The sequence below is a fragment of the Vidua macroura genome, chromosome 4, assembly GCF_024509145.1.
Source record: "Vidua macroura isolate BioBank_ID:100142 chromosome 4, ASM2450914v1, whole genome shotgun sequence".
Lineage (NCBI taxonomy): Eukaryota > Metazoa > Chordata > Aves > Passeriformes > Viduidae > Vidua > Vidua macroura.
In genome coordinates this window covers 14,209,529-14,497,886 of record NC_071574.1, presented here as the reverse complement: position 1 = coordinate 14,497,886, position 288,358 = coordinate 14,209,529, and the positions used below count along the sequence as shown (strand labels likewise).

General features: G+C 40.9%; 1 protein-coding gene and 1 long non-coding RNA gene across 2 annotated transcripts; one reads left to right on the top strand and one right to left on the bottom strand.

Moving 5' to 3' along the window:
* The first annotated feature begins 61,070 nt into the window (after positions 1 to 61,070).
* FAT4 (FAT atypical cadherin 4) lies at positions 61,071 to 184,048 on the top strand. Its single transcript, XM_053975690.1, has 17 exons — positions 61,071 to 66,365; positions 123,680 to 123,811; positions 126,486 to 126,747; positions 128,432 to 128,782; positions 132,851 to 133,773; positions 134,490 to 134,664; positions 148,458 to 148,638; positions 151,962 to 152,212; positions 154,517 to 158,866; positions 163,874 to 163,978; positions 165,534 to 165,841; positions 169,890 to 169,975; positions 170,995 to 171,174; positions 172,193 to 172,317; positions 173,438 to 173,655; positions 178,318 to 178,579; positions 180,560 to 184,048. Exons 1-17 carry the CDS (start codon positions 61,071 to 61,073, stop codon positions 182,431 to 182,433), a joined length of 15,078 nt encoding a protein of 5,025 aa, XP_053831665.1. The 3' UTR covers positions 182,434 to 184,048.
* A 700-nt stretch (positions 184,049 to 184,748) lies between these two features.
* Positions 184,749 to 187,631, bottom strand: LOC128806576 (uncharacterized). Its single transcript, XR_008436867.1, has 3 exons — positions 187,484 to 187,631; positions 185,490 to 185,612; positions 184,749 to 185,379 (listed from the first exon to the last, which is right to left on the bottom strand). It is a non-coding gene; the product is annotated as an uncharacterized LOC128806576 (long non-coding RNA).
* Positions 187,632 to 288,358: the final 100,727 nt, after the last annotated feature.

Genomic DNA, 288,358 nt, shown 5'->3' with positions numbered 1-288,358 from the left:
TGTTTACTGAGCGTGGGAATTCAAGGCAGCACAGGGAATAATAGGGCAGATTTAGGTAGAAAGGAAGAAAATTTTTGTGATGAGGGTGGTGACACACTGACACAGGTTGCCCTGAGAGAGGCAGGGGAAGCTGCATCCCCAAAAACATTCCAGGCCTGAGCAACCTGATTTAGTGGAAGGTGTCCCTGCCCCAGGGTTGAACAAAATGATCTACAAGATCCATTCCAACCCATTCTGCCATTCTATGATTTTATAATTTTACCAAGTCATTAATTGAAAGGTTAAATCCTGCCTTTGATATTTGCATGGTTGTACTATTGTATCAAAAGCTATTCTCTTCCTGAAGGCTGCATGTGACCAGATTGTTAGGAGAAAGCTCCTGTTCCTTTTTGTTGTCCCTGCAGTTAGCTTGATTTCATCTGAGTCATTCCCATTCTTTGCATGTCATGCTCTGCATACACTTGCTGCCAAATATACATCCTAAGCTGGCTGCGTCAAAATCTTTGCACAATTATTTTCTTTTCCCCTTCTCAAATTTAGATGTTTTCTTTCTGGGACTGAATCCTAATTTCCTTCTGTTTGTTGCTGTCCTTAGTTTTCAGCATGTTTGGGGTGGTCAATCCTGTTGGTGTTGGGAAGCTGCTATGTTTCTGTTCTGTCAGCTTTCCACACAACCAACCATAAAACTAATCCTACATTCCTAAAACCTTTCAGAGCACTGTAAAAATTACCCACTAGATCCATTTATTTGCTGTACAGGGTAGTGAGGGTCTTTTTATTATTTTTTTCAATTTTTTTTTTCCTGTCCTGGTCTAGTACTTTGCATCTCAATGCTCCCATTGGAAAAAGATAAAAAGGGGCATCTGAGGGCCACATAAGCAGGGAGACATGTAACCACTGGGCTCTGAATCATGTTTTTTTCCCCTGCTTTTGTTTCCACTGGCATTGGCAGTGTTCATAACCCAATAAAATCCGTTAGAAAATGGTCTTCAAAGTGCAATTCTGTTGCTGCTTGGCTGGATTTGTCTATGGGTTTTTTGGCCGTCACTGAAGCATCAACTTGAAAATCACTGAAAACCAACAATTTCTAATGAGTAAGACTTTACCAAGAAGGTATTTAAATAAAGAACAACAAAGTCCACTTTTCTCTCCACCCCAGCTGCTTTTGATCCCATTGAATACTGTCAAATGGGTTAGAGTCATGCGTGAAGTTTGTCACTTCTGAGTTGCTGACAGTACCTACCTCAGTGTGCGACACACCATGAATTCTAAACAGTTTTATTGAAATTTATTGAAGTATTGCCATCTGCCATGCAGCACTATTCCTCCCAAAGGCAAGTGGGAAAAACAAGGCAAAGTGGCTGCATCTTGTCATTAGAAATTTTATTTCTGGGAAGAATGAACATTCCAGTTGCTCAATAAAAGTAGTCACTGTGTCATATTCAGCTCATCTGTTCCATCACAAGCGTGATACTGAAATACCATTACCCACTTAGGGACTTCTGTGGTTCTACATACACAAATAGGCAAGAGGAATAAATTTTCTTCAGTTTCATAGTTTTATAAAAACTTCATAGCTGACAAAACTGGCCTTCTTATCTTCCAGATTTGTAAAGAACACCCTCACTGTTTCCCAGCATGTTTCTGTCAATACTGAAGGACCATGCACAGTGACTGCTGCCCATCATGGACCCATCCGTGATTTCAGACATCAGGAGGTATAACATCTCATTTGGAGATTCCTTCAGATTCCAAAATATTACTCAGGATTTTGTCTAGTATTGCACCAAAGACCTTTTTTCCAAGATATTGAAATAGTTTGGGTTGGATAAGACCTTAAAAAACATGTAGTTCCAACCCTCCTATTTTGGGCAGAGACATCTTCCACTAGACCAGGTTCCTCAAAGCACCATCCAGCTTTATCATAGAGGAGCATAATCAAGCAGAATACTAGATGTCTCAGCAAAACATACATTTTTTTAATCAGAAATATGTTTATAATTTACCAAAGAACACCTGTTATAAAATAAGCATTCCAAGCACCATAGTATCACTATTTCATTGTGTGCTTTAGACCATTTTTCCCAAGGTAATGTAAAGGTGTATAATCATTGGGAATGGCATCCTTGTGGTAAGATATTAAATGGAGTTTTTGTTTTGTTTTAACCTTCAAACCCACTACAAATTACGGTATCATTTTAAGTGGTGAAATAGAGAAGGTCCTTTTAAATTCAGTCTCTCTGCCTGTTCCACACTAGAAAGAAGAGTTATTTTCTTTGGAGACTAATGCTTTGATAAGATCTGTCTGTATCCAACTATCTGATAAGCTGGGAACTCGAGATCCAATGTCACCTTTCATTTTACTTACTCCTTTATCTGTCCATGGTGCAGGGATCTGGGGAAACAGTTACTCCAAAGTTTTCAGAATATTTTCGTAGCCATAATTTATAAATCAAATCCCCAAAGGATTATCTTTCTTTAATCAAAAATGAAATAAGATTTCCTGAAAGCAAAAAAAAAAAAAAAAAAAAAAAAAAAAAAAAAAAAAAAAAAAAGTTTTAAAGGACCGAAAGCTATAAATCATATATCCTAGGGATATCTCTTGACATTTGGAGTCTAAAAAAAACATGAAATTTTGCCACTGTTACTCAGTGGCCACATATGTTGTACTGGCCTAGAATTTTGACTAGAAAAGTAAGAAATTGGTTAGTTTAGTAAAACATTAACCAGGCTAACAAACTGTTCCTGGCTCTACAGAAGTATATAGTACCTTTTGAATTTGTAACAAAATTTTGTGTAAAATGCCTTGGCCTAGAATTTTGGGATGTACCTCTTCCCAGTATTGTATTTTGATCTGACCACCTGACTCTAATTGAATGTTTAATGCTCTGTTTTGAAATTCAGGCTCACTACTTCAAAAGAAAATGGCCTGGAAAGACAATTTAAATAAATAATGATTAGTTAGTTATTATTATTCAAGAGAGGCTGCAACATAATGTGTATTTTAACACCAGTGCGGTTTATATAATGAAATTATTGTACTAGCAATGCAATTACTAAAAATTGCAAAACAAAACACAGTTTGGGGCTACTTATTTATTTATTTTTGTTACTGTATCTAGATCTAAAACAAGGCTTTTCACGGATCCTCTGTGTGGCATTTTTTATGCTCTGATTTGACCATATCTTGCCTTCCCTGATTAACTCACATAGATTTCCAACCCTGCCTCCTCTGTTTAAGATTTGAGACTAAAAAGTGTTGCCTAGCATGTCCCTGGGCATGCCCACTCTATCTCCTTTTATCAGACAAAGTCATCATGAAGGAGGAATCGCAGGAATCTCACTCTGGGCTCCTCGAGCCATTAAAGCTTGACCTGTGACTCTGGCATTCCTCACGTCTCCTGTGCAGTCATTCCTTTGCTGCCACAGAAATTCCCCGGTACTGCTGGCAGCATGGCCAGCTCTTTGATCACCTGCCTTGCAGGGCACACTTCCTGCAGAAGAAAATTAAGGACACTGTTCCACCTCTCCAGCTGCAAAAGCAAAACTCAGTGTTTTCCTCAGCTTCTTCCTGAGTCAATAGATGGTAAAATAAAAATGCAAAAAATTTAGGCATTATTTTGACTATTGCCCAGTGAGGAAGATGCTCAGCTGATAAGATTGCTTTAGAGGCATGATGAGAAAAATGGTCATCCCACATTGCCGGGGATTCCCTGCACTAGTTTAGTTGACCATGGGAAAGGTGGCTTTTATCTTTCTTTTCCTTAAACCCTGAAAACAAGAAACTATATTTCCATTCCTGACCTACCACCTTCTCATGGATATTTCAATTCAAAGGCCCATCTCTAAGCTTCTTCCCTGTCTTACAGTAGATTTTCACATACTGGTACTTCATACTTCTCATATCCTTTATATAGCTGCATGGATATTTACATAACCATATGAGAATTCATATTTTCAGATGGCTTGTTTTCATTAATTTTTTAGAAACATTGTTCTGGTGCTTTGTTTCATGAACACAACCTTACAAATGCTACTGAGAAATAAATCAAAACAAATTACATAAGGAACACAGCCTGAGTAGTGCCAAGGTTTTCTTTTTTGCACTGCACATACGACGTTTGTCTAGTTAATTAAGAACAAACACAGCACAACTAGCTCCTACAACAGGAATTTAATTTCCTTGAAGCTAAATAAAGACCAAACAAAACCGTTCTTGTTACAATTCCCATCTTCAAAGGAGTTTATTTAGTTCCCTTATAGGTCTGGAGAGCCTTGAGCTCTCTGTGTTTAGATTAAATCAGCTCCAGGATCCTCCTGTCCCTCTTAGCTGTAAACAATGTTGAAGTGGGAATGATACCTCAGGATTGAAGCTGAAGTCAGTGGGATTAAGTGGAAAATGTTGCCAAGAAGCTGGAATAGCCCTGGCCTGGAATCCCACGGTCTTGAGCCCCAGCAGGTCTCCAGCACCAGGGAGCAGTTGAGAACAGCACCACAGTTCCCTGTTTATTTGCTGGAAGGGGAATCTGTTCCATTCACAGCAACCCAGCACAGTGGAAACAGCACTTTGAAACACGTGAATGTTGGTCAATGTGTGTGATGCACTCAATGACCTTCTTCATTTTCTCTTTTTTTTTTTGGTGTTAAAACTGAAACCTGCACCTCCAAGTTACAAAATTTAAAGTACTTTTGTCCACTACATTCTTATTTGCAACGGGTTTACATCCTTCACAGATTACTAAAATAAACCCCAGCATCAAGTCTAAATTTTTGACTAGCCACAAATATTCCAAATTTTTTTCTTCACAGTATTAAAAATTAAAAAAATTCTTGAGCCTATAAGCTGCCTGTGAGAAAACCAAATTGTCATTTTTTTTTTTTTTTCTGAAAGTTGTTCATGGTGAAGCTAGGTGGAAGAAATTAATCCAGCCCAGGAGTGATGAGTGCTGGATGTCTGGTGAGGACCCCAGGGGCAGCACAGGGAGGGGACTGCAGCTTAAAAGGTCACCTGGCATGTATTTCTAGTTTGAGGATACTTTGGGATGCTTTGGCATGCAGACACTTTTCCTCTAATGGGTAAAGTGAGGACAGGGATTTTGTGAAAGCTAGAATGAAGGAGGGTGGGAAAACTGATTTCAGAGCATGGTATCTTCCTGTTGTCTGCTGGGGTTATTTAATAGTTTTTGATCATTTTAAAAATAGCGTGGTACGTGAAAAGTTCAGTTTTCATCACAAGGGATGGCCTCTACAGAATGTACTTCAGTTCAGAAAGACAGTCCCTGAAATTTAATAGCCTTGGCTCTCCACCTTGTAGCTCCTGGAGCCTAGAGTTTTCCAGACCACTAGTAACCTAGTTTAAATAACTCCTTGCTAGAACACAGGTCATGCATGGCATCCTTTCATCAAACTGTTTTTTATGCCATTAAAGCAAATAAATAATAGACAAATTGGATTGCTAGTAATAAGCAGAGAGTAAAACAGTGTTTATTAAGAAAATGATGATGAATTATCCTCTGAACTCTGCTTAGAATGAAGAAACCCATAAAGAAGAAAAATGCTATTTTTTTAAAAATTAAGATTACTTGTAAATATATTTTAATACTTTTGGAACCAGTAAAGACAAGATTGTCTGCATTAACTTTGAATGGATAACCTTTCAATTATTAGAATAGAAATTACAATTACAAGATGAAATATGGTAATGAAAGCATGTTATACATAAACTGTATGTAGACCCCAACAAGATTATTCTCTTCCTTGAACAGGGAACTCTTCCTGTCATTGCTCTGTGGTGAACACTGGCCACAAGAAACAGAAAGCTTCCACCAGGACAATGCCATGCTGAGAGTGCTGCACGTGGAAGAACAGGAGGCTGATGAGGAGTACCTGAGGAGAACACAATAATCATGGAAAACTTTAAAAGTTATTTTAAAAATAATTTTTAAAAAGGAGTAATTCTCCTCAGGATACAGTGGTGTGTGAAAAATTCTGTTCTCCAAAGGCCATTTCTTTTGATGAAAATTATGCTTAATTTATGTAGATAGAATCGTTTTAAACCACTTTCAATTCCATTATTTATAATTTTTTTTACAAATATCTGATAATTTTTAGTTTTTAAAAGCCAGAAAAGGTGTCTATCTCTACCAAGCTTGTCACTAAATTCTATCATCATACTGGGCGTGTTTTGCAGGTTGTCTGCTTCATAATCTCTTCTTATAATTGCAGAAATAATTGCACGTACCCTCATTTGCACGGTACTTTCAGATCCAGGGGGGAATATACTATAAAAGCATTAAGTGTTATCTTACTGGTGACAAGTATATTAAAAATTACTTCAAATCTTGCATGGGGAAAATGTTGCCAGACCTGAAAGTAATCTTTATTGCATCCTTTTTGTATCACACAGGCAATAATATATCTGTCATAAAGCTTTAACACATGCCTTTTTTTTTTTTTAATTAGATGTAATTTTGCAATTAGTTCCACAGTATAGCTCAGGAGACAAATGAGACCGATAAAAGTATTTAGCTGTTTCATCTGTAGCATGCATGATGGTTCAAACATTCCCAAACTGAATTTCCAACCCACCTCTGGGATTGCAGACTGGCCTTGAGCTGCTGGTGAGCTGTACCTTGCCTGGAGCTCTGAGCTGTCCCACCACCACCACCACCATCATCATCATCATCTGTCCCACTCTGGGGTCTGGGAAAGCCACATAACCCACCACTGAAATGGCCTGCTTGTTTTTCTAGTGAAGAAAAGCAGGAAAAGTCAGATTTGGATGGGAAACATTTCCAAAAGACGGAGTTAGTCACAAAGAAGGTTTTGGCACGATAATGCTGAAGAGGAAATCCTATCAGTGTGAGCAAGAGCTAGAATAAACAAGTCACTACAAATACTTCTTTCCCCGTTAATAAATATTTGACTGAGGTCATCAACCTTGCCTGACCTGGACCTGTATTTGATAACACAGACCATTCCTCCCTCTTATAGCTGAAAAGTGGGTTTGCTTGTTTTAGAAATCATAGCTTGCAAATCTGTTTGCACCCAAAATCTGTTTTCTGCCCTGTACATCAGCAAACAACCAAGAACTCTTAGTACTAAGGTATACTGTAAAAATCCAATTACATGGTCTCTATTCTTGTTAATCAGAGGTAGTTAGTGAATATTTATTCTCTATCCTAACCCACAAATCAAATTATTTTCTGAAAAGTCATGATGCTCACAGAGCCATGTGCCTGTGAGGTACAGACAACCCAAACTTTAACAGTTCACAGCCACACCACCGTGCCATGCACATCACTGATGATGCAAAGGAGATTTAGGGGACATGGATCTCCACTTTTTTTTGTCTCAATGACATTTTTTAGTTTATAGGGAAGAAATAATTCAAGTATTCCTCTGGTCCAAATTGTTTTCCTTTTGTTTCAATACACTCAGTTTTAAAGTGCTTAGGTACACTGCATGAAGGATGGGAGCAAACCTGAGAAGCTCTGAAATTGGTTATGACCAATTGCAGTGTGTTCCACTTCACCTTTTCTTTCTTCCCCTTTGCCTTTGCTTTCTGAATTTTCTACCTAAATTTTTACCCCCACCTGGGTTTCACAAACTCTCTGGCCAGCAGAAAGAGCTGGATCTGTTCAACCAGCCCTTGGCTTTTGAATGCTTTCACAGCTATCAGCTTCTTGGCATCTGCTGCAAAATCATTTCCTTGCACCACGTGTCTGTAAGTACATGGTCTCTTGTTCAAATGCATGAGATATCAAAATACTCAGAGTCCTAAAGAGACAGAAGCCATCCTGTATGAGTTTGGGGGAAGATCTGTGTGATTCCACAAGCAAGTGTGGCAATTCTTCCTCAGATCCTGTGAGGTTTGCATAGGACACAGGATGTGCTCTGCTCCACTCTCTAAAGCACAGCACAGCTGAGAACTCCTGAGGAAACTGCACAGATACCTGGTAACTAGGAACCACAACAGCCTCATTTTCCTTACACTGATGCTGCTGGAGCAGCAACTTCTAAAAATGTCATGCTTCTCTCTGTAATGCAGTGTTTCAGAAATCTCACAGGAAATACAGCAAAGCTGTTGCACCTCTATATGAAAGACTTGGTAAAATACATTATGTCCTAAAAGCTAAAGAAAAACATGACACAAATTGCCAGGCTGTCTGAGAGTCGAGGTGTTTGGTAATTTTTTTAATCTCAAACTGTGTCCTGTAAGTTTGGAACAGAAAAGAATCAGAGATCAGCAGAGTTTGCAGATTAAAATACCACCACCATTTATTTTAGCTGAGGAAAGGGCATTATGGGCTAGTGCTCCATTAGGAACCCTACAGGGAGGGAAATCCTCAGACCCCAAAAATTTGTGCTTGCCATCACATCTGCTGCCATACCACATCAAGTCCCCCTTGCACAGGCCATGGTATAGATGTTTAAGAGGAGGAAAATTTCTCAAGCATTTTTCCACTGCTATATTTCTTCTAATATTATTTTAATCAGTTTCTCAGTGTGTTCTCGGCAGATCCAAAGAGTGAGCAAAGTCTTTCTATGGCTAATCTACTGACCATAAATTCTCAGACAGTAGTGAAAGCTTGTGTGACCTCATGGATAAAGTGTTTGCTTCATATTTTGAAGGTCATAAATTCAAATCCTGTTAATAGTCTCTTTTTATTAAATGTCTCATAGCTTATTTTCAGTGGTATAATTACACACTAGGTCAGTTAATTATTACTGAATTCCTCCAGCAACAGCAAAAAGGGCAAACCACCCGCTAAAAACAACTTAGAAAGTAATACTTACAAAATGATTAGCAATTTAAACAGTCCTATTAAATGAGACAATTAAGTTTAAGTAGTTTTCTCATTAGAGTGATTTTCTGTACTCATAACTGTGCAGAAGCCTTATAAGGCTTTGTGGGACCTGGGGAGCTCGATGCATTTCCATGAATGCAAGTGTTCCATGACTGGGGCTTATTGTATGTAGCTAATGAAAGGATTTGGGCTGGGGGAATTTATAAACATGCACATGGGAGAAGTCAGTCAGAGAGAGAGAGAGATCTATTTTCTATATTTGACTCTCATTTACCTTACTGAAAGAGATACCACAGGCCTTTCTGGGTTGATTGGGAAGGGCAGCTCTACCCAATGCTGTAAGAGCAAATAATACCTTGTTGTGACCTCATATTTATTTCTTGGAGACATGAGAACATAACCCAAATAAAACCTCTCTTCTGTGGGCCTTCATGGTCCTGCTGCTTCCTTAAGTAGCTGTAACACTTTGGGTGGAAACACCTCGATTTTCCCAACTTGGGGGAACATATATTTGTTTCTCAGGGCTCAGTGCCAATGCTTTGGCTTACACTAAATAATGTTTAAAAAAATAGATAATAAGCCATGAAAACGGTATATATGTGTACAGATAAAGTATAGCTATGTGCTAGAAAGTCAGCCTCTGTCCTTCAGTCGTGTTTTAGGGTGTTTAAGAGATTTGTGATTACCAGTTGTGTTTTATTTCCCAATAGCCTCTTTCTTTACAAGCATTGGGTGAATGCAATGATGCCAGGCAGCATGGAAATGACAAATTATTCAAGTGGCCCCCTGGGCAAGCTCAGGCAAGCCCAACCTGGCTGTGACTCCTGGGAGAGCTGGTGAGACCGTAAGAGCTCTGTGTTCACTATCAGGTATGTGCCAAGAGAGGGACATGGAGCTGGGGAGAAGTATTTGTCCTTGCCCTGCAGGAGGACTGCAGCTCTGCCAGCAAGTTGGATGAAGGGAGACTTCAATAGCTGCCAAAGCCTAAAGCAAACCAGCCCTGAAGGGTTTTTATACCTGTATAAAAGTGTACAGCTTTGTATTTATAGAGCAGTGCTTTTTTGTGACAGTTTTATCTTAACGTGTCAGAATTTAAAAAGAAATGAGTGGCATGAATAAGGAAACAAATGCATTCTTTCCAGAGGTGACTTTCAAACTAAAGCCAGGACCATTTGTCTTGAAGCTCATTTCACGTTAGGATGTGTTTCTCACAATATGTTAAGCCCTAGGGGGAATGCTAAGATGAAAAATGTGTTTTAATTATTTCATATGGGTTAAACAAAGAGACTTGAAACTTTATCTCTTCTTTCTATAGCCATCCATGCATGAAATTAAGAGAATTCTATAATGCACACAGCAGAGAAATAGAGTACCAAGAGTACAATGAGGCTGAAATCCAGCACAAACTCCGCACTGGATAAAGAGTGGAACAACTTCTCTGTGTGGACGTAGTCCCACAAAATTCCCTCGTAAGGTTTGTGCAGAAGACAATTCTGTGTCTCTGCAGTTATTTTGCCTTGTATTAAAGATTGAATTAATTGTCAGTGGCAGAGAGGAATCTATCAGAGCAAACTGAAGTTGTCAGTGGTAACACACAGTGATATTGATAATTTCACAGGTGAGGATTTACTTTTGCCATCTATGATACAGTGTGGAAATATTTAGTTATCCCAAAGATGTGGGACATAATGTCTGGGGCAGGAAGACAAGTGCTATGAGGTAACCTCGTGTCTGCTTTCCTTCTCTGGGGCAAAAATCACAGAATCACAGAATGGTTTGGGTTGGAAGGGACCTTGGAGATCATCTGGTTCCAATCCCCCTGCCATGGGCAGGGACACCTTCCCCTAGACCAGATGAATCACTGTTGTGGTCTCTGTTTACCCTCCAAGCTGCACAGCTGAAGCCAAAACAGTCAATATTCCCTTCTCCCAGCCCGCAGGCTAGTTTGGCAGTCAGAGGATGAAATAACACTCAAAAATTGTTCAGTGATTGTGCTGAGCTCTGCTACAGCGACTCCAAGGTCCTGACTTGAGGTGCAGAGATAATAGGAATGAAATACTGATGATCTGAGGGTAGCAAATGACATTTTGGAGTGCTGTCTGGGGAGAAATGAGCAATTTTCAGACCCCTCTATACTGCCCTACACAAGTGTGCAATCAGTAAAGGCAACCTTAATGTTATGTTTTCACTGGGAATTTAAAACACCTGTTATATCCCAGAGGAACTGGGCACAGCCTGTGTGTTTGATGAAGATTGGTTTGGCTTGTGCACTAGCACTTTTTGATCATTTCTCCTTAATTAAAATGTAGCTCTACCAATGACTAACTGATTCAAAAAAATCTACTGTCACAAATTTTAATTTATAAGATGTTACTTGTCAAAGAAATTTTCTGTGTTGCTTACATGATTGAGTGCCAAGTGATAGCTCTTTTGTTTCCAGAAGACTTTTTTTTTTAATGGAAAAAAAAATTAGAGAAGATATTAGAACAGCTAAATAGGGTTCATGAGTAACAAGAAACCAGACCTATGTATTAGAATACAAGCTGGGTAAATCATTCATTTGACATTCAATTAGGAAAACTATATGAAAATTTTAATTTTTTTCCTATGTTTTATTACTCATTTATTAACATTTTTTTCCCTAAACCGTAATTCAAAAAGGCCTGAAAGGAAGAAAGTGCAGTAAAATTGGTACACAGGAGTGTTATATACAGAGAAACTCCTTAAGACTCAACTGGGTTTCTTTAGTCTTGGCTTGCATGATCTTTACTGAGGTTATAGAATATATAATTCACTGCCAAGAAAGAATCCTAAACAGTGTAAACTGAGAAAATGGCATTCTTCCCTTTTCCCAGCTGCAAAAAACCTACATAAAATCTAGAGCAGCCATATTCTGTTACAAAGCAAATGTCTGAATATCAGCGCTACCAAAATCCATGATTGTGCTCCTCTGTCAAACTGTGGCCATGATTAAGACTTCCTGAGAATAAATTCATTTGCAGTTTTGCACAATCTGTGTTTATATTTTTAATTTCATTTGAATTCCATGACTTATTTCATAGCAATGAAACAGTAAGGAAAAGTTAATTAGCCCAAGCAGTGGAGAAGAGCAATTAGCGCTCCCCGGCTCCTTGTAAAAGAGACAGTGCATCTTTGGAAAACACAGGAAAAGAGCAGGAAATTGAGAAGGGCGTGGGGAATGTGTCAGTATATTTACCAGATAAGGAAAGAAAACATTCTAAAAACAATGCTGCAGTGCAAAGAATCGTTGCATTAGGCTTTCAAGTGGTACCTCTTCTTCACTGTGGATGTCCTTTATTCTGTACCCACCGCTGTCTTTGCCATCCATAATCAGATGCAGAGATCAAAGGTTGATGTGGGATGCAATGGATGGGAGCAAAGGAAAGAAGCACACAAGGAGAACAGGAGCAGGTGGCTTTACTGTTTTTGTATTAATAAAGTCAGACACACACGTGTACAGGCTTGGAATTGGATCCAAACATCGCTGCAAAAACAGGGAAGGGGAGGAACACAAGGAGTTAACAGAGCCAATCATTGTGCACTAAGTAGCTTTGCTGAGTAGGTTTGCTCAGGAGAGACAGTTCATAGATTCTGAGTATTTGAAAACCCTCAGAAACGCCCGCCTGCCATCAGTTGTCTGTCTTTAGGCAGCCCTTGGTGCTGTGTGTATTTGAACTGTTTATTTGGATTGCGTTTTGTTTACTTCCTCTGGTTTGCTCCTGTGCCGCCCACAGAAATCTCTTGGCTTCTGTCCCCAAAGGACAAATAGTGCAGCAAAATAAATATGTAACATGAGAGAGAAAAAAATAAAAATGGGAGAGGCCACAGATGTATTTGATATGACAAGAAAAAAAAGGGATCATGAGCTCAGCTTCAGTTCAGCAAGAGTGTAGCTTGCCTGGTAATTGCCTCTGCCCTCCTACATTGGATTTGCAACCTGAAAGCTGCCACCTTTCAGATAAGCCAAACTTAAAACCTACTACTGAATAATCAGGCAATGCAAAAGTGAACTACATGAGAAAATGGAAGAATTTGTCTCAAGTCACAGATGAAAATGTGAGACAGAAGTGTGCAAATCAAATGGAAGGCATGCAGAAATTGTTGACGGTGATGATGTGTGTAGTGAGTCAGGGCTGTGTGCTGGACTCCGGAAACTGAAGATGAAGGTTTCAGGAACTGCCTGAGAAATCCTTCTGGAGGGATTTGTGCTGTGCCAGTGAAGGCTCCCCACTGTTGGGTATGGATGATTGTTCCTCAAACCCTGCCACTCTCACAACTCCCAGTAGTTTCTACAGATAAAATCATAAAATCATTTAGTTGGGAAAGACCTCAAAGATCATTGAGCCCAACATTAACCCAACACTGCCAAGGCCACCACTAAACCATGTCCCTAAAAGCCACACCTACATGTCTTTTAAATGTCTACAGGGATGGTGACTGAACCACTTCACTGGGCAGCCTGTTCCAGCACTTAACGAGGCTTTTGGTGAAGAAATTTTTTCTAATATTCAATCTGAACCTCCTCTGGCACAACTTGAGGCTGTTTCCTCAACCTGTCACTGGTTGCCTGGGAGAAGAGGCTGACCCCCACTTGACTACAGCCTCCTATTGGGTGGTTGTAGAGAGTGATGAGGTTTCCCTTGAGCCTCCTTTTCTGCAGGCTAAACACTCCCAGCTCCCTCAGCCACTCCTTTGGGGATTTCTGCTTCAGACCCTTCACCAGTTTTGTTGCCCAGTGTTTCAACCTTAAGATGGCCCAACAGTAGGGATAGGCAGGATCAGCTCCTTGGGAGAAATCTTAATTCACAAGAAAAGGTTTCAGGAATGCCAAACTGGATGGGGTTTTTGCTTAGCCTCAGAAGGACAGTGAGGTGTGCATTTTGATAGGAAAGAAACGAAGAAGTCAAAGCAGTCACATCAGTGAGTCCCAATAATGGGATATATCCCCTGTCCTGCTGAAATCAGTGGGCACAGGGTCACCGACTACCCTTTGGATATGCGTCTGCTACTTCAGCAAGGGGCTTCAATCCACTTATGGGAATAAAGAATGGCTCTCAGTTATACTGGTTTTCCATGGACAATTTATAAATATAAGTCATTTCAGATGGTTTTAGTTAATGCCATTCATAACCAGCATGTCCCAGAGCTTCCTAGAAATTCACAGTGAGCTATTTAAATCAACAGGAGCCTTTGATGGCAACAGAGTTCTCCATGACTTCCAAGTAGAGAAGATGGAAGCTTGCAGCAGAAAACAACATTGTGTAGTCCACATTAAAACATTCACTAATGGGCAAACAGGAGAAATTAGGGTAAACAAAGCCATGCGTTTTCGTGGAGGTAGGCATGCTATGCCTCAGGGGTGCTGTGAACACAGAAATGAAGTCCAAGTGACTCAGCATCCAAGACAAGTACATTTATCTTTGGGACATGTTCATTGTTCCGCCTGCATAATGGCATATTATATTCTATTAAGAACAGAGTATTATGGTGGAAGTATTTACACATCTCTAATGCATATAGCCCTTTTGTACAATAAATGTTCCATTGTTTTCCCATCAATGGCAAATGCAGTTACTCTGCTCGTGTATTTATTTTTCTCTGTGGTGAACTGTAATTCTGTTCAGAGTTTCTGTGTGTGTCTCACACCAGAACAGCCAGAAGTATAACCAACTCCTTTATGACTCCCAAATTAAGTTTTCACCTTCAGCTTCCTATTTCCTATGTAACTGTCACAGAATAAATACCAGCTCCATGGCCACTCGTATGCAATAGTCCTGGAACCCTTTGGTATGCACTGCTACAGGAAAGAGGAAACAGGAAAGACTTCAACTCCTTGAGACCTGAATCATCACCAGACTTTGAAAGTGTAAACAGTGGCAAACATATTCAGAAAGCAAAAATGAACAAAACAAGTCTGTGGAGACAGAGAAGTCAACACTGCAAAGGAGTGAACCCAGTCCAGAGATGAGAGAACTCCCCTGTCTGAAGGTGGTGTTAAAACAACAGCATTAATGAGGGCATAGGAAAGGCAAACCAAAACAAACCCATTAAACACAGTATTTTATGTTTTGACCTCCCTTTAAGCAAGCAACATAACAATTATGGGCAAAATTGTTTTTAAAGACTGCTTTACTCAGGAAAACTTTAAAACCTGATGTGCTCTGATAAGAAATATTCTTTTAAAGTAAACTAGGGGTTTAGAGGTAAATAATAGAGGCCTGAATTAAAATCCTGGAAAGATTTTAAGTGAGGTCAATGAGCTTACTGGCACCTAGAAAATAAGTGCTGCTTTCAGATATCTGTTGCAACAGAAGCAGTACAACCATAGCTTATGACAGGATATTCCCTTATCAGTTTGAAAATGAGGCTCCCAGACCATCTTCCACAACATTTCAGATGTTTTATTTAGTGATGATTTCTTGCAATGTGAGTGAAAAATCCTATGAAGAACAGATTATCCCTTCTGAGGGCTGGGACCTAGATACTAACATACAAAACCATTTTCCTATTTGCGTCCTTTCCAGATGTCCTGGGAATAGAGCGAGACAAGGGGTTGCTGCTACTGTTAGGGTGTTCTCTTTATGAGAACTGCTTTGACAAGAGGACTAGCACTCCTCTGAAGTTTTTCAAGCTTTCTCCCAATGTCCCGCTTCTTTACATCAGCCTAGAAGTCTAGAGAAAATTTGGAGAGAGACTGCAACCCACCTATGTTTCTGGTGAAGGATGCTCAAATCACAGCATCCAACTGACTGCCTGTAGGTACCAGGGGATGCTCCAGGTCCCCACTGCCCTTTCCTGCAAGTACACTCTGCCCCAGAGCTCAGCTGTAGCTGAAACACAAAATGCTGATCTGCAACCACAAAGCCCAAGTAAAGCCCTCTACAACAGCCCTGTTTTGATAGTGTCTGTTGTTGTTTTTTGTTCTTATCTTCAACTATCTGGAAAATTATTAAGCATAAGCAACTAAGAGAGATTAATTTTCCCAGAAACAAAACTATCAAATGCTAAGAATCAATATAACCCCACTATGTGAAAGATTCCCCCACGGTCACTAAGAAGAAAAAACCCAAACACCAAAACCACAAACAAACCCACCCACACCACGCTCCCCCAAAACCCCCCAAACCAATCAAAAAACCGCAAGCCCAAACTAAAAGCCTTTCCTACCTTGAATGCTCCATTTATGGATTTTAACTCCCCTGGGCTCCACCCACCTTCCCAGATGAAGAACAGAGGTTCTGCAGGCAAGGCATTGGAGCAGTGATGGATAAATTTATATCAATATAAACCTTGGATAAGGACTTAAAAAGGTAGTTTTCAAGTCTGGTGGTGGGCTCTTAGCAGGGAAGAGCCAATATCTAGTGATGCCTGTTAGACTGGTTGGAAGGGAGAAGGTGAGCCTATTTTCATTTAGTTAGAAAGCAAGTAAAAATAGGGAATATGTGAAGTTATTTCTTGTAAACTACTTTTTCTTATAGGAGTGAGTTGTAGTGCTAGAAGAAGAGGGATTTTATATTTCTTGATGCAATATAGCAATGAGTGTTTAGTGAGACTGAAGGCTGGTTTCCATCCTTGAGAAATGTCTCCTGCAACTGCATGTGAGGGAAAAGAAAGAAGATAAAAGGCATAGTGATGGTAGAAGAAGGGTGAGAGATAATTTCTGTAACTCCCCAAGATTTCATTCAGAGGTGTGGGAAGACGTGAGGGAGGTGCAGACCCCTTCAGTGTCTTTTAACCCACCATAATGGTTCTTCATAATGCCAAAATTATCCTGGGTGATAATTTTTAAGGTTGCAGTTAACCTGTGGAAAGATCAAATCCAGGATTTCACTGACAAAGGAAAGGTGTACTGCTGCTTTGTTTTGTAACTACTGATTACAAGGTCTCTTGACTTAATGATGTTAAGCCATGAAACGGTTTTAGTAAACCAGCCTATAGAATTAAAAAAATGCAATAGAGCCTTATTGCAAATATAAATTTCCAAGGCCTATGTTCTGTACTTAATTTGTATTTTTCTAATGATGCAAAAGATGTATAAAAATAAAAGATAATTATGGGAAGGGACTTGGTGGTTAAAGCCATATTTCTGCAATAAAGCACTTGCAGAAACATGATAGTAATTCTGTTGAGTTCAAATACAGTATGATCATGAAAAGTGTAATTAAATTACAATTTAAAATATGTGAACCATCTGCACTGCAGTGTGAATGTAGTGCTACACAGGGAATATTGATGATGAGTTTTGTATTGTGTAGTCAAATAAAAATCTACTGAAGCTCTGCCTATTTTCCAGTCCCTTCAACATTTGTTATTAGTGGAGCATTCCCCTTGGCCTTGACTAACTTACTAGTGTTACACTTCCATGCCTCCATAATTGCTTCCAAGACTTTGCAAAAGCTGAATTTAATGTTTTTTTCTTGTGTATGCTTTCTCCAAGATCCTAGTCAAAGGAATAGAAATGAACTTACAGGAGAAGTTCTTGCTGCACTGTGCTAATGCTAGTACCAAATATATGAAAAGGTAGCAGCTGAACTTGGTTTAGCACTCTACTGGAGACATGGGTTTCTCTCTAATATTGCTGGTGGGGTTTTTTTGACCTTGAGAGAAAGGTTAAAAAAAAACATGAAAAACACACCAGAAAAAGAGCTGAGCCGCTAAGCCAACAGGTATTTTTCAGCTACCAAAAAATGCTTGCTTGGTTTGATGTAATTGTTGATTAAAAGCAACACCCAGGAATGCTTTTGTTGCTCCCAGCTCCAAGACTGAAGAGCAGTGGGACTGTGAGTGGATGTCTGGAGGCGGTGGTGTGTGTGCGGCAGACACCCCCTCCTCCTGCTGGCTGCTTTCTGGGCTGGAGAAAGGCAACATTGTGCCCCTGTGAATGAGCCCGAGGTTCCCCAGCTATTCCACACCTGTATTAAGGACTCCTGCAAGGGAGCAGGTGGCACCGAGGACCTGCTGCCCTGCAGTTGTCACTAATAGGCTGTAAAACCTGCCCAGGAGGTGAAGGACCTTTCTGTGCTTTGCTGCCCAGGTGGCTATTAGCACATTAGCACGTTTTCCTCCCCAGCTCTGCCTGGGAGCTGGAATGGAGGGCTAGAATGGGATAGGATGGGGCTCCAGCAGCATGCCACCAGGCAGTGCTGTACAGGAGCCTCTGGCTCCCACTTGGTCCTGCTGCAAGTCCCACAGCTGGTGGCTTCCAGCAGGATCTCAGGCTCATTCCAGGAGGATGGTGTGGAGGGCAGGCAAACAACAGGGCCATTAGGGGCTCTGGTAGAGAGGGAGGGGATGTAGGCACACAGTTTGTGGTAACTGGGAGTGGGGCTGTGGCCGAGCCTCATCCCCAGTGGGTACAGCTGTGAGAAGCAGGTGAGCAGCATTGACAGCAATGAGCCATGGAGTGCCCAGGTGCACTGACCAACCTCCACAGGGAACAGAGGGCACACAGGTTTCATACCCAACATCAGGGTATGAAAGGCTGGTCTGAGGAGCAAGAAGGGCAGATGCTTCTGAAGCCTTCTGCAGCCTTCTGAAGTTGTGTGTTGTTGCTCTGCATGGGCATGTGCCTGAAGCCTTCTGATGAGGCATGGTATATTTCTCTGCTTGGGACAATGCTTAAAGCTTTATGAAATTTTATGATAATACTCTGTTTGTTGTGGCCGTCTCAACTGTGACATGTGCTGTGACAAGGAGAAATTAAATGGGAGCACTCTCTGAAGGGAATGAATAAAAACTGTGGGGAATGGCTTAAGGATTCTGAGAAGTCATTTAAGGAGACCAGGCTATGCGGATGGGCATCCTGTTGAATCAGAAGTGCAAACTGAGCTAGTACTTTGTAGGCTGGTTCCATGCAATTTCTCTCTCCAGCATTTTCTGTTTAAAACCAACCATGGGAAAATTTTGCTGCTTTGCTGACTGAGGTATAGAGAGCAAAGCTTTTTGTGTGTTGTTGTAAGTTGGTGTTTTCCTGGACTGTGACATGAGCTACTTCTCTGCTTTAGTGCTAATTCCTGAAAATCTGAGTACATTTAGGGCTGGATTTACCACCTCATGCTCTTGCAGACTTAAACAAGGGGAAGAATTAAAAGTAGGGCAGAAGGGGCAAGGATGACTGATTTTCAATGTTTGTTTTGGTTTTTTTCAACTGGTTTTGAGAAAGATAAAAGCTTTTTCAAGAAAAAAGAAAGGCAAGAATGAGGAGGGCTTCAGACAACATATTTTATGTTACATGACATACAGACAACATATTTTACATGTTATGTTTATGTTACATGACATACAGACAACATATTTTACATGTTATGTAAAATGATAAACAAAGGGGATTAATTTAAAGAAAAGAGAAAACAACTGACCACTATTGGGAGCTGGTGCAGAATTGATGCTGCCTCAGGTACCTTTATATATTATGCATTAATGTCAGAGGCGAGTATGGCTAAATCCAGAAATGTAGCCTCAAAGCTGTGCCCAGCAGTTTGAGGTGACTGAGTCTCCAAGCTACAGAGACTGCATCTTCTGCAGGATTTATTTTTACATAGGTTTTGAATTGAAATTAATGAAACATTAGCCAACTTCCAGTAAATTTTGGAGTACACTGGGTAAAATCAGTCATGAGTAGAATCCCACTACAGCAAGAAAAATGCCATAAATACTGTGGGTCTATAAAGTTCATTGATGAAGAGTCTTTGCTATTCTAGTTTTCGCAGGACACTACTGATAATTAGCAACTCTGAGGGGATTCCTGTTGTCTGTTAGCTGAGGACTGTGGTCAGAGAACTGTAGAGCTCCTCGTGCTAAGAAACGACTGCTTCTGCAAAACAAAACCACCACTTGTGCCCTACAAAAAAAGTCGAAATGCAGTTGTATTGAAAATTCTACGTAAAGATCTTTTTTTAAAATAATCAAAATATGTTACGTAGCCAAATCTAAGTGGCTAAAAGGAATGCAAAAATTATTGATTACTTCCTACTTCCTGTAGACAAGTGTGCTCCTGGCAGGTGTTTTTATTAATGTATGTGGTGTTTCTTATGCATTTAGAAATATTTCTAAGTGACGATTTCCTTACACCTAAATGACCCTAATTTGATTGAATAAATATCTCCTAGGAGTAGGAGTACAAGTAATGCCCATTGATGTTTCTTTTGCTGTATCAAACCTAGATTTGCATTTTTATCAATTCTTAAACATAGGTCACAAGTTATTTCACTATTCTTAAAATCCTTTAAAAAGTCCCCCACCAAACCATTGAACTGACTGTTTTAAAACCTTCCTTCCATTTTACATAAAGAAAACTTAATATTGTTCTTCAGGGTGAAATATGGCTATATTAGACCAGTTTTTAAACAAATTTATTGTTTGTCTGGAACAATTATACTTAGCTCATTAAGATTATCATGCATGATTTGCATGTCTAATAAATAATGCATATTCCAGCTAGTCTCTGGAACCCCTAGAACAAAGACAAACTCCCAGGGGACTTCTGGCAGCTAGAAATTTAACATAAAATATATATAAATGTCTTAATAACTTAGCACTTAGAGCTTTCATTGGGGTGTCTGAACCAGGCCCCTGCCTGCTGTGCTGCTTCCTATTGTTCAGGACTTGCCTTGCGATAGTTCTCTGAGCTAAAGAAGCTTTACTTGATTGTGATAGTTTTGGAATATAGTAACTGTCTGGTTTCATGTGCAATATTTAGCATTGTGTAATGAAAATTATTAGCAGTTGGGTAAAAGTAAAACTGGATTTCAGGCGAAGAGAATTGGCAAGGGACATTCTTATGAGCTGTAGCACACCCATGAGCTTGTGTTTTTCAGCTGTCCCATGAACCTCCAAAGAACAGCAAGGCACAGACAATTGTAACTCCCTAGCCTCCTGGGTAGGTCTAAAAGTATTTGCCATTCCCTGGGTGGGTTTTCACATGTCTCTTGCTGTCATGACTTCCTGCAGAGGCCAATCAGAGCTGGGACATTCTGCTGTAATGCAGAGCTCTTGCACCAGGCCTTTGACCAAGGCTGTTATTGCACCTGCATAGGGAGGCTGCAACATCAAAGGCAACACATGAAAGGGAGAAAAATCCCAGTAAATTTGGGGATTTGATTATTTGTGTAAATCATCATAGATAGGGCATCTTTCTTTGATGTAGCCAGCACAGCAAAAGGTTGGAAGGTCATATTGAATGTAAACTGCTTTCCAGCTCCAGCATTGATCCTCCTCCAGAGCAAGGCTGTGGTGCAGTGGCTTCCCCCTCTCATTCCTCCCCCCTTTCAGAGCTTCCATACAGAGCTCCTGATCATTCATTACTTATGCCTCTGCTAGAGAGAGCAGTACCAAGAGATGCTGATGAATAGCCCAGTCTCTCTTTTGGCATCCTTGGGGCTTCAAAGTAACCCTCTAAACATTAATTATAAGGCTATTTCAATGAAGCTTCAATATGCATGCTGACATCTCCTGGGAATTGAGCTAGAGGCACCACAATAAAGTGATGGCTTTTGCAAAATCAGGTTCCTGCTCTCCAGCAGGTTCCCTGAACCTGGGAGATGCAAACTGGGCTCCTCTCAGTGCTGACAGGTAGCCCAATGCTGAATATCACTCTGCTCTCCAGTTTCACACAGAGTGAGCATATTGGTTTTGAACCAATAAATGGTAAATTAAAAAGCTTATTTAGTGTTCAGAACCTTACATAAAAAGTTATCCTGTTTTAATCATACTTGATCAAGATAGCTATAGCTCATTTGTTTAAGCTAATTATTTGGGTCTCTGTTATTAATCAGTGTCTTCCAAATAATGTGGAGTTTTATTCAGGAGAAGTCTGCATTGAAGGAGCTGGGTAAAATCCCACATTGCTGGTCCATGGCAAAATTGGCTGACTTGTCAAGCTTGGTGCAACTTGTTTGAATGAGCTGCAGTTCTCTCTGATAGCCTGCATGGCTTGGAATTCACAGGGCAGGCTTGCTGCAGGAACCCTGGTGAGCATAGAGTCTGAATTGCAGCTCAGGCTTACTTTGACCTCACTCCTGCAAGCTCCTAATCATGAGAGAAATCTTGGTGAAGTCTGGGTTGTCTTAACAGAACAAAATATTTTTAAGGTCTGATTTTGTTCTTGCATTTCTTATGCCACAAGACCTCTGTCTTCCTGTGCTTTTAACTGAAAAGCATTTTTCAAATATGGAATTCCAAGGCCATTTTTCTCCTCAGTGTAATGAGGGAAATGTTTCAGGGCTGTGAACTTGAAGGAATAGAGATGTTCCTGAAGTGGAACTCTTTCATCCCTTATGCCATTATCATTCTATGGGTATGGGTGAATTATCAATAATCACTTTGGAGAGGCAGGACATCCAAGCTCAAGTCCAATTGTTTCTGTGGATTGGGCAGACAACTGGAGAAAAGCAGAGATGTACTGACAAATTACCCATGGGATATTACAGTGATCTGTCCTATGGGGCTGTTGAGTGGATTAATTAGTGATGCTTGGTAAAAGAGTCACAATTAAAGTATTTTATTAGCCTGCTTTTTTTTTTTTTTTTCCCTTTTATTTCCCCTCTCCATGAAATTGCCTGTAAGAGGCCTATGGACTTTTAAAAATGCATGTAATTGGGATAACAGTCTGGATTTCAAATGCTCAGACAGCAAAGCAACCTTCCTGTCTGCCCTGTCACATAGAGACTGTGCAGGTCACAGTTCCAAAATGATGCTGCAAATGTATTCCTTTATTTCCTCACCTGCCCTCTGAAGTGCATAGCTGAGGGGGGAGCTGGCTGGCTCGCACCTGTCTGGGACTGTTAACACCTTCAGTTCTGCCCAGCTCTAGGACACACAGAGTGTGGGACTCACAGTGAGAAGGGCTGGCTGTTCACCCAGCCTAGAGTCTACTGTACAGTTCTCCACTCCAAAATTTTTGCCATCAGGCAGCAGCGACATCCTTCAATAGCTTGTGCATCAGTGGATGAATTTTGCCTTTAACATACCAGTGATGAGCTGCTGCAGGCAGTGACCTACCCTCTTAAATCAATGAAGATGACTTGGAGGAAAAAAATGCCAGTGGTGATGAGTTTGGAAAATAAAAAGCACATTGTTGGGGTAGTATTTGAGCCTGTACTGTTGAGGGGAAACAGATGATCTTTCAGATCAGACTAGCAGTGACTTAAAGATACTGTAGTGTTTCAATCCTAAATTCTAGACAGCTCTGAGAGAGGAAACTGCCATTTCCTATCCCATAATAATGCATAATTACTTTAAAAATACTTCAAATGCATCCTGAGGCACAGAAAAATATCCTACATCTTGAATACAGATTATGCACAGGGTACACAGGATGAAACAGGAAAAGTGTTCTTTGAAAAGCATGCCTCATATACATTTGTTTTGCTGAAAAAAATTTTGGCACTTCTAAATTAATTTTAATTTTGCAGTCAATTCATGCTGGAGTTGAAGTCTCTAGTGAGGTAGAGAAAAATACACTATATTTTCTTTACATGCAAATGGCATTTTAAAGCATCACACAAAGAAAGAAAATTACATCTGCATCATAGATTTAGTATTTCATAGCAAAAAAATTGCACTTTAAATCTCATGATTTAAAGCAATGGATTAAATAATATACATGAAAGCAGACCAGTCACTATCATTTTGGAGAAATCATCCCTTCCTGGTTTCAGAAGGAACCAGGCACTTTATGGAGTGGTGTGTCAGGGAGGGGAATTAAAATTCTCAGGAGTTAATTGCTTGGGATTAACTTTTAAATTCCCTGAAAAATATATCCAGGAGAAATGTTTGTCTATTTTTATTTCTGGAAAAGCTGTTTCTTCTCATGTGAGCATCTCACTGAAGGTAAAATCCAGGTGTAATTTCCAGGGGATTGAAATGAAACAAGCTGCCACCACACATGCTCCTCCCCAGCCCTGATGAACCGTGAGTGCACACATTTTAAGTCCTTCTGGCTTTTATCCCATCTGATTAGATTAATCATGGGCTTAAGGAAACATGTTAGGAAAGGCTGCAGCACTCTGGAGTTGTAACAGGCTTTCTCTGAACATCTGTATGCATAGCCAGGGTGCCGTTCCTCAGCAGCCTTCTGTAAGGAAAGGGGAGCAAACCACCCTGGGCTTGCATCCCTGGCACTGATTCCAGCACAGACTTTTCTCTCCTGCCCAGGGATCCTTTGTATCCCAGAATGACTAAAGCTAGCAGTGCAAATTGTGACAACATGCCCAAACCTTGGAGGGAGGATGCTGCTCCAGTGGGTCTCCAAGTGCTGCTGGAGAAAACTCTGGTCTTGAGCCTGCTGGTCTGCTGCTGTCCTACTGCACACTGATGGCACTGATTAGTCCTGAACTGCTTTGGAAGTGGTGTTAGACATCAGTGGACCCAAAGTGAGCCTTGCACTCCCCCACAATGTGATTATTCCTGTCCTCTGTCTGGCAGTGTTTAGTGGGACAGGAGAAGGGCAGGAGGGCAGAGCTGGAGGCTCAGCCCTCACCAGCCGGTGCTGCTGCTGTTCAAATCCCAGGGGGCTGACAGCATCAAAGAAAGTATTGGAAATTACACTAACAGTGCTCCAGGTAGCAGTTTGTGAAATAGCCAGTGAGTGATGCATATGAATGACTAAACCCATTAGCTTTTCCTGCTAATATTTCCACTAATGATTTCCAATTGGTTTCTCTAACAAGGGAAGCCACACAAGGGAAGCGAAAACAAAACCATTTGGTCTGTGCTAAGTAAAGCTGCAGAAAATGGTAGAGTTTTAATAATTGGATCTTTTTTCCTTGCCTTTTTTTCCCTGAAAGCATACAGGAAAACTGACAAAAGACCCCATCTAATAACTGGCTTTATGTCATTGTTCTGTACGAGGCACTGAAGGGACAAAACCCTCCCTGAAAGCCCTGGGATGCAGCCAGGCCACTTCATGTCTGTGCCTTCAGCCCTGGGCTGCCACAGCAGCTGTCACCTTCTGCCTCCTGAGCCAGCCTTCCCCAGCTAATTGTCCTGCACTAACACAAAGGGGCTTTGCCCTCAAAGACAGCCTCTAAAAACCTGCCAAGAGGCCCACCTTGCTGCCATGCAGGGGGTTTCTGTGGGGCCCTTTTCTACTCTACTGCACGTTGGCTTTTGCAGCCCCATCACCTTGTGTGGGTTCTCTGCGTGGTGGTTGTTCAGCCAGGCAGCTTGGCTCTGACACCTTTTTTTGCATGTTCCTATGTGTGTGTGACTCTGCCAGCTTCAGCAATGTGGTTTGTTCTTAGCTAGGTCTGTGTATGACAGCTAACATGTAGATTTTGATCTGTCTGACATCCCTTCCCCAAAGCGTCTGCCCACCTCTGGGTGAACCCCTGCAATCAGCTCTGCTGTGGCAGCTTCTTGGTCCCTGGGCTCAGAAATATCTGTGGATATAGTTCTACCCAAAAGGCTGGTTTCTCCAAAGACTGTTCTCTATTTCTGCTTAAGCACCATCACTAACCAAGCCTTCTATTTATGCCTTTTGTATATTTATGTATGATGAAGATGCATCAAATTCCTTTCTTAAGCACATAGAAAACTCAAGTAGGATTTAATCTGCCCAGTGCAAGGGCCTACTTTCTGAGATAGTTGGCAGCAAGTTATTTTTAAGAGACTGCAGTTTTCTCTTGAAATTTGCAGCTTGCCCCAGGAGAAGCCTGGGTTGTGCTGGGGTCAGCGCTGCTGCTGCCACTGCCACCTCAGACCTTGGTGCTGTCAGGTCACCCAGGTGTTCTTTCCAGGTGATGCTCTTTGCTTGTATTTCTCTTCCCACCTTGCTGCTTGCATCAGCTTTGCCAGGGATCCCTGGGGACCCTCTACTCTCATCAAAAATGCAAAAAATGGGATGCCTAAATATGTTCTTGCTGTTCCTAAAGGTGCTGTGCAGTGCTCAGGTCAGCCACCTCACGGGGACAAAAGAGGTGGAGCACTGCCCTTACTCAGGTACTTTGCTGCTGGTACTGCTCTTACTTCAGGGAGGATGGTGCTGGATAACTACAGAATAATTATTTACACATCTGTGTAAAGAGTTTATTTATCAGAGTTTGTCACTGGATGGAATTGAGGGAGGTTGCTTTAAAATTACAACCCCTGTACCCTGGAATGAGCCACCCAGTGCTCAGGTTACCCTATTTATGGTTATGTCTCAGACCTCTAATAAAAAAAAAAAAAAAAAAAAAAAAAAAACAAAAAAAACCAACAAATCTCAAGTAGACATATCCAGTTGATATGATAAAATGTCAGAATACTTCTGTGTACAAGATAATCATCTGCAGACTTCCTATGAGTGCTTTCTGGGAATAATGACAGCCTTGTTCAGGGAAAAGACCTGGATAAAACAGCACCTTTTGAGGCAGGTAATCATCAGGAAGATATTCTGATAGAACAGCCTGCATCAGAAATCAGCTGTAGCTTTTGCTGCAGAACTCCTCCCAAATAAATGGCTGCATCCCAATATCACTAAAATTAAATGAGCATCCATTTGCTATATGTAAAAGTGGGTGTAGCCCCTGGTCCCCAGTGCAGTCCCCTCTAAACCAGTGAGGATGTAAACTGATGTAATTAGAAACTGTGTCTTGAGAGGCAGCACCAGGCAGGGCAGAAAACGATGGCTGGTGGCTGGACCAACTCTTCTTGCACTTGCCAAGTGCTTCTGTGCTTGTGGTTTTCACTTCTACAAATACCAAACATAAAAAACAAGACTAAAATTTTCCTTGTTAGAAATCAGCTTTGTGGTGGGTTTATTTACTGCTTATTCCAGAAACAGCTTATTAATTCTGAACAGGAGAAAATAGCATATTTTCCCTAATTAAATAATTCTGGTGATCCTCTTAGTATTATTATATTGTTGGATTTTTAAATTTGTTTTTTGGTTTTTTTTTTCCCCTAACTGTTCTCATTTTGGGGCAGCACATTTATATTTTATATAAATGGGAAGGGAATGATCTTGGTAAAACAGTTACTTGACATGGGATGCTTTGGTCTTACAAATGGTATTACTTCATTTCCATTCATATTCTCTTTTCCCATTTCATCCTCTTCTGGACAAAGAGACACGAGGAAATATGGCATGTAAGAATCATAAATTGGAAATAATTTCTTTCTGTAAGGCAGAGCTTCCAACATGACTTTCTCCATTTCAACCTCAGATAGGGTTTTCAGCTCCCTTCTTCCCTATGCAGATTGTTAACAGTGGAACAATAACAAGGATTAAAAAACAAATATATATATAAAAGCAAAGTTTCAATACAACAAGTATTTTGCTTCAGGAAATCCCTCTAAACCAGAGGCTGCCTTGAAGGCATTTTGTAATTGCCTGTTTTAGATTTTCCTACACCTCTGTCTCCCATCAGAGCCAGGGTACAATTGATCAGAAGCAGGAGATGACTGTATAAACTTCATTTTGAAGCTCATTTTGAGCTGGAATTGGAGACTTGAGACAATCTTTGCTCTTGAGAAACTAAGAGTCACTTTATAAAACTGTGAATTGAATTTAAATTCTGGTCTTTTCTTTCTTAAGTTGTCATTTTTTTCCCCCAGTTCCTCCTCATTTTTATGAACAAAAGCTTGTGAGGTGATCACTTTTAGTATGTTCTAATGGTTCTTGCAGGGAGATATTTCACTGTCAAATGTACCACTCAGAAGCATGAAGAACACTCCAGTGAAGAAGCTTATTTTCAAATTAAAACCAAGTCTTTCCCTAGGTGCTTGGGGAGCAGTGTTTCAGTCCTTCACCCAGGAGAGCAGCATCTAACTGGTGTTTTAGAGGTACTTATTAACAATAGATTATTAGTCTAAATCCTGTGTGATGAGCTCAGCTCAGGAGGTTGGGGCATGGTGCTGACAGCACCAAGGTTTTGGGTTTGATCCCCCTATGGGCCATTCCCTTAAGAGCTGGACTTGATGATGATCCTGGTAGGTCCCTTCCACCTCAGAACATTCTGTGATTTAAGTGATCTCTAATTTAAATGATTCTCACATTTGTGCCACTAAAGATGAAATGCCTCAGACCAGAAGCAGCAAATGAGGACAATTTTATAAAAATTTCATGTGCGCAGGAAGTTTCAGATAGTCTGGCTCAGATGCAGTTTATTCCTTTTCTTTGGAAAAAAGAGCTTTCAGCTTATGCCTGAAAGGGAAAAAAAAAAAAAAAAAAAGGTGTTACATCTTTCTCATGTTGTTTTGGATTCTTTTAGTTTCCTTTTCATTACCACGGTCACCTAATTACTCCCTGTACATGTGTGTTTCCTCTTCACCCCCTCATCATCTCTGCTGCATCCTTTCTGGGTTTCCCCTTCCATTTGTTTTCAGCTTCAGCCCCATTTCTGGGCTTACTGATCCCTATGTCCTTGTCCTAATTTCTTTCCCAGACTGAACTCATTTCCTTTCTTGGCCATATTTCTCCTGACCCAGTCCAAGCTTCCTTTACACCTGCCCAGGGCTGTTTTCCTGCCAGACCCCAAACAGAGGAGTTGTGCTATGAAAGTCTCTTAAGAAGGCCAAACATTGGAAGAGAAAATGGTTTTGTTGTTTGCTTCATTGCTCTGAATTCAGACAACCTGTGGTGATCCAGGTGTGTGTGCCAGTGAGGATTGCATCAGATCTTGGGTAGTATGAACCCTGAAAACATTCCTGAGCATAAAAAGACAGATGCAAAATTTCAATAAATTAGTGTAGCTCAGTTGTGATAATCAAATTATATCTTACACCAGATGTGGATTTGATCCCTGGAGGAGGAGGATACCAGACATTATGAAATAAAGCACATTGTTTGCTGGTTTGTTTGTTTTCAGTGCAATAAACTTCCAGAGCTTTGTTTTGCATTATGGTGACATTGCTGGCACATCTGTACTTTATCCCATGGAAAAAAATCATCCTAGCCTGTTCTGCTCTGAGCACAAACTTCTCCATTTACACTGCCCTTTCTGGTTTCCTGTCTTGCACTTAGAACTTTGGTTTCTTTGCTCAATTTAATTTAAAAGTCCCCTAAAGGCTGGTCAAGCACAGAGCATTAAGCCTGTTAAGATCTCGGTTTGACCAGAACTTGTAAAGTTTCATTCCTTGCAGCTTCTCTTGCTTTAAGAATAGTTGGTACAGTGTTTCCTACTGTGTTAGCCCCATGTAAAAAACATTATAGGAAACAACCTGGAAGTTGATGGCATTCAGATTGGAGAAGGAATCTGCAGTCAAAAATCAGCTTTTGTTGTAAACCTGGCTGAACCAAAAGGAAAGACATTCAGTCACAGATTTGCAGCTACGGTGTCTCAGCCTGTGATCTTGCCACATCTTAAAGGAATGAGGCTTTCAGGGCTGGTCTGCCTTTGGGAAACTTCCAAAGAAAAGCCAAGTAAGTGCTAAAATGAGTGACTTTGGTGATTTAAGAGGTGGAGCTTCCGTTTCTGTACTAATCTCCAGCCAATGCCCCAGCATAGTGCTAAGGAGAATTATGCTTTATAGGTGTTATGTTTCTGAGGAAAGGAAAAATGGTGATCTATTGGCTCATATCTTTGTTTTCTGTCATTCTAAGATATACTATAGGGAGGTTTGTTCCTTAAAAATAGAGGAGGACAATTAACTGGGGACAGTTAAATTCCTGCAATAATTTGTTTTAGAAGTTGTAAGGTCTTTGAAATGCATCAGTGCAGCATTATGATAGGTCAGGCATAGAAAATGTGGGCTATGACCACTGCTTCTTAGTGGTCCTTAATGAAACAGGGAACATCCAGAAGAATAATTTGCAGAATGCAGCTTGGTATGTAACCAAGTGTTCTTGCAAACTCTTTATACAACAAGCTCAAACTTCAAACCCTGGTTCTTGTATCATTTTTTTTAGGTATTTTTGTGCGCATATTCAAACCATGCTCTTGAGCTCAGATGAGCGGTACTTTGTGCAAGTTCTTATTTTGATTTGATGTACTTAAATGGTCTTGAACGATGCATCTGATGGCTCTTTCTGGAAATGCATCCTAGCACACTGTATGTATGCAGGGACAGATTAAAAAAATACCTGAGGAAAAGCCACTGGCATAAGGAGTCTAATAACTTGTGTTGGTGCTATCACTAAGATATAGATGTGGGGAACAGCAAAGAGGCCCTAGTTGGTTGTGGTAGAGGGAAACTGGCAGCAAGAGAAATAGAGGTAGTTACAGGCTAAATATTATTTTCCCCATTTGAAAGAACAGCTGGACTACTGAAAAACATGAAATGTCAAAGTCAGGTAAACACTGATTTCACACTTATTTCCTGCTGGTACATGAAGCCCAAATAGGGTCATGTTTGCAGTGTTCTCCTTTAGCAGATGCACACTGAATTTGATAGAATATCTCCTGCTGGACTACACACTGTCCAGTGCATTCCCTGTATTCCATCAGCACCTCTCCGTGATGAAGATCAGCTGCACCACTTCCCAGATGGCTACAGAACATCTCAAAAAACTCATCTTTCTTCTTGGCTCTTGAGGCTCAGGGGATGTTTTCGGAGCTGGAGGGAGTTTCTCTCCCTCTAAATACAAATGGCCATTTCAATTCCAGCCCTTGGAAGTCATTGTTTCCTCTGGGGTGCAAGTCCAGAACACTCTAGTGACGAAAACCTTAAGGTATAAAACCACTCTGGAGCAGGGGATTTGTTTGCTTCCTTTTGCAGAGACTTCACCCAGCATCAGGGTTCTGCTGGCTGATGGGCTACAGGCACAGAGCAAGGCAGGTCAGCATGAAAACTTGCAGAGGCAGCTGCAAGGCTTTAAAAAATGAAAAAAAGAAAGAAGCAGAGCTTTAGCAAAGCCTAATTCATCACCAGGCAGCAATCACAACAGTTATATATAAATGCAGTCTGTGCAAAATGGAGCCATGGCAATTAAGCTTGTGACTCTTTTTTTTTTTTTTTTTTTTTTTTTTTTTTTTTTTTTTTGTTTATCTTTTTTTTTTTTTTATGTGACTGGAGAAGAGGTTTTAAATTCTGGTGTTTAAAAAAGCCCACCCTTCTTCTGTTTTTAACATCCATTCTGAATGTTTTACTGCTTCTTCCAAAATGAATTTGCCTCCATATGTCATAGCCATTCCCAAGGAGAGATGTCTGATAGTATTAAAGCAAATACATAAAATACTTGGGCTGTGATACCCATTCTGAATATTGTGGGGCTTAATGCCCTCAGTCACCTTACAAAACTCTGGTATTTTGAGATGTGTGTATGCAATGCAAGATGGAAATGCAGGGTAAAAAATTCAGGCTGTCAGACTAATCTGATGGAAGCTGGACAGGCCACTTTTAGATGCTAAAAGAGACATGGAATGTGCTGTACTTAATAACTAGAAATTCTATGGCTTCTTTTTTGCCTTGCTGCTTCAGTTTCTTAGTTCACAAAAAGCTTTACAAAATCAGCATGCTGAGTTCCAACCAGATCAAATAGCAACATTAACAGTTCTTTAACCAAAATGTGATATAAAAAGCTTTATTGCTTCCAAGATAACATAACAGCTCTACTTATAATAGGATTTTTTTTTTAAAAAAGGATGAGAATCCTACTTATAAATCCATGGCTAAACCGAAGAAAGTTCTTGTTTGCTGTTGAGGCAATTCCAGATATTCACATGCCAACATACAGTATCCTGTTTCTTAGGCTGTAGGAAATTCCACTTACATCATTGACTTTCCGCTGCTGTGGAAAATAGGTTTTGGTAATGGTTCAGAGTTAGAATTATCCCTCACCTGCCTTGGGCTTCAGTTCTCCACCATGCCAGTTTAATTACCCAGAAATTATTAGTGCAGTCTTTCTCTGTCTCCTCCTTTCATTGCCCAGCATTTCCCTCCTATTTAAAATAAAGTTTTTGCAAGCCAGAGCAAAAGTGGGATTTAAAGCAGCTAATGCTGCTCAGAGTAAAAAAAAAAAAACAAAAAAACAAAAACAAAACAAAACAAACAACAACAAAAAAAAAAAAAAAAAAAAAAAGAAAAAAACCCACAAAAAACTCTTGGTCTAAAAACTATACTGGCCACAGAGAATCCAGAAACTGGGGAGGAGCATGTTGGTTTCTACCACTGAGAAGGGCTGTGATGCCCATTTGCAGAGCTTTAAAGGCCAGTTACAATGCCTGCATTGCCTGAGCAGAGCAGGGAGAGAAACGTTTCTCACGATTTAATCCAAAATGCTGCCATGAGCTGTTAGATTAGGATTGCTGCTGCAATCAGAGGTGCCTGATAGGAGCTGCCCTTTCTGCCTGCTGACAGTTTCCAGAGGTATCAAGCAGCTGATACACCAGTCTCAGCCCTTGAGGGATGTGGCAGTGACCTTCAGTGAACCAGCTGGGGTGGGATTTTTGCTTTTTGATTGAGGCCCTTGTGTGGCTGAAGCAGGATGGATTAATATGGGTGGGTTTATGCCTTGTGCTTCATCCCCTCAGTTTCACCTTGAATGGGGTGTATTTGTTGATTGGGTCTGGTAGACAGAAGGAACAGATGAGAGAGCAAATAAGAAACAGTATTCACATAGGAAAAGAGATGGTCCTGATGGTACTGGCAGCAATTTGTGCCATTTGTTATAGTTCATACATTTGTAGTATTATCAAGGGTTTCTTAAGGCAACACAACAATAAGGCCAGGTGATCTTCCTACCCCTTTGACTGCTGAGAAGGGATGCAGAGCCTAAAATGGCAAACATTATCTTTCCTTGAGAGTAAGTGCTTTATTGGTTTTACATTCACACACCCAACAATATATTTTGGGAAGGTGATCCTTACCTTAGCTCTGGAATAAATATTTATGGGTGTTTATGGTGAGCGTTTTGCAACTCCTGCATTCCCAAGCAAGGGCACTTGCACATGAGCAGGAGGTGCCATGCTCATCCATTCCCACCCCCCTTTTTTGGGTTTGCTTTACATCTGACGTGCTTGACAGAAGCTCCTTACAAGGGCAGAGATTTCCAGCCCAGGAAATATTCTTGTTTACTCAGATTCTTTTGCTGAGAAAAATGCCCTGCTGTGATATCAAAGGAGAAGAAAATAAAGCAGGAGATGTGATTAATGAACTGCCTGTTGATGTAGGGATGAGTGGGTAGATTAGGCACAAGGGCAAAATTAACAGCTGAATCTGAGAGCAGAGAGGGTTTCTCAAAGTGATAAGGTATTTGCATGTGCTTCATTCTTGAGCTGCTATCATAATTCAGGATCTTGGATGCCACTTATTAATAGTGAAACTGGGAGGCTTTGCCATTTGCCAGCCTACATGGGTAGCAATTAGCTATTAGAGCACAGTCCTGGTTTTTGTAATTAACTTTGTGTCAAAATTTCCTTGTTCATTATCAGTGGAGAACATTCACAAAACAATCAACATCCATTTTACTAGGTACTGTTCAATGACCTAATTTTCTTCAAGATATTCCCTTCTGGTATTACCCCAAATTCCCTTACTGCTTGCTATCTGCTTCCCTTGAACATGCTTTGGAGGGATTGAATGAGGATGGCATGAGTGTGAGGGCTTTTAAAAATATTATTTAATTATAGCATGTGTATGAACATGCTGAAATATTTGAGAAATCTCATGCAGAGTAAGTAGATAATACATAATTTTAGTATTTGTGTTTATAGTCATATCCAGAGGCTTAATGGGGTTTGTTAGGATTATCAGAGACAAATATTCATGGCAGGTGTCTCCTTTAATCAGTGAACCCCTTTATTCACCCCTATGAGTCACACAGTTATTACACCATTTCAAAAACCAGCAGAACCTCCCTGTCTCCCAAACCTTATTCTTTCCACTTCCCTCTCACCTGCTGGAATCAGGTGGATTGCTGGCTTAGGTATCTAGGTGGTAGAAAAATATTCACCTCTGCAAATGCAGGCAGGGTCATCCTGTCATACCACTGGACAAGCCAGTCCTCTGAAGGACCACTTTGCTGCTAGAAATGTCACCAGGAAAGGAACTTAGTGCATTTCTGCTTTGTTCATCACTAAGGGAAATTAAGCCTAATTGACCTAAAGGATATTCTTCTTTTGCCAGACTCAAAGCGAGTTTCCAAATGGAAACCTCCACAAGGAATTGTGTGCTTTTCTCATCCCAGGGGCCCCTGATCTGCCTCTGTGCACAGAGCTGGGATTCACAGTGTTTATAAACCTTTCTCTGCTTGTCCTGGTTCATGTGCCACCCTTAGGCAGTGCTTGGAGAAAAAGTATTTATAGGGATAACATGTATTTTTAAGAACTCCACCCACAAGCTCAAGGTATCCTCCAAGGTTTCTCACTCTTAAGTCACCTACAAAGGAAAAGCATCAAGGTTCTTCCAACATCTGGCCCTGGCTCCTGCTCTTTCTGTCCCCACCCTCTCGAGTCACCTGTTCAGCCCAGCATTGGTGTTCAAATGCTCACACAGGAAGGCTCTCCACAGGGAAACTCGGAGCTGCTGCTGTGTAAATCCCTGCACACCACAGTTTAGCTGAGCCTTGTCCCAGATTTTCAGCTCTTTCCTTATGGCCTCTTAATTTTCCTTTTAACCTTAAAGCAATTGAAAAAGGTGAAATATAGGGAATTCTTTTGTTTCAGGCAAATATACCAGCTCTTTAGAAATCTTGTTTGATTTCTTAACAGATCTCACCCGCCTCCATTTAAACAACAGGCAGCCACCAGGTAGAGCATTGCTGCTGTCTGTAATTGTAAAGGAGCTTGGATAGTATAACACAAATTGGCTCCCAGGAGTCATACAGACTAAACATAATAGTCCATCAGCTCTAATTTTCTTTAGAAGTGGTTGGTAGGAAGTGCATTAGAGGAGGAAGTTAAGAATCATGCATTACTGAGGCTGCTTGCTTGAACTGCTCTCCCAAAGGACATTTTTTTTTTTCCTAGATATGCACTCTTAATTGCAACAGCTCCCTTTTGTACCTATTTTCTTAGGTAGGGGGATTTTTTTTTCCCCAAAGTTTTGATTTTTCTTTTGATTAAAAAAATTGCTATTTTTAAAGTCATGTTAAACTTCTCACAAGGTCTCAGGGCAACTTCCACCATTTACTAAGTGAACATGTGTTTTCCTTAAAACATAGCAAGCATAAATCCCCTGTCCACTGAATGGCCCCTGCCTTTTCTGAAAGTGAGTAGGTTTAGATTAGATGCTAGGGGAAAATTCTTTACTGTGAGGGTGGTGAGGCCCTGGCACAGATTGCCCACAGAAGTTTGGGCTGCCCTATCCCAGGAAGTGTTGAAGGCCAGGTTGGATGGAGCTCTGAGCAGCTTGGTCTGGTGAAGGTGTCCCTCACCAGGGCAGAGGGGTTGGAAGTGAATGATCTTCAAGGATCTTTTCAACCCAAACCATTCTATGATTATTTTTGTGTTTATAAGAATGGCAAGCCTAGCTCACCCCCTTTATTTCTTTCTTTAATCTGCTTTGTTGCATGTTTACTTTGTCATCTCCTCTATAAAATAAGGTACTCAGTCACTCAGAGCAGTCATCCCTGCCCCCTTGTGCTCACAGAAGGGCTTTTTGTGGGCTGACCTGAAGGCACTCATCCTGCTGCAAGGTACATTCTCATCTCCTTGTGCCCCAAAAATACAGCAATTATTCTAAAATGAGAGTATCGCATTTGCTTGCTTCAAAGCAGCGGCCTTTTGGCTTTCTCCTTCCCAACCCTGCTCTTCCAGCCAGCCTGACTTCTGAAGAGAATCACTTCACTTTAATGGTGGATTTTTTGAGGTGAGTAGTATATAGGGTACTTTGTGGCATAGCACAGAAGACCATAAAGCTTTAGAAAAAACGTTTCCTATTTATTGCAGAACACCTTGTTTTCCTGTGAGACTAAAAGACACAAAGACCTTCTTTCCCTCTAATCAGGTTACAGCATCACAATATGGCTCTCTTTATAGGGGTCATTAGATCTTTTCTTTGGGGGAGAGTGAGTTCTTCCCATAGCTTTGATGAATTAACTCTTTTGTCTGCAGCAGAAGGTGCTTCCCTCAAGCAAGCTTTTTTAGGCTCCACAAAGCAATCTCAACTGCCTGGAAGTTGCATGTTTATTTTACTCCCTTTGTTTGCAGAGATACTTACTTTCTGAAGGAAACACCACACAGACTTCAGGCTGCCTCGAGTGGCTTTCTTTACCTGCTGGCTTTGTTTTTTTATATGCCATTAGGACTCTGAAGAAATCTGGAAAAACTATTGCAATACTCTAACAGTGTAAAACTATTCAGGAAGGCTGTCAGTGAAGAAACTTTGGTGCTCATTACCCATCCTGAATTCTAGACAGAAAAGGCAGTGTGCTGTAATTTCTATCCACTACTGCATTAATTTTAAGAAGAAATCCTTTTCAAATTAAATATTTGTCTTCATTCAGTCAGGTAGTGTATGAATGAGTTAGTATCATATGAGTTTGTTCCTGATTTGCAGCTTCTCCTCTATTTAGAGTTAAGCTCTAAATAAATAGATACAGATATGTGGAGGTTAGAATAGCCCATTGCTACAGCTTTCCAATAAGGACAGTCATAACAGAAAGTTATTATTACTAGGTAGCTTTTTACATCTGAGGAATTTTTCTGCCAGAACCATTGAAAAATACTAAATGTTCTGAGCTGAGATTTGCCTATCTGCCTGAAGTTATGGTCAGAAATAAAAACTCTCTGTGCTTTTTATCTTGGGACTCATCCATTATTGAAATGTCGTTTCCCTGTGAAGCCAAAAGAGCCACAATGAAGCAACTCCTTTCTGAAAAGAAGGTAAAAAAGGTAGAATTAAGTAGGTAGAGGAGATGTTTTGAGGGAGCTGCAGTGACCTTGCATGAAGCAGCAGTCTCCGGGACAGAAGCAAACCAGTCACCTTGCAAGCATGTGAATATACAACAAGTGACAGGTTTTGCTGTAGCCCCAGATGATATCTTCAATGTGAATAATATCTCATTGTGTTTTACCCAAGGAATTAAAAAACTAGCCCATGTCATCCATGGATAGTGTAGCAAACAAGGAGAGCTCCAAGCTCTTGGATTCTGCTGCTGCAGAATTTGTGGGCAAAATAAGATAATGGCATCTGAGTAAAGTCTGACAAATCCATGTTTTCAGTCATAAAATCGCATCATGAAATCCCACATGTCCATGGTGCACTGCCATGTTTGAGACTCCCTCTGACTACAGCCCACACAGGATCTGGAGAAGATCCTACCTACAGCTGCCAGCCTGGGCAGGTTAAGTTTTGCAACCCCCAGCACTCCTTCAGGTTTATTTGAGGTTTATCTGGCTCTGCTGGTTTATTTTTGTTAGACTTTCTTTTAAAATGTAGCTTCACAAGTTGTTCACCATTCTGCATCTGTATCAAAACAATTTGGAATTTAGAAGAATAATTAGTGTCTCAAGGATCCTCTATTTTTGCTGGCAGTACTTGGCACAAGTTAAAATGTTACCTTTCTTTCTATCTCATTCTTTTGTTCATAGATATATATCTAACACATGACAATTTTTTTCACAATTTTAATAATACTTTGAAAAATTGAACAATAGCACAAATAACGTTTTGCTTTCAAATTACTTCTGAGACAGAATGACATCACAAAAATGTTTTAACCTCATGAAAAGCATTGGCTACTACTCAGTATTCTGCTCAACTTTGTTATCACAAGCAGAAATGCATGATTTCTCTTCCTTGAAGCCACTCTAAATCTCCTTGCGTGTTATAAGGTCTCCTTCCTTCAGGAAATGAATCTTTGTTCCACTTGTAAAGGAAATTTTCTCCTTCCTAGATCATACTGAAAGAATTTTAGTGTTTTCTAGAGAATTTAAGGCTCCTGTCACTGCACTTTAACTCAAATTCCAGCAATTCTATGGGCTTTCCTCATTTTAAGGCTACAATGGCTTTTCTTGTTGTTTGTGGCTCTCTTTTTTTCTTTTTTTAGCTTGTTTAATTGAAATCTTGAAAACATCCTTTAAGGATCACCAGAAGAGCCTTTTTGTTATTTCCTTTTACCTTCAAGAGCACATATCTTCAGTACAGGTCTGATTATTTCCTCTACTCTTCCAGATTGCTGAGCTTCTTTAGTCTTAATCATCTTGTTCCATTTGATTTATTTCCCACATACCTAAATTTGCTAAACAGTCTGCATAGCCTTGTCTTAATTAACAGCTTCTGGCCCAAGCAGTCATATAATTTAATTTATTATTCTTTGTACTGCAGAACTTTTAGTCCTGCCTTTGTGTGACTTCTGAGCTGTGACTCTGCTGTCCACGTTTAAAACTGGGACAAGGATGCTCTTGGGATTGCATTAAGAGTAGAGACATTCAGAAAACTCCAGCCAAAGCTGGGGCCCATTTCAGGCATTGCTGGCTCTCTCTGAGGTGTCTTCTGTGAAAAGCTAAGCAGAAAAATCAGATTTGGGCACAGTGCTCAATAGAGGGGATGTGATCAGGCTCTGCTATTGTCTCTGTAAGGACTATGATGCTGTTCTCCAGGCTATTAATTTCATATCATCCTTTTGATCCCACTTCCTCCTAATAATGTGTTTTGTTTGCAAGCAATGCTAATTATTATGACATAGAGTTGAACGACCCAAACCAAGCAGATCAAGTGCAGCCTGGTGGCAGAAAATACGCAAGGAAGCCATGGCGGCAGAACTGAAAAATTAGTGGGCTGCTCTTCAAAAGTCTTTTCCAAACTGATATTGCCATGTTGCATTCATTCAGAAACTTAAAGGACAATCCTTTTTAGCCAAATATTATTCTGGCAGGAAAACTTACTCCTTAAGTTAATAAATCTAGCAATGTCTAAGAGCCTTTTGAAGAATATTTGCTTCCACTCATGTCTTGTCCTTATGCCACTCTCTCGATTTACACTCCTGGCTTCTGTTTGTCCCACATAATGAACAGTAGGGTTAAGCAGTAGCATACCATAGTCAGAGCCTGGTGTGGCACCAGGATGATGTGAGATGCCAGCTCCCACCTCTGCAGGAAGACACTCTGGCAGCCCATCAAAGCTGTGTGTCCCATCTTTGGTGTGGCCATGGCAGCCCCAAAGTAAATGCGGAGAGCAAAACCCACTGATTCCTCCTGTGCCCTGATCCCTCCTGTGCCCTTCAGTGTGATCACCACCGTGGTTTTCCATCCATGCAGACGCAGCTGTCTCATGGTGTCATTTACTTGTGTTACGTTTGATACATCCAAATTTGTCAAATGCCAGCCACTGTGTTCAGAGTCATCCAAGGACTCTGACTCAAGCTTATGACTGAGCATGCAACAAATCAAGCAGCAGAGATGGCAAGGGCCCATTCTGGCTTCTGAATGAGGTCAGCCCAACCTGATTTATTAATGTCTTCAATTCATAATCCTGCTGGTCTTCACTACGGCTGAAAATGCAACTGCAGACACTAAGATGTACTGCTAATCTTTGGAAAGTGCATAAGAATAATTGAATAGATGCAACTGCCACAACAAAAACCAGCTTTAAAGCTGGTTTTGGACTGACAGATATGTGACTCATGTTTGGCCTGATGTTAATGAAAATACCCGCAAGTGAGGTCTGTCAACAGCAGGGACAAGGAGCGTGTCTATTGAGGAAATCGCAGTTGTAAAAGCAGGAATGCAGCTGGATGTTTCTGGATCTGATGGAGAGGGGAAGATGAGGAGGAAGCATCTGCCTGGCTCACCCTGGGTGTCATTTTTACACCAGTACTATTGAAGAGCACCAAACTGGACAGAATTGCTCTCAACTCCATTCTGCGTGATGGTCACTGTTTTTTATGCTCAGCAATTTCATACTGTAGTTATTTGAAACAGAAATTATCTCAAGATTGACAGGTCTCCTCTTCACAGTCCAAATTATTCTAGAATCTTCATAAAGACACAGAAAAACAGGACCATATTCTACTTCTTAACAGGAAAAAAAAATTTAACCAAAGAGAAATGAACACTTTTTAACCTTCACAGCTGCTGCCCTCTTTTTCAGTGAGACAGCTTTACTGTTCCAGTCTGTTAGGTTTATTGTATTTATTTTTTTCCTCAGATTCATTCATTACCACAGATAACCTCAGCTTTACCTCTTAATGATCTCAAAGCAAGTTGTCAGAATACCTGGGGAAAGGGAATGCTCTGAAATTACAGTGCTGCTGGTGAAATTGTTGCTGGTGGTGTCTTTACTATTTTGGCTATTACTGTAGTCATAGATTTTGACTTCTCTCCATCTGTCACCTTCTAAACTGAGTAATGCACACCATGAAGCCAAAGAGTGGGGCAGAGCTCACTTTTTTGTGCTGACTTAATATCTTCTTTCCTACCTTTGACCTCAGCTAAAACACTTAGGAAGGAAGAAATTCATCACCACCACATCAAAACTTCTGGCTCTGTAATTTACACTGGCAGTATTTATTTTTCTATGCTACTCATCTTTATAAATCAGTCTTACTGTGATTTTTTTTCTCCTTGCCTTCTTTCCCAGGCCTATGACAGTTGATTTTCCTTCTCTGGGAGAACTACAGAAAGTGGTGAACCTAATTATGAGAGAATAGCTGTAGCTACAAAAATTATAATTTCTGATAATGACTTCTTCATTATCTTGTCTTCTGCAGCATGAATGCAAGAACCATAGCTTCTGTTGCAATTAGAGAGGTGTTTGTTGACAGGCAAAGAAAAGAATATCCTTAGTTTGGAAATAATAAAATCTAGGGTGATTCAATTAAACATCACATTGACAACAGACAAATAATTGATGCTTTGTCTATGACTTGCAGAATACAACAGTTATATTAAAATAAGAAAAATAAGAGCTGTATTTATTCAGATGCTTTTGTTTTTCACATGTTCCTTCAATATTTGAAGCCACATCCTTAAAACAAGAAAAGCAAATTGGAAAGCTGTAAGCTTGCCAGCAACTTTGCAGACCTCAACCTTCAAATCATCTCTCTGCAACTAGATGACAAATAGTTTATTATCTTACTGGATTATGCAGATGTTGAAAATAACATGAGGTTTTCTTGGTTCCACTGTGTCCTGCTAGGCAGCTTGGGCTCGTCTCCACAGTACTGGGATTTGGCTGGCCTGACTCTCTTGGATTCTTTGATGTTCATATGCTCTGCTGGACTTCCTGGGATTTGCTTCTTCCTGATTAGAAAAAAAATAAGTACTTTCCCAAGCCCATCAATTCCTGGCACTTCTGTGAGCCATGAGTCACAGGAGGCTAATTGAATCAGTGGCGCTCAATTCCCTCCATCCCGAGACCTGTCTCCGGCAGCCCACACCGACTTCAGGGAATTGCAGCTGAGAGCTGCTAGTATGCTCAATATATATAGGAGAAACAAGGAAAGGAGGAGGATTTTGTGTAAAAAGGAGTGAAATGGTGACAGTTAAGTGACACCTGAGTAAATGTGGGTTTACCACCATATTTGTGAGGGCTGCTCTTTGGGATTTTTTTCAGACTGAGACAGATTTCACACCTCCCTGGTTATTTATTCTTTGCCATCTATGCCTGAGCTTGCTGTGTTTCCTGTCATCCCTTGTTTCAAACCAGAGAGACAGGTTCAGCCATGCCCCACCTCAGAGTCCAGCCAGAGCAGCCTCAGGGGGACCTTTGGGAAGCATGGCCAGAGGAGTCAATTCCAGAGATGCTCAGGGTTAGGCAGGCTGCTAGGTAATACTCCCAAAAAATGAGTCATCAGCATCTTTCCACAGAAGCCTCTTTCCCTAGCTTCTGTGGTAGCTGTTACACTTCTCAGAAGAGGAGAAACGCCTCAGTCTGGAGCCTGAGTCACACAAGAGCCCAGGAGATGGAGGTGAGGCCACAAGTCTCCACCTGCCAGGCAGCGCTGCAGCCATGGGGCAGGCAGTCATGTTCCTTCTTGCATGCTTCCATTGAGGCAGATTTTGCAATACCTTTGATTGCAGTTCCTAAGGTTTTCAGAGCAGCCAAAACACACATATTATATAAAAGAATGAGACAAGTTGAATCTTCATGTTTAGCGTGAATTTCCACTGGTGTTGTGTGTCTGGAAGGAAAATGAGACCTTCAAGAGAGTTTTGCTGGGATGTGTCCCTTTAGCATGTCCTCTTCCTCCTGGAAAGACAGAACGGCAGGCACTCATTAGTTCTCAGGTAGTGGCACTTTTTTTTTTAATGCCAGCAAAAGCCTAGAGGAGAAAAACCTGCCAGCTGTGACGATCTTAAAGAAAAGCCCTATTGATTTACATTTAAATGCAGCTGTCACTCGCCGGTTATAGCCAGCAAAGCAGAGGCAACAGGGCACAGTACTAAAACACTGCCGGAGTCTCCTGTGCTTGCAAATCACCTGCCTCTGCTGCCATCCCAACAGCACTAGGTGCCAGGGAGAAAATGGAATGCAGTGAATGCCAATACATGGAGCACAGCAGGCTGGTGGTGAGGGGCACAAGCAAAGCCCACCCAGCTCTAGGGGTGGCCTGGGGGCTCCATTTGTGTGCACATGGCTGCAGAGCAGAGAGGGTGGTGGAATTGGGCTGGACAGCAGGAGCTGCAGCTGCTCTCCTGGCTGCCTCTCCCTGTGTCCTGCACACATAAAGCACTATTGTTCTAGCCCAGGAATTGTCAGGGGAGCGCTGGACAGGCGTTGGGAACCCCACGTGTTCTGTCTCACACCCACACAGGCACAGATGCAAGCAGTCAATGCCAGAGTCCTGCAGAGAGAGTTCCCAAAGAGAGCCACTGGCTCCAGGCTGTCCCTCAGGGAACTCGTGGGGAGGGCTTGGATGGGTGGGAATGGATGGACGTCCCCACTGGGTGTGAGTTCAGGTAGTCCAGCTGGTACATGCCAGCCCAGCAGTGATCGTGAGGAAAACCTGTGTAATAACTGAATGAGTATCTGGTAGCAGACTAAGGTAATTCATCGCTTTTTTGTTCCTCACTTGGGATGGAATATTTGACTTTTACATGCAATTCTGGGGTTTTTCGAGCCCTCTGAAACACTTGTGAGTGTAGAGTGACATGTAGCAGCGATAAAAAGGACCACTTCCCTGGCGCTAGGTTTTAATTCTGTATGTAACAAACACTTCTTTCTTTAGTATTTCTTTCAACTCCACTTTTGAAGTTGATTTATATCTGCCTCCTGTTTTGCTCCAGTTTCAATCTTCTGGCGGTGTTCCTTGCCAAGCCAGCCTAATGCCCATATGAGCCCCATTAAGCCACATGCTTCTGTATAGGCAGCAGTACATGTTTTTTCTGGGTTGAGCTTTGTTTGCCAAATCTGGGCCTGTATTCACAGATAATGACTTCCTTTTTGTCTCCTTCTCTTTCTGTGCGCTTTTTTTTCCCCTACACGCAGCCTTTTCAAAATGTAATGTGACCCTCATACATCATTTTTATCAGCCTTATAAACCCAGTGTAGTGCAGCATATGATGTATGTAAATTCATGCACCTAAAGGCAGCGAGGAATAAATATTCTAGTCCTCTGTCAGGAACAGAGGATACCTCGATGTCATTCAGAATCAAGGTTTTTTCCTACCTGAAACTACAACAGTCCTATATTTAGAACAAAGAAGTAGAAATATCTTCTTTTCAAGATGTCACAAGTCATTTTTTTCAGATGGCTTCAGATGATTCTAAAATTGTCTCTCAAAGTCACTTTTCATTTTGAAATGCACTTTTATGCTATATTTAAAGGGATTTATACAATAAACCCCTTTAAGTTAAAATTTTAAAAAATGGGACCGAACAAATACAATTTTGCAACATTATTTCACAAAATGCCTGGGAGCTTTAATCTGTTTTTCCCACTGATGAGAAAATATTCCAGGAAGATGCAAAAATATACTTTCAGCCTGGTATTCAACACAGCCATATCTGTAGAGTTGCATCTGCATGCTGGATACAGGATGGTTACCAATGAGGCTTGGGTGAATGGGCCTTGGCCACAGCATCACAGGATGGGTTGGAAGGGGCCTTAAAGACTGCAAAGGACCTGATGCCTTGTGAAGGCTGACCTAGAACAGAGACTAGACAGAGCTGAAGAATAAAGTAGGCATTTGTTAGGAGGCCTCAATGGATCCACCTTGGGCAGCACAAGAGCCCAGCCAGGGCTACACCTCAGGTGAACCCAAAATGGTCACAGAATGGATGATCAGTCACAGGGTCTCACACTTTTATAAGTTCTGGTCCATTTGCATATTGGAGTTAATTGTCCAATTACAGCTTTAGCTTATGAAGTCCCATCCTTCTTCTTTTTCTCTCTTCAGTCTATATTGTTTGTGCTCTTGGGCCTGAGATGTGGATCAGTTGTCCTTGGTCCCCAGCTAGAAAAGGAATTGTTTTGCCTACCTACTCTGTGAAGAGAGCTCACCATCCCCTCATATGAAGCCCAGAGTTACACACTAAAGCAGCACAGAATCTGAAAAATATAAAAGCTAAAACCTGAGGCATCACGCCAATCTTTGTCACGGTAGCCAAGCGCAGTTTAGAGCTGGAAGTTCATCTCTCAAGGAGAGAGTTACTTTAGTTTGAGAACGCCAGGGAAGCTTTGCAACAGGTAAAGGCCTCGGCACAATGCTCATGGCCATGGCCGACACCGCGCAGAGGGAGTGCGGGCCTCGGCCTCACAGAGGCACACGGAGCTATGAGGTTTCACTTTGTCACATTATACCCCTGCCTGTCGAGACTCCCTGATAGCATCTGGGATTTCTGAGCACTGCAGGGACTTCTTGTAAATGGAGTCGCCTCGACGATGTTTGTCCTGGACTGAATGCACTGGGGCAGACAACTGATAAGGGACCTACAAGCTTGACATCAATACACAGTTGTGCTGTCATAACAATACAACCTCAGCCTCTAGGTTACAGCTTCTCAGAAATAAGGAATGCTCATTAGGGGGACAGGTAATTGGGAGCGGTTTCCTCAAAAGGAAAGCCACTCCAGGCACTGCAGTGTGGAGGGCAGGCCTTCACAATGGTGGCATTGTTTAGAAGTCATTGGCATCTGCAAACAAAAATCTATTTAACTCACTGTTACAGTCTAAGGGAAGAAAAAAACCTACCAAATCAGGAATCTGTTATCCTTCTGCTCCAAAAGGAATCAACAGATTCAGCAAATCTCCCTGCCTCTGTAGGTAGAACAGGGTTATGTTTCTGAAGGTGTTAATATGAGTGCCAGAGATTCCCTTTGAGGTATCTCCTCTGGTAGATGTGTGATCAGGCTATCTTGGCAAATATCAGCACTCATGGGAGCAGAGCTGTAGGAATATTTTTCAGCAACGACTGTAATGTAGAATACTGTGGTGCACTTTCACTTTAAAATATTTATATTTAGGCTTAAATGCAAACATTCCTTTGAAATCTCCTAATCAGCCTATACCTCTCAAGTTCTTTAAAATTTACAAGCACAAAATAAAGCCATTAAAAAAAACAAATCAACCTACAACTGAATTAAAACTGTTGTATAGACAAATACCTCCAATATACAGACACACAGTCAATCTCTACCCTCTTTATTTTGAATCTTAAAGATTCAAAAGAACTCCTTATTTTGAATCTTAAAAGCAGAGTCTGAAAGACCTGCAAACCAAGCCAAAATATCTCATATCCTTCAGTTTTATCAATAATAATTAAGTGCTACAAGGGAGACCACACCCACATTCTTTGGGCCATATCCTGCACTTGCCTAATATCCAGTGTTATGTCCATATTTGTTCTAACTCCTTTTCCCCCCTCTTTTTCTTCCCTGCCATCAAGTGCCCTCTCCCTGAATCCCTCCTTCTCTGTAACATGCACCCATGGACACACGTTATGGCCAAAAATGAGAAGACAATGAAATGAAACTGAAAGAAGTCACAGGAAGCTTCTTCCAGTTTGAAACTGCAAAATGAAGACAGTTCATTGCCTCTGTGGAACCAACATCATTTTCAGTTTTAAAATTATAAAATTTGCAGGCATGCACATGTTTCCTTGTCATAAATAAATAAATTAATAAATATATGGCTGGGAAAAAAATCCTTGCTAGCCACCAGTTGCACCTCAGTAGCTCCAGTACACTTGACACTTGACAAACAGAGAGAGAGAAATGAATTATATGTTGCTATGGTTTTATGACCAAAAAAAAAGTCAAGGAGAACAGGTATTATAACATTTAGACATTTCTTTCCTCTCTGTCCCTGAGGGATTTTTTCAATGGCAGTATCTGCATTGAGAAACAGCAAAAAGAGAAAAGAGAGAGAGGAAATCCTTTAATCGCATCCTTTACTTTTAATCCGATCCCTGGGACACAGAATACATTATTTAAAGAAGAATTTTGTACCTGAGATGGAACTCTTCAGCTCCTGGTTGGTGAGTGGCATTGCCTGTGCTGACCAGGGTGGACATTTCTCTCTGCAGTGACAGAACACACGCTGTGTCCCTGCCTTACCAAACCAGCCAGAGCAGCCAAACTGCAACCAGGGATAGCTACAGCTATCTCTGGAAAAAAAGCATAATTTTTTCATTCTTTCAGCTTCCATTCTATTATTATGGAGTTTTATGAACTGCTGCAGATGAATTGTGCTCCTTTTTTTGTGAAAATTCAGCTTTTATCATCTTTTATTCCTTCTTGAGGAGTGTTAATGGGTACAAAATGGAAGGATTGCTGTGACAGTAATGCCACACTGGGAAGCCCTCGCAGCAGAGGTTCCAGAGCCAATTTGAATGTTCAAGCAGCCCCTCTCTGCTGCTCTTTCCATCCTGACAGAATTATGATGTGCTCCTCAGCCGACCATACATTATTGAAGAGTTCTCTGGGCAAACACATGCTACTGCAGTCTCTGGCTGTAGGAGAGACATTACCCAGCTGAAACTGCTGTGACAGCAGCCAACTCCTTTCATTTCTACTTCCAACTCTTGCCTAAATCCAAAATGTGCCTCCACCATTGCTGCTATGGACACAGAGAATGCACACTGAAGACGAGAAGCTTTTGTCAGGCCCAGGGTTTCCCAAATGGCCTCCAGCTGTGCCAGGGGAGGTTTAGATTAGATAATAGGAGCAATTTCTTCCCTGAAAGAGTGGTCAGGCATTGGAATAGGCTGTACAGGGAGGTGATGAAATCCCTGGAATTGTTCAAAAGCAGTGTGGATGTGGCACTTGGGGACATGATTTAGTATACATGGTGGTGTTGGGCTAATGAACTCAAAGATCTTAGAGGTCTTTCCCAACCTTAATGGTTCTATGATTCTGTGATCTTTAATGACAAGCTTTTGCCTGTCTTCACTGGCTATAAATAAAGTTAATGCCTCAGTCTCTGCAAGACTGATAAAACTGGCTTAATTATCTCTCACTAATTCGTCATGGACAGTGTGAAAATCATCACAGAATGAACATCACTGAAGGTTTTAGATGATATGGACAGCTCAAAGGATCAGGGCAACTCTGATTACAAGTGCTTGATCCAATCCAAAGATAGTTCTGCCCTTCAGTGCCGCTGCTGAGAAGGTGGAGCAAGACACACTCCAGGCTACATTTCATTTCTGTCTATGTCATATGAACTAAATTACTGCAAATTTTGTCCAGTGTTTTCATGAAATAGGATAAAGCATCCTTCTTGCTGATTAATTAGCATGGAAATTTAATACTAGCTGATTTATTGGCTTACAAATATGCTTTGGCCATTACAAGAACCTACTGGACACACTTGCAAGGTGAAATCCTGGGAATTTTTCCAATAATTCAAATCAAGCCAAGATTGACTTTGATCCAGTAGAAGTGAGATGAAAATTTTATCTCCTTAGGCATCTTTCAGTATTTTGAAACTCTTGCATGTATATTTCACATATGAACATATACAGCATTTTATGGTAAGCTCCTGGTTTGATTAATCCTATCTATTTTTTTTTTCTCATTTACAATAACTGGATACATGGAAATGCTTGGAAACAGATGAATTTGCATAAGATCAGATTTTCTCCACCTAAAAAATGATAGTAAATATGCCAGTGAAATTCATGCTCAATCTCTGGTATTCAACTAAATTTAAAAAAATTGAATGCTCAGATTCCTCTTTGTTCACAGTACAGACATTGATTTTATTTTATCCTTACCTCCTCTATTACCAAATATGATTTGTGTTCCAGGTTCTGGTACCAGATGCTATTATCTTGAAAAGCACTTGATATTCCTAAGTGTGTACAAGCCAATTCTATAATTTTTTTCAGAGGTTCCCATGTTTCCATGCAGCACTGACAATATCTTGTTAATTAGGAAAATCAGGTTTGCCCAAGGAGGAAGAAAACACTGTCAGTAAAAACAATAGTGAGATCTTTCTCTCATCATCTGAACCACACATTTTGTAATAGGAAGGCAAAAGATGATGCTCTTTAGAGGATAGAAAGAAATCCAGTTTTGCCAGGTATCCACTGAGCAAGGATAGAGAGATGCTCTTCAGGCTATTATGAGCAAAGTGTTGTTTGAAGTGGACATACAGCAAGCTTTCAGACATCATTTTAAGACTCTAGGAGGAATGATGACAAAGCTCTGCTCCAGAACACTGGGTAACAATCAAGCTAGCAGTGAATAATAGAACAGGGTGTTTCATTTCTGTGGTGCAGAATTACAAAGACTTACAGAATCCAAGATGAAATTTGGTTTAATGAGGTTAACCTTGAATGTGAAAGCAATGCACTGATGTCCAGTTAGCAGAAACAGAGAGAAGAGAGCTCTGTAAAAGAATGAAAGTGTGGCTGAACTGCTGGCACTGAAGTGAAGTCGGGAAGGACGGGGCATATGAGCAGGGTGCTGCTCTGCAGATCCAGCACAGTCTACAGGGCATGTAGTGATCATTGATGTCTGTTTTTTTAAAGAGCAGGCTTATCAGGTGGCATCAGCAAGGGTCTAAGGAAACACACCATCCTGGGAAACTGAAAGAAATCGCGATGTATTGAGAGTGCTGAGCACAAACACCATAGGAAATGAGTGAACCGCACAGGTGGATGATAAACAGGAGGCAGTGAAATTCACCTCAATGAAAGCAATTTATAGAGCATTTGCTCAGTAGCATGAACTGATTTTGTAATCAATGTTGATAACAGAGCAAGGATCTGTGCTGCTTTTACCTTGAGACTCCTTTGTCCAGGAACAAAGGGATGCAGGACCAGCCAGGCAGCATGGGGTCCCAGCAGTGGGAGCAGGGCAGGATAAGCCTCAGCAGCATTCCCGAAAATATGGGCACCTGCTTCAGTGCAGGGGGTGTCTTGTCCATCTCATGCACACAAATCCACCTGCAGCAACCATCCCAGAGCAAAATACCAGCTCCATTTGCAGCATGTCATCTTATGCCACAAATTTATTTGGGGATGATGTAATGCATGCGGAATAAGGCAACAATTCCTCGTGGAAACGGAGTCAGTTTGCTCTACAGCAAACTGCTATAATCCAAAGATAATGGGAGGATCTTAATCAAGGATTGTAGCTATTGTTCTAGGAATCAGTTATGAATTATTATTTTTCTACATTTAGTCAGCATATCCTCCAGAATATCCCATCTGACAGCGGTCAGAAAGCCGGTGTGTGTGGAATTTGCCTGCTGCAGAATTTAATTGTGCCTTATGGGGATTCCCTTCTGTCAATGTTTTGTTGGATATTGATCCATATAACTGGAGGAGCCTTTTCTTTCTTTTTTTTTTTTAATAATTGGTCTATAAAACAGGCATTTGAAAGAAAACAGACTAGGCAAGGAGAGCTTTCATCTTTCAAAATTCTGCTGTTAAAAAGCCTACTAATAATCAATCGATATCTTGGATCATGTCCTTTGCTGATGGAAGAAGATGGAATATTATTTCAGGGAGTGAACTGGAGTCAGAGCCATCATTTGGAGTTTTTATTTATTATTTCATAAAACATCCCATTATTTTTGTGGTGCACAACAGGTACAGGGAAGATTATTTAGCCAAGGGCAGAAAGACCTAAGCACATGGCTGCTGTTTGATGCTTGATTATCCAAGCATCATGGGGACACTGAATATGTTTGCATAATTAAAGCCTTGGCTAATGGTAGTGCTTTTAAAGGCAATTAATAGCTTTCTGAGGATGCAATTATTTTGAAAAACAAGGAGATTGTAGTAAATGAGGTTCAGGTAACTGTGGTAAAACTAACAAGATTTACAACTAACAATTTTTGATACAATCAAAACATAATAGCAGATGACTTCCAATCACAATTTGTATTAAATTTAAGAGAAAGCACGAAAGCAAAATTATGTTTATAAAATGTAGAAAATTAAATTTTAAAAAAAGTGTTAAGTAGGACAAATTCAGATAATCATTTCATTAGCAGTTTTCATTCTTACTCATTTGAGAGGTGGTCATTCTCACTTTGTTCAAGTGAGAATGTACCTTCATACATGTCTAACAGAAATAAGATACTTCCTTACAATTTGCACTTTTTAAAAATGATCAGAGTCATAGAACAGTTCGGTTTGGAGGGGGCCTAAAAGACCTTCTAGCTCCAAACCCTTTGGGCAGGGACACCTCCCACTAGACCAGATTGCTCAGAGCCTTATCCAGACTGGCCTTGGACACTTCCAGGGATGGGGCAGCCACAACTTCTCTCTGGAAAGATATGCAAATATCATGCAAATCCACCTAATACAGCCCCCTCTTAGAGAAGGGAGACTACATTTGCACAAAGGCAAAGCATCCTAGAGCTGTTTTCAGCATCCCCAGGCACAGGGCAGACATGGGCATGCTGGCTGGCGCTGGGGGTCAGGGGCAGCAGCCAGGGCCAGGCAGGGCAGACAGGATGGGGGGGACACAGGGGACGCAGAAAGTTGGCTTTGTGTACAGAGCTGCTTGGAAATATAGTCCATCTTTTCATATGCTCAGAGACAGCCAAAAGGGATATACATAGATGCTCCAAGAAAATACTTAGAGTATTAGTTTTCGTAAAATCTTTAACTTTTTTTCTTCCCCCTTTTAAAAAATAACAGAGAGCTACTGTACCCTGCTGAGACCAACATCTGTGCAGACAATTAAACCCTTTGAGACTCTGAGCAGGGGGGAAACTCAGAGGAACTGGCCCTTTTCTACTACATCCTCTGAAGGATCACAGATAAAGAAAAGATTTTGCAAATAGCTAGGCACATACATAATTACAAAGAGGTCCTGCTGACTTGTTTTTAAATAAATTTGGTTAACAATGGAGTTTTATTTTCTGAAAAATACTGATATTGGCACTTGGATCTGAAATACAGCACTAACATCTTTGTTGTAAACCTCTTTTGGTAGGAAGCCAGATCTAAGACAACAGAATAAGAAGCTGAATAAGTCCTTGGGTTTTATTCTTCAAGTTCCACAGGAAATTATTTATAAAACTTGATTCACAATGATATGACCCAAAGAGCTCATTATACAGCTTTCTGGTTTCTTCTTTTCTTTCTTTTGTTTAGCTAGAGTTGGGCAAATGGGGCAGAATATTTTTGCAAGGTATTTTCACTAATTATTTTTTTTTTACCTGGGATTTTACTTAAGAAAAGGACTTCCAGCATGGAGGGATGCCACTGTGGTATGGGTGATTCAAATGTGGAGTTTAGTCCCTGCTCTTTTTGGCTTAAGATCTCAATGAACAAAGCAAACACTGAGAGAGGAAAGATAAAGGAAAATGAATTAAAAATACTCAATTGCAGACACCTTTTCATGAGAACTTTCTGCTGAAAAAAAATCATCCATCTGTTGAAATTTTTCTGACCTAGGGCTGTGTATTAATAGCTCCTAGTGCTAATTGCTGCATGTGCTTCCTAGTGCACCCATCATTCCACAGAAACAGACATCCATACATCTATTAAATTACTTTTTTTTTTTCCCTGGGAAATGCCTACCAACAATTTCAGGTTTCCAGGCAAACAGGTTAGCTGTGGTGCTCCTTCCCTGCATCCATCCTGCCTGCCTGTGCCCTCCCTTGTGCTGCAGGAGGGAGTGCCAGAGAACAGGTGGATGTTTTTCACACAGGGATTTTGGCAGTGCTTTGTATCGCTGTGATGAGTAGAGGCAACACTAAGGAAAAGTGTGCTGTGGGAAATATGTACCATCTTCAGTTTGAGATGCTGGCGGGTGACACTTGCTGCCACAGAGAAAATCTGACCTGCCAAGATGTAACCCCTTGGCATATACTTTAAAAAAAGCAACAAAAAAGCACAATATTAGGAAATGATTTTACAGTATTTCTAAAGTGTCAAACCCAGTACAACACTCTACATACAAGTCCAGGTTTGCAACAGCCCGAGAAACTCTGTGGGCACAGACTGCACCCAAGAGCAGTTCGCTTATGAGTAGTGACGTGCCAAACCCATTTACCCTGAGACACCCTAAACATAAACACAGCAGCTCCCTCTGACACCAACCCAGCACAATTACTGCTGCACACTCCTGATGGAGTATGGAAAAGGTCAGACAGTAGGAGAAGTCAAGTTAGTTTTAGTGAATTTTAAGGAAACATGACCTGCAGCAGGAAGAGCTCAATGCTGAGAAACTGCAGGGCAAGGAAGGGAATTATTACCATGGATCTGCTCCTGGTTCTCTGCCCCAGCAGACTTCCATCCCCCTCCCCAAAAGCCACATTTCCATGGTAGAGAAATCTGGGGGAAGAAGCTGGACTGTTCCCTGGTCAAGGCCTGGGTCCTTCTGCAGCAAGGCCACCAGGTCTGCAGCATGCCAGTCTCCTCCTCGGCAAGGGCAAGGAAGCTGTGCTAAACCAAAAGCTTCTCTGCCTTCACAGGTCTTCTGCATCCCTTCCAGCCTTTGCTCCTATTTTAAGGTCAGTGCTTTGTCAGGGAAATTATAAAGGAAAATTGTAGTTAGAAGATAAGGCAATTAATGTCTGGATGTGTCCCCCATGTCACCTGTGCTGTCACCTGGGGTACCAACCTCATTGTCTGCAAACCTGAGCTAGGCTGTCAGGGGCATCCCCAGAAGAAGTCCGGACAGGAAGAAAGGTTTGGTTATAAACACACAGATAAACCTGCTTTTCTGAAAGTATAATTATGCTTCTTATTTAAACATAAACCTTCAAACCAATCTGGTTCACAGTAACACTGTGATATAAACATGATGGTTTCAGAAGACACCAAAACTGGAGCGATGGAAATGTTTAGATCAGTGTGAAAACACGAGGCTTCCTAATATTTAGTGTCTTTTTAAATATTTGTTTCAAAATGTGGCTTGGATTATAAAGACAAGAATTTTAAGAGCAAATAATTGTTTAGTTAAGGTTGCACACTGGATTAACTTCATAACAGGATTTACAGAACAGATAATTAGGAGACATCGTCTAATAAATGCTTTCAAGGTGAAAGAACCCTCCCTCCAAAGCAGAAATAGTCAGTTTTAGAAACCTGCAGTGCCTCCCCATGGCCAAGCAGGTGCTCTCCTGCTCTGGAGTCCTCTGCATTCAGTGCATTTTGTGTGAAGGAATTAGTTATGGTAGCTTGTAGAGTTATATTGGTTATGTTTATTACCATGAAGGGGCTGAAACCTGTTGTGCCTCTTTCCTGCCATGCCCTGGAATGGTGACTAGGGAACAGCTTTCAGCTTTTCATTAGGGTGAAAAACCCGAAACATTGACAGAAACATTTTAAGTGGGGAGGAGAGTGCTAAATCCTCGTTATCTCAATATTAAATGGAAGCAGCCAGCTGTAAAACAGAGGAATGGGTCAAATGGAACGTACAGTGGCTTTTTCATATGGATAATGACTCCTCAAGAAAGTGAAGCAGCTTAGCTTCAAATGAAGCTTGCATAAAAATAAATAAATAGCCCCCCACCCCTTGTTAATATAAGTGATCGCGTACAACAGCAAAAACTTCCAAACAGAATTTATCGGCCCCAATGATCCTGATGGACCAACTCAGCATATTCCAGGATTCTGTTCTGAGATAATGCAGTCTGTAAATGTGGCATTCTCTAAGGAAAATCATGGCAGAAATTTTAGTGATTCCCCGTCAAAGACCATTTCAAATATTGAAGAGGTGTAAAAGAAACACCTGCTGGGCTCATTCTCCCTTTTCTTTCTCTCTTCCTATTGCTATTTCATTCCCAGACAGACAGACAGACAGACAGACACACACACACACACAGACACAATAAATATCTATGTGAAATTATGCATACCAAAGAGGTTTATTATTAAAGTTTCTAACAACCTGAAACCTGAGACATCAAAAAGCTTTGGAGGGACTTTGCTCTCTGTTCAGGGGAGGGTTTGACTTTTGCTGTATTTGACCCAGGTTGCTCCAGCCTTCTAACCACCTCCATGATGAACATTTTGAATAAATTTCAAGGGAAAGTTCTTATTTGGCCCATGTCTGGCTTAATCTGTCATTTTGGTATTTTCAAATTCCTTTGCTCAGGACTTAGCCTCCCCTGCACGGAGCATTACAGCTGCTTTTCCAGCCACAAGTAATTCTTCCTCATTTCAAGTAATCATTTCTCATTTATTGTCACCTGATGCGAGTCCCAGCTTTCACTGACAATTCCCATTCAGCACTTACTATGCTATATTTCACCTTAGAGTAATGAAAGTACTTTTCAGGATGACATTAAATAGTGATATAAAGTGACTGTGATTTACCCTTGAGGTCCCTTCATAATGTGTTGGAATTTTAACATTACTGGCAACTTCTGTAAAAATGAAGTTCTACCGTAGTTCCTTAATAGTGAAAGACAAAAAGTTTAATTAACATAAAACATGATGTATTTCACCTTCTGCACAGCCTAAAGGCTTCATGTTTTTTCCTTGGCATATCAAAAAGTCTTCCTAATAAATCATCATATGCTACTAAAAGTAAAGACATAATAAACTTATTCTGTGGTATTCTGAGACTGATTTAAATATTTTTTTTTATCAAACATGAAATATAATAATTTACTTTAAGGTTATGTAGTATGAGGCCTACTTACATCTTACACTGCTCAGTACAGAGCCTGTGTGCTGTTTGCCCTTGAATGCTTCATTATGTTTCTTAATATTTTTTAAAAAACTTGAGGGATGTTGTTGAGCTTTTTTTCCCCCTATAGAGAGCACACATTTCTGAATATTATGCAGATACTGTCTCTTACTTAAATTCTTTCTAAGTACACTTTCCCCCAGCTTTTCTTGCTTTGTCCTCTAATCTATCCATGCTGAAGTAGGCTGCCATTGTAACCATGTTCATACCAAAATGTTATTCTCCTGAGCACCAAGTGATTTGGACGTTCATGACCTTACTTCTTCAAAAACTGCATTTGACATGTTATAGGCACTTTATTTCTCTTCCTTGAGCAACTGGCATCATGACAAGAGAGTCAGTAAAGCCCCACTTAGCATCAGGATGACTACCAGTAAAGCTGTTGGGCTCCAATGAACAGATTTAACTTCCAGATTTGTAGATTTGCTGAGCTATTTTACTGGATAATAGGTGGTATTTCTGATTTAGAGACTTTAAGAGATTTAGGTTTTAGAGATTTTAGGTTGCTTGGTTTAATGAAGACTGAGTAAGTGCCCAGCAGCTTCACAGTGGCTGTGTACAGTTGCATTATGATGTGTTTCAGATTTTCTGGATTCCAGACAAATAGTTTATTTTCCCAGTGTCTTGCTGTCAGTAATTACATCCCATTACTAAACTCCATCAAGAGTATGGAATACAGATGCTTGAAGGAGTAATGAGGTGCATTCCTTCAAATAGAAAACAAAGACTAATCCAGAAAAGAAAAGCTTTCCGACTGTTTAAACAGATTATGAAAAAAAAAAAAAAGGAAAAGGTCGAAATTGCTTGAGTTTCTGGGACATAGGAAAATTAGCACTTTTAACTAGTTGGTAACTGTGTGCTCATGGTTCAGGCAAAAGATAGTTTCTCTTCTCAGCTGAACTCTACCATCTTGTGGGTTCCCAGGAAATTACAGTTTCAGTCTTAAAATAATTTTAATAAACCAGCTAAAATAGCTGACAGTACTGCTTTTGGTTTGGTTGGGGTTTTTTTGTGTGGTTTTTTTTTTTTTTTTTTTTTTTTTTTAATGACTAAGTAGTATGTTATGGACAAAATATTATTAAAGTTTTTTTTTTCTTTTTTTTTTCTTTTTTTTTCTTTTTTTTTTTTTTTAATTTGCTCTTTCAATTTGCAGCTTTCCAAGCCATAACAATATATATGCATTCCATGTATTTCAGTATTTCCCAGTTACTTTGCAAACTCCCAATTTCATCCGTGGAAATTTTACTGTGACAATAGGAAAGAGAATTATACAACCCCTTTGTTGCAATTTAGGGTTTTGCATCTTGTGACAAGGAAATCGGAGCACTTAAAAGTGAACCAAACACAAGCACTTGCTTTGAAATTCTCTTTCTTTCTCCTGGTCATTTAAGTTATACTTAAGTGCCAGAGATCAGTACAGTTTTGGCTTTGAACTGCAGGATTTCCACTTTTTATGTTGTAGGGATTTTTAACTGGAACTTTTTACTTTCTTTTTCTGTTCAGGAGTGATCTGATTCATCCATTCATTTGATGGGAATCTGAGTCAAATAATGCTGAATTTAACACTTGAATTGTAGAGGATATTTTGCAAAACCTTTTAAAATGTGGTAGCTGCTGACTTCAGCAGGGTTTTGCAGCAGCCAGGCCATAAGCTATTAAAAAAAACCACAAAACCTTAAATAAAAAATTAAAAAAAAAAAAAAGCCACAGCCACAATATGCAGTTAAGAGCACTGTGGGGTGCTCTAGCTGTTTAAGGAAAAAGAAAACATGGTATTGCAGTGCAGGTGTTGAAAAATTAAACTGCTGAGTTCAGAGCAGTACATTTCTAGGCTATAAAACATGGCTGGAAAAACACTTTAATGTTCTTTTTCCAAGCGGAGTGAGTCTATTAAGTAATAAATATCAAAAGGCCAATTCAGCTCTCATTAGTGTGACTGGGATGAGAACTGAGACTTGAATCAGGCTCTAAAAGTCAGATGCTGCTGTCCCCGTTTGGGAGGATGTGATTCTCAGTGACACATTATGACTACTTTCATCTAAATTGCTTAGTGTCAGAGCAAGTGAAACTTGAATGATATGCCATGTTCAATCCTCATAGCAACAGCAGGACTCATGGTGTATTATCTATCTAATAATGAAAAGGTAGGGTTCAATATCTATTGATTTAAATCAACATTATTCTGCCTCAATGACTGCTGAGCTGCATCCTGAGAAAAACACTACAGTAATATTTTTATTCCTGGAGCATCAAAGGAGAAAGTGGGGGAGCAAAGGCATTTTCCACTCTATCTGTCCCTATCTGAACAATGAAGTGGTGTTAAAAATTCAAATGCAGTTAGTAAAAGGAAACAACAGAGAAAAAGTTCAGTAAGAGAACCAAAGAAAAATAGATTTACTTATTCATCAAACACATGCTGCACCCTCTTAAAAAAGAAATTTCTCACATCAATGAAGACTTCAATGAAGTTGGGATCTGTAGATGATCATAAAATCATTTAGGTTGGAAAAGACCTTTAAGATCATCAACTAAACTGTAATGATGCAAGTGTGGGCAGGATTCCAGCTGCCTTCAAGGAATGAGAATGCCCAGTGCCCAGTCTTGCATCACTCAGGAGTATGGTGCATCAAACAGAGCCTTCGTGCTCTTACCTTCAGCTCATCAAACATAAAACACAGAAACCTACCTGCCAGATCTGCTAAATTCATAACCAGTTCCTGTTCTGGCTGCAGAATAAAATTCTCTCCCTTTTGTGATATCCAATTGCAACCCTGAGACCTCCGAGGGCTCTGTGAGATAATAGGTATGCATTCAATTTTCATTAGATTTACCCAAGGAAAAAAATTGCTTAGAAATTTTTTCTTCCCTATAACACTTTTCACTTCATTCATCAGCCCCCTGCTTCTGTACTGTCTGTGCCTTCCAGCACAACATTTCAGCAGCATCATGGCCCACTTTAGGCAAAAACAGCGCTGGAAGCACATTAAACATGACAGCCAGATGTGTTGATCTGTTGACAATGGACACTGAGGTCGTTATTAAGACTTTGCAGTGGAGCATGAGCTGACAGTGTTGGGATTAGATTGCTTCTCCCATATCTGGAGGTGAAAGCCTGATGAAGTGTTGGGAGGTGTTATCAACAGAGCTGGAGGCAAGACAAAAAGTGCAAAAATGACCTATTCTTCACTTTATTTCCATTCCTGCAAGTTAAGAGTGGTGGAGTGCTTCTTAGCACAGTCTTAACTCTGTCTAAATGTATTTGTGTTAATCTAAAAGGGGTCAAAACTCAATCCACACTTATGCTGATGAACCACCAGAGTTAATTCCACTGACATGCACAGACTTTGTGATAAAGGTATTGTTTAATATCTACCAAAGCTTCTTCAATTTTAATGGGCTTTTCTTAGCCATTAAAATAAAACTTTAAAAAGTACAGTTGGTTTTAAAACATCTTCTAAGTTTTATTACATTTGAAACAGCTCACAGTAAAAAAAATTGCAGTTGTAGCAAGAAAATTATTTTTTAAAAATTGTCTGCAATTATTTTTGTAACTGAAAATTGTCTGTAAAGTTTTGTATAACTTTTCATAAACATTTGGATTTAAAAAAGTAACTTTCTGAATCCTAAGGAATGGAATTTTGATATATTGAAACACTTCAGGAATTTAAAGGGTGTTCTTTTTTCTTTTGTGAATGACTGATCTAGAAAAACAGTTTTACATCTACAGGTACAAAAGGCTTAAGCAAATTATGTTTTTGAAAGAATTCTGAGATATTTACATTTATCGTATCAGATTATTTATATAACTGCAAATATTAAATGACATGGCCTCTAAACTGGCAAATAGATTTTGTTTGATTCATTCTCATGTGTTGCAAAACATTGCAATGTATCATTTTCTTTTAATATAATGCAAGGCGCACAAATGATAATTCTGGGATCTAATATTGACAGACATTACTTATGAATTTTTAGAGTAGCAAAAAAATGGTGCTTTAAAACCAGTTGTCTCGATATTCTCCTGTTTTCTGGATATTTTTTCTTGCCCAGAATTTTATCCATTTTGCTTACTGCTGATGTACAGTATTTAAAAGGCTGATGTTTTGCTTTCATATATTTGAATTTCCATACTTTTGCAGCAGCGCCTCTTATTTTGACATTTGAGAGAAGAACCCAAAGGAAAGCACAAGCTATGGGCACAGAAGAGCTTGAACAATGTCAGAACAAGATTATGCCTGTTCCACATGAAATATAGCTGGTTAGTGATTCATTCTAATTCTAATCATAAGTAGGGAAAGAACCAGTGCCTTTCAGGGGCAGAATGTTTCTCTGTGCTGTGTTTTGGACTTGGAGGTCAAATTTACCTGGCAGATGTGAAAAATCTCATGCAGTGAGGAAAAAACTCCAGTGATTAAGCTCGAAGACCCGTTCTAGTGAAGGCTGATGTTAATTTATGTCGGTAATCCTCCCCCTCCAGCCCATACAATCTTATTTCTTCGTGAATCACTGTTGGGTTTTGCTGGCTCATCTAAGACGCGAGCATTTTTTAAAAGAAGTAAAGAAAGCGCCTTTCGAGAACACCCAGCGAACTGCTGGCTGCAGGCAAGGGTCGATACACGCCTGTAGGTGGAGTTAAATATCAAAGAACTGGCGCAGAGCGCGGCAGCGCTGTGCATCCAGGCGGGCGACAGCACAGATGACCTGTTCTTCAGTTGTCCCATAGATTTATCGCCCAGCTCCTCGCAAGAGAGGAGGAGGTGTTTACTCCAAGAATAGTTTGTGGATGACTTATCTCCTATTGAACTAGTGCAGCTAGGAAAGGCAGAGACACAAAAGCTCTTCTCCAGGTCGGTAGCAGACGCTGAGAAATGAAATACTAAATACAGGCTGAGGGCAGCGGTGTGCCAGAGGAAATATTACCTGCGACACAGCACTGCCATGCAGGGAGAGGTGCTGGGCACCAGGCTTCCAACCTCAGCTCTCTGCTGTGTCCACGGGGTCGGGGCTGATCGCGGGTGTGAGGATCCATCCCTAGAGGGATTTGCCGGAATTACTGGCCCGAGGTATCTCTTTGTGTTAGATGACAATACGGAACTTCCTTACTGCTTCCAGTCAAGACTGCTGATAATGGTCATTTGACCTCCCTTTCTTTAATCATATCCAGGGTACTAGCGGGGAACAAACTGCCTTTGACACCACATCCTTCTACACTCCTACTTTTTTTCCCACTTCTTTTCTCACTTTCCCATGCTGGAAAAGTTCTTTATGCTGGAAGGTTCTTTAACTCACAGAGACAAAAATTCTGTAATTTGCTGATCCCTCATGCGGCTATGCTGGATTTACCTTGTTACTTTAATTGCTAGATTTACCTTTGGGACTTTAATTGCTATCTAGAGATTTGTGTTTACGACCGTTGCTTGTATTTAAAGACGAACTCATACAAAATTAAAACTTTTCCTGCCTGAGCCGCCGCAGGGAAAAGGAGGTTCCTCGATTTTTTGCAGGCTTTTCGGGATGGAGGAAGGAGGGGGGCTTTTCGGTCGGGAGCGAGGACACGGTTCCCGTGGGACGCTCCGGCATCCCGGTGATGCTCCCCGTCGCCGGGAGCCGGCCGGGCGGTGTCGGCAGAGGGCGCTGCCGGCCCGCGGGAGGCGCGGCCAGCGCCGCATCTTCCCGGGATAACGGGTCCCGCAAGTTCCCTCCAGAGCTACCTCCAAAGTAAGCGGCGCCCGCCGCAGCCCCGTCCCCCGGTACGGGTGCAGCTCGACCCACTCCGCCCAGCCCGCTAGGCTCCCGGCTCGCTCCCCGCTCCAGGCGGGAAGGTCCCGAAGGACCCGGGCCCCGCTCCCGGCGCGGCCGGGGGGGGGGTTCCCTCTCACGCCCCGCCCGTCCCGGTCCCGGCGGGGCGGCCCTTCAGGTGCGGGGGGCGGGCCGGGGCGGGGCGGCGCGGCTCGGCGGCCAATGGGCGGCCGTGGGGGGAGCCGGCCCGGGCGTCAAGAGGGCCGGGATCCATGAGCGCCGGGCAAAGTTGGGTCCGGGCGGCCGTGGATTACGGACCGGCTCGGCCGCCGTGCGCCCGGGCATGCCGGCGGGGCGGCGGGCACCGCGCGGGAGCGGGGGGCCCCGGCGGTAGCGGCGGCGGCTTCTGAGCGGCGATGCGGCGCGGCGCCCCCGGCCGCCCCCCAGCCCCGGAGCGGCGGCGGGAGGAGCGGCGGCAGAGCCGGAGCCGGAGTGTCCCGTGAGCGCGGCGCGCCGCTGGGTCCGCTCCCGTCCGCGTCCGGAGCGCAGCGTCCGCGGGTGCCGAGAGAGACGGCGGGCAGGGCAGCGGGAGTGGGGCAAGCGGCGGAGCCGGGTCGCCCCCTCGGGGTGCTGCGCCCCCGGGTCGCCATGGGCCGGTCCCCCGCCGCCCGCGGGCCGCCGCCGCCGCTGCTGCTATCGCTGCTGCTGCCGCTGCTGCCGCCGCTGGGGAGCGCCGCCGCCGCCGCGGAGCCGCGCCAGGTGTTCCGGGTGCTGGAGGAGCAGCCGCCCGGCACTTGGGTGGGCACTATTGCCACCCGGCCCGGCTTCACCTACCGCCTGAGCGAGCACCACGAGCTCTTCGCCATCAACGCCACCTCGGGCGCCCTGCACACCCGCGCCACCATCGACCGCGAGAGCCTGGCCAGCGACGTGGTGGACCTGGTGGTGCTCTCTAGCCAGCCCACCTACCCCAGCGAGGTGCGCGTCCTGGTGCTCGACCTCAACGACAACGCACCCGTCTTCCCCGACCCCTCCATCGTGGTGACTTTCAAGGAGGACACGGGCAGCGGGCGCCAGCTCATCCTGGACACAGCCACTGACGCCGACAGTGGCACCAATGGCGTAGACCACGGTTCCTATCGGATTGTGGCTGGCAACGAGGAGGGCCGCTTCCGCCTCAACATCACCCTCAACCCCAGCGGCGAGGGGGCTTTCCTGCACCTGGTTTCCCGTGGAGGGCTGGACCGGGAGGCCACCCCCACCTACCAGCTGTTGGTGCAGGTGGAGGACAAGGGCGAGCCCCGTCGGCGTGGGTACCTTCAGGTCAACGTCACCGTCCAGGATATCAATGATAACCCCCCCATCTTCAGCCAGACACTTTACCAGGCACGAGTGCCTGAGGATGCGCCGGTCGGGGCCAGCGTTCTCCAGGTGACTGCGGCTGATGCTGATGAGGGCACCAATGCTGACATCCGCTACCGCCTGGAAGGAGGCGATGGCAGCGGCACTGGGGACGGGGCTGGCAGCCTCCCCTTTGAGGTGGACCCCGAGAGCGGGGTGATCCGCATCCGTGAGCGCTTGGACTACGAGATGCGGCAGCAGTACTCGCTGACGGTCCAGGCCATGGACCGTGGGGTGCCGGCGCTGAGCGGCCGGGCCGAGGCCCTCATCCGCCTGCTCGACGTCAATGACAACGAGCCCCGGGTAAAGTTCCGCTACTTCCCGGCCACCTCCCGGTTTGCCTCTGTGGATGAGAATGCGGCTCCCGGCACAGTGGTGGCTCTGCTGACAGTGAGCGATGCTGACTCTCCGGCGGCCAATGGGAACATCTCCGTGTCGATCCTGGCGGGAAACGAGCAGCGGCACTTCGAGGTGCACAGCAGTAAGGTACCCAACCTCAGCCTCATCAAGGTAGCAGCCGCGCTGGACCGGGAACGCATCCCGGCTTATAACCTTACTGTGGCAGTGGCGGATAACTACGGGGCCCCACCACCACCTCCAGGCTCCCCCACTTCTGTCTTTTCCCCCGACGGAGCGGTGGCAGCTCCCATGAGCCGCTCCTCAGTAGCCAGCCTGGTGATCTTTGTGAACGACATCAATGACCACCCCCCTGTGTTTGGGCAGTCGGTGTACATGGTGAACATCAGTGAGGACGTGCCCCCGGGCAGTTACGTGCGGGGCCTCAGTGCCACGGACCGTGACTCGGGCCTCAACGCCAATCTCAAGTACAGCATTGTCTCGGGCAACGAGCTGGGCTGGTTCCGAATCAGTGAACACAGTGGGCTGGTCACCACGGCTGTCCCCGAGGGTGGCACTGCCAGCCATGCCATGGGCACATCCAGCTCCAGCAGGCTGGACCGGGAGACTGCTTCTCAGGTGGTGCTCAATGTCAGTGCCCGTGACCAGGGGGTGCAGCCCAAATTCTCCTACGCACAGCTGGTGGTGACTATCCTGGATGTCAATGACAACAAGCCTCTCTTCGGTCACCCTGAGGGTTACCAGGTGTCCTTGGCTGAAAACTCCCCATCAGGAACTGAGCTGCTTGTCCTAAGTGCCACTGATGGGGACCAGGGGGACAATGGGACTGTCCGCTTCTCCCTGCAGGAAGCTGAGCCAGCGCTGGTAGCAGTTGGCCCCTCCTCTGTGACCCCTCGCCAGATGTTTCGCTTGGACCCGGTTTCAGGCAAGCTCAGTACCATCTCGCAGCTGGACCGGGAGGAGCAGTCTCACTTTTCCTTGCAGGTCTTGGCCACTGATTTGGGCTCTCCTCCCCTTTCTTCAGTAGCCCGAGTTAACGTGACCATCCTGGATGTGAATGACAACAGCCCTGTCTTTTACCCGGTTCAGTATTTTGCCCATATCCAAGAGAATGAGCCAGCTGGCACCTATGTGACCACCTTGTCTGCCACGGACCCCGATCTGGGACCCAATGGGACAGTCAAGTACAGCATCTCAGCTGGAGATACCTCCAGGTTTCAGGTCCATGGGCAGACAGGGGTCATCACAACAAAAATAGCCCTGGACAGGGAGGAGAAAACTGCTTACCAGCTGCAGATTGTGGCCACTGACGGTGGCCATCTTCAGTCGCAGAATCAAGCCATTGTCACCATCACTGTCTTGGACACACAGGACAACCCCCCTGTTTTCAGCCAGAGTACATACAGTTTTGTTGTCTTTGAAAATGTTGCCCTGGGTTACCACGTAGGTACTGTTTTTGCTTCCACCATGGACCTTAACACCAACATCAGTTACCTCATTACGACGGGTGACCAGAGGGGTGTGTTTGCCATCAACAGGGTGACGGGGCAGATCACCACAGCCAGTATTATTGACAGGGAGGAGCAAGCATTTTACCAGCTGAAGGTGGTTGCTAGAGGTGGGGCGATAACTGGCGATGCTGTAGTGAATATAACTGTCAAAGATTTAAATGACAATTCCCCACACTTCATTCAAGTGGTGGAAAGTGTAAATGTCGTTGAGAACTGGAAAGCTGGGCATACCATATTCCAGGCCAAAGCTCTTGATCCTGATGAAGGTGTTAATGGCATGGTCCTTTACAGCCTTAAGCAAAACCCAAAGGGCTTGTTCTCAATCAATGAGCAAAGTGGTGCTATAAGCTTAACGGGACCGCTTGACATAAATGCTGGGTCTTACCAGGTTGAAATCCTGGCCTCGGATATGGGGGTGCCTCAGCTGTCCTCTGCTTTTATCCTGACTGTCTCTGTCCATGATGTAAATGATAACCCGCCTGTGTTTGACCAGCTTTCCTATGAAATTACTATTTTGGAGTCAGAGCCCGTGAATTCCAGGTTCTTTAAGGTACAGGCTTCTGACAAAGACTCAGGAGTGAATGGTGAAATAGCTTACAGTATAATTGAAGGAAATGCTGGGGATGCCTTTGGCATATTCCCAGATGGCCAGCTGTATATAAAAAGTGAACTGGACCGTGAGCTTCAGGAAAGATATGTTTTACTGGTCGTTGCCGCTGATAGGGCAGTAGAACCACTCAATGCTACTGTGAATGTTACTGTGATTCTGGAGGATGTAAATGATAACAGGCCCCTGTTCAACAGTACCAACTATGTGTTTTATTTTGAAGAGGAACAGAGGGGTGGGTCGTATGTGGGTAAAATAAATGCTGTAGATAAAGACTTTGGGCTGAATGGTGAGGTCAGGTATTCATTTGGGCATATGCAGCCAGATTTTGAGCTGAACACAGTAACTGGGGAAATCAAAAGCACTCATCAGTTTGACAGAGAAGCTCTCATGAGACAGAGGGGAGCTGCAGTATTTAGCCTTACAGTAATAGCCACAGATCAGGGGTTGCCAAAGCCTCTGAAAGATCAGGCAACTGTACAGATCTACATGAAAGACATCAATGATAACGCCCCCAAATTTTTGAAAGATCTTTACCAAGCTACTATATCAGAATTGGCAGCAAATCTGACACAGGTGCTGCGAGTTTCAGCCTCAGATGTTGATGAAGGGGTTAATGGGTTGATTCAGTATTCTGTAATCAAGGGAAATGAAGAAAATCAGTTTGTAATAGACAGCAGTACAGGCCAAGTGACCTTAGTAGGCCGACTAGATTATGAGGCTACTGCATCGTATTCCCTCGTTATCCAAGCAGTAGACTCTGGAGTAGTTTCCCTAAGTTCGACTTGCATGTTGAGCATTGATGTATTGGATGAAAATGACAACAGCCCTTCATTCCCTAAATCAACCTTGTTAGTGGATGTCTTAGAAAATATGAGGGTTGGTGAACTTGTGTCATCTGTCACTGCCACTGATTCTGATTCAGGTGACAATGCTGATCTCCACTATAGCATTACAGGGACAAACAATCATGGGACCTTTAGCATCAGTCCCAACACCGGGAGTATTTTTCTTGCCAAGAAACTGGACTTTGAGACACAATCTCTGTATAAGCTAAATATAACGGCAAAAGACCAAGGAAGGCCCCCGCGATCCTCTACCATGTCTGTGGTCATACACGTTAGGGATTTCAATGATAACCCTCCTCATTTTCCTCCGGGAGACATCTTTAAATCAATTGTTGAGAACATTCCTGTGGGTAGCTCTGTCATTTCTGTGACTGCTCACGATCCAGACGCAGATATTAACGGGCAGCTAACGTATGCAATCATCCAGCAGATGCCAAGGGGGAATCACTTCCGTATCGATGAGGTGAGAGGGACAATATTTACCAATGCTGAAATTGATCGGGAGTTTGCCAATCTCTTTGAGTTAACAGTCAAAGCCACCGATCAGGCTGTTCCTGTGGAGTCCAGGCGATTTGCCCTCAAGAACGTGACCATTCTGGTGACGGATCAAAATGACAATGTACCCGTGTTCGTATCACAGAACGCCCTCGCGGCCGACCCCTCGGTTATGATCGGTTCAATCCTAACCACGATTATCGCTGCGGATCCTGACGAGGGTGCCAATGGTGAGGTGGAGTATGAGATAGTCAATGGCGATACCGAAACCTTCATTGTGGATCGCTACAGCGGAGATTTAAGAGTAGCTTCAGCGTTGGTGCCTTCTCAGCTCATCTACAATCTCATCGTTTCTGCCACTGACCTGGGCCCAGAAAGGAGAAAATCCACCACTGAGATGACTATAATTCTGCAAGGGGTTGATGGGCCTGTTTTCACTCAGCCTAAATACATCACCATCCTGAAAGAGGGAGAGCCCATCGGGACAAACGTGATATCCCTGGAGGCAGCGAGCCCGCGGGGCTCCGAGGCACAGGTGGAGTATTACATCGTGTCTGTTCGGTGCGAGGACAAGAGCCTCGGGCGCCTCTTCACCATCGGGCGCCACACCGGGGTCATCCAGACCGCTGCCATTCTGGACAGGGAGCAAGGAGCACGACTCTACCTGGTGGATGTTTATGCCATTGAGAAGTCATCTGTTTTGCCCCGCACGCAACGAGCAGAGGTAAAGGTTTATTCAGTAATTATTTCTTTGTCTTTTTACTCCTGTGTAATTCCAGGATTATGATTGGTTTTTCACTGAAGTTGTGGTGTCAGTGTTGGACATGAGAATTAGCTCTGAACAGCTCATGTAGTGTCTCCAGTCATGGAAGTTCTTGCCATCCCTGCCTGGCTTAAGTCCCTAGGATGATAGGTCTCCTCACACACAGTTACTTTTTTACCTAACTGACTGATGAGTATGCAAATGGTTTTGTTTCTCTTCCTGGATGTGACAGATTGTAAAACCGTAGCATTTCAGTTGGAAACCTCCCTTATCACAAAGCCATTTGCCTTGACTGAAGGGTCTTTTCTGTTTTCTGCCTGACTAGCTTGAAAAGCAATGGGTGGAAACCAGGTTTGGAACGTCATTTGTGAAGTACAAGTGTTTTATTTGCTCTGTTATCAGTCACAGCGCTGATCATTCACACCGTTCCTGCTGTCTTCTGCAGTAATACTGGGAAGCTGGGTGGTGAAAAGGAGTCTTAGGTTTGCTTTAAGTTGCAGCATCCCCTGGAGCTGCCTGCTGCACTTCACCACGAGCTTTTGACTTGCCATTCCAGGAAATTTGGGGCTGGCACTGCTGAGTGGGCAAGGAGAGGATGGTGGTAGTGTGTAGTGGTTCAACCATTTCCCTCTCCAACTGAACATACTCCCTCAGTACTGCACAGCCCTACAGATCCCCCAGCCATACTTGCTCCTGGGAATTAAGTGTTAGTTTTGGTACTGTGGTGGTTTGCAGGTTTGGGGTTTTTTTTTGTTTTATTTTAGCAAATGTGGTATTTTCAATTCTTACGTGACAGCTGTGGATTTTTTTCTCTTCATAGCTACTTTTGTTGTTTCTTCTGCAGGTTAAGTATGATCTGTGTGTAATGTTGCTCTCCGATACTGGCAGTGACAGATCCTCTCTGAAGTGTTTGTCAGGGAATTTGAGCACTGTTCCATCTCAGAGATGTGATCCCATCCTGCTGTGTGTGCAACGTGCTGCTGATGGTCATGTTTTGACCAACAGTAGTGTATTGGAAAAAGACCTGTTTTAGCAGTGCTGCTGGTTTAAGTAATTAATGCTATTTTTATGAGAATATTCCTGCTGTGCAGGTCTTTGTACCCCTGCTAGCAATTTGTAAAAGAGACACATTTATGATTTTTTCCTTACTCTTGTGTCATATTTTGTCTTGATGGACAGTTGTTTTGAGGGTCAGGCCTTTGTCGTTGGGTATTTGGATCACAACTCTTCAACGCTGAGTTTGAGCAAAGAGTTTCTGTACTGGGGAAGGACTCATAGGAGACCCAACCCTATGGCTGCAATATTCTTACATGTTGTAAAAGCATTTAACATGAGTATTTGCTGAGCAGGGAAGAGAACAACAATTGAAACGTCAAACAACTTTTATATTGTTGAATGCAAATCACTTCTGAAATCACAAGCAAATGTTTTATTCTGTAAAAAACATTGAGAAGCATAATTGGGAGTTAGAATTTCCTATTAATGGTTGTATCTTTATGGCCTCTAAAATGTGTCTTCTCCCAAATGTAATTAGCTTACTGTGCTTCTTTATAAATGTATTATAAATTATAAGCAGCTTTCAACTTCCAAAAACATAACCATATGCAGTGTTCTGATGGGATTTCTGTGGAAGGCTTTTGCTGTCCAGCACAAGAACTGCTACAGTGACATTCTGTGTGCAAGCTGACTGTCAGTGGGTGCTGAATAAGCAACACAGGTTTTTTTTTCACATATTAATATTTTTTTTCTATTTTATTTTGTTTGTTGGTTTTGGTTTGGATTTTTTTTCATGGGCAACAGATGTGAATATTGCGTATTTTCTGTCTTCTCTTATGAAGAGTGTGTTGGGTATTGTATCTTGATATGGTTAAAGAAAAGGGAAAAATGGTAATAGCATATTCTTAACAATGTCTACATGATTATTCCTCATTGCCTGCTATGCTCTCTGCCCTGATGCCAGAAATCATCTTAATTGCACTGTGGCACGTGAGTGAACCACTGAGCACGGGGAGCTGCCCAGTGCTAAACGTGCTGAGATTGGCGAGGAGAGCAGTGGGAGTAAGGACGTTAATAGATCTTTTGTCTAATACAGACTGCAGCAGTGGGTTTGGGTGACAGATACCTGGTGTGAAATACAGATATTTACTGTTTTGAAACAGTGACTCAGCTTTGTCTTGCCAGCAGGCAGTACAAAAGAAGAGCAGGCTTGCGTGAAACCACTTGCTCTAAAAGTGAATTAATCCTTGTCCTTTGGAAGTGGTGTGATTCCCCTCCCCCCCAGAAAAATTCTGTCACTAATTTATTTTATTTACCTTCTAAAATAATATCAAATATATGGAAAAGATCCACCTAGTGCCCTAACAGAAGAAGAAAGTATCTTTTCAATATTTCTCATCCATCCCTGGGGTTTGCCCTAAGGGATCAGACTGAAGACCCACTGACTGCACAGCTCCCAGGGTTGTATGTAGGTGCTTTGTGAACAGTATGTCCAAGGGCAGAACTTTGCAATGGCAGGATTGTGGGGAATCCTTGCTGAACCCAGAGCAGCTGACAATGCCTTGAAATCGAAGGGTTCTGTTATTTTCAGTAAAGTAACAACAAAAGTTTAGGAAACAAAAAGATTTGTTTACAATTCGTGGTTTATTTTTTCATCACTAGCTTTTTATCTTGTGTATGTTTCCGTGTTTATTGTTACTAAATGGAAATAAAAGTGGTGGTGGTGGGGTGTGTATCAGGAAAGTGCAAGAAGTGAAGTAAAACTTTCTTCAAATACCAAATATTTGAGATTTGTAAAGAAAATGCAAGTGCTTGTTCCAGTGTATTTTACAGCTAGGTGGTAATTTTGGATGGTAGTTGTTGAATCTGAAAGCTTCTTTTTTAATTTTATTTTGGATTTTTATCCTATTTGTAATCTACAGTGACAGACCAGGTGATTTGACATTGTATGAATGTGTTTGGTGATTAGTCTCAGCTTTTCCCCCTGTTGTACTAATCATTAGGTTAATACCGTCATCACTGTTGTCTCATGTAAAAAAGAATAATGTAGGTGTCCTAAAGAGGTCCCTTCAGTTTGCCATTCCATAACTTTTTTAATATTTCTGCTGGGGAAAAAAACCCTCAGCAACTGCTAAACTCCTTTCTCTTGGCTTTCCAACATAAATCCTCTTTTAACATTTTGGGCAGGGCTGAGGGTTTCACCACCATGATTTCATATTTAATATAGAATGACTAATGCCTACTGGCACCACTTGCACACCTCATGGCTCCCATCAGCCCTGCCTCCTCAAACAAGGACTGTGTGCTGCTGGATATTTTGGGTGGCCGCATGTTGTACCCTGGTTTGTGTCTGGCAGCAATAATAGGAGTCCAGGGACAATACCTCATCTTCTGTGCTGTGTAACCAGGGATTAAGAGGAATTAGACAGGATCTCCAGTTTGTGTGTTTAACCCTTCAGTGCATAGCTTCCTTGATGGGAGCTGTGGGTCTGCTAGGAGCCAGTAGTCCTTATGTGTATCATTTAGAGTGATTTATATATCATGTATGCCAATTTAGAGGGGGTAACACTTCGGGAGGGGAGTTCCTCGTTCAGTTCAATATCTTTCATATACTTCAAATGGGTTTATAGGTCCCAAGGAAGGGAAGAGGAGGGTGTAAATGAAGAAGGTGTATAAACTTCAAATGAAAGATTTTGTGGTGGTATTGATTTGAAAATGGAAATACATGGAGAGGCAGATCAGTGGTTGCGTTAGTGTTTTTTACCTGGGAATGTTAATATCCTCTCAAAACAGGGGGATTGTCTTCATTTGCAGAAAGGCTGAAATGAGATGCTGGGTTTTCTTTTGCACTGCATTTGTAGCTTCATCTTGTGAGTGCTTCAGGATTGCTGTAGGCACACAGTTTGTGGTAACTGGGGTGGGGCTGCAGCTGAGCCTCATCCCCAGTGGGTACAGCTGTGAGAAGCAGGTGAGCAGCATTGCCAGCAATGAGCCATGGAGTGCCCAGGTGCACTGACCAACCTCCAAAGGGAGCTGAGAGCACACAGGTGCAATGCATCAGCATCAGGATATAAAAGGTTGGGCTGAAGAACAAGAAGGGTAGACACTTGCAGCCTTCTGGAGTGGTGTTAATCTGTGTGGGTTGAAGCTTTCTGGAATTGTATGGTGACACTCTGTGTATTGTGGCTGTCTCAACTGTGACAGATTGATACTGTTGGGAATCCTGGACTTTCAAGCTGGGGAAGTGTTTGTTCCTTATTCAGGTAAGATGTGAGGATTTCAGACAATGCTTGGTGAAGATCTGGGCGTTAATGAAGAAAGGTAGAATGAATGGCCTTGGCCTCCTGGAAAGATAATCAGAGGAGGTTTTGCCTTGACTCAGTAGGAACTGCAGCCAGTGCCATAAACCTAGGATTGCATGGTGTAAATATCTCATGTGGAGCTTTTTGTCTCAGCCCAGGCTGTGTGCTGTGGCTGAGCTAGCTGTGTCACTCCTGCATCCCTTGTGCTGGGTACTGCTTCAGGGGTGTGGTGTTCCTCACCATCCCCTTGAGAGAGGAATAGGGGTGGCCAGGTGGAGCAGACACTGAAGGTGCTGCTTTTCCAGCCAAGCTGACTAATGCAAGGCTGTAAATTTAGTAAGGGAATTAGAAATCCACTTCAGAGAAGTCTTATCTGGCATGTCTCATATTTACCAGTGCAAATAAGAACAATGGGGTTCTCCTTGTATTCATGCTATTTATAAATTGGCTCATTCTTTAATGATACATGGCACATCAATTGTTGCCTGAAAAAGGAAACTGCTTATGAAACGTTGGAGTAAACAATGAAAATCTGCTGCCTTGTCCCACCTCAAAGACACTTTTTTCCCTTCCTAAAACTGATATTGCTGATTCTAAGAAATGTGTAGTTATTTAAGTTACTGCTGTCATTTGCATGATCTGAAAAAGGATCTCTAAGCTCTCCTTGAACTAGAGTGGGAGATGAATGTTCCTTATGTGGAAAACTGTTCAAAACCAATTTGTATGTTTTGATTCAAAGTTGGCCCTTTTTTCATCCTCTCTAATTTATTTAATGAATCCACCTTGCTAAATGTTCTTAATGTCTAGAATTTCTCATTTTTTTGCTATTTTAGCAGCCTTTGGGCATTTTTACATGTGAGGTCACCTAATAATTTTTATGTTAAAAATTACTAGACTTCTAAAAACAACATTCTTTATTATGGAAAATATTATTTTTCATGTGTCTCTAGTGCAAACACTAGAAATAATAGCCAAAAAAACAGGGCAAGATTTTCATGTGCTTATTTTTGCTAAGTGTTAAATTCTTCATACAAATCTCCAAATCTTCTTGGGTCCTATCGATGCTGGTAAGTGAGTCCTTTTCCATGTAAAGTGATATCCCCAGGGCTAAGGGAGTGCAGGGTTCTTTCCATTCACTAGGTGAAGCAATGAGTGGCTGCCTGTTTGCTCCAAGAGTTGGTCACCAAAGCCTGCTTTGCCCTCTTGGTGTCCCCAGCCCTCACCTGTATCTTTACTGGGGCAGAACTGTGTTGGTGGTGGTGTCTCAGATCTTTGCTCTTGTTCTTGTCCTGTTTCTTGTGCAGTTTCTCTGAGATTGCACCTCACCAAAGGATGCTCATTCCCTTTCGGCTGGCAGAAGTTTCCATGTTCTTTCCAAGTTTGAATTGCCACTTCCCACCCCTCCAGGAGCAAGGTGTCCAATTAATTTCTATCAAAGCAAGCCCTTGGCATGATATAGTTCTGCTGGTACCGTTTGTTTTAACTGTGTCTAGACTAGGGAGCAGCATTACTGTTAACTCAGTTTGGTTTCTTCTTCAGTGCAAGACCTTCTCGTGTTGGAGTCAAGCCCTAACACACTCGTGTTCCTGTTAAAAAATGGAATTTATGGTGGCTAAAACTGAAGCGAAACAAAGTATTTTCTTCGCATGTTCCCCAAGTCTGGAAAAGCAATGCTAGATCAGAATGGTGCATCGGTGCCATACTGATTTGTTTCAGTGAATTTATAGCCTGACTGGGCTTTGCCAAGAATAATACCAGAGACATTAGAGAAACTGTGTCTTTGTTTTACTGCGACATTTCTCTCTATTCTAATAAATCTTATTTTTAATTAGACCCTCAGTCTAGACTGTCAGGCAGGTTTGTTTTTACAGTGCTCTATTTTTGTTTACTTCCTTGCAGCAAAAACATTCCAAAAGGACAGTAGAACAGATGGAAACTGATAGCCATGATCACGCTGTAAAAATACATTGAGCTGCATTAGTTAATGCGAAAGAATTTCAAAGGGCCTGTTATGAAGTGGTAATTTATGTACCAACAGCTATGCAGAAAGTAATGGAAACAAGAGTTTGCCTCAGCATTTCATGTCCTGTAGCTGTCACACATGCATGCTGATGTCAGGTAGGCTGTGTCTTGTATTGACACAGTCTTAATAAGTAATCATGATCTTAAATAAGTGTGCAAGGGTTCTGCAGCCATCCAGACCTACAGACAGAAGGGCATTCAGCAGCTCTGAGGCTCACAGATGGAAAGATCTTTGGGGGCTCCTTTTGGAGAAGAGCATCTTCTTGGACTTGATCACTTTCCTACACTCTACACTCTGTCCCAAAGATGGCATCATCCCATGGGCATGTTTGGGTTCTCTGCGGTGGCCATGTGAGGATAATATGACTCCTAAGAGTCCTGTGAAGCTGATTTGGATTCTCTAATAGAGCTGAAGCACAAAGATGGGGTTTTTCTCACAGATCTTTAAGTGAAACAAATGGGAATAGATTTGTGATGTGCCATATATTAAGCCTTGTAAATAGTCCCTCTCCAGCTCTCTTGTAGCCCCTTTAGACATTGGAAAGTGCTCTGTCCCTGGACTCTTCTCCAGGTTGAACAGCCCCAGCTGTGTCAGCCTGTCCTGACAGAAGAAGTGCTCCAGCCCTCATGTCATCTACTTCTTATGAAGTTGTGTATGAATAGCGCTGATAAAACTGAGCTGGAGACTTTGTGTTTTACAAGTTACTTCTGACTCCTTTCCAGGCTGTTAGTTGGATCTCTCTTTTATGGGGCATCCTAAGAGTACAGTGCGTGACTGTCTCTGTTGCTGATGGGAACCAAGAGGGGATTTATGAGCTGGGTTAGGACAGCAGCTGCTTTTGGAGTCTCCATCACCAGATGGAGCCTCACAACTCATTCCTGTGCCCTCTCCTGGAGAGCAGAGCTGGACCAGCAGCACGCATGTCCTGCCTTTGGGAGCGGGCTCTGCAATCCTGCCAGGGACCTTCTGCCAGGTGTCACATATGGAGCTGCTCTGGTCTGGGTCATAACTCTGCTCTGATACTGCTGCTGATGCAGTAGTAAGTTTGTCATCTACTGTTGAAGCAAAAAATAACAAAAGACAACTTTCAACCCAATGAGTTATCCTAATGAGTGTTAGTTTTGGTTATAAAATCATTTTAATTTTTTTCCTCAAGGATTTCTTTGAAGATAATTTGTTCAAATTTTAATGCTTCTGAAGCCTTTTTAAAATGTTTCTTTGTCTAAATGTTTCTTTGTACCTAGTCCTCTTTGGGTTTTAAGGCAAACATTTTATTTTTGGTAGCTGCAATACAATCCAGGAGAAGACTATTAGTTCTAAGAACATGTATATGATGTTTCACCTACCCAGATATGTAGTCCTCTTTCTAGGCTATTAACAGAATTTATGTCCTGCTTGTACCAAATTAATTTAAGTAGCATCCAACACTAGATAGCGCTGAATTACACAGAGACATGCTAATTGGCTTTCAGAACAAGAACTTCATGTGCAGCATCCTGAAGCATTTGGGGAAAGAAAAAATCCAAGTTCACATCACAGGGCATGTATGTGTATTAGGACAGAAGAAACACTACTTTAAGCTGGAGGGGTGTGTTTGCCTTAGGCACTGTGTATGGGGAAATATGTGGTTCTATTTCCTTAGGAGTGTACTAGGAGATAAATTGTTCCTTGGAGAGCTGAGCTGAGTGCTTTTCATGTCAACTCCTTTCTGGATCATTTTGGATAAATTAAGAGAATTCTCCTGAAACAGTTCAGAGGAATAAATAAGATGCCAGAGCTGTGCTGCACATCTGTAAGTATGTGTTTAAAGCTTGACTTTTCCATAGGGGTTTTCTTCTATAATATTACACTTCAGGGTTCCTGGTGTTTTCCCCACTTTCATTCTTTATGCTTTTCAATACAACGTTTCTTTTTAATCTCTCAGTGTCATGCTTCCTGAAATATTGAACACACGTTGCTATTACAAGGCTGTTTAAAAACAGAAGGCAAACTCAGTAGTTGATTGTACTCTTACTCTTTTGAGACCTGCATTTCTGAGTGTATTTAAATGACTTTTTTTTTTTTCCTGAGCATGATTCTATTCCCTTTGAAAGTTGCCTTATAAATGTTTTTATGCCTGCTTACTTTGAGGAAAGAATTTGAAGCTTTATGATTTCAGTGAACAAATTAATGAAAATCCAGATTTTTAACCCCAGTAGGGTCATGTCAGATTGTCTGGAAACTAATTTATGGGGGTGGTAATTTTCTTACCACTGTTTTATTTCTTTAGCAGTGCCCTTAGCTCCTGCATTTGAAACTTTTGAGGAATTAGCCTGTTTTATTTTATTTTTGCCTATACATTTCTAAACTCCAGATAATTCCTATGGTCAGCACTGAAAGTTGTGTGGGTTTTTTGGCATCTCTTTGTTTTTTGGACCAAGTTATCAAGTGGGGTTTCAGTTCTTCAGAATGAGGTTAAGTGATTGTGTTGAGATTGTAATTAATTAAACACATGCACCAATACCTTGTTATTTCTAGTCCTGGAATTAACAGACACAGAACACTGCCTGACCTGCGCCAGCAGAGAGGGGAGGAAGAGGGAGGGGACTTTTTCTTGCAGGGCAGGATGATATGGGGTAGGAGCAAGCTGCACACACATGCCTGCCAAAATGCTTGGATCAGACTAAAGGAGCACAGATGGCTGAGGCTGATAAAGGTGTCTCTTATTGTGTTGGGTTTTTTTTTTTCCTTCTCCTCAGCACTGTTTTGAGTTTGTGTGTGAGGGACGGGTAAGAGGGGAGGAAGACGACTGCATTGTATAATATGTTTATTTTGATACATTTTACAGCGTAGGAAAGGAGTTGTGTAAATTCAATACTCCTTCTCGGTAGGATGCCAAAGGCTGGAGCTGAGCCCTCCTTTTAGGTTTCTGTAACAAATGAACAATAATGGATCTTCAGGGATTTATGTCATGCTGTCCAACCTTCAGTTCTTATCTGCTAATAGAAAAATCCCCATCCACTGCCTAAAGTAGCTCCTAAAAACTGGACTGAGAGGCCTTGGAAGCACGTGGCTGCCTCTGCTCATAACAAGCTCTCCTCTTACATGGCCCCTTCGTGTCTCTTGGATCCCCAGGTGATTTATCACTGTGATTATTTATTTATTGCCATGTTTTATGATAACTATGTGTAAACATTAGGTGCATGTGTGTATATACAGAAGACACACATGTACAAATAATCTCCTGACCTCCAAGAACGTGGTGCCCAGCTCTGCCTCCAGTTTGCTTGGAGGAGGAAGCCAGGCCACCGCAGGACAGGAATGTGTTAAAGAATAGCAAGTCCCACAGACTCTTAATCTGGGCAAATGCTTAATTCTTAGCATTTGTTATTTATTGTTCTAGAAATTAACTGGTCACTGCTATCTGGAAATGTCATGTCTGAACTTTAAAGCTGCTTGAAGAAATAAATCACTGCCACCAGACATGGTGGCTGCTCCAAGTCTGTCAGAGCTGTTCCACCCATGAGCAACACCATCCATCAGGGCAAGGCTGAGGAGAAGGGAGTAGAAGCAAGGCCTTTTTTCCCTCCATCTATTTAAAGCAAAATCTTTAGAGAGGCAATTTCTTTAGGGGGCCCCAAGATTATTGTCTTGTAAATGATGGTGGTAGTGTAGCTGGAAATCTGCAAGGTGTTCTTCCCAGTGAGCATGGAAGAAAAATGGTACTTGAGACTTCACACTAAGGCAAATAAATTTAATTTTGAATATCTTTTTTTTTCTTTTTCAATTTGTAGTCATTAAGTTGAAATACCACCGTTGTTTTTCATAGAAGCTAAGATATTAAAAACCTAATTGCAAAGTCATACTCCTAATGGTGTAACTTAGCTTCATCCAAATCAGGGCTACTTTGGTCTGTTGTCTTCTAGATACCCTTTTTGTCCTTCCTTGATCATCCGACATGTATCTGTTTTTAAAACGCCCATGGAAATACAATTTACAACAGTAAATGTGCCCCAAACTGATAGTCTTTCCTTCTGAGATTTAGTGCCATAAAAATGAAGATGCTTTTCTGATGCCATGAGATCTCACATGTGTAAACAGTCTCTTCTAAAGATACATCATAATATTATGATTATTAATTGTGGCTACCACTATACAAATAGAAAAATAAATGCAATCCAGCTACATTCCCTTTTCTTAAAAAAAAAAAAAAGCCCCTTTGTGTGCGTAAGAAAATGCTACCTTGTTTATTTTTCCTGTGAAAATATGACATTGTTATTACAGCTTTGGCTCTCTAATGGATGTATGAGCATGAGAGTCTGGAGTAAATGAAAGAAATTATTACTAAACAGTGGACTGGCTTTCATTTGAGTTATGCTAATTTTCCTTTGTTGTAACTCTATTTTATTTAGTTAAATTGCTCTTAATTTACATTGGTATAACCAAACAGAAAATAAGACCCTGAGTACATGAGGAGGACTGTTGTGTAAATTAAAATCTATATTGAAAGTGACGTGGGGTAAACACTAAACATCTAACAAAAAGCTTGGTCCTTGCCAAGGAAATAAGGAAATCAAGACATTCTATAGAGAAATTCTATAGGAAATCAAGACAGTCTATAGTTAGGCACTTTACATAGCTGGAGCTCCATAAAAAGGAATAGAAGACAATGGTGTTAGCACAGTACTCCAAGGAGAAAATCTAGGGATAAATTTTTCTGTGAGGTGAGCTACAGGACAGCTTAATGGGGAGCAGTTTTGTGGGAGCCTGGGTTGAGAAGTCAAATTCCAGAACATAATTTGTAAACAAACACATTGCCCCCTGCTCATGTAGTTACAAATAATTGAGTGTTAATTTAGAGGCTTTCTGTTGTGGGATAGTTTTAAAAATACAAAAATTGGCTGTTTTTTCTGACTTACATTGGGGTAGGTACTTGATGTCCACACAGGGACTTGTGTTCCTTCTTAAAGTAAGCCACTATATTTGGGATTTGGCTAAATTTCAGTAGTTGATCCTGTAGTAGATGCAGGTTTCTGTTTATATTGGGAATAGCAACCAGGAAATCCTTCTGGAATGCTAGAGAACAGGTTGGTGTTGACAGGTCCACCTTTCTGAAGCTCCAACTTCACCTGCAGATGGAAGGGTATGAAATAGATTATGTGAAATTCAGTGGTTCATAAATACTTAATCATGTTTAGGTGTCAATTTCCTGATAAGAAATTCAGTTTACTCATAGTTTTTTTTTTTAATTTTCATTTCAGAAAGTTGTATTGGAATGAAAGAATTGCTTTTAGTGGGCTGAAATAGAACTTTCACAGCCACTCCAAAATCAATTTTATTATGATTATAGCAAGTATGTGTGTGTATTTCTTCATTTGAAAACCAGAAGGCTGGTGTTTAGAATAAAGGATTTTGAAACAGAAACAGTGCATTAAATTTCCTTTGCAACTTCCAGAGACATTGATTAATTGGGACAGTCAGCATGGCTTGCTTTTAGAAAGAAAAAGCTTAATGATTAACTAAATTCTTTTTCTGTCTCCCCACTGAGCATATAAAACGGTTATAAAAGAATGTAGAAGAGGCACAGTTGGAGTTGTTGTTGTTGTGCACAATAAACACACAGGCAAATATTTCACAATATGCTAAATGTAGCCAGAAACATTAATTTCCATGTGATAGCTATCAAGATCTTAATAAAATCATGCGTGCTCCAGGTCATTTGATGGTTTTAGGAGAGAAAAGCTGTCACAGTCTGTGGATTTTAAGTTAAGTGACACCTACATTGAACAATTTAGCAACTCTTCTTTTTGCATTTTGCTCTGCTGGAATTGCAAACCAGGGATTTGATAAATTTTTACCAATTCTAAGCCAAATGACATTGCTCTAGCTTGACATTTCTAAGTGTTTGGTGGAAAGTAACAAGGCTTGAGATGTGCCCTTTCCAATGTGAGGGTTTCTTTGTCATCTGAGGAGAAGAGAACTTTGTCCTGTAAGTAAGGGAATGGTAACCTTGTCCAACACAATTGATAACAGGTATCATATTCCACTTGTAATTCCAGTGTTGTTGCAGTGATTGCATCTTGCTGAAAAGTGTAATTATGTGGCTCCTGAATGAATTCTACACAATATCCAGGGTTTTGGAGATACCAACATGTGTGGGACACCACAATTTTTGCTCCTGTTCAATAACATCATTTGCAATTCTCTGCTTTTAAACCAGGAGTCTTGAGATAAGTTAGTTTTGGAAAACTCTGCTCTATTGGGGAAGAGTTGTCTTTATGTTAGCTGATAGCACTTTGTAAATTGAAGTGATTTCTTTCTTTCCTTCCCCCCCAGTCATCTGAAGGAGAATAGTAGGATATAGCTGTGTGATTCACCACCGCTTTACAAGTACAAGAGTTTATGTAATCTAGTGGCAGTCTTGAATCCATTTAACAGATGTTATGTATAGATTTAGGTGAAAATTACACCAGGTTTTAATTTATATGTTTTGAAAGATATATCCTATGTTGAACTACTTTATAAATATGCCATTGTAGACTTACACACAGAGTAAATGCCCGTCAGCAGCTTCCAGCTCAGTGTTCTCATCTAATAAGTCCCTAAAAGTAATTTTCCCTCTAAGATACTAAACTCAGCCAGTGGTAGCTTCCCAGTTGCCAGCTTGTGCATGCCTAAGCATTTGAAATTCCGTTTTATCACGACAGAGGATGGCATTAGGTCTCTTAGAGTGTGTGAAAATCTCGTCAGAAAGATTTACGGCTTCAATCCGAGCCTAACATACACTTCTGAGGGATTGTTTGTGTTACAGGCTGATAGGTTTTGTCTGGCTCCCCTGGATTTTGAAAACATTGGTGGGATGGTGACACGCTGATGAGATGGTCTGGTGGTCTCTTGTCTTGAGGATTTACTGTCTTTTGAGGAATGTAAATTCTGCTCCAGGCTGCTTTGCATTAATTTTTAATGATGACAGTGGCTCTATATTCTGAAAGTGGCCTGCACTGGACATTGGTATAAAAGCATTAAACAGGTTTGGAGCATCTGGACAGTCTCCTGGGACTTGTTTCCTTTCTTGTGTGGCTGTTTTGGGGTGGGAAGGGATTCCTCTGTAAGGCTGGACCTTGCCCTCAATGGGAAAGGCCACCATACTGTATCCTTGGCATAACTGGAGCCACAGAATAACCCATTTTCTTTAGAATTTTCTCTATACTTAGCCTTCATCTATTCTTGTTTGTCTATAAAAGTCTGTTCTCTTTCCTTATATCTTTTTTCAAAGTTAAACTTAACATTTCTCTTTAATCAAACAGAAACTCAAGCTTTTACTTTTTAACAACTTAACTTCTGTGTTTAGTAGCTATGGTTTTGAAGCCAGAAATGTTGCAGTGGTTGGGTTTTGCCTGTGCCTTGCAACAAACCTGCCAAAAAAATAAGAAATTTATGTAAAGATTTAGTTAGTGGTGCAACAGCTCCCTCATCCTAGGAGGATACTGGGTTCCAGGAATGAGTGGAATGAAGGAATGTAGCTGCATCCCAGGGCTCCAGGACAAGTCAAGGTTGTCCACAGCCCCAGTGGTCATTGAGGATGAGCACTTGGCTGATTGCAAAGGGATTTTCCCCAGGCATGGAGGTTGAGATCTCTGTCAGCAGAGCAGATAAACACTCTTGTGTTGTGTAAACGTCCTCTTGCAGAGTGTAGAGACCCTCCTGTAGGAGAGCTGGGGAGACAAGGTCAGGGCAAGGAAATGGGATGTGTCACCTTCCCCAGGGAAAGAGATGGAGCCTCTGGTCTATTTAAGTACTTTTACTGTAGAAGACAGGTACTATTCTTTTTTCTTGAAAGTTTTCTCTGTCATTGGTGGCACCCATTGGACTTACACTCCACTGTTAACTTCCAAATGTTAATTATCTGTGTGTATGTTCAAGTAATCATTTGTATTTATTGTTTTTGTTTAACACTTCTTCCTGCTCTGTTACTGGCAGCGGTATTTGATTTATTTCTGTGATTAATTCTTGCCCCTTTGATATCAACAGATCCTTTAAAAAAAGAAGAAAGAAATCCTAACAATAATAGTAGCATTCAAACTCCTTTTTTGTTCCAGTGCAGTGGTGAATATTCCAAATTCTCCATGGTAATAGAGAAGTATTTCAGAAGCAAATACCTTGCCAGATCTTTGCATTTTCACTACAATTATTGCTAAGGAGAAAGAGTACTTTATCGGCCATAGGCTTTGTAGCGCCAGAACATGGACGTTTAAAGCTGATGCAAATGAGAATTCTCTTTTCATTGTGAGTTTACTGCTGAAGCAGTGCAATTTTTTTTTTAAGAACCAGGGTTCTTTTCTTAGAAAAACTTGCCTGGCATCTCTTTAGTAAGCGAGCGGCGTGGGGCATCCCTGCGGTTTCTTACAGGCGGAGCAGAAAGGTCTCCTCTCCTGGGCCGGCTCTGTTCCGCAAGGATTATGTGCTTTAGCTGTGATCCCTTTGTGTGCTGCATTCAGAACTCTGCTGCTCAGGGCTGCAGTGACCACGGTGGGACTGTCCTGCTGACATGGAAAGAGCAAAGGCAAAAAAAAAGAGCTGAGCGTTTGGCTGCTGCAAAGACAAGTCATTAACAAGGATTTTTATGGATTTGAATCATAGAATGGTTTGGGGACAAGGGACCCTAAAGACCATCTAGTTCCACTCCCACAAGGACACCTTCTGCAATACCAGGGTGCTCAGAGCCCTGAACATTCAGCCTGGCCAAATCCAAATCAGTTTAGCATTTATTTTTTTCTTGGACATTTGCTGGTCTCAGGCAGACATCTCCCACCTTTGGTGTCACATCTGGCCTCCACTGCAAGCAGGGAAATAATCTGTTGCTCCTGGAAGTTCTGCCTGATCTTTGAGTGGCACAAATAAGGGTTTGTTCCTACACTGTAATTCTTACAAAATCAAGGGTTTGGAACTGCAGAGCTTCTGTACATTAATCAAAGGCACATTCGAGTTGCAATAACAAGTACATTGTTTTTCCTGTGATAATGTTGTGTTTTTATTGTTTCATTCTTGTCATTTAATCCCATAACAGACTTTCTACTTTGGTCTGAATTTAGAATTAGTACTTGTATCATTAAACTGGTGTAATATCTGTTTATTCTACTTTGAGACTTTATGGGATAAACACTCCCCTTTCAGAGCAAATATTTATGTATTTATTTATTTTAATCTAGGTTTTTTTTACTAAAAATAGCTCTTGTTGAGTAAGAGGTAGTAATGAATGCAGCACTGTCCTTGACCGGGCTAATTACCAAATATTTCAAATTAAGGCTATTCAGCAAGTAAACCCATGAAAGAAGTGATCTAATAAAAAAATAATGTTTAAAGAGCTTTCATCTTCAGTGAGATTACTTGCATGAGTCAGTTGAAAAACATTCACCTTTGTTCACTGACATTTAAGAAGTAAGTAGCTTGGAGCTACATGTTATGTTGTAGTTATTTAACACTTGTTTAACTACCAATTGTTTTGTCTGTAGTACAGAGGATTAATTCTGGAGAAGTTATGTATGATAGCTAATTTGATATTTAAGACTTCCTTAATTGCTAGGGTAGAGGATTACTGACAGTGAAACTTTAAAAGAATTGCTATGCCCATTATTAGTAGTAATAAAACTGCCTCAATTCCCTTTATTAATATGCATAATATCTTATTAAAAGTTTGTACACCTACCAAGTTTTGCCTGCAAGGCAGTGGAGCTCTGTGAGACCTGGGCAGACACTGAATCCAGCTGCTGAAGTATAATGCAAGATAGAGTGCATGGATTTGTCTGCATTTGGATTAATGTATTAAGAGTCTTTTTTTTTTGTTTGTTTGTTTGTTTTTTTTTTTATTAAACTGCTCCCTTCACCAGGGTTTGATGGGCATTCCTGCCAGAATAAAAACATGCATGTTGGGTGGAAGAAGAAACTAAAAAACTGTTTCATGCATTTGTGAGAGCTGAACCTTTATGAGAGCATTGCATTTGGGTCTGTGATGTATGTGTGCCCCTGTGTCAGCTACAAAAATGTGTGTAGAGGAGAAGGAATTTTACCTCTCCTTACAGGTGTCAATGAAAATTTCATGTTGACAGATTACTTTTTGAGACATCATTTTTTTGTGGATAAACATCTCAATCCAAATGGTGTATTAAGTGTGGAAGATGGTAGGCATGGGTAGAAATGGGTATCATCATTATATCATCACCTTTGAAGTATTTTTATGGCTGGCATTGGAGTTTGTGTTGCTGCTGTGCCCCGAAAAAGATGGTATGTTTTCCTGAGGGTAGTATATGGATAACTCTTGAATGTTCCTTATGATGTGCTCCTCACAGCTTTGTGTCATGGCCCAGGAAAATTAACAGGGAAGCAGAGAAAGGCCACAGTAGGGAAGGATAAACTTCTGGTCCAGGTCTGCAATGCTAGGCTTGAGTCCCAACGCGGGCTCTGTCATGCTAAGGGGATTGCTTGGTCCGTGCTGTGACAGCTCACCCATAATTTGTTGGAAATACTAGTCACCTGCTAGTTCAGATTAATGAGCTTTACACATTTGTGTTTGGCAGGTTTGGAATAGGTGCTGCCAATTTTTTCCCTGTAGTTTGAGAGGTAAGTGCACCTAGCAGCACACCCTGTAGGGAAGTGATCTATACCAGCGCATGAAACCCCTGCATCTGCCCTGTTTGCCGGGACCTGGTCCCTAAAGATCAGAGAGCCCCAGTGTCTGCTGCTCATGGTCATGTCTAAAGGGAGTTTTCTATCCATTTGACTTTGAAATACTACTTTTAACTAAAGGATTGCTAAAGACTGGGACTCTGTCAGTTAAATATTGTGCTGATTTGCTGCTCTGTGCAGTTAAAGAGCCCACATAAGAAGAATAGCTTGCTACTGAAAAAGAACCATCTGTGCGGGTAGTGTTTGTACTGCACTGTTTTGAAACATTATGAAGGCACTAGAATAAGCAAACTAAATTTTTACTGCCTTCTACATGATCTTACTCAGTTCTGAAAGCTACCTGCTTGGCTCTGAAGCATAATGTTAACTTCTAGAACTGTTCAGTCCATATTACAGGGTACTTTCCTATTACTAGTGAATGTTTCTAGCAGGTGGTTCCTGCACCCAAAGGATTTTTTAAACTGATATAAAAGGCACAGCAAATACTGGAATAAGCAAAAAAGGAATGAAGATGCAGGAGCTAGGATTCAAAAGGATGATGGCTATGAGGGGAATCCTTGCTGCATGAACCAGGAGAGCTGCCTAGAGCTGCAGGGGGTTGTATTGGAAGGAGCAACAAGTTTTAGGCACAGAACACCTGATGTAACTCTAGAGACAGGACCAAACTGGAGGTGATGTCTGTTGGATAGAAGTAATGGTGCCTTGGGTGAACAAATATGTTAACTGAGCTGTGTCTCAGGTAGCCTTCTGATTAATGACAGAAGATGTCATGTGGCTATAACTTATTCTCAGTGGTTTTTTCAGTGTCTACCTGTATTTGGCACTGCTGATATGGATAAACACAGTTTCCTGATGAACCTTGTAAGGTATTTGTTCTCATCCCTGTTTCATCACATGGGGATATTAACTTCAAAATAGTATTTCATGTATTTCATTCAAAGTTTGTATTAAATTGTCCCAAATGAAAGCAAATGCTTGGTTGTCTACATAGTAAAATTTTTAAAAGCTTTGGAGATTTTTGTCTTGTATTTTAGAGCCTGATTTTAGAGACATAGTTCAGTTCAGTGTTCTTGTGAGCTGCATATAATTTCTTAGAGGCAATCAAGTTTTTCTTACTTAACTTGCTGTTGACAAGTGGCTTTTTTTAAACATAATACTCTTAGAAGGTCATTTGACTTTTGAGGGTTATTCACGTTGTTAACCCAAACACTAAAACCTTGTGTCCTTCGGTTCTGATTAGTGACACTTTAATAAAGTCATTTCAAGTTCAGTAGACTGAATTTTCCACCTTTTCTAATGTTTCTATGGTCACAGGGAAGCGACCTGTATTCAACCTTTTAAATGCAAATCTTTTGAAAGTTACTGTGCAATTTTGCGTACCAGGCTTCTTCATGGGTTACAGAAAGCACCCCTATTTTTAAAACAGCTTACAGCAGTGTCTTTTCTCTTTCTTTTCTGTTTTCCTCCTCTCTTTCTTTCTAGTGATGTGACAGCAATTGACTAAACTTGGGTCTTTTGGGATAACAAAGGATAGAGAAAAATCTTAAAGGTTTTTATTGCCTCACTTGTTTTTTGGCCAGGCCAGGACAGACGAAGGCCTTTCCACTTGATTAGATAATAAGGCTAACGTAGTCTTTGAGTGAAAAATATCTTTGCATTCTGCTCTTCTTTTTTCACTAACCCCAAAAGAAGGGGGGGTGGTGAAGGAGAAAACTGTGCCTAATCAGCAACAATTAAATCTTTCATGGGGAACTCACTTTGGAGGAATTAATGCATTTTGTATTGCCTAACAACTCGAGTGAACATTAACAACACGTGAGAACTGAGAGGAAGAAAAATTATGGCTTTTTTTTTTTTTTTTTTTTTTTTTTTTTTTTTTTTTTTTTTTTTTTTTTTTGTTTTTGTTTCTTAAGGAACAGGGAAGGGCAGGTCATTGACTTTTGATTTTCATGGGAAGATTGACTTCGGAGTGCTCGCATATCCAGGAGCGGAGCGAGGGGTTATTGACAGCTGGGCTTTGGGGAAGGGGGGTGCGGGAGCAGGGATTGCACCATGGCTTGTTGGGGAAAAACAAGGGAGGATGGAGAACAAAGCCTAGAGAGAGGGAACAGTAGCTGCAGTGTCCCGGGCTGAGGGGCTGCTGCTCCTTGGTGCTTGATGTGTGTTGTGCTTGGACTCACTGAGCTGTGGTGGAGAAATATCAGTATAATGAAAGGGGCTGCCCTTAAGTGAGGAACAGACTGCTGTAAAAGGAGTTGGAGAAGTTGTGCTGTGTCCCTCCATGCGTGCTGTGGAAGGGTAGAGAGGGTGCTCAGTCAGCCCTTTCAGATCTTCTCACTGCTGAAGAGCAGCTCATGCCAAAGAAATCTGGGAAGCCAGGTGTGTTTTGCCAAGATTTCCTAGTGAGTTCTACAAGCTAAGAACAACAACTAAAGGTGTTTTTTTAAATTAGTATTTTCAATACTTCCTTTGTCTGACACGTGCTTTGCTTGCACTCTGTGATTAGAAATAATCTGGATACTGATGTGTGCTTGTGTAAATACATCAGTCCATCTATTTCCACTTCCCAGGTCCTGGATGTGGACACATGGATATTCATCCAGTCTGTCACCTCTTCTCCTCAGAGGCAAAAATGCACACCCCATCCTCTGCTAGTTGTGACCCTCCTGCCTCTGCTAGCCCATCCCAGACTTTTCCCCCCTCCTCCTCCCTTCACTCTGCGTGCTCATTCCCAAAACGGTCACAGCCCGCAAGACCTTCAGTCATCATTTGTCTCCTTTTATCCCATTAATCCTGTGTCTTTCTCGTCCCTCCCTCTACCTCTGCCATTATTTCCCACCCTCACTGGGTGCCAGCAGCTCTATCCCCAGCCAAGTTTCCTCTTGCGGTGGTTTTTCCAACTTTTTCCTCAGGAAGGTTTTGGTCCTTTTTGAGCATCACATATCACAATATGAGATTGTTATTCAAAGTAAATATTTTTTTTTCCCTTAAGAAGTCCACACTTCAAGTGAAGTTGCAATTCATTAAAGCCTAATCTCATAAGCTATTACAATAACTTCAAGGCAAATTAAATTTATGTGTGGTTTTGCAGGTAAAGGAAGCATGGAAAAATCCCAAACAAACTAGTTTGGCCCTTAAATGCTTCCTAAGACAGGACTGTCTCTATTCCTTTAGGCTCTTACCTAGTCACCCAGGCTACATTTTGGGCTCCAAAATGTTGATAGCCTTTGGAGCAGCTAAACAAACCCCTCTCCTTGCTCAGGGTCCCACACCTGGTTGTGTGACCCAGTTGTGAAGGTTTCACCACTGCATGCTGAAAAACCACCACTTAATTTTTTTTTTTTTTTTTTTTGCTTTCACCACTTAACCAAGCTTTGGCAGCAAAAGCCTTGTCAGCTGTGTCAGAAGTTTTCTTTATTCAGTTAAATCGGGTCATTTAGAGCTGGGAAACTGGAAGCTGGAATAAACCTGAGAAATAATAATTTCCTTACCCAAAAATAATGAAGAAACTGTGAGGAAATGGAATCTGCTAGTTGTGTGCTCTTGGAGAGCAGGGTGACAAGTGGTGATGGCTGGGTTTTTCCTTCCAGTCTCTGAGGCCAAAGGAAAGGCAAGGAGGTAGGAGCTGTCTGATAGTAGCTTTTTTCTGACTCACAAACAAATAAATGGGGTTTTTTAATATCTTTCTGTATTTTTGAGACAATTTTGCATGGTTTCATTGAGTATGACTTCACAGATGACAATACATTAAGTACATCTTCATAGCCTGATCTTGCAGGCAATTTTTCTTTAATTCTTTTGAATTACTTTTAGTGGGCTTGTGAATATTTATCAAGATATGAAAGCTGTTTTTCTTTAGATGTGTATGTGATGTTCCTCTGAGAAGTGCTACCCCCTTTAAAGAGCAATACTTCTTACTGTTTATTTTTGGCTTTTAAAAAAATATTTGTCATTAATTGCTTAGCTGGTCTTGTGAAAATATTTTTTAATTTTTTTTTAAAACTCTTGTGAAGTCCATCAGCTGAATTTCCCTTTTTAAAGAGCCAGAGTTCCTTTCAGACATGCAGCCCTTATTTTACAGAGTTGCTCTGAATTGGAGCTGTTCTCTGCAAAGGCACAGCACAGCAATCCAAGGCAAAGTCCATGGTTTTTGATGCTGGCTGAAAGCAAACCGATCCACACTGCCCAGCATTCAAAAAGCCCTGGGGTTAGTGCTGCACAAAGATCACTATAGGAAGTGGCTGAGTTGTTTCTTTTTTCTTTTCTAGCGCTGTCTTTTATCTGAATCCCTGCTTTGCTTGAGCTTTAGAAGTCAAATGAGCAGAAGAAATGCAGTAGATTATTTGAGATGTGTGTGGGAAGAATGGGAGCTGAAAGATTGGCTTTCTGAGGACTTCGCTCAGTTCCTGCCATCCCAAAGAGACCGCGGGGAGGTTATTCTTCCTGACTGCATCTCTGCAGCAGAATAATTGCTTTGAGGATGCTGCTGTGGAAAAACATTTACCTCAGATTGTCTTTGTTTTAATGGTGGTTAAAAAAAACCAAAAAACAACAACAAAAAAAAGGAAAGGCAAGCAGCAGAGGGTAGGGAATTGGTTTGGCTAAATTAAAGCGTTTTATGGATAATTTAATAGGTGAAAATGGCATCATGAAAATCAAACAGAAATGTGGGCCCCTGAGCTTTAATGAATCTTCTGTGTTCCACAAAGTGGCAGCTGTGAGTATTGGAATATCACTGTGCCTTGTGAGCTCCTCAGTCTGGGTGGGAGCAGGGGTCTCTCTCTGTGCTTGGGATGTGGTGGGGGTGAAAGGATGCAAAGGAAGGAGAAGGTCAGGTATCAGGAGGCCCTGGTGCACTGAAAGCTCAAGGCAACTGTGTGGGCACCACAAGAACAGGACTCTGGCAGCAAGTGCCTTCTGCCTGATGAAAGTACCCCTTATTGGGTATTTTCCAGCTGGAAGATCCGTGAGCAAACCTGGATCCCATGAGGAAAGCTCTGTGAATCCCATGGGCTCTCAATAGCACCCACTGATCAAATGCTGTACCCAGCTTAGACCTAAGGTGCCTTAATCAATTAGTCCTGGGAAGCAGCTTCCAGCTGTAATTGGTCTGATCTGTAATCTTCATCACCTCGTCCAGCAGATTATCCATTTTTAGCTGAATTGTGGGCCAGCAGCCATGCCCATGTCACTCCCTCTGCTTGCAGCGTTCCTATAGCTGCCTCCTTCCTTTCTGGCAGTTCACTGCCTCTAAACTCAGGAGAAGAATTGACTGGAAAAGGAACATCAGGTCAGGAGAAGATGATGTTTGAGTGTACAGAGAAAGCTGTGTATATTATTGGTGCTCATTCAAGCAAAAAAAAAAAAGAAAATCTGCTTTCCTTGAATCCAGAGCTAATGTATTAAGATGACAAATCATGGTGCTCCATGTTGTAGATGGACAAATGTGATGCAGTGATGCTGCGTGAAATATAGCAATAGCTGAAAAGAACTGAAGGCACAAAAAGTGAAAAATTAATTTGTGACAATTTTGTATTTCTGCAGGCAACTGCCATTTTCATAACAAGCTGTTTCATAACATTGTGGCTGTTACCCAGAGTATTTCTTAAGTTGTAGCCTTTTGTCTGAAGTGGAATGAAAAATTTCTGATCCAACACATTGTGTATATTTAGTGAAATTATTCCAACTGGACAGTTAGGGTGGAAAGTCATTCCTAGACATTCCTAGTTAATGTGATTTCCGATTATTTGTCACACCTTTGTTTCTGTCCCACTACAAAAAGTGAGAGTATTTTCATTGCCACCCCCCAGGCTCCAGACCTCACTGCTGGCCTTTCTCCACCCCATGCTTTCTGACTTTTTGGAAGTCCTGTGTATTTTGTATTTCTTACCCTTTTCTAACCTCTTCCACACTGAAAGGGTGGAATCTCTGATTTATCACTCCCATTGTTTGTATTATGCTAGGCCTCAAGTAGATCTATTTTCTATCTTCAGCTTTTATTACTAATAGTTTTCCCAAGTTTCTTGGCACTTTTTTTTTAGTGGTTGTGTGGTTGGCTATTGCAGAACTGTAATTTTTCTGAAGTCAGTAAACATCCCGTTGCTGTTGGTTGCAATTAGGATTTCACGATTGTGATGAACAAGCTGTTTGTGTAGTTTCTCAACTTTTTTCCTCTGTGCATCATTAGAATAAAGGCACACATTGCTCCTTGCAATTTGGGATAGGCAACTGAGCTGATGCAGTTCTTGTAAGTTAGACAGCTTTTATTTCCAATGCATGTAAGTGATTAAGTGGCTTGGCAGCTGGTCAGTGATTGCTTAAGGACCGCAGCTCTGCAGTATCTTTCAAATGGAAAGCAAGCCAGTAATTTAGTGATATCATTGAGAAACATAACATTCTTTCAAAGCAGGCAAAGATGCTATGCACAAGGGATAGACATCATCCCTGCTTTTGGCCTCTGCTGGCTCATGCATTCCTATATGCTGCTTTGCTCCATGATAAGCAAAAATGAATGTTCAGTATTTTCTTTAGTGCAAACTTTCCTTTTGCTAAAGCCATAGGAGGTATTAGAGCACATCTACCCTGGAATTACAGACTCTTGCTTTGTGCTGTGTTAATTGGATTAAGTTATTAGTGTTATCTCTTCAAGAAGAAGAGACAAACTCTCTCTGGCAGTGTTAGTTAGCTCGGAACAGCCTGTTTGTGTGAGTGGCTGGGCTTTGTTGCAATCTTTGGGAACCAAAGTGGCAGTGGGGATGGATCTTTCCACCTATGAAAAATGGTACAGGTTACGATCCAGAAATCCTTATCATTCACAAGAAAAGATGAGCAGCAGCACAGGAAGTCACAGGCACAGCAAAGTGAGTCTTCTGAGTCTCATTCCAGTGTCATCCGCTAGGTTTGTGTCATTTTAAATTCCTACTGGCAGTGCTTGCACACCAGGGGAGTGTGGTCCAGTATGGACAGGGGAATTTCTGTTCTAGCTGCAAAAGCCACCTTGTAGTTGTACAATGTTGCTCTAATTGCATACTGTTCATTTTCAGGACTACAGTGAATTGCTGTCAGGCTTGTACATAATTCCATGTTTGGCCCTAGTGTAGTAGTTGCAGAGCTTGTCTTTAACCACACACATACATTTCCAGTTCCATGGGAAATACATTTTCTCAAAAGTGGACAAGGGAAAGCTAACAAACTGCATTTTGCTCCAATTTCCTTCACAGAAAGGCTTGGATGTGTAAATTGCATTTTAGAAGGCACACAGCAGTGCAGAGCAGTCTGAAGTATTGTGTGTTTTGGGTGGATGCTGCAGGTCTGGCCGTGGCAGTGCCAAAGGCACTCAGGATGGCTTGCCTGGCTGTGCTCTGTGAGCGATGGCCCGCTGTGGCTTTCCTTACAAATCAGAGCAGCTTTTAGGTCTTGCCCAGCACAATTCTCATGTCTCATTATCCCTGTGAAGGTAAACCAGTCCAAAATTTGCACGGGCAAGCAGGCAAGAGTCGGGCTGCTTTGTCAAAGAGCTGCCTGCGTCGCAGCTGCTTCCTGTGATTGACGCGGTGGCATCCGGAGAGGAGCAGCCTGGCTGCTTGCACTGTGCAGTGTTTTTGGTCTGTGCTGTGTCCCATACACTCTCTCCTCCTTGTCAGTGTTTCTGTCTTGGAGTTACTTGGGAGATGAGGTGGGCACTGTGGCGGTGCTCCTGCCAACATGCACATACCCTCTCCTCTCCATAACTCTGATCTTTCCTGTCTGTTTTACCCAGCAATGAAAATACCAATTACAGGCTAATTTGCCCTTGCCTGAGGGAATAAAAAACAAGAACTTGTATGTGTAATCTTTAGTAATGCCACAGCTTTTGGGGGAGGGAATGATGATAGCTAGAGGATCCATTTTAATGGGATTTCAGATCATGCTTGCATTCTTTGCATGGCTTACAGCTCCTTCCTTGGGCGGGGCTGTCTGGGGGTGAGGGATGCCCTGTTCCCCCTGCCCATCAGCCCTGGAGGTGGCCACCAGTGGTGTCCCTGCATCCCTCAGGCTGGTACCCAGCCTGGGAGCACTGAGGACAGAGAGGAGCAACTGACCACAGGTGATTGGGAAAAATCCCACTGAGGAATTCCCGTAAATTGAGCAGCTCCTTGTGGTCCTGAGAGCAGGAGTCTGCCTGAAGGCTCAAGCAAGCCTGTTGTTTAACAAGTCACTGTAATCCAGCCCCTCAAGCATTATTGAATGCCACTCTCTCTGGTTTTGGTCTGTGTGATGTGATGTGCACTTCCTTAAATTACATGGAGTAAGGGCATTAAGATAATTTCTATTTCTTTTTAACTCCCCTAAAGGAAGGTGTTTCCTGAGAGAGTGCCAGAAAAATTCCCATTTGTTTGATAGGAAGTGTGTGTGATGTTAGGAGAAATTACAGCTTTAAGCAGTCAGTGTTTGTGGAGAACAGTTTGCTCTTGAGGAGGTTTCTCAACAGTACAAACTGTTAAGGCACACAAATGCTCTCAAGTAATGACAAATTAAAAAAAAAAAACAAAAAAAAACCAAATCACATAACTAGCAGACAATTTAGGCAAGAATTTGTTTCTTAAGCCCAGTACTTCCAGCTAGTAATTTGCTTGTAGTCTGGGATATCAGGGAACTGCTACCAGGCTTTTTTTCCCTAGCATGGCAGATTGCATAGACCATATATAGTCTGTAGACTACATGTATGTATATAGACCACATTGCTAATGTATCAGTTTTGAACTGAGCCATGAGGTAATTTGTTCAGAAGAAAAACCTACCGTGTAACTGAGTCAGAAATGCAGAAAAAGCTAGAATTCTACAAATGGCTTTTCATTCTGTCCCACAGGTCGAAAGTAGTAACAGAAAAATTGACTTAAGAGTGAACTAAACAAAATGTTTATACTCACTTATATTGTAGGGAAAAATACTAAAAAGTTTATTAGCTTGATTAAAAAAAAAACACACAAAACTTATTTTCAGTCCTATCATTCTTCTTTGCATTAACAAAATAAACTCTCTAGACCCTTCCCCCGGTTAATGTTATCTTGCACACAGCAACATTCAAAAGCCCATTGACAAGCTGCAAATGATGTGTGAAGCAAACTCCAGGATTAAGTTTATAACCTTTCCCCAGGGAGAAAGAATTTGGAGGCAGGAATGAATTTGGGATGGTGAAGCAAAAGGGTACAACTGAGATGGATCAGGAAAACTCATATTCATATTTTGCTAAATGAAAAATACCAGCCAATCCTAGTTTATGTGGTATCCCAGGGGTTTTCCACACAGGTATGTAGGACATTATTTTACAGCTCCTTCTTGCAGATTTTACTGTTTTTGCTAATGAGAAACCACATTTCCCTCTCTTCAGCTTTGCAGCTCGGATTTGGAAGCATGATAAATAAAATATAAATGGTAGAAGATGGAGGGTTTGTGGCCTGTGGATATTGTTTGCATCTTCGGTTTTGAAAAGCATGTATCTTCCTCTTAGGGAGGGTTGTCATTTACCACTGAGTTTGTTGTGGGATGGGTGTGAATAGGCTTTGGAGGCCTTTAGACACTGTTAAATCTCAGCTGTTAATGAAGTGATGGAGCTAGGGACCTCCTTCCCTGCAGTAATCAAAGAAGCAGCTAGTTCCTTCGCCTATCCATAAGATTATTTCCTTTCATCTGCCAGTATTAGTTTCTTTTGAAGTCATTTAGTCTTTGCTCTCCCCCATATAAATTGAGAAAAGTTATTTTAAGCAGCTCAGTGAAGAAGAGGCAGTCTTGTGACAGATAGCTTGCAAAAAAGAGGTCCGACCACTGGAGTTAACCCCTGCCACCCTGGCATCACTGAGGACCCTCCTAGGTAGCTGGAACCTGCTGACAGCTGGATGCCTGGGTTAGCTGTGCCCAGACAGAAATGCGGCTTTACTGGAAATGGATAATGGAGGAGAGCTACAATGAAAATCAACTAAAGACCTGCCAGGACAGCTACTTCTTTTTCAAAAAGGAAAAAATAACCAAAACAGCAAAGCTTGGGTTATAAAGTCAATAACAGGTATGAATGGGTTCCTGGGAGAGTTATAGGTACTCTGAAGTTAAGTAGGCCTGGTGGGGTTAAAGTGGAGTTCAGCCATTCCCACAAAATGAGCTCATAGAAAATCATAGGATGGTTTGAGTTTGAAAGGCTGTTTGAAGGTCACATTGCCAACCCACCCTGAAATGAACAGGGATGCCTTCCAGAGCACCATGTTGCTCAAAGCGCCATACAGCCTGGCCTTGAATATGCCCAGGGATGGAATATTTCCACCTCTCTGGGCAACCTGTAGCAGTGCCTCACCCACCCTCATCATGAGCAACTTCTTCCTTATGCCTGGTCTAAATCTACCCTCCTTTAGTTTAAACCCATTGCCCCTTGTCCTATCACAATGGGCCCTGTTTCCTTTTAAGTTCCCTGTAAGTCCTGGAAGGGCCAGAGTCAGGTGTGGTGGTCTGAGCAGAGCTGGCTTCCCAGCTTCCCATATGTTGCTCCACAGAATCTGACACTTGGGCTTTTGGCTTATTTCTGTTTCCTGACAGCGTACTTATGAAAATGAAAAATCAGGGTGGCTTGCTAGCGGCTGCCAAAAATGCGGAGAGCTCCTATGTAAAGCTGAGCTCCATCAGCAGGACAATACAACCAGACACAGATTCCTCTTGCCAAGTTAAGATGTATGCTTGGAATGAGAGGTCAGGCCCCTGTGTCGTTATTCCATCTGATGCTCTATTATCAAAAATATGATAAATTACTGTCCTTTTCATGGTTGTGCCAGTCTGCTCCCCCTCTAGATCTCAGAGCCTTGGATCACATGTCTTCATTTTTAAGGACAATACCATCTTTCCTCTCTATGGGTCACTGTGTGCTTTTGGCACTTCTGCTTCTTCTGCCTAGGGCACTTTTTTTAAGGGGAGATCATAGTCTGGAAAGCACAGAAATGTGTTCTTTCAATAATTCAATACAGAAAATATTTGGCAAGGTTTTTTTTGTGAGATATCCTTTGGAAATATGATAGTTCAAAAGTAAATATGAAATAATAAATTCAGATTGACAGGAAAAAATTTTTAGTAATAACTAGTCTTTTTCATACAGGAGTGAAGCTGGTATCATCTATCTTTTTAATGGCAAAGCATGAGTTCATATTTGTGTTTCCAGCCCTTCTTTCAACTCTCAGCCCTTACCACCTGGATTGCAGATGTTCCTGCTGTGTCCACATCAGGGATGATGGAACGAGGCAACAAATGACCTACAGACACTAGCCAATTGAATTATGGAAAATATGCAAACACACATTGTCTTCTGCTCTTCTCCTAAGTACAAAAGAGTTCCTTTTAAGCTGTAATGCCTCTCAGAATTTAAGGACTGGTGTACTGTGGCTGACCTCTGTCTCGCATGTCAGAGGAGGTAGTTTCCAGTGATCAGATACCTGTTTGGTGTCTCCAGGTGTCTAAAGGTGAAAGGCTGTGGGGTTCTCCCCAGCTGTTGTTCTCTCTAGTCTTTCTGTAAGAGATGCTTCTGTGGGGACAACAGGTGACATTTTACTCAGAGGTGGGTAGTTACCCTGAAGTGGGAGAACAGCTGAAGACTGTGTTTGTGTTTGACACCCTGCAACAGCCTGGTCCTACACCCCATATATTTTTCCTGTTTTTACTCTCAAGCCCTGAGTGTGATATTTTGGCTGCATTTACCAAATCTCATGGTCAAAAAGCCGTATGGATTGTTGTGTGGGGAGGAGGCTGCATGTCATCCTGTAGCTTTGGACTGCCATATCCATCAAGCACTTCTGTGCTATCCCTTAAGGCCTTGCAGCAGAAAACATGTACATTCCATGGGCTGTCCTGTTTGTGTGTTGGTGTTGTTGCACCTGTTGCTATTGTCTAAGCCAGAAGATGGAGGTGATGGCAAAAGCAGACAGAAGCCATGGCCATCCACAGGGAGATGTGGCAGCAGCCAACTGTGAGATTCCCTCAAGCTTGGATGAGAAGCTCTTGCTGGATGTCTGGCTGCCTTGTTTTCAAACAGGCTTTTTTCCCCTTGCTGTTCCTTTGTAGTCCTGTTTTATAAAAGAAATCAAAGAGCAGATTACAGTTCTCTGTTGGGAGAAAGGAAGAGGAGACCGTTGCCCAGATCTTCTTTAGAGGTTATCTCAGATGGTTTTCAGATGATGGTGGAAGGGGAATGTGCCAAGAAGTTGAATCATACAGTGTCATACCAGAGCCTTGAGTCTTCCAGAATACTTTTGTGTCACACATAATGCCCACATCTTGGATGCTGAGCTCTGAAATGTTTCCTCAGTGTTCCTGTGGTGCTTTGATGAGAAAAAGTCCTTTTGAATTACAGGGATTGGTTAGCTGTTTCTTAGGAAAACAAATTCCAAGTCGTCTTTGTTAACCACTGAATGATAGGTTTTTTGTGGCATAAAATAGAAGTTCACTTAGACTGCACATTTTTGTTCTGAAATCGGCAGGAGGAGGAAATGCTGATATGGGTGTATACTTGGGAGGAAGATTTATCAAAGAAGCATACATTCACACACCCTCTCCTTTTTAAAGTTATGGTCAGTAAATGATAGTCTTCCTTCCCTTGTTTTTGTCTGCCAAATAGATTTCTAACGAAATTATTTATATGCACTTCCATTTAAAAAATATAAAGCATCACCGGGTCAGTGCAAGGCCTCAGCATCCAATTTAAAGTGGGAGATTGGGAAACTTCAGGCACAGCCTCCAGACTTTCCTGTCAGCACAATTTCTCTCCAGGAAGGGAAGATGGATAAAGTGAATTTTGCATTTTATTGTGGATAGTTTGCATATCAGTTTCTTCCTGCTTATTTTAACGTGCATTGATTTCAGTGGATGCTCCTTGCTGGCTTAACTCTGTAACTTTGAGCATTTTTATGGTTTTTGGCTGCTTCTACTTGAATAAGGCTCATGGTGACAGTGGCAGTAGGATTGGTTGTCACTCTCCACTCCCTTGCAGCATGAACAGATTTTCTCCTGCCTCATCCATCATGATAGCACCTTGTGAATTATGAGTTATTAGTCAGAATTGTGAGTTAGAGTTAGTAAAAAAAAAAATACAAGCAAACCCAGAAAAAAAGCATGTTATGCAACCTGAAATCCTCAAATCCTAGATACTGAGGGAAGTATTTCCCCCACACCAAGCAAAAATACATGTATAGAAATACTAGACTTATGCTATTTATATTGTTGAGCTTGCCAAGACAGTCAGGATGTAAGCTTTCAAGCCAATGAACCTGTGTGTGTACACTTGCACAGCCTTTCTGCATTGGGGACATGCTTCCTGTTTCCTTCTTAGTGTTCCTCCTAAAATTAGTTTCTTTATGACAGTTGACACAATTGAGTACTTCTAAATAAAATACTATGAGTGAAGGGGAAAAAATTGTTACTGGTCGTAGTCTTCCTGTGAGTCTGAGCGATGCTGGTGGTGATTAGTTAGTACCACTTGTTTTAATTGGTGGTGTTCAAGCTGTAAAAACCAAGGACGTGCTTAACCGTCTATGACCAGACTGTCTCCTCAAAGGCTTGGTTTGTACCTGGGTTGAGTGCAATGTAATTCTGGAGAAATGTTTCTCTTCTTACACTTTGTTACCAGCCTTTATATTTTAATGGACAGCCACAGTTAGTTAGTTTTACCCTTTGTCTAAAGTTTCATACTCATTCTTCCCTCCCCACTGCCCCTAAGATGCAGTGGTCCTGCAGGGACGATGTCCTTGGCACAGGCAGAAAGTCTGACAGGGCTGCCTGTCACTGCCACCTTAGGAATGTGCTACCCTGGAAGGGCAGCAGCCTGGGGAGGATGAGGGGTTTGTGAGCCCTGCTCCTTCATGCACCCTTCAACTGTCTCTGCATCCCCCTGAGAGGAGAGACCTCAAGCCTGTGCAGCAGGGCCACGAGGACTTTGGGATCCCAAGGGACTTCGAGTCCCACCTGGATCTGTCATCTCAGAGATCACTTTGTTTAAAACCCTACATGTTTGTGTACTTCAATACTCTGTTTTAAAATCTCCCCTTTGAAAAAAGAAAAGTGCAGAAAAAATAGTGAAATGGACTGAAGTGATGGGAAGAAGCCCCAGGGATCTTTAGGTGGGATCCAGCTGTGCTTTGCTGTGCTGCAGCAGGAGCAGCAGAGGGAGCACAAGCTAACACATCATTCCTTTACCAAGAGCTGTACTGTCATCACTGATGGCATTTTGCTCGATGGATGAAGATCAAAAATGGAAAAAAAAAAAAAAAACCCAGCATAGCAAGTTTGCCATAGGATAGGAGGATAATATCCTCTATATTAAATGTGGAGGGATAGCAAATGGAAATGTATCTTATTACAGCTTCTGTTTTAGATTTTTATGCTCTCCGTGAAGCTCCAGGTTGCATGATGTCAGTATAGTTTCATGCCAGGCTGCAGCTGAGGGAAGATTGATGCTCTGTGGTTTTGGAGGGCTGTGGTGCCATCGTGGTGTTCTCCTGATAGACCTGAAGCAGCAGATTAATGATTTTAGATATTGAAAAGGAAAACAATGATGACAAACAAGTGGCTGAGTTGTCTTTGGTGGGTGAGATCAGAGCCATGAGCTGGTCAGGTTCTTTTAGCACACTGGAGCCTGGCCTGGCCTCCAGGCAGTATTTAGAGCAGAGCTCCATTCTCAGTGAGTTTAGTCATGCACAAAAATAAAATATCTTTTCCTTGAAGTCTGTTGTGTCCTTTCAAACCTGGGCAGTGTGGGCTCTTTTTGTCCATGCAGTCCTTGCCATCCTGCCAAGGCTTTCAGAGTGGATTGTCATCAGCAATGTCACCAACTCTTATTTGTCGCTGTTGTCTTAACCCTTAGGCGTGCAGTTTTGTCAGTTGTTTTCCCCATAATCAAAACTTTGGACAGCATTGGATTTCCTCCTGCCAGTTCCCAAAGCAAAGTCCCAAATAAGGTCAAAGAGGAGAGATGTATTATTTTCCCCCCCTCTGGGAGTTTTAATAAACCAAATGCAAGCTTTAGTTTTTTCCTTTAGATTAGAAATTGCCAATAGCAAATCTTTGTTGAATTATTCAGCAGAAGTAAAGGTTACTGAAATGTGCACAGATAGATGGCTGGAGACCCAGAGCAGTGACTTCAAAAAGCCCTGCCAGCGCTGGGGACAGGAGCCATTTTTGGTCTTTGTGCAGATAAAATAAAAGCAGTGGTGTGCTTGGACAAATTCACCCTTTGCACCTTGCTGTTTTATTCAGCAGTCTGCTTTGTTTCTGAGGCTACTGCTGAGTGTACAGTGCAGATAGGCACGGGCTGCTAAGAGTGCACAGGTTATCTGAGCAGGTCAGGCAGCAAGGGCATTGTTTTCCAGGAACACTTGTCCATCACACAGTTGCACAATGCTCAGAAGTTGGATACAGACAGTGGCCTTTATAGTATTCATTACCTGTGAAATTAATTACCAGCTCCATAGGATTTTAATGTGTGATTTCTCGATAGCTGCTTTTAAGTATTTTCTGGAAGCAGCTGTATATTCTCCTAAGTATTGATTTTTGGATTTTGGAGAAGCTTCCCTGGTCTATCTCATTCATAGTTCTCCCATGAATCTCCACAAGAATCAAGTGGGCTCTGTGCATGTCAGCTGCTCTTCCCAAAATTACCTAAGGTTCTCTGTGGTCTACTGCTGCTGTCTAGGAGCCCATATCCCGTGGCCATGAGAAAGGGGATTAGTCAATGAATAGCATCAGGCTGAAATGCCAGAGAGACCACCGTGACATCCAGCCTGATCCCTGGCTTTCACAGGCTACAGGGCTCCTCTGCTTATTAAAATGTGTCCCTGAGATATCTAGTCTTTTCTAACTAGCTATTTACCTCTGGCATTGAGTATCTACTGCAAAACACGGTGACCTGTTATAGTCTGTGTTTTTACATGACTCCCTTTCATTTACCAGAAGCAGGAAACTAAAGATCAGAAGCCACAAATTGACATCACCGTGGCCTTTGCTGTTGCCAACCACTGGCAGAAAGGCGACTTTATTCAGTGTTGGTACTTCACCCATAATGCTCTTAAACACAGTAGTTTTAAGGAAACCCTCCAGATGCTGATATTGGAGAGATAGATTTTATTTTTCTCCTAAAGTGATGTTGGCTGTATGAATATGATTTGTCATGACTTGGTTTAGCATTAGCCAGCTGTTTTTTATTGAAAAGCTGATCTTGTTTCACCATCAGGAGAGCTCAGAAGTGAGAGAAGTAGCACCCAAAGAGCAAAATTCTAGCATCATCTATAAACTTCCAGCACTGGCTGGTTTTGCTTCAAACCTTTCCTGTTTGTTTAATATAGAAGCTGGAGATTAATCTGTGGCATTTTTGTGTGAGTGAGCTGTGAAGGTAGTTCTCTTCATATGTGCTTCTGTCTTACCAATATCCTGTGTGGGGAGAGAAAAATGGACATTTGCAACAGAAAACCACTGTAATTTGTGACTTAAATTACTTTTTGAGGTAGCACAAAAAGCGTTATATGAGCATACCCACCTGTGAAGATGTTAAAAAAAACTCTGAGCTTTGGGACTGGATTTACACAGACGTTTTTGCAATTGAAAGGCCTCTCTGTAAATAACGAAGCAACCACAATTGGGTTTGTCACTTCTCATTTCTTTTCCTTTTTCTGCCTTGAGGAATAGGGTTTGGCTCCGGGGTTCTGCTCATGGGCAGTGTTTGGCAGTGTCCCTCCAGTGCTGCTCACTGGTGCTTAGTGCTGGTAGGTTGGCATCTCTGTCCAGGTTGGATGCAGGGCACTTATTGCCAGAAACAGCAAGAAACTGAACAATTGTACACCTGGCAGATCCATTTGTTCATTTCCTTAGATCCAGGGAGAGTTTACTTTACCCTAATCCGGTGTTCAGTTAGTAAATTCTGCTGAGGCATTGATCCTGTTTCCAAAACCATTTTACTGGGTCTTGAGGGAAATCAAGATGAGAGTAGGACTACTTCATCTATTAGAGCAGTATTTGAAACAGCACATGCCATGTCATCTTAAAGAAAAAAAAGTGATCTAAGAAGCTAGAAACCCCTTTTGTCTCCAGGAGAGCTGGAAGGAGGTGGTTCTCCGCACAATTGATGGAGCTGCACAGTGGAGCTCCCCGCCAAAAAGCACTGTGTGTGCTGCATGTCAAGATGGGTTCAAGGGAATGTTGGACAACGTATAGAAACCACATCCTGCTCAAGAAATCCTTGAACTGAAAATGGCTGGGAGTTGGGAAGTGTGGGGGGATTTATTCTTATATGTGTCCCAGTGCTTTTTTTATTTCCATGGTTTTACACTTGCCTTTTCACTCAGAATTATAGAATAACAAAATCATTTCAGTTGAAAGAGACCTCTGAGATCACAGAGTCCAACCCAGCAGTGCCATGTCCAAACAAACCCAAACCCCAGCAGTATATTTTACTTTTTTTTTTTTTTTCTATGCATGCTGTCCATAAAATCTTTCCCAAAATGATAGCTGTATGGAATTAAAGTTGGGCTCTTCTTACTGCACTGGTGAAGGCCCTGAGCAGGCGAACCTTTGGTCTGATTAAGTATGAGCATTCTTGTGCTGCTGCATAGCAGTAAAAGCAATGAAAGAATGGCTTCTGCAGCTCCACCTCTTTATTGGACAGCAAAATAAATGTTATGTTGGGCTTGGAGCATCAAGTTGCTTAGTCAGTTGGACAACTTTTTAATGGCAAAGCTACTGAATCTTTGTAAAGACATGTCCAGGGAGTTTATAAAACAGTTCTTAGCATATATATTTCTCAGAGTGCTTACAGAAGTGCCTGTCTGAGATACCACAGGTACAGTTGATCCTCTCTTTGGGCATGGGGATGAAGCAGCTAGCTGATTTCCAGATTTTTCCAGTCTTACTTCTTTTGTGTTTGTAATGCAGGACAGGAGGCCTTGGCATTGCTTTGAGGACTGCTAATCCTAGCAGGGTTGAATAACTCTGACATACTCAAATTTTAGGCCAAGCCATGGTATAGTACAATTAATAAATTGCAATTCAAGCTGCAGTGCCCTAAAATAGGAACAAATGTGTGTTCTAAGCTGGAAAATCAGTTAAGGTGTTTACAAATGAATTGCTGTCAATTGCAGTAGGTTCTTTTGTAGTGGGTTACCTTTCTCCCTATTTATAACTGTGAGACCTATAAACCTTCTAGGTAGGTTTAAAACAAATAAAGACAAGATGTTTTTTCCCCCCTCTTTTCCAGTAGATTGAAAAAGGAGGCATGGCTTGTTTCCAACCACTTGTGCTTCTCTAGCAAATACTTACCTGGGTTATTCTGTTAAGGCACGTGTAGCCCAGGGCACTGCACTGTTCTGGCAAGAACAAGGGCTGCCAAAAACAATACTGAGCTAAGGTTTCAGGTTCATTCCTTATCCACTGCTGCTTTCTTGATGTGCATCCCTTTTTCAGTCAAGAGGGTGTGTTTCACAGTCTCAGGAAGGGCAGTGTTTTTCCAACCCCTGGGTTCATTTCTGAATCTTTCTTTGGCCATAATTTCAGTTAATAATGAAAGCTTTGCAAAAATATTTTTGATTTGAGTTTACAGTTCTTCAGCTGCTGCATCTGTGCATGGGTACAAGAGCTTGGCTTTTACAGCATTGTGGGAGGCACAACAGAAATTCATCATTTCAAAAACCTCAGCAGAAGCTGGTTAGCCGGCTGCCTTTCTCAGAGCGTTTTCTTTAGTGTAAAAGACACCAAGGGTTGCTAAAATACTCATGTACCACCGTAACACTAGGGAGGAGGACACATCACTCAAAGAAGTCAAAGTGGGGTTAAATAAATAAATTATGCACATTCAGAAGTGCATTTTTAAGTAAGCTATAGGTTTTATTCAGGTAGCATGAAGTTTCTTTTAAATCTGTGAAGTCTGAGGTGGGAGAGCTTTCATCTTTTGTTGTCTTTCTGGTATAAGAATATTAGACCAGTGTATAGATCATAGTGTCAATATTGCTTTTAAAGCGTGTATTTTGAAAATACCTTCAGGTATGTATACATTATATTAGGGAAAGATAGCAAGTAGATTTAAACTCCACAAAGGAAAAAGCCCAGCCAACCTGAGATATTACTATTATTAATATCAGGTTATTAATTTTAAATGTAAAAAGTTATTATTTAAAATTTTATTTTGATGTGTTTCTTCAATTAGAAGTTGAAGAAGCTATCTTCCATCACATACTCTGTCACCTAAATAGGGTTAAGAATTTCAGTCTTAGGTAATGATTTGTATTTTTGTGAATGTTTTGTCATGTGATGTAACTCAAGCTTGAAATCCTAATGTCCTTTACAGGTGGCATGCCAAAATAGATGATTAATGTTCTCTGAACTTTACAGATGATAATATGTCTACCAGAGACAGATTTCATCAAGAGAGTGAAAGGGGTAATTAGAATGAAGGACAGCCTTGCAGAAAGGGGAGACATTTGTTATTAAGAACACTATAAAAATATTTCCTTTTGTAAACACAGCTGCTGTATGAAATGTTATTTTAAAATATATTGTGAGTGTCATATAAACGTCTAATTGATAGCTGAGATATTGCAGAATGTAATCTGTGCATGTGGGTCAGGAGAAGAAAGCAATAATTCAGTGATGGGCCTTTTTTGACACAGTAGTCACGAATCCAAACTTTTTGTGCTTCTTGCCTGCAGACTTAGATAATATTCAGCTTTTCTGATGGGACTTAAGTTTTCCAGGATATTGCCTCCTGCCTGCGATGCTGGTTTTAGCTCGATCAAGAGCCTGGTCAAACCCTTGTGCAGGGCAGCAGAGCAGTGTTTCCCTGCATTTTCCCTTCCAAGCCTGGCACAGCTGCCTTCAGTTGGCCATGTGTAGATGGCAGCATTTACCTACCGTGCTTTCCTCCTCAAAGCCTTCAGGTGATGGGGATGAGCAGTTCTCAGTGCTGTCAAAAGTAGTCTTTCAGAAAAGAAACTTGGTTATTTGGGCTAGAAAAAGGCGGTGCTGGGTGTTGGTGGGTCCTGGTGAGAAGCACTGCTCTTGGACCCTGCCTCTGGGCCATCATAGTGGAAATGGTGACTTTCCCTTTCCCAGAAACAGCATTCATATTTGTTGGGATCCCATCTGAATCTCATTGTTTTTCACAGTGAAAAATCTGTATGAGAGCCCTCCAAACTGTTTTTGCATATTTGAGATTTGCCCTTTTTTAATTAAATGGCTGCTTCCTCATTATTCAAATTTAACTTGAATAAAAAATGTGAGGAATGCATAACTTCTTACATGTGTCACCTATATGTAGATTTTTTCTTATTTATTTAAAATCTTTTAAGTAATTGTGTGCATAAGGATTAGATCCCCCACCCCCCCAAAAAAAATATATCTCTTGCCATGAAGTCCAGCTTTTCAACAATTAAGATACAGTTTTTTGGAAAGTAAACACTGCATGGCACGGAATTTGAATGCAGCACAAGGCAGCCTTTTTAATTTTGCAGCACTAATGCAAAATTAAGGAGAATTTTCAAATTTTATTGCTCTTTTCTTTTGACCTAGTCTATCCCCCCACCCTGAAGGTGCTTATAATCTCTTGAACTGTTATTATCATTCCTCCCATCACGTTGCACAGAGCAATCCATTGCAGGCAGCTCACAGGCAGCAGTTCTTGTGCTTCCGAGCAGGTGAGTTCCTGGGACATGTCTAGTGCTGTGAGAAACACTCCAAACTTGTAATCTCGTGGGAAACTTACTGAGAATTATCAGATCTCTTTCCTTCTGCAGGATCCCATAATCATAAGCCATTAGAAATAGCATCCCAGTGCTGCACAGATCCACTTGATCCCTGTGTGTCAACCCCTGTACACTTAGTGGCCAGTCAGTTTGTGAAGCTACCTTGATGATTTCCAGCTTGTGGAGCAACAGATTGTTTAATTTTACATGAGTTCAAACTTTTGCTGTATTGCTAATGCACACACTTGGGGGAATGCCTTTTAACTTTCAGATTCCAAACCAAGTGTAATGATTGGCATGTTGGCTTGAGAGGAAAAAGCTGAATCCATGTATTTCCTATCTTGCTAATTCTGTGCTGTTTCTTTGATTTAAAGAAAAATTGCAGGAACAGGAACTAATGCAAACTCTGTTGCCTCTTGATAAATACAGTAATCTTATTTTCAGACTGTGGTTGTAGGAACACATTTTACTCCAGTGGGCTCAGCCTGCTGGACAACACTTAGGTCAAATGATGAGGAAACATTCAGTGTTTGCTAGCAGGGATCACAATTCAGTATTCTACCTTCTGTAAACTCAGATTTAGAATGTACTGCACAGACTGCCTCTGCCCCAAGGACTTTGCAGTACCAATAAAATCAGAGCAGAGTGCACTGAGGAAAGCAGAAAGGAAATACCTAAGATTGGAAAAAAAAAAGAAAAATCTTCAACCTACTATTGTTGACTCATATTTCTGGCTATTATATTAAATATAAAATGATATGAGAGCAAAAACAATACTTGGAAACTCCACAGTGTCCAAGAGTAGGTAGAATCTCTCTGTACAGGGTTTTAGTATTATAAGATTTTTATAAGAGTCCATGACTGTGCAAGTTCTGTTGCCATAAGGATTGGCAGTGAAGCATAGTAAAGCAATAAAAGGGCAAGGCGGGGAGCCAAATACTTCTGTTTGTAATTGTGGTTGTGATGTGCAGAGCAGCAGGAAGAGCAAATCAAATGCAGATGGTTTCTGTATGAAGGCCTGACTTTTATTGGTGGTAGTGCTCAAGGTGGTGTTGATGCTCTCCTATCCCTGAAAAAAGGCTTGCACTGGGCATAATTTAAAAAGGATTGCAGGGAAGTGTCCTGGCACATCATGGATGGTGCCGAGCTGCAGTCTGAAGCTTCACTTTGCTTATCCTGTTTCCTCACTGAGGTCTCTGACGGGTCTTACCAACCACTAGCAGTCACTCTTCACCTAAACTACTTCCTAAACTGCTGTGGTATCTACAGAGAGAAGGTTGGGAGGAATCCACACATTTTTCAGCACAGAGGCAGGACCTCATGTGCCTTCAGGGTTTCTGGCAGTGACTTCTCCTGCTTCTTCCTATACTCTCCTTCCTCCCAGTGCTGCAGCATTTCCTCCTAGATGATAACCTAAGTTGGTTTTATTACTATGTAAGTCCTTTGGTTTTTAGACAGTTTATTACCTTTCTTTTTTGTGCTTTAGGACTATTATAATAAAATATGTCCCCATCTTCATTTTCAAGACTGAATCTCATCTCTTTCAATATCAGTTTGTGGGTCATGTTCAATGACTGTAGTCATCATTGCTCCTCTTTTCTAAGTGTTTTCCCTTGGTTCCAGGTAGGCACACAGTTTGTGGTAACTGGGAGTGGGGCTGCAGCAGAGCCTCATCCCCAGTGGGTACAGCTGTGAGAAGCAGGTGAGCAGCATTGACAGCAATGAGCCATGGAGTGCCCAGGTGCACTGACCAACCTCCACAGGGAACAGAAGGCACACAGGTGCACTGAATGCATCAATATAAGGGTATAAAAGGTTGAAGAACAATAAAGTGCTGATGCTTGAAGCCTTCTTTGATTTCACTTGTACCTCCACTGTCAGTTCCACGCAGCTACTGGACTCCTTCACTGGAATTTGATCCAGGGGTTGTAGCTAAGGTGAGCCTGTGAGCAGCAGAACAGAAGGCTTTTTCCCCATGCCATACGTGTGGCTCACCTGTCCTACATCTGGGGCACGTCACTGGCCCATGTTCAGATAGGAAGACCCCCCTTTCATAGAGAGATGTGACATATGTGGCTCTTCCCCTGTGGCAAGTGTTTGTTGCTCCCTTGCTGCAGGAAATTAGGTCTGTTGTACACATTACAACAGTAATGTGTATTATCTCCTGGTTGTCTCCTAGGTGCCTGTGAACTCTTTACTTGGCTGTCTAGGTGGTATCTCTCTCCTTTTGTGTTCCTGTAGGAAAAAAAGCGTGCACAAAACCTTTTGCTGATGGCTTTGGGATGAGCAGGTAATCCTTCCTCCTTACCTCCCTCGCTTCTCCTTGAGGAGTGATCCTGACGTGGAGCACAACGCTGGGATGTAACTGCCCTCCAGAAGGGATGTGTTAAACAGCTCCTACTCCCCCTGTCAGGAGCATGGCTTGGAAAGTTGTTTGTAAAACATCAGAATGTGTTGACTGTGCCTTGCCCACAGTGCTGCCTGCCTGCTCAGGAAGGATATTGAAGCGTGCATACAAGAGCAGTAAAAGCTCTGAGAAGTCTGCAGGTAGAGAATAAGGCCAGTGAGGAAAGCCTGGGGGAGTTAGTTCATTTTTCAGTGGTTAGAAGACAGATGCTTTCCTAGTTTGCCTACTCAGATACAGAGAGAGACAGATACTAATGGCAGGGGAATCAAAGTAGCAAGGTTAAGGAAAGGAAATAGACAGGGTTTTGGAAGACTGTGCCTTCTGTGGCACCACCACTGCCCCAGTAACAAGTACAGGAGGGGATGAACTGTGGGTGATGTTGGGAATAATAACTTAGGTGATCGGTTCTTCTTCTCTCCCTAAGGAAGTGCCAGACCTTTCAAATCCCACAGCACCACTAGGTGAATACTCTGCCAAGGAAAGTAATGTTAAGCTCTTCATAAATTATTAATATTGCATTCATACTTTTATGTTAATGCACCCATTAATCGTGGTAACTCAACCCATTTATAACTGTGCAGCTACAAACAATGGAAGATACCCAACAAGGGGGCTTGTTGGAAGTTGCACCCCAAACATGTGTGTCACTGCTGCTTCAGCAAAACAGCAGTGCACAGATAGACCAAATGGCACATTTACAAAAATATTTGGACCTCTTCCACTTGGTTCTTATGTATTTGGCAGAACCGAGACTGAAACTGAGATAAAAACCTTGTTTGCCAGGCCTGGAATAATCCCAGTGGACACTTGGGAGAGGGAGCAGCCATTCGCAGAGGGCACAGCTCTGCACAGTGCTAGCAGCAGAAAATGAAGAGGTGGTCTCTATTAAATATTGATTTTTTTTTTTTTTTACCTTGTATTTGAAATCATTTTTCTGAGACTTTTTGTAGGCTTTGAGGATACTCAGTAGCTTTGAGGTATGCCCCATTTTGAATTCCCTCTGAAATTACTTCCTTGTCCATCCCTCCTACTGAGATCACCTGGGAACTGGTCAAAGCTCCCTCTGAACTAAGTATTAGTGTGACCCCTTCAGAAGGCTTCTTCCTAAAATATCAGGGAGGGTTGATGCTGACAGCACTCTTTGTTTTAAAATGTAGTGCTTTGTTTGTCCTGATCATTTTGTTTTGAGGAGATTTTTACTAAAATACATTTAACAGAACATTTTTATTAAAGTCTTTTTAAAACACAATTGCTAGACAATGAATTGTTATGAAGAAGCCTCTCCCATGGAGATTATTCCTTTTGCTAATTCCTGGAAGGCAGATCTTCAGTTGCACACAAACATTTTTGTATTTGGAACCATAAAACCCTACACACAGAGTTTTAAAGCTGAGCTTTTGTTCAGTGGATCATTAGCTTGGTCACATCAGTGTGTTCATATCCACTACGTGTACTTAATGGTTTGGGTGTTTTTTTGTGGGTTGTTTTTTTTTTTTTTTTTTGGTTTTTTTTTTTTTTTTTTGGTTTTTTTTTTTGGTTTTTTTTTGTTTTTTGTTTGTTTTGGCTTTATTTTTTTGCTTGGCTTGAAGTTGTGAGATGATATCTGGTCATGGGTTTAAGGTTATTGTTGACAGTGCTGAGCAGCTGTACACAAGCAGATGCAAAGGCTTAAGAGCAGATGCCGTAATTACAGAATTACAGATGTACTCATTAATTCTTGTTTCTAAATTTACCTCTTTTTTTTTTTTCTCCCTCTTTTTAAACTGTACTCTGTAAGTGCCAAGTGTATTTTCCAAAAGTGTCTGCTGAGGATGGCTCACTCTAAAGCACAGCCCTGTATACAATGAAATTTAAGGCTGTATCTGGTAGTAAATGCAGTAATAACCTGATTTGTTTTTTCTCCTGTGCGTCATCTCTGTGTAAATTATCTAGGTTACTGGAGCATTTGGCACTCGGCAAGCATTACCTGGCCCTGTGCCAAATGAGACACACAACTTTTGTTGCTGTGGTGCCTGAGTTGTACAAATAAGCAGATTTTTAGGCCCACAGGAAGAAAAACACGTCAATTGAAATGGTTAGTCACCTTTCCTCAGTCACATTTGAGAGAATAAAGATGGTATCGTAGCCATTGTGCAGAGTTACACAACTCAAAGGGGCATGTGATGAGAGTAACATAAATCTTTTCAGTTGGCATTATTCTGTTGCATGGTTGCTGTTTTCTGTTTTGTAGCAGATGACTCACATAATGGACCCCTTTCTGGCATAGTTAGTGAAGTCAGTAGGATTTACAGCAGCAGGATTTTTGATGTAAGTTAATTATGATTTCAATACCAGGAAATAAGCTCAAGTTTAGAAGAATTAAAAAAAAAAAAAAAAATTAAAGTGCTGCTCTGTTTCCATGTAGTCTGATGCTATTATTTGTCAAACTGATTATCTAATATGTGGTGTTAATTGAGTTAGTCTTAATAACGTGCATACATGAAAGTACCCAAAAACCAGAGGAGCTGAGCTGTCCTTGTACATAAATTAGAAAATTTGATGAGCTGCAATGATATAAGTGTGGCGCAGGAAGCTTGATTAGAAAATACTGGTGAGCTGAATGACTGTATAGTATAAAAAAATAGTGCAGAATTTGATGTTCTTTGTTGTTTTGTGATGATTTTATTAGTTCAGCAACGTATTTATAATGTTGTAGCTGTATATTAAATTAAAGAGCCACAAATACTAGTGGTCATGATTTGCAGCACACTTTCTAAACCTGCAAAGTACAAATTTAATAAAAAACCAACAGATACTAAGACCAAGAACTAAAAGTTTAATGTTCATTGTGCATATGCTGAAACGCAGTGAATAAATATGATTTTGAATCTACTTGCATATTTTTAATGACCTTCTGTGCAAAGAAAGGAGTGATAATGTACTTTGAAAGCTGCTTTTTAATGCTGTTCTGATGTCTGTGGTGCTTTACAAGGGGCTGCTAGAAACATAAGACTTTTGTCTGACATAAATGGAAGAAGGATGTCTTCATAAGTGTCAAACTACTTTTGGTCAGTAGAAAGTTGTTTTGGGAGTCCTGATTGTGTTTCTGCTGTTTATTAGGTACACATTCATCAGCCTGAAAAATAAGAAATGGATTGAGGCAGCAGGTAGGGATTTACCAGAGGTGCCAACAGGTGCTCATGTGTCCTGGGTATGGAAATGTCCAGGAGACCTGACGACCCCAAAACACTAAAGGAATGTTGGAGCATTTGGGCCCCTCTGGCACATTCAGGGTCACCTCTGCTTGGTTTTGCCCCTCCAAGCTGTGCTGTTGCTCTGGGTTTACAAAATCATATTGGGAGGCTTATTTCTGCTTTTTAAGGTTTTTCTTTGTAGGATGATTTTTTTTTTTTTTCTTTTTGCTTGTTTTTCTCTAAGGGCTGAGATGGGAGAAGCTGTAGAGCCAACATAAGGTATAATTATCAAAGGCCTCAATTGTGTTGCTCTCTGAAGTCAACAGAGTGTGGGGGAAATGAAAGGGGGTTTTGTTCAGCCTGCTTCCCTCCAGCTGTGGGTCAGACCCAGTCTGCAGTGAGGGCTTTGTGGGCAGGATGGATCTGGGGAGGAGAGGTGGCTCTGTAGCTCAGACATTGTCACAACAAGGCCATTTGGAGCTGCTCTGCCATCCAAACATAACACTGATATCAAGCCCAGAGAAATAAAAGCTTCCCTGTGCTTTTGTTGCCCCGTACACCAGGATGACAGAGCTGGGCATAAAGTGAATCACAGAATGGTTTGGGTTGGAGGGGACAGTAAAGATTATGGGCAGAGACATGTTCCACTACCCCAGGTTGCCCCAAGCCCCATCCAGCCTGGCCTTGGACGCTTCCAGGGGTAGGGCATCCACAGCTTCTCTGGGCAGCCAGGGCCTCACTGGTCTCACAGCAGCATTTCTTTTCTATAGCATTTATTAATACAAGGCAGACTGTAGGTTCTGGCAGTCTAGACAGAACCATAATGTTTCTTCTGGCTTTTCTCATTATTTTTGACAGATTTGAGGGGTTTGCACTGCTGCACAAAGAGGTTTCAATTAACCCTTCTAACTTGCTTGTATCATAGGCTAGTTTTAATTCCCTCAGCAGTGTTTGCCAAGTACCTCAGTCCATGCAAAGAAAGGCATTAACCTTGCTGCAGTGTCTTGGGATTTGTTTTGGGGTAACTGAAAACAAAATATGAATCCAGCCATCAGTTAGCATTGTTACAAATATTCTCCCTTCATTTCTTTCTACTGTTGTTATTTTAACCTGAATTACTGTACTCATATCCTGTAACTTTCTCCCTGAAGCATATTGCAAATATGTACAGCATTTTGCATACCATCTCATGTCAGGGAATTGCCATGGCCTGGTTGGAGGGCATCTGTGCCTTACTGGGCTTCAAGAAGTAAGAAAGCTGCTGGGTGTTGTTTGGTGATACCTATGTAAGAAATACATTTGGGGAAATGCACAATTAATAGTTATCAGAAGATGTGTTAAATACACTAGCAATTCATCATTTTGAACAATATCTTCTTTTGAGACAAAATATGGCATGTCAGCAGAGGCACAGAGCAGGGACTGTGTCAGTGATTCATCAACCATAAAGGAAAGGTAAATAACAGCTCCTGCTTTTCTGTACTGTAGTTTGGTCATAGGAAAGACCAAAGGAGTGACTTGACTTTACACTTCAGTTTTTGGGGGCTGAGATTTCCTGCAAGAGGTTTTGTTCCTGCCTGTGGTGTTAGTGACCATCCAGCTTTTAGATAATGTCACATTCTGACTGAAAGTAAGGAGTGATGAGGGCTCAGGCTGGCAGCCAGATCTGCCCTGAATGCACTGTACCAATCACATCACCTTATACCTTTGTCCATTGTTTTTCCCCTTTGGAAGACAGACACCATGATATTTTGTTATTACAAAGATGCTTTTAATCATGTTGGAGAAAGTCTGCTGGAAGTTTGTAGAAGGCAGATGTTGATAAATGCAGAAATTGCCGTTATTAATTTCTCACAAATGCTGGTACTTCAAGCAATATGTTTCTAGATAGGTTTGTGGGTATTTTCAGTTTTAGAATGGTTTTAAACAGAACATTGCCATTACTTGTTAGAGAAACAAATCCCATGCAAAGCACACCATGATGTCTTTGGGGCATGATGTTGTCCTTGTTGCCTTATCACCAGCTGTTCATTATAAAATTATGTTGGTAATTACATTTTTGTCTCCATTAATGCGATGAGCTAGCGGAGGCATTTGAGTTGTTGCCATTTTTTTTAATTATTCAGAAATCTTTGCCTGCCTTATTTTCCTTCTTTCAGCTGCTTGACGACTTTCTCAGAAAGCTTTCAGATTTATTACACTTGTACCTAGAAAATACTTTTTTTACAGAAAAGTTTTGATCTGCTATTTTTCTGTATTACGCTTAGGAAAATAAGTTGTCACACCTTATGGAAGGATCAAACCAGGCTGAGATTTAGGAATCTTGATGGGGAGGGGGGCATGAATGGTACAAAAAACCAGAGTTTTTTAGACCTCTCCATGATGCCCAGGTTTGTTGCTGCAATTTTCTTACTATAAGCGTGTGACTTTCTTACTATAAATGTGTGACATTCTTTGTTTTTTTTTTATTAAATTTTGCCTACTCTGTTTCTATTTTTCTGCCCTTTAATATAATATAATACAATCATTTAACTGTAAGCCATTCAAATTTTGTCCTCAAAATACTTTTTCTTTTTTCTCAATTGTCTATAAAACTATTGAAATGCTTCAATTCTGAGCATACAATGAATGATCATCATCTAATCTGTTCCACATGGATAGTGGGCCCGTTTGTACATTCAGTACACAGGACTCCTCTAATTCAGTTAAAACCAGAAAGACTGAGACTGTTTCAACCTGCAACAAGATCTTTAGAAAATATGTACTTTTAAAAAAAAAAAAAAATTCCCATGCCACATCATAGATACCCTACTGAAGACACAAATCAAAGGAAGTAAAACAAGGGGAAAACACAAGGAAATTGAGCTTAGGTTCAATCTTCAAAAGACAGAATTATATCTTTCACTTGTGTATTTAGGGATTCTTGAACTCTGTTAAGAATTTCTGAATCTTTATGGTTACACTTGAACACTTATTCTGATTTGGTTTGTTTTGTTGGGTTTTTTTTTTGTTGTTGTTTTTTCTTTGTTCCTCAGAAGACAACTGGTGATTCTCAGCTCTTCTAAAATTTCTCCCATTCATTTTAAATATCCAGAGACTTGTAGTAATGACCAGTGGTGATGAACTTCCAAAGGATCAAAGATCTCGCACATCAGGATGATAACTGAAAAACCTAAGTGCTAAAGTACAAGGAATAGCTGAGTCATTTCAGTCAGGACATCAGACAGGGCCCGAGCATGAAAAGGTTCTTTGGTTTCTCCTAGGCTTGAAATACCATGGGAACCATTCTCTTGTGGTATATCTGCTTCCCGCCACACTGAAATTAAGATATGCAGAAGTGCCAGTGTATTTCTTTCTTCTTTCTTTTTTCCCTTTAAAGGTTAACTAAGATTATCAGAACTCAAAGTTTTTACTTGATTAAAGGGAGGCTTTGGTTTGTGACAATTGTCAGTTGCTGGTGATATTTCTGACCCAGTAATCGGGGCTTGCTTAGGACTATCCACAATAAAACAAATAAATAAATACAAAAAGTCAGTGAGAGATTGGCTGTGGTGCAAAGTCAGGCTGCTGGGGGAGAGAGATGTAATATAGGAATATGTCACGATCTGGGCTATTAAAAGTTCTCATTATTGATTGTAGCAACCAGGGAGCTTAACTTCCAGGTTTGGTGTAGGTTCTGCATCTAGGGAAGATGTAGTGGATGTTTAGGAACCAATAAAAGTCAAATCTCTGAATTTATGCTCAAATAAAACACTTCATATTCTTTATTAAGGAAGATGACTGTAAGAATCCCACACTGTTCCAGCTAGTCCAGATATTTCTGTGAAAGTCTGGGGCTTTTTGCTTAATTTTTCTTCAGTGAACAAAGTCATGTGTGTATTTACAGATATGGTGAAATTACATGTTTCAAAAGGTCTTTTTAAAGACCTTTTAATTAGTCTTTGATGCTTGATTTTCTAAAGTTGCTGTTTCAAATCCAAAGTCCAACAGCTGAGTAAGAAAATTCAAAAGGTAAGTGAGGGAAACAAAAATTGTTAGCTGACATGAAGAGTTCTATAAGTGGAGTCCCTTCCACCTTTCACATTCCTGGGCCAAAAGAAATGTGTTATTCAGGTATTTAGACTATTTTTGGAGATGAAAGTTTGTAGTTATATGCAAATTTGAATCTTCATGGTTTGGTAAAAGACTAATATAGAGGTTTTTATTCAGCTTCAAGAAGGGCTTTATTGCCAAACCTCATCACCAGAAGCAGCATTTTTTTCAAGAAGAGATAATGTAGACATGTTGAATCTAGTTGGGCAGAAAAACTGGATTTTGGAGGCATGTAGGACTTTCTTATTTTGTCCAGGTACAGGAGTTGGTCCAACAGACAGTGCATCAGCCTACTGTTATCATGTGGGACTTTCTGAATAATTTTATTAAAGATTCCATAGCCATGGTGGACCAAAAAGATAATTGGAGAAAGATATGCCTGAAGATCCAGCTGCCTAAATAAAAAATTCGGAACTATGGGAGGAAAGCAGAATAAAGGAGGGCTGGTGCTGCCCAGTGGGTTGAAGTTCTTGACCCTGCCACCGTAGCCTCGATTGCCAGCTGGCTCTGCTGAGGGCAGCCACATGAAAAGGTCCATCTGTGGCCACAGAAAAAAAGCCTTTCTGGTCTCAAGTGGCCTGTGGCCACAGGGAAGGGGCCCTCCCTGACACCAGATGTGAAGCTGCTGCACAAGCCTGTAGTCTGCAAAAGAGGAATATGGTGAGGAAGGCATTTCCCTGAAATCTGTAGAAGGATGCAGAAATATTTGGAATTTCTAGCCCTGACAGTTCCCTGCTAGCAGATTCTTGATGCTGTGAGGGGGAAAAACCTTTAGTCATTTCTGTAAAATGGTCTTGTACTGCTAAATGTGAAACAGGAAAGTAACACGTTGGCTTTGTGTGTTTTATTGACTAAAGTTAGTCTAGATTAGTCTAGTTAGTTTAGATTCTTGGAGGGATTCTTCTCAAGATGGTGCCACATATGAAACCTTCATAACTGCAAAACATCAGTCAGCATTCAGTCCTGTATCTTAAATAAGTCCTATATCTTAAATAACTCTTAAATATATCTTAAATATCAAATTGTTTTCTGTGAGTGCAAGGGAATATAGTGTCTCAGTGTCTATAGCAGTGCTTTTTCTGCCATGGCTCTGGGTAAAGAGGTTTTCTTTTGCTGTTTGGGCAGCCTTCAGTGATGGGATGGATTTATCACATTGTCCTGATGACTGCATGTGTCTTAAATGTCACACCTGTAAGTTTAATTAGGTGATTTATTTAATTTAGAGGTGTGACATTCCCATTCTTGAACTTCTAATGCTTGCATTTTCTTACTTTATCACTTTTTTTTTTTTTTCTGGCACGGATTGAAATGTTCTTACCGATTCAATCCATTTCTTATTACATGGCAGTAGAACTCATTTAATTAAATGCAAAGTTATAAGCCAAATGGCTCCCAAATGTATACTGCTTTAAGAAAAAAATTCCAAAAAGAAAAAAAACTCACTAGCAAGTGTTTGTGTTGGTTCGGCAGGTATTTGGAATTGAGTTTGTGACTAGAGGTGGTACTAGATGCAGAAGAAGCAATGTCTTTATGAGAAAGTCACCCCTTTTATCTGGGGAAATGCTGTAGGGCCGTGTGTGTGCACATCCAGCATTCTTGGAAAGGAGTGTGGGTGGAGTTTTTCATGGTCCTAAGTGCCAGCCCAGCTCTACCTTGGTGCCACTGGACTGCAGTTTCTGGGCAGACCTGGGAGAGGTCCTGGTGTGCTAATTAGTCCTGCTGAAATGGAGTTCAAAGTAACTCATTCCTACAATCAGTCTGTTTTTAAAACTGTGTGAATATTGACTGAGCTATACATGTTACTCATTAACCAGTACTGACAAAATAACGTGCATTTCATTATGGTTCTGGTGGTGAGGGAAGGGGAAAAATAACTGCTTGTGGCATTTCTTATCCCTTGCACCAATTTGATGTTTATCTCTCATTTGCTGTGAAGTTGGATCATACTGAGTTTCCATGTTTATGATTCTGTATGTTTTGATGTGTGTTTTAAAGTCAGCGTGCTGTTACTTTGTTAAATTAGCCAAGGTTTGAGTAGTGCTTTCCCCAATCCAGTTTTAATTCCCTCTGCTGCATGTGAGACCATGTCTCTTTTGAGGGAGCAGAAAATGATGTAGTGCTTAAATTACCTTAAAATACTGATTTCAGAAAGAATTAGACTTTTAGCATTGCTTGCTTTGCCTTTAGGAAAATTTTTTTCTTAAATCTTCTCTATTGGAAATGTTAGTGTCCCATCATGGCTGGTGGCCTTCTGCTGGGACAAGATTGTTTCTTTTCAGTGTCTTTCATCTGGACTTTGGCAAGTTAGATGCAACCACAGTAGGTAACATTTCCAGACAATGCCTTATTGTCTGCACAAGCTGGACACAGAGACCTTGCATACTACTTAGAATCAAGATTAAATTACCAACCTTTTGGGCATTTTTATGTAAAATGCTCTTTATTATGGTTTTCTCATAGCTAAAGTATGAGTCACTTGCAAGCCGTAATAGATTTTGGCTATGCTGCATGATGAAGTGTTCTGGATGCAGTGAAACATTTAATCAAGACTCCAGGCAGTGCAACTCCCAGTGGTCACCTTAACAGATAGGGCTAAAAAAAAAAAGGAGAGAAAGTGAAACAATTATGGCACCTTTTCTTTACAGCACTAGGATCAATGTTTCTTAGGGACAACAGAAGGAAGTAGCTTCTTTTTTAATTTTAGTTTTAAATGATGATGAAAGCAGATTTACACCTGATTTACGTATATGGAAGAAATTTTCCACAATGAGGGTGGTGAAACACTGTCACAGGTTGCCCAGGCAGGTGGTGGATGTCCCATCCCTGGGACCATTCAGTGCCAGGTTGGATGGGGCTCTGAGCAACCTGGTCTACGTGAAGATGTCCGCACTCATTGCAGAGAGCCTGGACTAGATGGTATTGAGGGGTCCTTTCTAACCCAAATTACTCTGTGATTCTAGGATTTTTCTGATAATGTCAATTAAATCCCATTGCCTTTGATCACTCTGATCTCCCAGCACTTTATAGCAATTTTTTATAAAAGTTTCTTGGTTGAAAAACATCAAGTCACCCTGCTAAACTTTACATAATAGGATATTAACTCCAGGAGGGTTCTGCAGTGTTAAAATGCTGGAGTTGGAGCCCACAGATTAAAATTACCTGGGAAATTCCAGCACTACATATTAATCATAATAACGTTTATAAGGATCCATACATGTTTGTTGAATGGACAAAGCAAAATATATTTCAAAGTGCATTGAGCCCTAATTTTCTAAACAATTTCAAGGCTGGTAATGAGTAGTAATTCCTGATTCTGTGAGGTAAAAGGAAATATTTCTATAATCCCTATTCTAAATTACTGTTGTCTTGTATACAGGGTTGATGTTTTATTTGCTTTTGGGCAACTGAAGTGGGCACTGGTGGGGCCTAGGACAGCTTTCACATCCTGTCTTGCATTAAGCTTGACCTCAGAAATCAGAATTAACTTTTTTAAACCTGGCTTTTTAATTTTTTTTTTCCCAAAGAGTGCCTTTTTAGCACTTTTCCCCCACATTTTCTCCCCAGCTGCAATCTTCCCCCTGTTAATATTAATTCTTAACAACATTACATTTCTATTTAACAGGTTTGCTGGCCTGCAGCACAGTAGACTAATGTGATTTTTATTGTTCTAACATGCACTGGGATTGTTTGCCTCCTGGAAAATGGGATATTCAGATGCCTCATTCAGCCTCAGCTATTGCCTTGTCCCAAGATATTTTCTTTATAAATGGGCTTTCCGTCTTGTGGAAATCGTAAATGTGCATGATCAGTAGTTCAGGTTTTTCACCTTCCAGATCTCTGCTATTATTGGGTATTCAAATAATTTCAAAGCAAAAGTGTTTATCTTTTTACCCTCAAACTTACTGTTTCCCAGTGATTTAGAGCAAAGTGGGAAACTGGTTCAAGATGGTCTGTGGGGTTTTATATTTATTTATTGATTCATTTATTTACGTAAAATTTTATTACTTTCAAAGAGGATTTTTCTTTTTTTCCTCAAAGTGTATTTCCAGAAATGCATTGTACTCTAATCCTTTATCTCCCCATTCCCTTGCCTCTCCAGTTTGGAGGAAGCACCCATGGACTGGTCCTCAAGCACTGAGTGTAACCAGAACTTCACTGGTGTGAGTGGCCAGTCTGATTACTCACGTTCGTTTAAAAACGGAATCTATGCATGCATGCATGTGTGTTTTCCAGGATTAGGGAATCATTATTTGCTGGATGAAGAAGGCTGAACTGATGAAACAAATGACTAGTGTTGGCCAGGTTCTTCAGTCAGTTACATGGATGGGGTGAATTAATAGTTGTATTCTTTCTTCTTATCATCATGAATGACATTACTTAGAATATTTACCAAGGGAGGGGGAAATAAAATCCTTTCACTTTTATTCAGTTCAAATTGATAATGTGCTGCCATGGTCTCCAGCAAAGAAGAAAAAGTTCCTTAATTTTGTTTTAAGATGAAGGATCATCTAATGACTTAGGCATAAACAAAAGTCTCCATGGTGATTTGTGGCGATGCCGCTCGTGGATTATTAGAGAGTATCCCCTGAGAGAGGCAGTGAACGTCACAGCAGCAAGCAAAGGGAAGAAGAATGACTCAACACCATATAAATTGAAAGAAAACCTGTTGCCTCTGCACTCTGATCTTTAATCAAATAGTTGTAGCTTTTGAAGAAGCATCAAAAGCGTGAGGCATCTGGGAGTTCCTCCCTTCTCAGATCGTGTTCTATCTATAGATCTCTGATCCACTGTGTGCCATGGATAGCATGGCTCCAAGCAAAAATTACTCCTTGGGGACTCCCAGGGAAACTTGCTGCTGCCACGTGAACTCATTCATGTGTCCTGTGTCATCTTTTTTTCCTCCTCTCATTGTCATTTGATAGGTGAAAGAACTTCAGAAAACTGTTCTGTCTGTAAACCCTCCTGACTTTGGAATAAAAGAAAACTAAATGTTAATAACTGTAGTAAAACAGAAGTGGCCAAGTGAACACATTGGTTTATGGAAGGTGTTATGATTGGTTAGAATTTGGCACCCTGCCTTGCAGGGCGATGTTTTATTTTACATACCTTTGTAGCTCATAAACCCAGCCACTAAATAATTTCTTTTTCCAGAATAAAACTCTCATTTTAAGCTTTTTATGTTGAGCATGGACCTTGTCTAGCCTGTTCAGTAATAGTTACCTGGGGTACTAGTATTTTTGAAGTGGAATTGAAATGGTGTTTTTGCTCTGAGAAGTAAAACTTTGTCTTTTAGCAGCTTAATTCAACAAATTATTTTGAATAAGCTGAAGAATAGTTTATGTCCTAAAATCTTTGATAGATCTGTTTGCTTTAAAGCTTGAGGTCTTGTTATGATGCCTGTATCTGTTAACAGCCGAAGTTTATCTGAATGGAGAAAGAACTATTTTTCTATCATCTACATTCAGAGTAAATTGTGGCAGAACCGTTTTGAGGTGAGTGCTGCCCTGCCTCAATCTGTTCTGCATTTGTTTAGGGGAAAAAAAAAAAAACTACAAGAGGCTAATTTGGGCAGCAAATAAGAATCATAACAAGATCAAAGCAATTAATACTTCCTCTGCTTTTAAAATGTCTGTGACAACAGGCTGCAGCAATTGAATTGTCACAGATGAGGATAGGCTGGCCATCTGTAACTGTGGCAGGGGGAGGGCATTATTGTGAGAGTGTTATTAAGCCTGTGAAGGAGAAATTTGATTCATGCACAGCAAAATTTGTGGTATTGTGTGGCTTTCTATATTGCCGATCTCTGTGGTTTGTTGTATGCCTCTGTTTTTGCATCTTCGCTTGAGTCAAACATAAAACAAGCACACAAACAGAACTAATTAAAAAAACCCACACAAAGATGGTTTGCATAGAAATTGATATGTAAAATTACTGTGTTTATTTTACAAGGGTTGGTAAATAAATAATGTGTATTTTTCTGAAAAATAAGCTCTGAGGGAAAGCTTTGAATTTCAGTCTATTTTTTTTTCTAGATGTATTAAATGTATGAAGGAAAAGCACTGTACTAGAATTTGTACAAAAGTAGAATGATTTTGTGGGGATCTATGTGCATGTGGATTAACCAAAGCTTTCTAATTTTTTTCATTTTCCTTTGAACAACAGGAGCAAGACAATATTATGAATCTATTATTCAGTTTTCCATCACAGTCTTAACAGATTTAGGAGAGTCTGTAACTATTTGTGTTCTCATGGCTTCTGCAGAAATTCAAGGCTGTTGAGAGGAGCAAAGCCCCCATCAGTGCCTGGACCTCAAGAGAGGGCAAGTTAGAGAATAAAGAAGGTGCAAAGATGCTTAGCTATCTTTGCTCTTTCTGTGTTTTATTATATTTAAGTCCTATGAGTGGCAGTAAGACCTTTTGGGTCTTGTATTAAAAGTTGTTGTTGATACAAATAGGAATTGAGGATTTGTCAGATGGAAAGTTGCAGAAATTGTTGCATAGTGCAGTACTTTGAGTGCTGTGAGGTGGTTGGTTTGTATCTGCCTTTGCATCCTAGATTTGCACTGAATGATGAGTTTGAGGTCAGGGAAGAATATTCCTCATTTTGGATAGATTTGGACAAGGGGATGGCAATTATCACTTTCCATGTAGCCTGGGCATGTTGCTTCCTACAGTTCTACAGGCATTGGTATGTAATGGTTCCTTCCTTCCAAGGTTTGGATAAATCCATTCAGCTCCCTTGTTTTCCATCCTGTGGTGTATTTGAGATTTCGAGGCCTTTGGTTTCCTAGATATTTATTCTTGTACTTGCTGCTGTTGCTGGTGGGTGGTTTGCCACCAGTGTGAGCTGGGAGAATCATGTGTGCTGAGATCAGCACATGATCTATAGACCCTTTGGAATGTGACTCCTGTGGTGCAAACAGCTGGTGACACCACCATGAGCACCTTGTCTTGCCTCTAGGGCAGAATTACACTTAATTTTTAATTGGTGGTGTGTGGTAATAATCAAACCATGTATTTCCTAAAGTGACACACATTGATTTCTTTATGCAAATGTCAAGTGGGATTAGAAAGATAGAAGCAGTTGGTTGGGGAAAGGTTTAGTTTAGATCTTTGATTAAAGCTTTGTGGATTTTTCTCTTTTCTTTTTCTTCTCCAGTAAAGATGTGATAAGATATGCTTCAATCTTCCAGTGCCCTGTGGCAAAGGAAGATTTGTGGTTGTGGTTCTCCTGTGGCTTGTGCTTTGTGTTGGAGTTTATGGAATAATTTCAAAGTGAAATTAATTTGTGAGCTCCTGGATATTCAGTTTACATCTGATCTCATTCGGGATGTATGAGAGCCTCTCTTAAAAGAAATGTAACAGACTCTTGTTTGGGGAAAATATGAAGTTTTTTTCTCAAATCTTTTTTCATAGATGTCCTTGACCAGGCTGGATGAGCCCTGAGGAACCTAGTCTAGCTAGTGAGTGACATCCTCATCCCTGGCAGGGTGGGTGGAACTACATCATCTTTTAGGTCCCTTCCAGCCCACACTATTCTGTGATTCTATGATTACTTCAGTAAAATTTCTGCAAATGAGTGCACCCAAGGATTTTACTCCCTAGGTCTGCAGTTCTATTTGTAAGCTGAAGTCGTAAATTCTAGCAGAAGTAGAAGGATAGCTTTAGACACAGATGCTAATTAGACTTAGCCAATGGTGAATTATAAAGCAGTACCCATTATCTAAGCCTTGTGGATAAGTAATAAATCATGGTGTAACTGCTCTTTAAAAATGTTATGTTATTTTCTAAAAAAATTTCCGTCCTTATTTGAGAATTTCTTGGTTTTCCACCATCTAAATCACGTCCTCAGTATAAAATACAGTTTCTTTGTTTACTTGTGAACTGATTTTTCAGAATAAAATTGCCTCTTATATTCTTCTTTTTTTTACTTCTCTGGAATCTGACTTTATAATTAACTTATTTGTCCCCCAATCCTTAGCCATCTGTGTTCTTGGATCCTCACTATTTCACATTATTTAAGCTGTAGGCAATGCACAGTTCCTATCCCAAACCCCCAGAAGCTGTCACATATTTTTCATGTGATTTGTGCAAAGGGCAATCTCTCATCATGAAAATGGGTTCTGGTGGTGAAATGTCACCCGCAGCTGAAACATTAGCTGTGAATGACACATATGGTAGGAATAGATGAATTGCAGAGCTGTGCAGCTGCTTTACCTTGAAACCCTGTCTGGGGAAATGCTGCACTTTGGGGAGGAAAGCAGGAAGAGTGTGCTCTGCCAGTTCCGTGGGCAAGGAAGGCTGGCAAAATCCTTCATCTGACATTTCTGCCATGCCCCTCCCATTTCTGTGATTGTCACTCAGTCTCCTTGAAAACCAACCTAAGCGGCTTTCTTCTCCCAAAGTTTGTGTCTGGTGAGGTGGTTGTCAATCACTGCTCGTGATGCTCTGCTCAGCACTCCTTCTGCTTCTGCTGTCAGGGATATAAATTTAATGATAAAACCTTCTGGGTTGATCTGTCTCAGGCTGTGAAGTGTACCATTTTTGAGTGGCCAAAGGGATTAAATAGGGGATAAATAAATAATGGCCTTCTATCAAAGACCCCTGTTCTGTCTCCACTTCCAGCACATATAGCTATTATATTACTATGACACTAATATTAATATAATTTCTCTGTGTTTGGGATCATCCTGGTGATCATGTCAGAACAGTTTGGCAATTGGTGGTCCCTATGAAAACAGAACAGAGAAGAAAATGTTGTGACCGGGGACTAGAAACAGCAGAAATTGTAGGCTTTGGATCACCAGAAATGCCTGTGCTGCTTATATCCAGAGCAGCCCAATCCCTATATTTTCAACGGAGTGCCTGGAAAATCCTGGTGGACAAGGGCATAGCAGATACTGTTCCATAAATAATATTTTGTCTGTCAATTTAAGCCATCCATACCTTTGCCTTTTACCTTTCTCTGTTCCTCAGTTCTTTCAGCTACTCATTTTCTCCTTAGTGGGTCTTCAGAGTTTGGTGACTGTTCAGTATTTTGGGTCCAAAACCATACTTTTTTTTTCCCATGATAAGTATAAAACAGCTGTGTCTTCTTTTTCTGTTTTGGAATATTACATTCCAGACCTAGCAACATGAGAAAACGTAGCTTTGCATCTTTCTGAATTACCATCAGCAGGGCAGCAATCTTGCTTATGAAAAACTAGGGATAAAGATCACAAAACAACCTTTCAGGAACTATCATTCTTACTTGGAAAAGCATACAAATATGGCATGTGAAAAGAACATTTGTTGAGTTTTGGATAGTCAAGGAGAGTAGATGCTAGTGGGTGCTCCTAAAGTAACATTTATGTTTACAATTAGAGGGGAGTTTTGAGAGAGAGAGAAAAGCATATTATTTGTTACAAAATATATTAAGTGCAAGGGTGTTTTTTCTCCCTCTCCGAACGGAGAGTTGCCAATATATAAACATTTCAGAGAGAATTTTACACCACCTCATCTTTATGTCAGGCAGCATTTAATGGTTGAACGATCTCCTGCCCCGGCACTTGGCAGTTATTCTCCAGTGGCTGACTTTGAGGATTACAGTGACAGTCTATCAGTGGATCTCTTCCAGAGTAAACTAGACTAGGACCATTTAAAATCAGTTGCTATCAACAAGTCAAATTAACTTTATTTGTGTAAGAGGTTTTCCTAGGAGTATTTTATAACAATGTGGAATTTTAATATCCAGATGGGCTTTTCCTATTGTTGGTGTGATTTGGGAATGTGCTAATTCATATGATTAAGAGCAATTTATCTGATTTCTTTCAGAATTATTTTATTAGTAATGTTCAGGTCCAATCCATGTCCAGTGCTCACTCCAGTTTTTTTTTCCTATTCCTTCTTTTTACAGGTAGAAATAACACTTCAGGATATCAATGACAACCCACCAGTATTCCCCACAGACATGCTTGACCTGACTGTAGAGGAGAACATAGGAGATGGATCTAAAATACTGCAGCTGACAGCCATGGATGCTGATGAGGTAGGAGCATGATTTTAGTTTTGAATGTTGGTACTAAAAGTGCCATTCTGGACATGTTTTCTTCATCCTTTGTGTGACCTTAGCCTTAGGAATCATGGCAGTCATTCACAAAGTTCTGTCCAGTATTGTGGAGGTCTGAGGTAACTTTGAAACCAAGATGTTGTAGTTGAGCCCAATTCCAAGGTGTGCAGTAAAATTAATCTGAGACAAGCCTGAGACAAGACTTGGAGAACAAGTAAAACTCTGATAATGCCTGCTTTCCCTTTGACTAGACCCAACAAAGATCAATATTATCCCTTCCAAAAGAAGGTTTTATTACCAAAAAAAGGGGGAAAGAAATAATGATAAAATGTGTGCTCTGTACATGAATTTGTTTGCAAAAGAATTTTGCCCTCTGAGATTCCTTATTGTGAGAATGCTGCAACTACTACAAAGAAACAACCATACTATTGATGCATTCATTTATTTTAGAAACTTAAATTATAAAAATGTTAATTGTGTTATCTTTGTTTGCTTGAACTGTTTCTTTCCTAAGGAAAATGACTAAAAAGTCAATATAACCATACAAGAAGTTTGTGTTGTTGTTAAAATACAGAGTTACACTTGACAACAAGCAGTTCTTGTTTTCCAGTAATAGGACATTTCAACCTCCTCAGGAGAATTTTATTCTTGGCCTTTTTTGTATTAGCTTGGTTAGTCTTCCTGTGATTGTTAATTGGTGTACTTAATCTTACTACTACAGAGGGAACTATGGGAACACCCCCGGGAATGGTGCAAATGTGATTGTAAACATTTTGGTTTTCCCTTTATTTTCCAGTAGTAGCCTGATATACAGACAAAACCCAGGATTTTGGAAAGGTGCACTTGTCTTTCTTTGAGGAAGCAGTAAATACTGAGCTATCACTCTGTGGTGTGGTATGGCAAATATATCTAAGATTATAGCAATAATACTCCAGCCTCTTTTTAACCATTCCTGAACTGCACCTAATCTATTGCCCCTTCTGAAGCACTCCATCCAGTGGGAAGTGATTTGTTGCCTTAGAGAGAAATCAGTTTGTGTTTTTATCAAAAGGAATGATTTCAATTTCCCTGCCAGAACATTTGTAACTCAGACTCTACGAAGAGCCCAAGTTTTCCTGCTGATGAGCAGCTTTGGGCTGAGATACCTTTTTATTCCCCCTTACTTTTTGAAGCTGAGGGCAAAGTATAAAGCAGTATCACACATGGCTGTGGTTTTAGCTGCACTCTGTTAGAAGGGCTCTGGCTGGTCAAACATGGGGTGAAGAATGTGATCACCTCTGAAAATTCTCATGAGATGTGATGACTAAGCCACACAATTGGAGGAAAGCGTGTGACATCCCCTGGACACACCTGAGCACACAGATGAAACACTGCATGCAGCTCTGTACGGTTGGGCACCTGCAGAAGCCTGTTTTCTTTCTAAATTTCCTTTTATCAGTTAGCTCAGTCTGACTCTTTGAAACAGCACCCCAAAGAGAAAGTTTGGCACGGGGCACTCTGGTAAGGTCAGGTAACTAATGCTTGTCTCTCCTCTCACAAATACAAGCAGGTGCTTATCTCTGTTAATTTGCTTTTTTAGGCAGGAGTATTTGAAACAGCCCTAGAATTCCTTTCTGCCTTGTCTCTTTGATCTGCTGTTCATTGCTGAAGTGCCACTGGGACGTCAGCAGCAGGTTTCAGCTGTCAAAACCGAACTCTGGCCTGGCACCAGAGGAGGGCACAGTAAATATCTGCTTGCATTTCCAGGCACCATCAGCAGGGTTGAGAGTACTGTATCTGATGTTAGAGGCTACCAAACCTTCGGTATCCCTAAGCCTCTTTTGGAAAAAGAAGTAGATGACATTTTTCTATGTAACATTACTTTTCTTTAATTTTCCTTTCAGCCAAAATGCTCAAAGTCCACATGAATGCTTCTTTTTTTCCCCAAGAATAAATGAAATTCTTTGACCCAAAAGCAAATGCTTTTGACTTGCAGCACAACCCAAGAGATCAGAACTGTGATTTTAATGATGTGTGATTTGTCACTTTGGGGTTTTTTATTTACAGGGGTAAATATATTTCCATGCAGAAACTGACCTTTGAGGGGCTGCTGCAAGCACAGCCTCCATGAGTTTCTCCTGACCACGAGCTGTGGCCCTTGCCCTGCATGGTGGCTGGAAGTGCTGCCACGTGGCTGCCCCGGGTCCTCCCTGCTTCCATGCCTCCCTCCTTCCCTCTACTGCTCCCTATTTCACATCTCCAGAGAGCAAGAAAGGCAGAGCTGATCCCACTGGCAGGGATTTAATTTAACCTTCAAAAATAAAACAAGAATAAACATTGATCCTTATTAAGAAGTCACACTGCTCGATGATGCTGGTTTGAAACTAAAACAGGTAACAGAGTTTTTTGGTATTGTTTGGATGAAATCCTTCTACAAAGAGTGGAGCACAACGTATCTGGGTAATCTCATTATAATTTCACGTCTCATAAATAAAAACTGTGTGCATGTGGGGCTGAAGCAGGAACTGGGAAAGGAAGGCTGTTTATTAAAGGAAACTGGATTCTGAAAAATAATCTCCAAGCGCAGTTACTGGAACGATCCTTGTCTTACTGCAAGTTATGATGTGGTTTTCCTGGCCAATGAGGCGATTTGACCACTTCTGTTCTGGCTTAGGGAGCCAATGCCCTGGTGACATACACCATCATCAGCGGTGCAGATGATAGCTTCCACATTGACCCTGAGTCAGGGGAGCTGATAGCCACCAAGCGCCTGGACCGCGAGCGCCGCTCCAAGTACTCCCTGCTGGTCCGTGCCGACGACGGCCTGCAGTCCTCGGACATGAGGATAAACATCACCGTCAGCGACGTCAACGACCACATCCCCAAGTTCTCCAAGCCAGTGTACTCCTTTGACATCCCAGAAGATGCCACTCCAGGTAAACAGGACATGGAAATACGACCACTGGCCTCTCAAGTGGTTGTTTTCTTTGTTTAAAGCTGGTTTTGTATGCAGGAGTGTGTTTTGATGCTTGAAAGGGGAGTTGTAAACTCAAAAGTGTTTAGATCAAAATAAGTTTTCAAATACTGTGCTCTATCACATGCTTCCACATGAGAAATGAATATTACTTCCAAGATTTTATACAGATTGTTAGTACAAAAGCAGTATCTGCCAGAGGTATCTTAGAAGCTTATTCTGGAACATGAATAAACTAAGGAGATGCAAACGACATGGTGATAGCTTTCAAGCTTTTATTAGGATTTTCATAAGCATGGGAGTCTCAGTTTTGGAGAACTAAGGTTACCCCCACGCCTCCAACTTTTGTACTCTTCCCCACAGTCTGTGTCACAAAATTTGATGGTGTTTTGCATTAAAGAATTACAGTCTAATCAGCTGTGCCTCAGGAATCTGATCTGGAAGTAATTGAGATGTCTGTATAGCACAGAGTGCTTTGGTTGCTGATCCTCAGCCATGCTCTTTTCTATCAGAGCCTTGAGTGTCGGTCTGTTTCAGCAGGAGTAACCCTGGAAGAGGCAAGCCTATTTCCCTCCACATTAAAATGAGACTTCTCTCATTAATCATTTACAGGGTGTACATTAGTGCTTTACACCCAGCTCAGTCGTGGTGGATGCTGAAGGAACAAATAGGCTGATTTTGTATTAAAGTACTGCATCTTCTCCTGCTCTGCTCTCCAGCAGTCCGGGAGCAGCCGGCAGGCTCACCCAGAGGGGAAGGACCATGAGGTTTCCCCTTCAAGGTTCCACTTTCTATCCCAGAGAGTAATCCCCGTTCCCCTTGCAGTTAAAGAAATGTTAAAGCTTGAGATCATCAAATGTGTGTGGAAGATACCAGCCTATCCAGCTGGATTAAGGGGGATTGCAGCATATCTGATGATATAAGCAGTTTCCATTATCATGTTGCTTGAAAGTAGTTAACTGTGCTGCACATAGTTCATCTGGTTCCAGGGAAAGGAAACTTAATGATTTCTTTTCTTGGAAATGAGCTGATCTTAATTATAATTAGTGTTCGAAATACTAAAAAGTGACACTTGATTTCCAAACTCTAGTCAGATAGGTCAGTCATGCGAGGGCAGCTATGCAGAAATGAAAACACTGGCACAAACTCACAGGGCGTTGAATTTCAGAAAACAGCGGAGAACAGACCCGTATAAGGTTTCTAGTTTTCTAACCACAGTTACCCAGTGCAAAGGCACTGTTTCAAAAAGCAGAGCTGGGTTATGTGGTTTGTACTCACATATTGGGTTCTGCAGTTGGAAAGAAATATCTAGAAGGTTCCAGAACTCATGATTGTCTGTGGCAAAGGGAGGGTCCTTTGAGTCATAGGAAGAGAATGCCTAGCAGGACAAAAGGTATTTTTGCCTCTGTTGATATCTAATCTGCATAAAGATAAAAAACATCCCTGGCCATTTCTTATGGTGTTTGAGTAAAAGCAAGAATATGATGTCCCTTTCAGCTTTGAAAAACCTTTTGCAATAGTTATTCAGACAGTGTTGAGGCTTGAGCTTCTCTTGGAGGGCATCTCTCGTCTGTGGATCTGCTTGATGCTGAGCTGGCTCTTGCCTGTTGCAATGCCTGATGGTGCTCTGCTGTTGTGCCACGCAGGTTCCTTGGTAGCAGCCATTCTTGCCACCGACGACGACTCGGGCGTCAATGGGGAGATCACGTACACCATAAGTGAGGATGATGAAGAGGGAATCTTCTTCCTGAATCCTGTCACCGGGGTCTTCAACCTGACCCGGGCCCTGGACTACGAAGCACAGCAGTATTACATCCTCACCATCCGTGCTGAGGATGGGGGAGGCCAGTCCACGGCCATCAGGGTGTACTTCAACATCCTGGACGTCAATGACAACCCGCCCGTGTTTGGCATGGCCTCCTACAGCACTTCCTTGATGGAGAACCTGCCCCCTGGATCTGCCATCCTCAACTTCAGTGTCACCGACGCCGATGATGGTAGGAGTTCCCTCACGTTCTGTATCTGTGGTCATAAATCTGTGCTTCACCTTAGCAATGTGTTAGAAGACTTACTAAAAAAAGGGAAAATTAGCGCTACCTGTAAGTTGCTGCTTTCATATGCTTAAATTCATATTTAAATTAGACCTAAGTCTGCCTTTTTTTTTTTTTTTTCTGAAAGTTTGTTGTAAATTCTGAAGGGGGTTGTGGTAATATCAGATCTTATCTGCAGTCAAATGCACTATAACTTCTAAGTCTATCATGAAGACAGTTGTCATCTACAAGTTGTTGATAGTGGAGGTTAAAAAACATATTGAAAGAGATCTTAGGAAAACTTCCCATTGAAATAAGCTTTAATATTGTGATTATTTATGCCATCTAGAGGGTGTTAATGTGTTGAGTGTAATAGGTACAATTTTTATAGCTTGCTTAACCATTTTGCCATACAGTTGTGCCCAAGTAAGAAGAGTTGTAGAATATGGCCAAAAAAATACATAAACAACTTTCCATTGTGTACTGCATTTTCTGAAGTGTCCACAGACATTACCCTTAATGCAAAAAATTCCTCATAGCATTCACGGTGACTTTATAGGTGAAGGTTATTTTTGTGACATGTTGAGCAACCTTGTCTCCTCTGAACTTGACAGGGGCTCAGTGGAAGTGTCTCACACTGAAATGTGCTTCAAGGACGAAGCACCTACATGCTTTGAGGAATCCCTCTTTGTGCACCAAAATTGACTGAACCTATCAAGATTGCTCAGCAAAGCAGTTTTTCCTCAGGAAATGCTGAGTTGTTGGACTCCAACATTTTTGTGGGGAGATAAAATTTGCACTAATGGATGAAACTTTCCATGGTAAAAATTGTATAACTGGTTTTGAGATGAAGCTGAGGAAGGGAGAAGAGATTCCATAAGATAAGCCAACAAATCAGAAGTCATAACTTTGTGATACTGACTGTTTTTGCATGAATCTCTCTTTCACCACACTTGTTAAGGCTTTTATTTTATTTAAACTAAACAAGTTGGAGGAGGAGCTTGTGCTTGTATCATGCATACCCAGGGAAGGGATTGATCCTCCAGACTTGTAGATAAATGGGTTTGTACCTACCTTATCTTTCATATCTTATTTTCCTGTCAGGACTACAGCACTTGGTTTCAAACCTTTTTGGAAGTCAACTTCACTTTGCTATTATGAGTCTGTTTTCGTTTTCTCTTGCGCCTCATACATTAATTTCCATCTGTGCACAGTGGATGGGAACTATATCATAGCACTGACATATCAATTCACATTCATCACACACTCAGTTATCAAGGAGGCAAATGAGTACTTGAGGAGCAACGCAACAAGAAGTCAGATATCTTGCCTTTTATATTTTCTGACACACTTGTTTTTCTATCAGGCTGGATTTAAAATTAATAGGGCAGAAATATCATTCCAAGAGCATGCCAGCTTGAGTTCTCCCATAAGACTGTAACTTAAGCAAATGTTATGATCTATTGTTTCTGTTTCAAGCCCAAACATGTTATCTTGTGTTGTCTTATGTTTATCTAGAGCACAGAAATAGCTAATGCTAGTATTATACTCTTCTCCATGTGCTCACAGATAATGCACTCAATACAAATATGATTTCCTTGATTATTTATGTTACATGATCCTATAGTTTGAAAGAGCTCTGCAAAGACATTGTTTTATAATGAGGTATGGCTGTTGTTTAGGATAAACACTGATAAAATACAGAAACATGGTGATAGTGAAACTGCTCAAATTTTCATTTTCTTGTTCAGCACACCCCTTGGGAAACAGCAGCTGTTGATCTCAGCTTGGACTGTTTCATATACAGGTCCATAGCAAATATCAGCTACAGCTCTTGGATATTTAATAATATAATAATATATACTAAAGAACTCAGTTACCTAAACTTGAAATTCAGATTTTATTTTTTCAACAAAAAATTAACAGGAAAAACCTTTATAGAGGAAAGCACACACATGTTTGTCAGTTTGTTAAAATTTTGGTTAGGTATTCTTCCAGGCAAAGCTGGTGTAATTTCCCAGCTGAATTCTACAGGTATTTATAGAATGGCAGGGGGGAAGTAGTTTTGTTGGGGTTTTTTTTAGTCTTATTAGTAAATAAATAAAAACAGAAACAAAACCCTTTAGAAGAGTGTTATCCTGAAATTGGTGACTCTATGTCTGTCCTTTCAGTGTTTTATCAGATGAAGCCTCAGATTAAATAAACCTAAGGTTCAGCAAAGAGGATGTCCCTATATTCTCTCTAAGAAAAGCCCAGCTCCAAACCTTGGAAGGGGGGATGGACGAGGTGCACAATGCCAGCTTGGCTGGCATGCTGTGTTTAAAAAAGAGAATAGTTCATTAAGTGCCCTTCCTGGCTCCACTGATATTTAGGCAACTCTTCTGTTTCATAGTTTAATTTATATAAGCATTAGCAGCATGGAAAACCTATGAGAATACAGGACAAAGAATGAAATGTTCATGGAGGTGAGATAAGGAATAACAAACTAATTTTTTCTTAGGCGTAAACACCATAGAAAACACTGGAGGGGAGAGGAGGAAATAGAGTATTTTTTAAAGTAATTTTCTTCTCCACGACCCAAATCCTACCCATCTCCAAAAATCTTGAATTGCCAGAAAGTACTTTACTGAAATAAAGACTTTCATACATATAATTAGTCATTTGAAAATACAACTGAACAAAAAGCAGAGTAGCATTAAACTTTCACTGTCTTTCACTTGATCAAAGTAATGGAGAAACTCTAATATCTGTCAGATAAATTTATTAATTTCTTTAATTGCATTCAAATATTTTGTCTTTCATGTTTGGTTCTATTCATTTTATAATTTGACTCCTACAGGAGGAAAAAGAGAGAAAGATGCCAATTACACTAGCCACTGGGGGAAAGACACATAAGACTAGATTTCTCAAGTCTGAGCATAATAAACAGCAGAGATTAATAAATCTAATGCAGGGATAATTTTATTATCAAAGCAATTCACTCAGAAAATAGCTTCTGAGTAAAAATGACAAAATGCACAGCAATCAGTGAAGTGGGCAGCTTGCTTTGCATGAACAAGCTAGTTTGAAGGTAAATTAGTAGCTAATGGTTGGTTAATTTACTAATACTAAACACAGTCTTGAATATGCAAAACAAGAACAATTTTTGAAATTAATTAAAATAGGGGTAAGATAGATGGAGGAGAGAACTTTTTCCACATTTGGATGTTCCCAATAATTAGTTGTTTAGAGTGAACTCTGGAATTGATGCAGTGGCACACGTTGTTTCCTACAAGGAATATGTAAGGATATTTCACAGCCCTGTCCAGGTTCCGGATGCATTTCTCTTACTGGAATGATAAATCTCTCCCCTGACCATAATTGCTAGTTATGTTTTGATCATGAGATGAGTGAGGGCTGTTCATTTGATATTTTGGAATACCATGCCATATATGGGAAGCATACCTTTCCCCAGTATTCACCCTTGGCTTGCTCCAGCTAGGCTTGGGAGTTTCTGCTTGTGGCTTTTTTTAATTGAGTGGAAAAATTCATGAAATAATTACATTAATAGTAACATTGCTTAGTTGAACTGGGAAGAACAGAGGAAACCAGATGTTCAGTGAGCAGAGAACTACCGAGTCTTGGTTTCTGAAGGAAAACCCTTCAAATCCTTTATTCCTAGCCCCTGTAGATGGGGAAAAATTACTTGTGGTGCCACCGTGGAGCTCCTGCTGAATGAAATGCAGAGATTAACCCTGCCAATCGTTCCCTCTGTGGCCTCTCCAATTAACATCCTCCTTCTCTCTTTCATGAATATTATCTTGACAGAAAATAATAATTTCAAAGGCTTCTGCTCCACTGTGAAACTTGTCTGAAATTAGCAGATGGATTCAAAAAATGGTGGTAAAGAGGCTGAATACTCAATGTGGTTGTACAGTCCTGATTTCTGTAGGAAAATGAAGGAAAATTTTCTGTGGAAACAAGGCCAGAAATATGGATACCTAGTTCAGTGGGATGAAGTCACATTATCTACCTTTCTTCTCCCTCCCCAACCAGGTCCCAACTCTCAGCTGTCCTTCAGCATCGCGTCCGGGGACAGCGCGGGGCAGTTTGGCATCGACAACCGTGGGGTGCTGAGCATCCGGCAGCCCTTGGATCGGGAAAGCCAGTCCTTCTACAGCCTTGTTGTGCACGTCCACGACATGGCCCCCCTGCCAGCCTCCAGGTACACCAGCAGAGCCCAAGTTTCCATCATTCTGCTGGACGTGAACGACAGCCCCCCGAGCTTTATCTCCCCTAAGCTGACCTACGTGCCGGAGAACACGCCCATAGACACGGTCGTGTTCAAAGCACAGGCCACGGATCCCGACAGTGGTCCCAACAGCTACATCGAGTACAGCCTGCTCCGGCCTCCAGGAAACAAGTTCAGCATCGGCACCATTGATGGGGAAGTGAGGCTCACCGGGGAGCTCGACAGAGAAGCCATGGCCAACTACACCTTGACTGTGGTAGCCACAGACAAGGGCCAGCCGTCCCTTTCTTCGTCTACGGATGTGGTGGTCGTAGTCCTGGACATTAATGACAACAACCCGCTCTTTGCCCAAAAGCTTTACGAAGTGGAGGTGGCGGAAAATACTTTGACAGGGACGGATTTAATCCAGGTGTTGGCTGCTGATGGAGATGAAGGGACGAACGGGCAGGTCCGCTACGCCATAGTGAGTGGGGATGCCAACAGTGAGTTTCGGATCGATTCTGTGACGGGGGTGATAACTGTGGCCAAGCCTTTGGATAGAGAGAAGAAGCCGTCCTACACACTGACTGTTCAGTCATCTGACCGCGGGAGCAGCCCCAGGACCGATACCGCGACAGTCAGTATTGTCCTGAAGGATGTTAATGATTTCATTCCCACATTTGAGCTTTCCCCCTACTCTGTGAATGTCCCCGAGAATTTGGAGACACTCCCTAAAGTTATTCTTCAGGTGGGTACATTCAGCAATAAATACATGTCTCTGACAATTAGTATCATGCCTACATGGTATTAATACACAGAGTCCTTCCTCCAAAATTAAAGAGGCTCAAAACAGTGGAAAAGCTGCCTCTTGGCTTTAATTGAATTTGCAGTCTTTTTTGGCCTGTTTTCCTTTTTGTTTGTATGGCTGGGTTTTTTTTGTTACCAAAAGTTAATATTATTCTTTGGAGTTCTGTTTGTGTTTTCCCTGCCTGTCCTCACTCCTCCACTGGAACTTTGAAAGTCTTATCTATCCTCTCATCTCATTCTCAACTTCCGTGCAACAAATCTCTCAATCTGGTTATTGCCTACATGGGACAATCCGGTGTGCCAAATATTGAGAGAGAACTAAATGGAATCTGACAGCAGGATGTGCAGTGCTTGCTCTCATACAGAGCTTAGCCTATACCAGGTCATTTGTCTTTTTCATTGAGCCCCAGCACAGTCTTACTGTATTTACACTTGAGAAAAATACATAATCAACTATTTAGTATTTTCAAACTACGCTTTTTAAATCCACCACCACTGCGTTAAATATTTTCTTTGTTCAATTACAGCTAATTTATGCTTGTAGCATTTGCATTAATTCAACCCATTAATTTGGATTATTATAATAGAGAATGCTTCCTCTATCCTGATATAATTTTACAGTCTTTGATATCTGTCCTGTTTGCACTGCTTGTGTAGGTTGTAGCAAGGGACGATGACCAAGGGCTGAACAGCAAGCTGACCTACATGCTGGTGGCTGGCGATGAGGAGGGAGCCTTCACCCTCTCGGGCAGTGGGGAGCTGCACCTGGTGCGGAGCCTGGACCGGGAGGCCAAGGAGCAGTACCGGCTGCTGGTCACAGCTGCTGACGCAGGTGAGGCAACCAGAACATTTCTTCTTCTGAGCTTCTGTGGGAAACATCACATTCTGGACAGAAAACAAATGTTTTTGTGGCGGTCTGAAACTTTAGTGGATGGAGATTGGGTAGTTGTGTTGAACGGAGATCTCTGTGGGGAGAGCTGGGCTTATCTGATGTCAAAGGGAATTTGGTTTCTGGAAATCAGGATTTTATTCCTATGTCCAGTTGTCTGCTGTTGGTAGTGCTCACTACAGATTTAGGTAGGTGGATTTTTGCCCTGCAGTAATAAGTGGTCCTACCAAAGTAATAAGAACTTCATGCATGTTTACAAAAAACCTATTCAAAAGGCAATAGAACCCTGTATAATGTTGGCATCATAAATGTGCAGAGGTCACATCAGTGGCCAGAAAACAGCTATGGACTACTCAGTTAATCTTACTGAAATCTTAGCCCTGAAAAGAAATAAGAATTTGCATTTTAGTATTTTAATATTCTGCTTTGCTCAGCATCCAGTCATATCTTTGCACCACAACACCAAATGTATTCCAAGTTCTTTCATTTAAAACAGGACGTGAAGTCTTGTTATGAAGATTAATTACAGTTTCACTTGAGGTGTCCAAGCCCAGAATTTTGGTTTCAGATTTTGGTGTGAGTATTATTAACAAAGACATCCTGCTTCATACTTTGGACTGATCTCTGGTCTCCCATGGTTTGATGGATTTAATTTACTGCAGAACTTGTTCCTACTTTCTAGCAGTAAAAATAGAAGCAAAGCCGACTTGTTGACAAGTGAATACAGTTTTGTTTTCTGCCATGCTGTGTGCAGTATCTTGTGCCAGTGACAACAGCTATGGCTTATATTTTCCTATTGCAGCAGTGCTCAGGTATTCCACAGTCTGAGCACAGTCGAAGATGAAAAACACAATTTTAAGACTTGAGGTATCATTTGTCTTGTTCTTTGGCTAGAGATAACTATGTGCTTTATGATTTTTAGACTGGCTTTCTATTACTCTGTAGCTTCAAATTGCTCACTTGTGACTTGGACTCACTTGGGCTTGAATGTCCTCATGTTCCTTCAGAAGCCGAGGCTGGATTTGTCTTGATGTCGCTTTGGTCCCTCAGTCCAAGCTGGCGGAAGTCAATGAGGGCTGTACAGAACAAAACACCTAAAGACTGAACTGATAAAAGTGGTATCATGCAGCCAACAATTATTGTCCTTCTTGGAAGAGGGAGGGGAGCAGAACTCAGCTGTACCCCTCACCTAGCACTGTGTGTAAGCCAAGAGTTTGACCAGAGCAGAGGCTTTACCTGGACTCTGGTTCCTAAAAACCCCACACAATCCAGGAGATTTAACCAACAGTTAAATCCAGCAGTCGCAAAGGAAAATATTTACTTGTGTTGGGAGATCTCCGAGTTTCAGGTAATCTAGGGAGACGTTAATACACGAAGTGTGCATGGGACCTTTGCCATAAGTAGCTGACAAAAACAGCAGCATGTTTTATGAGTTTCTGTGTTTAAACATGTAGATATTGCACTGATTAAACACTGTTTGAAACTTCCTTTTTAAATTTGCTATGTTCTTGTAAAGCTAACTCACAAGTTCCCATGCCCTCCTGCCAGTGTTAAAATGTACTAGCAAGTGTGTTCAGCAGCAGCTGTTCAGGAGTAACTTCAAGCTAAGTGTAACTGCTCTACTGTGCTTCAGTTTACAACCTGACTAATCCACAGCTGGTGTGATTTGGGATAGTTTTCAACCAGGCTGGTGAATAACATTAGCTATCGTCTTCTGGTTACACTGAAGACTTGTTCTGAATTCATACCAGCAAAGAATACATTGAAAATTATGCTAGTCATGATTTATCTGAAACATCACAGGAAAGTAGACGTCTTCAGTAGAAGTCAGTGGCAAAACTTGATTTCAAGCAAGTGGGATGAGAACCATAGGCATAGTAAATATCCAGGTGGTACCACACTGGCTGCTAGTCAGTGCTTGTTTCATTGAATGGTGTATTTCCTGCCATACCAGCAAAAAAGATGGGACTGACATAGTCTTGAAATGAATAATAAAAGCATTTGGAGTATTTATGTTCTTGAGCAGCTGCTAAATGTTTATAAAAGAAACTCTCACAGGCACGTCCAGCTCTTTGCCTAACATAACCATTCCTACTGAGTCTCTTACTTTGTGTTTGTTTGATAATTCTTATTAAGAAGGATTTTGCATACAGACCATTCATCCAGAAATACTTCTGCAAAACAGGTAGGGAAGCTGTGCGTCACAAAGTGTTGAAAAAAGCAGACTTGACTGAAATTTTCCACATCCATATTATATTTGAGAATGAATCAAGAAAAAGGTATTATCCTTTGCACTTTGAGGTTGGCTTTTATTAGCTGTAACAAACAGTCTTTCAAGTAGTCTTTAACAGCCCAAAGAACAGTCTTGCCATATATGGTGCATCAGATTTAAGGTTTGGGGTTTTTTTTACAGATAAAAATCATGGTACACATCCAGATGCAGTTAACTCAGGAAAAGTCCATCAAGAGCAAAATACTGTCTGTCCAGCCCTCTTCTCATTTTTCTTAGGGTCTGCATCTCAGTTTTTTATAGGCTGCACTGACTGGTTGAAAGCATTCAGAGATGATATCCTGCTCCTAAAGAAGTCTACGCCAACTCTTCCTGTTCTTCTCAGGAAGCAGACACAATACATACTTAGAAGCACCATTAGACATAAGAACTAATGGATTCCCAGCTTAGTTTTGGCTGTCTTCCTGGTCTCCTTATCCATAATCAAGGATTTCTTGCTTTTCTTATGTTTATTTTCACTTAATCAAATTGTGACTGTGGATTCTTGCTGTGTTACCTTAGCCTGTGTAAGGGAAGTTGCTGGAAGAAGGATGACTTGTAATTTTTCATTATCTTTATCTCGAGGTGTCCATCCAATGCACCTTTATAGATTTACAGCATGTTTTGGCAGCAGGTACGCTAAGTATAACAGCAAGGGAAGGATTAGGATGTGGTAAAGTGTGGAGCCAGCGGGGCTGTATAGGATACAGTGCCTGTGCCCTCAGGGATCTCTGTGCTCTTTCACTGCACACAGGCGTGCTCTCCCAGAGCCCAGATCTTAGTCCTGGGCATGTGAGAAGACTTGTGAGTTATGAAGAGCTGAGCTGCTCATAAGCACTGGGGACAGGTCAGGTGGGGGACTGCCGGTGGAACCACGTGCCCCAGCAATGGAAATCCGGGCAATTGTTGAAGAAGTGCTTTCCCAAGCAAGGGCTCCCCTCAGGCCCAGGGAAGTCAGTCATAATAGATGCATTGTCCTGGCTCTGGCTCAACTATTCCTTGGCCTTGGCTGCTAATCCTCCACCCGGTCCTCAGGGTGGATCACAGGACGGTGGAGAGTCTTCCCTGCGCACTGGGGGAGGGAAAGGACGGGCAAAATGACTTCTGGCGCTCGGCTCAGTGATTTGTGTCCATGCAGCCTGCCTCGTGCTCAGTTTCCACAAGGCAGGCTGCACAAAGGGTTTTGATTCCTGCCTTGGTTTATCATCACTCTTCCCTCACTTCTGCACTTCCACCATGCTTTCACTGTGGCTGGGCCTTGGATACTCGGCTGCCGCTCTAGGCAGGGGGGATTTATGAGGACACACAGAGCATCCATCACTGGGAGCATTCAGCATCTTCCAGAGCTGTACACCTGTGGCTTTGGTTGAGAAATAAAACATAATTCAACCCTGAAGCTCAGCCATCCCAATTTAGAGACCCTCTTGCAGCGCAAGTTGTAAGACCAGAGTGCAGGAATTATAAATACAGCAACAGGCAAAGTGATGGACTGTGGAATAACAGGATGGTGTTTAGATTGCAGATGCTGCCCCAGAATGTCTGCTAACATAAACGCCAAGAAACCTACACACAACTATTTGAATGTGTCTTCACGGGTGTGCTTCTACCACTTAAATCTGTTCTGCTTTGCTATACCTTTCTTCATGGCAAAATGGTTGGGAAAAGAGACTTTCTGCTTTTTTTTTTTTTTTTTTTTTTTTTTTCCACCTCATCTGGTGGGGATGCAGCACTAGGTAAACATTCAACTCTGGCAGCATGACAAGAACTGGTGCAGCTGCTTTTATCATCCGTGTCTTTAACTCTTTGAGCAATTTTCTGGACAAATGTTAGCATTCCAACAGTCCTCTTCCTTTTATTTATTGATTGCAGGGAAGTGGAGTTGCACATCTGGAAACCTGCTCACTGCTGTGCACTGCTCACTGCTCACTACTGTTTAAATAAACCGCAGCCACCATCTCTTGATTGGGTTGGTCAGAATGGCACATTGCCACAATAAAACCAAACTCAAATAATGATGTTTCTAATTAGAAGCTGTGTTCCTGTGTTTTGGGGGGGGGGGGGTATTTTCTTTTCTTAAATAATCTATTTACTGATTTAGATAAATAGTCCTGAAATAAATGAATCAGTGAACTGGTTATTATATTTAGTTAGCTGTTCTTTGTATACATCCCTGGCCTGGATGAAAAACAACCATATGTTTTTTCTTTAGGAAATGTTGGTCCCCGACTTATGCATTCTTTCCTTCAAGAATGTAGGAGGGCGACCAAGCAGAGAGATTATATCCTTCTCAGGAATTCTCTTCTGAGCTAGGCTTTTGGTTCCCTTCAATCCTAAAATCAAATGAAAGATGACAGCGCAGTTGTGTTGGTTTTTTAACACATTTCAAGATATTTCCCAACAACAGAAGGACAGCTGTATTTTCTAATAATGTTGGGAAAGTCTTAAGATACAACACTAAGTGAGATTTAAGTGGCTAGGCTTAAAGACATTTGTATTCATCCTGTTACCTTAGCAGACACTGTATTTCTACCTAACATGGAGTCTGCAGTGTAAAAAGATATTATTTTTAGAATAAATTTAGCTGTTTTAGATTTTTTGTGCTGTCAAAACAAACAAGCAACTCACTTATTTCAGCTAGAGATGTCCTGTTTGCCAGGTTCGTTGTGCAATGTCTAAAGACAGCCATTGCTGAAGCTTTGGTGAGCTAAATGAAGCTGATGTCTGCTCACGTTGGTGCCTAGAAGTTGACAGAAGAATTGCTCTCTTTGGTGGTCTTGTTTTATGGCAGAGCTGTTTCAAAATGAATTTTGGGTTCTGTCCCAGCTCCATTTATTTCCTTGTATTAATGGAAGCTCTTCCTTGTGTCAATGCTGTCTGCTCTAGTCTAGTTTTAGTGGTTTTCTATTTCACTGGTTTTATTATTTTTGCTCTTTTTATACTGGTACTAAAACTGTTGCTGCAGTAGTTCCGCCTGATTTTTTAATTTGTTTCTAAATGGCACCTCAGGAGAACTGAGATGGTGACACTCATCAATGAGTTCATAGTGTTCATATTGTCTTACCATCATCTAAAACCAGGAGACAAGAGAATCGAGAGTGGCATTTTGTGGTTGCGGCAGTCTAATAGCAGGGTCTTGCCCTATCACAGAGCCTAGAAACTGTTAGCATTTTGACATTTTCTTCTAGAAGACAAAAGCTCCAAAAGCTATTTTAAGGAAGAGTGTTTGTGGCAGAGTCAGTCCGATATCCCTTGAGGAGTTATTGTCAGGGAAGAGAGCATGTCAGTGTCTGTGGGATGTGACATGTTTCCTCCCCAAAGGAAATGAGGGCTTTAGCCCATGCCCTCAGAGAAGAGCCCCATGAGATTCACAATACAGCCCCCGGATGCCACTTGAAGCATTTAGTCCTCTTTTTGTACTTAAAACTTCATTATTAGATCACTGTTTTCTACATTGTCCAGCAAGTGTCTCTGGCCTAAATCCAAGTATATAAATTCCTCTGGGGTGGGTTGCAGGAGAAATTTACATTCAGGCTGGCAATTAGGCTCAGGCTGGCCATCTCAAGCTGAAATATCTGTGAAAACAATGAAAAATTTTCACTCAGATTAAAATAATGCATAGCACTTCATTTTCAAACCAACTCAAACTAGTTTAAAGGGGAAAAAAGCAGGTATATCTCTTAAAAAAATTCAGGTTCATTTATTTAAACTGGAAAGCAAGCTAGAATATAATGCTCAATATTTAAAAATTTTCAAGTTAGAAAGAATTGTCTGCTTTTCAGTTTGCAAGCCGTTACACTTCTTTCCTTACCTCTTCATTCATCCATCTTGCTCTGATTAATTTGGAACTTCTGCATCAAACTTAATTTTCAGTTGTTCTTCTGCTTACATTGCCTGTGAAATTCTATTTCATATCTGCTAATGAGATCTCTGAATGTAATCTGTTTTGCAGAAGAATACTTAGAGTAGTTGTTAAGCAGTTTATCAGCCTTTGAGAAATACTAAGCTTTTTCCAGCTTTGGTGATCTTAAACCGTTTTTTAAATTAAACATTACACCTTATAAATTGTAAGTCTGCTAGCTCAATCTTCAAATACAAAGCTACAATTTCAGGAAGCCTTAATTGCAAGGATAAAACAAGTAAAGCATGCACATATGGCCTGAACACTTAGCCTGCTGGTTAATCTTCTCTATTTATACAGGGTGTTTTTAAAGCATAATTCAAAATTGTGCATTACAGGAATTTCGCTGTGGGATATTCAGGAGTCACAAGCCATCAAAAATTGCCTTAGTCAGCAGTCCCTGCAGGAGCCAGCTTCTCTGTTTTTTCTGTTTACAGCAATAACTTAAAACAAGGAGGAATAATTTGGTGGGTTTAAGAAAATATATTTTTTAATGGCTTTGCCTTTCTTGTAAGTTGCAGTTCCACTTTCTTTCAGTCTCACTTCTGTCACCAGAGGCCCTGGGTGGTGCACATGGCCATGCCCGCTCTTCCAGCACCACGTGCTTTTTGCAGGCACAGGGAGGTCATAAAATGATTTTGGACTGTAGGGACCTTAAGTCTCATTGAATTCCAACCTTCTTTCACAGTCAGGGGCACCTTCCAGGTCACTCCAAGCCCCATCCAAACTGGCCTGGGACACTTCCAGGGATGGGGCAGCCACAACTTTCCCTGGGCAACCTGTGCCAGCGCCCTGCCAGCCTCGCAGGGAACAATTTCTTCCTTGCACCCTTACGACCTGTCATGTGCCATGATTTTTATGAACATTAAGTTCAGCATTTTCCTTAATTGTTCTTGTTTTGAAATATTTGGTAGAAGGCAACTTCTTGCTCTGGAAAATGCATTTCTGGCTAAGAAACGTGCAGTATGTACGTGTGAGATTGTTGAACATCTTGAAGCTGTGCTAAATATATGTTATACTTTTTCTGTATTGCATGGGTTTTGTTCTCAGTCTGTGTCTGTGTTCCTGTAGGTCTGTAACAATGCTCCTTTTTTTTTTTTTTTTTTACCTCTCTGGGTTAACAGCTGCAGGAAACTGCTCCTGATCAGAGGAAGAAAAAGGGATAGGGAAATGTGTATATATACCAGAGGCCTTAAAATTGCCTCTCTGTGTGCCTGCAAGTCCTGTTGTTTCAACAGCATATTACATCTATTGTGACATGATGTTGCCCCTGTCCTGAGATCCAAAGCTCAATGAATTCATAGGATGCAGTCAGTCAGGAATTTTGGTATCCAAATCTAAAACCTATGTGGATAAGACCAGATGAGAGATCCCATTGTGTATCACTGTTTTGGGACAAAGTTTTCTTTTGCACTCTCAAAACAGGTGTGAGTATCTGTGTTCATGCACATGCACTGGCCTCAGTGTGGCTGGACGTGTTGTTGCTTGAACAAGGTCGGACTCTGGTCTAGTGAATAATTTATTATTTTGTTTTCACTTTTTATGTACTCAGATTTAGTTCTATTTGCTCCCAGCTTATTTAGGCTGCTAGATGGGGGTTGATATTGACTTTTCTAATACCTGATGTAGGACAGAAAGTCCCTGGGTTTTTTTCTTGTTAGATAATCCTTGCAAAAGTACAGATCTGTCCCAACTATCAATCTATTCCCTTGGTTTTTGAAGTTCAAGTTCTATTAAATCAGCTTTGGGATCAACTACTGCTTTGTACCTAACTATGAGATCAACTCAAATTTGACACACTCAGAAATTTTGAAAATCTGAGTTTCCTGCATGTCTCATTCAGTCATCTACTGAACTGATTGAGAGTACAGATTGCTTCTAACTTTTTAATATCTTTTATTAGCCACTTATTTCAGCTTTTGTCTCAAAATAATCTAGGTTCACCAGATTTTTTTAAGACTTAGCATGACAGCCTGTGGTGAAAAATTGAGTAAGAAGAAAGCAAAGCACAGTGAACATACCCAGCCAGGATAAATATTTGTGGTGCAATCTTGTAGAACGGACTACTTTTTCTCATTTCACAGATGGAGTTTCTTCTGTGTTCATAGGAAATTAGTTAAAGTCATACATGTTCCAAACCAAGCCTCATGTGCACTAGAAATGCAAAGTGTAATGCAGGCTAGTTGCATTTGCACTTAATCTAGCTCTTTATTTATTTTAAAACTCACCAGCTGAGTGAGGCTTAGCACGCTCTGTCTGCATTTAAATGCATTTGGAAAGATTGGCCACTTTATTGTGAGAAAGGCCTTGTTTACTTGGGTGAAAAAGTTAATTCTCTGTGATAACACATGCAACTCCTAGTCCTGGGACTCATTCACTGAGTGTTTGACTGGAGAAGTGAAATCCGCTTTGTTGCAAAGCAACACATTTCACTGAGGCAAAAATTCCATTTCTGTTAAATCGCTTTCCAATTTTCAGGATAATGATGTGTTTAATTTACCACAAAACATGGTAAACTGCTTGCAGGATGAGTCTTGATTAGTCATTTAAATTCATTTTATTTAATTTTAGTTGGTTTTTTATTTTAGTGAAACATATCTGAGTTTTTTGCTTAAGTTTATTGTTAGTTTTCTAGCACGTGATTTTGATATTTTAATGCTGGCAAAAACTTCTGAGTTTCTGGTTTCTGAAAGGAATGATGGTTTTACTATCTGCTGTGCTAAGCATGGTGCAGACAGAACTTAGAAACCATTAAGGCTTCAAACAATACGTGGATGGTGTGCTGGACACATTCTCCTATTTCTAATTTTTTCTGTGAGCCAAACAGCACCACGCAGCCGAGATAATTTCCAATAGCATCATCTTTTTCTGAGCTTTCTTGAAGAACCTAAATGCCTTTGCAAGTTTCCTTTCATGGCTTTTTCTTGCTGCTCCAGTGCACTAGGTGCTCAGATTCCCTAGTCCACCCAGATGTGGTGTGGAGAGCTGATTCTGCCACATGCTGGGGGATTCCAGGGAGCCCAAACAGCTCACCTTCCCCATTCCCCAGGACAAGGGACATGATGCTCCCTTCTTCCAAGAGTGCATGGATATAGACCAAGGCAAAAGTGACAGCAATCTTTAGGTGCATCCCTTGTGCACTTTGTGTCTTTGAAGCATCAGCACAAGTGAGGGCAGTGAGTGGCTTATGATGAGTTCATCCAGAAAGATGTATTGACCTCTCTTTGCTGGTCATCCAGCATTTGAAAAGCAGAGATTGTCAGGTTAAATGGTATTTCTCCCCACTGTCACCTTCCTGCATTCCGTTTCCTTTCTTTTACTTGAATTACTGCACAGAGCCAATATTTTTCATCCCATCTCTCCTGGACAGGGAGAGCAGAAAATTGAAAGCATTTGTTACGACTTTTAGAGTAAAAAAATTATGAATATAATCATATTCTTTGTGATGATCAGCCTCAAGCAAGCATGGGTGAATGGAGCAGAAAACCTGCTCATAGCTCTTTGCCAGTTCCAGTCCCATCTTGCTGGGACAAGAGACATCCTGTCCCATGCTGCTGCCTGCCTGACCCGCATTCCCCATGGCTGTTTCTTCATGTCACTTCACCCAGTGTCCCATGCAGAAAGCGGAGCCACAGCCCAATGCTGTCCCAGCCCAAGGTGGCCTCTCATAACCTCTCTCTGTAACTCATCCTCCACCACAGGCTCTCAAGGTCTGCTCCTTCTCTTCATCCCCAGACACATGTTTACTTGCAGATGTAAGCAAAAAAGCTGAAATTTTTGGAAGAACATCCGTGGGAAGCAATTTTCCCCCTGAACTCAGCATTATTATTTTGACACTATCCCAGGTTAATCTCTATTTCAACAATGACGTGTGTGGACATTTGTGGGACTGTCTGCTTAGTGTATATGTACAGCTGCCACCTAGGAAATAAACTGTGCAGTTCACAGAAGCAGACCTCAGCACACAGAGATGGGAAATTCACAATTATAATGACAATAATATATGAATGGCACCATCTTATAAATTTTAAAAATTTGATACTCACTGAACGGAAACAGACAATTCAATCTCTCCCATTTAATTCACATAGTCAATTTTATGTTTTTTCATTATTCATCATTTGGTTCCTTCACTCCTCCATCTTTCTAGAAAACTTTTTTTCCAACTTGGATGTCCTAAGACTGTGGGATGTAGTATTTTTGGATTTGGGAAAAAAACCTACTAGTTGTATAACACTAGAGAAATGCTCTAAATGAGAAGTGTCTCACAAAGAAATACTTGCTGCTTCTGCTGAAAAACAGTTCAGGCTATCATGAAAAATCATAGAAATTTTTAATGCAAGTTCACTAAGGGAAAAGTGTATGTTTCTTTGTGGCTTTAGCCCTCAGGGCTGTTTTTAAAAGTACTCAGAGGCTTGTGTGGCTGTGTACAGCAATTTTAGATAGGTTGTAACATGTCTGGTTTATTAAGAATGGTTTGGGGTCATCTTGTGTGTTTGGCTAATATTGCAGAATTTACACTAAAGTTACTGCAGTTGTTTATGCAAAATATTAAAATAGGGGTGATGCTCTACCATAATAAGAATTAACTGACTTGGGGAACATTTGCTATTGAAGCAAAACTAAGAAATCTGGGAACTCAGCCTGACCGTGGAAACTACTTCTCTCACCACAAATATGACATGTACATTTTATGAAACCTGCTTATTACCAAGGGCCAAATTCTGTGGTCCTTATGCAAGCACAGCTTTCACTGGAAGTTCACTGAGGACGGTAGAATTTGGCCCCAAGCTATTTCTTTTCCATATGAAATTACTTCATTTGTAATTTCCTCTTCTTATATTTCTCAGTAACTGCAGAAATGTGAGCTAGTCATTTAATTTCGACTGAGTAAAAGCTTTGAGGACTCTCTGTGAAATTGCAACTTTGTCTTTCAGTGTAATAGAATAAAGGAGTAAATTTGTGGACGTGATATTTTACTTAAAGGAAAAAAAAAACATAACTGGATAACTACACAGACAGGAAACCAATGTAAATATGTGAGTTTTTCCATCCAAGTAAGATGAGAAAGGTTTGGGGTTTAGAGCTGAGGAGCAGTGACTTGGGATGTTACAAACAGCTGAATTAATATGGGACTTCTGGGATGTCTCTGTGAGCACTCTGCAGCCACAAGCAAATGTTGATGAGGTCTGGGTTACTTATGTTACCCCAGCTAATTTTGTTGGTGTGGTGCTCAGCCTTGGCTGGTAAAGTCCCTTCCCTGAGGCTGACACAAATGAGCCCATACTGCGTTGCATGGTGCCTCGTAGACACTTCCAGGGAGGAAGGGGAATTGGAGAATAAGGGATTGGGGCATGAGGCAAAGGTTGGGATCTAAAGGCACTGCCACCTCTGTTCATTTTTGTGACTAAACCCACGGTGTGAATTTTTTGGCCTTGGCTTTGTCTTAGCCAATACATTTGAAACAGCGAGTTTCAGGTTTTAGCTGTGAGTTAGCTTTCGTTTCCAGGCTGAAGTGCATTACTGATGCTCTTTGAATGTGACTTACCCAAGATTAATTTCTGAATTATATATAAATTGTTTAATCAGCTGTGAAACTTTACAACTTTCAACCTTTCATTTCATTAGCTGCGAGATGAATGTCAATAAAATGTGCTTGGAAGGCCAGAGCTTGATGACACACACAGCAAACGCTGCTGAGGACTCTCTTTCGTTTAATGCAGTAATAATAAACACTTCACAGGCAATATTTCAGCAATCAAGAACACTTTTGCAGGCTTTTCTATCTATATGTGTTTGGCTAAATGACAAGATCATGAGGTAAAAAAAAAAAAAAGGCTAAAAAATGAGTCAGACTTACTGCTTTAATGTAACCTTCCTGGCTGGAAGCATATTAATTGGCAGAGTGAATTACCTCAGACCAGAGCAGAGAAAGGCCTCTATTGTGTGATGTGAAATCTACACTCCTTGGCTTGCATGTTCTTTCCTCGGCGTTGTGATCCTTCCCCTCTGATCAGCAGCCTCCAAACCCAGCCTTGCGAGATTTATAACACCTTTCAATTGGAAGCTCTGTCATTCAGCCCATTTGGGCATTAAACCACACTACTGCAATGTATTTTGTGGTGGAAATTCCTCCTTCCCGTGCTGAGGCTGCTCCCAGCTTCTTCCTGCCTCGCTTCTTCAGCCTTCAAGGGTTAACATGTGGGAAAATGGGTTGTTATTTCTCCTTTTATGTAAGAGCTTTGTGTTTGGAGCCCTTGCCAGGAGCAGATGAGACCCAAGAGCAGAGCTTGCCTCCTTCCCAGCCCCGAGGTTGAGCTCCAGCAATAACCTTGGATAGCAGTGACCCAATCATCTGCCGGGCTGGAAGGGCTGGGGCGGTCACAGGGGGTGGCCTGCGTTCCATCAAGTGACAGCTCCGTGTAATATGCCTGCCTTGCGGCAAGGACTCCACCACTCTCTAGCTCAAAGCATTTCATTATCCTTGCTTTATCCCAGTCCAGCAAATGCTGAATTGGTGTATCTGAGATGGAAGGGGAAAGCAATGCAATCTTGGGTAGAAGAGGCATGGTCATCATCTGTCTTTTGAGTAAAAGCAGCCATAACTTAAGTGTTTCATGCTCTGCTATCACTTTTTGCTTCTTCTATGTATTCAAAGAAAGAAACGATCCCTTTTCTCCAGAGGAAGAATTTGGTTAGCAGAAGATGTCTTCCTGTTTCTTGGCTGGAAAGAAGTGTAATGAATGGACTGACAAAACTAACATGAACTTGTAAAAATCTTTATTGTCTTTTTTTGGATTTGATGAAGGAAAAGCTTAAGAGGACAAATACTGAGATTGCACATGAATAAACATGCTATTTCATGGTCCTTGCTGCTCATCAGAGTTAAGTTTAGAATAACAAGGAAGATGAAAGCCCTGGGTTAAATAAGTTCAGTCTGATTTCCCATAAACCAGTATCCCATTGGAGCGAGCATTATTTGCTGCTATAGATGTTTGCCTCTATGGAGAGAATGAGTCTGAACAGGGCTGGAGACTCATTGCAACCTTCTCGCCCCCTCCCAGGTCTCCCCAGGTCAGGGGTGCGACCGGCAGTGGAAAAGCCATGCGGAAAGCTGGGTTTTGCCACTGTTTCCACTCTATTTGTTCTGCGGGTGAATAAATTGAGGGCTGGAGTCTTCACGTCTGTCAGCGTGCCACCTTTGAAGGTCTTCTCGCTGAGAAATAGGAAAGTCAATCACATCTTCAAATTGGTCCTAATTGTTACAGGAAGGCTTTCTGAGCAGTTCCAAGACCATCTTTTTCCACTGGGTTTGTATTACAAAATATTTCTGGAATTAGATGGAGCAAGAAAAATAATAACTTTTTTTTTTTTGTCATTCACAACTTGTACTTTATGTCAAGATGACTTTGAAACAAACCTGACCCTGTCCTCTGTGTTGAGCTGGCTTTCTTGCTGTATGAACTGTGACATGCTCAAGCTCTCCGCTCTAAATCAGGGCTGGCAGACCTCCGATTAGCATGCTGGTATTTGTAACCTCTAGCACTTTGTATCCCCCCTTTCCCGCAGGATCTCCTGCCCTCACTGGCACTGGAACCATTGCTGTCACAGTGGATGATGTCAATGACAACGTCCCCACATTTGCCTTTAACATGTATTTTGCCACTGTTCCGGAGGATGCTCCCACGGGGACAGATATTTTGCTCGTAAACTCCTCGGACGCTGATGCTTCTACAAATGCTGTTATTAGGTAGGTCGATTACTGTTGCTCTGTGTAATACTGCCTCATATCTTGCCTGAAGATTTCTTTTTCCCCAGTGTCCATCACCAGCGTGCCCTAAAGCTGTAAGACAAAAATAGCACAGCTTTACATGTGTAACTAAATTACGTGGGCAAATCTGTCTTTTTGTTGTTTATAGGCTTTTAGAGTTGTATTGAGGACAAATAGAGTTGTGGATAATTTTTTACTGAGTGAAAAGCAAACTAGTTTCATTTGTACCTGCACCCACTACCGACCTTGCTGCTGCATTCACACCTTTTCATGTAGTGAGCAATTTTCAGTGAAAGCAAATGTGCTCCTTGAGTAAAGTTTTGGTCAATTAATGTCTTCAGTTTAGCATGAAAATTACCCAAGGTAAATCATAAAGCTTGTTCCATTCAGAAAACCAGTAAAAGTTGGAATGTGGCAGTTTTGCCCAGGGCTCAGTTGATGGAACTTAACTGGGCACTGAGCTGAACACTGGTCATTCCCAGTTCCACAGACAAAAGTAATGAAGATGCTGAGTGGCAGTGACAAGCTGAAGATTATCCACTGAGGACTGATACATTGCGAATGGAATGTAAAGCAAATTTATATAGTTCTTAATCTTAGCACATTTAACTATTGTGGCTGCAAACATCACTGTTTCTAAACTCACAAAGCAGGATATAAAAGTAGCTTCCTTATTTACCTTTGTTAGCTCACCTCAGTTCCTCCTTCGAAGAGCATAAGAATACCATTGTATCACCTTTTTTAATGGAAGTAAAATAAAACAGAACTATGTTATGGCAAAACACTGTCTATTAAATACTGAAATATTTTCTTTCCAACTAGCTACAAGCCAAAAATAGAAGCTTGACATTTAGACATCTTTAGATATTTGAAAATCATCCAAAATTACCATTTATTAAATTGTGAAGCAATCAAGCTTTTAATTCTGTTCACTTATAGTCTAAGAAACTATTTCTGGCAAGCTCCTTTATAAAAAAAAGAATTCCATGCAAAGCATGAATGACTGTAATGATTGCGTCCTGTAATCAGAAATTATCAGAGTGCTCTTGGATTTCTTTAGTGTGGTTAAATTGCTTTAATATCTCTGCCATTAGTCTTTGTCACTCTCTCAGTACTGCATCATAGAATTAGTTGATAAAATATTTTTTCCCTTCATAAGCAGCTATTAAAACATTGTTTTCAGGTTTTGTTTTACACTCTTTAGGCTCAGGAACAGACTTTGTTTTTCTTGGACAGAACTTGCCCAGATTCAGCATTTAAAGTAGATCTTAAAGTATGGCTGGTATTACAAAACTGGTGAAAGCCAGAAGGACCAGAACATGTACAGTCATCTTGTCAGAAGTGCTGAGCACTCGGAACCCCTTTTCTGTCTTGTTAGAGTCTGTTCAAAATTAAACCTTTGGTTTCCAATAGGGATATTTAAAATCCTTGGCTAACATTTTCACGTAAAATCAAAAAATGTGCTGCGTTGTGAAAGAAGCGTTGAAACTTCTGCAAAACTGTCACCTGTCCATACATGCCAACTCTTGTTCTCTTGTATCTGGTGATAACCTGTGAAGTCATTAAAGGAGGGGGATGGGGTTGTAAATGGCAATGCATGTTTAAGCAGTCCTGTTGAAGACAGTAGACATAAGAGTCAAAAGGCCAGATTTTAAGTGTTCAAATCAAATTCCTTTTACGCCACTTGCCACCATTAGAGTTTCAAGGAGGTTTTGGTTTTTGCTTAGTTGTTTTTGGGTTGAGTTTGGATTTTTGCAGTTATGTTGAGACACATGTACACTGTACAGTTGGTTTATATGCAGATACAATTCAGAATATCTTATGATAAATGTAATATATCTTTATTACTTCCTTTAAAAAAAAATAAAAATTCATGGTATCTTTCCAGTGCTAACATTTGAGCCACTACATAGATGTGGAAACACAGAAGAGAAAGTTTCTGTCTCTGCAATACCCCACTCAGGGTTAAATCACTACAAATCACAGATGAAATGTGCCTGGTGCTGCTGTTTAGGGAGATTTAAGTGGTGCTTTAGGCTTTGTGCACATTCTTTCCATTCTAGGTGCACATTGCTGTGGCTGGAGAATAATTGCATATGGCCATCACATTATATCATAATTAAGCAATTAAAGCATGCTCATGGCGTTCTGTAGAGATTAATGACTAAGCAGGAGAAGTTGCCACAAATTATTACACAGGCTGGCTCTCAACCCTCTCAATGCAGCTTCTGGGCTGTGTTATTACTGCTGTCATAACCAGTTCTGGTCTTAAAGAGGTGAAGATGGGAATATTAATCTGTTTCATTAAAGCCACTTTATTCTGAGTCCTTCATAGAATCATATCTCAGAAAAGCTGCTGCTGTACTCTAGCAGAGAAGCAATGCTAACCGCATCTGTGTTGGGTTATGATATGGAATATGAGATTTCTTTATTTGAGCCAAATTTTGTTTCCATTGTTTTCTCAAAAATCCATTATCTGAATTATTTAAAAAGGTAATATTAATCAAGTACCTTTAAAAATACATCTTTGAGATTCATGCTGTATGAACACAAGCTGGATAAGCATTCCAAGAGAAGGGACAAACTCAGTGTGGTAGGAAGTCAGAGGTAGCCCCTATGACACACCTGTAGCAAGCACACAGTCAGTTCTTATCAGATCACACAGGGATGTGTGCACACACAAACACACCTACCAAGGGTCAAACTCTGGTCCCAATTAGTCTCTGGTCACAGAGCTCTGTTGCTACTAATTTGCTATGAATTACTATAAATTCACATTGAAATCTTGATTGAGTAGCAAAACTAAGTATCAGGAAACAAAATGGATATTAAATGTTCATTTTATTTTGTAAAGCAGTCATCATTTTATTTAAAAAAACAGTACTTTCTCTAATTATATTCTGCAGGTTCTGTTAAGAGGTACATCAGTCTTATGGAGTAACAGTTAATGCATTAGCCCAGGGACATCAGCTCTAGAGGATGCATCCAGTAGGCAGTTTTGAGAGTATGTCCAGTGGTATCTTCAAATATCCAAAGCCTCAGTCAGCTCATGTATTGGAAATCTGTGTTAAACAGCTATGCTTGGAAATCCCCAGAAATGTCATTTATGACAGGCCTTGAAATTTGAAAAAGTCAAACAGTGAAGACAGATGGAAAGTCAGATGAAAATCTGTCTGTATTGATACCCATCAGCATGGTGGTCTGAAGAGTATATAAAATGGTTATTATCTTAAGGCAGCAGGCTGCCTTTTGAAATACTAATCCAATTCCAATTTTTATTCCTTGGTTTTCCTTTCAAACAGCTACAGGCTTATGGGCGGCAATTCACAATTCACCATCAACCCTTCTACGGGACAGATCATCACTAGCGCTCTCCTCGACCGGGAGGCGAGGGAGAACTACACCCTGGTGGTGGTGGCCAGTGACAGGGGCTTCCCTAGGGCTCTCTCCAGCTCCACCAGCGTGCTCGTGTCCGTGGCCGATGTGAACGACAACCCGCCCAAATTCCAGCACCACCCCTACGTCACCCACGTCCCGTCGCCCACCACTTCAGGTAGCCTGATCTCTGGTGCTTCCATAAACAGAGAATCATGGAATAGTTTGGGTTGGAAGGGACCTTGAAGATCATCTACTAGCAATGCACTTGCCATGGGCAGGGACATCTTCCACTAAATCAGGTTGCTCAAAGTCTCATCTCAACCTGACCTTTAACACATCCAGGGATGGGCATATTCATGGCTTCTCTGGGCAACAACTTAATGAAATGCTAAGCTGTGCCACCAGAAATGCTTCTCTGCAGCTGTTTTCCTGGTATTATCTTTGTGCTGCGTGGGAATGAGGAATAACAAACCTCAAGTTACCATCCACTGTTTAGCAGGCTTTTTCTGTTGGGTTCCTCCCATCCAAATTCAATGATGTTCCTGTAGTTACATAAAGTATACATACTCAAAAAAGTTACTATTTTGCTAGGGTTAGGAAGACAATGTCCTATTATTATTTCTGAAAGTCTCCTCCGAGCAATTCCTAAACAGGATTTTGACAGCCTCTTCCAAAAATGCCGTGTCTATGTCAAATGTTAATTATGTTGCCTTTCCTTGAGCCAAGTGGTGAAGTAAAATAAAATAAAAGTAATCAAGCAGCCATCTTCCTTTTGTGGAGCCTATACCCAAATTAAAGTTACTTCACTCAACACAGGAGTTAATTTCTGGTTCAGTTCATGTTCTATATTTTCACATACATACACATACATGGATATGTGATGTCTACAGAGAGGATTCCATGATAAATGGTTTATAAAACAAATTTTCTTTTAGCAGAAAAAAATATTATTTCCATGTCTTGGATTTTGTCTCTTAATTTTAAATAATTGTAAATATGTCTCCTTTTTATGGAAGAATGAATTTGTTTACAATTCTTCTCTGTTTTGAGAATAACATTATGAAATTGCTTTATAATTGCTTTGGTGAAACTTTGTGTAATTTGACTAGTGCCTTTGCCTGATTGTTTCTGGGGTGTTTCTTTAAATTCTTTTCACGAGGAGTACACATAGGTTGACCTGATGTTTTCTGGCAGTATCTTTTTGGGTGCTTTTAGTATGAAATCTCTTATAACTAGAAACCTAAGCTATGTTTACTCTGTTTTTAACTTAGCAAAAACCTAGGGATGTATCCACTTTTCTTATTTACAACTTTTTTAATCAAGTTTAAAAAGAGGAACTAGTAATAATATTAATATTATAATTTGAATAACTGAAGCACAAAATCTTCATTTCTTCCTGTCCCATTTCTCACAGGGGTTTGAATACTGTTCTTGTCTAAATATTCCTGCCCCTGCAGGAATCACTGCAGATGACAAATAGTGACATGAAGTAGAGTTTTAAGGGATGCTGTCAAAGTCATTCCTGCCTCTAAATGATTTTCCCTTAAGAGGTTGAAAACAGCATTATTTTTATACAAAACTGTGTATTTTCTAAATTTTAGTAACAGTAAAACACCAACAGTATTCTGCAAATTGTTTGGACAGTGTCAAATTTGAAAGACGTACTCATTAGATCTGTAAAGTCTGGTGAGGAAGAGCTCCCTGGGTTCTCCTTGCAAGTGTTCAAATGTAGAGGATAGTGCAAACGGTGCACGTACAGTCAAGCTTATTGTGAAGCATAAATTCAAAAGACCTGAAAAATCTGAGTGTAATCATGTTATTGTACTAGTGTGCAATAGTTTTGTATTTCTGTTTTACCAATGTGCTTTTAAAAATGCAGTCCTCTTAGTTATTGTCCTTGGAATACTCTTAGAAAATTAGAAATAAGAGGCTAGTGGGGAGAAAGAAGCAGCATCTGGGAAATACGAAGAGAAAGGATTGCAAGGGACAGTGGTGTAGGGTAAATATCCATGGATACTGCCTGTTCACTTATGTAACCTTAATAGTCCTTGAATTCCAGGGTGGAGTTTTTTCCATGGATAAATAGACTAAGAGTAATTTTGAAAATCAAAATAGCATTCAATCTTACTGGGTTAATGGTTTTCATTGCGTGAATGTTCTAGAAGCAGAATGCTAGGCCTCCAAAGGGCTGCAGGTCTGTTTCCCAGTTACTGAGATCTGTACGTCCATCTCTCTGAATGCAGTGTCCTGTTTTTCAACTCTATATTTTTTGGCTGCGTTCATGTCTTGTGGGCTCACAGACTCACCTTCCCCTTGCTGAACTCACTTGTTTTGTGAAAAAAGCAGCTCATTTTCAGGGCAGTGTGAGGAAGAGCATGCTGCTCCAGGATGTGCTTCTGAGTGAAAGGCTGGCATGATGTTTCTCACATCAGTCAGTGCATTCATTAAAGGACTGACCTAGCTTTGTTCTGCATTTCAGGCTCATTCGTGTTTGCTGTGACTGTCACCGACGCAGATGCCGGCTCCAATGCCGAGCTCCATTATTCCCTCGTGGGGAAGAACTCCGAGAAATTCCACATTGATCCAGCAAGGGGGGCAATCCTGGCTGCAAAACCGCTGGTGGGAGAGTCCGAAGTCACCATATCTGTTCACGTGAGGGATGGCGGCCGGTACCCCAAGATAGACTCTACCACTGTCACTGTGAGGTTTGTGGACAAAGCTGAATTTCCTCGTGTTCAGGCGGAGCAGGAGACCTTCACATTCCCTGAAAACCAAGCAGTCGGGACACTTGTCACCACCGTCTCTGGATCTTCAGCCAGAGGAGGCTCCTTGTCTTATTACATCGCCAGCGGTAACCTGGGCAGCACCTTCCTGGTGGACCAGGTGACAGGACAGCTTTCTGTTGAGCGGGCTTTAGATTTTGAATCCGTGCAGAAATACGTGGTATGGATTGAGGCCAGAGACACAGGTTTTCCCCCCTTTTCCTCCTACAAGAAATTGGAAGTATCGGTGCTTGACGTCAACGATAACATGCCAGAGTTTGAGCAAGATCCATTCATTGCAGAAATAGCGGAGAACCTCTCCCCACGGAAGATACTGACAGTGGCTGCTGTCGACAGAGACAGTGGTCTGAATGGACAGCTAAATTATGAAATAATTGAGGGCAATACTGAAAACAGTTTCAGTATCAATCGAGCCACTGGTGAGATCAGAAGTATCCGACCCTTGGACAGGGAGAAACTGTCTCAGTACACGCTAACCATAAAAGCTTCAGATAAAGGCACTCCGCTCCAGAGCACGACTGTCAAAGTTATAATTAATATTTTAGATGAAAATGACAATGCTCCGAGGTTTTCACAGATATTCAGTGCTTCCGTGCCTGAAAATGCTCCTCTGGGTTTTACAGTAACGCGAGTCACAACATCAGATGAGGACATTGGGGTGAATGCAGTCAGCAGGTACTCCATAAGGGATACGAGTCTCCCGTTTACCATAAACCCCAGCACTGGGGACATCACCATCAGCAGACCACTGAACAGGGAGGACACTGACCGCTACAGAATCAGGGTCTCTGCGCATGACTCGGGGTGGACGGTGAGCACAGATGTCACCATATTTGTCACAGATGTCAATGACAATGCCCCACGATTTACAAAACCGTCCTATTACCTGGAGTGTCCCGAACTTCCTGGGATTGGGCTAAAGGTCACCCAGGTTTCAGCCACCGATCCAGATGAAGGGTCCAATGGTCAAGTCTTCTACTTCATAAAATCCCAGTCAGAGTTCTTCCGCATTAATGCAACCACAGGAGAGATTTTCAACAAGCAGTACTTAAGGTACCAAAACTCCAGTGGTTCCAACAATGTCAACATCAACAGGCACAGCTTTATCGTGACATCATCAGACCGGGGCAGTCCCCCGTTAGTGAGTGAGACCACCGTCACTATAAATGTAGTAGATAGCAATGACAATGCACCGCTCTTCCTCGCCCCTAAATACTTCACTCCTGTGACTAAGAACGTGAGGGTTGGCACAAATTTGATTAAAGTTACTGCGGTGGATGACAAGGACTTTGGCTTGAATTCTGAAGTGGAGTACTTCATCACTGATGAGAGCAAAACTAATAAATTCAGACTGGACAGGAGTACAGGCTGGATTTCTGTGTCATCTTCACTAATGGTTGATTTGAACAAAAACTTCCTGTTTAAAGTGAAAGCTAAGGACAAGGGTAATCCCCCACTCTCATCCGAGGTAGCTGTTGAAATTGTAGTGACAGAAGAAAATTACCATACACCCGAGTTTTCCCAGAGCCGCATGAGCATTACTATCCCGGAGAGCTACTCTGTTGGAACGGTGGTCAGGACAGTTTCAGCACGAGACAGAGATGCTGCTATGAACGGATTAATCAGATACAATATTTCCTCTGGAAATGAAGCTGGAGTCTTTGCTATTAATACAACCACTGGTACACTGACACTAGCCAAACCACTCGATTTTGAGTTAGACCAAAAGCACGAGCTGGTTGTTACTGCCACAGATGGAGGATGGGTGTCCCGAACAGGCTACTGCAGTGTCACTGTTAATGTTATTGATGTCAATGATAACTCCCCAGCATTCAGCCCTGAGGAGTACTTTCCCACCGTGCTAGAAAATGCCCCCAGTGGGACAACTGTTATTTGTTTAAACGCCACTGATGCTGACTCTGGGTCGAACGCTGTGATTGCATATGCCATCCAGTCCTCAGACAGTGACCTCTTTGTCATTGACCCCAACACAGGAACCATCACCACCCAGGGATTTTTAGATTATGAAACAAAGCAGAGTTACCATCTAACAATAAAGGCTTTTAATGTTCCAGATGAAGAGAGGTGCAGTTTTGCTACTGTCAACATCCAGTTAGAAGGGACAAATGAATATGTGCCCCGTTTTGTGTCCAAACTTTATTATTTTGAGGTTTCAGAGGCAGCCTCCAAAGGTACTGTTGTAGGTGAAGTTTTTGCAAGTGATCGTGATATGGGCGTTGATGGAGAAGTCCACTACCTCATCTTTGGCAACAGCAGAAAGAAGGGCTTCCAAATAGATGAGAAAAGTGGCCAGATCTACGTTTCAGGACCTCTTGACAGAGAAGAAGAAGAACGAATCTCTTTGAAAGTCCTTGCAAAAAATTTGGGGAGCATTCGTGGCGCAGATATAGATGAAGTAACTGTTAATATCACGATCCTGGATGCCAACGATCCTCCCGTTTTTACCTTGGGAGCCTACAATATACGGATCAGCGAGGGTGTTCCTCCAGGCACCCATGTCACATTTGTCAGTGCCTTTGATTCAGATTCTGTCCCCAGCTGGAGCAGGTTTTCCTATTTCATCGGGTCTGGCAATGAGAACAGCGCCTTTTCCATCAACCCACAGACGGGACAGGTGACAGTCACTGCAGAGCTGGATCGAGAAACGCTACCTGTCTACAACCTCTCTGTGCTGGCCATCGATTCGGGAATGCCGTCTGCGACAGGAAGTGCTTCTCTAGTGGTAACTTTGGAAGACATCAACGACAATGGCCCTACCTTGTCCACTAGCCAAGGAGAAGTCCTGGAAAATAACCGTGCGGGAACTCTGGTGATGACACTTCAGTCATCAGATCCCGATCTCCCTCCCAACCAAGGTCCTTTCACGTATTACTTGCTCAGCACTGGCCCTGCCACCAGCTATTTCAGCCTCAGCACCGCTGGAGTCCTGACAACGACAAGGGAGATTGACAGGGAGCAAATCAGCGATTTCTATCTCTCGGTGATTACGAGAGACTCTGGTGTTCCTCAGATGTCTTCCACAGGAACTGTGCAGATCAAGGTAATAGATCAAAATGACAACCCGTCTCAGCCCAGAACAGTAGAAATCTTTGTTCATTATTATGGCAACCTCTTCCCAGGTGGAATGTTGGGCAATGTAAAGCCACAAGATCCAGATGTGCTAGACAGCTTCCAGTGCTCCCTCACCTCAGGAGTCACCAGCCTTTTCAGCATTCCCGGGGGCACCTGTGAGCTGCACTCGCAGGCGAGGTCCACGGATGGCACGTTTGACCTGGCCGTCCTCAGCAATGACGGGCTACACGGAGCCGTCACCAGCAGCGTCCGGATCTTCTTTGCGGGCTTCAGCAACACCACCATCGACAACAGCGTCCTCCTTCGCCTGAGCGCCCACAGCATGCGCGACTTCCTGACCAACCACTACCTACACTTCCTGCGCATTGCCAGCTCTCAGCTGACGGGGCTGGGCACGGCCATCCAGCTCTACGGCCTCTACGAGGACAGCAACCACACCTTCCTGATGGCGGCCGTCAAACGCGGCAACAACCAGTACGTGAACCCCAGCGGCGTGGCCACCTTCTTCGAGAGCATCAAGGACATCCTCTTCCGCCAGAGCGGGGTGCGGGTCGAGGCCGTGGACCACGACTGGTGCCTGCAGAGCCCCTGCCAGAATGGAGGGAGCTGCCTGAGGAGGCTGGCAGTGAGCCCCGTCCTGAGGACCCACGAGAGCGTCCCCGTCATCATCGTGGCCAACGAGCCGCTGCGGCCCTTCGTGTGCAGGTGCCTGCCGGGGTACGACGGGAGCCTGTGCGAGACAGACATCGACGAGTGCCTCCCGTCGCCCTGCCACAACGACGGCACTTGCCACAACCTGGTGGGGGGCTTCTCCTGCAGCTGCCCTGAGGGTTTCACTGGCATGGCTTGCGAGAGGGATGTCAACGAGTGCCTTTCCAACCCCTGCAAAAATGGTGCTGCCTGCCAGAACTTCCCAGGAAGCTTCAACTGCGTTTGTAAAACCGGGTACACAGGTATGCTTTTACTCCTCTATATACCTTACAGTCCAGAAAAGATGTCAGGAGTGTGGAGATGTGCCTTCTTAGCCCAAGATTATCTGAATACAAGCATCCCCAGAGATGAAGAGGTCATGCAAAATGAGGTATTAATAGTGTGAAAACTCAGAATAACCAGGTGCCTGCAATATTATTTTATTTTAGCTCTCTCCCAAGGCAAATCTCACTTACCTGATTTGCATTAGAACAGAAAGATTTTTGCGAGAGCTATTCAATTTTTTTCATGTGTGGAAACCATTTCCAATAGTTAAGTATGATTTTTCTGTACGTGTTGTTGTTATGCATATTGTGGGAGCATTTCAAGTCTACTAGAAGTGTGCCAAGCAAGAAAATCAGCCTCTGCCCCAAATTACTTGCAGGACAGAAAACAGATGAAGGATATGGAAAAAACCAGAATTCAGGCAAAATGGTCAAACCTTGCTGTTCTGTATTTTGTCCCTTTGTCATTTATTTTTTTCATTAAGTGCAGAAATGTCTATCCCTTCTGAGTATTTTTTCTCTGATATTTATTACACATTCAAACACAGCAGCATTGTAACCCAAAAAAGCAGGCTGGTCTGTGCTTCTGCCATGAGAAGGATATTTAAGGAAGGTCTGAACAATTTTATCCAGTGCTTATAGCGACTTTTCTTAGAAATCAGAAAAAAAAAAATCTAACCAGAGGAGATTAGGTAAGGCTTTCAGTGCCTTTTCTAAGGAGTATTTCTGCATTCAAGAAGCCCCAGGGCAGCCCAGCTCAGCACATCTGTGTCCATTCTGGTGTGGGACTTGCCACCACCGCAAATCACCTGTAACCCATCAAAGGATCAGGGGATCCACTGTTCCTTTGGGTTTTTTTTACTTATAGTGAGTCTGTGCAGGAGAGAATGGAGGAGGAAGTTAATTTCAAAGTAGAGGTTTAATTTCTTAATTTAAATCACAGCTGCAGCAGTGGATACATATTCAGTGCAGTATCAAGGACGCTGATGAGATCTTCTGCATGAACCTCACAAATATGCTCCTGAGCCTCAGGTCAGGAGCAATTGCTGTTAATTGACAAGCAGTTCTAATTAAGTTACCAATCTAGGATTTTGTTTCATGTTGTATCAGCATATCAAGTTATTTTGCCAGGGGCATGGCAAAATAATTCTAGAGCACCTATGCCCTGTAACTCTTGAGGTCATTAGCACCGGAGAGTACATGGGTGTGCATTTGCTGTTGCAGTGAAGCAAAACACTTCATTAACTCTAGCAGCAAACTACAGTGTATTCCTCTAGACTGTAATTTGAAACATTTATGAAGCATCCAGCTGATTTCTTCTGGTATTAAATTTGTACATTAATGCTCAACCCTTATGTCAGCTAAAAATCAAGCACTGCATGTGACAAGTTTAAAAAAAAAAGATGAGTATTTTTACTAAGAGAATGTGATGAGAGACTCTTAGAGTTTGAAGTGTTGGATTTCTTTCATGCCATGAATTAAATGTGGCATCTGATAGGAGCTTTCTTAAACTCCTTGTCAACACAAATAACCTTAAAATAGATTGCCACTGAGGCAGACGTTTCTATTTGGGAGTCAGATGTTGTTTAATCAGTTGGCCACTGCAGAATCAAGAGTTATTAAAGTGTCCTGAGATTAATTGATCAAGACAGAAAACAAATGGCACCAGTGTAATTAAAAGACAAAATATCTTTGGAGTTTAATATCAACAGAGCTTATTAGATAAGATCACAACTATCATGCAGTATATGTAGACATTTTATGTCTACAAAAGCATAGTTGAAATTCTTCAAATTAAATATTCAATAGGTTCTGCAAACAAATGTCAGTGTACTGATTGAGAATGCTTGACATAGAGGCTATTATGTCATTATTATACTGCCAACAGAAAGAGAACACAGCTGCTTGGGCTCTTAATTTGCATTCATATGTGATTAAAGATAGCCACAGTAGATGTAAAAATAAAGTCTCAAACTGTTTCTTCATGAATTGTTTCTTCAGTGCCTCAACAACAACAAAAAAGAGGCATCCACAATAGTGGATTTCTAATTCAGTTCCCCATATACATAGTTTTGCTTCTTCTGTTGGAATGCAAATACAGTCTCATAATTGAATTTGCATGCTTCGTAAAAAAAATAACATTTACATGGTAGTGCATGGAAGTAGAAATTAGAATTTTCTGGGAAAGACTCTTTGTTCACTGTAAATTAGAGTACATGAGCTGTAGACCTTTATAATGGTGTACCTGAAAACTGAGTCTTACTTTTCCTTGATTTATTATGTTTTGTCAGCTGCATTTCACTTCATCATACTGCAAAAGGTAATGTCATTTTTTTCACTAGATAGGATTATAAAGACTGATTACCTCAGAGCAACATCATTAGGGTTTGAACAATCTGTTATAATTATATCTCTTAATGATGAAGAGGTTTTGTTTTTAAAATAATCGCTTTCTGGAGGGAATATGCTTGGTGATTTACAGTAGTTGTCTGCCCTTCCTTTGAACCCTTCATTTCCTGTTTTCCAGGATTCATTAAGATGAAGGAATATATGTTTGTGAAATTGTTTCAAATGCAAGATTAGAATGCTAGAACAACCACTTTAAAAGATGGACACAGAGAACCACAAAAGCTAAAACTCCCAAATCAGCTGAAATTTTAACTGAAGAACAATCAGCTGGTATCTGTTCCTGCTACATTTTTCAATTAACAAAAAAAAAAAAAAGTCTGAGTAACTTAGATTTTTGCATAAGCCCCTGCCTGTGATAACATCAGCTGGAGGTGATGAATGATAAATGTTGAATGCTGTCTGTTACCAATTATCCAGCATTCTCCTAATTTTCACGGTCTTCAGAAAAAGATCTTTCTGATGCAGAAATGAATACCTTGCATCTTTCAGAATTTCAGCCAAGAATTGATCTATAAACTCAGCTAACTTAAATTTTCATTTAGGCCTATTTGGATGGGATTGTGAGCAACTTGGTCTCGTGGAAGATGTCCCTGCCCATGGTAGGGGGTTGGAACAAGATGGTTTTTAAGGCCCTTTCCAACCCAAATTATTCTATGATTCCATAATTCTGTTATTCTAAACACACTTCTATTGGTTTCAAGAGCTCTTCAAACAACAGTTAAACATAAAGAAGATGCTGTTATTCATTGGTTAAAGTAAGTGCAGCTGAAATAAATATCCATATTCTCTTGCTGACTCAGCAAATGTGCCAGCTTTAATGTCAGCTGAGAAAAAGAAGAGTATTTAGTTAGATTGAATTGCAAAAATCTGAGTAAGCCTGTTTAGCTCCACTTGATTTTTTGTGAAAACTGAGCAGCATCACTGAGCTATTTTAAGCATATCTGTCTCACTCTTGCTATGTGCTCTCCTTCATGAGTCAAAGATGTCTACTACGGACCATAAATTGAAAACAAAGAAAACAGCAAAATCTCACATAAAAAGTTAGCTCATCCTTCAGTCATGCCCATTAGAGAATAAAACATAAATAAATACCCCCAAAGCATAATTAGATTCAGACACTGGAAAAGTTTCCTGGATTTATGGTGCATCTACAAGTGACGTATTAACCGCAGGAATCCTCCAGCGCTCCATTTCCACCCTGCTTGCAGTCACACATGGAGAGCTGCTGCTCACATGGAAGAGCTGCTTGCAAACTGTAGGTTAAACAAAAAAGTAGAAGAGGGGGGAGAAACAAGAGGTTTTCTTCATTATGTAACTCAGGTTGTTAAACTCTGAAAAAGGTAGCAGAGTTTGTAAAGCACAGTCCTGGTTTGCTACAGTTTTAAGTTGCACCAACAACCTCTAAGGGCTGGTGCATTCCTGTCATGGGAGATGTAAAATTACAAGATATATGTGACATACAAGAATGGACACCCTCTGTGCAAGCTTTTAACTTAAATGTATGCATATGGTGTAAGAAGTAAAACAATTAATTATCAATGCAGAAAGAAGCATTAAGACAATCTTAGCCCTTGCTTTGTGCATATAGCCTGGCTGAGATGAAGTTCAGGAGAAGTCTGGAAGACTGTGGCTGCTTTTGGGAATTTTTGCAGTGAAACAGGCAGGACAAACATAACAACACTTTGAAGTTTTTGCTGAGCATAGACAGTGAAGGCTGGCACTGCTGGCAACAGGAAGACAGGTTCCAGGAGTGGGATGTAGTGAAGTGTTGCTAAACTCATCAAAGCCAAACAATGAAAACCTTAGAAATGAAGAGCAATATTTTTATAGTTAATGTTTCCATGCAAAGAAGATTTTAGTTTTTTGCAGAGAATATGTGTGTCTGTATTTGGTGTCTGTTAAAATCTTCACTTTTTCTCTTGGTTCCCTTCCTTGTTGAAATGAATTATGTGACTTCAGTTTGTTCTCTGGGGAATAATATTTACCACATGTGACAATGTCTGCTTAGAAAGGACTGTATCCAGGGTAGCTTGTTTTAGCTCCAGAGGACTGTGGTCTCTCCAAGTCAGGAAGGAGGTTGTAATTGATGAGGAAAAATAAGAAAAATCATATAATGTACAATAGCAGCCTCTGTTCAGCATGACCTGCTTGTGCAGGGTCCAGCAAGGACTGTCTGTATCTCCTTTGCACTCATGAGTATATTGCACTCAACAGGGAGAAAAAAAGATACATTTTTACAGTTCTTTATTTCAGCATTGCCTTTAATTGCATTATCTCTCTTTTATAGACACCAGTTAATAAAATGATTCAATTAAAACAACAGTCCACCAGTACCTATAATCACAATGAGACACTCAAATAATAGAGTTATTTTCTCTGTGCCACACATTATGCCTATGGCAGGGCTGGGAGCAGCCCAGCATCCTGTCTGTGATTCCTCTATCCATCCCCAAGCTGGTCCATGGCACCATCTCTCCTGGCCATGTGTTCATAACCTCGTTACCTACAACACCAGCCTGACTTTCCTATTTCCCTGAATAGTCTGACCTGGAAATTGCTTTTGTTCCCTTATCACAGGGAAAACATGTGACTCCACTGTCAACTACTGTGAGTGTAACCCGTGTTTCAATGGTGGGTCCTGCCAAAGTGGGCTGGAGGGGTATTTCTGCCACTGTCCCTTTGGTGAGTACCCTTCTCTCCTCTTCATCTCCCCTTTCTCTATTCATATTTCTATTTATTTTTACCTGCATAAATGATTTCTGGTTTGAAAATTATTCAAAGTCTGGAAAAAATGCATGTATTTAGAGGTTCAATTAACTCATTTTTCTCCAAAAGAAAATTAAAAAGTGATGTGGTGACAACAAATACATATTTGTCATTCTTAGTAGCAGGTCCTTTATCTCTCACAGAAAAAACATAAGACCCAGCCAAACAACTCAGTGCCTAAAAATTTGAAAGAATGTTTCTGATTAGAGAGATAGAGATAACTGTCCAAAAGTAAGAGAATGGATGCTTGAAATACTTAAATCAAGGCCATTGGCTTCCTAAAGATGAAACTTTACTTGACCACAGCTGGATCAGGGCTGAAGTACCTTCACCACCAAGAATATCCAAAGTTCAGTCTGAAGGAGGAAGTATGATGATAACAAAGCTCTCCTGATGGATAACAGGCACTTTTAGTGGAGCTGAAGAGTAAGACCACTGCAAATAACATCAGTATTTTACATCAGAAAAGCATATAGTAGTGCCAAAATAGTATCATAATTTTTAGAATTTAATTATCCCAGATTTGGTTTGTGGAATGAACCCAATAAAAACATAGAGCAACACGGATATTTTAAGGCATCGTGACACGATTGCAGCAAGATTGATTCTGAATGCAGATTAATCCAGAATTGCCATTGTTCATATGGAAAAGTATGAAAGCAAATGTAACAAATTAATAAAAAAACCAGAAATATCCAAAAATCATCTACAGTGCTTTAAGGTTGCTGAAAACCCTCTCACAAAAGTATAATTCTCAATATGCATTTGTAACTAGTGCTGAATATGTTTTTCTATTAACATGTGGAATAATTTCTCTATTCCCTTTTATTTCCTTTATTGTACATTTCCTCAGGGTTTATTAATTTCCGAATGTAAATGTAAGTAATATTCATAAATTAAATCAGGGTTTTTTCCCCATTGTTGCTGCAGTAAAAGAAAAATCAGGGGAAATTATGTGACAGAGATCTGAAAAGAAATATGTAGAATGCACCAAAATATGAATATCAGTAAAAACATGAGGAGACAATATTTTAATCATGCATATGCTTATTTCATAAGTATAAAAAATGAACCACCCAGTGAGAAACAGTTCAGATAACAGCCACAGAGCGAAAAATAAACTCAACTTGCACATTTATTTCCAGAGCTCGATTAATAAATGCCTGATGATAATTAACAACCATGTCTTGACAGAGCTGTCAAGTTGGCTTGGTTTGGTCTTTTCTGAAGAAGCCACAGAAGTGCTTTTTCAATAGCTGCATCTGTCCTTTGTGCCTCAATTTTTAAGTTTAAATATAATGTGCCTCAGCACCCAGCTGTGGGTAATAGCAATCTTCTCTTGGTTGTGTGATTTAAATTGTACGTTAGGGGTTCCACAGCCATGTGGAGAGCACATCCATACTTCGCTCGTGGGAGAAGGCACGATGAGGAAAAAACTGCCCAATTCCAGACTTCGCTTCTCATTTTTCAGGTGTTTTTGGGAATCACTGCGAGCTCAACAGTTACGGATTTGAAGAGCTGTCCTACATGGAGTTCCCCAGTATGGATCCCAACAATAATTACATCTACATAAAGTTTGCCACCATAAAGAGTAATGCCTTGCTGCTGTATAACTACGACAACCAGACTGGAGAGCGGGCGGAATTCCTGGCGCTGGAGATAGTGGAAGGGAGGCTGAGGTTCTCCTACAACCTGGGCGGTGGCACGTACAAGCTCACCACAGCTAAGAAGGTGTCTGATGGACAGTTCCACACTGCCATCGCCCGCCGGGCTGGAATGGTAAGAAATGCTAAAATGAGGATTTTAAGGTGAGTTCAGCCAAATCCCTTTGGCTTCCAGGCGAACTCAGAGGAACATGAAATTAGTGACGTTGCGTTTGCTAGCAGAAACTCCAACTTTGGGAAAAAACCTCCTTCGTTTCTGCCTTATTCCAACTGACTCAAAGTCCTGTTGGTGGTTTGTTTAGTATGATAATGATAAAGTAAAATGAAAAAAACATGTGCAAAGTGCCCCCATACTCTCAATGTGAAAAATGAGACCCAGGAATAATTAATGACATAGATGATTATGCGCAGGGCTAATTAACTGCTGTAGATTACAGGGATGATTATAAGGGAATGCTAATTAACCACAGTAATTGCAAAAAGCCTCAAAATAATTTTTCTTAACATTTGGAAAATAGGAGTGGACAGACTTAAAATTATAGGCATCCATGACCTCCTTGAGCTAATTCAGACATTTTTCCAATCTCATTAGACTGGGAGCCTGGTTTTCCTCTGTAGCATACATGTAAAAAGTTAAAAGGTGCTACATTAAAAGAATTTTTTGAGGGGAAGGAGGGAGGTTACTTCTCTGTCCCGCAGAATGCATCAGAGTTGAGGAACTCTGCCAAAAACTGGGACAACTGACTGCCATATGCCTGGCATTCTGACCTCTCTCCTGCCTTTTTTTTCTCCAGTAAATGTTTTCTATTCCTCTTCTCTCATTTTTTAAATAATATTTCCAAAGCAGAACATAAACCAAATGCTCTTTGAATCCAAGCCAAGTTTTTTGACTCCAGTGTTTTAGTTAGACATGAAACCAAATCTTTTCACCATCCATAATCAGTAGCTATTGCCCAACAGTTCCCTTCCCAGGCAGAAATGGCCAGCATACATGGAATTCACGTTTGGAATTAAAGTCATAGAGCAATAATATACAATGGGGTTCCCCATTTTGGTTTGTATATTTCAAGCTAGAAGTGATGGAGGGAATAAAAGCAGTAAACTCTTCTACCCAGTGTGTCTCCCTTCTAGTCCTTGCAGAGACTTGAGCCCAAAACTCCATTTCAGTTCATTGTGCAAGACCTGGTATCTCCGTTTATTCTGGGTGTTGGTCTCTTCTTCCAAGTTACAAGCAACAGGACAAGAGGAAATAGCCTCAAGTTGCAGCAGGGGAGGTTTAGAGTGAATATTAATAAAGAGTTCTTCCCCAAAAGGGTTGTCAATGCCTGGAACAGGCTGCCCAGGGAAGTGGTTGAGTCACCATCCCTGGAGGTATTAAAAATATGTGTAGATGTGACAGCTGGGGACATGGTTTAGTGGTGGCCTTGACAGTGCTGGCTTAGTGTTTGGACTCTTGCAGATCTTTTCCACCATTAAGGATTCTATGGTTCTGTGAAATCCAGTCTTCAGCTGGATTTGCAAATCCAATTTGTGTGTATTTTTAGAACTTACATATCCAAATAAAAATGAAGGATAATTGTGATGTTGAGCAATGACTTTGGTTTAATGTACTTTGATATCAGATATTCAATTTGTATCTTGCAAATTTAATAATAATTTACATCACAGCTTCCTAATGATAAAGCCCGATGGTGCACTTTAATCTTGATATGTGCCAGGTTCCCATTTTAGTAACGAAAGCAGAATGTTACTTCTATAAATAAAATGTAAATGACTAAGTGTAGGGACGCAGAGTAAAAGTTGCAACAAATAAAATGAGGTACACTGAAAAAAAAAAAAAAAACCCACAGAAAGAAAATGTTTTACTTGTCAGTGTGCCAGAAGACTAGAGAAGAAGAGAGAACATAAAAAGGGCTATTTATAGAAATTTCAGCTATGAATGCTTCAGGCTAAAAGCAAATATTTAAGATAACCTATACCTTTGTATGATTTTTTGTTTGTTTGTTTTTAATGTTTAAACCTATTCAGTAATGTCAGCTGTTTACAAACAGTATGTGAAGAGAATTGCCTTTGTCTTAGATATTTCTGCTGCAGGAAAAATGTCTCCCAGGTGTCCAAAAGTGGATAAAATAGGCCCCCTTTAGGATTCCAAATCTGTCATTTCCTACAACACAACAGTGGGATTTTATCGGAAACTGGTAAAATCATTAAGTTGTCAGTCCTGAGCTATTGCAAAGTGACAGGATAGAAAGGCTCATAATGTGGCAAGGTAACTGTAGAGTAATGCTTAAGTAACAAGCAGGAACATTTGACTAACATTAGAAAATAAATTGTATGAACTCTGTTCCAAGTAAAATATATTCTCAAATATCCAGCCCTTCAGCTGGGGCTGGAGCTTGGCTTGCAGAGCACATAGCGATGTAAGTTAGGGAGATTATGCTGATTGAGCTAAGAACAAAAAACTCATTTCAGTTTTTGTTGTTGATGTTCTGAAGGAAAAATATGTATGCATGTGGTGGCATACAGAGCAGCCAGCTTATTATTCTTTCTCTGAATTGTTTCATTTACACAGGGCTATAATCTGCTTTGGAACTGCAGACTGATATTTCTTGGGAGAAGCACTTTGCTCATTTGTATGGAAAGAAATTCAAGATAAGCTTCCATTAAAAATAGCAGATTGAACAATTTAATCGTACTGTAGGGTATGATTTAGGGCTAAGAGCTCTGAATTTATCTGGTCAGTACAGTGCATGAGCCTGCAGCATGTATTTGGAGCTAGCATGGCCAATCCGTGGGGATTTCAACAGGCTGTTGTTACCAAACTTATTTGCAGGCAGTGGAAAAAACCTCTGCAGAGTAATGATGTACTGATAGCCAGTGCTACTTGATCAACTCCCATAAAGCAATCTAAATCAAAATATAAACCCAGGCATTTTTAAAGGTGGCATTTGATTTAAATTTGCTGTAAAACTGTACCACACATCTAGCTGAAACATGAGGAGATGTACAACGTGGATTATGTTTATTTTTCTGAAAATTTGTTTTAAGGAAAAACTAACCTTCAGGGTTGGTTGGGATTTCTTTTTTTCAGCGCATCTGTTATTAATAAATCACTGTGGGGACAATTCTTTGCTAAATAAGGAATAAAATAAAAACTCCTTTTCAAATCAGCAGGAGTTATTTCATTATTTTAGTGACAGCTTTGGTTAAACTTTTATAGATTACAAATAGAAGTACCATGAGTAGCTTCAGTGTAAATAAGTTGGATGGATAGTCACAGAATCACAGAATGGTTTGGGTTGGAAAGAACCTTAAAGATCATCTGGTTCCAACCCCCCTGTTGTGGGCACAGACACCTTCCACTACACCAGGTTGAGGCAACCTTGTTGTCTGGGACTTGATGGCTTGGGGATAAAAATAGTAATAATAATAATAATTAATGAGTAAGACTGCTGTAAGTAGTGGTAATGCCTGGTACTTCTCTAAACATCAGCTTGGTCCCACTCTAGGTGTCCAGATGCTTCTCCATTGTCAAAGTTGAGATCCCTCATGACCTCTTAGTCAAAGCAGGTCCATTTGGTTACTTTTTGAGTTTTATTGAGTGGTTGGATATTATTTTAAACTAGTAATCTCTGTGTTTGTATTCCCAGGTTCATTTTTTTTAACTGGTAATCTCAATGTATACTCCCAGCTTTTGTAACATGCTTTTTTATCAAGTTCAATATGTTTAATGTCATGGTAAAGTTCCCTGAAGGAACTCCCTCTGTGATCGGAAGGGGCAGCTTTTTGCTCAGATTATCTGAACCATGTCAGGAGTAGGATATGGTATGAACCAAAATAACTTGAGTGTCCAGGAGTAAAGCAAATAAGAGAGAAACCCTGCCCAAATGTGAAAAATTGGTGTTTAACTCCATCTCTGTATGAAGCAGACAACTGGTTTCCTCTCTGTTCGTATCCACACCTTGGTGGTGTCCATGCTGTGCTGGCAGTGTGGAGTTGAGCAGTGGCTCCAAAGCACCCTGCAATCCCGAGTGACATTGTGACATACAAGTGCTCCTTTCTAGCCAAGTCCTTAATATAATGCAGTTAGGCATAAGTAGTTCATGTGGTTTGGGACTAAAGCTTTGTAATATTCAGCATATTTGTGTGTGTGCCTTTTGCAGGCGGCATCCCTGACGGTGGATTCCTGCTCGGAGGACCAGGAGCCAGGCTACTGCACTGTTAGCAGTGTTGCTGTTTCGACTGACTGGTAAATATTTCTTCATTTTGTGGGGTTAGTTTGAGGTTTGGGTGGGATTTTTTTTTTTTAAATAAGTTAAGAAGAAATCTCCCTGTAAACCAGAGAAAGTTGGAGTAATGATAAGGCTCCCAAGTGTCAGTTTCTTCCATCTTTGCGGAAGCAAATTAAATTTTCTTCATGTGCTGCTGCTTGCTAGGTCAGGCTACATTTCTGCATGGAACTGGATCATAACAAGGAGTTTGTTCAGAAACCCCCAGTTCTCGACACCATCTCTGTCCCCAGGCTCTGGTGGCAGTCAGGAAATGCATGGCCATGAGTAGTCTGCACTGTGGGATAAATGAGGTTAAGATCTATTGCCTAATGATTTGGGGTAATGTATTTATTTAAAATGCAACTCTCATTGCTCATAAAGATGTAGGAAATAAAACCACCTGATTAGTGCTGTCATTAAAAAAATATTAACAGTAATTACTTTGACATTGTTTTCAAGTGTTTTCTGTTACAGTTTTCAGTTCACAAACAGTCCAGTAAATAAATCAAACTTTATTTCTGGTGTTTACTGTAACTAACTCAGTAGCCTTTGGGTTGCATCTTTGGAGATAACAATAACTTTAATCCCAATCACTTTGGCTAATTTCTTACAATAATCACAATCATGTTTCCTGCCACACAGGGTTTCCCTGCTAGCAGAGGTGTTACATCTTTGTAAAACAATGAGTCCATCCTCCTGCTATATAAGTATTATCTACAGTCTCAGTTATAGTTGGGTAAAAAGCCTTATTTTTTGTGATCTCAAGCACACTGCTCAGTCAAGTGAATAGAATTTTTGACATGCAAACTGAGTGTGAATTTATAGCCACTATAACTGTTAGTTCAAATGCTATTGATCTCTGTGTCACCTTCTAAATGTGAAATACCAATTTGGGAAGAAGAATTTTAGCCACAGGCTGTAGCTGATGGTTGCAGTTCCTGTGCTGTCATTGCTATCCTGATGTCTGGTACTGATTAGTTATTTTTCTCCTTCACAGGACTCTCGATGTACAACCAAATCGAGTTACTGTTGGTGGCATCAGGTCCGTAGAGCCCATCCTTCAGAGGAGAGGACAGGTGGAAAGCCATGATTTTGTGGGCTGCATAATGGAGTTTGCAGTCAATGGACGTCCCCTGGAGCCCAGCCAGGCTTTGGCAGCCCAAGGAATCTTAGATCAGTACGTCTGCTATATATGGGATCAAATGGACCCCATTTGCAATAAAGGAAGCTGTCATGAATGCTATTCCATTCAGACACCAACAGACATTTCTTGTTAGAAAAAAATTCTGTAGAACCTACTGTAAAATGTGGAAAATGTAGGAAGAAAGTGAATTTGGATTAAAGGTTCACTAAAGATTACAGAGTCTTAAAAACAAAAGCAGCATCATTACATTTCTATTGTCAGTAATTATTCAAGTTGCTTTGTGGGCTGAAATTGAATAGCCCCTGTTCTTGGATTTCTTTATAAATTCCACCTGGTTTTGACTGTACTCATACTGTTTGCTAGCTCTCTACTCCCTTTTATTTCCTCTTAATCCACCATGTCTGTTCTCTCACTTTGCCTCTCAAGTATCACTGAATTTCCCTCATATCCTCTGAGTGGTCTTTCAGAAATGATGAACTATCCGATTCTATTGTTTTTTCCATCTCAGTATTTGAAATCATGGTTGTAGCAATAATGTCAGTCTTCCATCCAGATTTCCTCATTCACAGTTCCTCCCTCAACCCCCATGTTTGCACTGATCATTGTAATACAAAGGCTCTGGCAGTCTGCAGCATAAAAAAATGCCTGAAAAGGTTTCTTCTCCCTCACATAACAGATAGTAGGAGTTTGGCTGTCTCTGAATTACTTCCTCTTTTGTAAGACTGCTATAAATTGATGCTGAAAATTGGGGTCTGCTTAGAAACTTTAGCTGCCTACAGAGATTGTTAGAATTACAGAATGGTTTGAGTTGGAAGTGACCTTAAAGTTATCCAGTTCCAATGCCCTTGCCATGGGGCTTCTGCTAGACCAGGTTTCTCTGATCTCCATCCAACCTGGCCTTGGACACTTCCAGAGATGGGGTAAAGAGCCATTTTTGCAATTCTGAGAGGAAGAAAGGGAGTACCATTTAAACAGAGGAAGTGTCCCAGCACATTTGCTCTGCTTATTTGTGTGCACTTTTTTCAGCATCTACTTTTCTGTTTTCTTTCAGATGTCCCAGACTGGAAGGTGCTTGCATGACCAACCCCTGCCAGCACGGTGGCACTTGTGTCGATCAGTGGTCGTGGCAGCAGTGTCACTGCAAGGATGGACTGACGGGAAGGCACTGTGAAAAATGTGAGGAGGAGATTTCACTGTCTTTAACATACACCTCACTGTAGCTCAACCAAAGGCTGTTAAGAGTTTCTTTTCAGGGCCATGGGATAATGAATTTTATAAAATAATGAAAACAAGCAGCATGTTGCCTCTTAAGCAGCTTAGAAGTCCACAATGGACTGTTGTCCTTTCGTGAGCTAAAAATGGCAACAACTTGAATACATAATGTTTTCTGGTCTGTATATTGCATTTCAGGTAACTTGCACTCATTTGAAGTCCAGCTTCCCAATAACATATAATCAGTAACTAAAATAAAGGTATCCCATAGGAGGGATTTGCCTGCTATGGGGAGGTAAGAGAGTAAGTGAAAACCCCTTCACATAAACATTGCATTCATGTGCTTATGGCTTCTCCAAACTAAAGTCCTTTTCATCAAATTGACTGTGGATTATATGCAAGAAAATATTGTAAATGTAAATGAAAACAAGGCATTTACGCTTGGGGGTGATTAACTCTCATAGGAGTAGCCCTGTAAATCAATGTAGGATTGTTCAGGAGAGCAAAGTGATTTATTTCCATGTAGTTGTAGTATAATGACTGGGCTTTGTTTTTTTTACATGTCCCATTATTGTTTAGCTGATTTATATGCTTTTATTGCACTGGTTTACAAAAGAATTTAGCCATAATTTTAACGGCATTTGGTAGTCAATGCTCTGCCTTTTTTATTCACTTTTTTTTTCTGCCATAACAAATAGAAAGTCATTATCTCTGCCCTGAAGAGCTTAGCGTTCAATATATCATGAAACCCCGATGCAGTAATGGAAACAGTAACATCCCTGGGAAGGAATTACAGTTCTGAGAGCCAAATTTTTTTCCCTACTCCCTCACTTGTTCCCTAGTGAGTTTTAATTTACTCTTGACTGATAGCAGCAGTAAATTACTCGCACACTCCCACTCTCAAACACATTCTGGTGGAGGCCAAAGAATAGAGGGGCTGCATTTGCCATTCACTCCTGCTCCCCCTCCCCTTGACCTGCTCTGAACTTGATCTCCGCTGTGAGCGAGAGTGGTCGCGATGAGGCAGATGATGGCTGGAGCTGTGAGGAGCTGTATGCTCAACACTTCCCTGTGCTTGTCCCAGATATTACTGCTGACACGGCCTTGTCGCTGGAAGGCAAGGGGCGGCTCGACTACCACATGAGCCCCAACAAGAAGCGGGACTACCTGATGAGACTCGGGGCTCGGGGTGCCGGCGTGGGCTGCCCGGGCGTGGAGCGCTTGGAAGTGAAGTTCATGACAAGGAGCGAGAGCGGCGTTCTGCTCCATGTCCAAGAGAGCAGCAACTTCACTACCGTGAAGGTAAGATTACAGCTAAGGCCGAGTTTGATTTGATTGGACTGCTGCATGTGCAGTGATCAAAATCGTGTTTTTCCATTACTCTTTCTGCTTCCTTTATGAAATATTAGGTCTTTAACTGAGACTAGGCACTGCTCCAGTATCATTCATCTTCTCAACAATTCCCTTCCTATTTGCCAAGGTATCAGAAGATCTTGATGGTTTTATATCTAATCAGTTTTGTCTAGACTCCAAATAGTGACTTTTTTAAGGCGACATGAACGGTGTTCATTGCCATGGTTATTATCATCATTACACTTTACAGAACAAATAATTTTATTATTGGCCTTTTATCTTCTGATTTTTTGAGCCTTGAACACAGACCCTCCTTAAGCTAGCAAACGATTGCCAAAAAGTTTTCATTAATTCCTACCAACATGGCTCAAGCTTATCAAACTAGGAAGTGAGGGATAACTTGAATTCATGAGGTTACTCACAGACCAATGTCAATATCAAATTATTTTGGCATACATAGCTGAATTAATGCTTCAAATGCCACACTGTTTTGGGGCTTTTTGTTGTTTTTTCTTTCCTCAAAGAGCTTATTGCTGCAGAAGTTACCTTTCTCAAGAGAAAGCGATGGTTCGGTTCCTGGCGATGACTCAGTCCATTTACTCATAACTCTAAATGAGTACAGCAGTGATGTTGGCAAGCCCCTTTATTGGGGTGGTGTAAGCTCCAAGTTTCCTTGAGTGCTGCAAGGCTTTCCAACTTTTTCTTCCCTGACTTTTAGAGAAATTCATACAAAAATTCACACTTTCTAAGCTTCAGCCCCATGGATATCCTCCACCTGCCTGGTCAGGGTTACGAAGCTTTCCTGACACACCGGCTGCATTTAAGATGCAAGTCTGCACTACTTCCCTGGCATATGCTTTTACCACATCATTTCATAGGAAGTTTCTGCCTAGCTCGTATTAGCAGATAAGATCTCATTTTTATTGACTTCTGGAGAGAAAAAAACCTTTTTATCCCCCCTAGCAAAATTTGCTAGGTGAGCTTTTCAAGCATTATTGAAAAAAAAGAGAGAGTTGCCTTTCCTGGCCAAAGCACTGGTGCTGTGTTTATACAAACACTCTTGTTATTGTTAATATTGGTGAAGTTATACAAGCAAGCAGAGGGTGTCAAGTCCCAGCCCCAGCTGTGCAAGGGAAGAGAGCAGAGGTTTTCCTAGTACCAGATGCAGAAGTTTGAGGAAGGAGAGCCATGCCGGTTGCCAAGCAGTTCCCAGGTGATGCTAGTTAGTAAAACTGCAGTAATTTAACTGTAGCTAGTGCAGTGTGGCCTCTGCACTGCTCCTTATTCCCAGAGTAGGTGTCACCATGAGTATTGCCCTCAGTGGTGGCCTGAGATGCCAGAAGCCAACCCAGCAAAGGTCTCCATGTCATCTCCATCCACTCCTGGTGCAGAAGTTGGCCTTTAGGAACCTGTCTTTACAATTCTTGTCAGTCTTCAAAAGACCATTTTAGAACTTGATTTTTGTGTCTTTTAATATGCCTGTTATCCAGAGGATTAGCATTCAGAGAAAACCTGACGTGTTTTTAATATTGAGCCATGCTAGGGGAAAGCTATGAGTCCTGTGTCTACTTCCATGCCTTCACATTTTTCCTCTTGTAGCTAATTGGTTTTGGTGTGGCTGAGACTGGGGTAAAACTAGAGAAGTGGTAATAAATCAGACCCACTGAGATTGTGAGCAGTTGATTCACTAAATGATGGATGTAAACTCCCTCCAAAGAACCTGGTAGGGGTCTTTATCATATAAAGGGATCCTTAATCCAGGAAAGATGCAAATATTTGCAGATTACATTAAATAATTGTCAAATTCAGATGGAAAATGCCTCCTCCAAAATCCAGGCAACAAAGAGGGTGGGCATTCCTTATTAATAGAAATCTTTGTCACAGCTTATTTTCCTACAAGTGCACGTTGCAAGTAATTCAGTTAGATGTAATGGGATAAATACAGCTTCTTAAAGGTGAAATTACCTGTCTTATCTTGCTTTATCTAGAAAACTCATCTGCAGTCACATTAAATTAGTATAAATTGAACTCTAAAATCTCTGAATTGTACAGGTAGAGGATGTGGATTACATTTTACCTATACTAGCTAATATGTTCCTGTGTGAGGGGTGGTTGGGCATTGGCACAGGTTGCCCAAAGAAGTTGTGGCTGCCCCATCCCTGGAAGTGCTCGAGGCCAGGTTGGATGGGTCTCTGGGCAGCCTTTTCTCTAAAAGTGTCCTTGCCCATGGCAGAGGGGTGGAGCTGGATGATCTTTAAGGTCAATTCCAACGCACCATTCCATAATTCTATGCATTTATCACGTTGTAGGAACTAATCAAACAGAACTTTTAAATGACGTCCCATTCAATGGCTAGTTTTAAGACAAATAAAACCCAATTTGTTCAGCAGATGTGACTTGGAATATTAGTAAAGTTGAATCAGCCCTGTAGTTAGGAATATGTTTGCTTTAGTGGTTCATTCTTTTCATTATATTCTACTTGTCAGTTGCTCAGCCATTTAAATAAAACCCAGAAATTTGTGTTACTCAACACTGTCAACTTCAGCCTGTGTTTCAAATTTAGAAACATGTTCTGTTTCAAGGCACTATTCTATATCTTTTCCTGGTTGAAGCAGTCATGGACCAGTCTTGTCTCTGGAAATTTTCCTTTCCAAATGCCCCTAGTATGTTATTTATGAGTATTTTAGCATTAGTCACATGCTATTTTAAAGATACAGAAATAGGGTTAAAGAATCATGAATTACTATGGAAAGTATCAGTTGCTGTCAGGTAAATAATTTTAGAGGTCTTTTCTAAGATGAAATTAAAAATTTTGCTTCTGTGCTCAGTCTTCCCTTAAGCTTGGAGGATATTGTCTGGTGTGGTGTATTCCTTTCTGTTTACATAAAGACTAAAATACAAGGCAGTATTTTTATGGGGCATAAAAGACAGAATAAGACATAACAAACCAATTACAGGTTGCAGGCATAAATATATGTATATATTCAGCTCAGTAAACCTTTTTATAAGTTATTGTGGGAAATGGTGTTTAATATGTTTTAATAGTCTGTGGGCTGCATTTGTAAATGTGGGATTTTCCTTGGGCTGTGTGATAGTTTAGACACATGCCACTTGTGTTTTATCATTAACAAAAGCATCCTGTCTGCAAGGCGAGCTTTATCAAACAATACATTTTCAAATAGTCTGAATTACTGCCTTCATAAATGAAGTGAATGCACATATTAACCATTGTTGTATCCTCCATCCAAATGGAATACGTGCTAGATGCATTCGTTCAGGCAGCTGCCAAGACATGAGCGTGGTCTTACAGCCTTATTAAAGCTGGAGTGTCTGAACAAAGTCCTCAGCTTGCATCACTGGAGAAGCAAATCCAGAACATTTAACAGTTTCTGGAAATGAGAGCAGCATTCTTGTAGCTGGTGTGTCACCTCACAGTTCTTCCCAGGTGAACCTTATTTTTCCTGGAACAAAGGATGCAAGGTTTTGAGAGCTTCCAGCAAACCTGGGGCTGTGACCTTTCCTGGACTCTGCCTGCGCACGTCCCGCACGCTTGTGGTACGGATCTCGGACTGACCGAGCCGTAGTGGGGAACGTAGGATGGAGAGCAGTTGTTCCATTTAATATGTGTGACCAAGCATGCAGGATACGTGTGACCAAACATGCACAGCACTGAAGGAAACTTGCAGCAAGTCTCAGAGCCATCCTCTGTGAGTTTACGCAGTTCTTTACATCCTTAGGAGGTCAGCCAGCATACCTAACTTTATGCAATATTTGAGAAACTGGCAGGGTTGGATGTTGGGGATTCTTTTTAAGCTCCTACATCTTAAAGTGCAGAATTTGCACTGATCTCATTTTGGGATCATAATAAGAGGTTTGAAATCCTGCATCTCATGATTCAGTAGAATTGTGAGGCATCATTCTTAAGAGAAAAAGTCAAAATATTCTTCCTTTTTTCCCTAGCTGTTCACAAGTTTTAAAGCAGTTTATTCAAGAAAGTACTATTTAAAAATTCTCACAAAATCATGCACTTCACAACTCTTCAGAAAGTTTTCTGAAATACAACAAAAGTTTTCTGCAAAATACCAATTAGCAGAAAAAGCAGATATGAAATGGGGCACTTGCTCAAGGCCTGCTATGCTTTATGCATTCCTCCTGTGTTGTAATAAAAACTGGATGCAATTTTCTTGGGCGAGGACAACATCTGTTCACTCTGCTAAGCATTTTCCACACTTGCCTTGAAGAAGGAGGAAGAATTATTCTTTCTCTGGTTAAAATGTGTTGTCATGTGCATGACCTATAGCTGGCTTCTCAGTAGGATTAGTCAGGAATTGAATGGGTGGCAGCTCTAAGATGCAAATTTTCTGCTGAAGTTTCTGCAACATGATGTGTTTAGTTCTGGCCAGATTTTTCGTGCTAGATAATTAATGCCTTTTTAGTACAAAGCAATTATTTGGGGAAAAATATTTGGTTGTTTGGGAAAAACCGAGCTTTCTATTACACCAAAGCCACGTGTTACTGTAGCTGTACTGAGCAGGCATCACACTGGTTACATGTGCGTAGGAGTTATGTGACACCATTTTAAAATTATGTGTCATGTGTTCTTCTGACCAGATAAAAGGCGGGAAGGTGCACTACATATCTGATGCTGGAGTTGCTGGGAAAGTGGAAAGGAACATCCCTGAAGTGTATGCTGCAGATGGCCAGTGGCACTCGGTCCTCCTGGAGAAGAACGGCTCTGCCACCATCCTGTCGGTGGACAGGACTCACAGCCGGGACATTCTCCATGCCACCCAAGACTTCGGTGGCCTGAACGTCCTCACCATTTCTCTGGGAGGAGTTCCATCCAGCCAACCATTCAAGAGCACAGCTGAAGGTATTTTTTTCCCCCAAGAACTGTAATTCTTTATCAATAATTAGTGTGTGCCCATCCTTGCCAGAAAAAATGTGAATTGAATGAGTAAGGATTACAGACTTTGTTCCTTTAGTACACACTGCAGGCTTCTTGTTTCCAAAAGCAGGCACTCCATCTGCAGGGCTTTTTTGAGACAGGGGGATTGCTTGTCTGTACATCAATTGCTATATTTTGGTACCCCTATGGAGAAGAAAGGAAGTATTCTTTACCTGACTCATAATATGGAAAATCAAGGAAAATCTTTCATCTGGGCAAAAATGCTAAACAAAAACTTGGTAGGGATTTGGTAAGTACTGCAGGATTTATCCTGTTATTTATATGATTAAAATATTTTCTGCAACTCAAAGGTCCTGCTGCTTTATCCTGCTGTCAAATGAAGAATAGGATTTATTTCTGAGCAAGGACAATAAGGAAACACCCTCTGACTGATGTCTAGCTGTTAAGGAGCAAATCAGTCTCCCTTAAGAGTTAAAATAACTGTCTCAAACCCTGGCAAAAGTAGGTAACACATATTTGATATCATTTCCCAAGTACTAGGTAAAGATGGAAGTGATTTTTAGCTGCAAAACATGAGATTCTCCAGACAATACAGATGTATTTTTCACATATTTTTATATTGAAAAATCTTCCTGGCTTCATGAATTGTGACCAGATAAAGTATTTTTGAGTGGAGCAAATTCACACTTTACACTTGTGTATTGTGAATATGTATGAAATGTGGTACAAAAGCTTGTGGATGCTGTGCTGACCTTTATCCTTTTTACATGTATATTTTATGAGCAGCATGTGTATGGAAAAAGCAGAGGCTTTAGGAAAGCTGGAACAAGGAAAATTGAGGACACTAACCTCTCACCACTGCCCAATGCTGTGGCAGACCAATTAGGAGTGTCTGGCTTCCATTAAGCACACACAGTCCAAAATCCCTTATTCATATGATTTTATTTTATTTTAATATTGGATTACATTGGGTACCACATACCAAGGATTTACAAGGCTCTGGTATAAAACTCTGCATGAACTCGGAGTCAAAAATATCTGCAGTGCTGTTAAAGGCAGAAAACACATGAGGTGACAGGGCTGTGAAGTTGCTGTGTCCAATAAAATTTCCAAATCCAGGTAGATGTGACAAATTGTTTATCACATCAGATCAGTATTACAAGGAACCACCACGCATGCAGCAAGGTGATCGTCATCTTTTCTTGGGCTCCCAACTGAACCTAAATTTTCAACCCTGAGAATTCTAAACCTTTAATAGCATCTCATACAACTCAAGTATATTTGTTGTTTCATGACAGAGTGGTATCCATCTCTGTGTACCATTTTACCACAGCTCCAAGGAGAGATCACCGTAGGTTGCACTACCTCAAAACCCTTCCAGAAAGGATTTAGCCAGGGGAACACAGAGGATTATTAGGCTGGCAAAAGACTGGATTTTCCTGTGACCTCACTCAACCACTGCACACACAGCCTGGGGATAATTCCATCTCCCTGGGCTCTCACAGCACTAAAACTTGTGGCGTGGCCCTGCAACCAAGGTATGGGAAGTTTGGGAGAAGGCCCCTCAAGATTCAGAGAAACAAAAGCATTGCCATGAATTTAGGGGACAGGAGGCTTAGCTGAAGCACGGTAGGCAAGCTCAAATAATGTTTGGTGCTAGCACAGCCAAGCCAGCTGCCCTCAGGATTCTCTGTGGGAAATGATAAGAAGTTTTAGAAATACAGGAAAATAGGGAGACAAAAGCATTGAATGAAGTCATTAGACATCATATTTATTCAAACTCAATTTAAAGACATTAAGTGCTGTTAGAATAGATGTTTCCCTATGGTAACCATGTGAAATCTTGGCTTATTTAGTGAACAGTGGAGCCCGTACTGCGCTGTTGACAGGGCATACTCAGCCTTCAGCTTCCAACAGCTCTGTCTCTTTTTTTCCCTTTCTCAGGCTTCAACGGCTGCATTTCCTACATCAAGTATGGCGGGGAGAGTCTTCCCTTCTCCGGCAAGCACAGCCTCGCCACGCTCTCCAAAACAGACCCCTCGGTGAAGATTGGCTGCCGCGGCCCCGACGTGTGCGCCAGCAATCCCTGCTGGGGCGAGCTGATGTGCATCAACCGCTGGTTCGCCTACCAGTGCGTGCCCCCGGGCGCTTGTGCCTCCAGCCCCTGCCTCAACGGGGGCAGCTGCGAGCCCGGGCCCCACGCAGGCTTCACCTGCAGCTGCCCCGAGGCGTACGCGGGACGGACGTGTGAGACTGTGGTGGCCTGCCTGGGGGTCCTGTGTGCCCCCGGCCACGAGTGTAGGGCGGGTGTCAACGGCGGCCACGTGTGCCTCCCGTCCCTGCACCCCACCGAGCTGTCCCTGCCGCTCTGGGCTGTGCCAGCCATCGTTGGCAGCTGCGCCACGGTCCTGGCGCTGCTGGTCCTCAGCCTCATCCTCTGCAACCAGTGCCGAGGGAAGAAGTCAAAGGGGCCAAAAGAGGAGAAGAAAACAAAGCAGAAGAAGAAAAAAGGGAGCGAGAATGTGGCGTTTGATGACCCTGACAACATCCCGCCCTACGGTGATGACATGACCGTCAGGAAGCAGCCCGAAGGGAACCCGAAACCCGACATCATCGAAAGGGAAAACCCTTACCTCATCTACGATGAGACGGACATCCCGCATGCCACGGAGACGATCCCCAGCGCCCCACTGGCATCCCCCGAGCCCGAGATTGAGCACTACGACATTGACAACGCCAGCAGCATCGCCCCCTCTGACGCTGATATCATCCAGCACTACAAGCAGTTCCGGAGCCACACTCCCAAATTCTCCATCCAGAGGCACAGCCCACTGGGCTTTGCCCGGCAGTCCCCCATGCCCCTGGGAGCCAGCAGCCTGACCTACCAGCCCACCTACGGGCAGGGCTTGAGGACAACATCCCTGAGCCACTCGGCATGCCCTACTCCCAACCCCCTGTCTCGGCACAGCCCCGCACCCTTCTCCAAATCCTCGACATTCTACAGGCATAGCCCGGCCAGGGAGCTGCACCTCGCCATCAGGGAAGGGAGCCCGCTGGAGATGCACGGCGATGTCTGCCAGCCTGGCATCTTCAACTACGCCACTCGGCTGGGGAGGAGAAGCAAGAGCCCACAGACCATGGCAAGCCACAGCTCCCGCCCGGGAAGCCGCCTGAAGCAGCCCATCGGGCAGATCCCGCTGGAGACGTCTCCCCCGGTGGGGCTGTCCATCGAAGAGGTGGAGAGACTGAACACCCCTCGCCCCAGGAACCCCAGCATCTGCAGCGCAGACCACGGCCGCTCCTCTTCAGAGGAGGACTGTAGGAGGCCTCTGTCCCGGACGAGGAACCCGGCCGACGGCATTCCCGCGCCCGAGTCCTCCTCCGACAGCGACTCGCACGAGTCCTTCACCTGCTCCGAGATGGAGTACGACCGGGATAAGCCCGTGGCGTACACGTCCAGGATGCCCAAATTATCCCAGGTCAACGAGTCGGACGCGGATGATGAGGACAACTACGGCTCCAGGCTGAAGCCCCGGCGGTACCCGGGGCGCCGCGGCGAGGGCGGGCCCGTGGGGGCACAGGCAGCGGGCACTGTGGCCGGGGAGAGCTCCCTGCCCGGGAAACTGGGGCAGCAAGCGGGAAGCTTCAACTGGGACAACCTCTTGAACTGGGGCCCAGGCTTTGGGCATTATGTGGATGTTTTCAAAGATTTGGCATCACTTCCTGAAAAAACAGCAGCAGCAGCAGTGAGTGAAGAGAGCAAAGGTGGTACAGCGAAGGCTGTTTCCAAGGAGGGGGAAGCAGAACAGTATGTATAGGCTTTGTCTCCTGGTATTGCCCCAGTGCAAAGCCACGAGGACTGCTCAAACCATTATATGGTTGTAGAAAAGCCAAGGTCAGCATCTGATCCCCAGGCCAGTCTGGTTGGAGGAGACTTTAAAAATAATAACCATTATGCTGCTGAAAGAGACTTAAGACATTTTTAATTTAATTACGCTTGGATGAATTTATTTCTCCTGCATGCATTGTATTTGCAAACCAGATATTCGGCATGCAGCCTTTGGAAAGGGTTTTCCTATTTACCATTGTTTGGTTCGTGGTTCTTAAATTAATAATGCTTTGTTCTGAAAATGAACTAATTTTTTGTTTCAATTGTGAAGGATGTGCATATTGTCTCCAGCTACTAACATGTTTTATGATGCAAGAGAACTGAGGATTCCATTTTCCTTAAGAAGTGCATGGAAGTAAGATGGTGAATGAAGGAATTACAGTAGTGAGATGTCTCAGAAAATGTAGTTACCATATCCTGCAGTTGCTTACATGTGACTTTATGGAATAAATCAGCTTGAATAATTGCTGGCAACAGTGCTTGCTGTAAGTCTTATTCCATACAAGAGGTGCTAGAAGCAGCTCAAGCCAGTCAGCACTTTAGGAGTTTTTTTTTTCCTTCTTTTCAGTTTGTTTATTTGTTTGTTTCAGGTTTCTTTCTCTCTCTTTTTTTTTTTTTTTTTTTTTTTTAGTTTGTTTTGTTTGGTTGTTAGGTTTTTGTTTTGTTTTGTTTTGTTTTGTTTTGTTTTTTTGACAAAGTTGTGTGAGAGCTTCTGAATCTCTATGAAATGTTTTTGGGGATGCTTACTTAATCCTGGTCCATTCCTGCCCCTCCTCAGTGACTCCTGATGGTCGTTTGTCAGCCCAGCCCAGCCCCCTGGCTCACAGCAGCAAGGGACAAGCCTGTCCATTCCCACCTCTCTTGGCCTCCCAGCTTGGCTGTGCTGCTGCTGCAGCCTGTGCTTCTCCCCTGATTCCATTTTCTCATCTGTACTGTGGAAAGGTAGGAAAAACACTCAGTTCCCTGCCTCAGAGGGGTGTTGTGAGGGCTAATTAGTTAACTCACCTGAAGTGCTTCGACATTATAAAGCACTATAATAAGTATTATAATAATTATTATTAAAGCACTGCCTAGCCTCTGTGACCTTGGAGTGGCATTTTCTGCATTCTATGATTTTCTATGGTGGAAACTCTGAAGAATTATTTATTGTATAGAAAATTACTGCACTCTAGCATTTTGAAGCAGATATGAGGGAAAACTACTTGTAGATTTATTAACATAGCTTACCAGTCACCCCCAATTCCCTAAAGTTGTAGGTGAAATAGAATCTCACAAAGTCCTTACATCTTCATGCAAATCTGATGAACCTGTTATATTGTGTAAAAACTTCTTTTTTTTTTTTTCTTACCTAAGCTGTTTTTTTGATATCAATATTTTCCTATGCTGAATAGTTTTCTTACTTTCAGGGAAGGTAAGAAAAATACTTTTTTACATTTGTTACTTATGTAACATCCATATTTTTCACATTTTGATAAAATTGTAACATACTGTATGCTTTCTACCTGTAAATGCCAATAATAGAATTAAAATATTTATTTAAAATCTTTAGTGCGTGTTATTGGAAAACTTTTGTCTTTTCTCTGTCATTTCCACTCCTTGATCTTCACTTTTGAGGTTTAAGTTATAAGATTTTTAAGCTATATAAACTTTTTAATCAGAAAACAGGCTTTAAGAAGCAAGTACGTATCTCAGGAAGATGGAAAAGAGTATCATGAGGTTGTTGAGCCCAAGATAATGTCAAAAAGCACCAAGTCTACTTTGATATTTCTAATAAAACAATAAAAGCTGTATTTTAGTTCATAGGGTTTTATTAGCAACACCTGCTTTCGCATTTGTTAACCATGATTTCCACCTCTGCTCCAAACTGGAGTTTTCCAGTACACAGACAGTGAGGAGTGTGAGAACAAGATCCTTCTATCATAAAGCAGCAGTTGAACAATAAATAACTGCATTCTTTTATACTTAAAAAGGGATAAATCAGACTTGGACAACTTCTTGGAGAATGCAGAGAGTGAAAAAGTTAAGGCTGCAGGCAAGAGGTGAGTTCTGAGATTACACTTTGAATTAGTGGTAAGTGTAAAGAACTTAGAAAAAGGACAAGAAGAAGAGGGCGGGGGGGGTTATGTGTATGTTGTTTGGTTTAGAGTTTATTTTGTCTCAAAACTGGCAATTAGGAACCAGATCTTTTTGGCTAAAAGTGCTCCCAACTTCGTCATGCCCCACAAAAGTGAAAAGATAATGGGCCAAAGTAGCCCATGTTGGTATGTAAGTAGTTTCATCTGAAATAACATGAGTTCCACAAATGATTTCAGAGTTTGAGGAGCTGCTATAATTAAACATCTGTTAAAAAGCTGTATGTTTAGTTTGAATATTATCCTTTAGTACAAATTGTACCACATCCAAGCAGTGATTTTAATAACACATGAGAACTTTAGCAAATGAAAGCTTTTAAATGTAACACCAAACATATTGAGCGCTGTTATGCCTGTGTTAAGCATTCTGAGTTTATCAAAAAGTTTTGCTAAGGGGAATAATATGCAGTGTGGACTTAGATAAAATACATGTCATAACTTTAGCACAGTTTACAATTTATCAAGGGGTAGTGCGTTCCTCTAAATTTTGACACTTTATGGTAGACAAATGTATATTTTACTGGTTTCCTTGTTTCCCTGTTTCTGAAAGGCGTAGAGTTGTTTTTGACACTTAAACATACAATCCATTCCTGCCCTTTTTTTATAATTCTTTCATGATGAGGATCAGCAAAGGGTTCCAAGTGAATCATGCAGAGAAATCATCCGAAGTTATCAGTTGTGAGGGAGTCAGCTGCATAATTCCCCTGGTTCATCATCACAACTACACAGTCCTGTTTCAAGATCTGGGACATATTATAAGTCATAAATATGTGGAAAGAAAAACAGTCTGCACCGCTCACTGCGGTGCACAGGAGCCTCCAAACACATCTCATGTCAGCAATTTTTCTCTGACCTGTCTTTCTGCTGGTAGAGTGCTTGAATGGTCTTTGCCAACTCCGGTGGTGATGTTTTCTCCTGATGATGTTACTAATTAGATGAAAATGGACAGAGAAATGGCAGATTTACTTGGCATTCTCTAGAGAATGAAAAGGAAAATATGAAAAGGAAAATATAAGAATGCTGCGACTTGTGGTAGATGAATAAATGAATAAAAGGAGTGAAATCTAGACTTATCCAATTCAAGACTTTTCAGTATTTTTCATCAAAGTTTTGCAACTTTAAAACCACAAAATTAAAAGTAAAACACATTACATTGAAAAGTAATAGAAAGTCCCACGTTTTGGTGAAAACATCCCCCATCAAGGATCAGACTGTGAGTCTATGCTGCAGACCACAACCTGTCAGGGAGTATCAGTTAGCAGTGCAAAATCCAGCTGGAGCCACATTACTCCAGTCTGGGAATGAGAAGGCTTGGGGGTGGAAGGGGGTGCAGGATCTCACTGATGTCTTCAAAATCAGGAGATGGAGCCAGCCAAAGGACTCGAGCTGCCAGTGTTCATAAGGTAAATTAGATGTGGTGGAAGCTCTTTGAGAGTACTCTGTGTTTTTATTGTAGACTGTGATTTTGAAGCACAAAATTCAAGTAGTAGTATAATTCTTTAGTGTTAGGATGTGTAAATGGTATTTTCTTAACTGGATTCTAGAAGAGACTTGTAATTATGGATCCTTTGAAATTGGGAAGGACAATTAGGAGAAGAAGATGATTAAGAGAAAAAGTTACTATTTTATTAAGTAGGATTGAGGGAAGAAAGTGAAAATGTTGATCTCTCTGCTTTATCAGCCTAGCATTTTACTGTTTACCCTTTTATCCTTTTTCTATGACCATCTATGTATTAATTCCACCATCCTTTCCTCTGCTCTGTGAAATTAGTGCTTTGTTCATCCCAATGTGCTCACTTTGGCTTTCTGTAAAGAGCACTTAATGAAGATGACTGACAGCTTGTGTTTAGGTTGTCAACACCACAACCAGTCTCTTTTTAAATTTAGATATTTGCACTCAACTGGCCTTTCCTACATTTTGCATGAAGCTCACCTTCCATTCAGCCATCTTACAAGAGCTTTTTCCAGCAATAAAATATGGTTGGATTGTTAGTAATTTTTACAGCCTTTTCCCAGTGCCTTTCAGGTTTCATCATCCTGTATTGAGAGAATCAGCAGTGAATAGAGTCTTTCTAAGTTGCATTTTGAGTTTAAAAGCACCTTTATGTCTGGGCTTCACAAAGTAAATCCTCAAGAGATTCACTCTTCAATTTTAGAGCCACATGTATTTCATTTATGAGCATGCACAAGAAAAAAAGTAATTCTCCACATGGATGACCAATAGCTATTCTTTTAAGTTGTCATTTACTGCTGGAGAAGAAGACTCTCCACCTGTCATTCCGAGGAAGTATTTTCAGAAATGTTAAGCAGGTTTTTTTGCAATTTTCAGAAGTGGCTTCCACCAAGCCCATTTTCTGGTGAGAACCCTCAAAGGGAAGACCCTGCATGGTGCCCCGAGGCAGTCAAATGTCAGCATTCCATTGGCATCTGTAGGGATCACACTGTGCCTGCTTGGAGCTTGGCTTCATCCCGATCTTCCACAATCTTCCTGCTCCTCTGCTTCCAGTGTGGGGCAAAATGAGGGTCCAGCAAAGTGTTGCTTTCCTTCCTCCCTTACAACTGGAAAGCACACTTGGCAAGAGATGGAGAATGAGTAGAGGTGGCTCCTTCTAACCTCTGGGAAACAGTAATGCTAAACTACATTCATTTAACTTCAATTTACATCCTCTCAGAGGGAACATTTTCAGGGAGTCATCAAAGAGTGTAAGCTGGAAGAAAATAAGGATGAAAGCCCCACATCAGAAAATTTGTGTCAGTTGGGACAAATCAACAGCAAAGGGGTTAAAAACATTTCAGTCTTTCTAGAGCAAGCCCTGAGGATGATGTGTGGTGTCTTGGATAACTCACACGTGTCATCTGTTGGGAGAAAAAGTGGAGCAGACATTGGAACAGGCTTTCGAGGGAAGTGGTGGAATCATCATCCCTGGAAATGTTCAAACAAGGATTTGACACTTGGGGAGGTGGTTTAGTGGTGGACTTGGCAGTGCTGGGTTAATGGTTGGACTCGGTGATCTTGGAAGTCTTTTGCAAGGCTGAATGATTCTGTGACACGTATGCGTGGCAACACAAACCCATGGACGTTTGTTCCACGTGGCAATTAATGCCCTGCAAATTCCCTGTCAGGACTCCAGGTTTGGAAAACAGATCAGCAAGCTGCCTGCCCCCAGCCACGAAAGCCCAAGCCGCTGTTCCATGTGATTCTGTGCATTCCCCTAAAGCCCTGTGACTCTGTGCAGCCCGTCAGACAAGGAGCAGGGAAAATAAACAGGTCCCTGTCTTCCCATTTGTTGGTTTATTTCCCCTGAGCCTTTTAAAAAACAGAGTCTGATTTAGTAATTATTGTTTCTCCTTGCATATCTTGTGTAATTAGCTAGAACAGCAAATTAGGGAATAAGAGATAAACATTAATATAGAAAACAGACAGTAATATAGAAGAACATAGGGGATGAGAAATGGATATTGATGAATCATTCAAAAAGCACATTTTGGTGCAATAATCTAGAATCCTTACAAATAAGCATTGTAATTTCCTTTAAAATACAACTCTTGTTCAATAATGCGAGTCTTTATTAAAGCAATTTGTTAAACCTTGGCAAAAAAACTATGTGACAGCATCATTTTACAAGAATTCCTTGTAGTTCATAGAAAGCGAAGTGAGAGCTGGAATGGTTTGCCTCTCTTAAAACAACTGATGTTAAGCATATTAAAAAGGAAAATGAATCATGTTTATTTATTTATTTTTTTTTAACCTATAGAATTTATCACAATCATCAGAACCGGCTGGACTTTGTAGAGCTGCATAACCCCATGTGGCAGGGAATGCCTTTTCTGTGATGGTGACACCTCCCTGCTTTGCAGGAGGGGCTATAATCAACATTACATGTTATTCTGGACTCCTGCCAGAGACAGCCTGCTAGTTTTAAGAAAGAGCAGCTAGTTCTGATAAAGAAAACCCACCCTCAGCCTCGGAATGCTTGGACCACACTGGTATCCCAAGGCAGCCATGGCTTTTGATATTGCCAGGACAACGTTCCTAACTGCCTGTGAATTTCTGCCTAAATGCTCTTTTACAAGGGAGAAAATGCTTTTGTGAGAGGAAATTGATTGGTATTTCAGTCTGAGCCCGTTACTGTCACCAGGAAAAAGGACAGGCAAAAGCTTTAGTTTAGGAGGGGCCTTAAAAATCACATGGGCAGGGACACTTTCCAGTAAACCAGGTTGCTTCTAGCCCCATCCAACCTGGCTTCCAGGGTTGGGACATCTATAATATCACCCCTGTATGGTTTCCATCTGACTCTTGTCCTGGTTTTGAATTAGAGTCTATATAGGCAACATAGACTGGAAACTAAGGGGGCTTTTTTAAGATTTAATCAAAGCTGAAAGCACTCAAAGGTAACAACATGTAAGAATGCAATCCTTTGAAAGCCAAAAATTAGTGTATCTAATCTACTGGAGCACCCCAGCATTTCAACAATTGTTTTATGGAATTGCATTAAACTCTGGCTTCCCAGAAATGCCACAGAAAATCCAAATAACCAGATTATTTTATCCATGTCAAATACACTCCTATTAAAATTACCCACAGAGTCTCCAGTGCCCTGGCTGCATTTACAGCACTATCCAATCATTCAAAGCACAAGTAGGAGAGAGATCCTGTTGGAACAAATAGGTCCCTGAGGATGACAATTTCTCTCTACTGCTCCTGAGGGAGGTCATTCCTGGTAAGTACCAGTGATGCTTGAAACTTGTAGCCTTAGGTTTATTAGGAAATTTGTTCCAGCTGGGGCAAATCATGCACTAGCTATGGGTGTCACTTGGAGCTTTTCTAATCCTGTTATGTTTAGGGATTTGATCTATTTTTTTCTCTCCAAAGTAGTTTGCAGCTCGAGTCGTGTGAAAGAGGTAAGAAATATTGTTGTTACTTCAACAGAACTGATTTTTGATTGAAGTTTTTAATTACAGTGAGGTGGGAGTTTATTATGAGAGATATTATATTAAATTCTGTTCACTTTGACCCTTTTCCTGCTGTTACCAGAAATTCTGTTGTTGTTTGTTGTTCTGTATCCCATTTGGTTTTCTTAGGGTTGGTTTTATTCACCTGTTCTTAGCATTAGAACTGAAGGCAGCTTTTTATGAAGCTAAGGCTGCAAATAACACCCCCCTGAAACTTTTTAATGCTTTCTGTGGCAAAGGGGGCCCTTCTTCTTCTTTGAATTGAGTGCACTCACTGAATAATTGCATCTGACGAGGTTCTGAAGCTTTGTCAAAGTTTCCTCTGCCTTCTCATTTTGGTTGCTTCTGTTTTGACTTTAGGATGTCCCTGGATGTTTGTCACGGGAAATGAGCTTGGCTGTTTGCTTTGGTTTAAGTGACATTCAATACTCTGAAGAGAGAAGTGGAGTATGACAGGTCTATAATTGGGTCAATTTTTCTTTTTCCATCCATGAAATAGCCAGGCATGTACATATCTAACTGTTCTGCTCATGCAGTACACCATGTCCTGGATTTTTAATAGAGTTTCTCTGTAGCTAGTTTTGAAATGGTTTTTTGGTTTTTTTTTTTTTTACACTTATAAATGAATCTTATAGAACTCAGAGTTTTTAATCTGGAAAATGTCAGTGACAGGAGAAAAGCTTTGGTATGACAACTAAGAGAACCTTTTCCAACTTGTCTGATCAGCACTTCCCTGCCCTTTGGCAGGAGACATTCACTTGGTGGAAAACAAATCTGCAGACTTTATAGTGCCTGGAAAACAAAGGCAATGGGCAGAACTGTGGGATTCCTCAACAACAAGCAACAGGTTGTGAAGCTAAAATCTGCCCTTGATAAATGGTTTTAATAGGATTAAATAGTGCAGATTCCTGGGTCTACCTCATGGTGTTTTTTGCTCTGAATAGTTTTTGAGTCCTGGTCCAAAACTGGCCTCTTTTTGCTGGAAACAGGGACACTTGGCTGGTTTGCAGCAGCTGAAGAGCTGGTTCTCTGTGGTTAGTTAAGAACAGCAGCAGAGCTCCACAGACATCTGTGAGTAGTTGCAGTAGGGGAAATATGCATTAGTAGAAAAAATTGTTCCTTGTGAGGGTAATGAGGCCCTGGCACAGGTTGCCCAGAGCAGCTGTGGCTGCCCCATCCTGGCAGTGTCCAAGGCCAGGTTGGATGGGGCTCTGAGCAGACTGGGATATGAGAAGGTGTCCCTGCCCATGGCAGGGAGGTTGGAATGAGATGGGCTTCAAGGCCCTTTCCAACCCAAACTGTTCTGTGATTCTGTGATTCTATTCTACCTACTCTCTTCTACCTAAAAATAGAAATGGCTTCTCTAAAAATAATTACACCACTTCTACATTTCTGACTTAAAAAAATTATATGTGGGACATTAAGGGATGAGACAAACTGAGTTTTAATCAGCTGTGGCCTGATATCCAACTCGTGTGCTATTAGCTGATAACTCTTCCACGGCACCACTGGATTGCCTCCTCAGCTGTCTGAGTACAAGGAAGAGATTAATCCTCCCCTGCCACTCCCAGCTCTGTATTTTATACACCTACAGCTGTAGGACATCTGTTGAGACAGAAGATCCTACATAAATAAGATGTTAATATAAAAAATGTTATTTACATTACCTAAAATGAGAACTGTTAGGGAAGTATCCAAGAGCCTGTGTATCTTTCCTGTGACGGCTGGATGGAGATTCCTAAACAAAAAGCAGCAGGCAACCTAATGTTTTCAAGGGGTCCTTTACATTGTCCTAAGCTCTTCTTTTCTGTGGAACAGAACTTCTAAGGTTCCTTCTAAGTGGCCCTTTATGGTCTTAACTGCTCTATTGTGCTTTACTTTCTTTTGGTTCTAGTGGGCTCTTTCCTCTGCTTTTTGAGGATTAAGAAGTGATTGGGAGGGTCAAACACACATGGAGGAGAGAAATCCTTGTCCACCTTTGAGAAAGCACCAGGGTGCAGCTTCCAGCATGAGCCTTTCCTGTTGCTTTCCTTTCTTCTAAGCCAGATTTGCTGCTAAGATAGTCAAACGTCACACAGATCCCTTCTGTTTCATCTTTTTACTTCATCCTGGGGTCCCTTTTCCTTGGTTATGCTGATCTCACGTGCAGACACGAGTGACACACAAGGAGTTGCCTATGGATTATGATCCTTTTTGTTCTGGAGCAAGCAGCCTCCAAGTTTGCCAGGCCTCAGTGCCGATACAGCAAGCGCAGTCAGCGGGGGAAAACATGCTGTGTCAGCAGGAAAATGGGAACCAGTGAAACCAACAAATTATTTGTGGTTGGATGTTTGTTTCATGACTCTTTTGTCACTCAGCCACCCTTCTCTTCATCACAATTTTTTTTTGTTCCTGCTAAACTGCTCTGACATATTTTCCACTCCATACATCACTGAGGATTGCTGCCCTGGGAGCGGCTGCGGTAGGACAAATTCCTTCCTCTTTATTCCTGATTTCTGGTATTTATAGTGAGGAAATGGCCCTTCAGAGTGTGACTGGGTGCTCCTGGAGCTCAGGGATCACCTTGCAGCTCTTCAGCTGGCCATGTTAAACTAGCACTCCAAACCTACTTGCTCACCACAGAATTAAAGGTAATAATATTAAAGGTAATAGTAATACAGTTAATAGGAGTAATAATAAAGGTAATAATAATAATAGCACAATAAGCACAAGCCAAGTTGTGAGGTTTCCTGCTGCTGAGGATCTGGTAAGGCCGTGCTATGTTTTGAGGATGTTCTGTCATTCTTATAAAATCTGGTCATTTCCAAACTATGTTGATCTCAAATGTTTAGAACTTCCATGAGGCAGTCGGGTGTTTTAGGTTACCCCTGCCATTTTGAGTCTGGCTATCTAGAGCCTGTATGGTGCTTTGGAGCCACTGAAGGACTTTTGTGTTTGCAGCCCACTTGGAGCTGATTTACATGACTGCATCCCCATTTCCCAGCTGGCTTCCCAGGAGCAAACACACTGCTTGTCCTGGGGTGCTTTAAGGAGCACGTGTTTATGGCAGTTGTTGATCCTCTGGTTTTAATGTTTCCACCAGGCCTGTGCTGAAAGACATACCACACTTACCAAATGTCTCCTTTGGACTCTCAGCCTTGCAGAACAGGCTAATGGGCGTCTTTGAGTGCTGCTTTTCATTTGGTGCTATTCCTTCATAAGCAGCTGCAATAAAAAGAGCTCAGTCAAATGCTGTGCTCCAGGTTTGTGTGCATGAAGACAACATGCATGTGCAAAACAGGCAGAGGAGAACTTGTATTTTGTTTTCTTAAAATATCCAGATGCTGTTGCCTTTTACCTTAATGGAAATTCTGATTATTCCACTAACCAGCCTCTGCCCTACCAAGGTCTGCCTCTCTGGGGTGTGCTGCAGTGGCTGGGGGTCTTTGCAGTGGGCAGCAGCTCTAACCCCTTCATAAACCCAGGCTCCTGGGCACAGCAAACAGGGATGCATTCCCATGACAGTGTTTAAAGGTGAATATAGATGCTGAGACATCCTCCCTAGGATAAGAGAACCTATAAAATTTCAAAAGCTGAAGTGGAAGCACATGAGAAGTGATATTGGGTTAAGCAGTAGGATGCAGCTTATAGCACTGAAACTTTCCCCTCTTCAAGTTCTGCACAAAAATACTGCAGTAAACTTCATCAATATGTCTAACTAGCTTTCCCCAGGGCCCATGGGGATTTGGGGTCAAGAATAAAGAACAAAGAGAAACATATATATAAGCTGTGTTTTACACCATAATGACCTGGTCACCCGCTAACCAAAAATGTTGAAATAGCTCAGTAAATGAGTTTGTCTGATGCAGAACCACATGAAAGACCCTCTTAAGGAGTTCCCCACTGCAGACTTGCCACTCTCTGTTTTTTTTTCTCTGAGGACACCAGCTGTGGTTTTTCCTCTCCTCTTCTCCCTACTTAAAAAGTGCCACATTCTTGCTGAAAACTCCTTTCCCAAAGCAAAGGGAGTCACTAGTTCCTGACACTTAAAAAACTACCAAAGCTTTCTTACTTGAGTCTCACCTTAGTAATGCATCAGGAGGATGTAGCAGCCTTTGCCAGAGCAAGTTTTGTCCAGAAGAACCCAGGCTATGGGGCCCTTTTGGGATATCCTTTTGGTTTCTCCTCAAATTAAATAATTATCTTTCAAATCAAGGATATAAGCACTGATATGAGGGTAGCATTTAGGCCCATTTCCTAGTTCCACAGTCTGCACAGAACTGGTAATTCATCTATGTTTTTTTGTTCAGTCTTTCCTGGCCTGGGATGACTTTCCTCCCATGTTAATATCACACTTCTTTAAGCAGCTTATGTGCTCTATATATGGATGATCAATTATAGCCAGAAGCTGTAAAACTAGGAAAAACTTTAGGGAACATGTAGCACTTACCAAAGTGCTGATGGAGGGACAGCCAAACTAAAATGCAACCCTCTCAATGCAGCCCCACATGAACCCTATGCTCTGTGCACATGGACCTTGTAGAGAATCACAGAATGGTTTAGGTTGGAAGGAACCTTAAAAATCATCTCGTTCCAGCCTCCTGCCATGGGCAGGGACACCTTTCACTCTCCCAGTCTGCTCAGAGCTCCATGCAAGCTGTCCTTGGACACCTCCAGGGGCAGGGCATCCACAGCTTTGTGCATAAAGCAAGGCCCTTCCATGTCTTACCGGTTATATCATTCCTGGATAAACTTTTTTTCTATAAAATCAAAAAACCTAACTCAGCATCCAGTGATTCCAGAGTTATCAAGACCTAATTACTTTAGTTTGCTTTCATAATAGCAGGAAGCGTAGCAGAGCATTGTCAAAGTGGCTTATTTCCATAAATACTGTTGGAAGAGTCTGCTGGCATTTATACAGTGAATGAGTTCATTGAAATAAAGGTAGGCTTATTATGGATTAAGTGGGAGCAAACACTCGACCTTAAAGCAGAAAAAAATAGCAATATTATTCTTGCTATCTGCACATTGTCTTTACAAGAACGCTCCTCTTTGTGTTGCTGGGTGGTTCTTTTATTTGGAGGGGAAGGATTGTTTTTAATATTCCATGATAAGAAGACCCTGAAAAAATAAATAAGCTTGCTGGGACTGGGGGGGAAAGGGGACTACCCTCAGTAAACCATTGTGTTTCCAAAGCTTTCCTCTATCAACAGCCTGGCTCTGGAGTCATGACTCTGGATGTTTATTATTGTATTAGCATTGTATATATTGACAGTCTGACCGGTAAAACTCTGCCAGAGTCATCCCACAAAATGCTGGTGACAGAAAAAACAGCACTGAACCATCCAAAATAGTATTTGCTGAAGTTGTTTTTGTCTCTCGAGGAACAAGCAAACTGCAGTTTGTTCAGATGGTCCCTTTCTTTCTCTTTTTCTTTTTTTTTTTTTTTTTTTTTTTGTGACTTTCCCCTCTCCTATGTCCTTTTCTTTTTTTTTTTTTTAAACCCATGTTGCATCTGTTTGCATCATGTCAGGTCACAGAACACTTGGTTGCATTTTTTAGGAGGGAGGGAGATAATCAAGCTAAAATAATCTCAAAGTGCCTTGCACTGCTATAGTCTTTCAATGCAAACAGAAGTGAAAAAATCCTTTTCAGAGATACAAACTGATATTGGCACTGAGTGAAGGGAACAATCTATGCCTACCCAGACCTCAGCGCTTTGGAAAATGTGTTTGCAGGCTTTCTTCTTAGGCTGAGTTATCTGGATGGTGTGAGGTGGTATCAATTTCTAGATGCTTCCTAGCTGATAGTGTCCGTTTCCAGGTGTCCCGTGGCTGAGAGCACCTTGCTGCAGTGGGCAGGAGTGATGGGGCCATGGCTGCAGAGCCGCTCTGGTGCTCTCAGTGACAGAGACAGAACCCAGCACTGCTGGTGTATGAAATCCACCTCAGGACTGTAGCCTCATAAGGAAAAATATGTCCCAATAGAATGCAGTAATTGGCAGAAAATAAGGCAGAGGGAGAACTCAGCTCTAGTCTCTGTTCTCATTAGTTTTAAATTAGTGGGACTCCATTGGCTTCACGGGAGTTATTTCTGATTGATGCTCAGATAACTCAGCTCAGAATCAGATGCAAGATATATTGAAACCTTTTTTTGTGTACAGTTGTGTGACATCCTGTGGAAATAGGCTGGGAAATGCCGTGCTTTGCTGGGCTGCCTGGCAGCACCATCCAGCACCACCACAGTAGCCTGCCCACAAAAGAGATGTGAAGCACTCACACATTTTGCATCATCCCAAGTTCCCCTGGGCATCACCATCAAGCCTTTTCCACAGAGGTGAGGAAGGTGCATCAGCAGAATTAATCTGTGCTTTGAGAGGTCTTCTACCCACCAGAAAAACTGCTCATTCAGCTAAATGCAGTTTGCTGATTAATAGTTAGTGATGAAGGTGCTGAAGGTCAGCACTGCCATGGTTATTTGTACTTGTTTTAGTCTGTCTGCTATGCACAAACTGCTTCTGCAAGCCCTGTTCCTCCAAATGGCATCTTCAATCAGCAGCCAAGCTTAGGCTTATATTTAATTACATTTAAAGTGACAGAGGCTCAGTTTCTCCCTACAACGTTTCTTTCACTATGGCATTTACACTGCAAAGATGCATTGACTCCACTCTGTCAGTACCAGTTAAACATGGCTAAACACTGCTGAGGTTTTGCCATTCCTGATTTCTTTTTTTTTTTTTTTTTTTTTCCTTGTTTTTCCTGATACCTCAGTTACACTGGTTGCATTTTAATCAGAGAGAAAGTGAGCAGAATCTGAGGAGGCAGAAGAACTGAGACCTGATAGAGTCAGTGTGTCACAGCAAGCCAGGCAGCTCCGTGGCAGCTCCAAAATCTCTCAGCTGGCAGCCAGATTTTCACAGTGTGGGCTTTGCTGGGTTTAAATGTGTCCCTCTGTAGTTCTGTCTCAGGCTGTGCTATCTCAGACATGCACAGAGGTAGCCAGGAGCAGAATCTGATTTAAAAATTAAGAGTGAAATAAAAATAGAGTTACAGTAGTGGAGCTATGAATGTAATTCAAAAACTTTTATTTATGCTACAGGTAAAATTTGTGCTGTTTTGCTCATTCAATTTGTGCTCATTCAATGTCGTTGGAAGAAAACAGGTCATTTGAAGGAAATAAGGAGTTGATCAATGTTTTAAAACCAGAATACCAGAATTTATTATTTTATTTTGAAAATCTGCTTTTTCTAAATAGGCAGACATGTTATAAAAACAAATAACTGTACATTTACCTATATGTATACACACACTGAACAAGCATGTGTTTATTTCTTGACCATTTGCAGGTTCTGGCATTTTAAGATTCTGGCATTACTTGAAATTACTTGAACTTATTGAAAATACCTGAAAATGCAGTGAGAAAAGCTGTGTTTTGGTAAGGCCTGAAGCTGTTGGACCTTTCCAAGTAGAATAAGATCTTCAAAGTCCCAGGAATCCATCATGAAAGTGTAGTCCCAAACTTACCTTTTAAGGAAGTTTATGATGTTTCAGATAAGACTGGAAAGAATTTCCCAACTTTCCAGCATTTACCCATTTCTATAAACAAATGTAAACCCTAAACCTTTGACAAATCACTTGAAGGTTTACCCACTGCATGTGAATAGATCTGTGTGCAGTGCTGAGTTGTTCTGCCCTGGAGGGGGAATTCAGAGATGCTACAGTGATTTCATGACCAAAGTCACTCATTTTGGTGTATTCCCTTGTATTTCCACCACAACCTCCTTGCACACAGCTGTGATTCAGATGGGACTGGAGAGGGTTTGTTTGCAGTGGCATTTTGGGCAGCCTCAGAGCTGCCTTTCCCTGGGCTCAGCTGCATGAGCTCACTGTTAGCCTGCCCCTTAGCGTGTGCTATCCAGCTGTTCCTCGTACGCGTCCTGACCCCGAGCGCTTTCCCCGCTCCGCTTCTCTTTCCAGAAGAGGAAAGAGAAGCCTTTCTTCTTGGCTTTGTCCATCAAAATTAGGCATGAGAAACATCACTTGATGGCTTATAGCCTAAAAAGGAATGAGAAAAAAGCAGGAAATCAGAGCTACGGTTTGGTCTGGCTGTCCCTGGCGGAGGAGATCTGGTGCTGGAGGGTTACAGATGGATTTGGATACCAACTCCTTATGTCTCCAATATTACTTTAATCCTGTGGAAAGTCCCTGCTTTTGAGTACCTATTTTTCAATAGGATCAAGGATATTCTGTAATGAGGTGTTTGGTAGCCATTTTACAAATATTAAAGTGGATTTCCTAGGAAGACAGATGGAATTTCTGCTAATAGTGTCAAATACATTTTCAGCTGGGCACTCTTCTGAGGGGAAAAAACAAACAAACAAACAAACAAAGTAAAGTTTTTAGGGTTTTTTTTAATTGTGGCCCAACCTGTTAACATCAGTTCAGCTGCTGGTGCTTTGACCTTCCGCAGAAGGAGCTTTAAAGCAAGTGGAAGAAGAGTGAGAAAGGAGGAGAAAAGAGACAAAAGCTGTCAACAGCCCAAATTTTCCTCATGCTAATGCACTTCCTTCCCAGTGGCTCATCTTCCATTAAGACTTTCCACAGATTGATGTAAAACAATTATCTGTGGATCTTGAGTCTAACAAAAATAGTTCTTTATTGTTTAGCACTTAATTGCAGGTCACGACTTCAATTCTAAACAGAATAAAACTGACTGTGACCTGTAGGGGAAAAGGAAAGCACATCCTACATCCAGTCTAGGAGGATTCACTGAAGTACACAGGAAGATCTGGGAACATATTTTTCTGGTAATTGAAAATCAGAATTTTGCAATTGTTGCATGAGATAAATTTGGCAATCTTTGGGTGAAAGTTTCTGTGCTTGTCAACTTCAGAATGGGCTGAGATTCCACTGAAAATTACTTACTTACTTAACTTACTGTTAAGTAAAATCATCCTAGCAGTGTCCTCCTTACTTTAATGACAAGGCACTGGAGCAGTGCAAACAAAAAGAAAAGCAGCTCCTTCATGGAAGATACTGAATAAATAATTAATTCACAACATAAAGATATATGAATAAATTTCAAAAATCACCGCCTGATTCCAGAAACGAAGTTGCTGCTGGATGGTTTGAACACCTGGCAATTAGAAAAAGTATGTGGCAAATTTTTCCCCTGCTGTGACTTTAGGAAGCCCATTGATTTTGGCAAAGCCAGGCTATGGGACCTCCTCAAACTGTGGATGGGCTGTCATAAGGTTGGGTTATCAATATATCTTTCTTGAGCATGTCCAGCTCCATTTTAAAAGTGGTTTGGTAGGGCTTTTTATTGAATGGTTGCTTCTTTACAGCAAGTAAATTTAATGTAAAAATTACTGGGAAATATTAAGGGTGGACCTTTACATTGTGACAGACGCTTTAGCCACAGCACAGCCACATTCTGATATTGCTTAAATGCTACCTGTTCTTTTTTTTGTCCTCTGATCTCATTCTGCTTTCCCCTTGATGGTCAAATAACATCGGTCTAATTAAAATCAGGCAAATATTTTGTGTCGTGTGTAATAGGTAATATAAAGTACATATGTAATGATTTAACTGAACATCTGAGTTTTGGATAAAGAGAAGTTTTCATCTGGCATTAACTTCCCAGTGGGCGGAGAGCACTGACTGTTGCCAGTCCCATCGGAGCTCTCTGATGGATGTTCATTCTATAGGAATTATTCAAGCACAGCAAATGCAAGTGGATTTTTTTGTGTTTTCTTTTTTTTTTGGTAGCTCTCATTTGTATGGGAAAAGTGATCCTCAAAGATAACAGAAGAAAATAGAACACCAGAAAATTTTTGTGATATTTCTGTGAGAGTGTCCTAATCTAATCTCTGTTTGATTATGGGAGTTGGATCAGTATAAAACATTAGCAAATTGGGTCTCTGGCCTCACAAAGCCAAACACAAATATTTAACCTGGCAAAGGATTTTTCAGTCACAATCCCCCAAAAGCCTTAGAGAAAGTAGGCCTTGAAATACTTTTAAACTGATAGTATACTGATATGCCAGGCTTCAGCCACTGCTCAGGAATAGCAGGCAGGAATTCTCTCCAGCCAGGGATATCAATTCAGAAATAGAGATCTGGGTGTTGAGAAAGAGCCCACCTAAATTCCTACTTTTCTTCTTCAGAATTTGAGAGGTAAAAAGTAAATGCAGGTAATTTTCTGTAGCTCTGGCTGTGTCCACTGTAGCCAAGTTTTAAAAGAGTGCAGGGAGAAGAGGTGGCTGATCAGTCACCAGAGAAATGGTAAAGGGAGAGATACTTTACTGCTGAAAGAATGGTATTAATATTTATATTCACTCCAAGGTGCATGGCTCTGTAAATAGCAGCATAAAACTATAAATTCTTTCCCCTTGTTTTCCAGATTTATATTGATGACTTTTTTTCCTATTCTGTCCTTAAATAGCTGGTTGCTGCTATTTCTGTTTCTCTTGGCTTATTTAACAGAATCTACAGAACACAATGACAGCACTTTAAAAACTTAGAAAATATGCACACACAAACACACTCTTATGTGTATTGGCAGGTTGTAAGAAATGTGTGAATGTCATTCTCAGAAGTCATTACCCGACATAAAGGATCTAACAGGAGCTGAGAAATTTATTAGAATACCCATCTGTAACGTGCAGGATTAAACTGTACTGTGGGAATGAAAAGAGAAAAAGAGTAAGAGATCTCCATGCTTTGTGAGATAAACCAACTATTCACAGTGTTTTCCATGGGGACCCTTTTTCTACTTTTATTCTCCTTTTGAGATCTCTCTTCTGAGAGAAAGGATAAAGTGGATCACTACTCTGAATCAATGTGGAAATTTCTATGCTTATATTTCAGATGTTTCTCCCACTCTCCTGATTTGGACAAGAGTGGGAGAAACCTACATGAGGAATCAGCTCTTGCCAAAGTTCCCAGAGTTTTGTCCCATTCCCTGCAATTCCAAAGGCATTGGGGTTTTTATTAGGAACGACTGCCACAGCCTGAGCAGACCCCTCAAGGCAATAGTGATTTTCATGAATGAGCCTCCTCCTGCACTCACGCTGGGGCACTTGTGTGGCACAGCAAAGGTTCAAACAAGTGGCAGGGACTTTGCTGTGGGCTGCATGATCCCCCAAATTGCTTCAGACCAAACACATGCCAAACCTGCAGAGAAATACCATTGCCAAGAGCCCAGTTCTGTAAAAGCAAACACGTATTTTATTAACAAAGAAAATCACTGCGGATTTTTTACCCACCTTGAGTAGGGTTTCGAAAATTTCATTTGATTTTCAGAGACTGTAAATTGCATTGGTTTGTATTTAGCCAAGGCTCCAGGCCTAAAATCCCAATATATTTGAAATTATGCTCACAAGCATGGCCAGTCACTCCAGTCCTAATAACACACACTGGTTTTCCCTTATGTCCAGTCAGGAATTGCTGTTTCAGCCTAGCTCTCCCTATGAATTTTGAATGCTATTAAAAAAAAAATAAAAAAATCACTGGATTAAGGGATTGAATTTCCTTGATCTACCCTCCAGGCATGACACCTGCCTCATGGAGCTGCCCTCCATCCTCCGGTGGTATAATTAATTTCATGTAAAGCAGAAGGGCTTTGTTCTATTCTGATTTCCAGAGGCTCAGTGTGACAGCACTGCTGTCAGATAAGTTTTTCCTGCTGAATTGATGGGAAGAATATTGGGATGCATGAACTGAGATGTCTGGTGATGTACATGTTCAGCTGACTCTTGACTATTTGTCATCAATTGTACCATTGCTGCTGACTGTCAGGAACCAGATTTGAAGTGCTGGGTGTTACCAAAAAGGCTGTTTCCAGAAGCAGGAAAGGAGAAGAGTAAATTCGTCTAGGTGTTTCATAAACTGGATAGGAGCTCCTCAGTTAATTGAGGAAAGGGAAAGTGGGCACAGCTGCCTTATTTCTCTAAATTAAAAATACTTTGGCTTTATTCACCCCTGTAGGAGCCAGCCCAAACCTAGGAATTGTAACAGGATGGAAATAGCTTTGCACCTTAATGAATAAAGGTTCTGAGTCCTGGTCAGACATGCCCAAGTGATAGTACATGGTATGGCTAAATTTAAAACCAGTCTGTCAGGTAAGGAGTGGACAAAGGTAACTCCTGCTGACACCTCCAGCCAGCTGGACCCTGCCATCCCTGAGTGTCCCAAAGGAGCAGACCATGTTGTTCCAACCCTGTCCAACCTTGGCCTTGTACACTTCTAGTGATGAGGCATCCCCACCTTCTCTGGACAAACTGTTCCAGCACCTCTCAATAAAGAATTTCTTCCTAATATCTAATCTAAACCCATCCCCTTTCAGTTAAAAGCCCTTTTCTTGGGAATTTTTGTCATTTTGTGGCCTTGCTACTGAGGAGAGCAGCACAAACACTGAAAGGTACTTGACTGCAGTTTCTGCCTCCCCTTTAAGTGCTGCACATGGCTTCTAAGGAAAGTGGTGTGTCAAATTCCTTTACAGAAGGATCTGGCAGGGGCAGGGTTAAAAAATGAGTGCTTCCCAGGAAAATTCCCCTTGCAACAAGAGCCTGTTGCAGGGAGAAAAGCCACCTGCAGCCCATCAGCATGAAGGGAAGGGGTGATGAAGGACAGTGGCTCTTCTGAGAAGTATCAAAAAGCTGCACCTCCATGGAGATTCTGAAGCTGAGCCAGGAGGACCTTGGAAGGGAGAGGCTCATGCTTAAGCTTTTATAAAGAATGAAGCCTTATTAATACTATTGTTGTTATCATTATTAAGTTATTATTATTATTTCTTCTTTACATATATGTATCTCTTGCTTATTTCTACTTTAGGAATTTTCTTGAACTCCAGCAGTTTTTCTCCTTATTTCTTTCTTCTCTTCCAGAATTCCTTTTGTATATTTTTTTTAATAAGAGCTTAAAACAAAAGGATTTTTACCTCTGTAACTTGGACAATCAGATATTTGAAGGCAAGCATAAATGTAGTCTTTCATGGTGCCTGACTTAAGCTAGGCTTGTTTTTAATCAAGGTATGTCTTTATCAACTCAAACAAAGGTGCTGATGAGTAAAGACTCTTGAATCTCTGGGGCAGGGGTTTACAAGCACATCAGACACTCTCCTCAAAGCCATCACCTTGAAGGCTGTCTGAGAAATCCGGCCAGGGAGGCAGCAAAGTGCTGCTGTAGCAGGAGCACTGGCTGTGTCTAATCTGCTGCTGAGGGCTGTGCTGCTTGCCAGAGCTGCTGTTCCTGAGCTGGGAGAGAGCAAACCATCCGGATACCCTTTGGGCAGACAAAATAGTACAAAAACTAAACCCAAGAAAATGTTTGGCTGCCTTTCCTATTGCAAATAGCATAGTCTGAGATAGAGGGCTTTCCTAGAGGAAGGAAATTAAGTGTTTGCTGATGCTGATTAATTTCTGAAAAGATGGAAGAAATCTGTTTATACATGGGCTGGAGGTGATATCATTTTTGTCTGATGTCTGGGAACAATGAAGACTTCTTCAGTTTGCTTATTCAGACGTTAAGCTCTGAGAGGTGAACAGAGAAGGCACCCCATTGCCTCATCAAATCAGTCAGAAAACTCACAAAGAGCATAAGGCCATGAAGTCTGGATTCAGTAAGAGCAGCTGACTTTGAAAGAGAAAAGAAACCCAGTTTGTGGCTCTGTTTTCAGGCAGGAGCCTTTGAGCAGATGTCTGTAACATGGCTGCTGATCAGAGCGAGGGAGCAGAAAGCTGTGCTGCGCCATGCCCGGCGTGCTGCTGTCTGCCTGCCTTCCTCCTGTGCCTCATCCCCAGCCTGCTGGGGAGGGTTTTTTAAAGCCAGTCCTTCCAAGTTCACATTTTAAAGAATGCCCAGAGAAGCTGTGGATGCCCCAACCCTGGGAGTACCCAAGGGCTGGATGGGGCCCTGAGGAACCTGGCCTGGTGGAAGGTATCCCTGCCCATAGTAGGGGTGTGGAATGAGATGACCTTTATGGTCCCTTCAAACCCAAACCATTCTGTGTTTCTTGATATTTATAAAGAGTATTGTAGAGCTGAAGAACGTGTTTTACTCAGGAAGGCGAAGGGAGACACAAAAAAGGCCAGAGTAGGTCAGGCTTAGCTCAAAGTGACGATTATTTCGGAGCATGAGATGATTTCTTTCCAGAGCTGAGAACCAATTGCTTCACGCTACAGGCACAGGGCCACACTGAAAGTGGTGGGAGGTGATAGTCACAGTGTAGGAGAAAATCCAGGAGATCCTGGGAGGAATGTGAATTTATGGATATGGTAGACTGCAAAAAGGGGTCTGATGGTGATACTTTAAATTGACTTCCTAGAGTAATTTAGAACTGGGGACATTTTGATGGCTCTGGTTTGCTCAGGAGGCAGACTTAATGTTTCACCACTCAAAATATCAGATGGATGCAAAATCCCAACCAGTAGTGATGCAATAAATCGTTGATCAATAAAAACTGAAGAAGTTTGAGAACATGTTTAAGAGCACCAAGTACCATCCCTTTTGAATGCAAATGAATGCAGCAGGCTAGGCTAGGTTGGGATTAAAACTGAAAGTTCTTACCTAAACTGTAGACCTAATTACAAAGAAATGCTGATTTGGGGTACAAGATAACATTGGGTAACATTTCCCCCTCACTGTTGGGATCAGAAGCAGGCTGTTATTCTGTAAAGGAGAGTCTACTTGATTTTCCAAGTCTTACTTATTTACATGTAGTCTGTTGGTGTTATCAAGGTTTTCTTTCTCAACTGTAGCATGAAACCTGGGAGGAAACACAAATTACTGTTCCGGGGTAATGATCTAAACCCCACTCTCCCTCCTATGCCTGTCTGTAATAATCCATTCATTCATTACATGATCATGGAATTCTGTTTCTTCCACCTAACATCCTGTTGGCAGCTCTCCCTTATGAACCTCAGGTAAGCAATTGTGTGAAGAGACCACAGCAGGCTATGGGATATGGAAAATGCAGTGTCAGTACTTGGGAAGTTCAAGACATAAGGCTTAGATTTGGAGGGGGAAAAGGTGATTGAAGGAAGCCTGGGGCCTGGATGCTTTTGTAATGCCAGCTCCATGTCTGCTGCACTCCTAATTAAATCCTGCTCCCTCCTGGCCTCATGCAGATGGTGGTAGAGTGTCACTGGAGCCAAAGGGGTTTAGGAAACCTCTGTTCAGCACGTGACTGGTAGCAGCACCCAGATTCTGGCCGTGTTGTTTAAATTAGATGGCATTAGTGAGGATCTGGAGAAGGACATGTTTCAATGGTTCCATTGCTTTGTAGGGTTCTCTGGTGTCATGGTGAAATTTATATTCTCTGGAGGAAAACACCTTATCCAAACTGACATCTTCCATCCCCAGTGCAGTGCAGAGTTGGGAAGGAACCAGCAAAGAATGAGAAAGTCTCTCTGCTTATTTTGCTGTTGTTGTTGTAGGATCAAGAACATACTGAGCACTTAAAGCAGAAGTCAAATGCAAGATAATAAACAACCAACAAATGGAAATTATAGATACCACATAATTGATATTTTTAAACTTTGTATTAATAGTCATGAGATTGATATGACTTCGACAAATTATTTTTATATAGCAATGACCCTTATAATTACTGTAAAGTTTAGCCTTTATTTTACTGTCCTCCCTCATTTACGTATTTTTCATAGCTTGTTTTTTGGAGTTGATTTGTGTGCTTTTAAGTCTGATACATGTGTTTTTAATATACTGGGAAGATAAAGCATTACCTCTTGTCAGTCCAGTTGGAATCTGTGGCCAAATCTCAGCCTTACAGAACAAAAAGGAGTCCCTGTTATTCTGTATATATGGAATAATTTAATTCTTATCACTTTGTCCAGGTCTGAGTTAGTATTAGGGCTGCTCCTTTTTTTTCCCCTTTCAACTTTCTCCTCCTGAGGGAAGGTGTGGCTGTCTGCTGGTATTTTTCATCTTTCTAGGGCTTGGGATACACTTGAGGGAATACAAACAAAGAATGATTGAGGAATTAAACAAAAAAATTGTCATTATATGAATGAAGAAGCTTTCTGCTTTTCACAGAGAGCACCCTGAGGATGGTTCCTTCAATACCACCCATTTTTTTCTGCCTTGGAATCTCTTTATTCCGGCCATGGCTACTCTTGCTGTCAGTATGAGCTGGTCAGCACTTCCAAGGTTTCTGTGTTATAAATAATATCCACTCCTGTCCCAAAGCCACATGAACAATTGCAGAGGTCATTATTCTAATAATGAGCTACTCTTTCCTTACCTCATGAAAGTACATATTCACCCTCATCTCTAAATTTAAAATATTTTACCAGACAAGTCTTTCAAGGCTGATTTTTACTATTTCTTTTTTCTTGAAATGGTGTATTGGGAAAACAATGTTTTATGAGCCCAGTGCCTAATTTCCAAAACAGTATATTCATAGGACAAATGCCAATAAGCTAGAATGTTACACAAACAAGAATGCTATAAATTGTGTGGACTATTTACATAAAAACTTCACATTGAGAATTTATACAGTAATTCATTTTTAAGCATTTTACAACACATTCAGTAGGAAGGAGGAAGGCAACAGAGTTAAACCATTTCTTTTGTAACTCAGAAGTTTAGAAAGGAAGATTTATCGGATGGTCAGTCATATTTTGCATAGTCATGAACAATAAAACCTGAAGTTGCTACAGCTATTTGACAGAAAAGACTGTTAGAAAAGTTCTGTTAATTTGTTGCTCCAGAGAAACTACATTAATGTATATTGCAGCTGAAACATAAACCCACCTGTGTATACAAAAATGAGATGTTTTTTGTTTATCCTCTGTTGTTTTCTCTCCCCTGACATAGGAGGCTATAATAAAACAAGAAAATTTGTGATTTATTTAAAATTCTTAAGACAAGGGAGAGAAAAGAACAAAGTTTCTTATTGTGATACACTCCTTTTTGAGAAAAATTTCAAAACTTGTGATGATCTGACAAAACACAAAACTTATTTCTCTTCCACAGAGTGACCACTGCAACACACAAAAAAATGTGAATCTAAATGCTTAAGTCAGATTTGCTGCTTGAATATTCTCGGTCAGAGGGAAATGTTTTATTTCCATCTCCAACAATATTTATTTTTCTAATCTCTCTGTTCATCTTGAAAAAAAACCCAAACAAAATCAAAGCTATAAAAAAAAAAAAAAAAAAAAAAAAAAAACCAAAAAAAAAAAAAAAAACCAACCCAGAAATTTAATATTCTACCATTTCTCAGCACTCATGGTGTAAAATAGTCTGTAAAGATGCCTTGATCTGAATACCTTTTAGCACCTGGTATTCCTAGAAGTGTGGTAAATTCCTGGGCACTGCTCTTATTCAACACAGTCTTCACAGATTCAACAAGAAGTGTAGGAATATGTTTTTAAAAGAATTCTTTACACTGAGGCCAAATCCAGCCTATATTTTAACAAAAATCACAGACTTTCTGAAGTCTCCCTTCTTGTATGGAAATGGGTGTTTGGTGAATTCCCCAGCTGAATTCCCCATTTCTAGCCTGGTTTTAGGTTTCCATTGTCTTCCTGGTGACCAGTTACACATTCAATTGCATTCAATAACTTCTGGTTTTGTAAGCTGAAAAACAATGTGCTTCAGGGCAGCATCCCAATTCCATTTGTTTCTTTGGGGACAACGTGATGCTTGGGAAGAGCATTTCAAACAATTAGGGTTAAATTAATCCTGGTATTCAGAGGCATTTCTTTCATTTGGCTCTCTGAAAGGAGAATACTCTTTTATCTTCTTTTGTTTCTTCTGTCATCTTTACTAGAATTAAAGGCAGGAATATGGAAACACCAGTGAATCTGTGCCCATATAATTTTGTTAAATGGGGCAGGGGTTTTGAGTCTATGTATGTATGTAGAGACAGTGAAATGCACAAATTGTTTTGAATATGTGACTGACTGAAAGTTGGGGGGTTTATGTTTACACACATCTGATTTGATCCTGTAAGTGTTTAGGTTTACATATGTCAAACTGACTGGAAAACTCCTGGGAGCTGGAAGCTGCTGGAGTCATGCATAGGAAGGAAAGGCCAATTGAACTCAAAGATAGACTTTTTGTAATGTTAGACAGAACTGATGGACTAGGGATCCCTCATCACATTTTTCTTCCACAGTGAATCCTGATTTTGGCTGCTGTTTTGTAGCATGCCAACTTGATTTAATGTACAAACTGCTTGAGCTGTTGGATATGCCCATAACTGTTTTTTTATCTCAGTTTCAGGTTTTAAATTTTATGTCAGTAATAAGCACCTACATTTCATTACAATTTAACAGGACTGTCTGATTGTAAATCATTGCAAATCTTTTTCCTTCCTTAGTAGAGGAGTGAACTTCATTTTTTTTCCACGTGGCTCAAGTGCAGTAATAGGATGAGAGAGAAAACAGTTTACTTGAGCCTTGGATATAAATACAAATTCATCCTCTTCAGGATAAACTTTAGTCGGGGTTAATCCAAATTTAAATTTAAGTCTTGCTTTGGCCAGCACTTCAGTGTGCTTTTAAATGCAGCAGTCATAAATAAAATTCCAGGAGAACAAATCATGTTGAGTGACATCTCTTAGCCTGTTCCCTGGAGTTCATTGTCCTGCCTCTGGTGATGTATAACCTCCTCCAAGAGACATATCAATATGTTTCTTTTCAGCTGTTAAGCATGCCCAGGTACAGCTGTATTTAGCTGGGTCCCTGCTGTCCCATGTTCTGTGCAATGTCTGAACCCCAGCAGGGGTGAAACCTTACAGTGCTGGAAGCCTCAGTGGAGCTCTGTCTGAAGATGTCCTTTATGAGGCATGGGGACATCTATGTTTGATTTACTGTATTTCTGGGTTTTCCTTTTCTTCTCAGCTTTGTCCTTTATTCTCCAGTGTTTTACAGCTGTGTCAGTCAGTCTAATAAAAAATATTGCATCTTCTTACTAGTGATTCCTATGCCTTTAGACTGTTACAGCTGCAACAATACTGCTGCTATTCAAATATTTACATCAATCTCTTTTGTTGTTCTTACCAGTTTTTCTCAAAAGGAATTAGAGTTTACTCTGGTAAACACACTTTTCTTTAGGAAACTGTAATTCTGTGGATAGATAGTAACTGTTATTTCATGCAATTTTACTCTGATTATTTTCACCATTTTAAGAAAGGCTAATGAATTTCATACTAATTTATGCAAGCAAATCTAGGTGGTCTTTAAGAAATGTTAAAGAAAAACCCTATAAATATTAAGTTATAAATGTTAAGTTCTATAAAGTTAAAACTTTAATACAAAAACTCAAAATGCTACAAAATTAAACAAGGGCAGCAAATATTCTCTCTGCTCCAGATATCCTAAAGCTCAGCCTAAAATGATCCAAGTCATCAACTTCACCATTGAAAGCTTCAACCTGAAAGAGCTCAGGTTTTCAAAATATGAATATGTCCTATTTAACACAGGGGTCACTGGCAGGCCTCCAGATCTTCGTGTGATTTAGGGTAATATGGGACTGTTTAGTCTCTTCTTCATCAGCAGATTTGTTGCATCCCTCCCTCCTCTGGATGGCCAAACCTCTTTTTTTTTTTTTTTTTTTTTTTTTTTTTTTTTTTTTTTTTTTTTTGTTTGGTTTTTTTTGTTTTGTTTTGCCCTGACCTCATGGAGGGATGGCTCAGTATGCTGGAATGATTTTCTGGCACTCCAATGGCATGATAAAATTCAGAGGAATCCAAGCACAAGAGATGACATCACTATGACAGACAAACCTTGGGTGACACAAGGTTTCAGGGTACTTGCAAATACATTTGAGCTTTGCTTAAATTCTCTTATTAACACAGAAAATACCATAAACAGACTTTCTGTTTGGCTGTGGGTTCAGAGCAGTCAGATTTACACTTTGATTATTCATTGTTAAAAACAACAGCTCTCCGGCTAGAAAGATGTCTGTCCCACTCTTGGGTTGCCAGCAGAGAGCAGGTTAGATGGCAGGATTTTTTTTTCTGGCACAAAAAGAGAAACAGCAAGAAACAGCAAGATGGTCCTTTCTTATCACAGTTTGGAGTGAGGGAAGAAGAGATCAGTGTGTCAGGCTACTACTCAGCTGTGGTGTGACTGATGGTCAAGGGCTATAGCTTTTTGTGAGGCTATGATGGCTTTCATGTCTGCACAAATAACACAGCAGAACCAAACAAGTTGGTTGGCTGGAGTGATGAGTGTTAAAAAGAATCTGAATAATTAGCTTGTTTAATAGAGAAAATGTTAAAGGCAATTATTTTTCCTTATGCTTTCAAGATCGTGCTAATGTCTTACAAGCAGTAGTCAAGGAGTAATTGTGTGCAGGAGGTGTCTTTAGTCAGTCAGGCTGAACTATAATTCAGCTGAGAAGCAAACTTTGAGCTTTTGGTATTCCATAGGAATTTCTCGTAATGTTTTTCAGTGGCTTTAACCTATTATATTTCAAGCTTTTTCATTTCAATTTCCTCCCTCTCCTTTCATGGTTTCCTCATCAAAACTGGTCATTTAGATACTGTACTTTCACCTGAATTTTACCAAAACTGTCCCATGGTGTAATTAGTTTCTTAAAAAGAAGATACATAATTTTATGATTTCAAGACCCTGAGCAAGTTTCCAAACACAGCATCAGTGCGAATGCCTGTGTCTTGCAGCACTAAAAGTATTCAGCTTTATGAATCTGTTTCATGAGCTTCTCTGAGGAAAAAAAAACATATAAAATCACTGTGGAGAGGTTCATCTCTGCATATGTTATCACAAGGATTTCCCTTTTAATGGGGAAAATATTATTAAGCTCAGACTGTTATGAACAATCTAATTTGTCTGGGCATGTGATATCCATGAGGAACAGATAAAAGAAAAAATTTAATAGTTTCAGTCCTTGGCAGTATATTTTGTTCCAGTAACCACACAGAATTTAAGCTGTTTGTGTTAAACTTGAACAAAGCTAAACAGAAGAGAGATCATGCTGATTTTCACAGCCAGTCAGAAGAATCCTTTTGGAAACTTACAAAAGGGTGAAATATTCCCCTCCCCAGAAGAAATTCTTTAGGATGAGTAAGCTCCCATTTGTGGGGTTCCTCTGAGGATGTTCAGAACATGAGAGTATCTTTCTTCTTGATCAGTTGAGTGGCTGCCAGGTACTGAATGTCACTAAAGCAAAAATGTGGTACCTCCTGCAATCTGAGTTTCCTACAAATTACTTTATAAATGTCTTTTTACCACCTTTTTGTGTGAACATTAGAACAAAGGTCAATCTTTCTGATGCATCAGTCATTTTACATCTTTTGCCAGGTTTTTAATCAGATGGAACACAAGTTAGTGAAGCTAACTTGCTAGTGAAGCAGAAAGAATAATAATTCATGAAGGTTTTGGCACCACTGAAGTGCAACTTAGCAGGTGTGTTAGAGCTTCTGGACATACCTGAGTGTAGAGGAAGAAAATGTTGACAATCAGAAGAGGATTAATGGTTGAACAATAAGTCTATGCTATCTTGAAACACCTTTGCCTTGATGTCTGGCTGTGGCCAGACACTCAGGAAGGAATAGTTGGAGCAACTCTGTTTCTCACTTTCTCTATCTGACTTCCCTGGCTCTGCTCTGTGTGCAACAAAATTCACATTTTCTGCAGAAAGGAACAGAGGTGGGGTGTTACAGAAACTCTATGATCAACCTACCACGTAAATGGGGAATAGAGAGGTGATTTGCTCCCCATCTTTCCTGTGCTTCCTACTGGCAGCCCACCTTGTCAGAGCTGAAAAAAACATGAACCATGGCAGAGATCCAGGTGAAGAAATTAGAGGGGAAACAGAATATTCGGTTAAATGTTGGTAAAGAAATATTTTGAGAGTTTGCTAAACTTCTCCTCAGCTCCTATGCATTATTAAAGTCACTTGGAATTAATAACTTTCCAGTACTGGCTGGCAGCTGAAGGACTTCCATAAAGATGAATTAACTAAGAAACAAGGGAAAAGCTCGCATCAGAACATAATGGCATTATAATTTGCACAAGAACATTTGTCAGAGAGGAAATTATTACTAAATGCTACAAAAGAGTCCTATAACAAAGGAATCTTATGGGAGGAAATGTTCAGAGTTTTTTATGGTCTGTTCTCTATTTCAGTGCCTGATGTAACAACTAGCTCTAATGTGCACAGTCAAGGTCATTCAGTGGAACTGGAGCCAGCAGCCATTTGTTCCAGCAGTCCCTCTATTTCTTCTCAGGTCTTACTGAATTCCTGGAAGATTTTCTCCCCATTGTTTAACAGAGGCTGTGTGAGGTCTAGGAGTTGTCTCCTATTCTTTTCTTTTTATTGCCTTCTTTTTTAATTTCTCATTCTTTGTTTTTGCTACCCCTCCACAGTTCATTTTCTCCCAGAGAGGCTATATGCAAATTCTATCCCAAGAGGACAAAATCTGCAGATATAGGTGCAAAAATCTTGTCTTTGCTTTCACAATTTTATGCATCTTCGAGATGCATGGTTCCTGTTTGAATTTCTCTAGCAGGCTCCAGAATCAGAGGAACTTTCTATTGCTGGGAAATTTTCTCAAGCCAAGAAATCTGGCTAGAAGTCATGATGTGTTTTGCCTCCTGCTTGTGTGTCTCCACACTTGTGAGGTCTTGCAGTGTTTTGCAAGTTGTAATACTTGGAGCATAGCTTGGGACTATTTGGCATTGCTTGGATATAAAGGCTGACTCTTCAGACTGCGCTGCCTTATGTAAAACATGAATCCCTGAGTTTTATATCCATGTGTTTTATAAAAATTCCTCTCAGACGTGTCACTGCCGCTCATTGGAGGCATCTGAGCACCCCACTATGTCATCTTGGAAACCTGCCACAGATCCTAAAACCAGAGCACCAGCTGTAAATTTAGTATGGAGCTGGGCTTGTCCTTGGCAGGAGGAAGGGAGCAAGAACCCAGTCCTATCCTAAGGAAGATGGGAATGCAGCTCTTGTCTACGCATCCAGTGAGCACTTGCTGTCTGTGGCTATCAGGATCTGCAAGTGCCTGCTTGTCCAAGCTTACATTAATTTAAAGAAGAAACATTTTTAAGTGGTTAAAAATATTTGGATCAAATAGATTGATCCAAGCTCTTTCCCAGACTGGGTTGTGCTAGAGTAAACTGTTCAGCAAAATACCTAGTTGTTTTTTCTAGTTGCTATGATTTTCTATTGACAGTGTTTTCCTGGTTATTTCTGGATTATAATATAGCTCTGTTTGAGCTCAATGAAACAGTGATATTTTCAATGTGCAGTTTGGAATGTTAGCTAGAAAAATGACTAAAACTTTTCCAATTTATTCAGATCAGCCCGATCCTTAATCCAGAATTTAAAATCAGATTCTCCTCTGTTTCATTTTCATTTTCCTTCAGAAATGGCCATGTAACTAAGGGATCTTTCAAGACCTTGTTGTTACAAGTAACTACACAAAGAAAATAGGTGGTTTATAAAAAGTCTCTCTCCCATCACCAAAAATTAGCCACACCAGTTCTTATTCAGGAAAGTAAGTGCCATTAAATCATGAAATTGCTTATGATACAACCAAAGAAAGTGTGAGTGAAAATGTAAACACAATGACGACTCGTTGGTGCCAAAATTAAAGCTTATATTACACCAGCTGATAGCTAGCTGCAAGTCAGAAATACGATACATTAAAATAAACAGTTTGAGATTAATCTTCAGCTATCTGGCAGAGCATGAATTAAAGCACATTTCAAATAATGTCAACATCAGTTTAATTCTCTTTCCCTTACACTCTCTTCCATTACCCAGCCTTATACACATGTTTTTAGTTGAAGCTCAAGGTCGGGAATGGACTTTTAGCTAGTGGACCCACTTCACATGCCCAGACGTCTGGGAGCACAGCAATTTAGCAGGAAATCCCCCAGGTTATCTGGGAAAAGACTGTGACTCTCCATCACTTGCTTTTGGAATAGATCACAGTGAGACCTTGGAGTAGCTTTGGGTTTATTATTTATCTCAATTTTTAGAAGAAATCCATCTGATGTTTGAAATTCAAGTTTGTCTTAGGGCTCTCATTACTGGATATCACCTACAAGAAAACTTTGGGGTCTCATTGCAAAACGCTGCATGCCAAGCAAAATTGAATAGTGTTTGAATTTAATATTGGAGCAAGGGCAGATCATAGGGAAAATAAAAATCACTCCCCTGTAATGCAAGATATACTTATATGGCTCTGTTCACTTGGAAATCTGTTCTCGTTGATCTTTGTCTGACTCTCTGCAGGGTTTCCTTGGTCAAGGAGGCTAAAATTGATTCAAGGCCCAAAGCTCTTCAGTTCAGTGTTGACAAAACCTAGAATCCAATGTCCTTGTGTCAACACGCTCTGACTTTCTTGGATCTTCAAACCACATTCTGCTGTATGACCAAAAATGGAAGGTGGATCACAATGAGAAACATATGGCTGGGATTGGAATTTCAGACTGGAGGAGAAGAAAGGAGGAGGAGTAGGGATGGAGATTGAGAGGAAAAGAGTGGAGTAAAGAAGAAAATGAGAAGAGAAATTAAATTTAGGCTCCTCTCTTAGGGAGAAGAAAAACAGCCCCTCAACTCTTCTGATGACCTTACATGGGAACTTCCTAGAGCTTTGTTTTATGTCTTCTCTCTTACATTTATTTCCCTTCACTGTTATTTCTATAAGGTGCTAGACATTAGATTTGGGGTAAGCTGGAGAGCCACAAATTTTGAGTTATTTACCTGCTTTCCAGGGCATTCCAAAGGGGTGTGCAATATGTCTGAGTTTAGAGGCAGGAGCAGCTTTTTAAATGAAGATGTTTGGCTGTGACTCTGTAGTTTGAGGCTGTTCGCAGAAATGTCTGAGGCAAAAACTCATTCAATTAATTCAAAATTAGAGCTGACTGAAGGGCAACAACAGCTCTGCTGTGTGGCAACTTGTGAGGTCCAGCAATTTGGGTTTGCTCAAACATGGCCTTATCTACTGGGAATTTAAAAATGTCCACTTTTCATTCTGACATGGAGCAAAGTTTGGGGCCTTTTGTTTGCTTTTGCAAAACGCCAATATATTTTTACAGGGTACTGGAAACAGCCTTTCAGTGAGCTGTGCTTCATTCCTTACAGGAAAGGACAGGGCATGGCCTTGCCTCTACATGGACCATGCTGTCCTTGGTGACACTGTTGGCCTTCTCTTGTGGCCAAAGAGGGACTTGTGTCCAGTGCAGGAGGAGCTGTCTGGATTCCGTGGATACAGGTTTCAGCTGCGACTGACACTGCTTGTATCATATAGAGCTGCTCTTATTGTGTTTTAAGCAGTCTTCTCATTTTAAAAGGACCAGAGAAAATGGGACTTTCCCAGCTGGATGAAGATGTTTCTTGCTGTAGCTTTCCAAACTGTGTCATACAAAGAAATAGGGAAAAAAAATACCAGAAAAGAGATTCACATGATTCATACAAAATTCCCTGTTTCTAAAAATGATGATACAGTGCAGATGATACAATTGCACTGCTTCAGAGCTAATAACACTTGATAACCAAAATCTCGTCCCTTATTTTGACAGAATTCCCTGTGGACATCATGGGACCAACGGCTCAGAGGTAAAATTTTAAATGTAGTGTGTCCTGCTTCTAAATTCACTGTACATCAAGCCTCCTCTCATCTAAATCCTTAACAGAGTTCCTACTGATTTCACCAGGTACAATATATATATAATTATATTTTATATATATTATAAATAGTAAAGTGCAGCTGATTCTAGAGTGATTCTTGATGCATCAAGTGAGATTTTAGGGGTGGAACACAAAATCAGGTTCCTGCTGACAAGTGATTCTTTGGACGTTCTTGAGAGTGTAAAGAGATTCTCATATGGGTAAAGAGCCTGGTTAAACACTGATGTGTCAGTCTGTGCTGAGATTTCCAACAGGGAACCAGATTATATCTTTAATGAATAGCCCTACAAGATGTAATAAACACACTTCAGGTTTTGGTTTATAAAATCAATGATATGACAGTGGTCAAGCTTTTGTGACTGCTAACTGCATTATGCAAATGGATATCTTGGAGCATTCTATGTTTGCTTTTCAAACAACAACAGCAAAAAATCTGGTTTTGGACAGCCTATTAAACACTATGCAGTGCAGACTACTTCAAAAATAGCATAAGCTAAACATTGATGGTTTTTAATAAACCAGACTTAAACACTGAGTAAGTTTAATAAAGCGGATACTTAAGACAAGCATAATGAAAGGTGAAGGTCTGTTTTCTTTTTATTTCATTTCTTAACCTCTGCTCTTCGATCCTATGTTTGGTTTGGGGTTTCAAATAAATCATTCTCTTAAATGAAGTAATAAGAGAAGTGGAGTGAAGAGCTGACCTGTGCAAAGAAATTTATTGCAGAGAAACTAGCAGGCAGGTAGAAAAAAGTTCCTATATTAACTACAAAACAGTAAGTGCTAAGACTTTAATAACTTCATTGCAGTGAAAATGTTTTTCATAGAGTCAAAACAGATTAGTTGCAAGAAAAAATATTTAGCTCTTCTACTTGAAGCCAAATGGTGAAAATTTCAGTTAATCTAAATAGATTCATGACTCTCATCATAGTCTGTTCCCTCTGATGATTTGGCATGGTTTTTGCTGTAACCAAACACCTTGAGACTGTACTCGGACTAGAGAGAAAAGTGATCATGCTTCCCTTTCATGACATCCTCCCATCTCCCTTGGGTCTGTGTGACTGTGATGCCCTCACACCTTTCTTAGAGCTGGTCTGGAGGAGGTGAGGGTAAATTCCTGCCTCTTCTCAACTTCAACAAGTTGAGGGGGTATTGGACTTCATATTTTAGGATGGATTGCCTCTTTTTGCATTAGTAGTTTTTGCAGCTGCTCCTAATTTCTTTTGCCAGCCCTACCAGGCTGCAGTAAAGGCAGAGAATTCCCCCCAAAGCTTCTGTCAATCTATTGAAAACAGCCTTGTGCTTTGAATGTTTCAAGCAGAATTGTTTCTAGACACAGTAAAAAAATTAAAAAAAATAAGCCAGTATCCACATAAAGTGGAGAAGAATAAATTTCAGTTTTCGTTTCAAGGAGAGACATACACATGTGAAATCTAGTTTAAAATTATTTGCATGTGAACATTGGCAGAAAAGGTTTATTAGTCATATAGCAATATGAAGATACTGTGTATAGAGGCTTTCCTTAGGAGACAAGGAAAAGGCATTGGCAAGTGGAGGGAAAGGAGGAGGTTGTCTGGTTTGTGTACTTAAGTACAGATGGGCATTCAGTTATGATTATTGTTAACCTCTAACAAATTTATCAGGAGGTGCCTCTGTATATCACAGTTGTACAGTATATAATTTGAAACTATTAGATGATAGCACTGTAGTAACATATTATTTTAACAGTCTATTTTTTTTGTAATTATTTTTTTTCTAAAATTTGCCAAGGATAAAAATCAAATTTTTCCTAACAATGACATTTTAACTAGGACCACTGGGTTAATGGAATGAGTTGGTTACAGTGGACTCAGACAACTGTGAGCTGGTGACTGGAAAAGATGCTTAAGACATATGTGCGTTTTGCTCTATTGAAGAGAAATTTTGGAACTGGATTTTTTTTTCCAAGTTTAAGAATGATGTGTCACTGAAGCAGAGGGGTGTCAGTGTAAGAGAGAACTCTTCTGACAAAAGTGTTAGTGAGGTTAATTAGCAGTTATCCAACAGGTTTTTCTAACCAACACATTATTTAGAGGTTCTATTTAGTCTATTTTTCAGACAGGCATTCCAGATGAAGGCAAATCAGAAAATTCTGTAAGCTTCACATGACTTCCCTAAAGAGGATCTCTTTTAAGTGAGTTTAAAATTTACAGATAGACAATTAAAAAGAAATGATTTGTACATCTTTTTAGTAAGGCAGTCCAGATGGCATGAGATTTCCACTTGTTTTTGTTTGCCTGCAAGTGCGAATGAAATTCCCTTCTTAGATAACCTACACAGGCTTAGGATTCAATGGATGATGATCTGAGAATAAAGCTTAATCCAGATTTTGAAAACATATAGTCAACAATTAGCAAAGCTTTTGCTTTTAGTTATAGTGGTGTGAGTATTGTATTTGACTGACAGCTGCATTCTTTTTCTCCTGAGTGAGTGGAAAACCATTTTCCTGTGCTCTTACTGTCACCAACGTGCTCCAACTCTCCAATATTCTAAGCAGGAAAATGTGTTCTCAGAGAGGCTGCATTGTCTTTCCTGAGACATTTCACCTGTCCACTCTGTTAGTCTGAATTCATAAAAGTAATTCTCAGAAAGAGAACCTCATTTTAAGAAGGATAAACACGCTTGTCAGGCTGATGCAGATGGGACGTGAGATGGTTGTATGCTCAGCAGGTGAGGTAGGACCATTCCCAGCTTTCTTTAATAGCATACAGAGAAGAAAAAGAAAAAAAAAAATTCATGTTTTTCCATCCCCAGTGTTGATAGGCAATGCTGGGAAATTCTGGTTACAAGGCAGCAGCAGTTTGGGAAGTTTTGTTTAGGTTTCTTATTGGCTTACTGTGACAACAGTCTCACTTCCTTTGGGAGTTGTCCTTGTGGGAGAGGGGGATTTTTGGAACTGTGAAAATGTACAAGTCCTGTATAACATCACTGTAGCGGTTCAGACACTGCTTCTGACAGGACTAAGAGTGATAACATGCAGAGATGAATCTCAAGTGTGTGTTTATACAAGATAATCTCATTGCAGGACACCAGAACACTTGTTACCCCTCTCTGCAGCCATGAACACCTTTCCCAGCCTCATCCTGGTGATTAATTTCATGTGAGCCTCACTTTCTGCTGGGTAGATCAGTTACTTTTGCCACTTCAGCTGCAAATCATGAATTTGTCATGTGGCACGCTGAAGTAACACCACTCCTGACCCCAAATCATTAACTGTGCAGAGCACTCAGTGCAGAGCTGTGGTAGCTCTGAGAAACCAAATGCTGTCCTTTTAATTGGGTCCCAGACTTCTCTGAGAGGGCAGGATCAGTCTCTTCCTCCAAGTGACAAGTGACAGGACAAGAGGAAACAGCCTCCAACTGTGCTAGGAAGGTTGAGACTGGGTATTAGGAAAAATCTCTTCATGGAAAGGATTGCCAAACATTGGAACAGGCTGCCCAGGGAAGAAGCTGGCGTCAGCAACCCTGGAGGTGATTAATAGATCTGTGGATGTGCCACAAAAACTGTACATCTGCTGCATAAGCCTTCACTAGCTGGAGAGGATGCAGTTGGGTTGATCTAATTTAGGTGTTTTGAATCTTTCTCTTGAGGTGTTTTTACACAGCCCAGACTTAGAAGCTGAGTTATCTTCTTCCTGGTAGCAGGAGAAATAATTGTACTGTTCATACCAGTTACTAAATGTCTTACATCTTTTGAAGGACTGCTCTGAGAGCTCCTGGGGAAGAAGCACAATGACTGTTCAGTGCAGCCACACACACATTTCCTGATGCTGATGCTGGGACACTTCACTCACCCAGCTGGGCTGTGGGGAGGGGGAGCACACAGCTGTGCTGACTCCACACCGGCGCCAGAGCCCAGCTGTGACAGTCACATTTTGCTTGTCGTTTCCTCACTGCTCTCAGGGGGATTCTCTCACCTGGCAGAGAGGTGTGGGTGCCTCTGCCTCCCCCCAGCACCTGGAAACCAACAGAAAGTCCCAGCATTTCCCACCCATTTACACAGGAGTGTGACAGTATCCCATAACATGGACAGTCTCCTATGGGGGATTTATCCACCCACGTTACCGTACTTGGAGAGGCTGGAGGCTGAAGAAGGTTGTGTGCAGATGCTGACTTGAGACTCTAAATCAGTAATGTTATATAGGTGCCACACTGGGCTCAGATTGGGAAACTTGCAGAGTCTATCATTCCTAGCTCACCTTTGGCTCCACAGAAACATGTGGCACAGAGGATGCCCAATTTTGGTGGTCCCATATGCTTTATACACCAGCATTGACACTCTTGGCTCCCTGGTCATTCAGTTTTCTTCTCAGTCCACCTCATTTCTTTGATCCCACGGGGTTTTTTCTCTCTCTTCTTTTTTTCTTTTTTTTTCTTTTCCTGGGCAAGGTTTGTGGTGGGCATAATGGAATGAGTTAAAAGGTGCCAAATTAAATTAGTGAACAAATTTGGAAGGAAGCCAGTCAGGAAATAGCAACTGCTTTTAGAGGAAAGCGTGAGAGAGAGAGGGAGACAGGGAGGATCTGTCTGCCTGTGTGCAAGTGCAAATGTAAATCATGTGCCCAAAACCCAAAGTCAAATGATTATACATGTTTTGGATCGATGCAGCACATTTGTGAGTGATTTCCAATACTTCTTCCGGGAAAAAATTCCCCTTGTTTGCTCACAGAAAGAGCCAGATGTGCAGGACTTGTTGGGAACTCGTGCATTGGCATTTTGGATATTTCAGGCTTACCTTTGCTGTGCTGGTGAGTGAAGGAGCCTCATCTATACCTTATTAACTTGATCTAAGAGTGCAGCACGGTAGAAAATAAGGATGATGTGCTCACTGATTCCACAGCAATGGTCTACATGGCTTTAGCTCTCCTCTGAGCTTACAAACACAGCAGCCATGAGGAAATCTTTCCAGCCACAGCTTGCCTCCGCTTTACAAGTTGATCTCATTTCATCTGCTCATGTGACTTCCAGCAAAGTCAAATCTGCGGAGGCTTCCTCTCACTTCATTCCACCCTGGACTTAAAATAGTCAGAAAGCTTTTATATGGCTTGCAGCAGAAAACAGCCGTGGTGGCTTTCAACCAATTACATCATGATTATGCGGTAATCTGTGTTTTCTATGTGTTCAGAAATGTATTTTTTGCCACAAGTGCCTATTATAGTAGATTTATGGAAGAGCAGGGGGCACACTTTCTGCTGTGTAAACCGAATATTTTATTGTATCAGACGCTTGCCAAAATTCTCCTAATATATTTTGTGTCAGACTGTTGTGGGAAACAGCACAAAATGGAATACATTTCTTAGTTTTTCATAAATACTAATCTCTGAAGAGAAGCACAGACTATATTCCACCAGCTTGTTCTTGATGCAACACTAAACCAAACCTATGATATCTCTATATGAGATTACAACTCTTGAGAAATTTTACTGTACTCCTTTAATTCTCTGTTATCCATGGCACACAATGCATTGAAATACATGGATGAGCTATTGAAATTATGGTTGTTAAATATGTCGTTTATGCACCTTTACTGAAGGTCTTCAGAGTTTTTTACAGCATCTACCTTGTGTGATTATTTATTCTATTATTATAAAGTGTATAATATATGCTGCATAATATATATTGGATATATTATACATCTTACATCAATGTAATGCTAGAAATCAGGAGAAACTAAGTAAATGACTTGCCAAAGCCAGAGAGCAACTGTGTGGAATCATTAGCAACAAAAATCAGAAACTGTGACTCTTGGACCTTTATTCTAACCATTAAGCACTAGTTTTCAATACTACAAGGACACTGTTTCGGAGAGGAAATACATAATAAAACTGCATTTCAGCTTCCCAAGTCTGAGGTATTTTGATTGAAAGAATGATATAATCACCAGATACATATATAACTAGTTGATAAAGGCAAGCAAATGACTAGGTGGGGAATCTTCTATGTCTTTGGCATTTGACTGGGCAGAGGAGAATTTGTTGCACTCAGAGGAGAGGTCAGAGCATCTTTCACAAGAGAAATACTTCTGGAATTCAGTACGGGACCTGTCACCATTGGATCTTGGCTTTCTCCTCCTGTTTCTCCTCATCTTCCTTTTCAGGCACTTTTATTTTCATATATGAAGGTTATTAATAGAACTAAATTATAATTTTTTCATCTCTAATTAAGCCCTGGTCTGGCACTTTTTTTACAATAATTGCTGCAAAAAATCCTTTCAGGTATTATTCCAGAGCTCATAGCTCCTTGTGCTGAAACAAGAAAAATCCGTAGAACACTGTGTAAGAACATCAAATGAGACACCTTTCATGTGTTTTCAAACTGAGACTCTTTTTATCTACTTGGCTTTGAAAACATTCACATGTTTCACACAGCTGAATGACAAACTTCTGGGCACTGTGAGAAGTGTGCTTTTCTGGTAACAGCACCTTCCCTCACTGAGACCAAAATGATAAAATAATTAATCTGCCTTTCATGGTGTCGATAAGGGGTTTGTATAGTCACAACAAAGGAGGGTATTTGTGAGCAGCATGTAATATTTCAGGTTTCCTTTTAGTAGTTACAGTGCTGTTCTGACTGTTCTGTTGCACTCATCCAGACCTGTTGGATGTTTTCCGTCTGTGTCACATGAGCATCTCTTCCTAATGCAACCAAGAGATGTATCAGAGCATCTTTTTCCAGTAGATTCCTTGAAGGCATCCTAGTGATGAATAAAAATGGGATAAAAAATATGATGCATCATCCATGGTGTGTTAAAATGGGCCCCAGAGTTTTTGAGACTGGTACATAGTTTGCATTTCATTTAAATGAATGCTTTGCCTCATTACTTAAGTAGACAATCTTGGGAAACCCTCATATTATGAGCTTTATTTCAAGCTTAAGTTAATTATTCATATGATTATTTTTCTTTCCTAGGCACCACTTTTCTCCTTTTCATAGTCTGACAATAAATAATGTACCTAACATGCCTGTATTTTTGGACCAAGAAAAACACCCTAAACAGTGAACTTATTTTGTGTATGGCAATCAAAGTTCAATAAATATAAAAAAATTAATCTGTTTTTCATTTGTGTAAGCACAAAAATGTATTTAAGAATATTCAGTCCCCTTCATATTTTACACTCTTTAAACTCCAACTTGGCTTTAGTGACATTTTTTCCAACTTAAAACCTTGTTTGCCAAGATTCAAACTGAGTGAATTTTTATTGCACAGTTATAAACCATTTGGGGGGGGGGGTGTGGAGAATTATATAATGGAAAAAGGTTGAAATAGCCTTTGCTCTAAAAGTGCAAATAGCATACAGCACCCATTAGAGAGAGAGAGAGAAAAAAAAAAAAAAAAAAGGTCAGTGTTAATATTTTCATTGAAATACTCTTATAATGCTTTAAAATGCACCCAGGGTGCTTTTCACAGATGGAACCACTGAACATTGTTAAGGAGTAATGACCAATGGAGAGGGCAGCTAACGACAAGCTGGGGCAAAAGCTGTCATGAGAGCACCAGCCCTGAGCTTCCACTGGTCTTTAGCAGCCAGGAAACGCCAAACTTTTGGAGAAAGAGGAATATTCTGGTCCTGATGCTGTTCAGGTGTGGTGCTTTGGTGGCCAGGTGAGCATTCTGCTGTTCCTGGCTGTACCAGAGGAGAAAGAGGAGGTAGAAATACCCAGGACATGTCAGTTCTACAATAATCACTCAGGAAAATATTCAGTTTTATAATAATTGCTCAGGAAAACCTGGAAAATATTCAGATTCTGTTAACAATAGTTTGGATATGCTTCCAATTTTTTTTCTTTTTTTTTTTTTTTTTTTCTTTTCAGGACTGGCAGTTGCCAAGACCTTCGCTGGTTGTTGCTTTGCATTCTGGGGTGCAGCTCTCAGTGATTATTTATCCTAGTGAACCACAGCCTCCAGTATTTTTCAGCATGACCTGGATGGTCAAATCTTTGGCTAGTTCAGTGATTTAAACTGAAATACCATCTGGCAGCAATATAAAACCCAGTCTGGTAGGAGGTGAAATGGAAGAGTACAGAAGGATTGGTAAAAAAGGTATGACTGGAGAGCAAAAATGTGTATCAGCAATAGCATCAGGATCAGTGTCAGAAATTCCATGGTATGTCTTGGTGCCATCTTATGGTTAAGTTTTATGAGACTTGTCTTCTGAAGGAAAACACACATATTTGAGGGGAAGAACCGGGTTTCTCCTATGGTAGGAAACTATTTTCCCATGGTGGAATATAACAATTGGCATTTACAAATGCATAATAATGAAGGGGAACAAATAACATTCATTTTAATGCTCTTGAAGCAACAATCCGAGTCTGTTTTAAAGTCAAGTGTCTGGCAGTACATGAATTAACTTGACAGAATTAGGAAAATACTATGGAAACTGGAAAATGTACTGCATAAAGCTGACTCTGTTTTGCCAATTCATACTCCAGTGCATTTGTATAATTTTTATACATAAATGAAGCAGTGTGTAATCAGTGTAAATCATTTGTAAGTACTGGGAGCTGCAGTATCTAGAGCATGAAGTGTATGGAGCCAGAGAAAAAGCTCTGAAGGAACAGTAATGTTAATGTGATGACTGAGAAGTAACTGCATGTTTAACTGTCTGTGAAACAGAAAAAGGTTAACTGCTACATGAGAACCATAATTATTATAGTGCAGCTTCACCATAGCTTTTAAAGACACTATATATAGATGTATATATATTCATGATTTCATATAAATTTGTGCATCAATCTATGCACAAACTTGGGAGCAAACAAAACATTTGACCTTTTTTTTAACCTTTATTTTTCTATTATTATCTAAAATTTATTTCTATTATCCCATCTATGAATGTGATATGCCAAAATGTTCTCAATTCATGCAGTTTCATGTGACTTTTATTAATGTTTGGTCTTTAATTTGGTGAAATTCCATTTGTAATACGTCTTTCCCATGAATATGATTTAAATCAATTTCTTCAGGTTTCACTGACATAAAACTTTAAGAAGTTTGCTAATGCTTGCTCTATTCTGAAAGACAGTGATCAGGACAGCAGGAGCTAAAGAAGAATTTCTAAAGAAATTCTTTAGAGGCCTTATATGCAGAATATGTTCAAAAAGCAAATTCCCAAAGGCTGCATACTCAACACCTGGGGGAAAAAATCATGGCAAACTCTCTCATGGTGCAGAACACAAAATCTTTTACTTATTCGAGGGAAATCTCCTGATTTAAAACAGTGGAGCCTTTACCCTCCATTGTTCAGTAATTCTGAATAACTCCTATTTGTTACAAATGTGATTTTTTGCTAGGGCCTTCAAATACTGTGAAAATAAAAATCATAAATATAGGTGCAATAAAATCACACAGCAACAGGATGGATCTTCAGTTAGCTTCAACATGAGATTATCCAGAAGCATAAAAATAAATGGATATTCATATTAAGTAAATCAAACCAGGCTTGTATGTTGCAGAAAGAATGAGACCTAAAGCATCTGGAGAAAAAAAAAAAAAAAAAAAAAAAGGATGAAATGGCTTTATAAGGAACTGAAAGGAGGTCAACAGAAAAAAATAAGTAGAAATAATTAGAGGAGAACAGGTAAAATTTCCGTGGAAGGCCAACCAGAATAGAGAAGGAATAATCAGTTCATAAATTCAATTTAACAGTTTTTAGTTAAAAGTTCAATTATGCTGTTTAAGGGCTTTCAGATGGTCCCAAAGGATAGCAATTTCTTTCTTTTTCCTTGGATAACTGCAGTCCACTCTTCCTAGACTGCAATTCTTTGGGTCTGACACAAGCAGCGGCCCAGATCTCCAGCACAATCCAACAGAGCAACCGTTCTTAAGTCAGTAGACACACCTTACATGAATTTCCTTGAAATGACCTGGCATGAGTGAGTTTTGTTCAGGCAATATTATGGTATTTTAGTCCCTAGTACAGATCACCAAAGGGTTTTCTGTTGGGTTTCAAGCACAAACCTTTTCAAAAACCCTGTCTTCCTGGATGTCTTCGCAGTACATGCAAAGAGCAACTGCTTCCCCTCAGTTTTTGGCAAAGCATGAAGTACCACTACTCATTTCTGGGCCACAAATATTTGAAACTTAGTTGTTAAAAGAAAAGACCTTTCTGGAAAAATATAAGAAAAATAAAATTCCAAATTATAATCCGTATTTGTCCACTGAGCATGATTCCAAGATCATCTTTTCCATGCTCTGTCACGACTGCAGAATGGTGCCTCACTGTGATGAAAGTCTTGCTAGATTTTTCTAGGGTATAGCTCTGACCCTGGCTCTCTCACTTTCTCCTTTTTCAGATCAGAAGGAACAAAGGAATTCATGCCAGTGACTCATTTAGAACTGTTCTCCACAGCTGCTGGAAGAGCAGCAACCCACCCATTCCCTGACACAGGTATCAGATTAATCAAAGACTTTTGGGGACTATTTTTTCTTGACATATGCCTTCAAAATCTCTGTCTCCAAGAATTAGATGGGTCAAAGAGCCTTCTCATGGTTAAGCTTTTTCGTTGGAAATGGGATTACCACGGGACAGAGTGGTCCTCGGGCAAGTAGGCAAAGACTTCAAAGGGAAACTTGGCATTAGAGGTTTGGCAAGTAAAACACTTGAAGCCTCTGCCAAGCATCCCATGTCCAACAGTGCCCAGCATCCTACACAGAAGGGAGACTTTTGATACCTTAATGACCTAAAGAGACTGTAAAAAAGTAGTGTTTATAACATGTGTGTTGTGCCAGAGACCAAAAAGAATCCACTTTTTCTCTCTCTGTGTGAAGGATAAAGAGGTAATTCATGGCAGAGAAATAAGTAAAAATTACCTCAGGCTTGCAAGACTTTTGTTTTTTGTTTTGTTTTAAACTTTTTTAATCTGCCATATCAATTAATTACCATAAAATAATGTTTGTCTTTGTTGCATTTCAGTGGCAGCTCTGGCTTTTTATGATTTCTTTCCAAAGTAAATGTTTGAGCTTTTTCGGCTGAAATGACAGAATATACCATTTCCATTAAAAACCAAAGTCATGAAAGCCATGTAAACAGCTTTTACTGGCCCTGTAACCACCTATCTATGTTTCTATAAATGGGCCAGTGGGAAAAAAAATTCGCTGGTGATTTGGACTGCCTCTGGCACTGCAGCCAGCTGTGCTGGGGCAGATGCCTGTGCCACTGCCTTTGCTGTCAGCAGGGAGATGCTGTCTGGTGTCACTCTGCTCCAAGAGCCCATGGAGGGTCCCCTGGATGCAGCCATCCCCTCCTGGAGTGCTCCTCATCCAACAAGCTGGGTCAGCTTCCACCCTAAGCCAAAATTGATGGGAATGGTTTTTGTGAACTTGGCAGTGCGGTGAGACACTTGATGTGAAAATTTGCATTAACAGGCTGAAAGGCCCATTGAGAAAACATATTATAGAGTCATGGAATGTTCTACAATGAATTACTAATGCAGGTGATTATTATTAGAAAGCTCATACATTATTGGGGTTTATGATAATGTAGATTATTATTAGAAAGCCTGTAGAATACAGATTATGTTTAAGGCCCATTAAGAAAACATAAGATCATAAGGATCACTCGTTACATAATGAATGAATGAATATAGAATACTTTCACTTTGCACTGAGATAGCCTGTTATCTGTGCAATTTCCATTCCTTTTCTTTTCAACAGTATTTTAAATATAATTAAATATTTTGTTTTATTTTGTTTTATTTTATTTAATATTTTATTTTGCTTGATATTTTATCTTATATTTGTTTGTATATTTGATTTGCTTTGATGGAAGTGTGTCTTGAAACTTGCTGCGTAAGCCATTCTCCTGTGAGAAATAAAAACATACACCTTCTTAAAATGCACTGGTGGCATTTTGAAGTAAAGTTGCAAATGGACTCATCAGTTTTGCCTCACTTTTCCTTCCCCCTCTCTTCCCACTAATGCAATTCTTAAGGTCTGATATGTTGAGCTTGTCATCTCCTTCAGGGGGATTAATTGTCCCCCTGCAAAGGAAGTTGAGAAAACAAATAATAGTGTAAATCATCACATTTTGTTGCTCTTTTGTGCATTTTGTGTTAGTTAAATTGCAAACTGGTTTCGTGTTGCTTGGATGGAAGCTCTTTCCCCACTGCAATAATGTCTATTCTGACTTCAGCAGCTCAGTTTAGTTGCTTGCTACAGGCCTTACCCTAATTTTCCTCCTCCATTCATCCCTAATGCCCAAAAAATAGCTGCAGGAAAAATACCCCATTGCTTTTTTTTGTTGTTTTTGTTGTTTCAGTTAAAAACATGTGCTGGAATAAGTGCTGCTGCTGAGACATGAATTGTGGGCATTGTCTGTGTAACCACCCACAAATGCTTTTTCCCTGGCACCTACTGAGCAGCACTGCCCTTTGGAGTCCAAAATTTTGCTCATGGCTGACATGAGGCACATGATTGCCATGTGGAATGTCATCCTCCTTGCTAGAGATTCCTGACACAAGGGGCTTTGCCTGGGATTTGCTCTGAGGAGTCCCAAGTGCCATGCAGGCAACCCTTTGCATCGGGCACGTGAACCCTAAGAGGACAAAACTCCGGTGGTCTGAGCCTGTTGAAAGTCTTAGGTCAGAGTTTCCATCTGTAAACATTCTCTTGCGTGTTTATGCTTTCATTCAGCTTGATTTATTGGAGGTGAAGCCCACTGTATACTAACTAACTGTATACTAACTCTCCTAATGAAACTGATTAATTACTGTTGATTGTAGAATATGCTCATCAGCAATAATAACTCAGATGATCAGCTCATAGCCCCATACTATTAAGTTCAGCTGCATGATGAGCTCATCGGTTAAATGTCAGAAGAGTGACTGTGGATTATCACACCTTTTGAAAAAAAAAAATTAATAATTATTATGTGGCTCTTTTACAATGTCTCCAGAACAGATGAAAAGTGTCCATTACATTTCTGTCTGGGTGACATCACAGACCTCTGGTACACTCAATGCATGTTTGTTAACAGATTTTCAGAGTGAAAAGAACTCTATATCAGGAGCTGAGGGTCATTCCTGATATTTAGGCACACAGACCTACTTAATGTATATCTTTTTATTTTATATTTCTTGGCTTTGTACTGACATGCAGTGGGATCTTCTCAAAAGGCTGGATATCCCAGTAGCAGCACTTTAGGAAAGGCAGTAGATCTTCTGCTAAAAGCGCGATTTTCCTTTTCCTTTGTAAAACAAAGTTTAACATTTTTTTTGTGCGTGTTCTTGCCTTATCATTGCTTGCTATGAAAGCAGCACAAGCAAGACCTTTCAACTTTCTGAGGGATTTCTCTTTCCATGTCTGTGGCATGAACTGCTCATCTTTCGCAAATTATTCAATGTGTAGCAAAATAACTATTTTTTGGCCCAACTTACCTTTTTCTTTTTTTTTTTCTCATAAGCCAGATTCACGCCCTTCAAATCCAGAATGTCCCAACTTTATAGCTAAGTTAAGATGTGGAGCAGAGAATACCATTACTGCTGTTCAATCCTGCCCATCAAGCTAAGCTCCAAGTACATAAACATAATGAAGTGATAATACAGGGATGAAAAATAGTTCATTGGGAATATCCAGCAATCCTGTCTGTGTTTGCTAGCAAAAATAAAATCACCACAAAACATTGTGGTGAAATGAAATCTCAAATCAGTAATTATTTTTTAATTTTTCTCCTATTTTGATAAGAAATTAACCATGTTGTTCAATTTTTTTTTCTTTTTCTGGTGCATTTGTGGATAGAAGTATGTGTTGGCTATTTTACAATGTGGGATCTGATCACAGGTACAAACAGTTTATGGCAATGCAGTCATACCTAGAAACATCCAACATCAAAAAGAGAACAGCCTCTATGGCTTTTACTGTTATGCTGTTCAGAAGAAATTTAGTTCCTGGACCTGAAGTAGCAAGCAGGCATGAAATGTGATATTGTTTAATGGTGAATTTGAAACCCTTCACAGGGGGAATCCAAGAGAAAAATGACCTCTGAGCAGCCAGAAATCACTGGCTGCCAACTGCTGACATCTGTACTCCTGGTGATGCTCTGAGATTCCTGACATATGAGGTTGAGTAAAGCAGAGTAAATTGATAAACCAAACATCATAGCTCTGGATTTCAGCTCAGTTTCTTTATATTAAAATAGTGAACAGAAAGCTTCAGCAGGGCAACTGGTTTTAAAGAGGACACATTTGGCTTTGATGTTACTGCAGCCCCACTTCAGCTCTGTGTTTGAACTGGTTAATGCCTCCAGATTCAACCTTTCATGCCATGTGAGGAAATGTTCCCTCACTGACCTGATCTTGCATTCTTTCGGTGTGAGATTTTCTGTGTCTCAAAATATCCTCTATTAACAACCCAGAATTTCAGGACCCAAATCAAAACTTCCAGTGCAGTCGATCCAGATCCAAATGTTACAGCTCGATTTCTTTCTGTTCATGACTTTCCTACCGATACTCAAACAGCTACAGGAAAATCCAGTATATTACCCTCATTTTCCATTTTCTGCTACAAAGTTTTTATCTTTCTGCATTTGTTTTTATGGTAGGACAGTTTCTGGTTTGAATTTTATCTAGCATAAAAGCTGCCTAAAGGCGCAGACTTCGATACTAGCCTATTATTCCTTTCAGGTTTTGGCTGAAACTGAAACATGGAGGAAAACCAATTGTCCTCCTTTTCCTGTTCTGAAAGATAAGTGTGACATGAAGCACATGCCTCTCTTAAACGCTCTCGCATGTGCCTAGAATTTTAGGTCAATAAACCCAGCTCTGGAACAGGGCTGAGGCAAGCATTATGGATTAAAGATTTGTTAGAAGGGCCGGATTCCAGGCAGAGGTTTCTTTGTTCCTCCAGAAGGGTTTGTTCATGCATGTTACTCCTTGTTTTATGTCTCTGCTTTTCAGTGCTTGGCCACCAGATCCTCACAGGATACAGATGTGTTTCCCCACTGCCCTTTTGCCTTCCCCACGCTCTTCATCCTCACAGTACAGATGTTCAGAGGACGTAGATATGGGTGTCCATGTCAAAATTCCCTTGAAAGACTAGAGGATATCATCACTTCTGTGTTTCCAGGACTCCCAGCAACCCACAAGTTTCAGATTCTTTGTTGTCTTCTGCATATAAGTGGACCTCAACAGGTACCTCAGCCTTTAGACAAGAGCTGTAGCACCTGGAAGACCCACGCAAATGAGCCCATGGATTCATCCAGCTGAAGTAAATTAACTTAATTTCAGGCAAACTTGTAACGTGGCAGGTAAATTACATCCACTTTCTGCTGCTTCTTTTCCGAGCACTTTTCCATTCTCTTTTCCTTCATCTGGTGTGGTTTCTGTCCCTGGAAGTGAAGTAGCAATGGCTCTGCAAGTCCTGTTCAGAGAAGGTCAGGAATACTCATGTGAAAAAGTCTTAGTTTTACCTTCCAGTGCCTCCATTCCTGGGGATTTCCTGTTAATAAATAATGCTCTTAACAATATTTAAATCTCCCATAAAAATAATTAAATTAACTCTGTCAAAAGACTGTTTTCCTTCCTGACACTAAGATGGGAGATTAATGATCAATTGATTGCTTGTTCCTTGCTCTCAGCCTTTACAAAAACATTATAAATATAGATTTTAAAAGATATGAGAGAGGTGAGAAATGAAAATTAAGGACAAACTGAGGCTTGCTCTTGCTCTGAAGAGCCTCAAGCACCACCTGGGGCTCACCATAGGAAAAACTGAGTGGCCAGGCTGATAGCCTTGCTCACCTCCCTGCAGTTTGACTTAGCTCCTCTTCCTGCAGTATTTTTGCCTTTCCTCCCCCTTGACATGAACATCATTTTTCACTTGTCCTCTGGTGACATTCAGGCAAAAGTTTTCTCCTTGATTTCAGCCTCCTGAACTGCTGGGAGGTGGTTGAGGTGGGATGTGCCAGAGACAGGGACTTGGACAACCAGGTAGACTGTTTGAAGAGCAAATAACCCTGGGTGAACCAGCCCTAGAGCGATTGAAATGCAGAAATATCCTCACACAAGGACAAGGAAAATTAAATAAAGGACTCTGAAATAAAATGTCTCTCTTCAGGTTTGAGTGTCAGCTTAACACCCAGGCACTGAAGTAACATTTCCAGGTAGACAGAAGATGTGTGCATCCAGATAAAACCATGCCTTAGTAGCCAAACTTGAAATTCCAGCCTTCCAAAATCAGGCTTGACTGCTTAACAGTCCTTTAAACCTCTGCAATGCAGATGTACTTTGGTTTTAGAAGCTCCTGTTCTGATTTCACCTTGCAAGTATTTGATACCTCTTTTCCTTAAATTTTCGTGCCTGAGTGCGTGTGCAAATATGTACATACATATCTTCCACATTTAGTGGGTAAAAGGGACAAATTGAACTTAAAATAGAGATTTGAGGCTGAGGAGGAATTTCTCTATCCCAGGTACTGTCCTAATATCTAAGTAAAACTTTTCTTTCTTACTGACTCAGTCCTTTAATGAAAGATAGGTTTTCTTTTAACTTCAGGGCTGAAGAATGTCTTTGAATATGTCTTCTAGAAGAAGTAGAAGAAAATATGGTTCTGCAACTTCTACCCCCTCTGTTTATCTGGAACCTCTTCCTCCATGAGGAGAACATGATGAATTATATGGTCTTAAATGTGAAAAAAAAAAAAAAAGTTAAAGTATAGGGCCTTTGTATTCTTTTGTAATATAAAATATTATTCAGCCACAGGGTTTCTTATGTATTTACTTTGGCCCTAATGTAAAGAAGGCAAATGAAGTTAATTTCTGAGAGGAAATAATGTTATTTCTCCTTAGAAGAAAAAGTCACATATACTCCAAGAAGCTTTTTAGGAGCTAATTATCTCAGCACTAATAACTACAATCTTAATGGCCAGGTCTTGCTTCTGGTCATTTAGGAGAAACCTTTAATAACACTGTTCTTTGAAGAATCTTCTGTACAATTTTATTATCACAGTTGGGATTGCTTACTGGTTATTTTTAGCTGCCTTTTGAAGAGCTCCTATCTCTCCTGTGCCATTTCCTAGGAATTGCCTCATGAGTTCTGACATTTTTTTAATAAATGACTACAGATATGCAGTTTTGCCAAAAAAGGTAAATTCTGTTATGTTCAATAAAGGTATATTCTGAAACAGAAAAAAATTAAGGGTTGATTCTGATGTTTTCTGTACCAACCATAAGTCCATCAAAACCAGTCAATTAATTTCACTGATGGAGTCCTGAATAAAAAGAATAATTTATTTCTTGCTTTTAATATTTCTGATATGAAAGGTATGGTTTTGAATGCAATATAACATGACTGATTATTTGAGTTGCTGACCAAAATGCCTGTGTATGCACATTCTTATAACTAGCATGCAAATTTAATGTTCAAAAGCTAAAACTAAATTTCATTTCTCCAAATTAATACCTCTAGAATTTCTCTTTGAGTAAAAGCAGCAGCAAGGGAGAAAGTATTTAATAGTCCCTCTGTTACTGCTGGCATTTTCAAATTGAAAATTCCTAGAAAGTTCATGTCTTATTCCTGTTAATATCTGGTTTGCCCCAAGGCATTGGTTCATTTATTATTAACACCTAAAGTCTCATTTCTAACAGTGGGCATGCAAGAAGGCAGAGTTTTATACCTAGAATATCAAATATAAATTTATAACCAGCCCTTCACTTGCATCAGTTACTCTCTGAAGTGGCAGCCATGGAAGAGGCACAGAAATGACTGATGTTCACCTCTGAAAACCATACCAGCACTGTAGAAGGATAAATTGTATTTATTCCAGGTTTTTCTGCACCAGCCTGGAACTGACTGAGCAGAAGGACTGAGAGGCATCACAATTCCCATGTAAGTCAGCCTTGGGTATAAAACCTGGGAATAAGGCATTGTCAGTTTGCTCTTTAACAGTCTGCTGAGTTTCAAATAAACACAGAGGGATAAACAGCATATCAATAATTTGGAAATATCTAAACATTAATATTTCAGCTCCTTCAATTCCTGTACTGTTTTATTTATTCTTCTCCTATGTTTTGAGCTGCATGCTTAAGCCATAGAGCCTTCCAATGGAACTAATGGCACTCTCCTGGCTGGCATGTCAGCACTGTCAGAAAGCCCTGTGTCCTGGCAGTCCCCTCAGGTCCCCACTGCTGATATTACATCTCCTCCTGGCCCTGCAGCTGCTGAGGATGAGCTCATGGCACTCACTTTATTTTAAAAGGACTTCCAAGATCAGTCTCCCTCTCAAGTGAATATTTCCATAGCTGATGTAGCCCTGTCATGGTATTTTCTGTTTATCTACAGCTGAGAAGAGGGTGTATTAAATTACTTGGTAGCAGCTAGGGTAGACAGTTCCATTTTGTCTTTATTAAATCACACGTCGCTGAAAGTTTGAACTACTTGAGCAAAACAGTGAATCAAAGTTCAGGGCTGTTCTTCTGATTTCAGCTGACTTATATCACTTTCACTGGATTTGAATTATTTGTGAAAGCAAACCCTTCAAGGGTATTGTTGTGGTAAAAGGAATGGAATCCTACATTATTTTATATATGATATCTTTTTTTTCCACTTCATGTCCTGTTCTTTACAAAAGTCTTTAGTTTAATTGGCTTCAAAGAAGAATTTGCCTGCATTTAAGTTATCAAAACTTTAGGCAGAGCAGATAGGAGTAAAACCAGTTATTTATACTTTGTTTTTAGTGCACCAAAATGACGAGAATATAAAAAGCAAAAAGATTAACCCAAACTCTCTAACATTTTAAGGTCTCAAAAAAAACCCAAGATTAAGGCTTTGAAAGGCATCCAAGTAATAAATCCACAGAACCAAAACACATAGTTTTAATAATTTTATTACAAAGAAACACAGGAGCTGATGGGCGCAGATGCTAAGCTGGAAAAACTTCAGCATCCCTCCATGTTTGTGGACTTTTAAAAATCAAGGGGCCAGGTGTAATAAGCTGATGATGCAGTTTGATTCTCTGATGCCAAAACCCAGTGAGGTGCTGGGGAAAGGGTAAAAAAGGGGTGGGAGAAAAATGTTTTCAGCCTCCTGCCTAGTGTCATTGGCAAATCCAGTGCTGCACCCCTCTTTAGATAAGCAAGCAGTGAAGCTAAAATCCCTCTGACTTGAGTGCTGTGGAATAGCAGAAGACTCAGACTAGATGGGCTGTTTGGACAAGACTGTGATGATTTTCCCTGCCCCAGGGGGGCTCAGGGTCTAAGTTGGTGCAGATGTGGTGCAGATCTTGTGTGGAAGGCTCAGTGTCCATGGGGCAGGGCGTGGAGAGTGTACCTCAGTGAAGAGTAACTATTGTTTTCAGACACAAATCTGGTTACAAATGTAAACATCCCGAGCTTTACTGAGATTTTTGTCAGCAGATTTGGTCCTGGGTTTTGCTCAAAAGCAGCTGCTGACTTTTGGGGGATGGAGGTGTGACATTTATTCCCCTATAGCCTTGTGCATTTTGCTGAAAAGCAGAGGAGATGATTCTAATTCTTCTGAATACCAATAAAGTAATTTACAGATGTTGAGTAAGCTATTCTTCTGCAAATCCACTGGAGACTTAATTTAGTCTGCTGCATGCACTAGAGAAAATAAATTCACCTTCACTTTGAAATTTCTGGATGCATCTCAGGACTGACAGGAAGCACTGCTTCAGAAATCAGCAATTTTGGCACAGTAATGAATGGCAGATAGGAACAGTTTTGATTGCAATTCTTACTCCCAAGGCACTCCGTCTGCAGTCACTTTTCAGAGTAATACATATTTTGGGTTTTTTTCAGGCCTGGATATATATATGGTGGTTCTTTTGTTTTCCTGCTCTCCCTCAAACCACAGATCTGTGCAATCATTTCATGTAGTGAAATGAAAGGAGTCAAACTCCTTTCCATCTCTTTCTTGCAGTCTTTCACTGTACTTCTTGCTGCCTCTTGCCTAAGAATCTGGACATAAGGCTCACAGGTAGACAAAGGAGCTCTGTCCATTTGTTGCAACCAACTAATGACAAAGGATGTTTCTTCTTCTGTGTTCTTTCATTTCTTCCAGCTTCTCTGCTATTTCATCCTTTGTCATGATCACAGTTATTTTGGGAAGTAACTGGATGGAAGAGCTTAGAAATGAGGGACCACTTCAGACCTGAATAAGACAGCGCTGAACATGGCATCACATTTTCCTGTAAATGTATATTTAGCTTGAATATCCCACCAAAGCTCTGTGGGCAGCACAAAGTGACAAAGGTGTGAAATGATTGATTGGCGCAGCGGAGAAACTTCTGTTTCATCCGTGGCCTCCATCAGCTCCACATTTTCCGTGCGGCTGGGCTGCCAATTCTCACACCTAACGGGTCAGTCCTGTTTTGTCTTGCTTGAGCAAAATTCCATCGGCATTTCCAAAGTGATGCCTGCACCCAGGCATTTCCTAGCTTGCTGAGCAAGGTCCTGGATGGTGATGGCTCTCCAGTGTGGCATAGTCTCACTCACCAATTATTCTTGGCGGGGCTTCTCGCTGCCTTTCCAGGCAATCCCGGTGCTCCTTGTCTGCCATAGCCTTTGACTGCTCTGTTTCATTTCTGTTTAATTCCTACTGTTCTTACAGCAAAAATGATGGCAGAAACACATCAATTCTTTCTTCTGACATGTCACCAGCTTTATTTGGACCTCCTGCATGGGCTGTTTCCATTGCTGCCAGCAGCATGTTTTTGGGTAGTGTTTTCAAGATCAAAGTTATTCAGTGCAAATTCTGGAGGCCTCTGGTATTATCTGTACTGTATTGTTGACAGATGAAAATATAAATTCAATTCTATGGTGAAGGTAAGGAAAAGAATTGCTCCAAAGTAAGAGGAGGATGTTCTGTCTGCTCTGATCCAAGTTTGGAGTAGGCATGTCTCCTCACCAGCAGCCCATGGGCACAGCACCTGGATGATGATTATTAGCTTAGAATCTTTGGGATTGGTGTTTGTGAGATTAATTTTCCATCCCAGCAGCTCAGCCACTTTGGGGATGCACCTGTGTATCCCATCACAGCCCTCTGCTGCCAGCAGCAGCGGGGAAGGCTGGCCTCAGGGTTGCTGTCTAGCCCTCCATTTGACTTTTGCTCATTGATCTGGGGGGAGGAATTGGGGCTGCTCAGTCAGAGGAAGGATGCAAGGGACCAGAGTGCTTGTAATTTTGTCTGCTCCACTCAGACTGAGAAATCTGAGATACAAAACTGTAGGGTGCAAAGACTTTAAAAAGTTTGGCAAAGCCTGGAAAAGACAGAGAGGTTAATATATTTCTGCGCTAGGCTGTAGCCTTAAGTGGTTTTCAAGTATTGATGGAATTAAGGAGGGAAAACATGCCTCCAGGTTTTTTTTTTAAATAACAGTTGAGGAGCACAGGATAAGAATTCTGCTTCTTATCCCCATTTTTTTTTTCTCTTTTGTTCTCTTCGTTGAGAGGCAACTTTTACCTCAAATTACCAGCCTTGCACATGGTCTTTTCTAAGCATAAACTCCTATAGAGGCTGTAAACTATAACATTAGTTTATACATGCAAAAATAATTTCTAAAATGGATTTTCCAGGTGCAAGTCCAATCATCTGTTTAGCCAGGTGTGAGAATCTATCAGCTGTGCACGCAGGTGTCAATGCTTGAAAAATGACCCTCTTTACTCCTCCACAAAGGGTTTGCACATGGATCTGCGTCACTTAAGTCTGTTTTTGGGCTGTGTTTTGAGGATTTAAGTGGAATCTGGATGGTGGTTTCTGTGCTGAAGGCTCTCTGTGCAGGGCAAATGCTTCGCAGAGCACATGCACAGATGGGCAAATTTGGTGGCCCCTGAGTGAGGCTGGGCTGGGTGCCCAAGTTCCCAAGTTGATGATCTTGCCCTAGATGTGCCTCCTTCTAAAAAGTATCTACCTCTTGTCAGGCTCATTAGAGAGGGGTGGTTTTGGCTAGTTTGCCTTTTTTTTTTTTTTTTTTTTTTTTGAGTGAAAACATAGCATTTCTTAGTGTTTCAGTGTTCCCAAACTCAAATATTTAATAACTCCTGCTCTCTAATACCTGACTTGGCTTTGCATTAGAAACAATTGCTTGCAAAGTGTTTATCTGTTGAATGAAAATGATTAAAAGAAAATACAAAGTCCTTCATATACTATTTTTGGGCAAAAGAATGAGCTTGCTGCTATTTTAAATATTCCAGTATAATTTATATTAACTATAATACCATCAAGAAGGCTGCTTGAAAATTAAGTGTCATTTTTGGCCTGAGCCACTGGGTGTGTTGTGGGACCAAATGCCATGTGCCAGAAAAAAAATTAAAACCAAAACCGTGGTCAAGGAGCTGAATTTGTGGAGAGAGCAAGCAATATGGGCCTGAACAGCACAGCTATTTTGGACAAACAGCAATGCTTCCACCTGGGGAAAACTTAAAGTTCTCCTCCACCTTAGCAGCAGCTGTGGCACGGAGGGGAGAGCAGCAGTAAGCCACAGCTATCACTGGTGGTGATGCTGCCACCCTCCAGATGGGCAAAGCAGGCAATGCTGGAAAGCTCTGAGGAGTAAGTGGATGGGAATTAGCTGCCTTTTACATCCCCAAGTGTCAAAATATAGTGATTATTTCTCCTTTATGGGGAAACTAAACCACCCAGCTCTGTCTTTCACTGATTTCTTCAGTGTCAGTCTTTCCCCAGGCAGCTCCTGATTCCACATCTTCCTGCACAAGTCAGTTTTCCTCCAAAGTGGAGGACACTAAGTACACTGTGCCAGACAAGGGCCTTCTAAGGCATTAATGCTTCCTTATCTCTGCTGGAAATCCCTCCCCTGCTCCGTCCCAGGAGAGCATTTTGCCTCTTTCACAGCTGCATCACACTGATGGTTTCATGATCCTCCTGCGCTCTGCTAAGACGATGCGAATACTGGCGGATTTGGCAGTGCTTCCTGGCTTCTGGCTCCAAGTGCAGGTCCTGGACACATCCCAGATCTGTGCTGGGATGGGATCTGGATGTGCACTTGAGGTCTTTTCCTCCTACCTGTCCGTTCCATAGTTTCCATGGAACTAAGTGCAGAAATACTGGCCAAAAAGGAGCCTCACTGCAGTACATTTTGGCCAGGTCTCCTGTCCAGGTAATCAGTGAACAGAATCTTGGAGAAGTCTGCTCCTTATATCAGTTGTTTAGACACAGACATATAAACCATATATTTTTTTTTATTTTCTCTCAAGTGTTTAGAACTTCACTCTCCCCAGCTGATCCCATTTGACATCTGCTTTTTTTGTTCACCCCTTCTGCATGACATAGAATATTTTGTCATTGCTTTTTCTACAGAGCAGCAAAATCCATATTCTCCTTCCATTTAATCTATTTATCTCCTGGGCATCTCCTACTCTGGTATTTGTGATGTTCTCTTTTCTGAGCCTTCCTGACGAACCATCTGTTAAAATTATTCTCCCTACTTTTGTGTAGCCACTTTGCTCCACATTTTGAATAAATCTACCAGCTCTTTTTTCACACACTATCAGATTTCAGCTACCTCTGTTGTCTCTTATGCAATCTAGACTGACATGGTATAGCTGCTTGCCTTCCTTGTACAGCAACCTCTTCATAATCATCTGAGGGTGACAGACTGCTTGAAATTATTTCTAAATTCAATTCACTCACTGATTCCCCTCTCTGTTAAGGGCACTGGCAGAAGAACTTTCTGCTTTTGTAGTATCTCCAAAATCAGAGGCAGTGAGGGTACTAGGAAGAGCAGTGGTGCTGCTAAAATGTTCTCAGTGAGAAAATTATGTGCTCTTTGAGCTGATCCACTCACACACCGAAGTGTCAAGTCCAAAATTAAGATATAAATCCTTTGAGAGAAAAAGAGATGTACTGCAATATATTTGGCTTCCAAAGGATCATTCTAAGAGGCATACCTAATCACTTATAAATATTCACTGCTAATGCAGTTGTTTCCTTGCAGATTTATCCCATCAAGCCATAATTCTGGGCATTAAATTTTCTTCCTAAAATCTCAGAAACAATCTGTTTTTGTAGCTTTGCAGTTATGCGTGGTTTTGCTGAGTTGGTGAACCTCCTTAACTTTTTAGTATGCACAAAAGAGCCATGACTCTGAGATTTATGGCACAAGCCAATAAAAAAAAAATACCTCTGGTGGAATGCTAAATATTCAGAGGGGTTAGAAAAATAACAGCCTCTATCTATACATGGCAAAGCAGTATTAAAAGTTAAAATCCCCTCAAAGAAAGCTTTAATTTAAAAAGTAGTATAGCATTTTACCTTCAGAAAGAAGAAAGAATTTTTTCTCTTGTATCCTCATATTTACAAAGACTTGTGATATACTGCAGGGAAAACTTCAGGACTCTTCAGACATGTGGAAATAAGACAGCATGTAAAACCTCATACCAGAGCTCTGGAATCATGGCATCACCAATCCACTCAGACACTCAAGAGTAAAGTAAGATCTGAGCTGTGCTGTCATGACATCACAGTTTTTCCATTAGCTTGAACTCCCCGAGACATTTCACTTCTCTAAAACTTTCTCTAGTGGCAGTGAATGTACAGATTACCAACACCCTGCAAATAGATCTTGTATCAAAACTCCCATTAAAGTCAATGGGAGCCCTGTGGCCAGCCTGTCAGTATAACACACTTCAAGTCTGGGACTGGATGGCTGACTGCTTTATTTTATATGTGCAGGTCTTTTAACAGCAGTTTTAAAAGCAAATCAGCAATATTTTGCTGGGAACATAAGCTAGGTTCAACAGACTGGGTTTTTTCTTTCACTTTCAGTGTCCTTGCTTGGATCAAGCAGGGAACACTATAGAGGGGTCTCAAGCTCACACTGCTTGGAGGACTGAATTGCCCTAAGGGACAGAAAACAGAATCCAGCTACAAAGATTTGGGCTCCATCCCAGATACTTAGTCTATTAAATGAGCCAGGAGGTTATGACTGAGAAGAAATAAATAAGCCCCTCAGCAGAAGTGTGTTTTGCAATCTGTCCTCTTTAGAAGGGTGCTGATGCAGAGGCAGGCTGCTGGCGAGGGGAGATGCCAACATGGATGTTGGACCAGGTAGGACAGCAGGAAAAGAGAGGGAAAATAGGCATTTGCAGGGTTGTTGATGAGGGCAAAAGTCATGCTTTTCTACACCTTTAGATACTGACTTCCCCCTCCAGACACAGTTTCAGCAAAACATGACTTGAGGCAGTAACACTTTAGGTGGAGGCTGTTCAATTTCTGTGTGACGTGGCTGAGGAGCATGGGAGGTCTAGGAGCTGGGAGCAGAGGTCTAGGAGCCACTCAGTCACTCTGTCACTTTAGGGCAAGTCACTTGACCTTTCTGCATGGGCTTGAGCTGTGTCAGATACAGAAAATGGCTCCAGACAAGCACTTCATGCAGTATCTGAAACCTAACCTGAAAAAACTTCCTGCAGTTCACTGAAGAGGTCATCTGTATCATCTTGAAATGTCACCCACATCAGCTAGGTGAAAAGACTGAAAAAATTATCAGTTCACCTCCCAAACACCATCATTCCTGTACACTTATGTCAAAAATTAACTGTTTGTAGCAGACAAAGAGCATTTGTGGGCATAGAGTAGGTAACTGAATTGCGACTCTGCATTTGTATGCTACAATTCCTGGTTAAAATCTGTTAAATTATACCCATGTAAATCTAAATTTAGATGCTGTTTCTGAAAGCACAGGCCTCTGTAAGTTTTTCATATTAAATCTAGTAGTTTTAAGCTGAAACAAGGCGTATGATTAATATGCCTTCCTTTTCCAGTTCATTGTTAGACTGCATCAGCATATTGAACCTAGTCTGAAAAAAAATATTGAAGTATTTGAATAATTCATGGACATCAAAACATTGCAATTCTTGTTTCTCTTTGCTCCTTTGGTAGTAGAGAAAACCATACAGTCCTCAAACATAATTTCTACTTGTATTGCTTTTCCCCTGCTCTGACTGAAAGGGTAGATATTTACACTCTACAGCTTGCAGCTGAAACTGCTCACAGGAATCAAACAGAAACAGAAATCATTTGAGGGCACTGAGTAGGTAGAAATAACTCCTGTAATTTTGTGGACATCCTTGTGAAAAAGGAGAGGATATTAGAAGTTTTCAAATCAAGTTAATTTGGAAGGGGGAGGGGGAATGGGAGAAGACAAATATTTAAATAATTTCCAAAGAGAAAAGGGAAATTAATTGAATGTTAAAACTGGGGAAAAAGACTTCATGTCCTGAGGTCTATACTAGATACACTGCTCACTTTAAAAGTGATTTTCTCTTATTATTCATAGAGAAAGCACACTTGGTGATTATGTGAGGAGCCCAATCAAATGGTTGAGTTGATTAATATATTTGCTGCACCCTAATCCCTTAAAATCAAAACTCCTTATACACAAATAAATATAAAGGGCATCCTATTTCAGTTTGAAATGGATTCATTGTGAATTTGCCTTCCACATTTAAGACTGTTTTTAAACCTGCAGTGTTTCTCCACTGGGGTTGCCACTGGAACAGAGGAGATCATGCTAAAACACCCATGCTGCTGTAGAGCAAATGAAAGTGCTGCATGTATGCCTTTTAAAAACACGAGATGTTCATGCAAGTTGGCTTTAAACATTTTTCCTGAGCCTGAGCAGTCAGCAATTACCCTGCAGCTGAAGAGCAGAGGTGCCGTATACCTTGCGGTTGCATAAAGCACTGCCTGTTCTATTTTTAAGTAACGATCCCCTCCCCTTTTTTTGGGTTCAAACTCTTTGTAAAGATTGGGAAAACTGTGTAGGTGATGTTTTCAAATTGCTCCAAGGCTCATAAAGGGTAAGTGCCTGGGGTATTTCTGCTCACAGCATGTAGGTCACTGGAGGAGGTATGGTTGGGGAGTCAGTGGGTTTTCATACCTAAATATTTGCTCCTTAGGCCAAGGAGAGATCACAAGATCACCTTGCACAGGCTTGTAAACCACACCATTATGCATCTGTCAAATATTCTGTGTCAAGACCACGGACTTTATTCAGCCTGTGTGTTAGTGCCCAAAGTGTAAAACATGACTCTGCAGGCAAAGACCCTGCAGGGAGGATGGTTGGATGGCTACAGGGATCCTCTGCAGGGTTTTCTTCCACCCTCACGCTGTAGAGAAACCCAAAAGCCAGAAATCTTTCCCCATCTCTGGTGGCAAAGTTTCTTCTGTCCCCAGGTAGATGGGGTCCTGAGAAAGAGGCACTGAATGTTCAATGGAGAGAGGGGATTCCTCTGTGATTCCCTGTCCTCAGGGCCCAGCACCTCGTCTCCTGCTGCTGTCTGCTGCTGGTGCTGGGGAAGGAAGGACAAAGCAGGCTCGTTCCTCAAGCAAAAATAATTCTCAGCCGCAGTAGGAAGCTCTCATGAACAAGATTCAGTCACAGTTGTTGCACAAACAGAGAGGAACCATCCTTGAAATTTCCAGTTTTCCACCACCTTAAACACCGCTCTTTGGGAATGCCTGCATAGGTATGTTTCCCCATCTCTTAAAGGGGACGACTACCAGGATAATCTGAATTTCAGCCTTGCATTCTCAATCAAGGGCTTTCAGTTATACAAAAACATTTCAAATATAGCAGCAACAACAAAAGATTTTCATCTCCCATTGCTGAAGCTTGGAGTTCTGCTTTTCAGGTATTTTTCAGGATTTTTTTCTTAAAAGCCTATGGTGAATTTTCTTTCTCAGCCTTCTGCAATAGAAGGAATGCAAGCAATTTGACATTACTGTAATCCTTTCCTTACTCAGCAGGTAATGGAAAAGCATAAAAAAGAAAAAAGAAAAAAAAACAAAAAAAAAACAACAACAAACCTGCTTCCCAGGATACTGAATAAGATTTCTAGGAATAGATCAAACAGTAGGGTTAAATAATTTGCAGCCTTTAACTTTATCAGTTGCAATTGGATCACCATAATAATAATATTCACCCAGATCTGAATGACAGCAGAGTTCAAGGCCAGAACATCACAGATGACCTCTTTGCTCACTTCCTTGCCTCACTGTGGTCTGATGAAAATTAAATTTACTTTTATACCAGTGGAGGAACCAGCTGGGGCAGGAGACCAATGCTATTTAGAAAAGCAAGGGTGGAGGGAACCATTTGAGGTAGCCACCTTCCCTTCCCTGGGGCCCCAGCACTGCCCAGGACACCAGCTGGAATCCCAGCCCAGGATTAGCAGCAAGGCTGGAGCCTGGAGGGTGCACTGGGACAGCAAAAGCAAAGCAGGAATAGTGTTTCTACTTTCAGCATTAAATTCAATACTTGGAAGATTCAGTGCTGTCAGCTGACAGAAAATAATAGATGCTGGAAAATACTTCTGCAGCCAGACAAAGTGTCTAAATGCATGTTTGTCTCCAAACTGGTGATGAATGTAGTTTAAACAAGGCAAACTTTGGGGACTGTAACCTTTTTTAGCTGACTGTAAAAACAGTTTACTGAGCTTTCTAATGACTTTAATACATTTTGGCTATTAAACTTATAACTTGAATTAAGACTATGAGATTGTTTCTGGTCTAGTGGGCTTACTTTCTGTTCCATAGATGTCATAAATAACAATTAAAAAAAAAAAAAAGCTGATTTTTTTCAGCATTCATTAGCAATGGAAGTAGAATTTAGTAGCAACTCTAAATCGTCAGGATAAATATGGCTAATTTTTTGTTCCACGTGTTTTCTGGAAACCATGCAAACATCACACACTGGCTGAAGTCAGCTCCTTAAAAGCACAAAGTGCCCTGTGACATTCACTGGATGCAGGAGCTCCGTGGTAAAGAGACATGAAGGAAAAGCCCACTGGAAGTAGTTTGGTGTCCAAGCAGGACTGATGGTAAACAGCTGCCAGCTGAAGGATTGGCAAAGGATTAATTTTCTGTCGTGGTTATCTTGCTCCAAAAGCCCTTCCCAGGTTCAAACACTTTCCAGAGACTCAGGGAAGTGGGGCAAATGATAAGGAAATAATGGGAGAAAGGCAAAAATAGTACAAATACTGCATCTGTGGTCCTTTTGGGAGTCATATGTCAAGTCAGACATGACACAAAAGGCTGCCAGCCTGTATCTCAGTGAGTTGGTGGAGCTGCTCACCATTTCTAGACAGAGGTTAGCTTTAATTTCTCCCTGTGAGGTAGTTACTGAGGCTGCAATAACAAAAGGATTACAGGGATATGTGATTGGATATTGGAAAAGGGCCTTTGTAACCAAGCAGAGGAGGAGGCACTTAATTTGTTTAAAAACAAAAGCTCCCATTTTGAGGGAATCTACATCACAATCTGTGTGAAGCCCTAATTCCACAAATCCATCTGTGCTTCCACTGGTACAGGGAATTATTGACCCTAGCAATGCCCAGATGGCAGATAAGGATGCAGAAAAGGATTGCTTATTTTATTAACTCTAGCTACCTGGGGGAGGGGCTAAGCCCCCCATTTCAGAGTGGGGACACAGCAAATACACTGTGACAATTAAATCCAGTTAAAATATCTTTCACAGGAAATCATGACAGGAAATCTTGATGTGGCAGAGAAATGTGTGTAAGGCTGGAAGAGTGAGTCCTGCCTCATAAATGGAGGAAGATGAATTAACAAATTTTGCAGCTGGGGTGTGGGGGAAGGTGGCTAGAAATCTGTTTCTTTTGTGATATTTATCTGGGAGCTAAGGATTTCCATGAAGTCTAATTCTCAGAGTCTAATTTAAATGCCTGGTCTCTCTGTATAATTATTGGAGACATAAAGGCTTCTGCACATGCACTTGGAGTCCTCTGAGGAGAATTTTTGATTGAATTGGGAACATTCGTTCCCAGTCAGCATCCACATAACACATGAAAAGCTTGAGAGCAAATATCCTGAAAGGTCTTTTAAGGTCCTCCATTCCATTTTTTGGAAAAAGGGCTGGAAGTCTTGTACACCTGAGACGAAGGGTCGCCTTTACTACATCAAACACAAAGCTTTTATCATCAGCCAGCATTATACGGAGCAGCATATCTTGAATTTTGTGTAATCAAACACTTTGACACATATAGAAATTAATCCTTCCACATATGAACCTTCTTTCCCATGCTTTTGACCAATTTGTTTCCCAGTAATTAGAAAACTGTATGAATCACTGATGTGAATTTCTCAGTTTTGCCATTCACAATGCAGATGGAAAGCCGGTTCATCAGGCTTTAATTTCTTTTGTAATTGTTTTGGTGGTGGAAAGGAAAAAAAAAATGTACGATGGCAAACATTATTTTGGATCTTCATAAAAGTGAGTTTTGAGTAAGAGGGATGTGAAGACACACCATGTCTTCTAAAATCAATAAAGGGACACAAAGTCTAGAAATTAAAATAAAATTTTAAGATGGAGTAAAAAAAAAAAAGGTGGAGTGTAAGATAAAATCTGTTGTAATATTGTACTTTCCATTTGGTAGCCTCTGAAATGAGCCCACAGTATTTTCACTATACAATTTAAAATGGGCCAGGCTGTGTTAAGTTTATAACATACATCAATGCATATAAAGGCCCTTACAAAAACATCAGGGAGTGAATAGGGGAGTGCATGTTTACCCACCAGATGAACCCAAAGCACCACAGAAATGTTAGTAATAAAGTGATTAAAATATCTGTCGTTTTATGAGGGGCAATAACAGTGATGAGATGAAGAATCTAAATGAGCCTGAATCTCATTGCTGCGGTAATTTTTTTAATTATATTTCCAATCTTCATCTTACTGTGATTTTTCCTGGCATATCTGCCCTAGAACTGTATACTTTAGGGATGAGTGACACTTTGTACAAACCAGCACCCTGTCTTAAGATTGATGATGACCAAAGCACGGCAGATTGGCCCATGTAAATCTCTTTGGTGATTACAGGTCCAGCTGAAGTAGGATGGATGCCAAATGTCTATTAACAGTGGGCTTTGTGAATATTTTAGCATTTGCCTGATGTTCCAACCCCGCCTCAAAAAAAAGACATATGAAGCAAACAAAACCAATGCACTTTGGCCTCCCTGTACTTTTGTGGATAATGGTTAGTTTTTCTGGAAAAGTTTTATCTTAGTTTACTCTCTTAGCAGAAAACAGATATTTCAGCTGATGCTCTCCTTGCTTATTGAAAACAACTGTGCTGAGTTTAAGCAGAAAGTCAGAGTTGAAGTCCCTGGTGGTATTTCACAGCTCTTTGGCCGCAGCCGTGGCTGTGTGTCCATCAGCACTTCACTTGGGCCTGATGGCTCCTGGAAGAGCAGCCACAGTGGAAAGCACAGACCTCTTGAGACCCCTGCTGAGGGGGAACAGTTTGGAAAGCTGGAGAACCACACAGCTTTTGTGTGCAGTGTTTATGTAGGTGGAGCAGAAGGATTCTGTAAGATTTCCAGAAGTGAGGACGACATCCCAGCAGAGCTTTGAGTAGGACCACTGGAGACTGGGAAATGCACCCAGGGTGCTATGGGTGCAGAAACATCCCTAGGCTGGGAGGGATTCAGTGTTTCAAGGGAAAAATACTTCAATGAAGAAAACCAAGCAAATTTCAGGTGGCTAAAAGGTGTTTAAACTTTGCATTATTGTTTAAACTGTGTGCTCCCATAAATGCAGTGCAATCTCTTTCATTGCTGATAAACAGGAGATACTTTAAAACCAAACTTGTAAATGCCATATTGCCAGAAGAACATGGCACATAGCCCTTTGACACAAATGTTACTGGGAATAGCAGGATGAAAAAAGAAATAGGTTATGGAGCCAAACAGAAAGACAAAGTGATAAATCTATTTTGTTAAGTGAGCTATGAATAATATGCTAAGAAATATAGTGGAAAGGTAATAGGATGCTGGCTGGTCAAAACTGGCATCAGTTTTGATCCCAAAATACTCATTAAGGCAACCTTGGGATTGCAGTCAAAAACTTGGCAAGAAAATATTAACTTTGTAGGATATAAAGGGGCTGTGCATGTACCTTACTGAGCAAATAAAATGGGAAGGAAACAAGCAATGTTGGGTCCCGGGCATCAGTGTTTAAACAGCTTGAAGAATTTGGAGCAGCTCATTATGAGAGACACTAAATAAAAAAGTGAAGGTAGAATTACAAATACATGACTTGTAAACAATCCTTGAAAGAGAAGAATACACAGGGAAAATATTTGCCTGCATGAGGGTATTCGATGATTTGATGTTTCATCTCCTGACCGCTACTGAAAACTGAGCTGTCAGCACTGACTGTTAAACCTTGTTCCTGGGTGTTAATGAGCAGATCAGAGCCAAACATTTTATACATCACTTTAGCAATGTGTTTTCCCACATGAATTATTTTATGTTTGTGTAAAAGGGTTCATTTCATTAAATAAAAGTAGCACAGTTTCTTCTGAAATCCCCGTGGGAGTGCAGAACAAGGCATGATGTAGATCATCAAAAGTTTCTGAAATCAAATATGCTCCTTTACCATGTGTACCAGAAGCCTTACAACAGACACTTAGGAAATCATCAACCAGGTTAACCAATGTATAATTCAGCAGTTAGTGGTTCTACTTCTCCACAAAATAGGAGAGAATATAGCTCCTTTTAGTCTGTTTTTTTTTCTTATTATTTTTGTTATTAGCCTTACCTAAAAATATTTATCATGTACACCAATGTCTAATCTAGATTGACTGAGATAAATATGTTCATCTTTTTTCACTCTTTAATTGTGCATTGTTGAAGGATGGCTCAGGAAAGCTTCAGCTACAGGAAAAGGTCTTTCCAAGTAGTTTATTTTCCATGGTACTTAGTCATTACTGAAACCACCCATAAGTTATTCAGGAATGTTTTATCTCTTCTTGGGAGGAAAGGAAGGGATAAAAAGCTCTGTGTCTCACTGAATCCATCCTGTCCTCTTGCAGGTAGAAAGGCCTGTGCAGGGCAGAAGGAACATGGGAACATTATGAATGGTGCTATCACTACTCCCCAAAAGTTAAACAAAGGCGTCTGGAACCTGCGGTCACCTACAGAGGAACAAAGAGAGGCTGTAATTGCACCACTGAGCTATGCTGATAAAGCTACCTTTCAAACACAGGCCTGGATATTTTTTTTCTCTACCACTGAAATCTCTGGAAAGCCCTAAATAATTGACTGTTCAGGAGCCAGGAGCCGAAATAGAAGTTGGAAGTGCTGTTTGCACAGGTGGCTGGCCTACCAGGAGACTAAATGCTTACCCCCTTGCTCATATCAATTATTCTGAGACTGTCTGTTTAATGTCTGCCAGTTTTGATAACAACAAAATCCTTTCAGAAAACTGCTGATGCAACATTTATTGTGTTATCTTTATGGGATTTAATTTTTCTTTTTTTTTTTTCCCTTTTCTTTCCTGTTTTCATTTTTACAGCACTATAGTGAGCAAAGGTACTGAAGGAGCTGCCAGGAGAGTAAGGTAACAAGTCAATTAAACTACCACCCCAAATTTTCCAGGAGTTTAAAAGTAAACAGTCTGAGAGGCCCTGTGGGGATCTAGGTTGGTTTACTTTGAAAGTGTGGGTATGGGCTTCTGTACAAACAATGAAATTCAACCATTCCTCCTTGCAGTTACCAAGGGACTTACCTGTCTCTTGGAAAAGCCTGACTAAGGTGAAATTTTGCCTTCTGGTCCAGACACCGCAGCAGGTCTCATACCACACACCAAGATATGCTTAATATGAAAGCTGTACCTTTTATTAGCTTGTCCCCGTGCAAAGCAATAACTGGGATAAATCCTGTGAGATTCCCCCAGATAAGCAGATGGTGAGATCAGAGCCGTCCTGAAAACAAGCCAATGTCTCATCTTTCCATGGAGATCTATCCAAGCTGCAAGGGGAAAGTCCCCTTCAGAGCAGATTGAGACATTTGGTGGCATCACAGGTCTTCTGCACTGGGTGCTTCTATCCAAGCCCTGACATGCAAAGCCAAATGTTTGTGGGAAAAGCAGATCTGCTTAAGAAAGAAAAGTAAAAAGCAACAATAAATTGCTAGATCTCCTCTCTAAGGAGGAAAGTAATTAAAAAAAAAAAAAAAAAACAAACCAACCCAAACTCTAACTTGTGGCCTCAGTGCCAAAACTGCACAGAATTTTGGTCCTGATTCCTGATTGCAAAACACTTAGGTTGCCAATTCTGTGCAATTCGAAGCAGCAATAGTGAATCAAGCAAATGCCACCCACCAAGTGTCTGGGCTCAGCAGCAGCTCTATTCCTTCCTCTTGTTACCTCAGTTAACCTAGACCTGTTCCCTACCCAAACTGTTTGTTTAACCTAAAGAATAATAATGATCCAGTGCTGCCAATTTGTCATGTGGGAAATGTTATTCAGTCCTTTAAAAGAGCTCATGGGCCAAAGCAGAGGAGAAAGTGTGAAAGCCAGCAGTGAGAAACAGGAAAGCTCCAGTAAAGGAGAAGTGGTGGCTGAAAACTGCTATAAAATCCATGAACATCTCAGAGGAGAAACCCAAGTTGCCATTTTAAGGTGTGTAAGTCTCAGTAGTTGTCTTAACCCTGCTCGATGAGAGAATTTTGGAGAAGGAGCCACTTGTACTGGGACATGGGCTGGTAATTAATTTTATTAACATCCTGTGCCTTTGGATGCCACACAGGTGGCACTGGGTCATGGGTGAGTGACCTCAGAATGAGGCGTGTCACAGGAGACAGCACTGCTTGTCAGGGCTCCTTTGTGCTGGAGCTTTTACTGCTGTTTCTGCAGTACATTCTGTTCTCTTGCTCATTACTCTGACGCCAACTGCTTGTTTGCTTGGCTATGCAGAGTTGGGACTACCATACTGTGGGATGGAGAATGTGTATGAGCAGAGGGAATAACTGGGAAATATAGGTGAGGAGCAGAGAAACCCTATGTAGTGAAAAAAACCCACGCAAAAATAGTTTGAGTGCTTTCCTCATACAATGAAGCTGAAGCAGTGATACTGGAAGTTTTTGAGGCCAGTGGTATGTACCCAGCATAAATAGGCAACCAGAAATTCAGAGAATACCTATTTTTATTAACTCCAAATGATGTTACCCAAACACAGTCAAAGTGAAAAATCTGGGGACTGTGCTAATCCAGTTAATGTATTGATGGATTTTCTTCGCCATTAACAGGAAACTTGGAAGAGACAAAGTAGACACTACAAATAACATAGCACTTAGGAATTCACAGTAATTTCGTGGCCAGTTATTATTTCCTGATTTCTCAGGTTCAATATTAATGAGAATGTGATGAGATATAGATTATTAAGATCATCAAATTCACAGTCACAAACTAATGGTTAAAGGAGGGAATGTTGCTTCCACTGATACCAATTCTGCATCCTACCTGAGTATGTGGTCTTGCTCTTAGACAGAAGTATGAGGGAGATCAAATGGTAATGTTCCCACTGTAATATTTTGTTTTGAAGCCAAGTCCCTCTAGACAAGGACCATCCTTGACAGGCTGTCATCAGACTCCTGGAAGGTAGGGTTGAGAGCCCACCTACCAGTGACTAATATTTTCCCTTTTGGACAGGGCTGAGTGTGTGGTTTCCAGGTCAGACAAAGTATCCCCCAAGGAGAAAGATCCGACTTATGGATTTCCTGTACTTTCCTGTATTTTCCTGTACTTTCCTGTATTTTTCCTATTGTCTAGCAGTGTCTAGGAGCTCATGTCAGTACTGTGCCTAGTTATCATCAATCCACAAATTACATTTATTTAAAGGCCAAAATGTCCTCTCAGAGAGCTCTGCTTGGTTCAGATTTCTGAAGCAAACATTCTCACCTTTCTGTGATTGGGCAATGACAACTTTTCTCTGTGCAGATCACATTTTAAAATTCACCCTGTAATCAGATGAAATGAAAATAATGTCTTCCAATGTTTCTTTAGGTTAGTGTGTTTTATGTATCTCAGTGGCATCTGGTAATTTTTTATCATTATTGTCCAACTGCTTTGTAAAAGAAAAGCACATTCAGCAAGTCAGCAAAATGACTGAGAGCTGAAAGAGGAGCACCCATTTTCCTTTCAAAGTACCCTCTCTTGGAATGTCCTGGGGTAAGCTGGCTTTATCACTCCACAACTACACATCCTTGGAAGTGTTTAAGGCCAAACTGGATGGACCTCTGAGCAGCCTGGTCCAGCAGAAGGTGTCCCTGCCCATTGCAGGGGGTTGGAGCTAGGTGATCTTTAATGTCCCTTTCAACACAGAGCATTCTGTGATTCTGTGATGATCTGAGATATTTTATGGAGAAAATTGGCTTCTCAGTCTTGGAGGCCTGAGACAAAGAGCCAAATGGCAAATCTCAGTTCCAGTTATGCTTGTGGACACAGATGCTCTAATACAAACCAGGAGAAACATGCATGGCCTCAGGCAATCTAAGAATACTGTGAAATAACAATCAATTTACTTAATTTCTTGATGTTCCAACTGGATATATACACAAACATTGCCAGTGCCTGTTGTGTGCTTGATGTAAGTGATTCTGGAGAATGAAACAGGAAAAGAGCAGAGTCTCTCTTGTGAGTCTGTTTTTAAGTTTATAAACGTGCACATACAGTACAAAATACTGGGGGGAAAATCACTGCATGTAGATGTGTCATATACAGTATGACAAGGTTTAAAACAGATGTAGTGGGGTAGTGATGTCACTATGACAAATTGCAGGGTCACTTGATAAAATGAGCCCTCCTCTGTTAAAGGGCACCCCACTTTTGACCTCTTCACCTACAAAATATTTTTGCACCAGGATACTTCTCAGGGCACTGAGAGTCTCTGTCTAATAACAGCTGCCTTGGAAAAATAACCAAAACACATGAATTGCCCCCTCCCACACAAGGTATTTATTTAAGATAAATGTATTGCTCCAGATTGGAGTCTGCTGCAACAGTTGGCGCTGGGTTTATTACAGGTTTCGGATCCAACAAGCCATTGCTTTCAGTGTTAGGAATGTGTTACATCCTGACCTGGTTCTCATCCACACAGTTTGGGTCTTTCCATGATCGTCCTTTGCAATCTCAGTTATTGTTCCAATGGTCCGTGCAGTGGTGCTCCTAATTACTAAGTACTTCTTGGAAAGGAGGCTCGTTCACGTCAGCTCTGTGTGTTTTTCTGAAGTCTGTTCATATGGTTTTGTGGTGCAGGACTTCACAAAAGAAGGATAGAGAGCAGGAGCCTATAAAATGTATTTTGAGTCTCTAAGGAACATCCAAAATAAGGGTTCTATAAAATAAGTGCCATATACAGAAGGCAGAGTGATCTCATTTGCTTTCAGTTTTACTGGCAGTTGTTTTATCGAGTTTGTACAAACTCCTTGTGGATGTCTACTCTTCAGGGTAACTTCATAGATTCTACCTAAAAGTATTTTTAAACTGTTCTCCCATTCCACAGTGCATAAAGTATCCATTCCGAGGTTATTTTGAGACAACAGAAACTCTTACTGGAAAGCTTTTCAAAAATCTGGCTATTCAAAAGTATGGGGTTCAGGTGAAGATCACAGTAATTTTTTTTTTTTGCCCAAGAGATCCACAGAATCACAAAATTCACTGCAAGAAATTCAAAACCTTGAGTTGTTTCATCTTTTCATCACTCATATCCTTATACTCTCCCCCATTATTTCCAATTGTTAGAGCTATCCATCTCCAGTGGTGTAATAATTAGCAGTTCTAAAGGGAAGGATGGATGGATGGATGGATGGATGGATTGGATGGATGGATGGATGTGTTTGTTCCTCCTGAAGGTGTCTGGTGGTCAATGTCCTAATTATTTTTTAATTAGAATTGATGAGCTGTAGAAGTTGAATTTTCCCTTCTGAAAGGACCATCAGGAAACTGTCTGCACTGTTAGTGTAGCAAAAATAAGCATTTATCATGTAGTTTTCTCTCTCTCTTTTTTTTTTTTTTTTAATGCTAACATAAATTACTATTTCTTCTAGTTTTGGGTTGTGTATCAAGCTTCCTCTAAATAGGGTGTAACTGGGACCTGATCTCTCACAGATTAAATTACAACACATTGACCTTCAGCTTTTAAATCTTGGTATCAAAGACAGCTTTTACTTGCAATATGCTTTAATGTAAGAAGTGTCAGATGGGACTGGACAACCAGTGACCCATCCACCTTGCCACATCTTTCAGTGGCAAGAAGTGAGCTTCTTTCAAGCCTCCTCACACAGATGATGTCAGCTTTTTGCGAGCCTTCCACAAAGATGAAAGTTTGATTTTTGTAATTCACAGAAATACCTTTTTTTTAAAATGAAATTGCCCAACATGCCCTGCACAGAGGTAACAGTTGCAGACACTAGTAAAGAAATGTAAGCGAAATTCATATCTGTGACTAAAATTCAAGTCCAGTCATAATACTTCTAAAAATAAGAATGATGCGACATTTAATAATGCTGGTTATAATTTAGGCATCTATTTCACACTGCATCTGTTAGGTGAAATTACCTGGGGCAGGCAGGATGACCTAAGAAACCTTTCTTACAACCTGAAGACTTCTGCTACTCCACTCTTCTGCTACTAAACTAGATGCAGAGGCATTTTCTCTTACTGGTGTGCACATCTAGCATAGCCAAGACCCTTCCTGCTGGGCCTTAGCCCCTGCGAAGTCTTCACAGGGTAGGTATTGGAGCAAGACTTCTTTGAAGATCTCTTCTTGTACAGCACATTGACTCTGCCTCAATCTGAGGTTGTTTGTAGCATCAGGAACATAAATAAGGACTGATTTTCAAGACAAGACTTTTCATTGCAGTTGTGAAGTGTTATCTGTCATCCTGACAGAAATACATAAACAGAGAGTGTCGCTTTCCTTCGGCATCCATTATGTGCCTGCTGAACGTTGCCTTCACAGGCATGGAGAAAATTAATCAGCCGCCTACTCATTTGTGCATCCCCTAATTGCTCACACAGCTGAAGAAGCTGTCACGCAAATTGCCAGAACTGGGTTGGTTCCTGGAGCATTTAGAGAAGCCTGTCTAATGAGCTGCTCTGATGCTGATCACATAACGAGCGTGAAGACAGAAGTGTGACCGTGACACTTGTGCAAACACATTTGGCTCGGTTCCTTTTTAATTAGCGCCTGGAAGCAGGGCTTGCCAGATTCTGGGGGCTGCCTGTGAAGAGGCAGTTTGATTGAGGTCAGCATCCAGTCGTGTGTGCTGCTGAGCACTCACTGCTGCTTGATCCCTACTGAAAGCTTGCAAGCCTGCAAGTTTTCCCCGTTCACATCCAGTTGTACAAAAGCGCCTTGTCAGGCAGCTGAGGGAAATGAAAGCAGTGTGAGGGAGGCAAAGAGCTTCTCATCTCTGCCATCCTTCCATGAAAATGGTACCTTTCAGCTCGCTGAGAGTCACAGCTTTTCTTCCCTGACGTTATGTTAGCTAGGGCCCTTTTGATGTTTCAGCAAATAAAAATTATTTAATGCTGTTTCTTCATACATTATCAGAACTGAGAATATCAACCATACGCTGTGTGGAACTTGCTTTCTACCACACACAAAATACACAAAACAACTCAAATTGTACATAACATTAAGCCTATAGGGTAAACTCCTTTCCATATACACATGTGCTATTTATAACTTCTAAATTTCTTTTCTGGCAGAAAGTTTAAGGAAAGCATGTGCAACATCCCCAAATTGCTTACACAACAACACTGTTTTTGGAAAAGAGTCTGAGGAAGAAAAAGGGGTTGATATTCAGTTTTTATCCTTTAAGGATGTCATAGCCAGTTGAAGAATAAGGAGTGAAATGAAAAGCCATCATATTACATGTTTTCTGAAGCCTCACTTTTTACAGTTCTTTTGAGGTGTCTTCTTGAGAGACTTTGAAGGACTTCAGAGCTGTCACATGATTTTTGGATGCCAAAAAAATCAGAAAGCCTTGGGAAAAAAGTCTTGGAACAATGTTGTTATTTCTCCAGTGTGGTATGGTCGATGCAGAATAATTAATGTTTGTGAGATTCCTGAAGAACAAGGTAGACATTATGGGCCATATTTACACAGTAGGTTTCTTTTACTTAATTTCACAGAGAATTCTATGAGTAACTCACCAAGTTTAAGTGATGAAGCAAATTAGACTGCTGGGAAACACAGAGTAGCCAGGCTGTTGATATAAGAAATTAGTGAAGAAAACTATTTAAAATAATTTTTTGCTCTAAACCGAAGGAAACTGTACAAGTATTTAAGTCTGGAAACATCTGAAAATGTCTTCATGTATTGTTTTACTTGCAGGCCTGGGGGCTTGAATACCAAACATAATGGGAAAAGCTCTGAAGTTTCTGTAACTAAAAGCTTTCAAAAAGTGCATTGGAAATCAAACTAAATAAAATATCTTCAGATAAACAAGACTTGGCAGCATCTGAGAGACCAAATATCTCTTGGAAGAGATTTTGTAAGAAACTGAAATAGTTGGTCAGATAAAGAACTTTGGAGAACTTGCAAAATGGAGAATTTGAGGAATGGCACGTTAGGTAGAAAGTGTTGAGGGCTAAATTGGTAGAGATGATGGGTGATGTTTAGTTTTCAAAACTAAACAAATAGGAGGAAGCAGTAAGCAATTGAGAATGGAGTAGAAAGTAAAGGAAGAACTATTGAGTCAGTGCTCACAAACCACTGGGACCAGAACTCACTGCCTGGCAGGTTTCAGCTCTAATTTTCAGCTTGTTGGCCCTTCCTTTTTTGCAAGGTTTCTATTTCTGTGATTTGCAAATGGAAACCAGCCAGACTCAAGGTGTTCTAAACAAAGGTTTCATAATCTTGGCACTTTGTCTGTTACTTTGACAGAGGGAAGGACCAGCAGAAGATATTCTTTTAGAAAGTGAAGTGTATTTTGAATTCTGTCTTACAGCCTGTCTTCCTTCTCTGTTTAGCCAAGGAAAAGTTCTTTCTTGACCAAGCAGTGTTTCACAAAAAAAAAAAGTTATAAAACAGCTGAGAGCTGCTTCCATGGGTCTGTGCTTTATCCATCTCCTCACAGCCATTGCTGGCATAGAATCCACAAAGCTCTGGCACCTCATGCAGATGGAAGAGGATAGTAGTGCGGGAAGCGGCAAACAAAGGGGAAATGGAACCTTGAAAGCCATGCTAGTTTGACATCATTTTGAAAGGCTTGGTATTGGGCAGCCACACTATCTATAAGATCTTACCTGCTTAAATTTACCAGGAATTTATGACAGAAAAAGAAACAAGTTACTATATGAGACACTTAGTCAGAAAGACTCCATTCTTTTATGAAAAACATTTTTGTGTGAGGACAGTTTATTAAACTTCACATAATCTGACAACTGTGGTCTTAAAGTAAAAGACTTTCCCCTTTCTACCCCTTATAAATATATTTTGACCCTTTTTTTTTCTTTTGCCTCCCTTTAAGGGACAAATGAGTTCATGAACTTTATCGATAAACAACGTTGCTCCTATCTGGACTTTTGTTTTCCTTTCCAGAGTTTTGCTGAGCCATCTGTAGTTAAATCTTCATTATTTTGGACATATACTTTTCAAACTATTCCCTTTTCCTAGCTCCTAATATAGCAAAGCCATTCCTATTCAGTCATGCTCATAAACATTTGCATAAAGTGAGTTGTGTACTTGAATTGGGGCCTCTGACATATCCTGTTTGATATAGTAGGCCTCATAAAAACAAAGACAAGACAGATGCAATTTGTGCTTGTCTGGAAATGAAGTGCTTCTCTGCTTCACTCACATAAGCATCACAGTCTGGCAGAGAGCAGAACATCTGGGCGCTGCCTGCTTTTCAACCAGCCCTGACAGAAAAGGAATCCTTTTATAATGCAATTAAGTAGTAAGTGTGTGAAAACCATATCTGTAAAATAGAAATGGTTTCTGAACAGTCCAATGCATTTTTGGCTTTGGTTGTCGATATGAAATGCTATATGTGGATTCCGAAAGTTCTCTGTCTGTAGTGCAGACTCTGCCAAAGTTAAAAATGTGAGGAGTGACCTGAGATAATTTTAGGGGTTTTTTTTCGTTTTTTTTTCTTAACAAGGAAGCCAGAAATGCCTGCAAAAGGGATAGGACATACAAAGTTGCCTTATTTTTTCCCAGCACACAGGTGCAGAAGCATTGTATTTTTCCATTAAATTCTCAGTTTAAATGTAAACATTTCTTAGGGTAACAACTACTGTTCATGAACTCTGGTCTCTCTAGTGAGTGTGCTTTGAGGCCCTATTAAGTCTTACTCTCTTTTCTGGGTACAAACCTGTCTTACAAAGAAAAACTGCTCAATAGTAAGGTGAAGAAAGCCCAGCATCTGATTTCTTGATGTTAGCAAAAACATCTGGACATCTGATATGAGCTTGGACAGCCAGAGGATCTTCCTGCTGGGCAATTGCTGAGGGTTTTGCCTTGAGATGTACCCACCTGCATTCAGAACTATCTTATCCACTGCTGAAGAGTGTGGATGGTCAAGTAGGTTGGGAATCTCTGATAGAAATTGATTTAATACCTTGAACACCTCCCTGCAGTCTGGTCACCAGTGTTGGAGAAAGCTGCTGACGTGCGTCCTTGGTCATCAGCTCCTTTTTGGCCAGCCCTGAGGGCTGGATCCTGAGCATGCCCTGGGAAGTACCAAACTCTCCATCTTCTCTTTGGTGAGTCACCAGTGCCAAAACTCAGGTTAGCCCTTTCCAGGGAATACAGACCTAAACATATGAAAAAAGGAAATTCTGCCATTCTGCCTTCCTGTAAAATCTGTGCTCAGGCAGAAAACTGAGCCTGGATCTCTGGAAATCAGCTTATATGGCTGGGTCTTCCTGCCTTTACACACACTGAGGATCTTAAACAAGAAAATTTATAGTTTATACATAAAAAAGTAAAATCTCGCATTGTATTTCTTGTATGATGTGCAACAATACCCACAAGTAAAACAGTGAAGTCCATCATTAAGGATTAGCTATGTAAATATGACCTATCAAAGAGATTCAGTGAAGACAGTAGTGCTCTGTGGAGAACTGAATCATTTACATCAGTGGATTTTTTTTCACTATTATATTTTACAGAGAAAAACAATTGCAAGGTGGCCAGCCAGAAAGCCTAGGGGAATCATTCATGCTCAAGGTGTTAGTACTAAAAGGCACAATAGGAAGCAGATGTGCAGAAAAACAAAATAAAACTGCAGGCAGGAAGGACTACCTCAGGCTATGACTGTTCCTACTGTTACTAGTTAATGAGAACTCCACGAGGAATTACTGATTTAATTACAGCTCATGGGCAACATGCTAGCTTATCCTTTTTAAATTATGCATTAGAAGTGTGCATAGCAGACGTAGACTTTTGCGTGGTTCAACGTCTCACAAGGAGGAAGAGATCTATGATATTAAAAATATTCAGTGTGCAGGGGACAGGCATAGTGCCAGCTGTCCAAAGACCAAAATGCCATGTGGGAACATCTTCCATGATGTCAGGTGGGAACTGGATCTGGCTCAGAGGCTTGCCCTGTGCTGTAAGGTCAAGTGCTTGGGCTGAATTAGGGTTACCCTAATTAATTTCTCTGTCATATTTCAACAAATATGGCAGGTTCTAGATCAAGGTACACTGAAATTATTATCAGAGCTGAAAAAAATTACTTTGAGTGAAATTTCAGGTCATTCCCAAGGTTATATGAATCACCAACTGTTCCTAAAATAGCACTAAATCCATGACATTTAAGAGAAAGGATGAAGGCTAAACACAGGTTTCTAAGCTATTTTAGATGCCATTTCCCTGTTCAGATAACAAAACAAAATTTAAATTTTTAGTTTGCAAGGGTATTATAGGAAATATAACCCAGAGATTTTCCATGGTTTCTCTTCCTCTTGCTGACCTGGTCCAAAAAATGAGAAGTCAGAAAAAAAAAAAAAAAAAAAAAGTCTGTTGATATTAAATGGTGTCCTGAATGCAAAAGATGCCGTTAGGAACTTTAAAGGAAATTTATGTACAGCTCCTGTGTGTCAGGGCTCAAATTTTTCCAAAAACTTTTCTGTTCAACCGGATGTGTCAGGAACTAAAGTGAGTGCAATTCCATGCCAAGAAACTGATGGTAAAGAGCATCTAGCACCATATATCACCAAGAAATCATTCCAGAGGGGATAAAGATATGCAATGATTGGAACAAAAAAGTAAGTTTCCCTATAAAATGGGCTTAGGAAGCACTTTTCTGTTATTTCTTACAAAAATTCTTCTTAGTGGAAGATTATGGGCTCTCAGCATGAATAAATATAAAGAGGAAAAAGAGGCATATTAGGTAGATCTTGATAGCAGGCAGAGTGTCATCAGTAGCAAAGTGTTGGGCATGTACCTAGGCAGGCACTCGTGGCAGGGAAGAGCACTGATCCACAGATTTCTGTCAATAGGGAACACCCATATTGATGCATGTACCAGATATTTGGGGTTTTTCCCCCCATGTGCAGACAGATTTTAATGCATGGTTAAGAGATTTCCATGTCAGGATTATTCTGTCATTTGTTCCACATGAGATGGAAAAGGGCCAGGCTGGAAAAGCTGGAGGGAAGAAACATCCTTCCAGGCAGGAGGCATTCGGGACATTGCAGAGGCTGCCCTCCCTGTGCTTTGCTTTGTTCCCTTAACATGAGGAGCAGGGTGGACAACTCAGACCCACTCATCCCGTTTGTCATCCTAATTCAATATTTGTTGCCTGGGTAATGTGCAAATCAAAGAGTCCCTTGGGTGTTTCTTGCATGTGTGCTGGGCTGGGTGTGGGAGCTGGCTGCTCTCCTGCCTTCCTACACATTCCACAAGCCCTGGGCGTGTGAGTGGTTTGTATAATTCTGTACCTGCAATATGGAGTCAGCTTGGGCAGCAACAAATAGGTTTTAGTTTGTCAGTGGCACCCTATTAATACACTCACATGTGTAAATTCAGAAATATAAGTATATATTGGCAGTTTATGAAGCTGCCTCAGGCAATTGCAAAGTCCTCATTTGTTCTCACTGACCACAGATTTGGGTTGGGAGGAACCACTGGAGGTCATCTAGTCCAACCTCACTGGAATGAGCAGGGACATCTTCAATGTCCCTAGACATTGTCATCTAGACCAGATTGCTCTCACACGGGTCTTTTCATGCTGAACAAGCCCCAGATATTTTCTCAGGACCACTGAATAAACATATAGCAAAGATAGTGGAAAGCTGTAACTGAGCAGCCTGTTTCATAGAACACGCTGTCACCCTGGAGATAGTCATCATTTTGGCCAACAGCAGCAGGTCAAAATGCCTTCCTGAGTTTGTTTTTTGTTGATGCTTTGAATTATGTTTATTTAAAAGATAAAGGATCCCAAGTGATATTTCCATTGCCACACATTAGATGTTATAATCTAGAAACAAACACCTAGACAGCCTGATTTTTGTCAGGTTTTCAAAAATCAAACAAAAAACTGCTTAATCTCTATAGGTGACTAATGAAAACTGAATCAGAATTGCTGTGTTGCTTTTAATTTGCAGATCCTTCCAGAAAACCAAAGTGAGCTCTAAAGGACAAGGTTCCCCAACCAGCTGATGCTCTCTGTGGATGTTGAGCTGTGTAGTTCAGCCTGCTGTACTGAGTGGGCTGATATTTATTTCTCCCTTTCCTTTAAACTGACTAAATGAATTAGGGTTCAAATTGTATATTTGCTCTAGAATTTCATCTAATTCCACTCTCATTGCAGCACAACATTTTAACATAAAATAAAATAGTAAACTCAATCTTTCCGAGTCTATGGCTTGTTGACATTGAACCTCACACAGTCCTTACACCGTCTGCTTGGGACGACATGGCGCTATTAGATCAACAATACCAGCTGTTTTTTTAATTCTCTTGGGAGCCAAATTTTAAATAAAGCTAAATATTAGGTCTGTGCTTAGATCTGTTCTATAAATATTGTCATTAATTTAGGAGACATTTGTTTTGAGGGTTTTTTTACATTTAATTTTTATTGTTGATCTTTGCAATCTTGCATTTGTCATTGTTTTTTAAGGTATTCATAATAAGTGTTTTGTTTAGCATACTTCTGTGGTGCAATTTTTCTGTCATGATTAGATGTTTCTAATCTGCTCTGGGGTTTGTTTGCTTTGTCTCTGTAATAATTTTAATTACAGAACCACATACTATTTGTCACTGAGTGTCAGAGCAGGGGGCTGAGACTTCAAAGGATTTGGAATAACTTGTCTTGTTCTGGGTGTTTCAGTGATTTTTTCTGACCCCCCCCCCCCCCCCCAAATCTCTTGCATCTGTTATCTGAAGTGTTATGAGTTCTCAAATGGATAGCAAGAATCATGGGATGATTTGAACTGGGAGGGACATTAGGGATTGTTTAGTTCCAACTCCCTGCCATGGGCAGGGACACCTTCCACTAGACCAGGTTGCTCAGAGCCCCATCCAACCTGCCCTTGAATATTGTCAGGGATGGGGGATCTTCTCTGGGCAACCTGTGCCAGTGCCTCATCACCATCACTGTGAAGAATTTCTTCCTAATATACAATCTAAACCTGCTGACTGTCTGGTTAAAGCCAGTCCCCTTTGTCCTGCCACTCCAGGCCCCTGTAAAATGTCTCTCTCCAACACTCCTGTTGCCCTTCAGGTACTGGAAGGGACTCTAAGATTTCCCTGGAGCCTTCTCCTCTCCAGGATTACCACCCCCAGCTCTCCCAGCCATGGTGTGTGTTCTCTCAGAAGCAGGCAAAGTCGTTCAGTATGATGACACACGATGGAAGAAAAAACCATGAATACCTAAGACTAATGGTCATTAGCTAAAGGTAAATGGCTTTCATGCATGAAGATGGCGAGGATTAATCAGCATTTAGTACGAGCAGAAGAGACATTTCCATAGCACAGCTGCTAATGTATCCAGCATTATCTGTCCTTTAACGCAGAGCTTGCATATTGTATGTGGATTTGCCTCGCACACTCGGTGTATTTCTTTGGTGGAATTATATCAGGTCATGCAGGCCCCAGAGAAACCATAGCAGTGCCTTCCTGCCATTGTGCGCCAGGAAGGGCCGGCTGACTGACTGCAATTTCCCTCCCTCAGTTCTGGGATGCATTATTTTTAAACAGCCAGAGTAACAGGAACAGAAAGCTGCTCCTCCACAGCGTAGGAACAACTGCTGAGTTACAGGACAAACAGATCCCCACTGCAACCTCCTCGAGCTGGTACCAACACCTGCTTCACCAGTGTTATAATCTTATTGAACTGGAAGTGGAAAAATGACCGACCTTTATGTCAGACAGATCATCAAGACTGAAAATCTGAGGCCAGATGCATTAAGACCCCTTTGTGCCAATCAATGTGAAAATCAGAAGCAAAATTATTCAGCCCCTGCATCCCTTCCCTTATCTTTTGGTCCAGGACATGTGAAGGGATGAAGCTCTGGCTTCACATGCCACAGCGAGCTACTATTCCCCCAAAGCTCAAATACTGTCTGTCTGTGCTGTTTCCTGGAAGATTAAGTTATCATTTTGGGCTGGAAGGTTGTAATTTGTGAGGCTTCATCAGAGATATCTGGGGTTTGTTTGTTTCTGCCTTATAATGGGAACACGGATAAGACTTAACCACAGAAAATAGTATGATTCCCAAAGTATTAGAGAGGATGAAGGATAGTAGCTTGAGAAGAGACGGTGATGTTCTAAACCTGACATTCCCACCATTTATACCACAGTAAATCCACAAGAATTGTGATTTTCTCTCAAATGTAGAGAGACACACCATCTTTTAAAAATTATGAAATGGTGGGAGGAAAAATTTCAGGGAAAGGGCACCAAAAAAGACATGTAAAGGGCTTTATGTTGGAAAAAAGTTAAGAAATAAAGCCTGTGTGTTGGATGATTTGAAATGTCAGATACCTCAGTACATACCCATTGATTAAAAGTACACTCAGAATACCCCAAATATCTGTGAGATTCATCTGGAATTAGTGATGTGTTCCACTGCATAAAGCAACTATGGAAAGAACTTGATATCAGATTTTTGAAGCAAATTGGAAAAATAAGTGATTTTACTGGCTGCCAAATAATTCTTGAATATATGCAGTTTCCCAGTCCAGATAGAGAAATAAGTTTATCGAGTTAATTTTTGCTTATTATTAAAAAAATAATTAAAAATAAACAGATGTTTTATTGCATTTTGTTATATTAAATCATGATTAAAATAAATGGAGGAAATTCCTAATACACCCTAATACAGAAAAATTCCAATTGGACCTCTCACGTGTCAGGCAACATTTTTTTGTGTACATGAAATAATGGTCCCATTTTTTATAAGCATTTGAAGAATAAAAAGGAATTAAATAGTGAGAAAACTGTTTTAACCAGTTTTAACTGTTTTATACTTTGCTAAGTGGTCAGGCTGTTTGGGGTAAAAGCACCTCATGTCCTGAACCTTTTGTTTCTCAGTCTCTTTCAGTCACATCCTCCTGTTTGTCACAATTGTAGAAAGAAGTTCCAAGCTGCTTTGGCAAAGACTTCTAGAAGCACTGTTTTCAGGTTTTAAAGGTCCCCTCTAGGAACAGCCATGTGCCTCTGAGCTGCCCAGAGTGGGTTTTTGAGGCTCCAGCCTTATACAGTCTTGTTTTTGTGATGCTTAAGTTTTGGAAAAAAAGAAGCAGAAAGTATCTGTCTAATGAACAGCATCCAAGACTTCAAGACAACCCAGATTAGACATTGCAATTAAATCCTTAGCCTGAAAAATCCATGCTAAGCCTCTGAGCAGTATCAGCAACAACAGGAAAAAGCTTTTCCTCTCCGTACCTCCAGCACTTAAACTTGAGAAAGGCTTTTACTGGTGAGGCTGAAGTGGGATTTAACACTAAAGGCCAGAGAAAATAGGGTGTTGTGAAGGTAGGCTGATAAATCAGACAATTTATTCCAGCTGCGGATTTGGCTCCTAATAAATTGTTAGTTTTACAGAGACATATTAAAATAATAAAAGGCAGTGAATCAGCAATCTTCACAGCAAACCAAGTTACAGAAAGTTCAATCCCCACAAGAAGCTCTCTTTCTCCAAACATTTGGACATCATCTCTGTCTGCTGTGTCTTTTTGAGTTTCCCCTTTCTAATTCTGAGCAAATTACTGCATGGAGCTACTTCCATGTGTCAGAGCCAGTGCTGAGCAGCAGCTTCAGCCAGGACACACCAGTACTGCACCAGCCTGATGCAGCCATGGAAGCAGCAAGCTGCTGTCAAGGGGATCCTCTTCTCTGGCTGTTTGCACAAAAAATGTTGAGCTTCTGAAAAGCACAATACTTCCCTCCCTCTTACTCACCCACAAACAGCATAATTTAACTAAATAAATGTTTTTTCCTGTAGGAATTATCTTCTTTCTATTGCAGGAATTGTCTGCACGTAAATGAGGGAAGAACAAGGTGGGGTTCAGGCTGTGAACATTGGCAGCATTAGCAAGGAGCAGCCCTGGGTACTTCAGTGTTCTCCTGAACGCTGTCTGAAAAGTGCCTTCAAACTGATGGTTATATCTTCTTATGAGTAACATTTGTCCAAAAAAAAAAAAAAAAAGAAAAGAAAAAAGTCTCCAGTGCTTTTTAATGCTTGGTAATACAGATGTGTAGGTCTTGGGAGAAAAAGCTCTTAATTACAATTTGGAAGTAACAGAAATTTACTACAGATGTATTGGGAAAGTAAGGAGCTATGCCCATAATCAGATTTCTTCTCCCACTATTTCCACCTTTTTTGGCTTATACATGATAGTTGGGTTCTGCTTTTGAAATGAAAGTAAAGAGTTGTGAGTCAAATCACACACATGACACATAAGTGGAAATTAAAAAAAAAAAAGAATAAAAATCATTGGTGTCCCCTTTCGCTCTGTTTTCAGCAGCTAATAATTTTTAATGAAAACATCTTTGATGGATAGGAGAAACTAGCTGGCAGCTAAACTGGAGGAAGTTGACAGTGAATACATTATCTGGGGAGAGTCATCTGTTCCGTAGCTCTTTAGCAAGTGGCCATCTACTTTAAATTTGTGTTACATCAGAGTTGGTAAAATTGTTGAGCTGCTGTGCTGAGTGTATTGAAGTCGACTCATGAATGTTGCACGCAGAGAGATTTGTTCATGTTAACCAGACAGAAACATTATGTTTAGTGTTCCTGTGGCTTAAATCCATCTGCCCTGACACACAGAAAGGAAGCTTAAATATGGCCTGTGTCTATAACAGCAGAACTATATGTGTGTATGTATTTATATGCATATATTATATAGAAAAATATGTAGGGATTATGACTGCTAAATCCAGGTATCATATTGGCTTATGGACCTGCAGTAATACATACATTTAAGACAGACTGTGTGGGATTTTTTTTTTTATACGTGTTTCTGAAGTCAACTAAAATACTAGTCATGACAATGGGTTTTCTCACAAAAACTGACTTGTCATACTCCTGACATATTTCTGTTACGAAATGCACAAACTTTATCTAGATTTTCTCCTGCTCACATATTTTTTTTCCCCCAGAAATAATTTACTCTGAATGAACATGAGCTATGAGTTTTAGTTATGGCTAATGAATGAAGAGGAGGGGGAACAAACCAAGTGTTGCTTTTCCATAATTTCTTCACATATTTAAATTTTTAGAGAAAATCAAAACATTTTCTTATTAGATATGGATGAAGAAAAGTCAGTACTGGGTTTTCCTGAATACAGAAAGTTATTTTGCAGGTTTCCTTGCAGTTTGTTACTTTGCAGAGGTTTTCATATGTGATAAAAGGACAGATGATGCTCAGAGTTAACTGTGGCACATGGAACAGAAGAAGAAGTCCCTATTTTGGTTAAATAAAACTGTTTGTATATCATGGTGAGCCAGGTATTAGAGTTCTCACAATGTTATTTAAAATATTATTGGTGGAGGAATACCACAGGAAGAGCTGTTTAGAAGCAGCTACCTGGTGCAATGATATATATTACTCTTCAACTAATGAAAAAGCTATTAAAAGCTGTAGATCACTCTTTTTCCAACCCAGCCCTAAACCTTGCACCAGCAGCAACAGAGACACCAGCCATCCCCACAGAATCCCTTGGGCCACATTATTAATCAGGGATGCAATATTTAAATAAACCTGCATTTGAAGACCTGCCAGCCACACCAGAGCCCATCTCTGTGGTTGTGTCAGTGCAGCACTAGGGTTGCAAATGCCAGATGGGAATGAAGCAGACAGCAAGCAGTCAGGGAGGTGTGATGGCTGGCCAGTCCTCTCCTGGAGGACTCTGAGTGCATTCAATATGCTACAGAGCTAAGGGATTAATTTTAGGATTTATTGGCTTTGCAGTGACGAATGGATGCAGTAGGGAAATGATGAGCGGAAAAAACCCGGAGCAATTAAAGTCATGAAATATGACTGCAACTGTCCAGCCTACACCTTCCCCCAGATAAATAAAACTGACTTCCAAGTCAGAGATGGGAGCCAAGAAGTTGTGGAGAGGGTAAAAAGAAAGAAAAATAAAAGAAAGGCATCCCTTCCATCTGGGCATGGGATTTATATCCATAATCTCTGAGGAAACCAAATAAGAGAAGGATGCATTTTTCATCCCTCTCCCACCCTGAGAACTGCAATTGTGGTAGAGGTTCCTACCCACTTTCACGTGGGAACAGAGAGCGAGTTCCACCAACGAGTGAGGAGCCTTGTCTTCAGTATTCTCTGGAGAACAGAAAAGATGGAACCAGTAAAGCCCCATCAGGCTTCTTTATTTCTTCTGGAATGTGGGAAACTGAGCTTTTAGGCATTGTGAAATCTCAGCTCCTTCTACCCAATGAACTTAGAAGAATTTATTGCAAGGAGAGATGATATTGAGGTTCAATTTTATTTGTATTCAAAGATCTGGTTTTGAACTTGGCAGGACAAATTTTTTGCAGGGTTTGGCTGTTCTTGCAGAACCTAATCCAAAGCCCATTGAAGTCAGGACAAATCTCTCCCTAGACTCCAGTGAATTCTGGGTCAGACCCCTACAGTAACATTGATTCTGATGGTTGCAGAGGTTGAGATTTTATTACTGCAATCAACATAAAATATGTCTGGCTTTCATTTTAGATATTTCCCCCTTTCTTTTGCATAGAGTTCAAGAAATAATAATATTTGCTTTTTCTGGGGAAAATATTTATTTATCACTATACAAAATTATGAAGTGTAATTATTGTTATATGAAGTTACCATGAAAAACTGTACTCAAAGTTCTGTGCATTTCTCTTGCTTAATTTCCTCATGTCTTCTGATGTTTATTCCATTTTTACATTACAAGACATGCAGCTTTTAATTCCTTTTCCAGACAAAGATTTTCCCCCAGAACAGAAAATAACATAGGCAGAGACTACAAGAGACTTCTTCCAGGCTGGAGTCCTAATTCTGCATACAATTCTGGCTATAGTTTTACTGACATTAATATTGGTGAATTTTGCACTCAATACATGGCCATTATTAAATATAAATTAGGGTCTGTTGAGCCATTTTGAGGCCATTTTAGATTTTACACCATGGCAAAGAGCACAAGCAGGTGGTCCTTCCCTAATAGGAGACCTGGGACAATAACAGGTTTTTTGTTGTTTATGGACACATTTCTTTTTAAGGAGCTTTGTTAAGCTCTAACAACTTACTGCTTACCTTTTATAAATTTTTATTTAATTTGATCTTTAAAAAAAAGTTTCTAGTCTTTTTATCTTCTTTTGCATCTTTCTTTTTTAATTCCTGTATTTGATAGTTAATTATCAAGCTAGAATTCTACTACGAAATTATTTTCTTTCTTTAATTTAATTCCTTTTTCTTTTTTGTAATTGTGATACAAAATCAAACACTTTCTGCATTTGGGGTTTAAATCTTCTTGGACCACATTCCAATCCATGTGCCTTTTACTCAGGAGACTCCAGTAATCAGTGCCTTAACATTTTGAGGTGTGCAATTTCAAAACCAAAATCATTGAACAGGGAATTCTGGGAGGAGTGAGAGGTTATGGAAGCTGCATATGCTCTTTTGTGTTACAGTCTTAAAATCTGTACTTTGCAAATAATGGGTAGAAATATTCTGCATCTGCAATGACAAATTTATGCAGGTGAAATTGTCATGTTATGAATACTTTTGGTAAGAAAGGTGAGGTGATTTTATACCCAGTGGTACTTAATCCCCAAGGTTACTTTCAGAGGGAAGAAAGAGCATTTATATAAGTGCTATGCAGCCCAAGGAGTGATGGATATTGCTGTTATAAATTCAAATCATGCAGCCCTTGATTTATTCAGGAATTTTCAAGAGTATGGCAATATATATTTCTAATTTCCACTGAGGATGAATTTGGTGAAAGGAAAGAGAAATTATTTGCTAAAGTCTAAGCTGGAATGAGGTAGTGGATGCCAATGTTAACACTCCTAAAGAAGAGCTGTTTCCTGAATTAGGCTACAGAGCAAGGAGCACTTTCGGCACTGAATTGCCAAAGCTGCTGACAGAGAGTCCCCTTACAGGAGGGCTGGTGGATTTGATTAAAAGCTGGTGATGAGAGCTTTCACTGCCAGTCCTACCAGAGCTCCTGCCCTCCACAGCAGCCTCCTGGCTGAGGAGACAGCAGCAAGCAGGGAAAGAGGCTGTGGGTTTTCCTCTACCCCCTCTGGCTCCTCGGATTATGGAAAAAAAATTATGAATTACAGCTGCATCAATATGAGAAGTGACAGTCACTTTGATGGAAGGTGCTCAGTTAGCTCAGAGCTCTACATTTCAAGCAAGGAATAAAAAAGCACCTGAGTTATAGACAGCCCATACAGCTGAATATCCCCATTATCCCCAGCTCCAAATATAATAATCTGAACGTGAATAGCACTTTTCAGCTGAGAGGCTGACGTGGCTTGAAGACATTAACAAATTTCCTCCATCACTTATGGAGACAGGAAGCACTATTATTGCATTTGGGATTTGGGGAAGATTGAGATACCTAGGAGTTAGTTTGTTCAAGATGGCAGGGGGAATCAGTGGCAGAGCCGTGAGGACTATGCCCGTGTTGCTGAACCCTTGCTGCTTATCCTTTCTTAGTCTTTCACAGCACATCTCTGATTAAAAAAAAAAAAAAAATACTTTCTCACAAGTCAGACTGCAGTAAGGGTCATATGAGGCATGAGGTGACCCTTGCTGACCAGCAGACAAGGGCTATGAATGATCATGACTGTGCAATAGATTCCATTTACAACTTTGTGCAGTGAGTACAAACTGAGCATAAGGCACTGTGACCACAATATGTTCTCTTATTACTCAAAGAGGTGGAAGACAAGGTCAAGCTTTTAGAATTGTAGTCATTTTTTTAGAAATTGCTTTATTTTTTATTGCTGCTGTGAGAGATACCAATAAAGCCAGTCTAAGCACATAGGAATTTCAGCTCTGCCTCTACCCTATAATATTTAAATTTCCTTGAAACTCTCACTCATAAGGAACAGAAAGCCCACACTGTGGTAAACTTTCTAGTCTCTTGTAGGGTACTATTAGGCTTCTTTCAGGCTTGGTCAGTAAAGGGCTCTGAAGCCAATCTCTGCACATAAAGAAAAGAAAACAGCTGGTGTCGTGGTTCAATAACCTTGTCTTCCCTAACCTTAGGAGGAAGACTAGGAAAACAGAAATGCAGTGAGGGAAAAGCCTGTGGCTGTCAGTGTTTAAAGTGCAGAGGTTATAACCAGCCTCTCTGCCAAAACCTCACATCCAGAGCTTCTTGTTTCTTTTTAAAATTTCTGAAGAGACAAAAGCAGTGCATTGGTCTAAATTTTTGGGTCACCTACAATTTCTTATAGCATCCATCAGCAAATAGAGGGTCTGGAGCACAAGTCTGAAGAGCAGCTGAGGGATCTAAGGCTGTTTAGCCTGGAGAAGAGGAGCCTCAGGAGGATGTCCTCACTCTCTGTATCCACCTGCAAGGAAGGTACAGCCAGGTGGGGCTCTCAGGTAACAACAGACAGGAGGAAAGGAAACAGCTACAAGTTGTGCTGGGGAGGTTTAGATTGGATATTAGGATAAAATTCAGTGAAAGGGTGGTCAGGCAATAGAACAGAGAAATGGTGGAGTGGCCATCCCTGGAAGTGTGCATCATGCTGGGGACGTGCTTTAGTCGTGGGTTTGACAGGGCTGGGTTAGTTTGACCCAATGATCTTCAGGGCTGTTTCAAATCTCTCCAACTCTATTCTCTGAGTCTGTGGGCCATTTACAAAGCAGAGAAAGTTGGTGGCAAGTAGTTTTTTCTTGATGGAAAAATCCAAATAGTTTGGGAAAATATGAATCTCCAAACTTTGAGAATCTGTTAACAGACTGTGGGGAATATAAAATAACATGTATTTATTGAAGAGGCCTTGATGAAGTCTTTTTGAAAGCCTCTGCATTTAAGAACCAGAGTCTTTTGTGATTTGACCTCCCAATAGCAACTTTTTTTTGCAGAGGGAAAGAAATGTTAAATGCTATGACTGCTGGACTGGGAGCTTAGTTCAGCTAACATCAGGTTTATGACCCAGGATGGAAGTAAATGGCCAAACCCGATCAACACCCCATTAATCCAAGGATGATCAAGTAACATTGCATTTGGCAAAGCCACAAATAACCATGTAATAACATTGTAATTCTATGGTAATTTCTTACACATGGTTATTGATGCCCTGTAAAATAATGTGTTACCAATAATCCCATATTACCTCTCTGCTCTTAAATATAAGGTCACTGACAGACCATGACTGTTTAATGTACTTTCAGTCTCAAACAGAAATCTTATACAATGGTTATAAAAATGAACCTTAGTGGGTGACCCTCTTTGCTCTCCTTTAACTGTTTTTTTTCCTCAGAGCATGTCACATATACATCAGTGCTACTATTAGATAATTTGCAGGGTATTGGATTTAATTGACATTTAGCATTTCCTTTCCACTTTTCACCTACCTACTTAAAATTAGGACTTTTCTCAAAAATTTGGATTGTACAGGCTGTTCCCACTTTCAAGGGTGGAGACAGAACACAGTTGAGAGGTAAGTGACTCCTGCACTAGGATTCAAACAACCCCAAAAACAACCAAATACCACAACACTGTGCCATGCACCTACAGCTTATTTTGAGCATCAATCATTGCTGAATGGGTAAGAAAAATTGGGTGCTCCCATTCCAACCTCCTACTGTGAAGATCCCTAGAAACCAACTCAGAGCTAGAAAGACTTGTCAGTACAGGGAGATCAGTCAGGGAGACTTGCCTAAGGGATAAACTAATGTCATGCTAGGTTTGTGTCTCTCAAACCTGGACTTATTTGACTCAAAATAACTGTGATGTTTAATATAAACTTTTCAACCTGTGTGCAGAGAAATCCATATTCCTCCATATGCTGTTGTTTCTACATGGAGGAACTTTTGGGTCTTTCTCTATAGTAGATCTCACTCATAGTCTAAACTTTTTTATCATAGAATTATGGAATGGTTTCAATTGGAAGGAACTTTAAAGACTATCTCTTCCCAACTCTCCTGCCATGTGCAGACACACCTTCCACTTGACCAAAGTGCTCAAAGCCCAATTTTTTTCCCCTTTATTCCTGTCAGAAGAAAAGGAAAAAAGATATTAATTCTAACGTTAAACTTTGGTCTTGAATACTCTTAAAATTCCAAAAGATTTTGAACTGAATTTACCTTGTATTTTAGGCCTAACCTTCTTGTCTTGGTAAACCAGACATTGGAAAATACTTATTTGAATCAAACTGTGTTTTGGCAATTTATACATAGCTTTAATTAGGAATATCTAATGAATTAGAGTCTGGCCACAAAAACCTTGATCAGGCACACAAACAAGAACACATTGTGCTCCCACAGCTGAGGCACCTCAGAGCATCTCCTGCTGTTCAGCTTTGTCTGGGCTTCTACCTTCCACAAATCCATAGTCTGAGGCAAGGGAGTGCTTGCACACTTTGAAACCCCATTTTGTTCTTTTGCTTATGTCCAGCTCTGGGATTGTGAGAGTTAGTTTTATGTCTGCAGTTCATCAGGGCCAATATGTTTTGTGCAGCGGGGTAGCAAAATTTAACAGCAGTTATTATCATTCCTATGCAGAGGAGATGTGTAACTGGGGGTTTATAACATTCTCCAAGAAGCTGTCGAGGACAAGACCGGGTCAGGCTTTTCAGAAAAAAAAAAACAAACAACAAAAATAAAAGTGCTACAAGATGGAAGAGGAATGCCAAGAACGGTAACTGCCCTCTATGCAGAAAAGAGTGGAGAAGCCAACAATCCAGCAATCCCACCAAGTTCATATTCCCTAGGGCCTGACTTGAATTAGCATCTGACTGGGCTTCCTTTCACCAGCTGTGATTGTCAGGTAAATAGATCAAGGGGAAAATAGAGACATCTGTGTCTGGACATGGCAGGGTTCCCCTGGCCCGTAAACCCACTGGAAGTCACGTTCACTGGGTTGTGCTGGGCGCTAATGAGTGAGAGCAGCATCTCTGTCTCAACACTATGTTCTTCAAACTGCACTTCTGAATTTAATTAGTTTTTAGGAGCCTACTTATGTGTTTGCCATACAGCTGTGGAGCACAAGGAATCATGTGGTTTCTGTGACCTTTTGTTGCTCTTTGCTCTCTGATGCTGCCTCTCAGCCATTCCTTCCACCCCATCGTGTTATCACATGCATTGTTCATATCCTTTAAAGACACAGCTCACGATGCAAACATGATTTATGTGTCTCACAAGGTCTTCTGTACCAGTAAGGAAACCACAAGGCTCCTTTCCAGTGTTGCTGACTAGGACTTAGCTGGTGCTGTCTGTTGCAGCACATGTCGCAGTATAGACAGCCATGATACACTGAGCATCACCATACAATTCCAGAAAGCTTCAACCCACACAGAGTAACATCACTTCAGAAGGCTGCAAGCATCGGTCCTTCTTGTCCTTCAGCCCGGCCTTTCATACCCCTCATGTTGATGCATTGCACCTGTGTGCCTTCTGTTCCCTTTGGAGGTTGGTCAGTGCACCTGGGCACTCCACGGCTCGTTGCTGTCAATGCTGCTCACCTGCTTCTCACAGCCCACTGGGGATGAGGCTCTGCTGCAGCCCCACCCCAATTACCACAAATTATGTGCCTACAGCTGTCCATGGCACGGAAACCTCTGCTGATCTTCAGAGATGTGAGCAACACTCACTCCTTGCACAGACCCTTATGAGACAGGTTTTGATCTGGGCATTGGCAGATCAGAGGATGACACTCATCCTGGAAGTTCTGTTCTGAAATGCCCTGCTGCAGTCACTGGGTGAGCCAGTTCTGGTCATCACAGCTAGGGTAGAAATTCGGAGTGAGCCTCAAGGCTGCACTAATCTGTATTTGTTCTCCAATGTACAGCAGAAAAGGGCACAGCAAAGCAGGTGTCAATTCTGGTCTCTTGCAAGCAGATTCTTCCTGGCTTTGTATAAATGTGTCATGAAAAAACACATGTTCTTGTGACGTCAAGTCATGAAGATGCAATTCCACTTTTAAAACAAAATTTCCTTATTTACTGAGTCAAGAGGAGTATTATAAACTCTAAGTTTTAATTAATAGAAATAATAATTTCTATTAAGAGATTGGATAAAGAGAGATTCTGTATGGCTCAAGATTACATGCCATGCTTTTGAACCTGCAATGAAGATGCAAAATTAAAAACCTACTTTTTATGCTAATTGTCAGGCTTATAGAATTGTTTGGGTTTGCTAAGTCCATTTACATGTCTGATAGTCAGCAGGATCATTTACTGGCAAGATTACTACAGGCAGCAGCGCTTCCTTTTTTTTTCAGCACCTTCCATCCCTCTTTCATAATAATCCTTAGTCCTATCACTGGCAATTAGCCTTTTCCCAAATTGAAATATAGCTGCTCTTCTGTCACAAAGTTCGGTAATACATATTCTTTTTGGTGATTAGCTGAAAGTTGCAAACTATTCTTTTTAAAAGTTTTGTTTAATGAGGAGAGAAAATAACCATAAGTGTGTTGTTCAGGTTGCTAAGCCACCTTACACTCTAAGGGTATACCTGGGTATAAGGGTACAGAAAATGTTCTTAGCTCCCTAGGATTTAGCATTAACTTCCAGGCATTTGCCAGCAGTGAAGTGCTAATCTAAAGCCTTTTGATTTGGCACAATTCACTTCAACATGCAGAGGCGAGCACAGAGAGAAAGAGCGTCAGACCCTTGGAAGGGACAGCGTTCCAGCACCAACAAAGCCTCATTGTTCTCCTGCCCAGAGAGCCTGGAAGCAGTGGTGACCCCAAAGGAGTCCCTTTGGAAAGGGAAAACTGTTTTGCAATAATAATTATTCCTAGAGTTCAAAAGACTAAGCCTTTCCCCGAAAGAAATCAAATGATTAAAAATTCGCACAACAGCTGGCTGGGGTTGAATGAAGACGTCAATTACACTGATAAGGAAGAAAGGAATGGTGCCTTCAAATGCTTCAAAGGAACAGCTATGGATAAATGTGTTTGGGCTTTGTAAAAATAGATCTACAGTGCTATGATCGGCCTAATTAATGTTCCTCTTTTGTGTGGCATTCCTGCCTTAAATGCTTTCAGTTGCTTGAATAAGCACAGATTTCTCTGAGCGAATAAATCCTCCTGTTACCTTTTCAAAGTGCCTGAAAGCGTGATCTAAAACATTACTTGATCCTCTCTGTCCTTCTCATCCAACTCAGCTGTTCACAGATAGATCAGTGTCTTGTGCTTTATGAACAGCAAGAATAGGCTCATCCTCCATTTCCCTGAGGAGAAGACACAACTTATTTATTTGATTATACAACAGACCTTGCCTCCTGTAGTTAAAGGTATGATTAAATGGCACAAAACTTGGCCAAAATACTCAAGATACAGCTGAAACTTGAAATAAAGTATGGCTTTCTGAATACAATTAAAAAAAAAAAAACACCAAAAACCAGCAGAAGTTGGGTTTTGGGATTTTTTTCCCCTCGTAAGACTTTATGATACTTCAGTCAATGAATGTGTGAAATGTTCATTTCCATTAAGAATTAAAATTGATCTTGTTTTTCTTACTGCTTACAACTCTGAGTGTGGCAAAGTTACTATGCAGAATCCATTGAATCATCAGCACATATGCATTGGGGACAAAGCTGTGCATGAGAAAGGGGAAAAGGAACATTTTGGGCTATTTAGACAAAGTGTTCCTCATATTAACACTCTTTCCCTTATCTGTGTGGGCTTTGTCTGTGACACAGAACAACATTTACAGCAGCCCCCCTCCCCGCCCCCCCCCCCCCATGCAGGACCATGCAGTCTCTCAAGGGAGAGTGACTTTTGAATGAGAGCATTTCCAAGTGTAAAGCTTAGGAAACATGAATGGTATATGATATCCAAAAGAAACTGGGTTCTCAGTCTTTCTTCACAGAAGTTTTTTTCTTTTTTTTGGTGGAATGGCACTGGCTTTGAGCAGCCTCATGTCTTGCAGCTCATGTAAAGGGAAGGGCTCTGCATTGAATAAATGTATGGATTCTCTGCAGCCCTGACTTCCCAAATAAGAAACCAACCTTCAAATCATACATGCAGTTACCAGCAGCCAAACTGTAAATTATGCTCTCACCTAATGTAATCCAGTTGAGATTTTGTATTTTAGTTTATTTTTTTCTTAGTGCATTTTCACAGGTGAATGATCTTGCCAATGAGATCCCCTTCTACAGGGAAGCTATTTGCCTTCCATGGGTTATCTATGTATTTTATTGACTCAGACATTTTTTAGAAGTGCGATGCTGGTAAATGTTAAAATACCTTTTAGGCTCTTTTCCCTCTTTTCGGTTTCTCCACTTCTGCATATAACATTCCCAAAAAGATGTCTGTGAAGTTCCAAGCTGTGCTTGCATCCAACTGGATGGAATAGATATACAAAATAAAAAAAAAGGCCAGAGGTTAAAGCTCAGGACCTGTGGGAGTCATGACCTCTCCAGGTTTCACCAACCCAACTGTCACCACTGTCCTCGGTCACCCTGAATTGCTCATGTCTTTTTTGGTGTTACCACAGAACAGTGCCAGTGAACAAATACTTATCACTAATGTGATGAAATGTGGGACAGTGCAGCAGAGCCTACTCCCAAAACATATCTGTGAGTTTCACTGAGCTTGTGAAGTTAATAGTAAGCAGGTAATCCTTCAAATGGGCTACGCCTCCACAGCACTTCTATCTGGATTAATTTCTCTTTTGTTTTCTTTTCAAGATGTGCTATGAGTGCCACATGCTTTTCTGGGCTGATACCAATATCCAGGGCTTTCACCATCATTGTCATTGCCAGTATTCAATAGCCAATATCTTTCCTGGATTGTGTTCTTCCACTCCCTGCTGGGAAAAGGACTTTTTGAATTTCATTCATGTTGTTATTTGCCTTGTGAAGTATCTGTTCCTGAAAGAAACTGTAGTCTCGAGAAACTGTGACAAACATTCAGATTTTATACCCATCAAATTATAGGTAAAATATGTGGTGTTTTTCTCATTTTTCACCTTCTTCTTTCATGCATTTCTTATAAAGATGCTAAATATCAGAAGTACCTTGTGCCCAGGCCTTGCTAGCCAAGCATGACTTAGCTTGGAAATTCCTAAAATTTTGCTGAAATATTACTTGTACTGATACTCAAGCAAATTCTGCATGTGGATGGTCTGCAACTGACATGGGAAATGAAGTCTGTGTGAATGGCAGAGGTGGGTGTATGGAAAATAAATTCACCTGGGAAGTTTAGGGAGTAGAGTTCAGTTTTGTATTGGCTGTCAGCTGGAAATATTATCCGACTATCCAACTTACCCAGTAAGTGCTGCTGTCTCTAAAAAACCAACACACTGGCTCAGAGCAGATGGGGGTGATGGAATAGTAATTCTTGATTGGGTTCATGCTCCTGTATGTGTATACAGGACAGCATTTTTTCTTTTTGTGTGCATGGCACATTCCTAAACTGTAATTGCTAGACTCTCCAAGTTTCTCTGGCTGCCAAATCCCCACACTGTGACTCTAGCAGTGTTTTGCATTAGCTGTACTGAACAGTAAATATTATAAATAAAATGGCCAGCATTGAATATTCTGCTAATGCATTTAAACCACCAACCCCCTGAAATTACTTTTGACCAGTTGTGTATGGCCCCAGATTTAAAGCCATTTATGACAGAACTCAAATTATCTTTTGTAGCTGTAGTCATTATTCTCAGTCTGCCAGGCACTGCAAACTCTGATAGCCTCTTTATCTTCCTGTACCCAACCTGCAGTATTTAAAATGTCAACATCTCTCCTTTCTTACTGGTTCAACACATTGAATATTGACACTGTGCTTAAAACGCTGAAACCTTCAGAAAATAACACAAAAGAGAAAAAAAAAGTATTTCCTGTTCTGCAGGATAAAATAAGGACAACAGAAATCTGTTGACATAGTCTCCACTGAAAGAATACACTGCATAAAAGGAAGTTCAGCAAAATGAATGGGCACCAATGCTTGGCAGCATCCCAGGCTTTAAAATTAAATAGCAACTTAATTTTCTTTAGAAAGAATGGAGAAATAAAACTGAAATTATTCTTCCTGCAGTTAAGAACCCTGCACTTCTTAAATGCTCTTAAGACTTCCAAAATCTCAGTTGAAGAATTAATACTTCTTGTAATACTTTTTTTTTTTTTTTTTTTTTTTTTTTTTTTTTTTTTTTTTTTTGATAAGGAGACAGCAAGAATGCATAGCACTACTTTCTTGGAATGTTTCTATTTTTATTTTATTTAGGGGTGAGTTCTAATGCTCAAATAAGTTACACAAATCATTGTCCAGAAGTTGAAATAAAGTTATCAGAGGTGGAAATAAAACAAATTAAGAAACATTGCCAAGAAAATTGCTATCTAAAACGGTATGGGATGACAGATTTCTTCAGAATTCCTAATAAGACTGAGGTGACTTAGAAAAGTCCAAAAGCTATGATACTTAACACCAAAGGCTTCCTTATGATCAAGGATTTTGCTGTGGCAAAATCAAGTACTCTTAACTGAGAAAGTCATGGGGATTGTTAAACTAATCTATACCTGTGTGAGTAATGGAAAGGGCATTGGTTAAGGCCAGGCAACAAATTTTTTAGGTTTTGAAGTATGGACTAAATTTTCTCATGAAAAAATGGCTCTTTTCTGTACTCTTTAAATCAGCTTTTTGCAGAGATCAGAAAGCATTCTGTGGATACAAAAAATGAGCTTGGGAAAACTATTTTGGATTAGGAAGATTGATTTGGTAATGACAGAGCTTGCTGAGGATCAGAGAAGTGGTTTTAGTAATGAAGATGGGCTTGGGGTTGGAGAAGGGATACAGGGCAAGTATAATCAGAGGAGGGGAAAAAATGAGAAGGATTACACCTGCACAATGGGAATGGGGTTCCCTCTGTGGGGCTGCTTCCAACATGCTCAGTAAAAGTCCTGTGAAATGCCAGGCTGAGCATGCACAGCCTTTTCCTCTCAGTTATATGGTCTCGACCTTTCCAGAGAACTGCAGGGAACACACTCACTGGGAAGGCTCACAGCTCAGGAAGGGTCTGCAATACCCATGCTTGAAACAGAAAGATGGGTTGGAAGAGAAAGTTTGCCAAGAAGAATAAAGAAAGGTGTTCTTACTCACCTCATGGAAGTTTTATTTAATCTTTTGGACCTTTTTTTGTGACAGACAGAGACGATAACTGTTTCTAAAACACTCTTTTTGGAATGCAGTTTTTGTCCCCCCCCCCAAAAAAAACCCAAACAAACAAACAAAAAAAACACAAAAAAACCACAAAAAAAAACAAAAACAAAAACAAAAACAAAAACAAAAAAAAAAAAAAAAAAAAAAAAAAAAAAAAAAAAAACACCAACAAAATAACCTACAACTTTTCCCAGTTGACTGTGATACAGGAACATATGGAAGCCAGACCTTCCACTGTTCAGAAGGCAGAAAGCAAGAAAGGCTCTTTATTTGTTCCACTGTATTTGGAACTACAAATCTTAGTGAATATTTAGAAAGGCAGAGCAGAGTATCCATGATGCTGCATACTTATTTTCCTCAACTGTGAATTTGTCCCTATTGTCTGAAATTACATTTCTTTCCTGCTGGGTGGAAACAGTAAGGAATGGAACTGAACTTCATCATCTGAAGTGAGAAATTGTTTGCAGTTCAGCTGGGAATTGGCAATCCTTAGTTTAATACTCTCTTTCAAGATACACTAAGTTTAGGAGAGCTACTTACTTCATATTTATGTAATGCTCTACTAATGCTACACTGTTTCAACAAATCAAGTCAGTTAAGTGTTCTCTTTGCAGGCTGAGGATGTCAGGTTCCACAAAAGAATATATAAATAATTTGCATCATCCAGGCACGGAGAATTGTGGTTGTGGCTCTCTCTCCTTGCCTTTTTTTAAATTAAATGCTGTGCTGCCCCACTCAAATGGCATGCCAAGTGACTGTAGGAAAAGCTGTATGGTCAAAATGCTGTGCTTTGTCAGCTAAAACTCCCTCTCTCTTTTAAAACAATGTTACATCTTTAATTTATTACCACTTTTCTGTGCTCTGGGAAAGCTCCTGTGAAGGAGGGTGTCAATTTCCAGACTCAGTTCCTGAGGAGTTTGCTTTATAAGGTGAACTCCAGCAGTGCTGTGAACATCTCAAGGTCTTCCTTCATCTGCTCAGGGGTCAGGAAAATGTTGGTATAAGCTTTCCCCTGCCATCTGAGTCTCAGATTCCTTCCTGTTAAGTGGTGAACCACATCTTGGGGAGATTCTCCTCTGAGACTGATGTCCACTTGTGCCAGCTACTGCACCACTGTTTCCTGCAATCTGCACAGAATTTAGCCTGGATTAATCAGATTGTCTATTCTTTATCTTTATTCTCTATTATGCCAGGATGGTAGTGAGACTGTACACACCAATACCTGCTGATAATGGCACAATGTTTAAAAAGCAAATGGTAAAGTTAAATACTGTAGCAGAAGCCGACTAAAAAATAAAGCTTCTGAATCATATTACAAATATTTGTGGTTTGCAAAGCAGCAAGAAAAAGACAGAACTGCCATTTAAGAAAACATTTATAATTCAACTGGATGACTCTGTGACAGATTAAACGTTTTCATCCTGGAAGAAAGCTTGGCTAGCTGGCCAGAATTAAGTAAAGATGAGGAAATCCTTTGCATATATATGTGTTATACTTTATGGGAAATTCAGGTGTTAGATATGATTTAAGGTGGCTCTGATATCAAGCAAATGTAATGGGGCAAGTGACAGAGGATTTTTTTTAATTGTGCAGTCAAAACTAGAAGAAATTGGAAAATTACATACCGGATTTACTTAATGTTCTTTTCAGTTATTTTTGCAATACCTACAGCTACGCTAAAAATACTTTGTTTAGGGGAAGAGAAAAGAAGTTTTGCTTAGTGCAGAGTTTTAATATTTTGATTTCTTGGCTCAGGTGCTGAAATTCATTTTACTTCATAAATTTCTTTCGGATGTAGAGAGTGGTCATGAGCTTTTCACAACTTGGAACACCACATCAAACTAATGAAGGCAGCTAAATTTTCTGATGGCATTAAGCAGCTAAATCTGTCTTCTGCCTTTATGCTCAGAGGGGCAGCAGTGCATGTGTGTGCAAACAGCGGCCTCGTCAGAGGGTGTGGCTGAGGGCAGCTGTGGTGGCCTGTTTCTGGGGAAGGCAAAGCCAGAGATGCCATTCTGGAGTACTGGAATTCAACCCTGATTCTTCATGTTCTGGCTTGTGATCTCAGATGAGTTTGGGTCCTTTTTTGCGGTTCATTTTTATGTTAAACACTTAAATCACACAAGGTAGATTGGTTAATGCTTTCATTCCTGTGCATAGAGGAGGATTTAAATATGAAGTTGTGAGAGTTTTACTGTGGATGTTCTCTTCACATGCCCAACACAACCCTTTTTTACCCTCTTATCAAAAGCTGGGTCCTTTATGCACTGTTCCACTTCTTTACATGTTCATCTTTCACCAAAAGTCAGAGAGCTTCAGGTTTGAGTACAGTCCTCAAACCAAAGGCAGATTTAGTCTTCAGGAAGCACAAAGATATTCCTGCAGTTTCACAGCCACCACAGAAATCACAGACAGCAGGACTTTTCCACTGCTGAGAGGACACTCAGTAAACTCCAATGTATTTTTTTTTTTAAACTATGTCATCAACAAGAGGTTTGGAGAAATCTTAATAAGGTTTGTTGTTGCTGTTTGGCTCATTGGAGATGAAAGGTGTATGAGTGAATGGATTAAACATATGCCTCCCCTTTAGCCAACTGTCAAGAACCATCAAAGACAAACCCTGTCTTCTATATTTCATGTTTATTCCACACAAAAATCTTGAAGAGATTTTTTTTGGGGTGTGGGGGGGAGGGGTATGTCTAGGAATTTGAATTCCTCTCAAAATGAAAATGAAAGGTAGGAAGGTTCCACAAGTACATACCACACCTTGATAAGCACCTGAGGGACATTTTGAAAGTCTGAAATGGATACACAAAATAACTTTTTCCTCATATTCAGCAAAAACCTGGAAATGGCTTGTGGAAACTAAAATGCTTTGTAAAACTCACAAAGTGGCAACCTAGCAGTACACACATGATATGAAGAAGTCGTTTCCAGCATCCTCACTGTTCTCATTCATACTCAAATTATTGACAAGATAATATTAATACTTTCAGGAAGAAAGAGACTCATATTCTGAGACTACAAACAGAGGCTGAATCTTGGGGCTTGGTTATTAAACAAAGAGGTTAGTCAGAGATCTGAAAGGGAAGATGTAAACAATTTAAATTCCTAGTGAAACTGGAGGCCTTTCCATAATGTTTGCTTTTTTTTTTTTCACGGCTCGTTTGAGCTCACTGGAATCCCACCCAGTAAAACATGAATTCCATAAATGAGTTTGGTATGTGTCAGACATGCACCAGCTTTGAGTGCTGAAGGTCTGTGGTGCAAGACTCATCATTTAGAATGTGTATCTCTGTGTTCCAGCCCCTCAGTGTACGGGAGGAATGCTTCCAGTAGGACTGAATTTGCTTTTTGCCAACAAAGGGCCTATAAGGATTTGCAAATTTAGCAAACGGTTGCTTTCATAACAAATATTTTGGCTTGTGCTCTGCATGATCTGTGAAACACCACAGCACAGTGATTTCCCTCAAATCCATGCAGCACAACAATAAATCAGCTAAAATCTAATACACTGGCTGCTAAGATGGAATGTGCCACATTTTTTTTGTAAGAGGCACAGATTACTCTTAAGTCTTCAACCTAAGACACTGTAAAACTTACAAAAGTCTTCAGATATCTTTAGCTGTATTTCTACTGCTTTCATTGAGCTTTGTTTTCCAGACTGGTAGCTCTAAAACCATGGTGATAGTACAGAAAAGAGCAAAACCTCTGCTGTATCTCAATGTAAACTGTATTTAAAGGGCTTGTTAGGTCTGATTCTTTTAGAAGAACTTGTCTTTTTGGTTTTTTTTCCCTTTGAAGAACATGGGAACAAGTCAATGGTTTGGCTATGATAGTGTGTGTAGGATTTTTCAGTTAGGTACCTTTATTTCAGCAACATCCAACTTTATTTCTTACTTAACAGAGAAGACAGAGGCAAAGACCTCAGCTTTGAATGGTTTCTGACTTGAATTTCTAGATTTTTGACTTTTTTCTGATGCACAAAATGCTTCAGTTACCAGTATCTCCAGTCCAAAAATTTCTATGCCAATTCACTGCTGTGTTTGAGCAGTCATACAGAAGTGCCAACTCAGTCAGAGTTATGATTTTGCTAAGAAGAAATACTGGCTAATCCCTTTTATTTCAGCATGTCTTTTTCTCTCGCATACTAAATCTTGCTGCTAGTATCCCTAGATGGGATGAGGAGAATACAGAATCACAGATTGGTTAAGGTTGGAAAAGGCCTTATCCGAGTCTGCTCTTCCTACATCCTTCCACTTGCTCAAATCTTTCTCTGGGTAAGGGGAAGGGTACATTTTTAGAGGTGATCTTCTTCTTTCAAAGGGAATGGTCCTCTGAGAGCACATAAAATTGGTGTTGAGATGCCAATTGGAAGCGATTTGGTCTTGCTAATTACTTGCTTGGGTGTTTTGTTTTCAGCTTTCTGTCCCCAGTGTTCAACAGCCGTCATCATCGGGGCATTGTTTTTGCAGCTCCCTCAAATTCCCTTTCAAATGATGTCTTAACTTCAAACTGTTTTCCTTGCAGACAGGTCTACAGAGATTTACTGGAATAATGGGAACCACAACTAGTCAGCAGGCAAGAGGAAAAGGCCCCATTATTGGCTCTGTCAGGAAAACTCTGCTCGTAATTAAATTCTGCTTAAGATTTATGAACCCAGTGCAGTGGGTTTGATTGGGCTGCTTATCAGTTTAGGGGAACCTCATTATTTCAATTTTCAAGTGAAATCTGTTTCAGAACAGACACAACTCAGCAGGACCTTTTATTGAAATATTTGGTCTGCTTAATAACGGGTGGCTACTTGTTAATTATTGGGGTGGGGAAGCTGGGCTCATTATTGGGATGAGTAGTCACGTCATCCCAATATTTTTCACATCAGTTCTTTGAAAAAGTCAAGTAAGACATGAACAAAAACAAGAAAGTTCATGCAAGCTTTGAACTTTCAAGTGAAATACGTATTTTTCACTTCAGAGTAAGAAAAAAGTAAAGAAGTCTTTTTTTTAATCATAAAAGAATTAAAATTTCTTTTTCCTGTATAATTTGTATAAGGACATTAACACTTCTACCAGCTACACCAACAATAAAAATAAAGTAGCAATTGTTTCACATTTGGAATCAATCTATCAAAACCTAAAAACATATCTCTAGTCACTTGTTAAGGCAAATACAAGTACAAGATTAGCCAATTTGAAAACACAGTGAGATTTGGTTCAAAACAGCAGAAAAGTGAACATCATTGGAGTAAATCCCTGGTGTTCCTTGAGAGCCTTGTTAAGGTTTTGCAGCCAAACTGAAAGGAATATTGGGGCAGTTTTCTAGCACTACTGGAGCTGTGGCACCCCTTAGGTGCTTGTTAAATCATATTATTTCTTTTCATCCTCTTGTAACTATATTATCTAGTGACCAGCCCTTGTACGAAATCAAGAGCAGAATTATTTCCATTTAAAAATACAGACTGGTCCAGAGTCTTTCATTGTTTCTTAGTTGTATGTTGCTCCACTCCACTGGAATGGATGGAATTGCTCAGAACAGTCAGGTGGTGACCACTTGGTTGCCTGAAGAATCTCTTCCCCTCCACCCAGCCAATTGCTGTTCTTGCCACACTTGAGAATACCAGTTTTATTGCTTTTCAGACTTTTTAAAAGGGTGCTTTTCCTGTATTCTCGAATTTTTCACAGAAAGGTAACTCCATATCTTTGCTGCTACCAACTCTGATATCACAAGTCAAACACCACTTTATAAGTGCTCCAGCTTTTTTTTTTTTTTCCTGTTTTCCTTCTTTTTTTTTTTTTTCTTAAACAGGAATGAAGTGAAGTATAAACATTTCCTGCAAAAGTACATATAATAGAGGTTTGTTTGCCAAGTGGTTTTATTTTCCTCCTTGGCTGTGACTCTCAGAAAATGTTTAAACAGTAATGTAAAAATAAATGAATAGATTTTCTTCATTACTATTTTCTTTCCCTACAAGAATGTGTGCCTCAGGGACACAAGGGTATAGAACAGATTAATAGGGAAATTTTAGTGGGAGCCCCTTGTTAAATACTGGCAGTACATCACTGTACTGGAGAAAAATGAAAGTTGGTGCCCATGGAGCTCTGCCTGATAACTGATTGCAAGACGCCTTCAAGGCTGCAATTTATCTTCAAGAAACACAATAATTAGATCTGTGTAAGCTTGGGCTGTCTCTCTTCAGTAAAGAGGCAGATATGATTTCATTATTCAATTCCTATGAGGTCATTAGTGAACCTGGAAATCTCTTCAGCCTGTCTGTGTTAGCTTGGCTTCCAAGAATGAGAAGAAGGAATAAATCTACCCCAAACAGTGCCACATGAGAACCAAAGCCCTACAGTTTATTTGGACACACTTAGGAAGGAAACAGGGGAGTTCCTTGGTGCTGCCATGCCATCATGAATCTCAGCAAAGTGCCTCCTGTGCTCCCCACACGGGGCTCTCTGCTTCCTAAATCTGAACTCCTCTCCTACTCACAAAAGTAACTTGCAGGATCTTGCAAGTTCAGTGATATTAACACATACTTCTTAACTCCTGGGCATCATCAACACCTACACTGGCCAGGTATTTCTAAAGTAAAAATGAGTACTTACCCAATGCTTTCCAAATACCTTTTTTTTTTTTTTTTCAATAAGAAAAGCTTTTACTGAGAGAAAACTCTTCCCATGGGGGAAATGGTATAAAAACACACAGTTTGGGGTTTTATTTTTAAGTGTACATTTACATGTATAAGGTTATCATCTATCACCATCTCAAAGTGTTAGCTCCTGTTTCAATGAAACAAGGTGTTACATAAAGCTTAAATCACTTCACCGGCCACAGAGAGGAAAATCAGATGGTGTATATTTGATCTATCCAAACTACTTCACATTTATTACACATGGGTAGCACCTAACACCTTCACCCAGCCACAGGGCAGCCGAGGAATGGGTTGTCTTTTTGCATTATACCACTACCAGGTATTGTGGGAGTTTTTTGTCATACCCAGGAATACCTGTGAGGAGAAGATAGCAGGAGGTAGGAGCATAATCAAGGACTGAAACATCTCAGGGGGAATTAATTGTGTATTTACAGGAGCACCTGTATTTCAGGCTAACCCAATCCAGCTCTCCTGATTTCAAAGTGGCAGCAGAGAAACGAGCATGTTTTCACTGAAAATGCCAGGAAGGGAAATAAGAGAAAGAATTGTGGAATGGGATCCAAACCAAGAGCAGGAAGATCAGAGCAATAACAATGAAAAAGCACTTTAAAAATATAAAAGGGAAAGCAGGAGAAAAGCAGAAGAATCATGTTTGGGTTATCATAGCAGAATTTGGATTTCTGTCCTTTTTGTATTTTTCCTGGAGGCTGCGGACACAGTGAATAGAAAAGCAGAGCATTAATTCAGTCTAAAAAATCCATTTGTCAACTGTGAGCTGTAGGGATCCCTCCTATTGTTTTTTCAGCTTGAATTTTCAGAAGTGTTAAAAGTTACTTTTTAAGTACCTCTCAAATCTTTTTCCCCTCTGTCTACCTACATGCTCCCAAGCTTTATTTATTTATTTACTTATTTATTTATTTACATGCATCTATTCAAAGGGAAATGATAGCCCTGAATGCAATTAGGTATTAATTACACTGCTAAGGGGAAATGTTTCCTTTCATCATTCCCTTCCCCGTTCAAGTGCTGTGCTGGGCTTTTCTTGCCAGCTGCATCACAAATGGAAACAGCCACAGGAGCCATTTGTGTCGTTATGAGGTTGTGAAACAAGTCTGCCAAGTGCCTTGTTCTCAAAAAAAGTCATCGCAATGTCACTGCTTTGGGCAGTGTTAATGGTTAAGCGGGTTTGGGCATGCCATTGGAACCAGCTCAGAAACGAGTAGAGGGTGTGCAGAGGACAGTGTGAGGAAAAGAGGATGCACAGAGCACAGTGTGCAGAGCAGCGCTTGCTCACATTCCCTGTTCCCTGGTTTTGATTAGGCAGCACAGGCTGAAACCCACTGACATTGCCTGTCTCCTGCCTAGGAGGAGCTTGCTGTTGAGTGCATGGCTGTGCCAGTTTTCCAGCCTCCTTCCTGGACACTTATTTAAATCAGATGTCTGTACTGTAGGTCCTGCAGCTTGCCTCAGCTCTAGGGGGAAGGGTAAACAAACAGCACAGAGCCCGTCACGTATGGATACCAGCCTTGAAAGGGCAGGAGCAAGGATTTTTATGGTCAGATTGGAGAGAGCTCAGGTGTGAAATCCTACTGCAGCATCTGAAGGGGCTTGTGCCCTGAACAGACAGGAGTGACCCATGTGAACTTTCTCAATAAACTCTTGGGCTCCCTTCAAGAAAATAAACCCCTTCTGTGAGAGAAACGTGCAGAGCTGGTGGCAGCAGCAAGAAGGGAGCTGATGAAGGCAGAGAGCAGCTCTCTTGCTCTGTGTGGAAGAGCTCCCTGCATCGGCCCAGATGCTGGAGCAGACGGTAACCACACATAGCCTGGAACACTGAATTTCTGCACTAAGCAGCAGATTTTGTGTTATGACTGGCCACTGAACAACAAAGCGATCCAACTCTACGTTTCCCTTAATCATCACAAGTGCTTACTTTGTATTAAAATGAAATGCCTCCAGGACTAGATCATAGCAAGAGAAATGATAAATCTTGTCAGAAGTCCTGCTTGCCCTGGCAGAATGCAGGCTCTGTGGTTTTGGCTCTAGCGCATCCACACCCTTCACTGCACCGAGGGCATCACATGTGCCTATTTAAGGTTCAGGTTTGGCTCTACCCCAGCTGCCCTGGAACCTGCTTAGTTTTCCCTTTAGAGACCAAAAAGTTCATTTTTCCAGGGATAAACTGGGGGCCAAAGGAGGTGCTACAGCAAGATGGTCTAATCCTCTGTTTTTGTCAACTGTGACTGCTTTTGAGAGGCTGGTACCAAACTCAGAGCATGTGCTGGATACCCATCCCTTAACGTCCCGAGGTCTTGCCTGATGCTGGAGGTCTAACCCCAGCCCCACATGTCCCTCCTGCATGCCTAGGTTTCCTTCCCAGGGAAGGCAAGGCACAGGCAAAGAAATATTTGTGGACAAATCTCATGCTGATATAAGTTCAGAGCTCAGCTGGGCTTAGTAGAATTCCTTCTTGCCTGTGTGTTTTTGATATGGCCAGTGTATGAAGCTTGCCACCAAAGACAGACTCCTAAGTGCCAGAATTGTCTCTGGGAAAATAAACTGTGTGGGACTCTGAATGTTTTCTAGTTTTTATCTTTTGTAGCAAAATGCTTCTTGGAGGCTTGTGTCTTCTTGATATTTTATCAGGGAATTTCATACTGTCCTTGGAGTTATTTTGGTTTGCAGGGTAGAGAACAATGGGGGAATGATAATATCAATTGCTTCCTCATATTGTTTTTATTTATTTTTTTTCCTCCTATGTTTTGGGAAATAGTTGAATTTTACATGAAGCAACACACTGAATAGTCATCTGTTGTCCTGGGTCAGTTAATGCCAGACAAATTACTCTGGGAAACAATTCTCTTCTGACCTTCATTTTTATGGATACTTGTATTAGTTGCTCATGTGGATTAAGTGGAGCAGTTTCGTAAACATATTTTTACCCTGTG

Excerpts from the sequence above, each read along its gene's own strand:
- FAT4 (XM_053975690.1), top strand. The coding sequence starts at position 61,071 with ATGGGCCGGTCCCCCGCCGCCCGCGGGCCGCCGCCGCCGCTGCTGCTA. Across the intron at positions 148,639-151,961 it reads TCTACAAATGCTGTTATTAG|CTACAGGCTTATGGGCGGCA; the intron begins GTAGGTCGATTA and ends CCTTTCAAACAG. Across the intron at positions 158,867-163,873 it reads TTGTAAAACCGGGTACACAG|GGAAAACATGTGACTCCACT; the intron begins GTATGCTTTTAC and ends CCCTTATCACAG.